This window comes from Perognathus longimembris, chromosome 1 (genome assembly GCF_023159225.1).
Source record: "Perognathus longimembris pacificus isolate PPM17 chromosome 1, ASM2315922v1, whole genome shotgun sequence".
NCBI classification, from domain to species: Eukaryota; Metazoa; Chordata; class Mammalia; order Rodentia; family Heteromyidae; genus Perognathus; species Perognathus longimembris.
Genome location: NC_063161.1, coordinates 123,495,526 through 123,783,883, shown reverse-complemented (window position 1 = coordinate 123,783,883; position 288,358 = coordinate 123,495,526). Strand labels below are relative to the sequence as shown.

The following is a 288,358-nucleotide window of genomic DNA, read 5'->3' as shown; positions in this document are numbered from 1 at the left end:
AACTGAACTTTCACTGTAAAAGAAATTTGGTAGGGTATGATAATAATGTGCCATTAATTTGCCCTCAGTTACATTAGTGCATCTAAAGCAACAGATGTCTTCCATGATTTCTATAATTCTATTCACTAGTCAAACAGGCAGCCTTATATTTTATACTTACAAGTTTAAGTGACTCCATGTGGGGTGGAACTGTGTGGCTTCCATTTTGACTAGCTATAACCTACAAAAACCTGGGGCTTTTTATGCCAAAAAAGCAATGCAAGTATTTTAGGAGGTGTTAATGGCTGACAGCTGATTTTCCACTTTGTGGTTAAACTCCTCATTGATGGAATAATGTGAGCAAAACTCCTACTTTTCTAAAAGAAGGTCAACTAGTCTATGATGAGTCTTCATTCACCCATGGCAAGTACAGTTGTATAAATTGGCACCGAAGTCAATATAAATACAAAGTGTAGTCACTAACATTTCTTACCAGAACTTGATAACCATGGAGATAATCTGGTATCCATATTTTGTTTTACATTTTTTGTACAAAAGCATAAAAAAGTCAAGGCTTTGGTGGCGCATGCCTATGGCCCTAGTGACTTGAAAGGCTGAGAAGGAAAGGGTCATGGATCAAGGCCATTCCATGCAGAAAACCTTGATTCCCTTCTCAATCCACAGCTAAGAACAGTGAATAAGTCTGTCATCCCAGGCTACATGGTAGAAAAAGGTTGAGAAGCTTGTAATTCTAGAACAACCCAGACAGTTGTGACTTCATCTGCACATTGGAAAGCTGGATATAGAAGCATACAACTGTGGCCCAATAAATAAATAAATAGATAAAGTAAGTACATCACCGCTCAGGGAGGAGCCCAGGAAATATTCCTGAAAGTAACCTGTGAAACATAACTGGAGAAATGGCTCAGTGGAATAGTGCCATCCTGGCAAGTATGAGACCTAAGTTGAAATGCTAGTATCACAAATATATTCTATCAAAGGGCTTCAAAACCCTAAAAATAGATGTTGAGAGTTCTAGAAACAGTGGATTAGCCACAAAGCCGTTTTTCCTCACTGTGGTTGTTCAGGTTAACATCTGTCAGACTTTGCACATGTAGACTTTCCTATTTGCTTAGGTTTCACAAGACATGCATGAAAAATTTTGAAAGAGTAACAGAAAAATTTAAGCTTATTGGAGTTGAGAACCAAACAAGGATCAAATAGGCTTCTACCTCCAAATGTAAGAAGTGAGGCTCCGATATACATTAGAAATTCCTAGTAAAAGAAAACAATAAAACTTCAAAGGAAGCTGCATGAGATTCACTCACATTCCCCCTTTCTCTCTCTCCATTTTTATTAGCTGGTTTTTGCTTATATATTAGAAAATATTTATACTTTCTTATGTTACCAAAGCTCAGTGAAAATAAAGTCCTATCCTAGAATTATTTATTGAGATCTATGAAAACATACAGCTTTTTCCTGCTTATGTGTAGCAGAGACATGCTGAAAATAAAGTGCAGTTCTGGACTATCAGAGACTAGTAAGTTAGCAGTGAGTACTAGCCTCAGACAAAAGTATAAAACATAAGTAGAATTCTCTTGATTAAATCCCTAGGGCAAATATGAACCGAAATACTATATGTATCCACTGAAGATATTTTTGAGAAGGTTGGGACAGATGTAGAAGAGAAGCCCATAAAGATTGTTTGATGAATAAATATTTAAATGTTTAATTTTCTTCGATTGACTTTACTTTTCAGGGACCAATCAGTTCTCTTTTTTTTGTTTTTTTTTTTGTTTGTTTGTTTTTTGGCCAGTCCTGGGCCTTGGACTCAGGGCCTAAGCACTGTCCCTGGCTTCTTCCCGCTCAAGGCTAGCACTCTGCCACTTGAGCCACAGCGCCGCTTCTGGCCGTTTTCTGTATATGTGGTGCTGGGGAATCGAACCTAGGGCCTCGTATATCCGAGGCAGGCACTCTTGCCACTAGGCTATATCTCCAGCCCCCAATCAGTTCTCTTGATTTTGAGTTAGATCTGATTTTGGCCTCAATAGCAATTCCTTAATTATCTCAGTCTTTGTTCACAGTGTGTTGAAAATCTGATTGTTCTGGCCAGGCACTTCTGGCTCATGCCTGTACTCGTAGTTATTCAGGACACTGTGGTCTGAGGATTGCAGCTCAAAGCCAGCTCAGGAGGAAAGTTTCTGGGACTCTTTAATTAACCGCCAGAAAGCCAGAAATGAAACAGTTGTGCAATCAGTAGAGCATTAGCCTTGAGGACTAAAGTACAGGGACAGTACCCAAGTACACACACCAAACAAACTGCTGGTTAAACTAGGTGTTTTCTATATCCTGGAAATTGTTGCTACAGTGGTAGTGTGCTGCAAGGGAAGAATGAATATGTTAACTTGTGTGGTACAGAAAGCCAAAGGTAATGTGGGTAAGGTCAGAATTACCATTGTTTTCAGGCAACTAGACTAATAATTTAGAACTATATATTTATCATAGGTTTTGGGTTCCATGTGGAAAAATGATGCTTATATAACACCTTTCTATGTGTTCATACATTTTCTACATGTGTGTTAGATCTATATCTCAGTAGTTGCTTCTCAGTGATTAGATATATACATAGTTTTCTCCTTTATTTAATTTTGAATGAATATTAATCTTGGCCTTTGTACAATTGTTATAAATACATAAGATAAGGAAGACTGGTTATAAGAAAAATAGCTTGTTTTAGACAAAAGGCAATCTTGTTATCTAATTTAGAGAAAACAATTTGTGTTTTCTACATAAAGCAATCAGGCTCTTGGCTACTCTACTAAGTAATGCAATAGCTTATTTTTAAAAATATGAATTAGGAATTTTCATTTGCTTCCAGTGCAAAATCAGCACAAGTCTTCCCTTAAATACATACTTAAAATATTTTGCACACTTGCTGTAAATCTCAGAAGAAATGCCTAAAGGAAATGTAAGACCATTTCAGTTAAGTCAACCTAAAAATATTCATTCTTTGTAAAGTAATATTTATGATTTATTTCATTTCTTCTTCCATATAATAACCTTTAAGAAGCCATGATAATCCATTTTTCTGGTGATTTTAATTCCGATAGTCAATCTGCTCCCATTATTTTAGATGTAATGTAGGTATTTGCATATTGCTATTCCTGCTCTCATACATATGAAGACATAAATGTGTAATAATAACATACATTCCTTGCTTTTGTGTCACCAAAGAATTCTGTGTGTTTGAATAAATACCTTTTATGTGCAACATAGATAAAGTAAACATTTTCTTAAAGACATTTGTGCAAATTTTGACCTCTGAATTTCTGAGGAATAAATGAGTTGGTTATGTCTGCAAGTCACTTTTTGCTGTTTTGCTGTTTGCAATATAAAGATTATATTCAAACAGAGAAGAAAGTAGTATTACATAAACTACAAGCAGTAGAGGAAATGAATAGCTAAATGCAATATAAACCAGTATTTCTAATCTAGGCATTTATTTTATTCAAGCATATAGAGACCATAAATACAGAAGTCTTCAGCAGATATCAAATTTTTATTTACCCTTACAAATAAGTAACTCAATGCATAATATGGACTCATGGCCATAAAGAAATTTAAGAATACTAAAAATAATGGCATACCAATTCATGCTTTTAACTTTGTAACAGAGATGCAGAAAGGTATAATGGTTGACATAACAGATTACAACAAAGGGTGGAAAGAAACAGGGACAGAGAATACTACTCTGCTGAGAGAGAAGTTTTGACACTTATTACCTTGTTGCATATGTCTTTGTAGTTCCTTTCTAGGCTCTTCAGGTATACTCATTTGTAAAAATTCTACTGTGGAAAGAGATGGATAACCTGTTGTGAATTAGTCAATTAATTTCATGTTTTACCATCATCAAAAATTTGTGAAAATCTCTTAATTCATGTGATATGGAACTATATGGTCATATTTGCTTAGTCTTTAGGTTTTAATCCTTGAATAGTTAATGAGACAGGAAATAGAACATCAAAGTGATGATACATGTTTCTCTCTCTTTCTCATAACACATAATGCAAACACATATAGCTAAGTAATAAAATCTATTGAATAAAACTATATTAAAGCTACATTTTAGCTAAAATACTAGTATATCAATTTTAGATTTTACCTAGAATTTATTATAATTAGCAAGTTAATTGATAATTAAATATCATATATAATATTTTACAAAGATATGTATGTTTGTGTTTGAATATGAGATTATCAATGTATTGTTTCCATTGCTCAAAAGATAAAATCGTACAAATTAAATCTGTAAGTTTTATTCTGAGTAATCCAAACAAAAGTAATCATGTAACTGCTGAAATCTACAGTTTATCTCTGACATTGTGTTTCAAATGTGAATTATTTCTCAGTGTTTTGAAGTTATGGTCTAGATCATATCCTCATTGAAATTTTCTTCTCCGATTAAAAGTGCATGTGTGTATGTTTGTTTGTATGTATGTATGTATGTATGTATCTATCTATCTATCTATCTATCTATCTATCTATCTATCTATCTATGTATCTATCTATGTATGTATGTATCTATCTATCTATCTATCTATCTATCTATCAACCTATACCTCCATCAGAAAGAATGACACTGTGCCATTCGTAAGGAAATGGAAAGACCTGGAAAAAAATTATAATAAGTGAAGCAAGCCAGGCCAAAAGAAACACAGGTTGTGTGGTTTCCCTTATTTGTAATAACTAGAATATGTCTATGATATTTTTAGCAGGCAATCACAATAGCCCAATCGCTAAGTACATAGGACCGTATATAATGAAGCATATCAAAATGAACTTCAGGAATTGGAAACAAGAGGTTTTTTTTTATGTCCTGTATGCAGTTATTTCTATTTTGTCTTTCTGCTTTAGTTTTCTGTACCTTTTGTCTTGTACATACGAATATCTGATCTGTGGAAGGGAAAGGTAATCACAGACACAGCAGGACAAAGGATGAACCAATCCATCAGTGATACTCACTAAACACTATGTAGGAAATGTACTACTTTGAGGGGAGGGGGGTGGGGAGGAGTAAGGGAGAAAATGAAGGAGGAGGTAACAATGTTTAAAAAGAAATGCACTCATTACCTTACTTATGTAGCTTTAATCCTCTTGTACATTACCTTTATAATAAATTTTTAAAAGATACTGAAAAATTATAGAATCTGAGCTTGTCTGGTGAACTTATTTATTAGCTGAATAATGGCAATTAACTTTACAAACAAATTGTATTGCAATTTTGTTCTGAGATTCAAATAGCTTCTGTTCTTCATGTACGTGTAAGAATATTTTGGGGACTATGACTGAGACTTACCCTACCTTTTGTTTGAAAACCTATCCCTCCAATGAGTTTTATATAGAGGATATAATACAATCAGTATTTTCCTCATATGTTTTTAGTTTAGGAACTGTGATATCAGGCTCATTTCTTTTAGTAAAAGAACTTTTCCCAAATGATATGACTAGAAAATGCAAAAGAATAATGCAAAAAGCATAAAACTTAAATGTTACAATGAGTGTGTTCCTATTCCATTTAATTATCAGTGAAGAGAAACATACATTTCAATGACATTTTCTATTGTTTCTTAATATCTCCTGAAGAAATTAAATGCCATTTATAACTTTTCAGCTTTCACAAAATGCTATATACTCAATACTTATATTAGTTTCTCTCTTGTTTATTCATCCAGTACAATTACTGAACGCTTTATCTTGGCTAGGCACACTGCCTTAATCCATTTTCACATAATAGCATGTTAAGTTCCATGGTAGGAATTTTCAAAGGATGGAACAGAAGGCAGAAAGAAAATTTAATTTAATTTGATATACTAGCAATAGTTTTCTAGATGAAAAGTGGCTAGTCTTCTCCCAATGAATGAATATGCTACCTTGGTAGAATAAGAATTGGAAATTAGGAAAGACAAGCCAAAGATATCAAAACTGGCAAGAGTTTAGCCTGAGCTTCTACTCATTCCCTGAGAGAAGAGATGAGAGCCCTGAGGAAAGCTTGTACTAGGGATTGAAATGTGATGTAGCAATGTTAGGGATTTCTTGATGCAAAATAAACAAGACTTGGCAAAACAGCTTTTTCCTCTTTCAAGGAGTATCAGAATTTCTAGCATAGCATTAGTTCCTTCATTGAGGCCTTGTTTTTCATATATATTGCAGAGGCCAGATTTTACCTCTAATTCCATTACAGAATTGTGTAGTTTCATTACAAAATCAGAAAAGGCTACAAGACATCAACTCTACTTCTGCTGCTGCCATGTTCCCCTGGAGTGATGGGAAACTGTCTCTCTCCATGTTCCTCAATGATTTTAGGCTGAATTTTCCCAGAAGCAAATCTTTCAATATCGCAGCAATAATCTATTTGGATTGTAGATAATTTAGAACTGTTTTCCAGGAATTTTTACTAGGAATCCAAACTAAAATAAATACGACAAATAGGAAAAAAAGTTTGAAAGCATTTACATTTCCAGTTTTCACTGGAAATTATTCAAATGGAGTTTTAAGGGTTCACAGAGGTTCTGTTAGGCACACCCAGTGAGGAACTTGGCAGCAAGCCTTCTACCAGTCCGTAATAAGGATTTTTCTCAGTATTTGTACTGAGAACTATGTGGCACATATACACAATGGAACTCTATGCTTCTATCAGAAGGATTGACACTGCCCCATTCGTAAGGAAATGGAAGGACTTGAAAAAAATCCCATTAAGGGAAGTGACCCAGACCCAAAGAAACATAAACCCTATGGTATCCCTCATTGGGAATAGCTAGTACATGATAAGGCTAGTCGTGGTAGAAGATCAAAATATCCCAATAGCTGCACCCACATGATCACATAAAATAATTCCAAGTGAAATGAACTCCACATTACACAAACAAGAGTTATACCACTGTTGTATTATTATCAAAATGCCATTTGAAACTGTACCTTTTGTATATTTTTGTCTTTTTTTCTTGTCTGTTTGTTTGATTGTTTTGTCTAGTTTTGTTTCTCTTTTTTTTGTTTTTTGTGGGTTTTTTGAATAATTATTTATTGCCAAAGTGATGTACAGCAGGGTTACAGTTTCATATGTAAGGCAGTGGGTACATTTCTTGTACAATTTGTTATCTCCTCCCTCATTTCACCCACACTCCCCCTTTCCCTCTCCCCCCATGAGTTTTTCTGTTGATGATCCTCTTATATCCCCTGCCTGTGGTTGCCCCTCTGCTATCACTGTATCTCATCTGAGTACCCTGGATACTGTATATACTTATATTAGAACTAGGGAAGGGAAAGGTAATCAAAATCAAGAGACAAAGGAAAAATGACTCCAAAAGCAATAGTTACAAAATCATTTGGTATAAACCAACAGTTTTGTTTCTCTTGTATTCCCTTCCTGTGATTGTACCCCTGTTACCACTATATCTTATTTTAATACCCTGGATACTGTTTATACAGGTACTAGAACTGGGGAAGGGAAAGGGAATACCAAATTTGAGAGTCAAAGGACAAAAAGACAAACAATTCTGAAAGCAATACTTACAAAACAAATTTGGTGTAAATCAACTGCACAACTCTTGTGGGAAGAGGGAAAGGGGAAGGGGGAAATAAGGGAGGAGGTAACAAATTGAACAAGAAATGTACTCACTGCCTTACATATGAGTCTGTAACCCCTCTGTACCACACTTTGAAAATAAAGAAAAAAAGTTTAATAAAAACTCTTATAACTTTAAATTGGCACATGTGTGCTCATGGAGATGACTCTTCAGTCTACTTGGCAAGAAAGCACATGGGAAAAGAGAGTCCAGAGCTCTCAAATGGAGTTTGGATGTGCATAGAAATGGCATGTGCTATGGTGGGTTGAGTGTAGCCTTAACCTTAACTTCAAGAGTACATATATACCACTCTTGCTATCCTCTGGCACTATGTTCTTTTTTGTTCGATTGATTGTTATTTTTGTCACTCCTGGGGCTTGAAATCAGGCTCCGGGCAAAATTCCTCAGCTTTTGCATTCAAGGCTAGCACTCTACTACTTGAACTATGGTTCCACTTCTAGCTTTTGTTAGTAAATTGGAGGGAAAAAAAAGTTTTGTGAACTTTCCTGCTTGAACTGGCTTCAAACTTTTGTCCTTAGATTTCAACCTGCTAGGTACCTAGCATTACAAGTTTGGACCATTGGCACCTCGCGGAAATCCTATTATTTTTTCAAGTCTACTAAAAGTACCACTGACTGCAATTCAAACGACAATTTCTAAGAAAGGAGTCTGTTAGAGCCAGCATTTGTCAATTTATGACTTAGGGAAATGGGTTGTTAAGAAAAGAAAACATCTCCATCATGCTACATTGTCTTAGCTTGGAAGAAGCAGTTCACAGCTAAGGAACCACTGAAGAAAAGAACATTTTTCCTTGTGTGTATTTTTGTTTTACATTCAATATGACAAAGAAGCTAATGTAAAACTGGACACAATGTTCAGGTATATTACTATTCATGAAGAAAACTCACCACTCACTGTGGTTTTTCTAGGTTGATACTAGATTGCAGATCATATTTTAGCATTTGACATAGGCCTATGAGAAGAGTAAGGAAATGAGTTGGTATGATATAGGGGTTTGGGGAAAGAACTGGGGTAAAGGGCAACAATGGAGGTTCAATGAATATGCAGTTCCACCAGAACCCGAGTCACAACTGTAATGTTAGTAAGAACACTTGACAGTCCTATCAACCAAAGCTTCATCTCAGTGTACATGGCATTCTGCCCTAGTCTCCTTTACATACTATGTAATGGATTAAGAGCAGAATTGGTAGATCCAAGTGATAATCTTGGTGGCAGAAATATTTGTTATATTCTTCTTCCCGAGTTGGAATTGATGAAGTTCTTGATCAAATTAAAGCAATAGCAGGAGGAGCGTCAACAGCGGCACCATGGTAGCTCAACAGAAGAACCTTGAAGGCTATGTGGGATTTGCCAATCTCCCAAATCAAGTATATAGAAAATCAGTGAAAAGAGGGTTTGAATTCACACTTATGGTAGTAGGTGAATCTGGACTGGGAAAGTCAACATTAATCAACTCATTATTTCTCACAGATTTGTATTCTCCAGAGTACCCAGGGCCTTCCCATAGAATAAAAAAGACTGTACAGGTGGAACAATCCAAAGTTTTAATCAAAGAAGGTGGTGTTCAGTTGCTGCTCACCATAGTTGATACTCCAGGCTTTGGCGATGCAGTGGATAATAGTAATTGCTGGCAGCCTGTTATCGACTACATCGATAGTAAATTTGAGGATTACCTAAATGCAGAATCCCGGGTGAACAGGCGGCAGATGCCTGCTAACAGAGTGCAGTGCTGCTTATACTTCATCGCTCCCTCAGGACACGGACTTAAACCATTGGATATTGAGTTTATGAAACTTTTGCATGAAAAAGTGAATATCATCCCACTAATTGCCAAAGCAGACATGCTCACACCAGAGGAATGTCAGCAGTTTAAAAAACAGATAATAAAAGAAATCCAAGAACATAAAATTAAAATATATGAATTTCCAGAAACAGACGATGAAGAAGAAAATAAGCTGGTTAAAAAGATTAAGGACCGTTTACCTCTCGCTGTAGTACGTAGTAACACGATCATTGAAGTTAATGGCAAGAAGGTCAGAGGAAGGCAATATCCTTGGGGTGTAGCTGAAGTTGAAAATGGTGAACATTGTGATTTTACAATTCTAAGGAATATGTTGATAAGAACACACATGCAAGACTTAAAAGATGTCACTAATAACGTACACTATGAGAACTACCGAAGCAGAAAGCTGGCGGCTGTGACTTACAATGGAGTGGATAACAACTAAAGGACAACTTACCAAAAGCCCGCTGGCACAAATGGAGGAGGAAAGAAGGGAGCATGTAGCCAAGATGAAGAAAATGGAGATGGAGATGGAGCAGGTGTTTGAGATGAAGGTCAAGGAGAAGGTCCAGAAACTGAAGGACTCTGAGGCTGAGCTCCAGCGGCGCCATGAGCAGATGAAAAAGAATTTGGAAGCCCAGCACAAAGAATTAGAGGAAAAACGGCGTCAGTTTGAGGAGAAGAAAGCCAACTGGGAAGCTCAGCAACGCATCTTAGAACAACAGAACTCTTCACGAACCTTGGAAAAGAACAAGAAGAAAGGGAAGATCTTTTAAACTCTCCATTGACCACCAGTTACGTATTAGTTGCCAATATGCCAGCTTGGACATCAGTGCTTGTTGGATCCATTTGACCAATTTGCACCAATTTTATCCATAATGATGGATTTAACAGCATGACAAATACTCTTTTTTTGTTGTTGTTTTCAATGGAGATTAAGATGCCTTGAATTGTCTAGGGTGTTCTGTACTTAGAAAGTAACAGCTCTAAGTACCTTTCTACGTTTTCTTTTTTATTATTATTATTAAACAGATGTCTTCAGTTTAATGCAAGAGAACATTTTACTGTTGTACAATCATGTTCTGGAGGTTTGATTGTTTACAGGATATTCCAAAATAAAGAACTCTGGAAGGTTTTCATTGAGGATAAATTGCCATACTATGATGCAGACTATGCCTCTCTATGATAATTATAATATAGAGGTTCCATTCAGTGTAGCCTATACAATAATGTAATTTAGTCTAACACAGTTGACCCTATTTTTGACACTTCCATTGTTTGAAAATACACATGGAAAAAAGAACATATATGCTTACAGTGCACCTAGAGCTTTTTATAACAACCTTTTGTTTGTTTGTTTTGGATTCTTTACGTATATGTTATTCTCATTTAGTACCCTCTTTAGCCAGAATCTCATTACTGCTTCATTTTTGTAATACCATTTAATTTAGATATTTTCCATATATTGGCCCTGCTAAAATAGAATATAGCATCTTTCATATGGTAGGAACCAACAAGGAAACTTTCCTTTAACTCCCTTTTTACACTTTATGGTAAGTAGCAGGGAGGAAATGCATTTATAGGTCATTTCTAGGCAAATTGTGGAGCTAACAACAAGCCTGCTTCTACCTCTATGCAGTCTCTTATTTTACTAGAAATGGGAATCATGGCCTCTTGAGAGAGAAAAAAAGTCACCACTCTGCATTTAGCTGTATCCATATATTGCATTTCTGTATTTTTTGTTTGTATTGTAAAAAATTCACATAATAAACAATGTTGTGATGTAAAAAAAATTTAAAAAAATAAAGCAATAGCAGCAACAGACAAAGGCCTAATATATTTGTCATCTACAGAGAGTTCAAGAAACTAACCCCCCAAACCCCGTAAACCAATTATTAAATGGGCAAAGGAGCTAAAGAGAGACTTCACAGGAGAAGAAATAAAAATGGCAAAGAAAATATGAGGAAATGTTCAACATCTCTGGCAGTAAAGGAAATGCAAATAAAAACAACCCTGAGACACCAACTCACTGCAGTTAGAATGGCCTATACTCTGAACTCAGACAACAACAAATGCTGGAAGGGATGCAGGGAAAGAGGAACCCTTCTCCACTGTTGGTGGGGATGCAAACTAGTACAACTTTGGAGAACAATGTGATTCCTCAAAGAGCTCAGCATAGACATACCCTATGACCCAGCCATACCACTCCTAGGCATCTATCCTGAACAACAGGTCTCAGGATACCATAAAGACATCTGCACATCCATGTTATCACTGCACAATTCACAATAGCTAAAATATGGAAACAACCCAGATGCCCCACTACAGATGAATGGATCAAAAATATATCTGTACACAATGGAATATTATATAGCGATTAGAATGATAACATATTGGTATTCTCAGGGAAATGGTCAGAGCTTGAACAAATAATGTTGAGTGAGACAAGCCGAGAACACAGAAAACAAAGGCGCATGGTCTCCTTGATATATGACTGTTGGGGGGGGGGGGGGGCGGGTAGTAGAGACCAGGTCTGCAAAATAACAAACTTCTTTTCAAGTGGTATTTCCACATGTTTGGGTCAGCAACTTTACATTATGTACCTAAAACCAAACAACTAATAAACAAACATAAAAAAGTCTAGGACCTATCAGAGGATCACAATAGCTCAACAGCTATGTACAAATGATTATATGAGGATAAGCAAAAAGAACCCCAACAGAAGGACACAGGAGGATTCTATTGTTGTCATTACATTTAATGTTCTAATTGAATTTCCTTTGGTGTATCCCATGTGGTTACTGTATATGATTTTGGTAGACTGGATATTGTACATATGCTTACCTGAACTATGGAAGGGAAAGAAAAATGAGGAAAAGTGTAACAAATATGAAAAGACATGTACTCACTACTTTATTATGTAACTGTACCCCCTCTGCACATCACCTTGTCAATAAAATTTAATGAAAAAATTAAAGCAATAATTTGAAGCCTCAGTTTCTCCAGTTATGAGTTTTCCAAAGAAACAGGACTTAATAATCCTCATAACACTGTGTCTGAGGAGTCATCTTTTTTATTGTATTTTTATTATAGAGACTTACTTTTAATAAGTTCAAATTCAAGACAATTGTGACCTTACCTAACATTTATTTTTTAAATAAGCTATTGTGCATTGTGGAATTTGAGAAGACATTGCAGAAATGGTAACAACCCTAATCTAGTTTTAATTATTTTTGACAGAAAGAAAAAATGAGGACTAGATTTATTTTCATTTTTTTTCTGTTGGAACAGCACATGTACAGTCTTGGTAAGGGCAATTTTAAAGGGTTTTGCTTTTCTTTAGAAATATCAAGATCTGCTACTTTTATATTTTATTTTCATGTTTCTAGGGTTTGCAAAGAACTTTAATGTTCAGGCTTTGGTTTCACAGGATTAAATATTAAACAATATCACTAACTAGATATGGTACATTTACTTTCCAAGTAATTGGATTGTGGATGAACCTGCTGCTACTGTTCATTAGTCTGTAACTTCATAAGAGTCTTAACTCTATTCTCCTTTCATAGCAGTGCAATTTGGAAACTTTCCATTGAGCTGAGAGCAGCTGAAAATAGTTGGATATGGCCTTACATTGCCTTTGGGATGAAGGTATCATGTTCATCAAGAAAGGTGTCATGTCATTAGTATAAAGTCACAATCAAAGCATGCCAAATCATTAGAAATTCCTCAACTAAACATGCATACTGTTATTAGCAGTTTAATACAAAGTTTTACTTTCATCTATCAATTAGTTTTTTATCTTATTGTTAAAGTAAAACATGTTTACTAAAGGAGATGGAATCAATGGAAGAAAATCAGGAATTGCCTACCATTCTTCTCTTCAGAAATCATCATCACAGATATTTTCTTAGACTTCTGTGAATTTGATGTGATCATTATGATTTTGTAAATATAAAATCCATTCTATTTTCCTTTTAACATTCTATTTTCCTTTTAACATTCTATTGCAGTATCCTGAATTATTTTGATGTATTTCATTGCTATATATATTTAACATTTTCATATATTTTTTAATTCCATAGAAATAAATTCTGTAATGGCTGTCTTCTCTTTTGTTTTATGGAAGCATGAGGATATAATCATTCATTGCAGGCCATTAGGATGGCATCCAAATGTTTGCTGCCATAAATAATAGCATGATAAAAATCTCAGTACATAAATCTTTGTCCTCATTTCTGATAATTTCTTTAGCAGAGATTATCAGAAATGCAATTGCTGGGTCAGTGAAATGAATATGCTTAAAATCTTTGATATCTTCCCAAACTTACTTTCAAAAATGACTTTATTATTTATATATTCATAATGAGTTTATAAGTGACTTTTCTCATTAGATCTGATCAGATTTGAATGCTAAAAATGTTTTAATTTATTGTACAATAGTGGTCTAATTTTTGGTGACATTTATATAATCACTATGCTGAATCATGTATAATAATATGAATTTTATTAAATTTATTGATGATATTGATATTCCCTTAAGACACATGATATACAATGGACTACGCTCCTTTATTGCAAATGTGTATACATATAGAAATTAATGGACAAAGATGATGGCCAATGAAATAAAATCAAACCATAGTGAATTATATTAATGACAGCTTCTCTCTCTCTCTCTCTCTCTCTCTCTCTCTTTCTTTCTTTCAGTAAATATTGCCTATCAAGTACTTGGTACTGTTGTGCATGCTATGAATAGCCAACAAACATAATTACCAGTTCTTTACTCTCTTATATTCTAAAGAAGAATGCATATAGTAATATAATATCTAGTGGTTGGAATTTGTAATTTCAATCCATTTTATGATAGTCATTAATAGATTTCCTGATATGTGAAGATTTGCAAAATGATCTTGCAGTCATTTAGGGTGTCAGTATGGTTCTTGAATTTAAACCTGGGTGGTTAGATTCAAGTGCACAATTAATGTAATGGGCTTACATTTGGATCTCTTAAGCATTTTTCTACTTCCTAAACTTGATGCAATTAAGAATGCATGATATTATTTTTAAGATAAGTCATGTGGGTGAAAGTTATGTGACATCTTTAGAAAAAAAGTAAAGCACCATGAAACAAAAAATAATCTACACATATATTTACTTTACTAGGAAACAAATATTGGAAATACATGAAAAATGTTTTACTTAAACACTAATCTGAAATATTAAACAAATCTGTAAAATAACTCAAACAAATCTGAGTATATCATTGAATTTTTCCCAGTATCCACTACTTATAGTTTCATTAGGACTCTAAGTAATTATTTTATTGTAACAGAATATTTATTTCCATGAGAAAAATATGCATTAGCAGTAATGAATTAGGATTCCTCTAAATGCAGGAATTACAAGTTCAAGGTCAGCTTGGATTATGTAATGAGTGGCTGGCTGGTCTAAGCTCTCAGAGATCCTGTCTCAAAAGAAAATTCCTTCCTTCCTTCCTTCCTTCCTTCCTTCCTTCCTTCCTTCCTTCCTTCCTTCCTTCCTTCCTTCCTTCTCTCTCTCTCTTTCTTTCAGTAAATATTGTCTATCTAGTACTTGGTACTGTCGTGCATGCTATGAGTAGCCAACAAATATAATTACCAGTTCTTTACTCTCTTATATTCTAAAAAAGAATGCATATAATAGATACAATTAATGACAAGAATAGACATTCTGTCTTGATAAATGCCACCAAAATGGCAGAGAAGATAAATATGAACTGTTATAGTTCAATTACAAAAGTATTATATAGAAAGGTTCACTGGAATGTGTCACTGGAAACTTTGGAGTAAAGACCAAGAAACAAAAGGGACATAGAATAAAGCACAGGGAAGGGGAAGACATCTCTACAAAGGACCTTGAGTGGAGGAGCAATCACTTGATTAGGAAGGCGATTTAACTATAGCATAATCAAGTAAGGGCTATCAGTACATATCACATAGTAACAGATACCACAAAGTTTCACATTGCAGGTGACCATATATCCAGATTTATGACTCAAAATTGTCCGCAGCAGAGTTGTTTTTTGACTCACAGGTGTCCTTCACGGAGTTTTCCTTAAAACAGTTTGAACAGGTTGGTGATGAACTCTATACTAAACTACTTCATCCATAAAATTCTGGTGACTCTGTTGAGGGAAGACCAAAGGAAGACCAATAGAAGTAGGTAGTACACTGGACAATGATGAGCCAAAATGATGTAGGTAGGAGTGTTAACAAGTGGTTAAGTTCTCTATCTCCTTAGAGAGAGGTGTATAGAAAGGATGGAAGAATAAGGTGAATATGAGATAGTTTGGGATTATATCAAAGTATATTATAATAATTTTTAAAACTTAAGACAATGAAATTTTAAAAAATACTACAAATAGTTTTAATAGTCTTCAACAAAATTTAGAAAATATTAACTTCTTGTGAGTTTGCCTTATCAGATTTTACCTTTACGTGTATATACATACACACACAGACACACACACACATATATATATATATATATGCACATGCCTATGTATATACCTATGTAAAATGTATTCATAGTGTGTGTTTAATTATTGACTTTCACTATTAGGGCTATCAAAGGGCAATCTATTCCTTTCCTACATAAAAACCAGTATATACATTTACCAGAAAAAAAAGTTCTCTTGCCAAATTACAATATAATCATATTATCAAACGGTCAAAAACTTGAAGTGATGGTATTTTACTTACTGATTTTATTTAAATTTAATCATAATTATTTAATGATGCAATTGTTTTCAGTGCTAGGATCAAGCCCAATGCCTGGTTTATGCAAGCCAGTTACTCTACCACTCAGTCACCTTTGCAGGCTTTAATGTATGTTAAAGCAATAAAAAATATGATTGAGCTGGACTCTGGTAAGTCATGCCTGTAATCCTAACTAATCGGGAGGCTGAGATCTGAGGATCGTGATTTGAAGTCAGCGGAGGCAGCAACACCCATTAGACTCTTATCTCCAATTAAACACTGGAAAATCAGAAGCAGAGCTGTGGCTGAAAATGGTAGATTGCCAGCCTTGAGCTGAATAGCTCAGGGACAGCTCTCAGGCTCAGAGTCAAGCCCCACAACAGAAATACGTATACACATACATTTATATGTAGCGGTCATGCGTTATCCATCTTTTTCAATTTGGACGATTTTCTTTTTCGTTCAGTGTCTTTAATGAATTTGACACTTCTTAGACTAGAAGGTTTTATTTTATGAAGTGTGTTTTGATTTATATTTTAAAGGTTTTTGTAATAATTGATAATATGTTATTCTTAATCGTTCATGTTAGGGTGTCATGGTATTAATTTTTCTATTACTGATTCTGAGATCTTTGTTTAGTAGTTAAAATGTTAATGGATAGTTTACCAGACTATAATTTTAGTAACCATTGATTTGTTTTTCCAGGAGCAATTTTATTTTTCTTTAAAAATAATACTTGTTGGCGTTAATTCCTTTACAAGAATTTACTTTTGAATTTTTCCATATTTATATATCTAGAAAATGTATACTACTATGTATACTAGTAAATGTATACTACAGCTTTACAATTATTTGTTTATGTACATTTACATTTGGTCTGTGAACATTTCAAATTGTGGTCTCATTACTCTTTTACAGTCTACACTTGCACACTGTAAGATAAAATTTTATCATGTCATTTCCCAGAATATTACAATTCTCTCTCCCTTCCCTCCCCTTTTCTTCCCTTTCCCTTCCCTTCTCTTCTCTTTTTTACATCCTTCTCCTTCTTTCTTCTCACTGTCACATTATCTAATTTTGAATACATATCAGAATTTATGATCAAAACAGATAAAGGGATGGTAAACGTGGAGATTAAAATATATTGACCCTGAATAGGCATCCTTATAACAATGGAGGTGGAAATGGTTTTCCTTATTACACATGGAAAGGGAAAAATTCTATCAATCATCTAGATGTTTTGGGGTCTTACTCTGCCAAATGTCTGACTTTTTGGAGGCACACTTGAGACTTGTGCCAAACAAAAATGTGCTGCCTGATTCATTCTGCTCTGATTCCATGCCAGTGAAGACAGATTTTAGTCTCAAAATCATAATTGGAAGCTGAGCTTTGTGTATTTTTCTTATTCTGGCAAGAAGATTTTCTCAAGGTTCTCTTGTTATGTCATGCCCCTTTGTTCCTCCAATTTCTTGCCTTTATGAGATGCTCAGGACTCTGCAGCTTGTCTCTCATCTGTGCCTTCCTGTTTTTTGTTTTTGTTTTTCCATTTATTGTTAAAGTGATGTACAGAGGGGTTACAGTTTTACATGTAAGGCAGTGTGTGTTTTACCTAAATAACTTTTAAGCAGATGCTATTTCTGAGTTTGGATGGAAAAACACTGGCATATTATTCTTGAGAGATAAGGTAAAATTATTAATATCACTAATTAAATTGTAAAAAAAAGTATTATACTTTTATATTCATTTAGTAAATAATAACTATTATTCCACAATCAGTAAAATAAATTCAAGCAGAAGATAACTTATATTATCATAAGCAAGGAAAATTTTCTTCACAACACAAGAGAGAAATATTTTTTAATAATTATTTATTGCCAAAGTGATGTACAAAGGGGTTACAGTTTCATACGAAAGGCAGTGGGTACATTTTTGTACTGTTTGTTACCTCCTCCCTCATTTAAATTTACTTTTTGATACTAGTGTTCTCAAAACTTTTTGAGATTTCTGCCCATCGAATCCAAATTTTTATGATTAATCATGCTATTTTTAAACTTCTGGAATCACACTGAATGTGTAAATCCTCTGCATTAATAATGGTAAGTTTATGAGGCTTTAAAATATGATCATTTGGATAATAATTTTGATTTTAGGAAAGAAAACATTAGATTAAGAAGCAGGAATAGAAAACTGAAAAAAATAGTGTATCATATATGAAATTATAGTTGGATGAGATGCATTTTACTTGTGATGAAAATAAGGAAAAGTCACATTTACTTAAAAATTCTCAAAAGTATTTAAATCTGCATATACCAAATCAAAGAGCAGTGGATTATGTGTTATAAATGCTAATGCAAATTTCTGTTAGCAAAGACATGCTTATATTTTGACAAAAGTCTGTCTAAATAGAAACTATGTAAACATGCCCATGCATATATTTATATATATGTTTATATTTTACTATTTCATATTTGTTTTAATATATTTGCATACTTAATTATATTTATTCACAAATATGCATTAATATTCAAATATATGCATATATTTGGACTAATATAAACATAAATGCATATGAAAAGTATGAGTAAGTCTTCTGTTCCTTAAGTAAGAATCCTTCCTTTACTTATTCTTCACATTAGTGCATCAACATCATATATTCTTTTATGGACAATAATCACAATGAGATTGATTCTTTTGTCTAAAAAACATGTTTGGTAGAAAGACTATACAAGACTGATAAAATGATCATAGTAATCTGTTTTCTTCTCTTTTCGGGGGCCATGGATGTGTCTTTCATGATATTGTGATGCTTTTATGTCTGTCTAGAAACAATACTAGAAACAATACTGTTTTATTTTATTCTAAAAAGTTGCTATGTTGACATTGTTCCCCCTGGAGGAAAGCCATATTGCACTGAACATATGCTACAAAACGGTTCATCTCTGCTAATTCTGCAAAAATGTCATACCTGCAATGATTAAAAAAAAATAGAGTCACAGGGATATATTCTGAGCATAAGAATGAACCACAAAAGGGTTCAAAATGCAAATTTAAAAAAGTAAATTCAATTTGTTATAATTACAAATTTGTATCAAATTTGCTTTCCTAGCATTTCTAATTTGTGTATACTTAAAGGAAGAAAACAAAATGGCTTAACATTGTCTGTTAGGGTCCAACATATACATTGAAAAGATATTTCTTGTCCTGAAAGGTTATTTATAGACTTATATATAAAACCGCTGCAAGTATTACTTAAGGCATATAGTATTTTAAACAATGTGACGAAAAATATGAATAATATTGCTTTGTGGCTGGTGGCACATTCCTGTAATCCTAGCTAGTTAGCTGAGATCTGAGGAAGCTAGCCGACCAGGAAATTTCATGAGACTCATTTTGCTGAACAATTACTTATTTATTGCCAAAGTGATGTACAGAGGGGTTACAGTTTCATACATAAGGCAGTGGGTACATTTCTGGTACAGTTTTTACCTCCTCCCTCATCTCCCTCTCCCCTTTCCCCTCTGCCCCCATTAGTTGTTCAATTGGTTTACAATAAATGGTTTTGTAAGTATTGTTTTTGGAGAATCATCATCAACAACAACAAAAAGCTACAGTTTCACATGTCATGTTGAAAGTAATTACAACAGTGATATAACACTCACTTCCATAACATGGAGTTCATTTCACTTAACATCATCTTATGTATTCATAACGGCATAGCTATTGGGCTCTTGTGATCCTCTGCTGTGACTTGCCTAAACCTGTACTAATTATTGCCTCTGAAGGAGACCATAGAGTCCATGTTTCTTTGGGTCTGGCTCACTTCACTTAGTATAATTTTTTCCAAGTCCTTCCATTTTCTTACAAATGGGGCAGTGTCATTCTTTCTGATAGAGGCATAAAATTCCATTGTGTATATATACACCTTTTCCTGATCCATTTGTCTACTGAGGGGCTTCTGGGTTGGTTCCATATTTTGGCAATGACAAATTGTGCTGCAATGCACATTGTTGTGCTGGTGACTCTTAAACTACGCAAAAACAAAGCCAGGAGTGGAGCTGTAGCTCAAGTGGTAGCCTTGAGCAAAAGAAGCTCAGGGACTGCACTCAGGCTTTGAGTGCAAACCCCAGGACCAACACACAAAGTACTAATAATTTTTCTTTAATAAAAATTACTGATGATACATTCATGTAAATGTACCATTATTATTTGTTTTTACATTTACTTATCTACTGTATATTTCCTTTTCTGTTTTCCTTTTACTCTTTCATAAACAGTTATTTTATTTTAATTTTTCCCTTTAATGTGTTTATTTTGGTTATTTTACTTTACATTGCATACTACAAAACAGATACTTGACTTATCTTAATTTAATACAAATAAGTATTTTAATCACTGAAAAATGAGCACATTTATTTCCTACTGCACTAATGTACTAATGTTAACAGTATTGTTTTATGAGCATTTCTGTGTGTGCATATACTATAATTTTACTTAACCGTGTGTGTGTGTGTGTGTGTGTGTGTGTGTGTGTGTGTGTGTGTGTGTGTGTGTGTGTACTGGTCCTGGGGCTTAAGCTCAAGGTCTGGGAACTATTGAGCTATTTTGCTCAAGGCTAGTGATCTACCCATTGAACTACAGCACTATTTCTGGCTCACCCCCCCTTTTTTTTTTCTTGCTTCTTAATTGGTGATAAAGTCTCACAGGTTTTCCTACCTGGTCTGGCTTCAAACCAAGATCAGCAGACCTGCAGATATCACCTCCTGACTGGCTGAGATTATAGGCATGAGCCACTAGTGCCATGATTACAGTTTCTTTCTCAAAGACATAAGTTTGAGTGGACATAGCCACCTTTTACCAATCTTAACACTATCCTTGAGTAGGAGTCTCAGAATAATTCTATTTGTACAGGTCTGTTGGTGAAATTTTTTCCTAGATTTGGATTGCCAGAAATCACTTAACTTGTGATAGCATATTCCACTGTGATAAAATACTCATAAAATTTACCCTCCAAGTAATTTTAAGTGTAAAATGCAATAATATTAAATACATCCATGTTATTGTACAACCATCATCATTATTCCTAGAACTCTTCTTACCTTGGAATACTGATACTCTACATTTGAAAGAATAACTACTCACTGACCTTGCCAACTATCCCTGGCAATCATTGTTTTACTCCCTGACTTTATGAATGGGTCTGAAATATATGTGAATAATCAGGATTTGTCTTTTTATAAAAGTCTTACAGCCACTTCTATTTGCATGACATTTATGTTTACTTTGTTTTCTTTCTAAGCTGTGTCTGTACATATAAAATAGCCCTTGTAACTAGCATAGAGTTGAGATATTTTTAACCCATTTTGGAAATCTTGTCTTTTAATTGGAGATTTTAGTTCATTTACATTTAATGTATGTGTTATTTTACTATTTGTTTTCCTTGTGCCTGTTCGCCATTCTGGATCAAAATTTCTGCCTTTCACTCAATGATGTTGAAAGGGCTAATACAAAAAAAAATTCTACAATTACTGAATTGTCAATATATCTTTGCATCTTTTTTCCTTTTATTATTGAAGAACAGTTTCTTCAGGGGAAAAAAAGCACAAATTTTAACTGACTCTGAATGTCCATTCAGTACTAGACTGAAGTGGGCCAAAGGGAGTGTAAAGATGTTGGAGAGATGACATAGACCAATAATGTATTGTATATATAAGTTGATTTGTTAAATGGTAAAATATCAATACATAACCTAAAAATTAAGGAAAGTTAAGAGAATGGTGGGGTGGGAGAGGTGGATGAGAATGTTGAAAGAGGTGACATTGATCAAGAGGCATTGTATTCATAAACTATTTTTTGAATGACAATTGCTTTGTACAACTACATAAAGATAATATATTTTTTATTCCTGAGCCAGATTTTTTACTTAAATGTGATATTTATAATACTTTGATTACAAAGATTGATTATGTATTTTCATACCATGCCTTCACTTTATATCCCCATGAAGAAGTGAATATATAAATGGCATCTTTATGTGAGATTGGAAGGGAGGCCATGCATACTGTGACAGGTAGGTAGCTCATGGAAACAGTCTGACAGTCAGGTGCACTTACCAAGTGTAAACTGCCAACAAACTGTCACTTGTCAGAATGAATTAGACACTACTACCAAGCAGGCCTCAAATCTTAAATGTTTAAACAATCAGAAACTTCACTAAGACACCTAGTTAGTTTGTGTTTCTGTGGTTGTCCCTGCCACACATAGCATTGTTGTAAAGTAAGAATAAAGACATATTTTTGTCTAGGATGAATATTTTCTCAATTTGCTTCACAGAGAGAGAGAGAGCGAGAGAGTGAGAGCAAGTGGGAGAGAGAGAAAGAATGTCTGAATTACTGACTGCCATGTGCTATATAATTGTATGAATTTTGATTTTCAATAGTTATATATTTCCTCAAATTTTGTTTTTAAAATCTTATGCTCCTTTTCCTGCTATGTCCTGATTAATTACCAATATCATTAGCTTACTACATGTCTTGTGTACATCTAAACAAGTATATTGTCTTGTTATGAAACTAATAGTTGAGGAAACTGAATTTACTTACTGGATTTTTCTCTTCCCTTCCTTGTTCTTTACAACAGCCATGTCTCTGTCAGATGATGATGATAAAAACCAGTGATAAAGTCTTTGTTTTCTGAATGCTTACAGCTTCATTTCTATTTTGATATCCCTCTTATATTTTCTTGCTATTCTACTGATAATACTAATAATGTTTTCAATAACTATTGGAAATGTGTCAGGCACTCCCTTGTCAAATGACCAACTTTTGGAAGCATTCTTCTGGAGGCTGATCAAATGGTTTTAATTATCTTCTGCAGAAAATTAGGTGGCTAGGCTAATTTGGGAAATATTGTCACAGTTGTTTTATTTATTTAATTTTTGACTAAACAGAATGAAAAGCCATGGACTTTTGGCAAACATCTGGGGAAGACAAGACACTCGTAAACTTATGGCAGTTCTTCTGTCATTGTAGAAATGGTGAAGAGAAGTGGTATGTACTACTGTACTTGCGAAATAAATCTTGTGGCACGTTCTTCCTTTTCAATGTTCTTGATACACCCTGTTACCTAAAGGGTAACACATTTAGAATATTCATGGAGTTTATTTCTTCTCACTGCTTTCTTTAGAGTTATCAAGAATATGCTGCAGTATTGTTCAGTACTTGAATGTACTACATTATTTCAAAGTTCACCAGCAATATAACTACTCCAAGGAATAATACTAGAAAGAGGTTATAAAATGAAATATTCACTTGTTGAGCACAAAATTAGAGTAGCCAAGCAGAGTTAAGGTTTGCTTCATATTCTGTTATATTTTTTGGGGGGGGCTGGCATCAATTTCTTTTTTTTTTCAAATTTTTATTATCAAACTGATGTACAGAGAGGTTACAGTTTCATACGTTAGGCATTGGATACATTTCTTGTACTGTTTGTTACCTTGTCCCTCATCCCCCCTCCCTCCTCCCCCTTTCCCTTCCCCCCCCAGGTGTTCAGTTCACTTACACCAAACAGTTTTGCAAGTATTGCTTTTGTAGTTGTTTGTCTTTTTTTACCCTGTGTCTCTCAATTTTGGTATTCCCTTCCAATTTCCTAGTTCCAATTCCAGTATACACTGTTTCCAATATACTCAGATAAGATTACAGAGATAGTGTAGGTACAACCACAGGAAGGTGATACAAGAACATCATCAATAATAGAAGCTACAGATACACATGGGACACTGAAAGTAGTTACAACTGTGATATAACAATTGTTTCCATAACATGGAGTTCATTTCACTTAGCATCATCTTATGTGTTCATAAGGGTATAGCTATTGGGCCTTGTGATGCTCTGCTATGACTTGCCTAAACCTGTACTAATTATTCCCAATGAGAAAGACCATAGAGTCCATGTTTCTTTGGGTCTGGCTCACTTCACTTAGTATAATTTTTTCCAAGTCCTTCCATTTCCTTACAAATGGGACAATGTCATCCTTTCTGATAGAGGCATAAAATTCCATTGTGTATATGTACCACATTTTCCTGATCCATTTGTCTACTGAGGGGCATCTGGGTTGGTTCCAGATTCTCGCTATGACAAATTGTGCTGCAATGAACATTGTTGTGCTGGTGGCATTACTGTGATTTTGTTTGTGGTCTTTTGGATAGATACCCAAAAGTGGGGCTGCTGGGTCATAGGGGAGTTCTATATTTAGCCTTCTGAGGAATCTCCATACTGCTTGCCAGAGTGGCTGAACCAATTTACATTCCCACCAACAATGAAGTAGGGTTCCCTTTTGGCCACATCCCCTCCAACAATTGTTATTGTTAGTTTTCTTGACATATGACTTTCTTACTGGGGTGAGATTGAATCTCAATGTTGTTTTGATTTGCATTTCTTTTATGGCCAGTGATTTAGAGCACTTTTTCATATGTCTCTTTTGCCAAGAAATTTCTAAAGTTTTCAGTTTCTCTCATCTCAAATCATATTTCTGTGCTTTTCTTTGTCATTGTTGTATCTTACAGATCAACTCATTCCCAGTCATGGCTACACTTCTTCATCTGTTACATTCCACAGTTAACTTAACAAACTCTTCTTAGTAATATATTAGAAGAGAAATCAATAAAAGCAGAATTCCCAAATAAATGGGCTTTTTTTAAATAGAATACTGTGGCTTAAATTTGGATCTGAAATGCACCCTCAATACCTACTTGTTAAGATTTGGCTGCCAGGATGTGGCAATTTTAGAGAGGGTGGAATCTTTGTGAATTAGAGATTTCTAGATGTTATGTTACTGGAAACCTGTCCTTTTCCTCCACCATCTCTTTGCTTCCACCCACTATTATTTGAGCAGCTCTGTTCTTTTATCTGTTCCCATCAATAGTGCTCTCTTACCATATGTCCAAAATAACATGGACCAAGGGACAATGAACTGAAATCAGAAGTAAAATAAAGTTCTTCAGTATTAGATTAGTGAAAAATTGGAATATCATGCATTACTTTTATGACTGTGAAATTAAGGAAGCACTTTAAGAGAAAGGAAGTTAAACATAGACATAGCAAAGATTCTATGTGGTAGGCAGGAAAAAAAATGTGTTTTTCTCCCAAACCTAACATCCCAGTTTCCAGAATCTGTGAATATATTGTCATCCATGGCAAAATGGATACTGGAGGTGTGGCTCTTTTGAGGAATTTGAGATGGGGTTATTCTGGTCTGAAGGGCTCAATGTATTCAGAAGAGTCCTGAAGTAAAGAAAAAGGTAGTGGGACAGTCAAGAGAATTAAACATAATCCTCTTCTTCTTGAGCCACAGTTCTACTTCCAGATTTTTGGTGATTAATTGAAGATAAGTGCCTTAAAGACATTCTTACCCTGGCTGGCTTTGAACTGTGATCCTCAGATCTTAACCTCCTCACTAACTAGAATTACACTCATGAACCACTGGTGCTGGGCCTAAGATGTATTTTTAGTACCCAAATTTTGTTCATTCATTGCAGAAAGGTTAAAAGAAAGTTTGTATTTGCCCAGCAAAGAAACTTTTTTAAACTGAAATTTTTATAGGTTTGGAATAGAACAAATTTGAGTGAAAGGAAATTATCAAGGTAACTTCATTTCATTGTTAAGAATTAACCCTCACATGCCACATCCCCACATTCTACCTTTGTCTACTTTATAAAAGTCTACCATCATGAAGCTTGACAGAGGATCTATGACTACAGGTTGTAGTTCCCATTGGCTCATGGTTCCAAAGTAAACTCAACTAACTGGTTGTATCACTTCTCTTGCCCGAGGCAAGGTATATATATAGTCAATGCAGAGGAAAACACTTCAATCAGAACAAGCTGAAAGTCAATAGCAAGAGGAAGGTTCCAGGGATGGCGTTCAACGCTGTAGAGTCATGATTCCAGTGACCTACTTTTCCAAGTAGTCCTCAGTTCCAGATAGCTCATCCTGCTATAACTTATCCATGAAATGATCAATTGACCAAAATCACACTTCTGCAATTCAATTACCTCTCAAAAGGGCCATCAGCTGGGGAACAAGCCTTAAATCCATGAGCCTTTGGAGAAGACACTACTTTCATATCTAAATCATAACAGTAAAGTCCATAGGGATCGCTTACTTGGTTTTGCAAGTAAAAGTACATAGGGGAACTGCATTGACAGAGATGCCCCTCATGGTAATAGAAGAAAAGAACTATTTGGCTCCACAACAGAAAAGAGAAAAAGTAGTGGCAAAGAAAGTACTTTTCACAAGCTCATAAGGCAGTGAGGTCTTTAATCTCTACTTTTATTGCTTATTGTTAATTCTACATGTTTACTTCTGGCTTTCTTGATAGAAAACAGTTGTCAAGAATAAAGAAATATTCATCATTTTCATACAACTAAGCCAAAAAGCAGTTGAGTCCTACTGTTAGATATAATTTTCAAAAGTCCAGTAGAGATATCAGGATTGTCTATCAGTTTCACACCATCTTCAGTCCTGAGGGGGACAAATGGGACAGGATATGAGAACATTTTCATGCATTTGCCTAGTGATGTGAGTTGAGTGATTATTACACAGGGTCATCAAGTTACATCTTAGTGGACAGATTCTAAGGCACATCATAGGAAACAAAATATAGGAACTAAAGGCTCCCTTTCTAAGGAGCATAGCACAGAAATCTGACAATAGCATCTTGCCGGGCTAGACTCACCTCCCCTGGTGCGGGGATGCTAAACTTACTCCCTTATCAGTGCTCCCCTTTCACCCTCTCCCCTGGGTGCCCGACCCGCAGGCTACCAAGGTGGAGCAAAGAGACATGGGCAAGCCTAAGGTGCATGTGGCTGAACGAGATCCCCTTTTCCTCCCTCCTTACCCACCAAAGAAGCCAGGTGCACACTTACAGTAATATAGTGATGACAACGAGGATTGAGAAGGAGCTGGCGATAGGCTGGCCAGCTTGTCCTTCCAGGAGCAGCTCCCAAGGACCTCCCTCATGGGCTAAAGTCACTTCCCATAGTACCACCCTCTGGGCAAAGCCCACGAAAAGGGAGCACACGTGCTCGCTGGTGCAAGGTGGGGGATGGTCTCAAAGCTACCCCTTCTGGTTCCGGACCCAGAAGGAGATAGGTGTGGCTTACTTCCACACTATCCCAGGGCTGGGGGAAGGGCGGCATCTTGGGAGCACTCTCATCGCCCTTCCCCCCTCAAGGCCAAGCTGAGTCCTCAACAGCATCTATCTTTAATACATTCTTTCACAAGAGAAATTCCATGATTGATCAGAAGATGCATACTGATTAATAAAATACTCTGTAATAAGGACGATAAGATAGACCGATTTCAAGATGGTCAGCAGAGTTACCCATGAGAAAGGGCATGGAAAATTCTTACAGAATAAGAATTCACTTAGAGAATTCATTTACACAATAGTAATTCACTAATTCTATACAGATTTGTTACTTATTTATTTTAAGCATCTTAAAAGTCATTGTGGAATTGTAAGAAAATGTACAAATATTAAGTGTGTGGCTTGATGAAGTTTTACAAGAAGCTTACAATGAACCAAACAGACAATCCCCTAGAAAGCTCTGGTCTCCTTCCACTCAGTTCTCCTCAGCCTCCATCAATGGAAACCTGCTTTCTATTTTCTCTTTCTTGTACTGATAATGTCTGCTTTGAAACTTTGTATAAATGAAATAACTTAGGATGTCCATTCTATGCCTTATTTATTTATTTTTTTTTTAGTTTACCATGATTGTTCTGAGGAATTTCTGCTTGGCATGGTGGTTCATGCAGGGTTGTAGCAGTAGTTTATGAAATTGTCATTTTGGATTTTATTAAAATGAATACACTACAATGCATTTTACTACCACATTGTTCATGGGCATTTGTATTGTTTCTAGTTTTGCTTAATATTCTGAATGTTGAGATTAACATTTTTATACATCTTCCTTTTAATATATATATTGTGCTTTTCAATTAATGTTTTTATTATGGTGGGTATTTAGATGTGTCTGGGGCTGTTTTGATTTGTATTTCTGTATGATTGATGTTGCTGAGATCATAAAGACAGGATTATGAATTATTTGCTTGTAATTTTGGAGAACACATCACTTTATTTCTTTTCAGTACTAATTTAGTTGCCCTTTCTTCTTTTTCCTTCCATTTTATGGATTTAATTTTAAAATAAAAAATCCCAAATGACATAAACAGGAAATTTTAAATAAAAATGCTTTACTTTTGAAAGCATAGATTCCCTTTTATCAGTATTGGATTTTCACTCAAATCATTAAGCAATGTGTCTATTTTAACAACACTAGATTTTCTCTCAAATCTTTAGCAATGTGTCTTAAATAAAGACACAATTTATTTAAGACAAAACATGCCTCTGTTTAAAAAATAACTTTCTAATAAATGAGTAATATTCTAGTGTCCTATAGAAAAATATATAATTCAAAGTCTGTTTCCTTATATATAGAAACCTCTCATTCGAAAAGACAGTCCACAAAGTAGAAGTTATCATTTTTATTTGTAACCTCCAATGTCAAAATCTGACACTTATTCTGCCTCTCCCTTAACAGCAGCCTTGCTAATTTGCAATAAATATTTCCCTAAAGTCTGATTCAGAAATGTTCTGTGCTGGGCAGCTGTCATTTCTTTTTCTCTGAGTCCTGATGCCTTTCGTGGCTGATTGGTCTGCTCTCGCCTTATTCTCCCAATGCATGTTAAAAGCCCATATTTATAACCCATCAATAATCATGAATATACATAGTAATTCTATCCCTACTTTTATTTTAACATTTCTCCTAAATAGTGCTAGTTAGTAATTTATATAAATTTATATTTATATTTATATATATTATATATACACCATTTTACATATATATGCTATGTTTCCTTTCTATACTTAGAAAGGTTGCTAGTTAGTAATTTATATAAATTTATATATAAATATAATATATTATATATATTATATATTATACATTATATATTATATATTATATTATATATATTATATTATATATATTATATATTATACATTATATATTATATTATATATTATATATTATATATTATATATTATATATTATATTTATATATAAATTTATATAAATTACTAACTAGCAACCTTTCTAAGTATAGAAAGGACACATAGCATATATATGTAAAATGGTGCTCTATAAGTATATGCATATATACATACACTAAATGATGTATATTTATATGTAAAATATATTCCATATGTATTCTACATATATGTATATATTCTACAATGCACATACTATACATGTATTGGGTATATGTATATTCTACATACATATGTAGAATACATTAGACACATATAACTAAATAGACCAAATCACATATAGAGTAAATAGGATGTAGCTCATATCCAGTTATAACATACATACATATATGTATGTAAGTATACAAATAAACACATAGGTACTTAAACATAGCAAGTGAAATGCATTTCTTTCTGCGATGTACCATAAATGTTTTTACTTTGTAAGAATAAAATGAATAATAATCTTACAACTAATGGAGTCATTAAAATATTCTCTGTGTGTTTCTTGTTACAATGTTATTTTTCTCTGGCCTTGGTGTTACAAATGCATAGCTTTAGTTTCATTCTACAAAGTGCATATCAGTCCTGGGATTCAAGCTGTCTATTTCATGCTGCATCTTATTTGTTTCCAAAGTTCTTGAGCTATGAATAAGGAAAAATATCAAATCCAAAGCATGAGGAAAAACAAGGCTGCAGAAAAAGTGATTTTATGCTGATGGCCATAGCTGTGATAATAAAACAGAAAGAACACAGAATGAACTGAGGAAAGATATATTGTACTTGTGGAGCATATGGGCCTTGACTAGCAAAATATTCCTTCCTTCAAATTCTGTTTGCAAAATTACTTTGGATATTAAGAGAAATGCTGATGTTTTGTTTGAACTGTGAACCAAAAACCCTGACCCAACCTATTGCTGGGATTTGTGTGCTGTTCTTTTATTCACCATGACATTAAATAGAACTGTGACATGCTAGAGTGATTCAGGATAAATTGTCTTTTACTTGCTTCATATAAGGAGGATCTGAAGGAAAAAGTGGGTGACAAGGAATAATAGTTTGTTTCAAAAAATCTTTGAAAAGAGAAGTTTATCTAATTTCTTTGTGTGGCACTGGGGCTTGAACTCTTTACCTTATGCATGCTAAGCAAGTGCTCCACCATTTGAACCACATCTCCAATCCTCTTTATTTTAGTTATGTTCCAAGTCAGTTCTCAGCTTTTGTTCAAGGCAGCCTGGACTTTACTGATTGACTGATTGATTTTTTTGTTTATTATATTTGAATAGTGGAACAAAACCTTTGTGTTGCCATTTAACAAAGCAGTTAATTATTACAATATACTTTGATCAGTGTTAACCCTTTCAAAATTGGCACCCTCTCTTATTCTCTTACGCTTCTTAACCTTGCAGGATTTGTGTCTTTAATTTTCCTATTTATTTCTTTTTACAAAGATAAGAGGCATGCAACATTGTGTCATATTTTGATGGTAGAGATGGGGGTCTCATAAACTTTTTTACCTGGGATGGTCTCAAACTATTTTACCTCTGCTGGTTAATTCCTGAGCCGTTAGAAATACAAGTGTGAGACACTTTGCATCTCATAGTTTATGAAAATTCTTAATAGTGTTTAGCATAATTTCAAAGACTAAAAAAACTCTTTATATGTGAATTTGTAGGAGACTAAGAAAAAATGCTGCTACAAAATTTCTTTTAATAATCTGCTGTACCAATGAGCATTTTTTGAATCTAAGAACCATGTTTGAAATTTGAAAAGTATGTAATCATCTTATTGGTCACTATGATGACATATAATAGTAATTTTTCGTAGCTCCATATGGTAATTCCTAGAATTATAGTTATGGTGACTAGAAATCTGGAAATCACAGCTCTAGCTATGGATTTGTACAAAGCCATTAAACTTATAATTCACATTATCTTCACCTTCAATAAGCCCTATAATTTCTTTATTTAATCTATTTTTCTTTATTGTCAAGTGTGGTACAGAGGGGTTACAGATTCATATGTAAGGCAGTGAGTACATTTCTTGTTCAACTTGTTACCTTCTCCCTCATAATTTCTGTAACTCGTAATTTAGGTTGGACATGTTCTGAATCAATCCAAAAAAATAATAGTAAAAAAGATAACGTTTGGTTAACTAAGTGTGGTCTCCTGTGCATATAACATAGAATCTGATAAATAAATGCAATGATGAATAACAGAATGCTAACATGAGTTAAGCACTGTGAGCACATACCCGGATTTCCTTACAATCCATAATTAGTAACTCAGTTGAGAATTATATAGAATTTTCTTATTTACATAAAAGATAAAAGATCTCACCAGAAATAATGGGCAGCAAATTTCACATGACATGCAAAGACAAATCATTATTTGAAATATTTAAATTCATATAAATAAAATACAGAAGCACAATTTCTGTCATTTACATACTTAAGGTATGTATGAAAGAGTTCAGCTATAGGATAACTATACTATGAAAGCTAATAGAGAACAAGTAGTTTCATTTGTCTTCAGGTTGAAGTATGGTTTGGTCATTATTCATGCAGAATTTGTGTGTGTGTGTGTGTGTGTGTGTGTGTGTGTGTGTGTGTGTGTGTGTGTGAATGAGAGAGAACATAAGATTCCAAAGGAGGCACCAATTCTTAGGTTGCAAATTCAGTTTTGTACTAAATAAAAAAAGTGCTTGCCTTGTATACATGAAGACCTGGGTTCAATTCCTTAGCACCACATATATAGAAAAAAGCCAGAAGTGGCGCTGTGGCTCAAGTGGTAGAGTGCTAGCCTTGAGCAAAACCAAGAAGCCAGGGACAGTGTTCAGGCCCTGAGTTGGAGCCCCAGGACTGGCAAAAAAAAAAAAAAAATCCCATGATCTTAGTAATATATCTTAACACCCCACATATATAAAAAAAGCATCCAGGTTACAAATACATATACAAGAAATACCCAATTCTTTTGCTTTTATGAACAGATAAGAAATACTCAAGGATTTCCTTTTTTGCAGTGAGGTATAGAGGTTTAAGAATATGAATATTGTCCAGTGTAAATCCCAAGATATGTAAACTACACAAATGAGAAAAATAGACATTTATTTGTCTCCCTTCAATTGCCCATTCAGCTTCCACTGGGAAAGAATTGGTCTTTTTAGAGCCATAAAAACTGTATGGTGTCTAGTTACCATCCCAGAAGGGAGTCAGAGACTATTAACCAAGGAGCATGTCTGGAACATTTTTTTAACATTCCCAAGTTTGCAATGTGTCATATATCTGTCTGTTTCTCAATAAAAGTAATGCCCTTAATGTTTGGTTCCATGAGCATCAAGGGAGGGAGTAGAAAGTCTGTCTCTATATATACAGCTAAACATGAAGGATAACTCACAAGGGATGTGTTGGTAGGGAGAAATGCAATGTGAAGATGAAAAGCAGCTGGGATGTTAGGGATTGTAGAAAAGCTCGGGCAGCCAACTGTGTGACTTCATAGAAATTACACACCACATATTATCCAAAATGAGTAACTAAACTTCATGCCATGTTTTGTAAGAAGGGAACGTCTTGAATAAGAAAGCTGCGTTTATCTGTCCAGTTTTACAAGAGAATTTTCACACTCTACTTTGCATCAGGTGATGCAACTGAATCTTATCTAATTTCTTCCAAAGCAAACAAATCAACTTAATCAGTTGAAGAACAATGATAAAAGTGTTTTGCTAGAGGAAAGATGAGGAAATCCTACCAGTGTCTGATGCCATCAGCTATGAGATAAAAGCTCCACTTTAAAAGGAAACCTAATCGCCTGTATTTGCACATTTACACAGTGGAGACAATTTACAAAATCTTACAACTTACAGAGATGAAAGCTGTGCCAATGTCAAGAAAGCTTTGTTGTTGTCATTGTTTTATTTTCATTTCTAAGTCGTTGTGACACTAGGAATTATGATCACTAGAGGAAGTGACCTAATCAAGAAGAGAGACCTCAGCTTGCTAGTGTAAAGTAGGTATGAGCTGACAAAGCATAGTGCAAGGAGGGAAAGATTATTTACATGGATGTGGGTTGCTGCTTTATAAAAAAAAAAAAAAAAAAAAAAAAGAAAGAAAAGTGGTCTGCTCTTTCCAGGTGAGTCACCATTCTGTTCTCATCTCATTTAGATCTTTTTTCAAAACAAACTCAATCAGAGAATGTTATCAACAACACTTGAAGAACCTGGATGAGAGGTTCTTTCATGTTGTTGCCTACTGATTCAAAAGAGGTTGTCATTTTAATCAATGGAGGCTCTTCAGTTAACATGATCCCCATGAGACTCCAAAGGAAGAGAATGTCACACATCATAGTTTGAGTTTTATTTCAGTGTCTTATATGTTGGCAATTAAATTAGTTTAGGTGGGTGTAAATGTGTTATGTTCATGCCTATAAACTGACTTAGGGTTTCTGTGAATATTATATGTACTTATTTTGTACTTGGGAGAATAGTCATCAGAAAATTGGGTTTTTGAAAGAACAAAACAAACAGGATGATAAAATGGCTATAATCAGTTACAGAGCAGAAACCACCACTGTTATTTACACCAGATTTATTTTTTTTCAAAAATATTCTAGGCATACTTCAATTAGAATCATGTACAATTTTCTATTTATTTATATCATTTGAGCAGGAGCTAAACATTTATCAAACAAAATATTAAAGTTTAAATTATAATACTAGTAGTAATGGTTTTATAAAAAGGTTAAAGTTGTATATAAACAATGGACAGAAAAATCATATAGTATTATATCATCACTTTCACAGCAACAAATTAAAAGTAGCACTAATGTGTTTCAATATGAGAAACAAAACTGTGGCATATCTATGTACTATAATATTTATTTAAATATAGTGGATGAATTAAATCTATAAGTATCATTTTAAATAAAACTCATAAATATACAATAATATTGATGAGAAATGGATATGTACAATATGAGAGCATTTAATGATATAAAATTTTCATGAGTCCATGTTTCTTTGGGTCTGGCTCACTTCACTTAGTATAATTTTTTCCAAGTCCTTCCATTTCCTTACAAATGGGGCAATGTCATCTTTCTGATAGAAGCATAAAATTCCATTGTGTATATGTACCACTTTTCCTGACCCATTCATCTACTGAGGGGCATCTGGGTTGGTTCCATATTTTAGTTATGAGAAATTGTGCTGCAATGAACATTGTTGTGCTGGTGACTTTAGTGTGTTCTTGTTTGTTGTCTTTTGGGTAGATGCCCAAAAGTGAGGCTGTTGGGTGGGAGCTATATGTTTAGCCTTCTGAGGAATCTCCATACTGCTTTCCAGAGTGGCTGAACCAGTTTACATTCCCACCAACAATGAAGTAGCATTCTCTTTTGGCCACATCCCCTCCAACATTTGTTATTGTTAGTTTTCTAGATAAAGGACATTCTTACTTGGGTGAGGTAGAATCTCAATGTTGTTTTGATTTGCATTTCTTTTATGGCCAATGATATAGAGCACTTTTTCATTTGTCTCTTGGCCATTCTCATTTGCTCATCATAGAAGTATCTTTTTACATCTTTAGCACACTTGTTGAGGGGCCTCTTGGTTCTTTGCGGTTTTGTTTTGGAGGAATGTAATTTTTTTAGTTCTGCATATATTTTAGATATGAGGCTTTTGTTCGTTGTATGGCCAGTAAAGATCTTTTCCCAATCTGTGGGATTTCTGTTTATCTTGAAAACTATGTCCTTTGGCCTGCAGAATCTCTGCAGTTTGATAGGGAATAATTAGCACAGGTTTAGGTTAGTCACAGCAGAGGATCACAAGAGCCTAATAGCTATGCCCTTATGAACGCATAAGATGATGCTAAGTGAAATGAACTCTATGTTATGGAAATGAGTGTTATATCACTGTTGTAATTACTTTCAACATGCCATGTGAAATGTAGCTTCTTTCCTTGATGATCCTTTTGTATCCCCTTCCTGTGGTTGTACCCGTGCTATCACTGCATCTCATCTGAGTACCCTGAATACTGTATATACTGGTATTAGAACTAGGGAAGTGAAAGGGAATATCAAAATCGAGAGACAAAGGATAAAAAGACAAATGACTACAAAAGCAATACTTGCAAAACTATTTGTTGTAAACCAACTGAACATCTCATGGGGGGAGAGGAGAAGGGGAAGGGGGGAGAGGAGAATGAGGGAGGAGGTAACAAACAGTACAAGAAATGTAGCCAAGGACTAACATTGAAACTGTAACCTCTCTGTACATCACTTTGACTATATATATATATATATATATATATATATATGCATTTGGTTTTATACTGGGCTACTACCAGACAATATTGTTGATCGCCATGTCAATTCAATTCTTTATAACTCATATACCCTGAATATAATAATAACCATGGTGATAACAAGTGAAGGTTATTATAAAAAATAAAAATAAATAAATAAAATTTGCATGATGATATATTGCTTGAATCTGATATCTACCTATTTGCTTATCTATTTACTTATCTACCCAGATATATGTCCACACCCACATGTGTTGTTATGTATAAAGATATTTACATGTCACTTGTATATGTGTATCTATATATAAGCATATACAAATATATCTTACTTATTTTTCTTATGAATATGTAATATACTAAAAATAATATGATACATAGTAAATCTATTTTTTATATAGGATAAGTTCTGAGCATTCAATTGAGAATGAAAGACATCTGGATTGTAGGTAGCATATATATTCAAAGGAGAAATTTAACTATAGTTATTAGTTCTATTTCTTAAGTAACAATGATAAATGTGCATTACTTAAAGGCCTTATACATACTCCAACATGAATTATTCTGACAAATGTTATGATTTCAGTTCTGATTATAACCTATTTAGTGGATGAGTGTTTTGAGGAAAGAGAGTATTTGCTGGGGGGAGGGGGGCATCTCAGCTAAGTATGTGGCAAAGTCCGGAATCAAACCCAGGCAATACTGACTGCGAGTCTATTAAATGAATCATCTCAATCCCTACTGCTTGGCAACACAGGTGACATTTCCAAATGTATTCCTTATAGTCTCCTTACTCTCACATGTCTGTACTCTCTCCATGTAAAATATCTTTCAAATTATCACTTCAAAAGATTGTACATACTGGGTGCTGATGTCACACCCATGTAATCCTCATTATTCAAGGCACTAAGATCTGAGGATCCTGGTTTGAAGCCAACTCAACCCATAGAGGAAGGTCTGTGACATTCTTATCTCAAATTAATGCCCCCAAAAGCCAGAAGTCGAACTGTGGCTCAAGAGGTAGAGCCTTGAGCAAGAATGCTCAAAGACAGTGCCCAGTCTTTGAGTTCAAGCCCCAAGACTGACACACACACACACACACACACACACACACACACACACACACACACACAGAGAGAGAGAGAGAGAGAGAGAGAGAGAGAAAGAAAGCTGTACAGACTATGAGGAGGAAGGTGAATAGTTATGCACAAAGTACAACCATTGGAATAACTGTCTGTCTTGCATTGTAGTTAATAAAATAGTATATCAGTTGGCAATGACCTTTTGGGAATCCAGAAAACAACAACACAACAACTGCTTATGACAGCTGTTTGACATCCACTGTTTCTCACATTTGTTTCCAAGTTAGATGTACTATCCAGTGGAGTGGTTGCAGCTAGCAGAGAAAATTGAAGCCTGGTACTCCTGGCAAGTCCCAGCGACTTCCACAGAGGCTGCCAATAAGAGGATCATTCTACAAGGTGTGAGATACAGGAGGATGATCAGAGGAGATGGCTCTATCCCCTTTCTTTTCTCATACATTAAAAAAAAGAGGAGACATGTTCCCTCCTCCACTATCAACATAAAGGACAATGAAAAAATAACTGCTGTGTCACAAGTTCAAGCCACATTTCTCTTTGTCATTAATTTCAACTGTGTCTGCAAAGCATCACCACATTATACTACCTCCATTGTAACACACTTTATTTAAATGTTTACTGAGTTGCTTATTTTAATTTCCTGGTTTGGCTTTCAAGTGTAAACTGCCTCACAGAAACCTTTACTTCCACATGAACATGATTCTGTATGAATCTTTCATTGTGATATATAATGTCAATTAAGTGTTCAGCAAAATTAAAGCATTTTTGAATATTTGCATAAGAAGAGAATGCATGTGCTTGCATACAAATGTTCCTTCTTTCCTTTTAAGAAATATTTTCTGAATTGCAGAAATGTGTTTTGCTGATTAATTCTAAAAATTTGAATTAATTCCTTACAACCACTGGCATGATCTTTCATTTAAAACATTATTAAATATTTTTAATGCTGAAACTGATTTCACTATTTTCCAATTAAAAATAGAGTCAAATAAAAAACCTACATATCATATTTAAAATTTATGACTATTCAAATGAATGAATTATTAGCATTCTTTTTAATTGCATGCATAATGTGTACCCCCCAAAAAGGTTTGAAATGTTTCTAGACATTGCTTAAATGCTTTCAAACTTTTGTGGTTCTGTTGAAATTAATTATTGTCTATTGGAAGATATTGTTATTGAATACAGAACTACATTATTTAAGTACACATATCTACCAGTATTAAAAGTCTTCCCCTCACAACCTAAAATCACTAAGATTTATCAGAAGTTGTTAGCAGTTTGGCTATTTCCCTTTTAAGGCCACAGTAATTTAAGAACTATATATAGAACAGCTAGTACATCACTAGCATCTTTTTACTCTTTAACCACCTTGACAAGTTGCTCTTAGCAATTTGATATATTCTTATAAGAAAGATATTTTATGCCTGGTCACAAGACTGTGATGGATAAGAAGCATTTACCATGACTAATGACACATATTGGGAGCACCCATGATATTATGGTACATATTTGATATGTCTTAACAAAAGAACAAAATACCTACAACATCACTAAGCAGACAGAATTGATTTTTTGTTTGCTTGTTTGTTTGTCATGCTGAGATTGGAACTCAGTGCCTGGTTGGATTGTTTAGGTAGGCACTCTAGCACTTGAGCCATACATTTTTTTTTGCTCTAGTTTATTTCTGCATAATTTCTCAAAGTTTTGCCCAAAGTTCACCTAGAATGGTGACCTCCATACTTATGATTCCTACATAGCTGACATACAGATGTATCCCTCCAACCCAGCTTGTTATTTGAGGTAGGATTTCACTAACTCTTTGGCCAGGACCAGACTTGAACTGTGATTTTTATAGCTGTACTTCTCACAGAGTTAGAATTATGGGCATGCCCTACCATGTTTGGCTCAGGGAGATTTATTGGTTTTTAACTGGAGGACAAGTTTAACCAGTGAAATTTAGTTATATGGAGATAAAAAGCTAGCACAACTATTAGGCAGATAGAACCCCAGGTAGTGAGTGTGGTTGAAATATATATAAAGTGGCACCACGGCGAACATTTTTTTTTGTTTTTTTCAGCAAGCAATCTGTGGTTTCCCTTTGGGTATGAATATCCTGAAACTCCAATACAAATATTTACATTCATTCCTACATAGAGGTAGGGATCGTACTTAACTGACAATAATTTAGGAATTTCTGGTTTTATTAAGTTAGGGTATCTTTCCAAAGGGCAACTACTTTGGAAGTACAGGATAATACAGATATTCCCTTCAATAAATTTTGACATAACTTTTTGTGATTTTCATGAGAGATCTATGTGAAGTTATAATGTAGTACCTCTTCCTTTAACTTCCTCTCACAGATGACTTTTCAAAGCAAAAGGTTAGTTCACTGAGATAATCAATTCAGTCATACATAATAACCAGAATTGAATGCTCCCCATGAACATATCAACTTAATAGACATACAGTGACTAAAAAAGTTCAAACTCATGGGAAAGCATTCAATGTTCTATGATGCCGCGTAGACAGGATTCATCTACGGTGATATAATGAACAAATATTTCTTCAAAAGTATCTACCTGTTTGATGTAAAAGAGGACTCCAAAATGCCTCTGCCCTAGACTCATTATATGTTTCTTATGAGTGTTTGGTTATGCATGTGTTTATCTGAACTTAATTCTTCTTTTGTTTGGTAATGAATCTTGATAGTCACAAGGATCAATTTACACCCTTGGAGATCGGGAATAATTCTGTTAAGGGCCCTCCTTTGTCTAGCCTAATCCTCTAGAGGCATTTGAGAAGCAAAATTCCGTGACTAGAAGCTACAATGCTTTAATTTGTACCAACACATGGTATCAAAGATCATGAAAGCAATGTTTTCAGCCAATTAAACTTGCTAGAAGCTAATGAAAACTGGCCAGAGAATTTCCCTTTGTAAATTAAAGATACACAACAAGGATTGTCACCCGACTTGCTTTCAACTGGCTTTGTAGGTCACTAATAATTTTGGTTAGCAATAACTGTGAAGAGTTTACATCTGTGAAGGGCAAATCACTGAGGGCATAGAGCTAAGCCAGACTTCAGTTAAGCCGCTACTGAAGTTTCAGTGCTTATTCCAAACATCTTCAAACTCATTAGGTCTATTAAATTGAGTTGCAAATCTCTGGAATACATGGTTTATTAAGAGATGGCTAGAGCTTCCCTTTTCCAGTTGGGTAGAAGGCCTACAAGGACTCTGCATTTTTCCCTTGGAGGATGCTGGCACATCTGCCACTAGCCCAAGCCAGAATCAGAAGTGCATCTGAGTGTGAAAGAATGTATTATTAAAAATATTATCTTTGGACTGATCATCTTGGGTATTTTCCTAAATATTTTAATCTGCCTTAGCTATCTCTGATTTAGAGTATGTGTAAAAGGTGCAATCAACTGACTGAGTCTCCTTAGGTGCAGAAACACAAAAGATATCTCAGTGTCTCACATTTTCCATTTCTCCCCTTTGTTCTTTCTCAGTTTGCACATCTTTCATCATGTTAAGTTTATCAGGATAGAATGCCATTGGAAGAGGAGTTTGTTTAGTTTGGGCTTTTTCTTTTTCTGTATTTTGACTGTCAGAGTGTGAAGACCAACAAAGAGCTCCAGAAAACACTGGCTTCCTCTCTCTTGGCTTCCAGAGGGTTAAGGCAGATGGAGAGGTCCAGAAAATACTAGACTGGGAGGACAGAGTCCCTGAAGCAGCTAGGCTTAAAGCCATGGAGCCCAAGCCCAAGGCAGGTCAGATGCCAGGATTTCAAAGGTCATGTAAAGATCAGCCAAAAACAAATTCCAGTAGAAGCCAGTTAAGGTGTCAGCAGATTTCTCACAGAGAGCCCAGGGAATGCTTTGTTCTGGAATATGTCAATGTCAGCCTTATCCACATTAAAAGGGTTGGAGGAAGAAGAGGCCACAAGGTGAATGAATGATACTATTCAAGAACAAGAAGAAATGTTAAGGGCAATTTTTAAAAATCCTGATCTAATAACAGTGAAATAATCATAGAGGCAAGACTCAATTATTCTTGTAGCAAAAATAAAATCCTCTTGAAGATAAAAAGTCACAATGAATCAATTGTACATCAAACCAGTTAGCTAGTATCTTATCTAAGGACATTTGATTCCACTGGTGATGTTCACCTATAGAAAGTAAGGAATATTTGAATTTATGTCAATCTGTATTAAATTCACACAAAATGTTTGCTAAAAAGTATGTATAAAACTATGAAATTTGCTATGACTATTTTCAGCTGCATTGCCAACTGTAGGTCATAGAAGCATGCATATCTTAAATGGAATATTGCAGATGGTACCAAGCAATATCATGAACAAATTGTAATAGAGAAAGAAAGGAAAGAAGAAAGAAGAAAGAGAGAGAAAGAAAGAAAGAAAGAGAAAGAGAGAGAAAGAAAGAAAAAGGAAGGAAGGAAGGAGAAAGAAAAAATAAAGAAGGAAGGAAAGGAAGGAAGAAAAAAGAAAGAAGGGAGGGGAGGACGAGAGGGAGGGAAAGAAGAAGGGCAAAAAAGGAAGGAAAGGAAAAAGGATAGAAAAAAATGGAGGAAATAAAGAAATGAAGCAAGCAAGAAAGGAAGGAAAGGAAGGAAAAAAACAAACACAAGGAAATACATAAAAAAAGAAAGAGTAAAGCAGAACAATATGCTAGGAAGAGAATGGAAGCATTTGACTGCAGACAGAACACACTTGCTATACATCACTTTAGCTATCTCAAGCAAATTTCCTATAGTTATAAACTTGGCATTTATTTCTCAGTATTCTCAATACTGATAATATTGTGGCAATATTTTCTTGTTTACCCTTAATTAGGTATTTTTTTCAATTCCCCATTTTAATCGTTACCAGGGGCATAATGCCATTTTATTGATCAGGATAACACTAACAGCAGTCTGGGTTTCAATGGCTATGACCCAAGCTGGGAATTTCCTAGATAAACTAAGTCTGCCCTTGAATCAAAGAGATTACATAAATTGTAGCTTGAAATCTTTAAGTTTCCTTTTGTGTTCAGTGACGTCAGAACTTATTTTGTATAGTTCTGTCACAACACATTTTTTTTGTTTTGTTTTATTTTATTAGTGGAGACCAATATAATCTTAATTACATAATTAAAAATCTGACAAGTAGAAATAATAAATAATGGCAAAAAAATGAACTCATTTACCAAAGGCATAAACAGAGATGTATGCCTCAGGACAAGAAAACAAAAGCCATTAACGAACATTTCATAGGAAGCAAATTGTAATTTGTAGAAGGTATGCATAGAGCTCTCATTCTTTATCTCTTGACAGCAGAGAGCAGTAGAACAAGTTCTGGTAGGCTGGCATGATGCCACCACCAGGCTTTGTACTGGTCTAAAGATCCCCCTCCCAGCAAACAGTGCCTTAATGAAATTGACAGGGGCAGCAAATCTACTTTATACTTAGAGCCTGTCCTCCGTTGAAAGAAGCGAGTGCCAGAATGCGCTAAGCAGAATTTGAAAGTGTTTTGCCAAACATATTAAGTCTTTCAAAGAGGTCCTCGGTAAACTTGATATTTTATATGTATAAAATACAACATAGTGACATATTTGTGGGTTTTTTATGGTATTTAAATTTTATAAACTTCAAGTTGTTGTACAAGGGGATTAAAATTTAACATGTCCACGTATGTGCCCAGTGCTTCTTGATCAGAATGACTCTTGGTGATTCTCTGCTATGTCATGTGTCCCTTCCCTTCACATTAATTTTACTTCTTCCACTCTTTTCATCACATATGTACACTGAGTATTCTGACTCTATCTGTACCATATCCTAATGGAAGTTTTGTTTTGTTGTTTTTGCCAATACTCAGGCTTGAAATCAGAACCTGGGAGCTGTCCCATAGCTTTTTATGTTCAAGGCTAGTGTGCTACCAATTAAAACACTGCTCCACTTTCATGATTTGGGGTGCTTGGTTGGAGATGAGAATGCCATAATTTTTGTCTGCCCAGGATGTCCTTGAGCCATGATATCAGATCTTATCCTCCTGAGTAGCTAGAATCACAAGCATGAACCACTGGTATTCTTCTGTGTTTTATAAAATAAATAAAACTTATCAAGAGCTTTATTTTTTTGTATAATCATCCCTATAAAATCAAGAACCCTTACCCTCAGGATTATGGAAGATAGAAAGGAAGTGGAATTTGCAGATAATTACTCTCTGCCAGATATTTTACGTGTATTATTCTTATTCTCATGATAGTATTACATAAAGTAGTTATGTACTCTCATACTAGAGGTGATCCCATCCTAACTTCTGATTCAGTTTTGTAGAAAGCACAAAACTGTTACTTGAAAATTGTAGACACAGAGTTCAGTCCAAGTCAAAACCCAAATTCCAGCATCTTTCCAGGATCCTTACAAATGCAAAAGCCAAAAACAATTTTCACATATTTTCTAATAATGACAACATGGAAACTTCTTCTTGGCAACTGTGCCTGGAGCTTTGAAACAAACCTTCTTTCCAACAATAGGTTATGAGCTGGCTTCCATTGTTCAAACATAATTAACTCTAAAATCATAATTACTATAATAAAGCCAGCTGGAGAAGAGACGACTTAAACTTACTTAAATTCAGTAAGTATGTAAGAATGAGGAAATCATTCCTGGCACCCCTCCCCCACCTCTTAATCTCTCTTTCTCTTTCTTTCTCCCACTCTCTTTTAATGAGCTACAAAAATGAACACCTACAGAAATATTTTAGTAATAAAAAAGGTTTGGTGAATAAACTGCCATATTTTCAATAGATTTATTGAAACAAACTATTGAACAAATAGAAGTACTGTAACATGGGTAGATTAAAATATACAGAGGAAATGATATGAAACAAAAGCAGTATGTATATAAAGTTAAGAAAGACATATCTTTATTATAACCTAATTTGAAAGGTCTATGATTTTTTTACAGTTTATTCTGTTTTGAATTTGATTTTAATGTCAAGGTGATGTACGGAGGAATTACAGTTGCATACATAGGTAGTGAGTTAACTCATTGTCAAACTTGTTACCCCCCTATTTTTGCCCACCTTCTCTCCTCTCCCACCCACCCCTAAGTTGTACAGTTCATTTTCAGTGTGTTGTCTTGTGAGTACTGATGTTGCATTGGTTTTAACTTTGTCTTTTGCCTCACAATTTTGTTATTCCCCTTCTCCTCCATAATTCAGATAAACCTATATACAATACCCAGGGTACCCAAATCAAATACAGTGATAACAGGGGATAAAACACAGAGGAAAAAATGAAAGAAAAAAAAGAAATAGCTTCACATAGTACATTAAAACAACAACAATAAAGAAAAAACACTTATTTCCAAATCTTAGAGTTCATTTCACTTAGCATCATCTTATATTTTCCTATGTATAAAACTATTGTGCTATTGTGATCCTCTGCTAGGACTATCATAGACGTGTACTAATTACTACAAATTAGCGAAACCATGGAGTGGAATTTAAGTTTTTTGGGTCTGGTTCACTTCACTTAATATGATTTTGATGATAGACACAGATTATGTGGCCTTGCATAGAGATTTTTAATCATATTACTTGATATGAAAGGAGATAATTACATTTTCACTTCTAACCATGTAACACAGTCTCCATCCAGAAGATCAGTACTGTCATCAAGTGTTACTTGTTAGTAGCTCTGAAGACATTATTAGATTAAAACTGCCAGTTGTTTATTAAATTATTAAATTAAAATGGTCAGATCACAGGTGTATATCTACTCATTTTACAAATAATTGTATATATGGGATAATGACAGTCAAAATGGTAGTGCATTAATATTCCAGGATATTTATAAAGTTTTTTTTAGCAAAAACAGTAGGATCAGAAAGATTTGTTTCATATCATAAGTTGAGGAAAAGGGCCTAGTTAAATTCTTGTAACTACAGTAAGATTTAAGAAAGAGTAGTTATAGATTACTGAATCAGGCAATAAAGAAAAGGAAAATCTTTGGGAAAGGCTGGAATGGAGCTATGGTAGCTCAAAGTGGTAGAGTACTACCCTTGAGCAAAAGAGCTCAGAGGAGGAGGAAGAGGAGGAGGAGGAGGAGGGGGAAGGGGGAAGGATAACATCTTAAGGTAAACATTCATAGTACTTGTAGGGTAGAAGTATAAAGAAATGACAAAGGAAAAGTTAAAAGCAATTGATAACAGATTCAATACTGTATACTAGACACAGGATGTCAAATAATTCTATTACTTTTTTTGGACTGAGTTGACAAAGGGAAAAAAATAACATTTCAGAACTATGACACATTGAAATATTCATTGAATAAAAATCATCCCTAATATAAAAGTCCAGAAAGCAACAATGACATTTTATAGTGTCAGTTTATTGATTCACCACTCTCTCACATAAACTTATAAACCTAAAAACATATTCAGATTCTCCTTCAAATCTTAATTTTTAAACTTTTCAAACTAATTAAATACAATGTAATTAGGCATTGAGAAGAAACAGCAATCATCTGATGAATACATGAGTGCAAAAACATTATTGAAACTAACATTTCTCATATTAAATTTTTCCAAAACCGTTAGACTGAATTCCTTAAGACAAGGGTATAAAGAACAAAAGTTAACCATAAACTCTGTAATATTATTAATAATTGAACTTATATTACACATCAGAAAATTATTAATTCAAATACAAAATTGCACTTAAGTTGCATGTCATATATGCAATTCACACACATATGCATACATATAGAAAACATAAATATATGGAACATTATATTCATGTAAAGTAAAAAGCAAGAATGTAGTTTCAGGAGAAAAATATTGGGAATAATGTCATGTCCCTAATTTGAAACTAGTTTGAAGGCATTAAGCATTGATGTGTTGATATTGGACTTCATAGCTTCAGGAATCAGAATTATAAGGTTTCAGCAACACAATCTCTTAGCATAACATGAGGAAAATCATATATCAAATGTAGTTACTGTCCTCAAAATTGGAACAATAAAAATGTAATTATCAGGCATTTAAAATGTGAACTTTTGAATTTTTCTTCTTTTGGATGGTTTTATTAATTCTTCATATGCCGTGACAGAGAGAGAGAGAGAGAGAGAGAGAGAGAGAGAGAGTTTCTGGATATCTGTACATGTTTATAGTAATCAAGAACGTCTTCTATTTTCAAATGATCAAAAATTTTAACCCATTGATTAAATATATGTTAAATAAAGTGTATAGCACCATGGAGAGATAAAAATAAATTCCCTGCAATGAAAATAAAAACAATGTTTCAAAATAGACAGAACATTCATTTTTAATTGAAAATACAAAGTACGAAATTGAATATTTGGTAGAATTACTTACTGTTATTCCTTCTAAATGTCATTGAACATAAAGACATCTAGAAATTAACCTTTCTCCACATGTCTAGTTTGCCTGTATTTTTCTTGCAAAGATAAAATCAGATTATTAAAGCAGGAAAAGTAACAATATATTTAATTTGTTTATCCATTTTACATTTATTTGAACCAGGTAATATAATGAAGGTCATAGAATTTCCCTACATTGGACATTTAGGGTCCCTCTATGTTGTGCCTTTTGTCTAGAGTGCTTTTTATCTTATTCTTCACTAGCTTAGAACCATCTCAGAACAGAGCTTTTGGCTTGAATATTTCCATGTCAACCTTTTATAACAAAGATAGATTCTATTTTAGATGCTCTAGCACATTTCCAAGATCTCTCTGAATTGAATAGATAACCAGAAGACTAAGGTAAACTACATCAATAAAATAAGTTTATCTTGGAAAAAATGCTATGATCTGAACTGCCTACTCTAATAAGAAGATATGTCCTGAGAGAAAGAACTCTGATAAACAATAGCAAGAATATATAATAATGACTTCTCCAGGCCTTTCCTGTAAACATATCTGTACACATTAATGGTAAAAAGAAAATTCAAATTATTTCTAAGAGTCAAATACATTACTTGGCCTTTCATTACAAGCAATATGAAACTGAAGATATAGTACAAGTGGTAGAGTACCAACTGAAGTGAAAAACAGCAACAACAAAAATAAAAAATATGAGGACCTGAATCCACAACATCCTAGCATTGGCAGAGACAAAGGAGAGTGAAGAGTACGGGGGACATGGGGGGAGTGGAGAGAGGAGAGTAGAGGGGTAGATAAGTTATCAAAAACAATCCAAATGTAAATATACAGCATAGTCAAAGCATCCTATTAAGAGAAATACACACACGGCTCAGCAGAGCCAACGTAGTGAACCCAGTGTTGGAGTAGTTCTCAGAAGCAAGGAGGACTATTTAATATTAAACCTGGTAATGATGTGTGTGTGTGTGTGTGTGTGTGTGTGTGTGTGTGTGTGTGTTAATGTCAAACCAACAGATTCAACAATAAAAGCAAAAGTATACAATTGGGAATATATCTAACAAGTTTCTTCACAGCAAAGGACAATAATAACTGAATGAAAAAAAAAAAGTGCCTAGGGATTGAGAGACAATATTTGCAAACCATTTATCAGATAACAGGGTTATTTTTAAAAGATACAAGGAACAAAAATCAATAGAACAAACATATTTTTATTTAATGTAATGAAAAGTTTTTCCAAATGGCCAAAGGACTTGAGTAAATATTTCTCCAAGAAAAAAAAAAAAAGAAATGTAAGATGACCAACAAATATGTGAAGCAGTACTAAATAAATCCTGTCCCCAGGAAAATGGAATGCAGTTCATGAGATATTACCTCAAATTTGTTAGGATAGCTGCCATAATTCAATGTCACTCTGCTCCATATTTAACTTGACTTCAGATTTTGATAAGGAGTTACATAATACTATGTAGCAAATACAAAGTGTTCTACCTGTTCTTTAAACATGGTGCCACACAGTCACCAGGGTCTCTTACTATCTCCATCACTGTCTCAAAATGTCTTCTGGGCAATTTCTCCAAGTTCTTAAATAACATTTACTTTGCTATTTAATACATGTTTAATAAATGTACATTTTTCTTTTTTTTAAAAAAGGTTTTCTCTTGTGTACATTATAATCTTTCTAGTTATTTCATGAGAAATTTATTGTGCATTGTCTTGCTTTAACATACTGCTCTAATTTGTTTTGATATGCTAAATGTAGCTTGTTATCTGATGTCCCTGTTCTTGATTTCCCAGCATCTATCCACATGGAAGTTCTGTTTTTGTTTAAGTTGTATTTTACGATTGACTCACAGTGCCTCATTTTCTTTTATGGTTTTGATGAGCTTTAAATATAAGCCATGTTCTTTGAAACTTTCTCTGGAAACCATTTGAGACCTGGGTTAAAAGGAAATTTCTCTGAAGAGATTTTATGATTTCTTTGACATACTCTTGGAAAATATACCAATTTGGAAACAAATTTCAATAGTTTTGATGGTCCTCAGGGCCTCTAACTTGCTAAAATGGCATTATACCACTGAGCCACACCTCCAGCTCTACTGGTTACTAGCTATTTTTAGAATGTGGTCATGCTTTTCTCCAGAGCATTCCTGATCCTGGCTTATTTTAGGCTCTCCACCATTGCTGGGGTCCCAGTCACATACTGCTATGTTCAGGTCCCTTCTGTGGAAATGGAGTCACAGAAACTTTTCTCCTCAGACTGGCCTCCAATCACCATCCTCCCAATCACAGCCTGGATGAGAAACTTGTGCCTTTGTCTCCAGCTCTAGTTTGAGGAAGGTTCTCCTGAACATTTCTTTGCTAGGAAGCCTAAAATAAGTATGTTAAAATCGTCAGCCTCCCAGGTAACTAGGACAGTAGGCAAACACCAAAAACACTCAGCTACTTTAATTGACTCCAACCCTCACCTGTGAATTTCCTAGTTAGAATTCCTGAGGCAAGCTTTAAGAAAGGACAATGCACTTTAGCTTTACCTTCATAGATGACAGGTGTGGTTTTTTTGTGTGTGAACTTTTCTTGAGAGTGTTGTCTCTTCAGAGTCCTGACTTCATGACTAATGCACTTGTGAATAAGTCATCATGACACATTTTCATGTTCTCTCTGTCCCTGCTGGTTAGACTTCAATCTAAATATACATGGGAGCAATCCACTAAAGCTATCATCAAAACCTTTACATGCCCATGGTTACAATATATTTTGTTTTTCTTTCTTGTTATTTAAAAATACCAGAAATCAACAGATGGGCCAGGTATTTGACCATTTTATATTTTATCCAGCATTTTAGGTAGCTTTTGTAAATTAAATATAAGTAGAAATTGCTATTATTATTTTTTCAAATTTTTATTATCAAACTGATGTACAGAGAGGTTACAGTTTCATACATTAGGCATTGGATACAACTCTTGTACTGTTTGTTACCTTGTCCCTCATACCCTCCTCCCCCTTCCCCTTCCCCTTTCCCCCCCTGAGGTGTTCAGTTCACTTACACCAAACAGTTTTGCAAGTATTGCTTTTGTAGTTGTTTGTCTTTTTTTACCCTGTGTCTCTCAATTTTGGTATTCCCTCTCAATTTCCTAGTTCCAATACCAGTATGCACGGTTTCCAATATACTCAGATAAGATTACAGAGATAGTGTAGGTACAACCACAGGAAGGTGATACAAGAACATCATCAATAATGGAAGCTACAGATACACATGGGACGTTGAAAGTAGTTACAACTGTGATATAACAATTGTCTCCATAACATGGAGTTCATTTCACTTAGCATCATTTTATGTGTTTGTAAGGGTATAGCTATTGGGCCTTGTGATGCTCTGCTATGACTTGCCTAAACCTGTACTAATTATTCCCAATAAGGGAGACCATAGAGTCCATGTTTCTTTGGGTCTGGCTCACTTCACTTAGTATAATTTTTTCCAAGTCCTTCCATTTCCTTACAAATGGGACAATGTCATTCTTTCTGGTAGAGGCATAAAATTCCATTGTGTATATGTACCACATTTTCCTGATCCATTCATCTACTGAGGGGCATCTGGGTTGGTTCCAGATTCTCGCTATGACAAATTGTGCTGCAATGAACATTGTTGTGCTGGTGGCATTACTGTGATTTTGTTTGTGGTCTTTTGGATAGATACCCAAAAGTGGGGCTGCTGGGTCATAGGGGAGTTCTATATTTAGCCTTCTGAGGAATCTCCATACTGCTTGCCAGAGTGGCTGAACCAGTTTACATTCCCACCAACAATGAAGTAGGGTTCCCTTTTGGCCACATCCCCTCCAACAAATGTTATTGTTAGTTTACTTGATATAGGACATTCTTGCTGGGGTGAGATGGAATCTCAATGTTGTTTTGATTTACATTTCTTTTATGGCCAGATGTAGAGCACTTTTTCATATGTCCCTTGGCCATTCTCATTTCCTCATCAGAGAAGTCTCTTTGTAAGTCTTTAGCCCATTTGATGAGGGGGCTATTGGTTCTTTGCAATTTTGTTTTGGAAGAAGGTAATTTTTTTAGTTCTGCGTATATTTTAGAGATGAGGCCTTTGTCTGTTGAATGGCTGGTAAAGATCTTCTCCCAGTCTGTGGGCTTTCTGTTTATCTTGCAAGCTATGTCCTTTGCCCTGCAGAAGCTCTGCAGTTTGATGCAGTCCCATTTGTCCAAACTTTCTTTGATTTGTAGCCTTTCTGGGTCATTGTTAAGGAAGTTCCATCCTGCGAAAAGGAGCCCAAGTGTTTCTCCTACTCCTTCCTTCAGTGTTTTCAGGGTGTCTGTTTTGATTTCGAGGTCTTTAATCCATTTGGAATTGATTTTGGTGCAGGGTGATATATAAGGATCTAGTTTTAGTTTGTTGCATGTGTTGAGCCAGTTTTGCCAGCACCGTTTGTTAAAGAGGCTATCTTTCTTCCAAACTATTGTTTTAGTTCCTTTATCAAAGATTAAGTAGGCATAGTTCTGTGGGTTCATTTCTGGGTCTTCAATTCTGTTCCATTGGTCTTCAGGCCTGTTCTGTTGCCAATACCAAGCTGTTTTTATTACTATAGCTTCGTAATACAGCTTGAAGTTGGGTATTGTAATTCCTCCAGCACTGTTCTTTCTGCTTAGGATTGCTTTTGCTATTCTAGGTCTTTTATTGTTCCATATCAATTTCTGGATTGCTTCCTCTATTTCATTAAAAAATGGTGTTGGGATAATAATGGGTATTGCATTGAATTTGTAGATAGCCTTTGGCAATATTGCTATTTTGATTATATTAATCCTCCCAATCCAGGAGCATGGGAGGTTTTTCCATTTCCTTAGTTCTGACTTAATTTCATTTTTCAAGCATTTAAAGTTCTCCTCAAAGAGGTCTTTCACTTCTTTAGTTAAGGTTATTCCTAGGTATTTTATGTTTTGGGGGACTATTGCAAAAGGAGTTGCTTTCCTGATTTCAGCCTCGGTCTTCAGGTAGCTAGCATAGAGAAAGGCCATTGATTTTTGAGGGTTTATTTTATATCCTGCAACTTTGCCAAAGTTTTGGATCAGCTCTAGTAGCTTGGGGGTAGAGTCTATGGGATTCTTTAGGTATAGGATCATGTCATCTGCGAAGTGCTAGTGTTCTTTATCTACTGCAAAATTAGTGTTCTTTGTTAGTACGATTTAACACATTAAGATTCATCAAGGAAAGGTCATTTTTCTGAGACTATTTAACATGAAAACAAAACTATGTTGGGGGGTTAGATACAATTTTTAAAACGGATTTTACCAAAGACTAGTAGACGAGTCAATAAACCTTTGGATTAATTGACATCTGAATGGTTTGCCTCTGGTATGGGCAGTTTTACATTTAATCTGAGCATTTGTTTTGTATCAGCATTTGAAAATATAGCCTCAAACAATTAGCTGTTTATTCCTGGTGAATAACACCATACAATTATTTTGATCCCTCAGGAAGATCATGACATTTTAGTTTTTTACCTCTCTAGTATATTCAGAGGTAAAGAAAAATTTTAGAAAGTTTTGCTAGAACGTATTTATCAAAAATTTTTCTTATGCTACCAACCATTTAATTTATTTCTCTATGAAAGACTCAAAATGCATTATAATCATTTGAAGCAATATGTCAGGCCAAAATTATAGTAAGAACTGGGTTAGTTTTAGTTTTAGAATCTGAACACATCCCATATAATAATGTCATAAACCCTGACACCAACAGCTACAGTATATTGAGTACTAAAAGTATACAAGTCATTTTTGCTGGAAACTTTATAGACATTAATAATCAGAACATTTCTTGCAATAGAAACATTTTTATTTTATCTATGCGAAAATTAGGGTCCATATATTAAGCAACTTACATCTGCATGAAATACAGATTTGTCAAGTTTGGAGCAAAAGCACTTTCCTGAAGAGATTGTTGCATCACTATACTAAGTGTATCAACAGAGATCTATATTTAGGCTACAACTTATTACTTCTTCCATTATGAAGAAAATAATGTCAAGGTCGTGACTGCAAGTATGAGTTTTGTGTTAAGACTGAACAAGACCAAATCCTGGCAACGTTGCTTAGAGCTATGTCACTTCACATGGGGTAAGTTGTGTTACATTTCTGTCCTTATTTTCATTAGCACATAAATAGTAATATCTATATCATGTTGTTGATTAGAGAAATGAAGGCATGGATATAACTTTAGACAATGCCAAATTACCTACAATAAGTATTTATATATATTAATGACAAACTGTTGGCCTCCAGCAATCATCTCTAACATTACTTTTTTTCTGTGTGTGTGAGTGTGTGTGTGTGAGAGTGTGTTTTAGTCTTGGTGCTTCAACTCAGGGCTTGGGCCCTGTCTTGTGCTCAAGACTACCACTTGAGCCACAGCTGCCTTGCCTGGCTTCAAACAATGATTCTCAGATCTCATCCTCCTGAATAGCTAGGATTTCAAGGATGAGGCACCAGCACCAGGCTCCATTTCTTTTAATGTCTAAATTAGAAATACATATTTTGTTTTTTAGACAGGGTATTATAATGTTTTCATGTATGTTTTTGTGACTAAAGAAGTACTACTGTTTTTCAGTGTTGGCATAATTGACAATGACAGATTTGTGAGCTCTAAAAGAGAAATGTATTTGCATATTGTAATTTTGCTTTAAATACTCTTTTATGTATTTAATGTGAAGTATTTTAGAAAACTGAAATTGTGAGTTGACACCCTTTCTGAACATAATTTTCTGCTCTTAGGAACTGCAGAGCTTACAGCTTTTCCAGGTGGGCTGACTAACCAGAGGAAGGCAGTTCTAAGGTTTTGCCATTGCCTGTTCCCAAACAAATGCAAGAAGTGATTGTTTAACTCTACTGATTGTGAAATTCACAAGATGTTAAAACATAACAAATTTACTGACAGTATGGCTTCATATGTTTTACAGAAATCCAAGTTTTTCTCCTCTTTCAAAAACTCCAATGATCTTTCCCTTCTTTTATTTAGTATAGCAAAATCCTTGATCAACAGACAGTGGGAATCCACATATTATTATGTTATTACTTGCTGCTTCCATATTATTGGGTTAATATGTTCACTATATTTTTTGGCCAGTCCTGGGCCTTGGACTCAGGGCCTGAGCACTGTCCCTGGCTTCCTTTTGCTCAAGGCTAGCACTCTGCCACTTGAGCCACAGCACCACTTCTGGCTGTTTTCTGTATATGTGGTGCTGGGGAATTGAACCCAGGGCCTCATGTACACGAGACAAGCCCTCTTGCCACTAGGCCATACCCCCAGCCCATTCACTATATTTTATAGAACAAATTTCTTCGCTTCTTTTCTATTATAATATAAAGTACAAATGTATTGTTTCAAGAATGATATGTAAACATTCCTTATTTATTTTCCATGATTGGAGCTGTGCTTTTCTGAGAATAAAAAAAACAAACATATACTGAATACTTAGAATGATGCCATAGATATGGTAAGCCCTCAATAAATATTAATAATTCATATTTTCACTCTGGTTAGTAATAGAATTAGAGGACTGAATCAAATAACTTTAAAAGCTCTCAAAACTAAATTCCCTTTATATTCCATTGGACTTGAATCTCATTTGTTTTTGTTAAGTGGAAACAGATTGTACATTTTAAAGGATAGACTATGTTACATTTGGGATAAACTATTCAAAAAAGAAAGTCCTAGTAATACACTTTTTCTTCTAAATTAGGACACTAAATTCTCAGTGGGTAGAAAGACATTAAACCAAATACTGCTGTGGTTAGAAAAGCAACTTGTGTGTACTGAATTATAGACAATTTGTATACGGTGAGGTTAATTCCAGCAAAGACTTACTGAAAATGGGTGGTATGGTGCATTTTAATCTTTTCAATATCTATTCTTAGGAAACTCATTCTTACGAAACTAAATTCATATTTCTAAATTACATTTAAATTCAGTGAACAGTGAACAAATGTTATATGAAATTATAGTAAATTAATCTTTCAAATTTATCCAAAGTTATCCAAAGTTCCTTAAAGATCCATTCTAGGAAAGAAAATAAGAATGCAAATTTCATTTCTTTTTCTAACTATAAAAGGTAAGTGAACTGCTTAAACAAAAGTTAATTTTTAGAACTCATTTTTATGTTTGATATCACCTTCAAGACTGTTCTTGCAAGCAAAAGCTAAACATTAATTGGATCCAAAGGGGTAACTACTCTCAGAGATACTGGCAATGTAATTTTTTTTCCAAGTAAAGAGATTGTTTAAGAGAAAGTTTCCCATTAAGCTGGCATTCTTGGCTTATTCATTCAGTAAATACTTACCAAATAGTGACCATGAACTAAGAATTATTGACAACATAATGTATAAGAAAACTTTCAATTGCCACAGTTATTATGGCAGATCTGATGCATCATTGAAAATAAGTGATATAATCTCAGAATGGGTAATCTTAAAGCAAAATATAAGAATGAAGTAGGGCCACTGGACACTTTTGAAAGTGAACTATAAAACTTGTGGGTGATGATGAAAGGAAAAACTGTGAGAAAGCAACAGAATGGGTGACATTATTTTAAAAAAATGAGTTCAAACCACATATTAGATAGACAGACTGACAGATAGATAGATAGATGAAAAGAAAATAGAAAAACTAGAAGTAATGAGTAATTTTACTGCGTATATAAGAAAAGTCCTTCATTTTGGGGAAAATACCTTACAGATACTGCATAAAGGTAATTGCATGGGTGGAGTTGAGGGGCTGGGAGAAGAACTTAAAGGTGCTGGAGAGACATGCAAAAAATCTTAGATCTAGATACAAAGGAAAAGTCAGAAAAATCAAAACAGGCAAAGTTTCCAGAATTAAAAAGACCCAGGAATACAAAAGTCCAACCATGGTCAAAATGGCAAACAACTAATTTGTCACACTGATTCTAACTTTTCATGCATTTTTAACATATGCAAATATGAGAACAGTAATGATCTCCCCTTGGCTCTCCTATGCTTTTAAAACTTAAGACACTTTCAACTTTAAATGACTTACCTTAAATTGAATTATGAACTCTGTAGTCTGATTTACTAGACTACATATATATATACATATATATATTCTGATATATTAGAGTATATATTCTGATTTACTAGAATGCTCAGTTTTAGATGTTTTCCATGTCATGTTACTTTGGTAACTAAATTTTCCTTGGTTCTCGTTTCTTCTAATTTGCCTTTCTAACATACTTGTTTATCCTGGGGAAAAACAGTCTTGTTTTGGAGGTACTAAAAGTTTCATAACATAAAGTTCTAACATAACTGTTCAAAGTTAGAAAACAACGTTGTCTTATCTTCACATACACTTTAGAAAATAAAACTTAATCCTAAAGCCTCCAAGAAGGCTTGCCATTGTTTCTTATTAGTTAGACATGCATGACAGGCTTATTGCTAATCCAATGACTAAAATGAAAAATAGAGTTATTATGTACAGCTGAGACAAAGAAAGTGTCACCCATAGAAGCTGAGACCACAAACCTGCCCTGATACATGGACCTCTAATGATTAAAATTGCTTTCTTTTGTGCTGCTCCCCCGCCCCACTTCCACCGAGCAATAAACTGGGGAACATCGCTTTTGGCGTTCTCAAAGATAACAATTGTTAGATACTACTAAAAGTAATAAGGATGGCTCGTAACTCTAATAACTGTTGCAGGAAGGGAAGTGTGAATGAAACTTTGGTCCAAAGGTAAATGCTGATTTTACAAGGAGAATTAGAGGTTAGGGGGAATGAAAGCAAGGGATTAGAGAGAACGAAAGAAGATAAAAATCCACAAAGAATGAATTATTGATTGAAATGCAGCTAGGCTTGCTGTAGAAATAAATTACATTGGGATCCTATTTTTTCACAAAGATTGAAAAACAAGCCTCATCTTCAGACTTTTGCTAGAAAATACAGAAAACATAAACTTTTGACAATAGTAAATTTTCCTAAGAAGTTATTTTGGTAGTGGTGGTAAGGTCACTGAAGGGATGTGGCCTTGGGGCTGTTCAGACCATGCTCAAAAATTCTTACATGTGGGCTGGGGATACGGCCTAGCAGCAAGAATGCTTGTCTCCAATACATGAAGCCCTGGGTTCAATTCCCCAGCACCACATATACAGAAAACGGCCAGAAGTGGTGCTGTGGCTCAAGTGGCAGAGTGCTAGCCTTGAGCAAAAAGAAGCCAGGGACAGTGCTCAGGCCCTGAGTCCAAGCCCAGGACTGGCAAAAAATAAAATAAAATAAATAAATAAATAAATAAATAAACAAACAAACAAATAAATAAATTCTTACATATAAGGTGAAGCTTCGATAACAAAAGGGCTCAAAGGAATCGGGTTAGAGTTTACTAAAGAACAGAATCAATCAGCAGGTACGTAAAAGACTAGGAGATTTAGCACATCATTACAGATTTACAACAAAGATTTTAACATCATTGTCTGCTGGCAACACAGTCAATGCCACAAAAGATACAAGTTTATTTTTTTTATCCATTTTGTATCCTCCCCAAATTATGCATCCACCAAACAAATGTAATTAGAAATGGAAAAATTTGAGACATATAACTATGCCTTGACACAAAACAAAGTATGCACCCTTTCAAAAAGATCATTTTAAAAAATAAATTAATGCTGTGTCCCAGTTTCCTATGCCTGTAATTCTAGCTTGTTAGCAGAAAGATTGCAGTTCAAAACTAGCCCAGTGAGGCTGGGAATATGGTCTAGTGACAAAAGTGCTTTCCTAGTATATATGAAGCAGTAGGCTCGATTCCCCAGCATCACATATATAGAAAACGGCCAGAAGTGGAGCTGTGGCTCAAGTGGGAGAGTGCTAGCCTTGAGCAAAAAGAAGCCAGGAACAGTGCTCAGGCCCTGAGTTCAAGGCCTAGGACTAGCAAAAAACAAAACACACACACACACACAAAAACAAAAAACCTAGCTCAGGTAGAAAACTTTATGAGATCCAAAACAAAATTAAAACCAGAGCTGGGGGCCTGGCTTAAGTGGTAATGTCAGCCTCATAAACACAAGGGACTGAGTTCAAACTCCAGTACTGACAATATTTAAATTTTAACAAAGAGATAAAAGCAATTAATATAAAAATGAAAGTGTGAAAAATAAGAAATTTCTAGTGGGCTCATATTCTGGCTATGATATTAAAAAATGCTGAAAGAAATTTAATGCAAAAATCTGTTTATACACCTGAATGAATCCTAAAGTCAGCCAAACCAGAAAAGAAAAAATTCTGGTAAGAGTTCATTGAGCCAAATTCAATATTGCATTTGCCATATTTCTTTAAAGACAAGTTATAGACCATTATTTTCCAGAATAATGATAGCTGTTTACCCCACTTTCCTCTATTGGAATGATTCTAATTTTTGTTTTATTTTTAATTTATTATTATATTTGATGAACTTATACCTTCTAAATATATTTGATGATCTTATATCTTCTAAATATCACAAAATATTCTATTATAAAACTCACTTTATTTTTTCATTACAAAATAATTTCTTGTTTCTCTGAATATTCACTTATTTTGATTTGTCCTTATATATTGTCTCTAATTTTGTGGTTTAGTCTGCATTTACAATTTCATTTTTAATTCAGGAGATAGTTTTCTATGTACATTGTGATGGTTAAATATGATTCAACACACAGAAAAGCCTTTAATGTGTGCAACATATATTTCATAATTATTTTATCATTTATGGTTTAAAATTATATTTTATTTTTGATACTGGGGATCAAGCCCAGGACATTGCACTAGCTAGGCAAGCATTTTGCCACTGAGCAACATCCCAGTCCTAAATAATGCATTAAAAGTTGCTTATGTTGTCATCTTATTAAAATTACTTTGTGTGTGGTATATAGTGTATTATTCTAAATTTACTATACAAATAGAGACTATGCAAAAGCAATCTCCAATATTGGTTTATGTTAAGACATTTAGCAAATGTTTGTGTCACAACATTTTATGAAACCTATGAGTAAAAGCAATGTAATGTCATACTCTGAAAATTAATGTTATGGTGAAACCATTTAGTGCTTTTAAGTCAAGTTAAGTACATTTTAATATGAATTTACTATCTATCAAATAAGCTGACTAATTTAGTTAGTCCACGTGTCTGTGAAGTATAGAAGCAAAAAGTTTACTACCCAGAGCATTTTCATTGCAGATTTAATGAAATATAAACTTCACTCTTTGAAAGAAAAATTGAAGAATTATAAGGCTACCCACATACCCCCACACACAGTAAAGACATTTGGCCTGGTTAATTTAAACTTTAAGTTTTAAGTTTAAATTATTTAAATACTTTTTTGTCTTTAATTTATTTTATATATATTGGAATAGCTTAAATAATTTGTGCTAAAAATACTTAACCAGGCATTAAATTGAAATTTAATAGGATCATTATTGAGGTTAAATAGATGCTTTAATGGCTTCTTAAGTGACACTTATTCCTATATACAACAATATGTCCATTAGGCACATATAAACCTCTAAAAGTATCTTACATGCATATCCATGAATTTCAGTCATTTAATATCAGAAAGATTTTTTACGTGGTCATAATCATAATGAATGAGCATTATTAAAATATATCTTGGATTTCTAAGGTGTGTAAATATTGTCAAACCCAGTACAATTAATCAATTGTAGTGAACACTATAAATGAAAGCTTAACAAATGCGATATGAAAAATAATTTGATCAATGATATTAATTGAAATTAATTTTCTTTAAATGTATACTGTTTGATACATTTTTGTAATTTTCATATATTTGGTCAATAATGCATGAAAAATTACAAAAAAAATCTAAAATAGCTATACAGGATATAGAACAGTCTTGAATTGATTATCTTTTACCAATTACATTAGCGAAAAGATAAGTTATTTTAATGAATAAATTGCTATTTTTCCTCATTTATTTGGATTTCTCACTGAATTATGACTTGTTGTGAATGAGTAAAGATGTGTCTTCAATGATTAACTATTAAAATAATCATGCCACAAATGAACACTGCTCAGTTACAAGTAAGTACAATGGCCTGGACCACAATACTAGAAAGAGACTCAGTAACGCACTTGTGAAAAAATTAGCAAGGTAGAGAATAAATAAAAGGGAAATTAGAAAGTGTAGAAAATGTAGTCAAATAAATGAAGATACAAATGCAACATTATTTCTGAAACAACACTTTGAAATTATGGAAATTTTATTAATAATTAAAAATACTTTAAAATAATTGAATAGCCATATTGAAAGAAATATAATTCTCTTTTACCTTATAACATCAGAAAAAGATAAATTAGCATAATGAAAATCATCTCAGGGATCAATGAAATAGAAACAAAAAATTGGGAAAACACACTAAACAGAAAACTAGTTCTTTGAGGGATTAATTAAATGGAAAAAGAAAAGCTCCTAGTCAAAGTTTTGCTATAATAAATTGCCACAGTACTAGAGAGCTTAAAACAACATGAGCTCATTATATCTTACAATTCTGTAAGTCAAACTCTAATACAGGTCTCACTGGACAGAGAAATTTAATTCACATTTGAATTTACAGTCACGTTTCAGTCATGTTTAAGTCTCCAGAGTTTATTTATGAATGACCTTGTTTAGTTTTAAGTTAGCTTTAAAGTTCGAGAAAGGGTTTATGTCACGAATGTTTATATATTTGATATATAAAGCTATCAATGTAGATATTTCCTTGTTTATGATCTTAAGTCCCTTTTTGATTAAGTGAAATTTTAATATTATTTAGTTACATTTTTTCCTATTTAACAAGTGATATAAATTAAAAAATAGTTTCATGGTAAAATGTAAGTTTAAATACAGTATTATGTGAGTTGAAATATGAAAAGTAAAACTTTGATCTTTCTTAGAGTATGCCTATGTCAACCTATTTGCCTATAAGTAGAAAAATTTCAGCATTTTCTCCAAAGACGTATTTAATTGCTATTTTACATTTTATATCTGAAGAACATATTACACATAAATTCCCATTGAAAAGAGCTTTATGAAGCACAGTTCAGGGGAAAGATTGTAATCGCTATTCAATATTAATGGTCAATTTTTAAACTAAATTTCTATTCAATCTTGACCCTGAAATAATATTACGTGAAAAGTCAACTTTGCGAAGAAGATAACCTTATCAATATACACAGAGTACTCATTCTTTAGTGTATAATATGCAAAGGTGACACGAATAGAAATTGACTAAACAGAAGCACGAGGGATGCATTGTGCATTAGGAATATGTCTAACAGTGATGCCCTTCTCTTTATCCTCCTCTGTGAGAACTAGTTGAGAAAATTTCAAACTTTCAGAATACAAAGGAGACGTGGGAAATGAGAACACGGGCAGTGATGGTAAAGGAGGAGTCCTGCGCTGTGAGAATCAAACCATTCTGACCTCTGTCCACTGCTCTGGAGCCCTGGTGGATAGGTGGAGACTTGTGTGCATCTGCTCCGAGCCTCCTGTAAGAGCAGGCTGTGTGGTGTCATTTGTATTCTCCTCGGGCAGACGCACAGCCTCTGCTCATTTCATCAAAGAACTATTTATGAGGCTGTAAAAAAGATGAGTTTCTCCGAATAGTCTCCAAATTAAACTTTTTAAAGTTTAATGTTGGCACACAAGAATAATTACAGTTATAAACCATTAAACATTTAGAAGAAATTTATAGGATTAGAGGGAGAAAATTTACAGCTGTGGCCTAATACAATAAATTTCCCCAGTAAAAGCAGAACCACAGAAACATTTCTATTCAGGACTCCAGAAAAATAAAATGCTTTATTAACATTACCCAAACACGCAGGCACTGTATTTGGACATTATTTATACAGAAAGACGAATACTTTGGGAGATACAGTTAATTAACCTCCAAGCCAAAGTCAATTTTTAATTTTTTATCAGTAAACAGAAAACACTAAATAACATTGTAGAATTAAGTCTGTATACACTTATCCTAGAAGACTGCCCAGTGTCCTAGATTATTTTATTTCTTCCAGAAGGTATACTATTGCCTGAAATTATGACATTCCTGTGTGGTATGTTGTTGACAATTGGGATTTTATGGCTTTTGTTAGTTGTTTAAAAGGCACAAAACTACATTTCTGTGTATAGAATAATTCATTCAAAATTGTGCAGGCATGTTTAGCTATACAGTTTACCCCCCCAAAAAAGTCCTTTATTCTAATGACATGTTAGTGTGAGGAGACAGTTATCAGAGCAACTGCTCAGTCGTGATGAGAAATCTAACTACCTCAAGAGACTGAATATTCAATTAACTCTTCACCCAGTACTTCGAGCTCTGTTATACTTGACATGTAAGTTTAAAACAACCATGATGTTTTGATTATCTAGACCTGTCTTTTTCTTGACGTTTGATAGCACTAAAAACATTTTTCCCCTAAGTCTTTCACATTTCCTATAGAATCCTAAACATTTTCATGTTTTCCTTGCATCAATAGAGTAGATCCTTTATTTTATTACTTTACTGTTATTTTTGTTGGTTACCTCTTTACTGAATTACAATATCACTGTAAACTTAATTAATTCTCTTGGGTTTCCAGTGTAAACAATAATATCATTTATAAGTAAGCATCATTTTACTTCTCTCTCATCTAATATTTGCTTTCATTTTTGCATATATTTATAAGAGTTTTAAGTAGTGCCCCAAAGGCATTTTCTTCATGTTCTTTGACATTGTTAACAGAAGCTATCATAGTTTACTCACTGAGTACCATGATAGATCTTGTCTGGGAAATATAAGTATTTGCTTGCTATTTATAGATAAATCTAGTATTGCTTATGAGATGCTCTGTATCAAACAGGATTGAACTAAGTATTCATACATGTCATCAAGCCCTCTACCACTAAGCTACATTCAGTACCTAAAAGAATATCTGAGAAACTAGTTTTCAAATAAGACTTTTACAGTTTTTATCTTATTGATGCATTTTATTGTCTATGGAGATAATCATAAACTTTTTGTTTTGATCAATTTATGAAGTGAATTAAACCAGATATAGTAATAAATGAAGTGATGTTTTCCAGAATAAGTTTCATATTTCATGGTATATTATTTGCATATACTGCTCTTTGCTTCATAAAATATATTAAATATAGTCATTTTATAGAATTATAATTAGTTTAAAGTCACAAATTGCTAATGATATAAAGAATACAACTATTGAAGCATATTTATTACTTGGGACACTTGTGGGACATTTACACAAATAGTGGTAAGTATAATAGCTAACTTCATATTCTATGTATTTGTACTTTAATAAAGGATAATATAATCATCGAAGTTAACTATATGGGATTTTTAGTAAATTGCTGTTTTTATTACTACATTTTTGAACCAATTATCCAGTATGATTCTGATAAGTGAGTCAATTACTATGATGAATATGCCAGTATAATTATTTTAAAAAATAATAGAAATAGAGCCTCTTGTGGAATAGGATGATGAAGAACTAGACAAAACTGTCTCCAATAAAGCAATCATTTTACTGGAAAAATAAATGACAAATGAAACAATTCCACTCCTGAGCATTTATCCATTAGAACACAAAGAATGTCTCCCTAAAACTACTAGCACAACCATGTTCATTGCAGCATTGTTTACCATAGGTAAGATATGAAATCAGCCCCAGTGCCCCTCAATGGATGAATGGATCAAAAAATGGATCAAAAAATGTGATATATATATATATATATATATATATATGATGGAATTCTACTCATCCATCAGAAAGAATGGCAGTGTACCATTCATATGAAAATGAAAAGAACTGGGAAAAATTGTAATATGTAAAATAAGACAGAAACAAAGAAACATAGATTTCATCGTTTCCCTCATTCAGGGTAGTCAGAATGTGCCTATAAATCTACAAGTGAACACAATGGAGGTTAAAAAAAAAAGGAAATAAACTGGGACATGATATAATTACACAGGAAGCTAGGCATTCAAACACAATGAGACCAAAGGAAGATATTCTTATGAGAGGAACACACAAAAAAGCACAATACCTATTTGCATCTAATCATATAAAGTAACATTTATCAAAATGAACTCTGGGAAATGGAAACAAGATTTTTTCTTTGTTGCTGTTTTTCTTTTCTTTTCCCTTTGCCTTGATTATTCATATTTTCTGTATTTGACAGGGTAAGGAGGGAACAGTAATGGTCAGAGAATGGATGAACAAATGCAGTGGTACTCATTAGACATAATATTGAAAATGCGCTCTACAATTGTGTGGGGATGGGAGAAAAAAATTTAAGAAAGGAAGGCAGGAGTAATATTTTCCAAAATATCACTGTAACTGATTTTGTTACCCTGATATTCTATATATGTGTATTGGAACTAGGGAAGAAAAGGGAATATCAAAATTGAAGGACAAAGGATAAAAAGCAAAACCAAGCCAACAGCAGTACTTATAAAGGATAAAAAGAAAAACCAAGCCCACAGCAGTACTTATAAACTCAAGGCAGGGAGTTAAACGGGGAGGGGAGATATGGGAGGAAAAGTGAGGGAGGAAGTAACAAGTTGGATAAGAAATGTACGCACTGTCCTACATATAAAACTGTAACCCCTCTGTACACCGCTCTGTCAATAAAGAAATGGAAAAAATGTACTCTTTGTCTGAATTACACAACTGTAATCACTCTGTATATTACCTTTATAGCAATAATTTGAAAATGCATGAAAAAGTAAATAAAACAATCAATTGCCACAACATAGTCTTTAGTCTCACACTCTATTCTACATGTACACACACAGTAAATAGAGAAGCATTCACTCAAAAGCAAATTCCTATCAAAATAGTATCTTAAATATTCTTGTTCTTCATATTATTAAGAATAGTCTATGAATGGATCAGGAAAATGTGGTACATATACACAATGGAATTTTATGCCTCTATCAAAAAGAATGGCATTGCCCCATTTGTGAGGAAATGGAAGGACATGGAAAAAATTATACTAAGTGAAGTGAGCCAGACCCAAAGAAACATGGACTCTATGGTCTCCCTTATTGGGAATAATTAGTACAGGTTTAGGCAAGTCATAGCAGAGCATCACAAGAGCCCAATAGCTATACCCTTATGAACACATAAGATGATGCTAAGTGAACTGAACTCCATGTTATGGAAACGATTGTTATATCACAATTGTAACTACTTTCAACGTCCCATCTGTATCTGTAGCTTCTATTTTTTTTTTTTTTTTTTGCCAGTCCTGGGGCTTGGACTCAGGGCCTGAGCACTGTCCCTGGCTTCTTTTTGCTCAAGGCTAGCACTCTGCCACTTGAGCCACAGCGCCACTTCTGGCCATTTTCTGTATATGTGGTGCTGGGGAATCGAACCCAGGGCCTCATGTATATGAGGCAGGCACTCTTGCCACTAGGCCATATCCCCAGCCCCTGTAGCTTCTATTATTGATGATGTTCTTGTATGACCTTCGTGTGGTTGTACCTACACTATCTCTGTAATCTTATCTGAGTATATTGGAAACCGTGTATACTGGTATTAGAAGTAGGAAATTGAAAGGGAATACCAAAATTGAGAGACAAACAACTACAAAACAACTACAAAAGCAATACTTGCAAAACTGTTTGGTGTAAGTGAATTGAACACCTCAGGGGGGTGGGAAAGGGAAAGGGGGAGGAGGAAGGGGGATATGAGGGACAAGGTAACAAACAGTACAAGAAATGTACCCAATGCCTAACGTATGAAACTGTAACCTCTCTGTACATCAGTTTGATAATAAAAATTTGAAAAAAAAATAAAAAAAGAATAGTCTATGGCATATCCAATGTAATTACCTCATGCCTCCTTCCCCAGCTCTGTCAAAATAAGTTCTTTTTGTGTATAAGGAAGAAAGGGGCTCCCTTTACTTAGTGCTTCCAATTTACACTCTGATTTCAACCCCAAAGATTAGATCATCAGTGTATCTCATTCTTCCCAGTCATAGTTTGCAGAAGAAATATTCTGAGTGGATAGATTCGATATCCCTTTTCATTACTGCAAGTAACAAATATTTTTTATTCAAACCCATTAGAGAGCTTTGGTAAGGCCATAGTACTAATAACAAAGCAGCAGAGCATCCACAATGTGACAGAACAGTAGAGAAAGACGTAACTAAGAAGAATCTGCTTAGCATCAGTCTCAATTTGGGGAATTGGGTATGAAAAAGAATGAACACAAAAAGACAATATATGTAAATGATCAGAGGAAATCGTGGTAATAGTGTCTCATCAAACATGAATATCATTAATAAAATAATAAGTAATAAGTAGTAAAGAGACAAATGAAAAACTAAGTTAAAGATGAAATATCATAAGATATATAACAACATATTCCATCAAGAAAAGGAAATTTTTAGGGGGCTGGGAATATGGCCTAGTGGCAAGAGTGCTTGCCTTGTAAACATGAAGTCCTGGGTTTGATTCCTCAGCACCACATATATAGAAAACGGCCAGAAGTGGCGCTGTGGCTCAAGTGGCAGAGTGCTAGCCTTGAGCAAACAAACAAACAAAAAGCAAAGGACAGTGCTCAGGCACTGAGTTCAAGGCCCAGGACTGGCAAAAAAAAAAAAAAAAAAAAAAAAAGAAAGAAAAGAAAAAGAAAATTTTAGCAAACTTATTTGGTTTTCAAGTGAAATGTATAGGAATATTCACTATTAGAATTCCTTTTAGATAGTTGAGATTTAAATTAGAATGAAGACATACTTTAAATGTCATCAAAGTATATCAAAACATTATAAAAATTTAATTGTCAATAAATGTTCATAGATTAGTTCACTTAAAAAAATATTTGTTTTGCACATGGTAAGTAAAAGCACATGTGTCCTTTTGGACCTTGTAAAGTATTAGCTTTGTTGAGAGTAAGAGTGAAAAAATCTAGTCACTCTGTGGTTTACAAATGATATATGAAAAATGATTTGGGCTGGATTTTTTGTACTAAATTCATAGATATAAATTATCATTGGAAGTTTCAGTGCAGAATAGTCATGCCACATAGTATGGAATAAGAGATAAAGGCTAGAACAGCAACATTGGGGGAAAAAAAATCCCAGTTACCCACTTGATACACTAGATTACTAAGTCTTTTAGTAAAGGAAATAGTGCAGTAAAGAAAAATACAAAATAAGTGATAAGGAGAAAAGGAGAAAAGCAAGGAGCAGTTAAGTATGTTTCTTCACAAATCATATTCAGAATAATATTTAGGAACAACATTACATTACATAAGAGGATAATTCTTTAGAAGATTCTTGTTGAATTTAAGACATGGCACATTCATGGGAATTTTGAAAAATCATATTTACTTTTAAGGATTCCATTTTCATTTTGATGGTTGAAAATTGAAGAGGGAATGTAGTAAAATTTTGGGATGGTTTGAATCACAGAGAAAAAATTCCTCAGTCGACGAGATTTGTATTGTTGTTATTGTTAGGTTTTTTGGTGTTGTTTTTGTTTTTGTTTTTTTTTCCATTTTGCTATCTTCCTACACAGGATTTGTTGACTGGTGTAATCAAGTGAAGGAGGGTGGTGATGGATGTCAGATGATTATAATTTCTGTGTTGTTGTTCCAGCCATCACAAGTCTGAAATATTTTCGGATTGCTGCAGCTGCAACTGATGCCATTTCTGAGAAATGATCACAACAAAATTTGCAAATATACATGGATTAGTGTGTTACTAATGTGAATCTTGGAAACCTGTACACTTAGCAGCTGTTCATTTCAATATATAAATGTCCAGTTGATGGGGAAAGGTGTCTTTGTACCAGGATGAGGACCTCTATCCAATGGCCCTTAGAATGGTACATGTATGAATACATCACTTCTACAGATGGAAAACATATTATTCTCTTTAAACATTGTGAGTCAAGAAATTGAAATTGAGGCTTATAACTGTGCACCAACTAGTTGTATGGACAATTTGTACATGTAAAGTTCTAGATTGATAATTTACGTGTGAAGCTAAATTGAAAGCAGTGATTAGAAAAAAATTCAGAAATCACTCTTATTTTTTTTATTTTTAATTACTTATTTTTATTCATTCATTCATTCATTCATTCATTCATTTTCCAGTCCTGGGGCTTGGACTCAGGGCCTGAGCACTGTCCCTGGCTTCCTTTTGCTCAAGGCTAGCACTCTACCTTTTGAGCTGCATCACCACTTTTGGCTTTTTCTGTTTATGTGGTGCTGAAGAATCGAATCCAGGGCTTCATGCACACTAGGCAAGCACTCTACTGCTAAGCCACATTCCCAGCCCCACAGAAATCATTCTTTACTGACAAAATTCAGAGCTCTATTTTTTGCTCTTATAGGAAAGAAAACAAACCCACAAGTTATTCTAAATTTCAATTTAATTGCCTTTTATATAAATTTATCTCTCTTAAAAATGAAATTAAGATTTTGGATGACAGTCATATACATTGTAATTCTTTTGTCCTTGCTTTAAAGTTGATCTTTCTAATGAAGTAATATTAATTGGATATACTCATGCTTTGTTGTCCTATATGAACTTGATTTTAAAGTAATCCAACACTGCTGGCAGCTTCATTCGTTTGTTGGTTGGTTGGTGCTGGCACTGGGTACCTGGTCCTCATGTAACACACTCAGCTTTTTCACTCATGTCTGGTCCTTTACCATTTGAACCACGCCTCCATCCCAACATTTTACTGGTTAATGTAGAGGCTCAAAGAATTTTCTGCCCAGATTTGCTGTAAATCATGATTCTCCACATCTTAACTAGTCTGAGTAGCTAGGATTACTGGCATGAGATCCCCAAATCAACTTGGTGTTTCTTACTTTCTTTGTGAAATATTCTAAATATTACTCATAAAGAATACAGATATGCAAATTGAAATCCATATATTTTGGCTGATAAGATTGTGTTATATAACCTGAAGTTTGTAATTTAATATACTGCTTTAATATGTTGCAAGATGATTTTCTTTTTTTTTTTTTTTGGCCAGTCCTGGGCCTTGGACTCAGGGCCTGAGCACTGTCCCTGGCTTCTTCCTGCTCAAAGCTAGCACTCTGCCACTTGAGCCACAGCGCCGCTTCTGGCCGTTTTCTGTATATGTGGTGCTGGGGAATCGAACCTAGGGCCTCGTGTATCCGAGGCAGGCGCTCTTGCCACTAGGCTATATCCCCAGCCCCGCAAGATGATTTTCTGTAGATGCTTAACATTAAAATGAGAAGTAATATTGTATATGAGAAATGCAAATCCAAGTTCAATGTTCCTATCTATAAAGTGCATGAGTATTGATAAAGCACTATCTAATAGTAGGATATTAATATATGGTAATTTTTCACATATATTATCTTATTCATTTGTTTTTTTATTGAACATTATATCTCCTCTGGCTCAGTCTCCTGAGAGGTGTGATTGCTCCCATGTACTATCATACTTGGTTATTTAATGTTTTACTCAGGATTTTCTCAGATGCTTATAAAACTGATGTATTTCCTGAAACATAACGAATAGTTTGGTGAGCTTTTGTTGTTGTTTTGTCATTGTTTTTCCATCCTGTGGCTTGAACTAAGGGCCTGGACACTGTCCTGGAGCCTCTTTGTGCTCAAGGCTAATGCCCTACCACTTGAGCCACAGTACAACTTCCTACCTTTGCTGAGTAGTTTTTTGGAGATGAGTCTCCAGCTTTTCTGCCCAGGCTGGCTTCAAATCACAGTCCTCAGATCTGAGCCTCCTTAGTAGCAAGAATTACAGGCATGAGCCACTGGCTCTTGACTAAAGAATAGCTAGCTTACTTGCTTATTTATTTACTCATTTATTTCTTTATTGTCAGAGTGATGTACAGAAGGGTTAGTTTCATATTTAAAGCAGTGCATACAAAAGAAATAAAAGTGTGCATGCGTGTGTGCTGTACCTTTGAAAATACATTCCTATAAGTCAGCACTTGCACCTTTTACTGTGGTAAAAATATTCTCAGGTAGTAATTTCTAACACTGAAGGATGAATATTATAAAGACAAAGGCTACTTTATATATCTCTTGGGCAGCTTTCTTGAATTGCTATTTTTATCCCTTCTTCAAGAACATCCTTATTTATTTGTTTGTTTGTTTTAGAAGGATTTGGCTTTACTGTCACTATATTGCTAAAATTTCATATATCATCCTGGAAACTATACAGTCATAGGTGAAAAAAGTTAAATGGGAGAGATGGGATAAATATGGACACAATGGATATTGTACATGGATTAAAATCTCTCTACCCTTAAATGTTGTGACTACACATAGTTTATATCAATCAATTTTAGGAGTCAATGATTGCTAAGAAACTTCCAGAATCTTTGATGATGAAGATTAAACCAGGGGCCTGGGGATCTGGCCTAGTGGCAAGAGTGCTTGTCTCATATACATGAAGCCCTGCGTTCAATTCCCCAGCACCACATATACAGAAAACAGCCAGAAGTGGCACTGTGGCTCAAGTGTCAGAGTGTTGGCCTGGAGCAAAAAGAAGCCAGGGACAGTGTTCAGGCCCTGAGTGCAAGGCCCAGGACTGGCAAAAAGAAAAAGAAAAAGAAAAAAAGATTAGACCAGGTCAGGTGAAATTTATAGCGACCCATTAGCTGTATGTCTCAGTTGTAGAAGAGTCATATGGAATGTTCTAGAAGACATAGATGTCCCATAGGAATTAATACATATGTTTTTAAACATTAGCATTATAGAAATAACTTCCTTTAAGGAGGGGCTTGTCTTTAAGCTTGCTTAGTCTTTGTGGAAGTGTTCATTTGGCTTTAAAACTACTTCGTGTCAATGATGCATCCTTTGACTTTTAAGAGAGTATTGAGATTTATTGTATTGAGATTTATTGTGAAAGATACTGTGTAATCAATTTAAAATTATAGGACACTAAAATAATTAGATTTTCAACACATAAAAATTATGGAGAATATTTACACACTTAATCGGAATTTTAAAAGCCACAGATAACAAGTTAATAATTATGACAACTAATAGAGTATCTAAATAAATGTCACTATTTTTATTAATTGATATTTAATTTGCTGTAGCCTGCCTTGGTAAATGTTAATTAAATGCCAGAAAATTCCTTATAATTTTAACATATTAATAATCTTATAATTATATCTTTATTGCTTACATAATTATGAGTTAATTATATAGCCGGGAGATTCACTGTATTCTTTATAGAAAGCTCAAGAATACCTGTTTTTCTCCACAGGTCAATAAACTTGATTGTCTGGTAATAAGTGATAGAGCATCAACTCTGTATGAGAATAATGTACATTTTAAAACAATGCAATAAACATTATAAGTCAAATTAGGAAAAATAAAATAATGAGAATCTGACATTATTTTTGTATTAATCTGTTTGCCTTATAAAATGCATGACAATTTAACAGAAAACAGAATCCTGTCTTTTTACATACTTTTCCAAAACTGTATGAGACAAATCATTTCTCTGTGTTTTCATGGTATAGTCTAATTTTACATTTAAAATGATCTTAAAGTATAGCTATCATGATTTTGCCAATGATACAACTAGTTTCCCAGTGGAATTGCATTTTGCCTTTCCTTATACATATAATAAATTTGCTTTTATTTATTTATCACCCCCTACTCCCTTGTAACTATCAAAATCTATTTTAGGTAAACAATCATTATTTTTTTCCCCCTATATAATGTTTACCAAACTGTATAATGGATGAAACAATATAAATATAGTAACTAGTTCTCATACAAACATATATTTTACACCTCAATTTTTATTCATGTAGTCCAACTTGCTGAGGATGAAGACACAGTATTTTAACCTTTGTGTCAGAGAACTAACTGGTAAGGACATATAGAATTCAAAAAAATTTAAAAAGATAAACAAAACTATTATTCAAACTACCTCAATATCCTATGCCTACTGATGGTAAAAACATACCATAAAGTATCCTGGAGCCTCCGATTTTATGCCTAATGTTCTAAGACTAAAAGAAAAGTTTTTATAGCATAAGCCCCCTTTACTTGCTTTTGATTTTCAAGTGCCAAAATTGCTCTTCCTTCCCTCCTTTTTACTTTAGAAAAAATAACTCTTTTTTAGAGTAAATGTCCATGAATGTCCTTGATCAGTTTTTGTTTTTTTTTTAATGTGTGGTATTTGTCTACTTCGGTCTTTGCCTTATGTTTATTTTAGATATTTGAAACCAGGCATTGTGCATTCTTTTAGTGACCTTTAGTGACTTTTATGTAGCATCTTCCAAACACGAGAATAATTCAATAACTTTTTTCCATGAATAGCAATGGAAATGGACATTTACACCTACTTTTAGAAAAAGTAATATGGAAAAGTCCCCTTTCTATTTCATAGAATTTTAATGCAAGCTACAAAACATATATGCTCTGTAATCCAACTAAATTTACTTAATTTTTATATCATGGAATTTTTTTCTTTTATTTTGATCCCAAATTTACATTAATTAAAGGTAATTATCATACCTACTGAAAAGTTTCTATGCTCAATATATATCCAAGAGAGCCTTTATGAATAGGTATAGTTTAAACACACCACTATAGGAAGTGGCACTGTGGCTTTAAAAGGAGAGCACTAGTTTTGAGCAAAAAGAGGCTCAGGAACAGTGCTCAGGTCCTGAGTTCAAGCCCCAGGACCAGCAAAAAAATAAAAACAAAAATGAACAACAAACCTAAAACAAACAAAAATACCATTATAAATGGCAGTATTATTTTTTCCTGATAAATGAAAAGGGGAATTTCTTTTACTTAGATATAAAGAAAACTAACATTACCATACAGCTTCAAGTTAAAAGAAAATACAGTAAAAATATAGACATATGCAGAAAAACACTGCAGAGGGAAGAGATTATTCTGATTATTCCCCAACAGCCAACTGATAATCACACTGGACTTACAGAACTCCAAAATCCATGACCAGGTTGGGAGGTAGATACAGTTCTTGGATATTTTAAAGACACTGACAGGAACACCATTTGTTTTTCCATTTTTTAAAAAAGCAATACTTCCTCTTAGTATTTATACCAATGAGAAAGAGAAGTCATAACCGCAATTTAATTTAGATTTCCAACAAAATATAAAGAAACTAGAAACAGAAACCACAAGAACAGAGATTTTTGACACAAAAATGAAAGACTATTTGATGAAAGTAGACTCTAGAGTATGATCCCATGAAGCTTAATGGGTGACCTAAGTATGAGGTACATGGAACTACCTCCATGGAACATCATATCACACAGATTTGTAATTACTGAGTGAAAGAATATGTATATTTGGGGAATAAAGTAAATGATAAAGCAATCAGATTTAGGATACATACATGGCTGACATTAGACTTTAGATTTTCTTATGATGGTCATTAGTTTTCAGTGAATTATACTTGTGTACATTTTCATAAAAATTTAGTATTAAAAATCAGAATGACTAATGGAACAATCAAGCAAACCAATTTATATACATATAAAATCTTGGATTCTTTATTAGTATAACATTAAGTGGGCTCATGTATCTGATTATTTTTTGTTGGTTAATAGTAATCTAAGTTTTTATGTCTATGTAAAACAGACTTGGATTCATTTCATTGCAATGCTGTGCTTATTTGTTTTAATGCAACAAATTCTATGTTTGATATACATAAAGATGCATTTTTTCGGAATTAGAATATGATTTTTCTGAAGAAACTTCTAACCCAGAACTATAAACACAGAGGTATTACTTGAGCTATGTCAGTGGGATACTTTGGGACATGCCCGGATGCCTTGAATCATTAAGAGGCAATTAGCTGGCCCCACCTGGGCCCCAGCCCTGGGGTCATGTGTGGCTGTTACCCCGGAACCCGGAAAGGCGGTCCTAGCTGGCCCCGCCTCCCAGCCTTGGGACCATGTGTGGCTAAGATGGCGCCTGATGATGAACCTGGAGGCAGACCTGTGGGCTGTGATGTAGAATTGGGCCGCCTCTTAGGATTGGTCCCTCGCCCTCCACCCTTGACGGACAGCTCAAGCCTCCCTTCACAGTCCTTAGATAGGTGCATGTACACCCCTCCCCTTCCTGCTGATCTTTGACTTGTTTGGCTCCTGTGCCTTATTTAATAGAAGTATCTACCTCAATAAAGTGAGACGTGTGCAGACATTTCTCCTGGACTCCATCTGATTGTCCTCTGGCGAGGGGGGACTGGGTGTGGGCAGTCCGTCAACCCTTCTCCTTTCTTGGCCAGCCCCAGTTGGGGCGAGCTTCCCTGTCTCTCCCGCAGGTCGGGAGAGCGCTGGGGGCTGAGACCTTGACAGGATACTTGGGAGAGTATCACTTTAGGAGCTCTAGTGTTATGATTCTACCATATTTCCTATTCTTGACTTTTTTTTTTTTTTTTTGCCAGTCCTGGGCCTTGGACTCAGGGCCTGAGCACTGTCCTTGGCTTCTTTTTGCTCAAGGCTAGCACTCTGCCACTTGAGCCACAGCACCACTTCTGACCATTTTCTATATATGTGGTGCTGGGGAATTAAACCCAGGGCTTCATGTATATGAGGCAAGCACTTTTGCCACTAGGCCATATTCCCAGCCCCCATATTTCCTATTCTTTAAGCTGTTCCCTCTGTAATCCTCAGATGAAATGTGTATGAGTAATTTTTATTTTTTATGACTAAAAAATGGCACAGGAAATTACTTCATTTCTCCTGTGGTCATTGTAGAAAAATTCTGAAGAACTGTACTAGGTAAATGACACTTGATTTTTTTCAAATTTAAATACATGTCTCTGAAAGATATACATGTCTCTAAAGATAGGTGTGGTTTGACATAACATATAATGAACTTTTCAGCAAGTCTTTGTATTTACATTTTATTAGCTGTGGCAAATGTCTAGTAGTTGATAATGTTTCACAATAAATAATGTAGTACTTCTCTACATGCTTCAAAATACATAACAGTGAATTTTTTGTTCCAAGTGCCAGAAAATTGACCTACTACTCTAATTTCTAACTTACATAGTAATTTATCAGGTCCTTTCCAAGGAAGAATTTTCCTGTTAACATTGTGAATAGAAAAGAAAGGTTAAATGCTCAAGTTTTAAGTCATCTCTATGCATTCAAAGTGAGTGAGTGCAAGCAAGCTTAGAAATAGATCTTGAACCAGTTGTTACTGAAAATCTTTTAAGAGGGCTTCAGATTTGTAAAGCATTGCCATTGCTAGTAGGTTTAGAAGTGATTTTTTAATAGAATAATCAGGGACTGTTCATGCTATCAGCAACAAAATAGGGTTCAGCTACTGGTAGATAATTCCAGTACTTAAAAAATATGTTTATACATTTCAGGCAATCAGGTGAAACACACAAATTTCTTAATAATTATAACACATTGCTAATAACTTTACAATGATGTTTATATTTTGCAAGTACTAATTAAATTTGGACCTGATATAAGTAAATGGATAACAAACTTCTTGGAAAGAAGTCTGAGTATTTGAAGAATTAAAATAGTAAAAGCATCCATGTTTTCTTGAACTGATGTATAGTTAGTAGGAGTGGTAGTTATTCATTGATGATGTCTATTTAAAAATATTAAATTGTGCTGAATTCTTGGAATGGTAACAGTAGAGGATGGCTTAATGAATTGATTAATTTATTATAGATAAAGAAAAAAATGAACATTTACATTTTCTTCTATTTTTAAAGCTACTTTATGTGGTTCATATTAAATGTTCTTTAAGATGTGGACATGATATGAAATTATTAGGGAGGGCATTTTTTATTTAGTATGATCACATAAATCACAACATCTCCCTTATATTCTAGTCATGACTCATTAGAACATTTTCTTAATCCATCTTAACATATTTTGAAATCTTATGACATGTATCAGATAAACAACTTAGTTTTATGGGTGATGTGAGTTCAAGACAATGAGAAACACCTTTTCAGGAGGATTTTATAACTAACTTACTTGAAGACAATAACAAAACCAATTGGTATGTATTGAACATACATGTTATGAATCAGGATATATCTAAAATATTTAACCACTCTTTTTGAGAGACAGGTCAGAAAGCGCAAGTGTTCTCATGTTTGAGAGATAAGATAGCATTTCATCATTGCTGAGAATGATCAAAGAACTTATTGACTAGGAAACTGTAATTAATATGTAATTTTTATGAATGTAGATTATTTCTTTATATAGTATATGTTTATCATTAATTTTAAATTATTAAACAGAGGTTATTTCTTTCCTTTCTTTTTTTAGTAATTATTTTATTTGAATGTAAGTGGACTCCAGAGTCAATTTACATCCTCAGACATTCTTTTTAATAACTATTCATCAAGATAATCCAGATCTATTTGGTATATTTCCTGTTCCCAAATGAAAATCAATTAAGCTGTCATTTCTCAAAGTAGAAAATGATATATCAGAACCATCACAGGTATTGGAAAGCAAATTTCTCCTACAATGAACATTGCTATTAGCACATTTTTATATATACTAGTCAGGAAAAAATAAATATTACATATGTAACAAATTTATATTTATGTAATTACATATGTGCATATATTACATAATTATATGCATGTATTTGTATCATACATGTTAATAAATATCTACGTGTGTATACATAAATTTCTACTTGTTAAATAACTATATCTAATATCACTTACTTTGAAAACGACTAAAAATACTGACATTTGTTATCTTCATAGTCTTCTCATGTCTTGATGGTTTTAATATTATTTATTAGATCAGATAAACATTAGATAATAGTTTCTGTTCTGTTTCATTTAGTGTTGGGAGAGTAAGAGCTACATACTTGGTTGATATCAATCAATCTGCATTATACTCATAAACTGACATGTTGAATGGCAACCCCTTTGAAAACTTCTTAAAAAATATAATTTAAGAAAAAAATACACATTTACATTTAGATACAAGCCACTGAGATTTTTTTCTTACTACAGTTTGCTCTTAAGTTTTTATAATCAGCTCTCAGAAGTTTCGTGAATTTTGCCTCAGTAATAACCCTATCACATGGCTATTAATAGGTGAAAGTCAGTTTCTTGGATGTAGAATTCATGGTTTTCATATTCATTACTTGAATATTTCATTGAATTATGATATACTTTTTAAAATAAAATTACAGTTGAAAATATATTTTTATTTTCCTTCAAAATCATTATTAATTTTTGTTAATTTCCACAATTTTAATGGCATTAGTAATTTTTATCACTGGAGTTAATATTCTCAGCTGTTCACAATGGGCTTTAATTTGAAATCACAGCTTTCTAAAGACTGATTTCCTTTTCTACTTTTTTCTTAATTCTCTAGGCTGCTTCACTTAATTTCTGAAGGTACTTTAGTATTTACATATTCATAGTCTCCTTTAGTATTCACCATTTTTTCTTAGTTTTGTTTCTGTCTTTGTTGTTATATATTTTAATTTTATGTCTTTTACTCTTAAGAAATTTCCTTTTTTTCTATCATGTGTATCTTTTTAATCTATAGTAAAATATTTAATATTACTTGTATTTCTGAATTGAGTTTTTCCACAGATCTTTAATTTTTTATTCTTCTACTTATGTCATCTCTTTCATTTTTCTCGATTTTTTATGTTTTTTTATTTCGACCTTATTTTTTTATTAACTCTTCTTAGCAGACACAAAATATCAATCAGAATGCTATACTATTAATATTTTTCTATACATTTCTACAGAATTTAGCACAATTTCCAGATGTTGTTTCTACTTGAATTTAATTTTCCTAAATATTGAGTTTAAAAAATGTCTTGGTGTTGGTCACTTACTGGAAGTCCACCTTTTGTTAATTCATCATTAAAAATTATGATAAACTCTTTCTAAATTTTCTGTTCCTGTTCCATTGAACTTTTTTTCTGGATTTTTGCTTGTAGGCAACATGAAAGATTTTTTTCCTGCTTACCTTTGGCACCACCCTCTGCAAATGGTCTTAATGGCATGAGAATCGTCATAGTTGACCATTGCTTGATTACTTCAAACACTATAAGTTTCAGTACTAGTCAAGAAAGTTACATCTTTTAAAACATAAAATAATACTATTGTTTTCAATACAACTTACTGAGTAATGGGCTGAATTTTGTTTTTCTTTTATCAAAAGCAAAAAATAGAAATCTAAATGTCTTTTTTTTAAACATATGTTTCTGTTGACTTCACCTTTATTCCTTAAGGGATAACTTGGAAAAGAAAAAATATTGGAGAATATTCCTTATGATCACAACATTGATTTGGAGTTTGAATAGATTCATTCAAATATGTACATATATATTTGTAAAATTGATGTTTTAAATATATGTGAATAAACATAGGTATTACTTTGTATGCATATAAAATTTATACATTTGAAATAATATATTAGATATATATAGTACAGAATGAATAATGATCAAAATTGTCTTTAAAATTATTTTCATATCATGATGTTACCATCCTTTTTTTAAAAACATTTAATGCCATTTGCTTATGTAGTATATATATGCATGTTGCAAAATGCCAAAATATATATGAGAATGCATGTGCTTGAAGCAACATTTGAATCATATTGAAGTAAAATGATCTCCACAGTGCTTTAGGACAAATTTTCAATTAACAAACCATTTGTTTAAAAACCAGGGACCAACATGTTCATGTTTTATTCATACTAGATATCTCCTTAAGGAACTCCTAAAAGATCACAGAATTTCACTTCTTTCTGTCCCCTGGGTCTGTCAGTCTTCATGATCAAAAGTTGGTAGCTGGGCTTTACGTGCCTAACATCAGAAATCTTTCCTAAAGAGTTCACGAGGTAGGCACTAATCTCTCAATAAGCTAGAATAAAAATGAAATTCTGGCAATATAATATTCAGCAATATAGGGTGAAAATTATTTTAGGATTTCAAATACCACTTGAAATTGTATATGCTTTTTATATACTTTCTTCTTCATATAAACATGTACTTTTTTTTGTTTTGTTCACATACATAAATATGTAAGTTTCTTATTAATTATAAGGAATATAACATGTAATTTACAAAAGAGAGACGTCAGTAGTCACTGTTCTCCTCTAATTTTCCCAATCCTTCAGCCATAATCTTTTCACCAGGGACTCAATATTATTTTTTGTGCCTAGATAATTACCTATTGGAGTTAGTTTATATAAATAAAAATGCAGTAGTAGCATTTGTTTTTTATTTCTTATGCATATAATATTTTCAATATTTAAACATTAACATCTCTCAGTACTTTATTCCTTTGTTTGATTTCTAAATAATAATTTAATTAATGGAAATGCTATGCTTTGTTCATCTGCTATTCAACTAATGGGCATTAGACTTGTTTCCATTGTTTATCAAGACTAATTCTGATAGTCTAATGAACATGGCTGGAGCTGGCACAAAAATAGGCCTGAGCACCAATTAGACAGAATAGAGCACCCATAAATAAACCTGCATACATATACTCATCTAATGTTTGATGAGGAAGCAAAATATAGGCTGGAATAAAGATAGTTTCGTCAACAAATGGTGCTAGAAAAGTTGGATATCCACATGCAGAAAACTGAAACCAGATCCCATATATATTAATGCTGTTTTATTAATTCAAAATGGATCGAAGACCTCAATTTAAGAACAGAAACCATGAAATTATTACAGAATGGAGTAGAGAAATCACTAGGACTACTAAGCACAGGCCAAAACTTTCTATCTAAAAATCCAGAAAAACCACAAACCAAAGAAAGACTTGATAAATGGGATTATATCAAATTAAAAACTTCTGCATTGCAAACAGCATAGCTAACAAGATGAATAAAAAGCCCATAGAATGGAAGAAGATTTTCTACCAGTTACACATCAGACTAGGGTCTAATATACAAAATGTAGTTAGAGCTCAAAAAATTAAACTCAAAAAATTAAACCCTCAAAGAAACAACTGAATTAATAAGTGGGCTCATGCCTTAATGAGAGACTTCTCAGAAGAAGAAATAAAAACAGAGACATATCTGGCCATAGAAGAGATTCAAGTCTAAACAACACTGAGATTTCACCCCACCCCAGTTAGAATAGCCAATATCAAGAAAACTAACAGTAACAAATGCTAGCATGGATATGGCCAAAAGGGAAGTCTATTACACTGTTCATAGGAATGTAAGCTTGATTAAGCACTCTTGAAAACAGAATGGAGTTTCCTTTAAAAAGCTAAATATTGAGCTACCCTATTATTCAGCAGTTTCATTCCTGGGCATTTATCTAGTAGAAAAAAAATAAGTCCACACTAAAACTACCAACACAACGATTTTCATTATAGTATAATTTACCATAGTGAACATATGGAGTCAGCCAAGATGCCCATCAATGGATGGGCATCCATTCTTGGGATTGCAAATGGTCTATCCCCTTGGAAATCATCCTATGCTTCTTAAAAAAAAGTAGGGGGGAAGTGGCAGTGTGGCTCAAGTGATGGATAGCTAGCCTTGATCTGAAGAGCTCAGGGACAGCACCCAGGCCAAGATTTCAAGCCCCACTACCAAAAAGAAGGGGGGAGGGTAGGTTATTTCCCAACCTAGCAATTAAGTCCTAAGTATTTGAGCCAAAATAAACAAACATATATTTGCTCCCCAAATCTTAAAAAATAAATGTATATATCTATATTACTGTAAACATTTTTATTATCTTTAAATAGCTGTATAAAAGAGATGCATTGTATTTATAAATTGCATTGATATATGGATGTGTTATAAAAATGTGGCTAAAAAGGAAACATTACTAAATTGTTTGAGAAAATAAACTTTTTCAACACTCTGGAAAGCAGTATGGAAGTTCCTCAGAAAACTAAACGTATAGTTGCTATGACCTAGCAATATCACTACAGAGCATTTTTCCAAAGGACCACAAATGAGGCCACACTAAGCTATTAGCATAACCATATTAATTGTAGCATTGTTTACCATAGCCAAAATATGTATCAACCCAGATGCCCTTACTGAATGAATAGATAAAGAAAATGCAGGATATACACACAATGAAATCTATGTTTCCATCAGAAAGAATGATGGTAAGCCATTCATAAGGAAATGGAATGACTTTGAAAAATTATATTAAGCCAAGTAAGCCAGACCCAGAGAAACAAAGGTTGCATGTTTTCCCACACTTGTAATAAATAGAACATGCATATAGGTCTACAAATAAACACAATGGCTGCTAAAGGATAAAAACTTACCCTTTGGCATGACAAGATAAACAGGACTCACCATACACAGTGAGAGAAAAGGAGGACATGCTTAGGCAAGGATCAGGAAGGCTCAATAGCTATGTATATATGACCACATAAAATGTTGTTTATCAAAATAAACTCCATGAAATAGAAATAAAAGGTTTTTGGATTCCCCTTTTTGTTTTGGCTTTTATTTTCTCCTTTGTCATTGTTTTTTATTTCCTTTTGTCTTGTTTGTAAAGTTATCCATTTTGGAAAGGGTAAGAGGGAGCACAGACATGGTGGGAGAAAGGGTGAACAAATGCAGCAGTGAATTTGTGGGTGAGGGGTGTCAGGAGGGAAAACAACTATGAGAAAACCAGGGAAGAGGCGACATTGTTCAGAATGAAATGCACTTATTACTTATTACCTGACTTAGGTAACTGTAAACCCTCTATAAATCAATTTTACAATAAAAATAAATAAGTTAAAAAAGTATAGTTTTGTTAGGACATCAGGACTTTATGGAACTTTATGGGAAAATTTAGCTGGTAATATTCAGTATAAGAATATTTACATCTGGGGCTGGGAATATGGCCTAGTGGTAAAGTGCTTGCCTCGTATACTTGAAGCCCTGGGTTCGATTCCTCAGCACCACATATATAGAAAAAAGCCAGAAGTGGTGTTGTGGCTCAAGAGGTAGAGTGCTAGCTTTGAGCAAAAAGCCAGGGACAGTGCTCAGGCCCTGAGTCCATGCCCCAGGACTGGCAACAAAAACAAAACAAATAAACAAAAAGAATATTTACATCTATCTGTATATGTATGGTATATTGTGACTATTTCTATCATTAATTATATTAGCAAGAATACATTTAACATTTTGGCCAGGTGACAATTAATTCATCTTTTCAAATACCTCACTGGCATTTAAATGAGCACATCTTGGCTTTACAAAAACTCAATTTAAATGTTCTGTCACTCCCTCTCTAACTAGTAACTTTATAGAGCAATTCACATAAAGTTAGTGGCAAATCAAAATTTTCTGTGAATTCATTATTAGTTATGGAGCTTATTTTTTCATTATTTCTTCCATTGTGCATGTTATATTATAGAATGAATGTTGTTGATTATATAAACTTCTTAGTAGAGTCTTTATACAAAGTGTGAAGCAGTTTTTAGCTTTGTTTTATTACAAATTCTAAATTAAAATGGTGTGAGAACTAAGGATATTTTCTAATTTATTTATACATAAAACAATGGAAAACACAGAAAAAATAGCCTTTAAAATACACTTCAAAACCTTCAATTTTAATTTTGTTTTTAGTTACTAAAAGAAAAAAATACAAATAAATATGTAAGAGCTATTGTTTATTCTATAGCCAGGAGAGGAATGCTTATGACTTATTATTTTGTATTCAGTGTCTGAAAAGAGAAAAATGAGTATTTTTTAGGTATAAACATTGTCCTCTTTTCAGAAGTCTCCACAAAAAAGATTATATCACCAGTTATGAGGTTTGGTGCTCAGTGATTATTATAGCTGTATATTTGTGGAAATGCTCTTCCAAGGTTGTTTATTTCTATTCGACACACTTCATACCACAGAGTAGTACCTAAAAGTTAAATGCATTTTCTTGAAATGAACCACATGATAAAACAGTGCATAAGAAAGAGACAATAGGGTGCAGTGTGAGTGTGCTGTGAAAATGTATAAACCAGATGTCAGCAATGCTTGAGCTCAGTTGTGGATGTGTTAATTTTCCCCTAGATCTGTGCAGGAAGCTGGCAGGCAGAATCCCTTGCCTCACAGATCAGGGAAACAGCTCAGAGAAAGCTCAGAGGCAGAAAATGCAAATGACAGGGGAAATTTACTGAAGTCTCTTTTTTTTTTAAGTAAGTGAAAAGAAATTTAGAAGATTTTTGTTGCTATTGTTTGTCTCAAATCAGACTTTAGTAATAATATCTTCAAGACACAATGTGTAGTAAAATGAAATAGAAAAATAGAATGAACCAAATAAGATAGAAAAATTAGAATATAAAAAGTGTTCAATTCTAGCGTACCTAATGACATAATCCACCTCTATCCTCTATGAAATTGAACAAAAGAAGAATAAGACATTGACTTACAGAACATAGTATCTAAGCCCATGAATAAACCAGTATTTCACCCTAGAGATCAATAAATGTTCTTAACTGAGGATTTTAAATTTATATAGAGGTTTGGGAAAGGCCATCTCCTTCCTCCATTATGCTAAACAAATGGATGGAAGTGTAGAACTGAATTCAGAAACCTGGGAAACCAACATGGATAAGGAGGTAGATTTCCTTTGGAAATTTGGAGGGTGAGAAAATAGGCCAGTGCTTGAGTAGCAGGTTGGTTGGTGCTGTGGTGGGAAGAGGAAGACCTGTGAAGTGACAAACATGAATGGATTCAGGAAGAATGACAATGCCACATTCATAAGGAAATGGAAAGACTTGGTAAAAAAATCACAGTAAGAAAAGGGAGCCAGACCCAAAGAAACAGACTGTGCGTTTCCCCTCATTTGTAATAACTAGAATATGTGTATAAATATACAAGTTAATCCAATCTTGGCCCTTTTAAGGAGAAGAAATTTGAACAGACACAGAGTTTGAATTTTTCTTATGAGTAAAGTACAGACTATACTCATATTTATGTTCAAAAATGCCTGCAATGGGGTGTTATCATTCTGACAGAAGTACAGAATTCTATTGTGAGCATACACCACCATTTTTTTGATCCATTCATCCACTCAGGAGCGTCTACAACTTAATCCAATGGATGTTAAAAGACAGATAAATACATTTGGGCATGATTAATTAATCAGCACTCTAAGCATCCGCACACTGAGAACAAAGGAGGTTAATTTTAAGAGAAGAGCACAATGGCTCAATAGTTTTGCACATTTGACCATATGAAATTATGATTGTGGAATTGAACTCCCAGAAATGGAAACAAGAATTTTTTTATTGTACTATTTGAAGTTCTTTCTTTCTTTTTCCCCCCTTTGGTTTATTATCTGTTGTCACTGTTTTTTAATTCAGTACAATTTGTCTTATATATAACTTTATCTGATTTAGGGAAGGGAATGGGAATCACGGAAATGTTGAGACACAGTGTGAATCAAGGCAACAGCAATACTCACTAGACACTATTGAAAATGAACTTTACAACTTGGAGGGTTAAGTGAGAGGAAATGGGAGAAAGTAATGGAGAGGGTAACACTGTTCAAAAAGAAATGCACTCATTACATTACTTAGGAAGCTCTAATTCCTCTGCATATCACCTTTACAATAAAATTTAAATAAAAAAGAGGGCCAAGATTAGAGTCTGATAACATCAAAAAATTAGAAGAGTAGTTTTACATTGCTGAGGACAAAAACCTTTGGGAAGAATCTTATATAGAGAAGTAGCACAGCCAGTCATGCAGTCATGTTTACTAGATCAGATCAACCTGACTAAAAGGACTTCACAATCCTCGTGCAAACTTAACTGGACTGGTAAGTAGATTATTAACTATATACACTCAGAATCCAATGTGTATCTTGCAAAATTCAAAAGTGAGGGAAATGATGTGTTGGATAGGATGAATGAGAATGTTGAAAGGCATAACATTAATCAAAATACATTGCATTTATAAATTGCTTTGTGAATGGCACCTCTTTTGGAACAATTGCTTAAAGATAATAAACATACTAAAAGTTAAAACAATTTTAAAAACTATCATACAATAGATAAAGACTATCCGACAATGTACTAAAATGTATTTTGTGATCCTAGAAGAGATAATGTGTATGTTACAATTTTATTTTATTTAAGCCCACAGAGGGCTGGGAATATGGCCTAGTGGCAAGAGTGCTTGCCTCGTATACATGAGGCCCTGGGTTCGATTCCTCAGCACCACATATGCAGAAAATGGCCAGAAGTGACGGCCTAGGACTGGCCAAAAAAAAAAAAAAAAAAAAAAGCCCATAGAGAGTTGTTCAAAAGGGCTAAAAAGTATGAAATGGATAGTAGTTAATAATCCCTTTTGGATTTTGTTTATTTACAATTGGTGGAGAATTAATTTGTTACAATTCTGGTGGTGCCAAACTCAAATTAGCAAGTTGTGTGTGCTGATCACATTGGTAATGGATTGATCTGTTATACAGTACTATAAAACCAAAGCACTAAGTCCCTTGTACAGACAAGTCCACATTTTCTGGACCACAGAATAAGCCAAGGGTAGATACAGATACTTGGAGAGATCATTAGTTGCTTAAAGGTGACTGGAAATACCACCCCCTCATTATTCTTCTGATAAAAAATGTTCCCAAAATTTAGATTTCAGACAACTTCTGGGAAGATGCATTTCTTATAACTGATATTCTTTTTAGTGAAAACTTTTAGGTACTCAAATTCCTAAGATAAGAACTAGTAATATCAGCACTTGCACAAAATGGTTTCTGCTTGTTTTATCAAACCACTAGTAAGTTTAATTTAAAAATTATAATATCTATTTGTCATTAGGCTGTCTTATTCTAAGCTATATTTTGACTTGTTTCCTCCAATTCTTTTACCAATGTATAGTAACATTGCAGATCAAAGAAATGGATTAAGCTCGAACTAGGAACATTTTGACAATGGTTTTGGTTTCAGGTTGCTGAAAGATTGACATAATATTTTTAATTGCTAGTTTATTATAATAATTTTAAACTGTTTAATTATAACATATTATAGCACAGTGCCTATAAAAATTATTTTTAATTGGAGAAGTTATCAAGGGTAATAAGTAAGTGTTATGCCCAAGTCGTGAGATCACCACCAAGAAGACCACCGATAGCCAGCCGTTCCGAAATGCAAAAGCTACAATCCTGTGGTTCATGCCCAAAACTAAACTCCAACAACTCTTTGTCCAGGAGAGATGTGTAGCAATCAGGTGTAATAGTGAATCTGATATGCTCTGATATTTTTGCTTTGTCATATATCATTCATTCCATTCACTTAAGGCATCAACTTCATGTACAGGTAGCTCTGCAGGGGACTGGTCAAGTGATGTCGAATCTTTGTATCTCACAGAACTCAGGTCAGAATGTATCTCAGTGGTAGAGGCTTTTGCCCCTCAGAACGCCTTCACCGGTGCCCAATTTATAATGAATGATGAAGATCAATACAAAGAACACAAATACACAGATAATGACTCCTATGGTTAGCACAAAAACTAAGACTGCATCAGTGTCTGGCCGATTTGATCTTCTCATCTGAAATTCAGTTTTGTATAGATTGTGAATTTAATTGTTGCTATTATTTCACCATTATCCAGGGTTTCACACTCGAAAGCCAAGGGGTGAACATCTCTGTTTACTTCTAGGACTGCTGAATCATTAGAAAGTACAACAGGTTGTTGGTCTGGCCTTAGAAGTTTCCACACATATTTACAACGATTTGCAGGAGATACATGAACACATGCCACTCTAACACTTTCAAGATTTTCTGAAATTGTTCTACTCCAGCCACAGTCTACTAGTCCATGGCATTCTTTTACCTGAACAAGACACATAAACTAAAATAGAGCAAAATGGTGAAGAGAAAGAAGTAGAAGATGGAGCAATATAAATGAAGAATATATTAAGAACAATTGCTCCAAGCACAATGATGACTGACAATTTATAGGACAATTCTTTCGTAGTATTAATGTAACTGTAGTTGATTTTTGCAGGACGGTGGTGATAGGGGTGCTATCTAGTATACTTTGTTATATAAGCATCCATTTCCAATGGATGAATATGTTAAAAATGCTAAAAAACAAAACAAAACACAACAACTACAGAGTCTATTTTAGAGAAGAATTTGGGATTTTATTGAGTTGGCCAAAAGGTATCCTTCACAATTAAGAATGAACCATTGTTTTTTTTTATTTAAATGACCATTGTTTCATACATTAGATTATTCCACCAGTGCTTGACATGATTATAGCCACTGATGAGCAATCTTAAATTTTCTATACCCACATTGCTTCCTCTGATCAGTGCCTATTATGATCCTATGTTTAAAAATAAGTTCCTTTCTTCTTGGAGTTATTTTTAATTACCTTGGCAGAGAATAATAGGTGCAGATACCTCTCTTCCTTGTGTACTGAAGTACAAAATATTTTTCTAATGCTGGAAGAGACAGTCATTGCTTGAGATATGGTTTACTTTTGATGTCAAAAATGAACATGTGACAGGACAGCAAAAGGAAAACCTAAAAGCATTGATGGTGAATCTGAAAGCAGTCAAGCTTGCCTCTATTCAGCCCATTCATTGATACTGCTTCAATTTGATGCCCACAAAACTAGTCCTCTGCTCTGTTTTATGATTTATTTATTTGTATTTATTTCCTTCATGTATATTTCTTAACAAGTCAAAGATACCCATGAAACTTTCTGTGTTAAAATAATCCATTTACCAAAGGGATAAAATACTAAGAGCAAAACAACCCCTTTTATTAAATAATGGAAGAGGAATGGTATCAATACATTCTTTTTTTTTTTTTTAATCTGGTCAAGAAATTTTTCTACAATAGTCTTTTGGTGCCCAGAGTTCTAATGGGTTTATGATTACTAATGGCTTTTTCATTTCATTGTCTGTAATGGTAGAGTTTTAAATCTATTTACTTCAATTTCCTGACATGCATCAGAAACAAAGAGGGTATTTACTGGCTTTGTGGGATTTGTCTTACATTTTTTATTACATTAGAAAGTGTCCAGACGTTTGCATCAGCAAGTTGACTAGAGAGTTTTGAGGGAAAGGAAAACAAAAAAAAAAAAAAGAAAACTCATCAAATAGTTTTAGAACCAGCACCACAAGTGACATAATGGTTTATGTTAGACACACAGAGTATAAGTGCTTTGGATTCCCAACAAATTTTGCTAATGTTGGCAGCTGGTTAGTTAGGAAAGGGCCAGCTGGAAGAAACATGGTTCTCTTTTATACTATTTGCATTCAAATTTATTACATGATCATTTTCTGTTCACAGTCCTTCATGGTTCAAAGCTTTGCTTTGTTTAGATCTCTTGTTTATCCTCTAACTATATAATTAAAATATATTTTCTCTCAGTACAGAGATAACAAAGAAAATCACACAGGTCATCTTTGATTCACATATTCTCCCTTGTTTTCACTGCTCAAATATTAAAAAGTTTTTCAAATTGTTTCATGGTTCCATTGAAAGTTTCTATGCTTAAAGGAAAACCAGATGAGAGTCCACACTAGTGAAAAATCAAAAGCAAGGAAAAGAAGCAATGAAAGGATTCATAAGTACCAAATAATAATGTAAACATTAAAAGACTATTCCTTTACCTTGGTACTCTCATAAAAAATATCATAAAATGAAGTCCAAGAAATCTATCATTTTCCTTTAAATCATTAAAGAATCTTCTCATGGAAAAAAATCAATTTAAAGCAGTTTTTTAAATGATACAACAGAATCTTAAACAATTCCTAATAAAATATTGACTCTTTCATTTAATCAGTTAGTGCTAACCAATGTGGCCCTCCCCTAAACTCTCTTACTGCATTTTGTGACTTTATTATTATTCTCCAATTGCATTGGTTTTTTTTGTTTTGTTTTGCTTTTTTTTTAAATTAAATTTTATTGGGCTGGGGATATGGCCTAGTGGCAAGAGTGCCTGCCTCATATACATGAGGCTCTGGGTTCGATTCCCCAGCACCACATATACAGAAAATGACCAGAAGTGGTGCTGTGGCTCAAGTGGTAGAGTGCTAGCCTTGAGCAAAAAGAAGCCAGGGACAGTGCTCAGGCCCTGAGTCCCAAGCCCCAGGACTGGACAAAAAAAAATTTTAATTTTATTGATAAGGTGATGTACAGAGAGGGTATAGTTACATAATAAGGTAGTGAGTACATTTCTTCTCATATTTGTTACACCCTCCTTCATTTTTCTTTCCCTTTCCCAGTTCAGATAAACATATATACAATATCCAGTGTACCAGAATCATATACAGTGACCACAGGGAGTACGTCAAAGGAAATTCATTGAGTACATTAAACATAATGACAACAGTAAAATCCTCCTGTTTCCATCTCTTGGAGTTCATTTTGTTTAGCCTCATCTTATATAATCATATGTATGTAGCTGTTGAGCTATTGTGTTCCTGGCAGGCCTATCCTAGACCTTTTTCTGTTTATTTAGTAATTGTTTGGTTTTAGAGACATGATGTAAAGTTGCTGATGAAAACATGTAGAAATACCACTTGAAAAGAAGTTTGTTATTTTACAGACATGATTTCTACTGTTCTCCCCTCCCCTCCAACAACCACATATCAGGGAGACCATGCACCTTTTGTCCTCTGTGCTCTAGGCTTGTCTCGCTCAACATTATTCATTCAAGATCTGACCATTTCCCTGTGAAGGCCATTATTTTATCATTTCTTTTTTTTGCCATTAAGATTGCCTTTATTTTAAGTACACATTAAACAAAAGATGGATTATCTAAAATCAAATGTAACACTTTTGAAAGAGACATATTCTAAAATAACTGATTTCAATGATAAATTAAAATTTTACTGAGTAGTCTGATTTCGAAGTTTATCTTGCTGTTAATTTCATTAAACATATTGACTATTTTTTCAGTAGGCAGACAATTATGTTTACTTTAGAGACAATTTTTTTTGTTGATTATTCAGTAGAAGTCATTATGTTACCTAATATGCACAGAACGGACTTTTCTATAAAATGATGTAGGATGTCATGTTATCTTCTCCATATTAATAACATAATTAAGTTTTTATTATGTAGTTGCCATATGTATTTGTGCATGTGTGCATTCAGTTATCAGAACAGAGCCTAAAGTTTAAAGATGTTAAATGATTCAGTCAAGTCACAAAAGTAGCAATAAGTCGGGGCTGGGGATATAGCCTAGTGGCAAGAGTGCCTGCCTCGGATACCCGAGGCCCTAGGTTCGATTCCCCAGCACCACATATACAGAAAACGGCCAGAAGCGGCACTGTGGCTCAAGTGGCAGAGTGCTAGCCTTGAGCGGGAAGAAGCCAGGGACAGTGCTTAGGCCCTGAGTCCAAGGCCCAGGACTGGCCAAAAATAAAAAAGTAGCAATAAGGATGTTTCAGAAGTTGCATTGTTCAACACACTTTTTAATAAATATTTTTGTGTAATATGATAAGAATTCTGTAACTTTTACTTACTGATTCCAGTGCTAACTACAGTGCTTGTGCTATATTAGAGTCTAAATTATTTTGATGGAACTCAGTCACTCAGTTGGGAACTCAAGGCTATTTCTGATTCTAAATGATGAAATATGGTCTTGTGACACTTGTAATTAAATAAATAGTCAGTACATTTATAAGAGCTTTGTAACAACTAATACTGAAAATAGAGGATGCTTCCCATTATTCTTTCATTAGATATTTAATTACAATAGCTAACTCTCATATTATCTTTGGTAACTGAGACTCGTGCCCTTTTCTCACATTTAGGATAGATAGATGATTGACAGATAGATCTAAAAATAACTAACATGAATTAAATTGAACTTGCTTTATAGATAAGATTATTAAAAGAAATAATCAAGTTATATTGAAAACAAGTGACTCTTAAAACCATTTAATTTATCACATGAATGAAAAGCAGTTACTAAGATGTAGTAATAGCCATAGATAGGACAAGATATGTTGAGATTACCTTCAATTCTTAATGGTTTACAAACACAGTTTTCCTCTTCACACACTCAAACAAATATAGACTAATGAACTCTCCAGTCTTCATCCATGAAGTAACTCAGTCTCACACTTGCAGGCATCTCTTGAGCCCATTAGTTTCAGCAGGTGGCAAAAAAAGAAAGATAGAGCTGGCAGTCATGATTGAATGCTTTATATAGCCTAAACCTAGAATATATAGACACCATTTTGACTCATGATTCAGAGACTGGAACTAGTCCAAAGATCTTGGAATATAGGAGGAAACATTAAATGTCTTTCTTTTTTTTCTAACACAAAAGAGGAATGCAATGAGATCACATAAGAATTTTCTAAAGGTTATTCAAAATGGATGGTTCCCATAAGCTGGAAAAATCTAGTAGAAAGCAAAGGAAAACTATCATCAAAAGGCCAAACTGGTTATGTGCTTAAAAAACAGTGAAGTCAATGCTTTAAATATATTACAAATCTAAAACACACAGGCACAATTGTACTTCATAAGCATACTGGGGATCACAAGTGTTGTTATTTATGACAAATTACTCTTATAAATGATATGCTATGCTATGTAATTGCAATTGGAGAAAGAGCATATTAGTTACCTTTAGTTCCTCCATCTCCTGCTTGTGATTTGGGGCAAAACCCAACATTATTAGTCCCTTCATCAGTGACTACAGAAATTAAACAAAACTAACTCAAAGACACATGACAAAATTTAAAGAATCAATAATTACAGAGACCTTAATGTTTGGTATTTAAGAATAATAACAGACTGTTACAAACAATTAAATTATCAACAATTAATAACAATTAAAATATTTTAATTAATTGTTTTTAAAGACTCAGTAGTTCACATGAGAAATCCTTAAGAAAATCTTTGCTAATATGGGACTTTCAAAAATTAAACCAGCAGATAAAAGTAATAAGATCTCAGAAAAATATTTTAATGGAAAAGACTGCTTATCCTGTTTCATTCTCCTTTTTCTAAGTCATCATAAAACCAAACCTTTCTTTTGTGATGTTAAATCTTGTACTAATAGACTCAAAAACCACTTAACGTTGAGTCATAAAATAAAGGATTCTAATATAAATAAAGAAAAAAATAAAGAAATCTCCAAACCAAGAAATGAATAGTATATATGAAAATAAGAATTTCCAAAAGAATCATTAAGTTTTAGTATGTCTCATCTATTCCCTTAAAAGTAATAAAGCAAAAAATGTTTACAAAAATTATAGAAATTGTTACATGAAAACAGAAATATGGGGCTGGGAATATGGCCTAATGGTAGAGTGCTTTCCTCGAAAATGAAGCCCTGAGTTCGATTCCTCAGCACCACATATATAAAAAAAGCCAGAAGGGGTGCTGTGGCTCAAGTGATAGTGTGCTAGTGTGTTAGCCTTTGTCGGGGTCCTTTGCCCCCAGTGCTCTCCTGGCCAGCGGGAGAGGCAACAGGCAAGCCAAGAAAAGGTGAAAAACTGCCCCCACCCAGCCCCCCTTCGAAGACAATCAGATGGCCCAGGAGAAAGTTCATGCAGTTTCAAGTTTATTCAGGGGGGAATCACACTTTTAAGGGCCAGAGAGTGGCAGGAAGGGGAGGGGTGTAGCGCACCTAGCCAGGAGCTATGAGAAGCTGCCTGAGCTGTCCATCAAGGGTGGAGGGCAGAGGGACCACCCTAAGGAGAGGCCTAAGTCTATGTCACAGCCCACAGGACCGCCTCTGTGTTCACCACCAGCTGCCATCTTGCTACACATGGTCCCAAGGCTGGGAGGCGGGGCCAGTTAGAACCGCCTTTCCAGTTCTGGACCCAGAAGACAGGCAGGGCTAATAGCCATGGGGCCTCAGGCTGGGAAAACAGGCGGGCCAGCTGATTGCCTCAATGCTGCAAGGCGTGCCCCACAAGCCTTGAGCAAAAAGAAGCTATGGACAGTGCTCAGGCCCTGAGTTCAAGCCCCAGGACTGGCAATAAATAAATAAATAAATAAATAAATAAATAAATAAATAAATGAATTTTAAAAAAATAAATAAATGTAAGGTTGTAATTAGGTTGAAAGTTGGTAGAATCCAAGAAATAAAACTTTATAGTAAATAAATTCTAGAGGTACAAATGTATAAACACACACACACACAAACACACACACCAGGAAATGAGTACTTGAAAGAGATGGAATTGAGTCAAGAGGCAGGGGTAGACAAATGAAGAGAGAAGAGAATACAGTCAAAAATCAAATTCACATTCTACAAAATTAAGGAAAGTGTATTTGGAAGGAAGAGTGAGTGTGTTGACAGGGGTTGCATTGATCAAGACACATTGTATTGATAAACTGCTTTATTCAATGGCAACACTTTTGTACAATTACTTAAAGATAATAAAAATATATTTTAAAAGTGTTAGTTTTAGAAAGGAAAATTTTATAGAAATCACCCTAAACAAAAGGGAAAAAAAGTAATAAAGGAAGAATCAGATGGCACAAACAATGTGCATTAAATAATTCATTTTATATAAAAAGGAAAAACTATGTATATTAATAGAGGATAAATAAATTAAAGTGAAGCTCTAATCTATGGCTTGTTCTTTTTAAATAAGTATTGTTTTGATATCTTGTCTTAATGGGATGGTTGTAATTTGAAAAGGATTTATCCATTTTAATCCTTTCTTTTGGCATGAATTAATTGACTCTATACTAGTGTATTTGTCTCAATTTTGAAGTTCTTGTTGGGTTTAATTGTTTCAGTGCTTACTTGATTAAATGTAAATTATAAATAGGTAGCTATTTACAGAAGTCACACATTTTAGGCATAAATTAATCTATCTGTGAATCTCTGTGAATGAGAGGGAAATGTCAGCCATGAAAGTTGAAAACAAATGAAAAAGGAATAAAAGCACAGAGCGAAGCAAACACAAAATGGGGTTGGGATTTCATTTATTTAAAACCAATGCTCATTCATGTAAAATCATGAAGCCTGAGAAAAAAGTATTCTAAAAATATAAGAACATAAAAAAGCAAGTAATTTTGTAAAGGGAATCAACACATAATGAAACTCTCCACTATTTTAATTTGTACTCTGAAGGTAAGTTTTTAGAGTGAGAAACACGATTGTTTTTGTAAGAATCAGGAAAAATAGCTCTGAAGCAACCAGAGAAACCTAAAGATAAATAATTCCAGGAAACTTCTATACAGTGCAAATTTTTGTTTTTGCAATGCAAGCTAAACTAACAACAGTTCACAGAAAAGATCTTAAGGGACGGAACTGACACATTCTCCATGGCAAGCTTTGTAAAGTATATAGCTGGAGTCTAGAAAAGGTGTTTGACAACTAAGATAAAAATAACACTACTCAGGGGGCTGGGAATATGGCCTAGTGGCAAGAGTGCTTGCCTCCTATACATGAATCCCTCAGTTTGATTCCCCAGCACCACATATATAGAAAATGGCCAGAAGCGGTGCTGTGGCTCAAGTGGCAGAATGCTAGCCTTGAGCAAAAAGAAGTCAGGGACAGTGCTCAGGCCATGAGTCCAAGGCCCAGTACTGGCAAAGAAAAAAAAAAGGGGGGGGGGCATTAAGAAGAAGAATGTAAGTTTCTTCAAAACCCGAAGAAAAAACAATGGGAAAATCAACTCTAAATTTGATAATATTACAGAAATTTAACTTATTTCTCAATAGAGAAAGGAACGATCAGATAAACTGTATGTTTAAAAACATACAGAGAATGTCAATGTATACAGCATTGAAAAATCTGTTTCTTTTCTAATTCACAATAACCTCATTAAAATTTATAGTGACCATAAATACATACATTAATTTCAAATAAATATAACATGTATTCAGAAAGGAATTCAATGTTAGTGCAAACGTGTGTGTTTTTGTATTTATTCATTAGTCTTTTTAAGTTAATATGTGCATTTAAAATGTTCATGTTTGTAGGCTTTGCCCCTTTGATACATGAACTATTTATTAATAGTGTTATAAATTATACAATTTAAGTCTAATAAAAGCTGCCTAAAGTAGGAAAAAAGTATATTATTCTAGCATTCATTGAGTTAATCTTGTTCCTTCATTTCTAGAAATTCTTCATAAGCCATTTTTTTTTCATTTTCAATAGCATAGATATTCACAATTCTCTGCTTCTCAACATCCATTCCTGAGTAGGTCCTCATGATCCACAAAATACATTTTCGAGGTTTTGATATGTATCACTGATAAATGACAAATGTAAATCTGTAAATTAATGATAAAGCATTTAAATCTCCATTACTGTCACTTTTGGGATGACCTCATAAATCTCATTTAAACTAGGGAAGAATAGGATTTGTAAGAAGGTGATTGGATAAGCTTTTTTCCAGTAGTTTTGACTTATTTAAGGGCTAATGCAAAGATTTGTTTTTTAGTATTTTTACATTAGTCTTCCATACGTACATTCAGCTGAAGTGGATCCGGAGTTAGTGGACCCTGAGCTAGTATGACTCCATACTAAATTTAGTGCATTCATCTTAGCTGATGGGGATAGTATGACCTTTGCTTGCTAGCAAAGAAACACCCAGCCCATACACATCCTGATAGCTTTCAGATTACAGAAATGTAAAGAGAGCCTGGTCCGTATCTCCTAGGGCCACCTAAGTGCAAACCCCTCCTCTTTCTAAAGAATGGGAGGTGGAACAAAGATCAAGCAAAAGCAGAAAACCATTTTGGTATCCTGCTTAACCACCTGTGTAGTGAGTTTGAGCAAACCTGTAATTCTATTGGTCTCCCAACACTTGCTAACTTAGAGTAGAAGGATAGGTTAGTTTAAACAGAAACCATATGACACCTTGTAAACTTACTGGCCACCTGTGTGTGGCCAGGTATGACTATGAAGTTTTCTATATGTGCTTTAACCCCATTGGCCACCTGTGAGTGGCTAGTCTGAAAATGTGATTTTTGCTATAAAAGCTAGCCTGTAAGATCAGGCTGGGTCACAGTATCTACTCCCCAGTTAGTGCTGCAGCTCTGACCGGTCAGTGTAGGAACTCTCTCAATAAAGTTGTTTTCCTTTTTTCAACTTTGTTGCAGTGGGCTCTTAATTCCAGATAACAGTCGGTGGGCTTGCTGGGCCTGCTTGCTGACCTGGTGGGCTTTTTCCCACCACACAGCCCCCTGGGTAAAACGTTATACTCTGGAATAAGAAAGAGCCCAGCTCTGATTAAAAATCCATTTCCTTTAGTTTTGTGAGCTTGATAAACAGCAATTATCTTGAGCTTTATATCCTGTATCTGTGAAGTGGAGATCTTGGCTACACAATTTCAGATTCACAGAAGAAGCTAAACAAATATTAGCAACTATTATTATTGACTGTCTAATATTTACTGCCCCCCCATCCATTTTCAGTCCTAGTCATTTTGAAAAATTGTAAATTAACAATCTTTACATACCATAGCAACAGAAAAGTTCTATATTCTATCATTTGTATACATGCTACTTTCCAGCCAATTAGTAACATATTATTTTAAATGTTTACATTTTAATGATTACTTAAATGTAATTTATTCTTTCTGATGGATGAATAGAATTTCAATGTACATATATACTACATTTTCTTGATCTATTCATCCATTGAGGATCATCTACACTGATTCCATATCTTGGCTATGGCAAATAATGCTGCCATGAATATGATTGTGCTAGTAGCTTTAATGTAGCCTTATTTGTGCTCTATTGGATAAATGCCATTAGTGGAATTGTTGGTGTTAGCATTTCCCCTGCCTTAGGTCCTAAGCTCCTCCCATTAGCCCCCATATCTACCCATATCTATACTCCCTGCCCTAGAACTATAATGGGCCATTCCTACTTACCATTAAGACCTACCTACTTCTCCTTTAGCTCCAGAGAAGCTACCACCTGGATAAGGTGCAGCGATCATGTTGCTCCCTCTCCTGTGGGAGATATGGCCCCACTAATAAACCTCCTTATGAACCTTCTTCTGTCCATGACTATCTCTGCAAGATCCCCTGGGATGGCTGGGCCATATCTTTTCAGTTGGGTCATCGGGGAGTTCTCTAGTTAGTGTTTTGAGTAACCTCCATACAGCTTTCAAGAGTGGTAAACAAGCTTACATTTCCACCAACAATGTAATAGAGTTCTCTTTTGGCCATAACTTTACCAGTGTTTTTTTGTTTGTTGGTTGGTTGGTTGGTTGGTTGGTTTGTCTGGTATTGATCACTCCTGCTGAGGTGGGATGGAATCTCAATGTTTAGATTTGCAACTTCTTTATGGCCAGATATATTCCAGATTTCTTTATGTGACAACTGACCATTTTTACTTCTTCTGAGAGGTCTCTTTCTAAGTCATGGGTTGTTAGAGTTTATTTTCTGAGGGCTTAATTATTTGAGCTCTTAGTATATTTTTGATATTAGGCCTTTTCAGATGTATAGCTGGTAAAAAAAAAAATCTCCCTTTCTGCGTGTTCCATTCATAAGGAAATGGAAAGAATTGGAATCAAAATAAGTACCAAGAAATTGATACTAGCAAAAGAGAAGGGTGAAGTAAGGGGGAAGAGGGGTAGAGGAATTAAGCAGTATGGAGAAGAGATAAGGATTCATTGTATGTACCACAGAATTGTATCAAGAAACCTAGCAATAACAACCACTGACAGGGATGTGGCCAGAAGGGAACCCTATTACCTTGTTGGTGGGGATTTAACTTTTTCAACCATTCTGACAACCATTTGGAAGTTCCTCAAAAGACTAAACATTGATACAGCTTCCTTATAAGCCAGCACTTCCACTTCTGGGCACTTATCCAATAAAACACAAACAAGGTCTACACTAAAGCTACCAGCACAACCATGTTTATTGCATCATTGTTTGCCATAGCCAAACTACGGAATCAACTCACATATCCCTCATTGAATGAATGGATCAAGAAAATATAGTATCATCAACAATAGAAGCTATGGTTTCGCATGGCATGTTGAAAGTAATTACAACAGTGATATAACACTCATTTCTATAACATGGAGTTCATTTCATTCAGCATTATCTTATGCATTCATAAGGGCATAGCTATTAGGCTCTTGTGATACTCTGCTGTGACTAGCCTAAACCTGTGCTAATTATTCCCTATGAGGGAGACCATAAATTCCATGTTTCTTTGGGTCTGGCTCCCTTCACTTAGTATAATTTTTTCCAAATCCTTCCATTTCCTTACGAATGGGGCAATGTCATTCTTTCTGATAGAGGCATAAAATTCCATTGTGTATATGTACCACATTTTCCTGATCCATTCGTCTACTGAGGGAAGAGGTAACAAAGAGTACAAGAAATGTACCCAAGGCCTAACATATGAAACTGTAACCACTCTGTACATCACTTTGACAATAAATAAGAAAAAATAAAAGAAAAAGAAAATATAGTATGTGTACAAATTGAAATTCTACTCCTCTATCAGAAAGAATGGTATTGTATTATTCATAAGGAAATGAAAGATTTGGGAAAAAATTATATCAAGCAAAGTAAGCCAGACCCAGAGAAACACAGGTTTCATGTTTTACCTCATTTTGTGATAACTAGAATGTGCCTGCAAATGTACAAGTAAACACAATGGATCATAAAATTAAAAAAAGAAACATAATTTGACTTTATAAACTATAGGTGTGTCTAGGCATTCAGACATTGAGATTAAAGGAGGATATTCTTGGGAGAAGATCACATAGGTACAATATCTATGTGCATCTGACCATATAAAGTATTATCTATTGAAATGAACTGAGGGAAATGGGAATAAGAGGTTACCACCTCCCTTCTTTCTTGCTGTTCTCGTTTTCATTTCCTCTTGTCTTATTGTTCATCTATCTTTGGGTGGTTAAGGTTGTACACAGAAATGGTGGGATAAAGGGTGAACAAATGCAGCAGTGAAACTCACTAGACACTGTGTTGAAAAGGAACTATACAACTGGTGGGTGGGAATAGGAGGGAAAAGCTGGGAGAGCACATGGGAAAAGGTGACATTGTTCAAATAAAAATATACCCTTTATCTGAATTATGTAATTGTAACCTCTCTGTACATCACCTTTGCAATAACAATAACTAAACTTAAAATTGCTTTGTTAAATTAAGAAAAGTGAGTAAAAGGTGGTTGGGATGGGTGAGTGAGAATGTTACAGGGGAAACAGTGAGTAAGATGCACTATATTTATGAAGTGCTTTGTTAACTTGCAAATCTTTGTACAACTACTTAAACATAATGAAAATACTGTTGTATTCTGGAGAGTGAGAAAATCCAAAGAGCATTGTTAAAGTTGACAAACAAGTTTTATTAGTCAGTTTGCAACTTCCTTGCCGAGGGCTAACCCAGAGCTAGGAGCAGTTGCAGCCTCCAGGGGGCTAGTTTCTTTCCTTTCTTCCTTTCCACAGGCCTCTCTGCAGGCCTCCTGTTCTCCACGGGCCTCTGTTCTTCATAGACTTCTCCCCTCTCTGAGTGACTCCATTCTCCTCGGGCCTAGGCTCTCCAGGGGCCTCCACTCTCCTCAGGCATCTGCTCCACGTTCTCTCCATCTGATTTGGCTCCGACAGGCACCAGGCTTGGACTTTCCCACAGGCCTCAGGCCCCTCCGCAGGCTTGAGGCTCTTCTGGGCTTGGCTCCACTCTGCTCCTCTGTCTGCTCTCCTCAGGCCTCTAGCTCTCAGCAGGCCTTGGCTATGAAGGCCTGGGCTCTCTTCTGGCCCAGAGCTAGGCCACTCAAATCTCCATTCTCTGCAGGCGCGGCGGGCGGGGGGGGGGGGGGGGTTCGGGCCTCCTCCATCTGCAGGCTCGAGCTTGGGCTCTTCTGTCTGCAGGCCTGGGGTTCCCGCTCTCTTGTCTGCAGGCTCGGGCTCCCCTCAGGCCCGGGCCCTGCTCAGCTCCAGGAGGTACCTCCTGTTGCCTTGCTTTTTCCATGGTTTTTCTCCCCTCTTCCTGGAAATCCTACCCTCTTATATCCCCCCAGCTGTCTGCAGCCTGGTGGTGGTGGTTCCAATCCCCTCAACATGGGGCGGGATACCCTCTTACTCTCCGCAGTGGGGCGTGGCAATGATGACAACATGGGGTGGGGCTTTTCGCCCCCCCCATCCCCCCAGGTTATACCAATACCACCACACTGAAAGGTAGCTTATTTGGTTCTGTTGAGTTTTTGCTACAATATCCTATTTGATGTCCAATGTTTTACTGAATTAATGTGTTACGAAATTTTATAAACAATTAGGGATTCCAATGATAATATGTTACAATAGAACTAATCAGAGCTGTATATCAAACCGATAACTTAGAGTAAATTATAACTATTAAATATGTCTGATGAATATATGATACTGACTTAAGTGAAATTCATTAGTTTCTTCTTAAAAAATTAAGAGAAAATTATTGATAACAACACTTGATTGTTAACATTATTCATGTTGATGTGTATGTGCATGTGTGCATGAGTGTGTTTGTGTATGAGAGAGAAAGAGAGAGCAAGAGTGAGAAAGAGAGAGAGAGAGAGAGTTGGTCCTTGATCCTTGAGCTTGAACTTAGGTTCTTGGGCTGTCCTTGTGCTTATTAGCTCAAGGCTAGGTTCTCTACTATTTGAACTGTATTTCCTTTCCTCTTCTGGCTTTTTGGTGGTTTGAGATCACAGTCTCGAAGTATTTCCTGTTGGGACTCCTGTTGGGATCCTCAGCTCTTGGCCTCCTGTGTAGCTAGGACTAGGCATGTTGATTTTTTTTTTATTGATAGTTATTTAATATAAAATTCCTTGGTCTTTCTCTTTTTAAATGTCCAAGGTTACTATTCTAAATGACTCTTAGTCGACAATAGGTTAAGGGAACCTCAAATTCTGCAAATGAGAAGAAAACCATGTTGTTGCATTATATGGCCCTTTGAAATTCCTTAAAGGGAGTAGAATCTTAAATTCTGCTTTTATTTTACGAATTCTACCTTTAGGTATTCACTTAAATTCTTTGTGTAAATTTTATACTTTTTCAAATATTTCTGTACAATATTTTGATGGAAATATTTTTTAACTTTACACAATTTTGTGTGCCTATCTGGCATAAAACTAGATAGAAATGCCAAATTTTAGTGGATGTCGCCTTGATGTTTTCTGGCTGTATTACAAAGTTAACTCTCAGGCATTTTTTTGAATTATTCAATAAATTCTCCGTTGAATGTTGAGACCAGGTAGGTTGAGTTTTTCTCACAAATTATTTACCATAGCCAACCTCCCTTTCCCATAATTTGGAAAGTGAGATTTAAAAAATATTTCTCTGGTTCATGAAATATGTGGACATTTTAAATATAATTTCAGTCTAAACACAACATTCTCAGAGAAAGGAAGCTACACAGTCATTAACAAAGAAGCAATGCTATCAAGTCTCCATTTCCTTGAAATCTATTTGGATATTTACCTCTCATGTATGATACTCCACATTCATAGAGCTATAATGGCAAATAAAGCTGCTTCTGTCAAGAAATTTCCATCCAAATGAAGATTACTATGGAATTAGAACTTACTTTTCATTTTAATACATCAGTATATATGAATTTTGCAAGAGTACATTTTAGATAATTGCTGTATTCTGAAAGATCAGAGTCAAAACATTTGTAATAATAAAGCTATACTATGGAACGTTTTTCTTAGGCTTTCTTAGCATTCAATTTAAAAAAATTCCATATAATCCTTTTATCTCCTAAAATAAAAAAAAGTGTTTTGTTAGTTGCCTTTGTACATTACATTGAAATGTGTGGAGAACTTAAAGTGGGATTATTTTTAAGCTCATTGAGGCCAAATTACAAGTCACCCATTTAGTATTTAGAAGCCAAGAAAAGATGATAGAGGTCAGATCCGATTAAACACAAACAACTGAACAAATACAGCTGATGGAGTGTATTATAAAACACAGGCTAGTTTTACCGATATCATTTTTCTACTTCATTAGCTTCATTTAGCCAGGAGGCTGTGAAGAGACTACAGACCTCTTCATCTTTATTCCATTTTTTTTATCAAGCTGTGAGGAAAATGGCAAGAAAACCTTCACTGAGGCCCCAAAGGTGACTATGAATAGATCTATTTCTGTTACTGCCTTTACCTCCCGAATTGTCTGTTGACACTTGATGTACTTTCATGAAAAGTATACACTTTAATTAATGGCAATGTTCACTCACTTTCTTTCTTATTACCAGCTCTATGAAATATGCAATTATTTTTTAATCTAATCTTAGGAAATAAGTGTTTATTTCCAATCACAGGCAACCATATCAGCCAAATATTTAATACCAGGTGAATAACTGGCTTATATCACCCAGACCTACCATGGAACAATATATTTATAGAAATCATGACACCATAGACTTCAAAATATTAAAGCAAATCTTACTGAATTTTTTCAGACTAAAAGCATTTAGGAAGACATCCTTTTCTCTAATGTAATTCTCCAGGACTTTGTTACTGTATAAGATTTAGGTAGCCCAAGATTTTCACAGTAAATCATTTTCAAAATAGTAGATCATTTTTGTTAATTTCGTCAACGCCTTTTCATAATCCTTGATTTCATCAATTTTTAAATTAACTTTGTCCTGACAAATATTAAAAGCTATTTCATAAACTCTTGTAGTTGCCTTGATTTTGTTAATTCCTTCAGCTAAATTGCCAAAACGTCAGTGTAACGTTATCATCTTTGTCATCGTAATTGTCATTATAGTCTTTTAATCTTCTCTTTAACATCCCTTTTGTGAAGAGTAGTATATACACTCAAGGAATTGTCTAAAAATTAGAGTAATCTTGTTGAAGTAGTTTAGATTTAGATCCCTACATAAAGATCTGAAATGGTTTTCTTGAGGAATCATAGCTTTTGCCAATCTGGTCAGAAAATTTTTCATTGAAGAGAAATACTGTCAGAAATCCAAACTGTTCAATTATATAGTGCTGGGCTTTCATGTCAATAATATATTTTTGCTGTGTAGGGTTAAATTTAGCCATTGCCAAATATGGTATTGGGGCAGGATAGAGAAGGGAAAATGAGGCATCTTAATTGGCTGGCAGGAATTAAAAAATTCTAACCTAAAGCAAATAGAGGAGACTGATATTTGCAATTAACTTCTCTTAAGATTAGCAACCAAACTCATCTAAAGGAAAATAAGGCAGATGGATTAGAGAAAAAGAGGCCTGGTAAAGGCAACTCAGAATCAAGTTATTTAGAAAGATAGAAGCACAACCTTTGCTTCTAAGAGAGACAATAGGATACATTCCTTATTTCAAGGGTTAGCATCTGTTTTAAGGCAGGACAAACTACTACCTAGAAGAAATGCCCAAATAAGGTGAGCCAAAAACTTAAAAAGTGAAACAATACTAGGAGTGACTCAGGAGAAACAAAAAAACATATTTTTGCATAATATTTAAGTCAGATCTCTTGCCTTTATCATATAAATACGACTGATGTCAAAGAGCTCTGTGTCTCTCTGTCTCAAAGTTAGAGTATGCTTTGCCTTTCTGCTTCTCTGTTTGTCTTGTCTGCTTGTCTTTTTGCCTGCTTGTTTACTTATTCAGTAAAGCTCTGCCAAGGTTTCTGAGCATTGTGACCAGAAATTTTTATTCTGTGATCAAAGTCAAGGACCCTAAATGATGAATTCCTACTTTTAGAGGAAAATGTCACAACCCTAATCTGGATGTGGTGACAGTATGTCAAATCCATGGAGATTTACTCAACTATATAAAACAATAAAATTAAGTCATTTGTTAGAAAATGGTAGAACTGGGGCTGGGAATATGGCCTAGTGTCAAGAGTGCTTGCCTCATATACATGAAGACCTAGGTTTGATTTCCCAGCATTACATACATAGAAAATGGCCAGAAGTGGTGCTGGGACTCAGGTGGCAGAGTGCTAGCCTTGAGCAAAAAGAAGGCAGGGACAGTGCTCAGGCCCTGAGTTCAAGGCCCAGGACTGGCCAAAAAAAAAAAAAAAAAGAAAGAAAGAAAATAAAATGGTAGAACTGGATAATGTGATATTAAGTGAAATAAGCCAGTCGCCAGTCTCATACAGACAAGTATCTTTTCTTCTATTAGAAAATGAGGGGGTCAAAAATCAAAAGAAAAACAAACTGGCACTGATGGCTCACACCTGTAACTCTTGCTACTCAGTAGGCTGAGATCTGATGATTGCAGTTCTCAGATTCTCCAGGCAGAAAAGTCCCTGTGTGAATAATCTCCAATTGACTATGCAAAAACCAGAAGTAGAACTGTGTCTCAGAGAGGTAGAGCAGTAACCTGAGCAAAAGAGCTCAGGGATAGTGCCCAGGCTCTGAGTTCAAGCCCTATGAAGGAAAGAACAAAAAAGAAAGCAAAATGAAAAACGTGATCATTCATGTAGAAGTATTATGGATTAGTTGGAAACAGAGAGGAACGAGAATGAGAAAGAATAAAGAGATGGAATATCATCAAAGGATATTATACACATGTCTGAAAATACCACAGTCAAACTCATTACTTTTCCTGCTTTTAAAAGACTATATGTATTACTTTCTGACATTTTCCTACTCAGTTCTTCTAAAATGGTAGCAAAATAAGAAAGTTTCCCAGACTGAAAGCTCCTATTTGATTCAGTAGTGATAACATCTTGGGAGAAGCAGCACATCTTTAAATTTTCACTTCTTTCCAAACAATGTGTCTGCCCCCTTTGATGTTTAGAATCTGAAAGGCATTCTGTAGAATAGACTTGCCATTTCAAAGAATGGGGCTGTTTTCAAGTGAACTTTGTTTCACAAGAAGTTCAATACAGTTTGCCATTCAAAAAATTGAAATTCTTATGTAACAGATAGCTGAAGGACAACCTGAGAATTTCTATCATGCTGAGAGTATGGAGCAGCAAGGTGTGCAGGGTATCTTTGGGATGCATTTTTGAGGGTGAAACCACTTCACTGAAAATATTCTACAAGCAAGCAAACCTCAGGGGCTACCAAGTAAGTTCTGATGCATATTGCCTAGTGTGCATTAGTTCTTCTCAGAAACAGTGGGTCAGCTCTCACGTTTCTCTTTCCACGTAAGTACATTATATTGAGAACATTGTGGAAGGACTTAATTTAGTAAATGTTTAAATTGACATCAAGATATTCACAATTTCAAACAGGGAAACAGGAAATGTTAGTAAAGGGGGATAAAAAACAGAGTGCAGCAGGCTCACAGGGTAAAAGCAAGGTAGAGATACACAGCAAGTGGGTATCATTGCTGAGTTGTTTAAAAGACAGTGTATGCAAACAACTTGGATGTATACAAGACAAAAGATTAATCTGGAATTTTTTGCTTTCACCTATCAATTTCAGTTATGATTGAAAGAGCATTTATTTAATCATTTTCTGTTTATAGATTTCTGGGCTTCAAGTTGAAGGAAGGCACAGCAAAGAAATATTGTGCCCTTACTTCCAAGGTACTACTGTCCCTAGTGAAAGCAATAGGTGTTTAAATCTCTATATTACTTAGTCTCCCTTCCTCCCTTCCTTCCTCCTTTCTCTCTTCTTTCCTACTTTTCTCCCTCCCTCCCTCCCCCTTCCTTTTCTTTCTTTCTTTCCTTCTTTCTTTCTTTCTTTCTTTCCTTCTTCTTTCTTTCTTTCTTTCTTTCTTTCTTTCTTTCTTTCTTTCTTTCTTTCTTTCTTTTTTTCTTTCTGTCTTCCTTTCTTATCTATCTATCTATCTATCTATCTATCTATCTATCTATCTATCTATCTATCTCTTTTCCTATGTTGGCAAGGTCAGAGTTAATTGCTTCTAACTCAGGAAAGACTAGTAGACTTTAGAGAGTTATTTTACTCTATTTAGGGGAAATGGTAGCAAATTCTCAACAGAAAGGATGAGTAAGGAAGAAAAATTTAATGTAAAAAGAGACAAAAGGCGTACATAGCTTTATGGACAGTACAACATATTCTGAATAATGGTTCATGGTAATAAGAGTGCTGTTTGGTCAAGAACATGAGCTTTCATAAAACTCAAAGGAAACCTTGGTGTTAGGCACCGTGACTCAAGCTTATATTTTGAAGGGTGAAGATTGGGCAGTTGGGTTGGAAGCTACCCTGGCTTAAAAGTTTGTGAAACTCTATCTAAATCAATTTCTGGGAGAATAATGTGCCTGTCATCCCTGAGACAAGAGAAGGCACAAATGGGAGGTTCATATCCAGGCTGACCTAGGAATAATGCAAGACCTTATGAGAAAATAACCAACACAAATGAGATGAGTTTAGTGACTTGAACCTGTGTAGTAAGTGTAATGTCCCGAGTTGAAAACCCAGTACTTCCAAATAGACAAACCAGAAAATAAATAAGAAACAGAATCAGAGCTTGGATATATTTTGTTTTCTTTGTATAATTAAAAAGCTCACAGTTGTAAGTACAGTCCTTATAGAGTTGTAACAAAGAGCAGTTCAAGTGCACTGAACTATTTTGATACATTAGGAAGAGGCTCCCATATTAATTGTGTGTTATGCAATCAAGGCATATGAAGGATATAAAATACATTCAAGTAAGTAATTTGTTTAGTTACTTTACAGTTTTGGAAGAAGAAAGTATAAAATAAAGAAACAAAGAAGTAAATAAAGAGCTGATGTAATAATATAATGAGAAATAATAAAGAAGGATATAATTTCTTGTCTTTTGGCTTCATTGATCTAATATCTAAGATAATATGTAATATTAAGACATATGTAATCTATGACAAAAACTATTGGAAATATGAAAACATATGATTTTCAATTATTTAAATGTATTGCTATTTATATGTCCTTCCCCATTTAAATGAGTTTTTATGTTAGTGTTATAAACAAGATGAAATAGGTCTACTTCCATCCTTTCTTACAAAAGGAGTTATTAAAAAATACAGTTTAAATACTTTCCCCCACCTTAACCTCCCCTAGCTCTCTCTACTAGGAATATTTCACATAATAAAATGAAGATTTCACAATGTGGTAAAAAAAATGCTTTTCGGGACTAGGAAAGTGGCTTAGTGATAGACTGCTTGCCTAGTATGCATGAAGCTCTGGCTTCGATTCCTCAGCACCATATTATAAAAAAAGCTGGAAGTAGCATTGTGGCTCAAGTGATAGAGTGCTAGCTTGAGAAAAGAAAAACACTCAGGGACAGTGCTCCCCTGAGTTCAAGCCCAAGGACTAGCAAAAAATGCATTTATATGTATGTATATATATACATATGTATGCATATATGTAATATGCTTTTTAGTAGTGTTAAGCCTGATCCCTCTAATTTTTCTGGGCCATAACATATATTTTAAATATATTTCATATATTTCAATTCAATTTCATATATTTCCAATGGGAAGGCTTCTTATATCTCATGGTAATACCTAATGTTTGAAACTCCAGCTCGGTTTATCATATAGTAAAATATTACATAATGTTGATTAAATCTAAAAATTAGTTTTCAGTTTACCATGTCTGCCTACATTACCATTAAACAAGGAAAAAAATGATTGCAGATAGTTGAAAATATTTTAAAGTCACCTCCATGTCCAGTTTTGAGACCTTCATTCCATGAGTTTAAACAGTGACATGGATTTATTATATGTGATATTCAACATAGTTATTATTCACATTCATCTGGGTGCTAGTGACTCACACCTATGATACTAGCTACTCAAGAGGCTGAGAGTTTAGGATTGAAGTTCAAACTAAACCAGGTAGAAAAGTCCATAGAACAATTATCTCCAATTAACCAACAGAAAACTAAAAGAGCTGTGGCTCAAAGTGGTAGAGTACCAGCCTTGAGCACCAAGAGCTCAGAGACAGTGCTCAGGCCTCATAACAACAACAACAAAAAATTCACATGCAATATGTTACATGCATATGTAATATATGTACACATATATTATATGTAACAAATATTATATAACATATATAACATATAGTTTATAATAATATATTATATTACTGTATTATATTATGTATTATTGTGTATTTATAAATATATTATTATATTATATATTATGCATGTTCTATGTAATATATAGTTACAAAGGTATTTATATTATTATGCTATATGCATTATAAGTATATAATTATGTATAATATATGTAATATATTATAATATATGACATATATACTAATTATATAATATTATATGTGTTATATATATAATCTCAAAGGAGATAAATATAACTTATAAGTATAACTTAATCTATGCACTATTAGAAGATAGGTAATTGAGGCACTGTTTTTCTCCAGACCCCCATGTTCCAAATAGCTAAATGCTTCTGTATCTTCACTCCATAAAAACAGGAGGGTGTTCCAGATTTCACTGAGATAAACACCCTCTTACATGTCCTTTTGTCAGTCACTGTGTAGGCATCTAAGTGCAAGGGGCTTACAGAAAATTTTTCCACATGGGAGGCAAAACCTTTCTTCTTTAATGATGACTTGTAATTCCATATCATAGGAAATAAAATTGATTTTCAAATATAACAAAATATGTTTACTTGGTCTGACCAGATGTAGATTTAATGATGTTAATATTCATGTAGTGTCAATATCAATAATGTTCCACCAATTAAATTTTGCCTACATAGTGGCTTTTATTCTGGATTTTGAGAAATTTCTAGAAAGGAGTGAATATCATTAAAGTGTTTCATTTCATTTTGTAAATGTAGAATTTACTTAGTAATGGATTAGAGATAAAATGACAGGAAAAATAATGTTTTATCTATATGTCTCTCAGAAAAGAGATGATTAGAAACATGACATCTATTTCAAAATATTAAGCCCAGTAAAAATTTTGGTGTCAGTGTATCCAGTCCTAATAATTTCATCCCTTTGAGTCTTAGACCAATTTCTTTCCAAGAAATATATAAGTATCACACTTTAATACAATTCTAGAAATTCTGACTTAATCCTCTAGTACTATCTGAAAATTGTATTAACAATGCAATGCCAGAATTGCATTACTTATCCACATCACAAGACTCCATTCATCTATCAACCAATCTATCTATCTATCGATCTATCATCTATTGTAATCTATTTTTGTGCCCCAGTCCTAGGGCTTGAACTTAGGGCCTGGGCACTGTCATTGACTTTACTTGCTCAAAGCTAGCATTCTAGCATCTGAGCCACAGCTCCTCATCTAGCTTTTGGTGGTTAATTGGAGGTAAGAGTCTCTCAGACTTTCCTGCTCAGCCTGGCTCCAAACCACAGTCCTCAGATTGTGTCCTCCTCTAAGTAAGTAGAATTATAGGCACAAGTCACTGGTTCCTAGCAAGACTCCATTCTTTGAAACATCAACCTTTAAGAGTGCCTGATTTAGCGCTTTACATGAACTGGCAATGACAGTTGCTGAAGTTAAGTTTCTACTTCACAGTTCACAAATATTTTAGGAAAACAGGGAAAGTCAGGATCAATTCTTTATGGTAAAAATGATCTTAGATTAATTTATGATAGTTAATAATATAGTTTTATTATGGTAGCTATTAATATGAGAATTGAGGTTATTAAAATTCTTTACCTGGTACAATCAAAATATTTTATAAAGACATCAATTTTGCCTGGAAGCTAAAATTTAAAAAAATAAAAACATGTATTGGAGACTAAGAACATAAATATCTAGAATTGTTTACTGAAATTGATAGGTTTTTAATTTTCTACATTGATAATGTTTTGCTGGAACAGAAATAGATGTCACTTACTATGTCTATCATCCTATTTCTAGGTTGTTTTTTTTCTAAAGTTAATTGCAATAACTGTTGGGGAAGTGTCTTGAAAACAAATACTTAGGAGTTTCTCACAATATTAGAGAGACTATGGCATATTCCATTGGAAAGAATTGCACAAATCCTTAAACTGTACTTTAGAGAATTCTTTCTTTGTATCTTCAGTAGTGTAGTTAAAAAATATCAAAGTAAGTTTCAATAAGTTCTACTTAGGGTATACTCATATGAATTCAAATCTGGTTCTTATAATATTGCATGATGATGAGTGGGACATCTTAAATTAGGTTTGCATTTATATATTATCCCTTTATTCTTTATAGTAGACTTCACTTTAGATTGTCTTCTTGGAACCTCAGCCTCTTCTACCTCCTTTTTTCCATGCCATTCATATAGCCACCATGGAAATGACAGATTCTTACAGGTCTCTATCCCTGGCTGTTTAATTAGCTCTGTGATTGGCATTTGGCCTTAACTGAGACAATAATTCTCTTCCCTAGAATTTTTTAACTTTTCTTAGTGTCAGGGGGATACACTTCTAGAGGCAGTTTCTGTAGCGTATAAAATTTGCTATACTGTCTCTCTTTTCTACCACTTTAACGAGGCCTATAGCAATGAAATAAACTAAAACCAGGCACAGAGAAAATCAGAAATGAGACACAAAGCATAGGATTCAACGCATTGCTTTAGTACTTACGAGACTAAGCAAGTCTTCCAGTTATGCTGGAAGAAGCTGACAAGCCTCTATAAATGAAGGTATTTGCAGTGAGTTCTTTGCTAGTCCATTAATTCAAACTCTGGAATGAAAGGTGCACTTGTTTTGTTTGTTCTCTGTTCCACAATCAGTGAAAGGAACAGCATGGAGGTCCAGTAAGTATTTTTAAATACTTAAATATCGACAACATGCTCTACTTATTAACAAAGTGTTAGGAGAAGCAATACATTGGCACAGACATATCATGATTTTTTTGCCATAAAACTATAGCAAAGGAGAATTAAAGGTATTCATAGGAATACATTTGTTTTAAGGGCATGTACTTAACATGAGGTGTTGTTATAGGGTATCCATGTGCAACCAATGTCATCATAAGGGCACTCTTACATAAGAAGGAGGAAACAAGTCAACCTTTGAGATAATGGGATGATGATAGTAGTCATTAGAAGCATGTGGTGTAATAAGTAACCAGATTAGGCTTTAAATATGAACAAGGACCATGAGCCACAAGGAACAGGGGATTTATAGAAGTTGCAGAAACACACACACACACACACACACACACACACACACATCTTTGAGTTGCATTTATTGAATGCCTTCTTTTCAGCATCTTAGTTGAGAGCAGTGAAATTCTTTCCATGTTTAGAACTTGAAAATTGTAAAACAGTAAGTTTGCTGTTAAAAACATCATATTTGTAGTTATTACATTGATCTATGTAGTCATGAATAACTAGGTATCTGACATTTATCAATATCATGCTCCTTCCTTCCTTATGATTCTTTCTTTCTCTTTCTTTCTTTCTTTCTTTCTTTCTTTCTTTCTTTCTTTTTCTTCTTTGTTTTTTTTTTTCTCACACTTCAGTGCTGCAATGTAATTTGAAGTCACCTATCTAGACACCTCCAGTAATCATCTCTTTCATCAGGCTATTTCGAGCCTTTTGCATGTCTATGTGAATTTTATGACAAATTTTCTATCTTTATAAAAATAATCATTAGAATTTTGATGGTGATTGCACTGAATATGTATCTTTTGGTAATATGACAATAAAAATTAATTTTTATGACCTATGAAAATCTATCCATCTTCAAATGCACTCCTTGGTTTTCTTAGTGCTTCACAGTTTGCATTTGTAGAGATCTTTTCATTCTAAGTAGTTTGTGCACTAGTTTTTCTTAAGTGTTGCCCATTACTTATATTTACTTGATATCCTTGAAAATAGTTCCACTAGTTACTATCAATCAATACTTTTAGTTTTAAAGCTCAAGGAGAACTTCCTTGATTAAATCATCTAGAGGTTTGTCTCTAGAAGTTTGTCTCTGGCTGCCTCTTCATCCCTAGCCTGAGAAAAGTAGCCAGTACTGAAGGAAAGATGTCTTAGAGCACACATTCTCATTTACTAAGGTAAGGACTAGCTAGCCCTTTATATTCATTTATTTCTCTGATTTAACTAGTATTGTTTGGACATTAAAGAGAACTTCAAGTTATTACCATAGAAGAAGTGATTTTTATATCATAAAGGATTGGTTCCAGTAGAGAACTGGAAATCATAAGTGTGGTAATATGTATCACAAGGTATCCCTTGCTGAATCATAGAGTCGGTATAAACAAATCCTACACATTTTATAGGTATAGGAGATTTCTTTTCCTGGTAAAGTCTGTTTGGATATTTATAACATTATGCTTGGGCTATACAAAATTTTCAATGCAGAAAATTATGCAGCTGGTGAGAGGCATGTTCTGTCTGTTTGTACAACATGATTTCATAGGCCTTATATGACCTTACAGGTTTGAAGAATGAAAGAATATCCATCCTTGGTTTGATGAGAGAACAAGCATTGACAATGGAGAGTTCTTCAAAAAGAAAGATATTCCTGATTTATCTTTACTCTGGTACATCGGAAATTTGAAAATATATTTCTTAAAGATAAAGATACTTATTGCAGCATTTGCTATAAGACCTTATGAAAGTATTCATATTTTGATAATGGATTACTCCATTTGTGTGTGTATGTGTGTGTGTGTGTGTGTGTGTGTGTGTGTGTGTGTCTGTCAGTGTGTGGGCGGGTGTTGTACACATGTTTTTGAAGAAAGGAAAAGCTAAACTCATTCAGTTACAAAGAAATTGAAAGGAGTAGCTCAGCTATATTTTATGGACCATCAAATTTCTGTATCTTGTAATGCATTCAAGCAGCCATGTCAAATGTAGAACAAATGCTATTAGAATTCCTTTCAATTTCATTTTAAAGCTTTCAAAGTGAATTTTTGACACTAGACTTGGAAACCTTTAATAACATTCACCTATCCTACTACTTTACTTACTCTAATGTTATAAGAGTCAGAGACAGAGACTACATGTGGCCAAATTCTACGTTTTCCATCTACTAACACCCAGTGTGTTCTCTAGATATTTGGCTGAGTACTCTGTCTTAGATGACATATTTTTACAATTGAAAGAAGAAAGCAAACTACATGCATATTCTTAGAAATAATATAATTTAAATTACATTATTACTTGTATTAGAAAAAACACATAACAGAGTTCTCTATTTGACTATTCAGATTTTTTAATCTTTAATGAAGCTCAATCTATCAGTTATTAAAGTATGTAAGTAACATGTCTAAATAGTATCCTGCATTAGTCTCTTGATCTATACTTCTCTCAGGCTTTAATTTGTTTTGCAGCTATGTTCCTTTATTTACACAATGTAAAAATTGAATATTGGTAGACTAAGTTGATTATAATTTTATATTGGATGTATGTACACCAGTAAATTTTATGTCTGTAAATATATGATATATTAAATTTAGCATGAAAATAGTTGCTCCAAATTGCCTAATTCACTTATATTTTATGATTTAATATATGTGTGTTTGTGTATATATGTGTGTATATATGTGTGTATGTACATACACATACACACAAACATATATATGCATATATATAATACTTTCAAGACTTCTACAGCCAGCCTATATTTAAATGTATCTCCTTTATATATACTCTCTTGTTTGATTTAATCTTTGGCTTTCTTTCCTTAAGTACACTGTGTCAGTCATATGTCCAGGATATTACTCACGGCTACCAAAAGCTAAATTATCATTTTGAGATATTTTGGACTATATAAATAATATAAAACTTCTTGTTAAATCAGCTCGAGGGCCAGATGATGGAAAACAATATTCAAGGATATTTACAATTAACACCATGTTTTGAGGCTGAACTTTTCTCTTGAATTCCCCTGAAAAGTTAGATACCTTTTCATTGTTCCATTTCTCTGAGATCTTTGAAGTTATTTTATGTGATCAAAAAAAGAAAATACGGGCTGGGGATATAGCCCAGTGGCAAGAGTGCCTGCCTCGGATACATGAGGCCCTAGGTTCGATTCCCCAGCACCACATACACAGAAAACGGCCAGAAGCGGCGCTGTGGCTCAAGTGTCAGAGTGCTAGCCTTGAGCGGGAAGAAGCCAGGGACAGTGCTCAGGCCCTGAGTCGAAGGCCCAGGACTGGCCAAAAAACAAACAAACAAACAAATATATATATATATATATATTCTACTTATATTTCAAGACCAAGGGTCTATATTAACATTTGAAATTAACATTTCTGTCTTCAAATATTACTGAGGATTTGTTATTCTTGACATTGTTTGTGTTCTTTTCCCTAGTGCTTGCTTCCTTCTTTGTCACTAGGACAGATTTAGGGGAGTGAAATCACTGTAAATATCGCATCTTTAAAAATAAGATAAAGATTAAGAACCTCTATCAATTTTGTACATCTGGATTTTAGATACACAATAAAGGCCTCAAATATTATATTCATTACTCTTTTATTCTAGACTCTTCTATTAAATGCAGTGCTGGCTTATGCTTTTACTATTGCCGTGGCATCTGTCTCTAAAATTACCTTTATTTAACATCAATATAAGACCATATTTAAATTTGTCATTCTAGAATATGCAAATTAACTTCAGTTCATAATTTCTGAAACTTGAGTTCATGATTTTTCTTTTAAAGGCTATGGTCATATAATACTCTAAAAATGTAATGACTCAAGGCTAGAACTGCTAAAGTTACTTTTTTTCTTTTACATACACTAGACATTTTCAAAGAGGAAGAAGGGAAGAAACTTTGATATTATGATATTGATTTCAATGTTTCTCATAATTTTATGCTTCCCTTTTAAAGATAGAGCTTAACTTAGTTAATTAAAAAATTCATCAGAAAGAAATTTTCTTACTGAGAAGTAGAGATTTGCTACAATAGACTCTACCTTTACCAAATAGGGTTTTTGTTCTCCCATTTTCCTTTCTTTTTGTCCATCAGTTAAACTACTACTTTTTTGCCATTAGCAGACATAATAAATTATTCACTATTATTATTCTTTTAGTTAATATTCTATTAAGCCAATGTCTTTAAACTCTCATTCCTTTCATTAAAGAAAACCATCTCACCATTTTGTTCTCATTTTTTTTTTTTTTTCCGAGGTAATCACATGAGAGTCTTTACTGCAAGCTCGAGCCTGGGCTCACAATCGTCACCCACAAAGCGGATCTGAATCAACTGCCCCACCCTCCACTCAGCAGGGTTTTTTTTTTTTTTTTTTTTTTTTTTTTTATAGGGTTTGGGGGAACATTCCATGTGTCACATTATCACACAGCAAATCATGTCACACCGGTGGGAACGTTATAAAATAATTCTTAAGAAGGATTGGCCTAATCAATGGCAGGGATGGGCCTGGTGAACATGATTGGCTAGTTATGGGGTTTGAAATGATTGGTTTAGACAAATGATCTGGGTTGGGTCGCAAGGCTGTTGCCCCAGTCATCCTTCACATGAGGGGACACATTAACCATGTTTTAGGAACACTAAACACACTGGCCATACTGGGGGGCCAATCATGGTCCCCTTCTGTGCTGTTTCTCTGTACCTGCATCTGCAGGGCTAAGGGACTTGTGTGATGTCATCTAAATGTAAACCAGAAAGATCTCATGTAAATATCTGTAACTGCTTGATTCCTCCACTGAGATGGTCTTGCAAAGTAGGTGAAGCTTGGATCTGCTCCTCATGTGTAGCCTTAAGAAAAGAGTGCTATTTTTATGCCAATCAAGCAGGAATCATTAAGGAAAGCTTGGCATTTGGTAGAAATATAACAAGAGAGCAAAAAGGAGAGAACTGGTATCAGCCACTGTTCTCCTGTTCACTGTGGACAACTCTCCTGATAGCTAGCTGTGTTGGCAGGTCCTTTGGTTCTACTACTTTTGGCCCTAACTATTGGCCCATGCTGTATCTCAATACCAGCCCCTAGACATGCAAGCCATTCAAATTGTTCTCATTTTTGCTTTTTTTTCTCTCTCTCTTTCTCATTTTTTCTCTTTTCCAAGAAATATCTTGGCTTTTCACAAAATATTTTATTTTTTTTTCTATTTTGAGAAGTTAACATGAACAGTCATTATGTTAATAGTACAATTATTATTATTATTATTATTATTATTATTTTTGCCAGTCCTGGGGCTTGGACGCAGGGCCTGAGCACTGTCCCTGGCTTCTTTTTGCTCAAGGCTAGCACTCTGTCACTTGAGCCACAGCTCCACTTGTGGCCATTTTCTATATATGTGGTGCTGGGATACCAAACCCAGGGTTTCATGTATACAAGGCAAACTTTACTAGGCCATATTCCCAGCCCCCAATAGTACAATTCTTGAGTGTGTAAATTTATTGAGTACTTCTTTTGCAGTGATTTTGATAATATAATATTTTCATTAGACCACTTTTATGAATTTAATATATTTTCTGCAGTTAGCATGCTATATTTTTTTCTGATATTGGGGTTTGAGCTCATGGCCTGGGTGCTGTCCCTGGTCCTCTCTGTGCTCAAGGTCAGAGTTTTATCACTTGAGACACAGCACCACTTCTGGCCTTTCTGAATAGTTCATTGGAGATGAGTCTCATAGACTTTTCTGCCCACATTGGCTTTAATCTGTGATCCTCAGATCTCAGCCTCCTGAGTAGGTAGGCATGAGCCACCAGTGCCCATCTTAACATATACTTTATTCACATAACAATCTGTGAAGTCTATTGCATCAATTTCATATTTTATTCCATTGCTTTTGAGTCTTTTGAATATTGTACATTATTAAAATAATTATTTGGTGTTATAAATCTCAAGTATTTCACATATGAAAGTTTTTTTTCAATTTTTGAATATTTTATTATTTATTTTCCTTCTTTCAAAAGATTTCAAGCATTTTTTGAGCTGGAGAAGTTATCAATCATGCAGTATAACTTTTTTTATTTTTAGCATATGTATTCTATGCAGTATTTCAATCTATTTTCATGAGGCATACTTTAAACAGTTGTACTAAAAATTATTTGTCTCAAGTTCAAAATAGAAAAAAAAATCCAGAGCACTTTTAGGTTTACAATAGGCTTGAGAAGAAGATAGGGAGATATCCCATATACTTCCTACCCCATAGTACATGGATTTCTCAACTATCCACATCCCTTACCAGGGTAATACATTGGTTATAACTGATAAAGTTACATCTCAACACTCATGCAGTATTTCTACTTAATGATACCCAACTAAAAATTATTCTGTTAACTTTTCTTTAAACATTAGTCAAATAAACGTCACAGTATTATACTTTATATTTACCTTTATTTATACTCATTCCAACTATATATAGAATGTACATAAATGATAAGCAAATATAAATAACTTGTAAAAATATTAAATAAGTGTAATGCCAGGAAATACTATTTTTTAACATTCAGAATTTAGTAATTATAAAAGTTTTGCCAAAGTGTCATAAGTGAATATTTTAAAGTGTGTTTTCTGTTTATCAATTTTCTTATGTATTTTCTTATACTGTAACCATGTTAAACAAAAAAGTTAATATACACAGCTTGATTGTCATGAGTGTGTTAAGTACATACAGTATATGATGTCAGAAATTGGAGATGTAGACAAGAACACAAAGTTAAGGGCAATCATTTTATATTAGTAGCAAACCTCATCATAGTCTCAGACAAATGAGCATATTTAAAAAATATATATAGCCTTTTTGTCATTATCTTTAAGTAGTTGTAGGTGCCATTTAACAAAGCAGTTTATGAATGCATTGCATTTTGATCAGTGTTACTCCCTTCTACATTCTCATCCCCCTTCAACTGACCCTTCCCTTACTTTTCTTAGTTTTGTGGTAGATGCAGTTAATTCTATGATGCATTCTCCCATCATTTCCCCCTTCATTTGTCCACCTCTTTTCCCTTGGCCCCATCCAATAAATTTATTCTTATCTCTGTTTTAATATCTCACTTAAACTAATACTTCTTCACTGAGAAAAATTGTATGTTCAGTCATATAACACAAGGCTATACCTGAATTTTAAAAACAATATCATATGTCATAACTGAATGTCCTAAATTCTTATGAAATTACTTTCCTAGAAATTTGAGATTACATCAAATAGGGCATAGAAAAGAACAGAATGCATATTAAAACAGTTTCTCAAATTACAATTGGAAAATGTTTAAAACTAATATAACGTTACTTGTGATTTGTAAACATCTCAGATGTTAATGATCCTTGAATACTGTCTTATCCATTAGTTTGAATGGAAAGATAGACTCTATAAAATTAATCAATTTAATGAGTAGTGTTAATATACATCCATTTTATTCAGTTCACTTGGAAAGTATAAGAATGTAACCACTGATAAATCTAGTATCTAATCTTTGATGAGATTTCCTTCATAAATTGAGGCTTTTACAATTTCATCTCAAATTCACCTTTCATATATCAAACTCACCTTCATCTTGTTATGAATCTGCATTTTAATATTTAGCTCAAATACCAATCCAAAGTACAATAGAGAATTTCCCCTAATTACCTATTCATTAATTGAGATAATACAAGACTTAATTTGTGTGAATGTACTTTCAATTGCTTTTTTTCCAGACTTCTTATATACTCAACATAACACATTTTTTTTAAAAAAGGTCTTTCTTCTAATAAGCATGTAATGTAAGCATTTAAAAATATTTACAGTAAGTCCTATTTACTTGACTATTTATTAGAGACTCTGGTCTTAAAATTCCAGCCTGTCCATAAATATGATAATTTTAACATTTGCCATCTATTCCTTCCCAGAAGTAATACTCTCAGCAGGTTCACCACTTCTGACATTTTCTTTCGTTTTAGAGAGATAAGTGGCATCCTGCAGCATCTTCCATACTCCCCTTTGCATTAGCATTCATAATATTAATTGCCCAAAATTACCAGCTGCAAGAAGTTTTATCTAACAAAGCTGCTCTGTGTCTTTCTCGAGACAATTTAGTACCATTTATGTCCCAAGCAAACACTTGGGTATGTAAATAGGAAGAAGCCTACAGTATAATTAATATTTAAAAGGTAAAATGTCAACTTAGCTAAGCAATTTTTAACATTCTTCACCCCTCCTCACCAATCCTCTTTGCTTTAACCACATATTCTTCTAGTGATGAACACTGAGGTTTTACTGAGAAAGCTACAATTGATCTTAGCTAAGTGTTTTGCTATAAAGTGCTGAAAATTACACAGGCATGTATTGCTGAATTCAGGTTTAGGATTGAACGTATTTCACTCTGAAAGTTCTCCAGCTCTTCTGAATATCCGCATTGAAATAATATATTTAACCCAAGGAAGAAAATTATTTGAATTAAGTTAGGCCAGTATGTGATAAATCAAGACTATGTAAGTAAATGGCACGACAGAAAAAAAATGCTTCACAATTTGATATGCACTGATTAATCACTTGCCAATAAAATGCCATACCTTGCATTTGTCTTTTAAGTACAATGAATTCTAATTATGTTTCTTAACCAAGAAGCTATTTTTATTTGTATGTGCTAGTGATTTGAGAGAATCACATCAATATCTGTCATACTTGATTCTTCACTGAGATTAATATTTTCCTGTAGGTCAAAATATGTTTACTGATCACAAATAAAGTATGTATAGCTGTCTGAGATATTTGCTTATTACAAAATAGAGAGTACCAGAATTTTCTGAATCCTAATTCCTGTGTGTGTGTGTGTGTGTGTGTGTGTGTGTGCATGTGCATGTGTACATGTGTGTGCCTGACACAGCCTCGATCTCAGAGCTTCATTTTCTCACTTGGATTTCTCACTCAAGTCTGATGCTTTCACAGTGTTGTTGGTGAATTGGAGCTAACAGCCTCTGGGATTTGTCTGCTCAATTATCTTGAGCCTCACTCTTCACATCTCAACTTCCCAACTACTTAGGGTTATAGATGTGATCCACTATTGCTCATCTGAATCTTAATTTCCTAATAAAAATCTCAAATTGTGTTTTGTGGAGAAAGTGCTTCCTCTTGTGGAGGTCATACTAATTGGTATTTGAGGATATGTTAAACCATAACTAGAAATGACAACCTAAAACCAGGAAAAATCAGAAAATTTGTTTTAACTGCAATAAGGATATCCTAATTATGTGGGTATTTTCAAAAATACTGAAGAACTGTAAGCAGAGTCACCAAGATGCCAAACAAATGACTTAGGGGTTTGGCCAACATTGATTTGTGAGGTGCATTTTCTCCATTTTCAAAATGCATTTCTTGAAACCTTTACTTATTCATGAGCATTTTTATTTTAAGCCATGAAAATTTTTTTAGAACATTTCTATTACATAAAAATTAGTTTCTCAATCATCTTTTGCGGTGTTCTTATTGTTGCAGCAAGGTTATTCCAATGGAATAGGAAGTGGTTTACACATGTCAAAATGCATACTTAAGTTTGACATTGTCATAAAAATAGTTGGGGCATAGAAGGAATTCTTTCAAAAGAGGTGATATCTGATTTAGTTCATTCTATCAACATAGACTAACTATTGAACAATATCTGTATTTCATAGAAAATTACTTGAATTTATATAAGATTTCTACTAAGAGAATATTAAAACTAATTCTATCTTCAATTTCAACATTTATTATTTGCCAACTATATCATCTAGCCACAGGATAATGTGACTGGATTATTTTACATATTGATTCATAAATAGACATTTGCTTAAAAATAGTCTTGCATCTAGTATGTCCTTACGTCTCTGACAGATTACCAGTGGTCTGTCACTGTCACAAGTATTGATTCTGCTTTTAGTTAATATCTACCTCATCTCAGCTTTCTTGTCTCAATTAGGGATCAAAAGTATATATCACTTGAATTATTATTATTAAAGAACAAGTCATCTCTAATTGAGAGCATGTTATTAATATACATAAATGTACATATCCATGCATATTAATAAATACATTTTTTCTTTTTTTTGGAATGCTATATTTTCTTTAAGTTGTTATAAAGAGTAGTTGACATTAAACAGAGCAGTTTATGAATACGGGGCTTTTGGATCAATGTCACCCCTTTTAACAGTCTTACCCACTCTTCCAACCTTACCTCTTTCTGCACTTTTCTTAAATTTAGGTTATATAATGGATTTTTTTTTTGCCACTTAACAAAGTGATCTATTAACGAAGCAATGCATCTTGACCTGTGTTATCTCTTCAACATCTTCAATTGCATTCAACGTACCCCTTCCCTTACTTTTCTCAATTCTGTGATTTTAATTGTTAGTATATTTTTTTAATTTTTAATTTTTATTGTCAAATTGATGTACAGAGAGGTTACAGTTTCATACATTAGGCCTTGGGTACATTTCTTGTCCTGTTTATTACCTCCTCCCTCATGGCTTTCCCCCCTCCCCTTTTCCCTCTCCCATGAGTTGTTCAGTTGGTTTACACCAAATGTTTTTGCAAGTATTGCTTTTGGAGTCATTTGTCTTTTTATCCTTTGCCTCTCTATTTTGATATACCCTTTCACTTCCCTAGTTCTAATACCAGTATATACAGTATCCAGTGTATTCAGATGGGATACAGTGATAGCGCGAGTACAACCACAGGAAGGGATACAAGAGGATCATCAACAAAAGAAGCTACAGTTTCTCATGGCATGTTGAAAGTAATTACAACATGATATAACACTCGTTTCCAAACCATGGAGTACATTTCACTTAGCATCATCTTATGCATTCATGGGGCATAGCTATTAGGGTCTTGTGATCCTCTGCTGTGACTAACCTAAACCTGTGCTAATTATTGCCTATGAGGGAAACCATGGAGTCCATGTTTCTTTGGGTCTGGCTCAGATGCACAGAGGGTTTACAATTTTATAAATCAGATAAAGAGTACATTTTTTTTGAACAATGTCACTCTTTCCCTCACTTATTTCTAATTTAAGACTAATTCTAATTAACCAGCAAAAAGCATAGCTGAAGGCATAGGCCAAGTGGTAGAAACTCTGAGCTTAAAAATAAAAAAAATCCAGTATAAAGACATTTCCTGAAGATTTGATTAGTCAAGATTTTTTATGCAAAGAGTAATGGGATTTATTTGTATTTCAGATAAATCCTTTTAAGAATTCTTACCAATAATCTTAAATCAATGTGCTATGCCATAATTATCTCTTTATTCATGATTAAGTCATTCATTTGTTCAGTAACCTAACATGAAATATAGCTAATTGAAAAAAATAAGACCATTCTGAAACAGTGACTAAGAAAAAGAAAATCTTCCCAATTAAGAATTAAATAAAAAATTTGAACAGACACTTGAAATAGGAATATAAATAAAAAATAAAATGTCATAACATGATAAGATATTAAGAAAACCCATAAATAATCATAAATATATCATTTGGCCTAAATAACCAAAGTAAACAAGAGATAAGTTCATCTAAGTGAAATCCAGTTAGCAAGCAGAAAATTCTGCCACAGTTCAATAATCACTGTTCCCAATGATATTTTCTAGAGGCATCATAGTCATCTGTTTCTTTAAAAATGTGTTACTATATTCACACAATGACCAAGCTTTTCTAACAACCCATTTCTTGAAGTTTATCCTGTCCTCAAGTGGCACATGACAGTACTTTAATTAATTGAAGTATTTAGTCTGTACAGAATAGGGAAGTGACAATAACAAAGACCACAGAGCTCATTGAGCAGTGAAACGCTCACAGAATGCAATGGTAATGCAATATACTACAAACTCCCTGGAAGATAGAATGGCAGTTCCTTATCAATTTAAACATTATGTCCATGCAAGTCAATTTCTTTATACAAGAGAAAAACTCATGCACCCAAAGCACATGGTAACATACATGCACAAAGAACTACATTTTAGTATTGGTTGCAATATTATATTTAATTGCAAAAAAATTGAAAACAATCTAATTTCTCTTGAAAGTTACCAGAGGAACTAGATGAAAGCTATCAAAATATGTATGACAACAAAAGAAAAAATAGTGGCACATATATTAGCATAGATGAGTTGTCATTACCTTTTCTACGTAAAATGTCATTGGCTAAAAGCTTTAATCCATACAAGTCATTTTATAACAGTTTAGAAAATGCAAAACTCTACAGATAGAATGTATGACAATGATTTTTAGGATAAGAGGATGAAAAAAATTCTTATGTTTCATGGATATAAGAAGTTGTTTGGAATGGAAAGATAATTGTTGTGATGATTGATTTCAGTAGTGAACACACACATTCTATATGACTATAACCTCCCTAAAACCACATCACCAAAGTGTTATGTTACATATTTCAATTGTAAAAGAGTAAAATAATGAAAGGAAGATATTTTGGTTTCCTTGTTGTGCACCCCAATAATAATTATACCAAGAAAAAACAAAGTATTTTATTTGAACTAGAGCCTATTAAAATAAAACATGTTTTTTTGTGAAGTAAACAAAAAAGTGAAACCATGACATCAGCTGGAGATAATAATAATGATATGTGTTTAAAATCTAAAATGTGATAATGAAGTGCATATTGTATAAGCACTGGAACAGAGAAAGCATAAGCATTGGTAACAGATTTTATTTCAGTTGCCAATTTTAATATCTTGCTAATGGCTATCGAGGTTAGAGAAGTTCACTGAAAAGAGTAAATACCATGATTAATTGGTAGGTGAAGTAACGACTTTGTATTTGCCATTTCTCTAAGGATATTAGAGGAATATATGAAATGAATCAATCCATCAGTGCCACAAAGACTAAGAAAATTGAAGAAAATGCAGTCAATAGCAGATATTCCTTCTTCTTATTAGACTTTAACTTTACTTCAATGAAGATTTCTATACTTTAATCTATTAAAATAATATAAAATTATGTTCAAAATTAAACAATTTGGAAACTGTTTTATGAGGACATCAATGACAAATAAAAGGCAATGATCTTGCTCTTTTTGATACCAATAGAACAGTATCCAATGAAGTTAGAGTGAAAATTAAGAAACAGGTACAAATAGGTAAACAAATGAAAGAGTGTTCATTGGAATATGAATTCTATTTTCAAATGTGAAAATTCAAAACACTGTAGCTCAAAATGACAGTAAATTTATAGTTAGACTTTAACTGCAATTGTGAATTTTACTTGTAAAAATAAAAAAAAGAAATACTAGATAAAGCCTTTTGGGGAAAATAAAAGTTAAGTCGATAAGCAAGGGAAATAATACATACAGTGAGAAAAACTGTACATATAAGTATATGTACAATGAGAGTCCTAAATAATACATTTTAAAAATTTATTGTAAAGGTGATGCACTTAGGAGTTACCATTACATAAGTAAGATAATGAGTACATTTATTTTTGAATGGTGTTATCCCCTCCCTCGTTTTGTCTTCTTTCCCATTCCCCGTTCAGCCTTCTCTCCTCCAAGTTGTAAAGTTCATTTCTAACATATTGTCAAGTGGCCTTTTCTCGCAACTTCATTCTAATGCCTTTACACAGGCTATCCTCTGAGCTCTATACTCATTTCCCATCATTCCCACAAGGTATCTTTCACATTGTAGCATGGAAGTAGCTTCCACATGAAATAATCCTGTCTTGGTAGTGTAGGTAGATTACCTTTTTCAGTCACTTTTACAGCATCATAAACACCATGTACAAATGTACATCATAGCACTTGTCAGTTTTAATGGCATTTGCTCATTCTCCCGCTAAGCCTACTGTTGCAAGTATTATATAAAAAGTTTCTAATAAAAAATTAATAAGTTAACTAATAAATAAATGATATACAAGAAAATGTTCTGTCACGTTTCTGACAAAAAAGAAAATTGCAAGGAATAGGCTTTTGTGGTTTCATTAAGGGTCTGGGAATCATGCTAGTTTTGGATCAGATCAGACAAGTCAAGAAGCAGGCTTGTTAATAGGTTAATAGGCAGAAATTGGTATATCTTTGTTAGTAGAGCATTATTTTGAACATGCATCAACATTTTGTTCTTTATAGAAAACACACATAATCCTTTTTATACAAAATACTGAGATGTGTTTGTTCTCTGTTTCTGAAACATGATTTTTTTTTTATGATACATGGCACCCAGATGGTATCCCACTTAAATAGAAGTTTTACTGTGTCTGAACAGGTGCTCTAGCTGAAAGAAAAATTCCTGTTAAGTAATCAATGCCTTCCAATATTTATCCTTTCATTTTCTTTTAAGGACTTGATGGTCTTTTCCCCTGACCTACCTTACTATCAGCATTCAATTCTAGTGGGCTTACAACATTACCTAAAACTCCTGTGAGCAGACTTGTTCCTTTTCTATTCTTTTTTATTTTTCCAGAGCTGAGGACCAAACTCCGGGCCTTGCACTTGTCAGGCTGGTGATCTTCTGCTGAGCTAAATCCCCAGCCAGACTTGTTTCTTTGTGTTGTTATACCATCTTCAAACCAAATACAAGTTTTCAATGAATTTACTGTTGGCATCCAACCTTTTTTTGTTAGAAATTTACTTACAGCCTATGTATCCCTTAGGGAAGATCTGAATCATCTGGTAATCACAATGATTACTCCAGCAGTAGTTCCTTCTCTCATTCATTGCTTCTGAAACACTAAAATGATAAATCTACAACAACATTCCCTCTCAGAAATAACTGCCCAATAGTTCAAGTGAATGTTTTAGAGCATAAAAAGATAAGTGTATTCTTTTTGTATATTTTCCTCATTTCTTTGCAGTTTGTCTTATTTAGCAAAATAGCCATTTTATCAGACCAAAATTAAGAAAACTTGGCAAAATGAGGGCATATTTCCATAAGCCTTACATCCACAATTTGATAAAGAAAATAGACAAAAATCATATATTTAAACTCATGCAAAACAATGAGAATACTTCTCATATGATATCTGAAACAAAGAAAAGATGTTTCTGCTCATCACTCCTCTTCAGAATTAGTCTAAAATTCCTAGACAAGCTGGGTGCTGGTGCCTCATAACTGTAATCTTAGCTACTCAGGAGGCAGAGATAGTTATAATTGTGATAATGAAATGCATATTGTATAAGCACTGTAACAGAGAAAGTACAAGCATTGGTAACATGTCTTATTTCAGTTGCCAATTTTAATATCTTGCTAATAACTATCCAGGCTAGAGAAATTTACTGAAAAGAGTAAGTGCCATGATTGATTGGTAGGTGAAGTAACAACCTGTGTTTGCCATTTCTCTAAGGATATTAAAGGAGTATATGAAATGAATCAATCACTCAGAGCCAAAAGACTAAGATAGTATCTCATTTAAATAGAAGTTTTACAGTCTCTGAACAGGTGTTCTAACTGAAAGAAAAATATGTGTCAAGTAATCAATGCCTTTCAATACTTATCCTTTCATTTTCTTTTAAGGGTGTGGTGGTCACAGTTCAAAGCCATCTCTGGCAGGAAAGTCCATGAGAGTTCAAATAAACACCAAGGGACAAGAAGTGGAACTGTGGCTCAAGTGGTAGAGCACTAGCCTAGGCCAGGAGTTCAGTCCCAGGACCATCATATACATACAAAAAAAATATCTAGATGAGAAAAGAATACAAGAGGAGCAGATAAATTATAAGAGAACTAATGTAAAATCCCAGGTTTCTAGATAACTCATAGTTTTTTATGGAAAGGAAAATCAAAAACAAATAATGAACTGACCTCCCAACCCAACAACTCAAAAAATATCCTCTAGGAACTACTATGTAGTTATAGCAATGTTATGTATCAAAGGTTAAAACACAAATGTCATTGGTTCTTTTATGTTAAAGACAAACAATAGGAATTTGTAAATTCCTATTTACATTTTGTAAATATACATTTTGTAAATTTACATTTTACATAATTACACGCAAAGACTCTTAAATATGAAGCTGCAAACATGTCCATGATTGATATAATAAAAATACTGATGAAGGATATTACAGAACTAAGTAAAGAGATATTCCATACATGTGTATGGAAAGATTGTCAAGATCCCATTTCTTCTACCTTGCCCTATAGATTAAAATGCAGTCTCCATACAAATTCTAGCAAGATGTGTTGTTGACACAGATAAACCAACTGGAAAAATTATATGGGTGGGCAGGGGTTAATAGTGCAAGAATAACCAGCACAATATTTTAGGTGAAGGAAAATGTTGGAGGACTGATATTACCCAGCTATGATACTTACTATTAAGATTTGTAAGACAGCATTGAGTAGCATATATATATATGTGTATATACATATACACATATATATATCCATTAATGGACGAGAAAACAGACTCAGAAATATATCCCTATATTATTCTTGCTCTATACTGCTCTTCTCACTTTTTCCTTTAAAAAATTTAAACAACAGATTTTAACTCAGATATTTATTTTTCAAATTTTTATTATCAAACTGATGTACAGAGAGGTTACAGTTTCATACGTTAGGCATTGGATGCATTTCTTGTAGTGTTTGTTACCTTGTCCCTCATACCCCCCTCCCTCCTCCCACTTTCCCTTCCCCCACTTTCCCTTCCCCCCCTGACGTGTTCAGTTCACTTACACCAAGCAGTTTTGCAGTATTGCTTTTGTAGTTGTTTGTCTTTTTTTTACCCTGTCTCTCAATTTTAGTATTCCTTTTCAATATCCTACTTCTAATACCAGTATACACGGTTTCCAATATACTCAGATAAGATTACACAGATAGTGTAGTTACAACCACTGGAAGGTGATAAAAGAACATCATCAATAATAGAAGCTACAGATACAGATGTGACGTTGAAAGTAGTTACAACTGTGATATAACAATCGTTTCCATAACATGGAGTTCATTTCACTTAGTATCATCTTATGTGTTCATAAGGGTATAGCTATTGGGCTCTTGTGATGATCTGCTATGACTTGCCTAAACCTGTGCTAATTATTCCCAATAAGGGAGACCATAGAGTCCATGTTTCTTTGGGTCTGGCTCACTTCACTTAGTATAATTTTTTCCAAGTCCTTCCATTTCCTGACAAATGGGGCAATGCCATTCTTTCTGATAGAGGCATAAAATTCCATTGTGTATATGTACCACATTTTCCTGATCCATTCGTCTACTGAGGGGCATCTGGGTTGGTTCCAGATTCTAGCTATGACAAATTGTGCTGCGATGAACATTGTTGTGCTGGTGGCATTACTGTGATTTTGTTTGTGGTGTTTTGGATAGGTACCCAAAAGTGGGGCTGCTGGGTCATAGGGAGTTCTATATTTAGCCTTCTGAGGAATCTCCATACTGCTTGCCAGAGTGGCTGAACCAGTTTACATTCCCACCAACAATGAAGTAGGGTTCCCTTTTGGCCACATCCCCTCCAAAAAATGTTATTGTTAGTTTACTTGATATAGGACATTCTTACTGGGGTGAGATGGAATCTCAATGTTGTTTTGATTTGCATTTCTTTTATGGCCAGTGATGTAGAGCACTTTTTCATATGTCTCTTGGACATTCTCATTTCCTCATCAGAGAAGTCTCTTTGTAAGTCTTTAGCCCACTTGATGAGGGGGCTATTGGTTCTTTGCAGTTTTGTTTTGGAAGAAGGTAATTTTTTTAGTTCTGCATATATTTTAGAGATGAGGCCTTTGTCCGTTGAATGGCCGGTAAAGATCTTCTCCCAGTCTGTGGGCTTTCTGTTTATCTTGCGAACTTTGTCCTTTGCCCTGCAGAAGCTCTGCAGTTTGATGCAGTCCCATTTGTCCAACCTTTCTTTGATTTGTAGCCTTTCTGGGTCATCGTTAAGGAAGTTCCTTCCTGTGAAAAGGAGCCCAAGTGTTTCTCCTACTCCTTCCTTTAGTGTTTTCTGGGTGTCTGTTTTGATTTCAAGGTCTTTAATCCATTTGGAATTGATTTTGGTGCAGGGTGATATATATAAGGATCTAGTTTTAGTTTGTTGCATGTGTTGAGCCAGTCTTGCCAGCACCACTTGTTAAAGAGGCTATCTTTCTTCCAAACTATTGTTTTATTTCCTTTATCAAAGATTAAGTAGGCATAGTTCTGTGGGTTCATTTCTGGGAATTCAATTCTGTTCCATTGGTCTTCAGGCCTGTTCTGGTGCCAATACCAAGCTGTTTTTATTACTATATTTTTATAATACAGCTTGAAGTTGGGTATTGTAATTCCTCCTGCACTGTTCTTTCTGCTTAGGATTCTTTTTGCTATTCTAGGTCTTTTATTGTTCCATATGAATTTCTGGATTGCGTCCTCTATTTCATTAAAAAATGGTGTTGGGATAATAATGGGTATTGCATTGAATTTGTAGATAGCCTTTGGCAATATTGCCATTTTGATTATATTAATCCTCCCAATCCAGGAGCATGGGAGGTTTTTCCATTTCCATAGTTCTGATGTAATTTCATTTTTCAAGCTTTTTAATTTCTCCTCAAAGAGGTCTTTCACTTCTTTAGTTAAGGTTATTCCTAGGTATTTTATGTTTTGGGGGACTATTGCAAAAGGAGTTGCTTTCCTGATTTCAGCCTCGGTCTTCGGGTAGCTAGCATAGAGAAAGGCCATTGATTTTTGAGGGTTTATTTTATATCCTGCAACTTTACCAAAGTTTTGGATCAGCTCTAGTAGCTTGGGGGTAGAGTCTATGGGATTCTTTAGGTATAAGATCATGTCATCTGCGAAGAGAGAAAGTTTAACTTCATCTTTTCCTATTTGGATCCCCTTTATATTTTCTTCTTGCCTAATTGCTCTGGCTTGGAATTCTAGTACTATGTTGAAGAGCAGGGGAGAGAGTGGACATCCCTGCCTTGTTCTTGATTTTAAAGGGAATGGCTTTAGTTTTTCACCATTTATAGTTATGCTTGCTGTTTGTTTTTCATAAACTGCCTTGATTATATTCAGGAATGTTCCCCGGAATCCCAGTTTTTCCAGGGCTTTTAGCATAAATGGGTGCTGGATTTTGTCAAACGCTTTTTCCACATCGAGAGATAAAAACCATGTGGTTCTTTACCTTGCTCTGGTTGATGTGGTGGATTACATTAATTTACTTGCTTATATTAAACCAACTTTGCATCCCTGGGATGAATCCAGTTTGATCGTGGTGTATGATTTTTTTGATGACCTGTTGAAGTCGATTGGCCAGAATTGTGTTGAGAATTTTTGGGTCTATGTTCAACAGGTAAGTCGGTCTATAGTCCTCTTTCCGTGATGAGTCCCTGCCTGGTTTTGGGATGAGGGTTATACTGGCTTCATAGAATGAGTCTGGTAGTGACCGTTCTCTTTCAATTTCATTGAAGAGTTTGAAAAATATTGGCGTGAGTTCTGTTTTGAAGGCCTTGTAGAATTCTGCAGTGAATCAGTCTGGACCTGGGCTTTTCTTGGATGGGAGATCATTTATTGTCGTTTCTATTTCAATACTGGATATGGGTCTGTTTAGAAGGTTTAAATCTTCATGGTTAAGTTTGGGGATATGAATTTTTTCTAGGAAATCATCCATTTCTTCCAAGTTCTCGAATTTGTTGGCATAAAGGTTTGCAAAATAGTCCCTTATTATTTTCTGAATTTCAGTTATTTCTGTGGTGCTGTTTCCTGTTTCATCTCTTATCTTGTTTATTTGAGTGTGCTGACTTCGTTTTTTGGTCAGGTTTGCCAGGGGTCTGTCTATCTTGTTGATTTTTTTTGAAAGAACCAACTCTTTGTTTTGTTGATTCTTTCAATGGTTTTTTCATCTCTAATTGATTTAATTCTGATTTGATTTTAATTATTTGCTTCCATCTATTGACTTGAGGTTTGGCTTGTTGTTCTCTCTCAAGGAAATTAAGATACTTCCTTAAATTATTGAGTTGCTGTTTCTCCAGTTTGTTGATGTATGCACTCAGAGATATAAATTTTCCTCTGAGTACTGCCTTTGCTGTGTCCCAAAGGAGCTGGTACTTTGTGTCCACAACTTGGTTGAATTCCATAAACATTTGAATTTCTGTTTTAATTTCTTCAATGACCCACTGATGGTTCAGCAGTGTGTGGTTTAGTCTCCATGAATTGTAGGATTTTCTGTGGTGTCTGTTTGAGTTGAGCTCTAATTTTATTCCTTTGTGGTCTGAGAGAATGCAGGGAATGGTTTTGATACTTCTGAATTTGTACAGATTTTCTTTGTACCCTAAGATGTGATCTATTTTGGAGAATGTTCCATGTGCTGCGGAGAAGAATGTGTATTCTGTTGTTGCTGGGTGGAATATTCTGTAAATGTCGGTTAAGTCTAGTTGGTTGATGCAGTTATTTAGTTCTGTGGTTTCTTTGTTCAGTTCAGTTTGGCGTGTTGATCTGTCCAGAGGTGAGAGTGGAGTATTAAAGTCCCCAACTATCAATGTGTTTGGGTCTATGAGTGTTTTTAGAGTCAGTAGTGTTTGTTTGATGAAGTTGGGTGCTGCTGTATTTAGAGTGTAGATATTTAGGATGGTTATATCCTCCTGTAGGAGAGATCCCTTTATTAGTATGTAGTAACCTTCTTTGTCTCTTCTTACCTTTTTTAAATTGAATTCAATTTTGTCTGATACTAAGATTGCAACTCCAGCCTGCTTATGGGGGCATTTGCTTGATAGATTTGATTTCAGCCTTTCACTTTTAGAAGATGTTTACTTTTGCCGGATAGCTATGTCTCTTGGAGGCAGCAGAAAGATGGATCTTGATTTTTGATCCAACTTATGAGCCTATGTCGTTTGATTGGAGAATTAATGTTGAGAGTTAGGATTGAGAGATGATTGTTTGTTCCTTTCATTATCACTATCTTTTTTAATGCTGTGTCATCCCATTTCTTGATCTGATGTTTACTATTTAGCATTCATTTCTCTGTCTGTATTGGGATCTTGATTATTTTCCCTGTATAGTACATCTTTGAAGATTTTATGTAAAGCTGGTTTGGTGGAGATATATTGTTTCAGTTTTTCTTTACTGTGGAAGACTTTTATTTGACCTTCAGCTATGAATGAGAGTTTGGCTGGGTACAGAATTCTTGGTTGTAGTTATTTTTATTTAGTGTTTGGTATACTTCATTCCAGGCTCTCCTTGCTTTCATGGTCTCTGCTGAGAAGTCTGGGGTCATTCTGATTGCTTTTCCTTTATATGTGATTGTTTTCTCCTCCCTAACAGCTTTAAGGATTCTTCCTTGTACTCTACTGTTCCTGTTTTGTTCACAATGTGTCGGTGGGATTTCCTATTCTGGTCTAGTCGATTTGGGGTTCTAAATGCCTCTTGTATCTGTATAGGCCTTTCCTTCTGGATATTTGGGAAGTTCTCAGCCAAGATTCTGTTAAATAAGTTGCCTATCCCATTAACCTCTTTCTCCAAGTTTTCCTCAATACCTAATATCCTTAAATTGGGCTTCCTGGTTGTGTCTTGAATCTCCTGTAGCGATCTGTTTTGTTGATTGGACTGGATTTGTATTGATTTTTTATCTTTCTCCATAGAATCTAAGGAATCTTCAGCTCCCGAAATTCGATCCTGTGCTTCAGTTATTCGGGACTGTAGTCTAGCTACTTGATTTCGAATCTCTTTTCCTCTTGACTAGTCTTTCTTGATGATTTCCATGTCATTTCTTAGGTCTTGTGTGGACTTCTTTACTTCATTAACTTCATTACTTTGGTTTTGAGTGTTGTCTCTCAAAACTTTAAGCTGGTTAGCTATCTTTTCATTTGACTCTTGAAGTTCATTTATCTTTCTATTTGTGGATGCCATGAAATTCTCCATTAATTTTTGCTTTGACTCCTCATGCTTTAGAATAATTGACTCCAGAGATTCAAACTTTTCATTTATCATGTTTATCAGTAGACTTTGTAGAGCATTTTGGGGGTTCTCTTCTATGTCTTTGATTGACTGCTCTGCTTCCTGCTTGTTTTGAGTGAGGGATAAGACTTCATTGTTTGCCATCTTTCTTGTGTTCCTTCTGCCCATTTGGATTGGGAATGCCAGTCTACCAGCACTTGTGAGCACCGTTTAGACCCTAAGCAGCCCTTACCAAGCACTATTGTGTAAATCTTAGAAGTTCACAATTATATAGAGATACCTTGTATACCTGCCTATAAAATTAGATTTGGTGTTCCTAAACAATACAATTTCAATATAACAACCAATCCTGGGCCCTGTATTCAGTAGTTACTTATTTACTGTTACAACCCTATAAGCAATGCTTGTTTTTATATTAAGTACTTTTAGGACTGTCTTTCTCTATGACCCCCTTTGATTCACTCGTATTAAGCTGGGATACCCTCTATCCAATAACCAGGAGTCAATGGAAACTGGAGGTCCAGGCAGTAAGTCAGGAGGGTAAGTTGGAGGTAGTAAAGAGAATAGAGTAAAATGTATTGGGTGTGTGTGTGGTGATTTTGGTTTAATTTCAGTGACGTGGAAATATGCAGAAGAGTAGAATCAGTAGAAAGAACAAGGTTAAAATGATAGACAATGGAGAGTTAGCAGAAAAGAGTGGAGGTGTTATTCATAGGAAAGTAATTTTTAAAGAAAGAGAATGCAAAGAGAGAAAGTAAAAATAGTGGAAGACAGATGCACAAAAAAGAGAAAAATTATTTTAAAAAGAAAAAAAATAAAAAGGAAAAAAACCAGAAAAGGAACAACCCAAACAAACACAAAGAAAAAATCTTGATAAAACAAACATGTAAAAATGGAAAACAAAAACAACAACAACAAAAAAAAAACAAACGACATTTCAGAAGTGAAAAAAAAAATTTTTTAAGTTTAAAAAATGTTTGAGGGGCTGGGGATATAACCTAGTGGCAAGAGTGCCTGCCTCGGATACACAAGGCCCTAGGTTCAATTCCCCAGCACCACATATACAGAAAACGGCCAGAAGCGGCGCTGTGGCTCAAGTGGCAGAGTGCTAGCCTTGAGCGGGAAGAAGCCAGGGACAGTGCTCAGGCCCTAAGTCCAAGGCCCAGGACTGGCCAAAAAAAAAAAGAAAATGTTTGAAAAGAAAAAAAAATGGAGTTCTCCTTGTTTGGGTGGTCTTTCCCCTGTCTCTGGTTTCCTTGTGATGGTCTGCAGTCCATTTTCCTGATTGGCTGGGTTTGACTTGATTTCAGTTTCCAGGGTGTAGATCTGTTTTAACCCTTCTCCCCTGTTGGTTCAATCTTGGGTCTCTGTGGTTCGCACAGCTTGCAGGTAGGCCTTGGGTGTGTCTGTAGATGGGGACTTGAGCAGTCTCAGGAACCGTGGCTCCTCTGTCTGCTCTAGGGCCGCTGCCTTTAACTCCTGGCTTTGAATAGGCTGTGGACTCAGCAGGGCGGGGCACCTCTGGCCTGTTTTACCCTGCTGAGAGTTGCTTGCCTGGGGGAGGCTCCTTCCTCCTGGGCTGGGCGGCCTCCTTGGCGAAGCTGGCTATGGAATGCAGCTCCGTTTCCAGCTGGGAATTGGGCTTCCTCTGTGATGGGACCGTTTATCTGTCTCGGGAACTATTTGTTCCCCAGTCTGGTGTTTCCGTGACGCCAGGAGCTGCTCGCCACTTTTGCTTTAAATTTAGAAGTTCTGGCAGGCAGGGTGGGGCACCTCTGGCTAAGCCGAGGCCCAGGACATGCCTCCCATCTGGGCAGGGGTCGTTCTCCTGGGCAGAGCTGGCTCTCACTGGTTGGTCCCTCTTGCCCTTTTCAAAGATGGGTACTTTGAACTTGCTTTCCCCAGGCCCACTTTAGTTCCAATCTGGTCTGACCCTATGCCAGTGGCAAAGATGGCGCTTTGCTCTGGTTGTGGGGGAAGGGCTGCCTTCCAGAAGCTGCTCTGTGGGCGCAAGTGAGAATATCTTTTGTGGGGTACTCATGCTTTCTGTGCGATTTCAGGTTGTCCGTGCTCAGCCGCCATCTGGAGGATTTCTCCCTGGTCTATGCTGTGTGCTTTAGCTGCGTGGAGTGCGGGTTGCTGTGCTGGGCGCTGTGCTGGCGCCAGCACTGGCGTGGCAGCAGGATGCCGCCTGGAGCTCAAATCTGTGTTTTCACACGAGCAAAGTCAATTTTTCCTTCCTGGCCAGAATCCCTGTACTGTTAGAACTTACTCTGGCTGTCTTTCTAGGAGTAAAAGTTTATATGGGGTGATAAAACTGCGATGTCGGAGGGAGCTCAGCTAGGGCTCTGCATCTCCTCTGTCGTCTTCCTGGAAGAAGCTAACTCAGAGGTTTTTATTATATAAAATTAAAACAAAATTAGAGACGGCTTTTTATAAATTATTTACCTCACTACACATTATCTTTATCCATATGCATATGTATGTATGTACATATTTCGTAGGACACCATTGATATTATTCAATGACTATTTCTTCTATTGCACTTGGCATTTATATAGGGACATTTACTTATCATAATTGTTCTATTGAAAATAGATCTCTTGTTATAATTGTCTACTATGCTCCCTCTCGGTTTACTCTTCCTTTTCATGATCTGAAACCCTGGGTGGCTATTGGTCTCTTAACTCATAGTTTTACCTTTTCTAGAATGTGATATGATTAGAATTATACAATATGGAATTGATTTCATTGAGGCATTTTCTCCGCATAATATGCACTTAGCATGATTTTACATATTGATAACATTATTTTTCATCTTTCCAGGATTATTCGTGTTATGAATACATTCTAGTTTATTCATTCATTTATTGACAGACATCTTCAATTGTTCCCATTTTCCAAAATTATGAGTGAATTTACTATAGACATCCTGTTCAAGCATTTTTATGGACATAAACTTTAAACACTGCATAAGTAAATACCCACCAACATCACTACTGTATTATAGAACAAGAATATTTAGTAGTTTTTAAATGTTTTAATTTTCAAGATGTATGCATGTGAACACATTTTTTTTTTTGTTGTCAAAGATCAATCGGTAATCTTTATAGGAATATATTTCTGGGTCTGTTTTCTCTTCCATTAATGAATATATATATATGTATGTATATATATGTATGTATATATATACATATATATATATATATATATATATATATATATATATATATATATATATATATATATGCCACTCAATGCTGTCTTCCAAATGTTAAAAATATCATAGCTGGGTAATATCAGTCCTGCAACATTTTCCTTCACCTAAAATATTGTGCTGATTATTCTTGCACTTGCACGAAGCCTGACTGTAGGGTGAATATGGAGGTGGGATACTGGTGCAATAGGGTGCTTAGGAGTACATACTTTATCTAATTTAAATTGATTTTGCAAAAATTCTAGGAGTTTTTGTTTCATCAAAGCACCAAAAAAAATCATTGAAATAAGTTGAGTGATGACATAACAGGGTCAACTTAAGAAAGGCATATTCTTAGAGGATAGATAAGTGGGAAAATGTTGATAGCAAATGTGGGAGGAAAAGCATATAGGTGGTAATTATAGCAAAACGTGTTCAAGCTAAACAAGATTGATTGATGGCAAGTAGGGAGAGCTTTTGGAGAAATTCTGTGAAAGGTACGTTTTAGAAGGTGTCTCATCCCTGCAAATAAAGCACAGTTTTTATGTGTTTCTTGAAAACTTAAAAAGAAAAACCATAAATGACTTTAAATAAAACAAGATGACATCCAAACCAGGGGAAATTACAGCATATTTTATTTCACTCTATAAATACAAGCCCTTGACAAGGTATACTAAAAAAGTGACACAAAATGTAGAAATTGGGCTTCTTCAGGATCTTAGAGAAAATATGAAAATATACAAAATAAGTAGGGAACATTCAATAAAGTTATGATTTTAAAAGGATTTCAATGGACATGCCACAATTTTGGTATTAATCATATTTATCAATATTTTTGTTTACTTTGCTATGATTTGATGTGTTTAGGAAAATTCACTGAGAACCATGTTGTGAATTATGAGCAACTGAGTCCTTGAACTCAGGACTAAATATTTTATAACCACCAAGTCAAATGTTTTTAACATAGGGAAAACACTGCCAATATTAAGTTAGTATAAATGGCCAAATTCATGTCACTTTATCTATAGCAAAGATTTGTGAGATATCTTTATTCAAGGTCTTTGTTAGATAAAACTTCCTTGACAACTTAAATAGTTTTAGGGAGGCTTCTGGTTTCAGAATGGCCTTGGCAGCCTTCAGATAACTTGCAGAAGACTAAAGTAGACCATTACCATGTGTCCCAGGGAACAAGAAAGAATCCCACTAATTTGACTCCAGAATAGTCAGAATGAAAATAGGTTAATTATTGGATGCAACACCAGAAGAACATTGATGTACAGGGTCATATGCATACATGCACAAACATATTAACTGAAAAATAAGAATATGCAGAGGAGGATCCCAACGCTTTAACTCTTTTGGACAACAAACTTAACAGTTAAACAAAACCAGTGCTAGGGAGCTATAACATCTATTGTTGAATGTCAGGTGGGGGACAAATGGAGAGAGGAAAAGTGGTGAAATATAGTCCTGATATTCAATGTATGTATATGAAAAGGGAAGCAGGTAATTTGAAAAGATAGGTAGTGCTGAGAGAGATGGGGGAGACTGATGAAAGGGATGCCATTGATCAAAATTCCTTGAATTCAAAAAGTAACATGTTGAATTAAAACCACTTTGTGCAATTACTTAAGGATACTTTACTAATTATTAAAAATAAGGGAAACTGTGGACCATGTTTTTCTTTTAGTCTGGCTTACTTCACTTTTTTTCCAAGTCTATTTCCTTACGAATGGGGTGATGTTATTTTTTTCTATCAGAGGATCACACTAGCTCAAAAACTATGTCCATATAACCATATAAATTCTTGCTAATCAAAATGAACTTCAAAATATGAATTAGGAAGTTTTTGTTGTTGTTTTTAGTGTACTCTGTGAAGTTATTTCTTTTGTCTTTCATTTTTCCCCTTTGATTTATTCCCTGTTGTCATTGTTTTTGATTTTGGTACCCTATTTTTTTGTGTATACATTTACCAAATTTGGGGACAGGAAGATGAATAATAAAATGATGAGACAAAGGAAAAAGGATCAACCAATGTAATTGTGTGTGTTGGGGGGTGTTGAATGAGATAGTAGAAGAAAAATGAGATGGGGTAACAATGTTCAACAAGAAATGTACTCATTGCATTTACCACTCTGCATAACATGTTTACAATACAATTAAATGGAAAATAAAGATAATTTTAAAAACTGCATTATGGAACAATAAAGAAACTAGGAGAAACATTGAAAAGCTGATGGTTCTGAATGGAAACAAAGGAGTTTATGGCATACATCAAGTATGAGTTAAAGTCCAGAGTTAAAGTCAACTTATACAATCTTAATAATATTTGTATTTTGTTTCAGGGAGAAGGAAAGCTTACAGACTTAAGAATCTTTTCCAGGTTCAGACAGTAAAAGATAGTTCTGGATAACAAACAGAATAAAAACAGGGAAAATCATTATGTGATTGTTAAAAGAAAACACATTTTTGTCTCTGACTTTTTCCTTTTCTCTTCTCTCTTCATCCCTATTCTCCCCTTACCTCCCTCCCACCCTCTCAATCATACACACACACAGCTTTCTACTTTCAAAATGTCAAAGGCCATGCCCACTGTTGCAGCATTCACAGTGACAACTGCTGTAAGTCATTTCCTGTCAGTGTCACTGCACAGCCACTGCCTGCAAGAGACTGAGTAACCTCTCCTAGAGGTCACTGTAATGGGGCATTTTGGAAATCAGAGCTCTTGCAAGACCACTGAAGTGAAGCTTGCAGATAGAAATGAATATGTTCTGGTAGTTTGGTTTCACTCTTTGAAGTGAGTTGATAACACGTTGACTTGACAGAAAGCCTACATGTTCATAAAGTATAAAGACATAATTTCTTTTCAACTCAACTGCTTTCAGAGGCAGTGGAGATATGGCATTGAACTAAAATATGCAGTTAAAGCCAGTCTAATGATTCAATTTGTGCAGCTTTTGATAATAGATTTTCAGGTCAAATGAAGACAGAGTGAAGGAAGCAGTACACAGGCAAATTGTCTCAATTTAAGTTTCATATGACAGGGAACAGATGGAATGTCTGAATTATCATTAAAAATGTAGAAAATAGGGGGAACAAAATATATGCATGTAATACATTTATATATGTGCATGCATAATGTAGAGAGAAATAATTTAGGTTCTTTATTACATCTGATTTTTAAATTATAATCTCACTGATGTACCAAAAAATGAAAGTTAACTGTTAAGTATCCATGAAATTCAAACAAATTCTTATCACAAAATGACACTGCACCTTAAGTATGGGTCATAAAAGTATCAATTGGTTTAATTTTATCAAAATTAGTTAGACTCTGTGAAAAAGGAAAAAGACATGTAACAGAAGACATGATTGCAAACTACATATTTGACAAAGAATATATGGAAAGGACATAAAGAATCATTCAAAAATCAACAGACATTTTACTGAAGAGAATATAGAAGTGATGATTACATGAACATGTACTCATTCAAATCACTAGAAATTGAGAAAAGGAAAGTTAAGACCATAGTGTGATACCTGTACTTCTAACAACAGCTAAAATAAGTAGTAAAACTACCAAGTATGCCAAGTACATGGAGAAACTAAACCTATGGTATGTGATTTTTGTCTCTCCACAAAACATTTCTCATCTTTTAAAAATACTAAAAAGACACATACTTAACACTGGACTATGCAAGCACACTCCTTGTAATTTATCATAGGGAAATGTACATACAAACCTGTACTTCAATCTGAATAGAAGTTTAATTTGTAGTGGTCTAAAATTGGAAACTACCAGAATTTGTTAGAATTAGTGACAGTTAAACACATTTCTGTATCCATTGCATGATACGTGTTTCAACATTAAAAATGAATAGATTATTGACAAATGTACCAATTTAAATGGATTTACAGGGTGAGAAAAAAACAAACAGAAAGGCTTCCATGTTATAAGATTCCATTTATTTAAAATTCTCAGTATAGATGGAGAAAAAAACAAACAAATGTCTGTTTAGAATTAAATATAATCCATGAAGGGTATGTGGCTATCAAGTGGTAATAAGGCAGAGAGCTTTTTTTTTTTTTTTTTTGGTCTTCTTTTTTTCAGCACAAGAATTGATTCCCTACCATTTGAGCCATTGGCATAGCCAAGCTTTATGCTGATTGTTTGGGAGATGGACCTGTAGAATCTCCTGTTTAGGCTTGAGCCTCAATCCTCAGGATCTCAGCTGTCTGGGTAGCTAGGATTATAGGAGTCAGAAACTGGCTCTCAAATGAGAGATACTTTTTACATGAAGAAAATTTTCTGGATCTCAACTACAATATGACATGGTATGACTACAGTAGGACTCACTATTTCCAAAGGTATTGAAATGGCATGATGCTCATGCACAGCATAACAAGTGTCACCAGAGACCAAAAGAAAAAAAAATAACTGAATGGTGGTGCTAGGGTGGTCTGTTACCTTTACTACTTCCTGTGAATATATAATTATTTCAAAATAACGAGTTTGAATATTAGATCAAAATACTGAGGATTTTTAATTGAAAAGTAAAAAAAAAAAACTTCCTAAAAAAGCATAAATAGTCCAAACTATGAAAGAAAGATGATAAAGCTAGTCAATGAGAACAGTATGTTTCACAAACCAGTCCTGTGGGGTGCCAGTGGCTCATGACTATAATCTTAGCAACTAAAGAGGTTCAAATATGAGAATCAGGGTTTGAGGACAACCTTTGCCAACAAATCCAGCAGCCTATTGTCTACAATATGTAAAAAAAAAATTTCTCATTAATAATCAAAGAAATGGTGGCTAAAACATTAGATAGGCTTCTGGTCTTTAGCATTTAATTAGTATTTGATTTCTAGTACTGAAACTTTTTTTTTTCTTTTTTCCCTCCACATATTCATGGTATCTGCTTGAGGGCTACTGACTCTACTTTTAACGTCTGGTCTTCCTTTTCAGTCTGTTTTATCATTGATGATCTTCATTGAATTTAAGAAATATGGTGGTCTCTTTCATTCTAAAATTTAATTTGTGTGACGTATTTCTGTAATTTTCTCCTTTGTGGTAAGTTTTTCCCTTTTGTTGAGGTAAATACTGTAGATACTTTGGAAACTTTCACATGTGTGGACATTTCACATGTATTAATTTTATTTTAATTTTGTTAAGCAGGATTGAAATTAGAACTGGCTTTCTCTATGAACCCCTTTGATTCACTCGGATTAAGCTGGGATACCCTCTATCCAATAACCAGGAGTCAATGGAGACTGGAGGTCCAGGCAGTAATTCAGGAGGGTAAGTTGGAGGTAGTAAAGAGAATAGAGTAAAATGTATTGGGGAGGGGAGGTGGTGATTTTGGTTTAGTTTCAGTGACATGGAAATGTGGAGAAGAGTAGAATCAGTAGAAAGAACAAGGTTGAAATGATAGATAATGGAGAGTTAGCAGAAAAGAGTGGAGGTGTTCTTCATAGGAAAGTAATTTTTAAGGAAAGAGAATGCAAAGAGAGAAATAAAGTAAAAATAGTGGAAGACAGATGCACAAAACAGAGAAAAATTATTTTAAAAAGAATAAAATAAATAAAAAGGAAAAAAATCAGAAAAGGAACAACCCAAACAAACAGAAAAGAAAAAAAACTTGATAAAACAAACAGGTAAAAATAGAAAACATGAAAAAATAAAAACAACATTTCCAAAGTGAAAAAAAATTTTTTTTTTAAAGTTTAAAAAATGTTGAAAAGAAAAAGAAAAAAAAAAATGGAGTCCTTCTTGTTTGGGTGGTCTTTCCCCAGTCTCTGGTTTCCTTGTGATGGTCTGCAGTGTATATTCCTGATTGGCTGGGTTTGGCTTGATTTCAGTTTGCTCCTCTGTCTGCTGCGGGGCTGCGGCCTTTAACACCTGGCTTTGAATAGGCTGTGGACTCAGCAGGGCGGGGCTGAGAGTTGCTTGCATGGGGGAGGCTCCTCCCTCCTGGGCGGGGCAGCCTCCTTGGCAGAGGTAGCTATGAAAAGCAGCTCCGTTTCGGGCTGGGAATTGGGCTTCCTCTGTGACGGGACCGTTTAACTGTCTCAGGAACTATTCGTTCCTTCGTCTGGTGGTTCCGTTCCACCGGGAGCTTCTCGCTGCTTTCGCTTTAAATTTAGAAGTTCTGGCAGGCAGGGCGGGGGCACCTCTGGCTAAGCCATGGCCCAGGACATGCCTCCCGCCAGGGCAGGGGGCGTTCTCCTGAGCAGAGCTGGCTCTCACTGGTCGGTCCCTCTTGCCCTTTTCAAAGATGGCTACTTTGTCCTCGCTTTCCCCAGGCCGGCTTTAGTTCCAATCTGGTCTGACCCCATGCTAGTGGCAAAGATGGCGCTTTGCTCTGGTGGTGGGGGAAGGGCTGCCTTCCAGAAGCTGCTCTTTGGGCATGAGTGAGAATATCTTTCGTGGGGTACTCACGCGTTCTCTGCGATTTCAGGTTGTCCGTGCTGAGCCACCGTCTAGAATATTTCTCCCTGGTCTATGCTGTGTGCTTTAGCTGTGGGGAGTGCGGGTTGCTGTGCTGGGCGCTGTGCCGGCGCCGGCATTGGTGTGGCGGCGGGATGCCGTCCAGAGCTCAAATCTGTGTTTTCACACAAGCAAAGTCGATTTTTCCTTCCTGGCCAGAATCCCTGTACTGTTAGAACTTACTCTGGTTGTCTTTCTAGTAGTAAAAGTTTCTATGGGGTGAGAAAACTGCGATGTCGGAGGGAGCTCAGCTAGTGCTGTGCAGCTCCTCCGCTGTCTTCCCGGAAGTCCAGGATTGAAATTAGAAATCAGAGTATTCTGTCATGTAAGCTACATCCTAGCACTCTTTGCTTTATTTATTTACCTTTTCAAAGAAGCACTTGTGTTATTGTCCAGATCAAGTGCTGTCTTCCTACTTATTGCTTCTGACTAGCTGGGAATACAACTGTGGACTGCTCTACCCAATTTATTGGTTGGTATAGAATCTTGCTCATTTGTGTTTTTTTTTTTCCTAAGCTGGCCTTAATGCATGGTTCTCCCACTTGTTGCCTCTTGTATAGTAAAATTATAGAGGTACAACACAATTCCTGGTCTATATAATATGATTTTACATCTAATGTGGTTTAATATTTCTTTTAACTTCTTTTCTGGAATTTCTATATTAATATTTTCCATATGCATATCAATCTGTTTTTATTTGTTCTTATACTACTAATATTTCTGTAAGAATTATTACCCTTTATTTTATATCTATGCTCTGATGGTTCATTTTCTATCACTTTTAGCATTTGTCCAAATGGGTGAAATTTCTCCTTTGGAGTAAATTAGCAAATTCTCGAAGAACTTTGCTTTGTTTGCATGAATATATAAACATTACCTAGCTTTTACTTTCTTTCTATGGCCAATAGAAATAGTTGACAAAGCCAAAGATAATTGCCATTGAGAGTCAGTTTCTACCCCATTGTCTGATCTAAATCCCTAAAGCTCTATAGCCACTTGATAGTTTCTGGTGCAGAATCTCACACTATCAAAGTATGTACACTTCCTACATTAAAAAAACAACTTGTAATTCTCCCTACATCTTTTGTAAAATCTAACTGACTCACGTTGGCCCAAAGTTGGGTACAGCCAACTTCAAGTATTTCCATTTGACCTTCAGGGCATGTAGCTCCTTAACATCAGAAACTGTGCCCAAAATTTATTTCAAATTTATGCTTATGTTTTTCACTGTAATGCTTAATGTTTCTGAGAGAAGAAAGGATATCATCACCGTTTTCTACAATTAAAACACTTGTAGCACTTTAAGAAACAACCTAAACCAAACTTTTTTTTTCTTTTTTTGGCACTTAGACTAAGTGAAGTGAGCCAGAACCAAAGAAACATGGCCTCTATGGTTTCCCTCACAGGGAATAATTAGCACAGGTTTAGGCTAGTCATAGCAAAAGATCACAAGCGCCCAATAGCTATGCCCTTTTGAACACATAAGATGATGCTAAGTGAAATGAACTCCATGTTATGGAAAGGAGTGTTATATCACTGTTATAATCATTTTCAACATGCCATGTGAAATTGTAGGGTTTTTTGTTGTTGTTGTTGTTCCTCTTGTATCCCCTTCCTGTGGTTGTCCCTGTGCTAACACTGTATCTCATCTGAGTACCCTGGATATTGTATATACTACAGTACAGAACTAGGGAAGAGAAAAAGAATACCAAAATCGAGAGACAAAAGGTAAAAAGACAAACGACTCCAAAAGCAATACTTACAAAACCATATGCAGTAAACCAACTGAAAAACTCATGGCGGGGGAGGGAAAATGGGGGGGAAGTGAGAAAAGAGAGAGCAGGTAACAATTTATACAAGAATTGTACCCACTGCCTTAGGTGTGAAATTGTATCCCCTCTGAACATCATTTTGAAAATAAATACATAAATAAGTAAATAAATGTCCCTGAACTTCATATCTGTGCCCTTTGGTCTGACCTATTCTCTTCTACAGTCCTTTTGCAATCAGTTTGTTTGGAACAGAAAAGGAAGATTCAGAATAACTTCTTATGTGGAAAGCAAATTGGCCGCCAAAACAAACAATATTTCTTCTTAAAGGAAAAGTCCAAAAGTCAGGGGACCACTTTGTTCCTGTTCTGTTCCAGGAATAAAGTGATAACTTCTCCAGAATTCATTCAAGGACAAGCCACCTACCTGTAACCTAGGGCTGGCTTATTTCTGCATACTTATGCCTACCAATGCATACCTGTGTATCATCTGCCCTCAATTCTCCATATTTGACCAGAAATCAGTATGTGTAGCTACGAAGATAGTTGAAGATATATGGACTTTCTGTATTCCCATGTTTTCCATATAACATATTTCCATTCTCTGCTCTTCATCATGTCTTTTTATTTGGTGTGTAGGAACAATTGGGCAGACCGAAATTGGGACTCCTGAACTTTGGGCTTCGGATCTTAAAACTCAGATTCAGTATCATTCACTTGTTATATTTGTAGTAACAGAGTAACTTCCCATGCATATGAAGAGAATCTTTGTAGACAAATGAACTAATTATGACTAAGCATTGTTTGTTTCTTTTTTGGTATCTGAAAGTTTCTGCAGGATAATGTATTTGCAAGGTCATGCTTCCTATGGATACAAAAAAATACAATAAAGTATATAGTGTTCCATTTACAAAATGGTATGTATAAACTAAAGAGAAAACATGGTATAATTTCTCTCTGATTATTCCTGATTTTCTCTTTGATAAAATTACTCTAAAACAAAATGAAAAATAATATTACAACTTAATACTCCTGTGCATTATTTGGGAAAGCTAACACATTATGTGAGAAGGCTGTAATTCTATATGATAAGAGTGAATTTACCAATAGAACATTGTCACTGTGTGGTATTGCAAGGCTGGAGTCAGTAGAATTACATATTGTAATCAGACCAATGGTCAATGTAGGTTAAATATTGATGGGAGCTGAAATCAGTAGTCCTTAAGAAGTTTAGGGAATACTATCCTTACACAGTTCATTTGTGTTATCATCATGTTGCCCATCCCTCAGCGCATAAAAGGCTTTGAGGATAAGTTGTCAAGTAAACAAAAATAAGCTTAAGAGTGTTTTGGTGAGCTTATTCTTAGAGCATTAACATACCTGACAGCAAGAAACATGACCTAGAAAACCTATACCTAGAAAATCAAATATTTCAAGGTACTCCAGACTGAAGATGCTTGTGGATCACCTATAGTTTTTTTTTCAATTAGCATTTGTAAAAATTTATTTATTGTCAAAGTGATGTATAGAGGGGTTACATTTTCATATGTAAGGCAGTGAGCACATTTCTTATGGAACTTGTTACCTCCTCCCTCATCTATAGTTTTTTTTTTATTGAGATATTTAAAAAAGTGATACATGTAAAAGAGAGGAAGTAGGAGAGATCTTGCTCTAGAGGCCTTGGAATAATCGATGTATTCATGGATTTTTCATGTTTGGATGAGCATTATTTTCATGAGGTACAGCATGTGGATCTCATATTCTCTTGCATATATGTTTGCAGGCTTTAAGTAGTTTTATGATTTGCTCAAATAAGTGTGGAAACTATAAGCAGAACATATAGATTTATTTTATTATTTAACTTTGTGTTATATTTATTTTTAATTAACAAGCACATATATACTCCCATGCAAAATTTTAATTTAGAATTTCACAAGCGTGTAAGGGAGGGGTGCATGAGAATGTTGAAAAGGGAGATAGTAACCAAGACATATTATATTCATAAACTGTTTTGTTAAATGTGCAATCCTTGGTTCAACTACTTAAAGATAATAAAAAAAAGATAGTAAAAGAACAAAAAAGAGAATTGAGCAACACCAAATTACAGTAGCACATTTCAGACTTATCAAATGGATGCAGTTAAGGCATCATCTTGATTTTCAAAGAAAAGATTTTTAATTTTATGTAATTGAGAACTTCTGAGTTCCCGCATGTTTAATATTATATATAATGTAGGCAATTACATGATCTTTAACATATACTCTTAAATTTTGTGGGAATGTTATGAATGTAATTGATGGTATTTTACAGTCTGATTTTCAGCAAAATGTGCATCCAAATTTTATTTGCCTTGAGTACTGTTTATTCTACAAAGAATTAAAATTCAGGACCTGTGGTTTCTGAGTAGATGCTCCATTTATCTTTGCATTCTTTGAAGAGCTTTTGGCATCCACAAGAATTTGAATTTGAAGATGCTTTTACCATGCCTCGGGATCACACAAAATTCTTGGGAATATTTACTATGAAAACTTTCCTTTGGTTCTTTCTATCCATACTGTGTCAATTCCACATACTTTTGCTCTTCAGAATATAAGTTCAAGGGGCTGGGGATATGGCCTAGTGGCAAGAGTGCTTGCCTCGTATACATGAGGCCCTGGGTTCAATTCCCCAGCACCACATATACAGAAAATGGCCAGAAGTGGCGCTGTGGCTCAGGTGGCAGAGTGCTAGCCTTGAGCAAGAAGAAGCCAGGGACAGTGCTCAGGCCCTGAGTCCAAGCCCCAGGACTGGCCAAAAAAAAAAAAAAAAAAAAAAAAAAAAAAAAAGAGAATATAAGTTCAAGCTCATTATGTGCAAAGTATAACATCAACATGTCAAATGTGACTGTAGGAGTATTTTTTTCAGAATTTTGGAAATCCCCTCATTTCCCTCATTTACAGACATAAAATGATCAAGGACTAAACTTACATAGTTCTGTTTAATCATCTGGGAACACTGTATATGTCCTAACAATTACTCTGTTGACGCTGCCACACACCAAGATGTATTAAATTTATAAACTGTTTTTTAAACATCTCCCTTGTACCACTACTGAAATATGATAATAAAAACTTTAAAAATTGCTCAAGAAATCCTTATGCTCATAATCTATAATGGGATATAAAACTGACAAGAAAGGTGCATGTAACTGGGTAAGTCTTTATTTCCTTTTGGGATGATCATGGAAATTTTTGAAAACTGTTGGTTTCCAATTTGCTCTTAGTTCTTCCTAATTTCTTTAAAAATATTTTACAAATTTCTTTAAGTTACCAGCCTTCTTTATCACCCTGAGCCATCATTTGTTATTGAAGGTAGTTTGCATTTTCTTCCTTGCTAAAGTAACAACAACTGAAAAGAGATTTTCAAATTTGTTATGGAAAATCACTGATCTGTCCACTAGACAATAAGATAGTTTGACCCTCATCGTGTGCACTGATTTGTTTTCATCAAACAGTAACATCAGCTGAGTTTACTGCTCCTACAAATGACAGACCCCTGAAATAAAATTGACCTAGAAAAACAAAACTGTCAGAGCTTTAATGTCATTTTATTTCACAGAGTTGTATTGTTATCCTTCTACTATGGACAATATATGCCTTTTTTTTTTTTTACTTGCAACTGCTTCCAAACAATCAACCCAATATCTCATCAGTTACCTTCTATATTTTCAGCACATGTTCTCTTTCTCCCCATAGTACTGTGGAAACAATTTAAGTCAGGGATGTTTCTGCATATAAACTCTTTTCTACATTTTGTATTAAATTATTCTTACCAACCATTCCCTCTTCAGACTTCTTTATTATTTTCTTCACTGTTAGTGCTAGATAGCATGAAATATTATAAGACACAACCACCTAATGGATACTTATTAGGAAATGTTCTCATATATAAAGTCTATATGAATCTAAAATTTGAATATATAGGCAAGATATTTTATCAAATTCAGCATCAAACCGACAACACCCTTTATAATAACAATTTGCCAAATGGAGAAATGTCATAATCTGAATGAGCATTATCCTTCATGCTGATAGGTGAAATTAATGAAATAATTAAAAAGCTATAAGAGGCAAATGAAGAGTGTCAGAGACACTAACAAGATGGAAAACAAAATATTATTGGCATGGTAATGTGACAGCCACAAAGAAAATACCTTTTTCCAGTGTCAAGTTCCATCTATGGAGCTGAAACTTATTTTCCAGGTAGTTAGTACATTTCATCTAATATTCTAGTGTTGATCAACATCACAATAGAAGATGGCTCCCATGTTTTCTCAGAAAGAAATCCAGCCAGAAAACTATGTAAAGAAAATTTCTGAAAAAATTTCATAATCTTGCCATGTTTTCTATGAAATATATTTTCAGACATAAAAGCTGAGATGCACTGGCAAATTAGGATGTACCAAGTCCTCAGTCACAATACCTTGGTAGGAATAATTTTTTTTTTAACTTAGAAAAGTGCTATTATAAAGCATTCATATTATTACATATTACTCCTCCTGCTATTATACATAGCCACTGTTTTCCTTTGTTTTCTAGTATTGTTACTTAGTAGAAAAATACAAGATAAAGTTGCAGAGACATCCAGTTTTAGAGTTGTAATTTTCAGAGTGGGAAACAAGCTTTATACAGAAAAATTTCAATTAAGTACTCCTATCTCCTGCAAAGTATTAATTAACTTTTAAACATGAAATTGTCCTAGGAACATTTTCAGAAAGACAAACTCCCTACAATGAAAATATTCTTTATGATAAGAAATTTTCTCACAGGAAACATTATTTGTTTCCGATATTCTCACATACATCACAAAGGAATTGAGTAGTTCTGTGATATTAGGAAACTACAAAGAAGGAAGAGGTAGTAAAAAAAATCTTGGTTGTATCAGTCCAATTCCTATCCATTTATTCACCAGTTCTTTATCTTCTATAGTGTGTATTCTATTAAGACCCATTAATGGCCATAGGAACGACATCTGTTTGATTTAAGCCTTTTCTTTATTTTTTCCATTTTTGATGAAGTATTATTTGTCAGTCAAATTCTGTAGCTTAAAGGGTACAGAAAGTATAAATCAATTAGATAGTGTAAATGACCAAAGTTCTACAGGGCATCCACTAATTTACAACTCTTACTTATTAGGCAAAGAAGAACTGCTATTAACAATGGAAATTCTCTCTCTAATACATTTCAAGACAGGAAAATAATTTTCTTCTTTATTTCAGTGAGGTCCAGTCTGTGAAATAATATGCACTAGATATGAACTTCTTGGTAAATTGAATAAAAGAAGCACTTTTCTTTCTACCACCTGGGATTATGATCTATACATACTTATTAAAACTTAAGGAGAGATCACTTGCATTTCTTCTTTCTAGACACACAGGTTCACACTTTTATATCTTAAGAAACTATGAAAGCAACATAACCTATTTTAAACTTTAGGAGCATGGGTGGTTCAATTATTGAGATATTTTGGGCAAGACCTAATAGCATTTCTTTCAAAATAAAGAACTCAAGGCATCTCTTGAGAATCGAGGTGTGTCTCAGCTCTGAGAATACAATAATTCATGCTGGTAAGTCTGAGGCTTCTGAAATGATGAGCCAGGAAAAAAAAAAAAACAACAGTGAAAGAAAGGAATAAAGTTCATTGTGCATATACTTTAAAGAATTTAGAATCATTATGTGAGGAAAATAAGCCAAGATAACAAGTGTCATGATCCTCCACCCAGATTCATTTCAATGAACGAGAAAGTAATACCCAGTAACTGACTTGCCAAGGGTTCTTGCCAATGATTAAATATTGATAGCACATTAAATAATCTAAACATCTCATCTCAACATGGGACAGGAAAGACTTTCCATTGGGTCAGTTAATATGTTCCCTTTCCTTCCCTTCCATTAGTGCTTAATGGCTATTTTCATAAGCTCCTAGAATATAGATCTGCTTCCCAGGAAGGAAAACTTCCTTCTGTTAGATATTTGAGGTTATCAACAACAGTTAAAAAAAAAAAAAAGATGATGCTTCTGGGGAAAGACTTGTTTATCCTTTTAACATTTTCCTACCACACTAATATATGAACACATACTGAAGGCCAAAGGAGAGGAAAAGTAAGGAAAGAAGATGTAAGTGTTCCAGTTATATTGATCCAACATGGAGATGTCTAAACTATCAAATTATCAAATGTTTTCAGGTCAGAAATATGTGTTTTTACTCTTTATAGCAAAAACAATGGAATTTTTCAGAAAGCGTTTGTCTACAACTTCTGCTAAAAATACTAAGAATGGGCAGAGCTATAAACCAAACCTGAGAAGCTATCCACAGATCTCCAGATGTGCAAATCACAAAGAAAAATAACACAGTTCATCAAAGAGCAAGCCAACTCGCCAGCTCCAAAAAGCAGCACGACTGAAGAGGAGATGGAGAATACAAAAGCAAATAAGGCCATGTTAACAGGAATGATGGAAAGCGTCAGGAATGAAATCAGAAAACAATTCCAGGAGTTTAGAGCAGAAATCTTGAAGGACACCCAGGAAGCCAAGAAAGAAATGGAAGCAAAAATGGATACAATGCAAGCCTTCTTTAAAGAAATGGAAGCAAAAATGGATACAATGCAAGCCTCCTTTAAAGAAGACCTTAACATCCTGAGAATTGAAATGCATGAAAAAATAGATTTAAAATACAACTCTTTAAAGGACAAAATTTCCACGATCAGAGCTGATCTGACAACCATAAATAGCTCTCTGACATCCATAAACTCTGCAATTGAATCCACAAAACAAAGAGTTGACCATATGGAATCCAGAATCTCTCACCTGGACGGTGAAGCAGCCGACAAGAACCAGAAAATGACCACACTCCAAGAAACGGAGAAGCTTCTGGGCAGACTAATCCAGGAACTAATGGACAAAGACAAGAGATATAATCTGCACATAATTGGAATAGAAGAGGGAGCCGAATACTAGAGCAGAGGGCTTAAACATGTTCTCAATAAAGTTATTGCAGAAAACTTCCCCAATCTCACAAGGGACCCCATCCAGGTAACCGAAGCCTATAGGACACCTGGCAGGCCAGACCCTAGAAAAGCCACCCCAAGGCACATAATATTCAAGACTTTAGATCTCAAGATTAAAGAGCAAATTCTGAATTCAGCCAAAGCGAAGAAAGAAATTTTCTACAATGGGAAGAGGATTCGAATAACAGCTGACCTATCCACACAAACTTACCAAGCATGAAGTGAGTGGACGAAGATCATCCAAGTACTTCAGGCTAACAATATGCAACCTCGGATCAAATATCCAGCTAAATTCGAGTTCACATTTGAAGGAAAAACCAGATCTTTCCACACCAAAGAGGAGCTAAAGGAGTATGTGAATAAAAAACCAGCCCTGCAGAGAATTCTAAGAGGGGAGCCCCACCCAACAGAGATCGTACAAGACACACAGACAGAAACAGAAAGAAACTACAATAGCCAAAGTCCAACAGAAAGAACAGCTCACTTAAGACAAGAAAAAAAAAAAGAGGAAAAAACAGTCCAACAAGAAAATGGAAGGAGAAAAAAAACCCTTATCCTTGATCTCTTTAAATATAAATGGTTTAAACTCTCCGATAAAGAGGAGCAGACTGGCAGGATGGATCCACAAACAAAAAGTTGACATCTGCTGCTTACAAGAGACCCACCTTACAGCAAGAGACAAAAACAGGCTCCGAATGACAGGATGGAGCAAGATCTACCAAGCAAACGCACCTACCAAAACGGCAGGTGTAGCCATCCTGATCTCAGACAAGCTGGACTTTTCATTAAAATCAACTCAAAAAAAAACCAAAGAAGGACACTACATATTAATACAAGGAAAAATCCAGAATCAAGACATCACAGTGATAAATGTATACTCACTGAACAAAAGAGGCCCTACATATGTCAAGCAAATTCTCACAGAATTACAGAACAAGATAGACGCAAACACAATCATAGTGGGTGACCTTAATATCCCACTCTCTCCAAGAGACAGATCCAACACCCAGAGGATTAGCAAGGGAGCTGAGGACCTAAGTTACACCATATCCCAAATGGATCTGACAGACCTATACAGAATCTTCCACCCTACAGAGACCCAATACACCTGCTTTTCAGCAGCCCATGGATCATATTCCAAAATAGACCATGTCATAGCCCACACAAAGAACCTCAGCAAATACAAAAGTATGGACGTCATCTGATGTATTATATCTGATCACAGTGGATTAAAGGTAACCCTCAACAACAAAGGATACCACAGAGGCTATATACACTCTTGGAGGCTAAACCCCACACTGCTATCCAACACTTGGGCCACAGACCAAATTAAAGATGAAATCAACGAATTCATTAGCCACAATGACAATAAAAACACATCACAAAGAAACCTATGGGACACAGCTAAGGCAGTACTGAGGGGCAAGATCATTGCACTCAGCACCCACATTAAAAGAATGGAAGCAGAGCAGGTGAATAACCTCACAATGAAACTAAAACAACTAGAGAAACAAGAAATGACAGAATCTAAAACGACTAGGAGGGGAGAGATCACAAAGATTAAAGAAGAGATAAATCTGATTGAAAATAGAAAGACCAATCAACAAATAAATAAGACTAAAAGCTGGTTCTTTGAGAAAATAAATAAAATTGACAGACCCCTCACAAGACTTACAAAACAAAGAAGAGACTCATATATGTAAAATCAAGGACTCCACTGGAAAAATTACAAGTACACACGATATTCAAACAATCATAAGGAGCTATTTCCAAAACCTCTACTCAGCAAAAAACAATAACTTTACAGAAATGGATCAATTCTTAGAGAAGTACAAACTGCCCAAACTGAACCAAGAAGAAATAAATCAACTAAAAAACCAATAACTTACAGTGAGATACAGGAGGTAATCAAGAACCTCCCAACAAAGAAAAGCCCAGGCCCAGATGGATTCACCAATGAATTCTACAAAACCTTTAGTGATGAGCTAATACCAATACTCCTCAAACTCTTCCGCGAAATAGAAACAGAGGGAGCAATCCCAAACTCATTCTACGAAGCTAATATCATACTCATTCCCAAACCAGGCAAAGACCCAACAAAAAAAAAAGATTACTACAGACCACTAATGAACACAGACGCAAAGCTCCTCAATAAAATATTAGCTAACAGGATCCAGAAACTGATCAAGAAAATCATACATCATGACCAAGTAGGCTTCATCCCACAGTCACAAGGATGGTTCAACATCCGTAAATCAATCAAAGTAATTCACCACATAAACAGATCTAAAATTACGAATTACATTGTTATCTCAGTCGATGCCCAAAAAGCCTTTGACAAAATACAACATCCATACCTATTAAAAGCTTTGGAGAGAACAGGAATAGATGGAACATTCCTCAAAACAATAAAAGCCATATACAACAGACCAACTGCTAATATCATATTAAATGGAGAGAAACTTAAATCATTCCCCCTAAACTCAGGAACAAGACAAGGATGCCCACTCTCCCCACTTCTTTTCAACATAGTGCTGGAATCCCTAGCCATAGCAATAAGGCAAGAGGAGGACATCAAAGGGATCCACATTGGCAAGGAAGAAATCAAGTTATCCCTATTCGCAGATGACATGATCTTATATCTGAAGAACCCCAAAAACTCAGTACCCAAACTCCTACACCTAATAAACCAATTTGGCAAAGTAGCAGGATACAAAATCAATCCACAAAAGTCAGCAGCTTTTCTGTACACCAGCTATATACAAACAGAAAAGGAAATTATGGAAACAATTCCATTTACAGTAGCCAAAAAAAGAATAAAGTACCTAGGGATCAACTTAACCAAGGACGTGACGGACCTATTTAATGAAAACTATAAAAATCTAATAAGGAAAATCAAAGAAGACACAAGGAGATGGAAAGACCTCCCATGCTCAAGGGCAGGCAGAATCAATATAGTGAAAATGGCCATATTGCCCAAATTGTTATACAAATTCAATGCAATCCCTATCAAAATCCCAGCCACATTCTTCACTGAAATAGAGAAACCAATCCATAAATTCATATGGAACAGCAAAAAAAACTAGAATAGCCAAAGCAATTCTAGGTTAAAAAAAAAAAAAAAAGCAGTGCAGAAGGTAGCACAATACCAGACTTCAAGCTCTACTACAAGGCCATCATAACAAAAACAGCATGGTATTGGTATAAAAACAGATCAGAAGACCAATGGATTAGAATTAAAGATCCAGAAATAAAACCGCGCTCTTACAGCCAGCTGATATTCGACAAAGGAAAAAACAAAAAAATACTAAGAATGTGTTTCATAATAATTCACCGCACTTGGAAAATAGTTTCATATGAACGGATCTGTAAACTAGCAAATAAACAAGAAGTTCCAGAACAAAGAACAGCATGGCATTTAATGGATGTCTACTACATGCATAAAACTGTTGAAGGAGTTTTACATATTCAAGCCCAGAGTTGATATTGAGTTGTTCTTTCCACATGTAAAGTAATCAAAGCTTTAGAAAGATTAAATCACTTGTTAAAAATCATACTGTTGGAGGAAGCATTTAAATAACTATATGATACATGATACATGTTTTTTACATATACAATATTGAAGATTAGAAGATGGGAATATTTTCAAATAGATTATACTTTGAGAAGGCATATTTTAATCATCAAGGGGTTTAGATAGGCCAAATCTAATACCTTCTCCAGGCTAGATTATAAAAACCAATATCAGTCGTAATAATAGAAAAGTTGCATAGATTTTGCTATGTAAAACGTATTATAACTTACTCTCTTGTACTCTCCGCAATGGTGTATCAATCAATAAAGATAAATTATAGTCAAACTATGAAAATACATGAAACTTTATGTGAAAATTTTTCTTGCAAAGGAAAATATTTTTGCATTATGAAGGTCATATTTTTAACTGAAATCTGGACATTTCTACTAGTCTGAGCCAGAAAAGCCTTTGCCTTGGTATCACAAAATATGAATTACCTATGCTTCAAGATACTTTTTTTTTTATCTCACAACCAACTATTTTAATCTATGGAATTTAGAAAAATAATGCCTTTTCCAATTGTTTTTAGATTTTTGTGCCAAAATTAGGCCTTAAAGTAAGGGCCTGGACACTATTCTTTAGCTTTGCCATTTAAGACTGGCCTTCTACCACTTGTGCCATAGCTCCATTCCATTCTTTTAATGGTTAATTGGAGAAAAATGGCTCATAATCCTTCCCAATCTGACTTTGAATTATGATTCTCAAATCTCAGCCACTTGAGTAGCTAGGATTATAAGTATGAGCCACCAGCACAGAAAAAAAGTCAATTTTTAATCTGATTCATCTTTGAGAAAAATGCTTTCTGAAATCCAGTTATTTTTCTAAATTTAATTTTATTGTGAAGGTGATGTACAGAGGGGTTACAGTTACATATGTAAGATGTGAGTACATTTCTTGTCATACTTGTTACTCTCTCCATCATTTTTCTCTCATCTTCCCTGCCTCCCAGGACTCCCCCACGCCGAGCTGTACAGTTAATTTCCAACATATTGTGTTGTTAGTATCTATGTTGCATTGTTTTGCCCTTTATATTTTGTCTTGCCATTTTGATGTTCCTCTTCCTTTCCCTAATTCAGATAAAGACACATACAATACCCAGGGCACCAAAATAACATAGAGTGACATCAAGGGATAAATCATAGGAAAGAAAAAAGAAATAATTTCACATAGTATACTAAAATAACAACAATGAAAAACTTCTTATTTTCATATCTTGGAGTTCATTTCACTTAGCTTCCTCTTAGATGATCATATGTACATAGCTACTGAGTTATTGCAATAATCTGCTAGAACTATCCTAGACATTAACAAATTGTTAGCAATGAGGGAAACCATGGAATCTATGTTTCCTTGGGTCTGGCTGAAGTCAACAGATTTTTACTAGCTGTACAAGAGACAAGTGACTCATATCTAACATGTACTTCGAACTCAAAAAATTAAGTCTCCCAAAAACAAATTCTCAAAGAAACAACTGCCCCATTAATAAGTGGGCTAAGGACTTAAGGAAATAAGAATGGTCAGTAGACACATAAAGAAGTGCTCAATATCACTGGCTTTAAAAGAAATGCAAATCAAAACACAATGGGATTGCACCTCACACCAGTTTCATGGCCATTTTCAAAAAAATTAATGAAAACAGATACTGGCAAGGATGTGGTCAAAAGGCAATGCTCTGCACCACTGGTGGGAATGGGAACTTGTTCAACCAATCTGGAAAGCCATATGGAAGTTCCTCAAAAAACTAAACATATAGCTCCCCTATGACCCCGCAACCCACTTGTAGGCATTTATCCAAAAGATAACAAACAAGGCCAGAATAAAGCTACCAGCACCACTATGTTCAATGCAGCATTATTTACTGTAGCTATTATCTGAGTATATTGGACCGTGTATACTGGTATTAGAATTAGGAAATTGAAAGGGAATACCAAAATCGTGAGAGACAGGATAAAAAAAAAAGATAAACAACTACAAAAGCAATACTTGCAAAACTGGTGTAAATGAACTGAACAACTCATGGGGGGGAAAGGGAAAGGGGGAGGGTGGAGGGTGGAATGAGGGATGAGGTAACAAACAGTACAAGAAATGTATCCAATGCCCAATGTATGAAACTGTAACCTCTCTGTACATCAGTTTGATAATAAAAATTTTAAAAAAAGTATGGAATCAATCCAGATGCCCCTCAGTAGGTTAATGAAGCAAGAAAATGTTGTACATATGCACAATGGAATTTTATGCTTTCACCAGAGAGAATGACATTGCCCTATTTGTGAGGAAATGGAGAGATTTGAAAAAAGTTTGATTATTTTTAATAGCCATGTTAGATTTTGATATCACTGAAAATATTAAAATGTTGTGAGGCCAAACAAAAACTAAAATAAAAATGAACTATTGTAGTTTCTCAGTGCACCTTAAAATTGATCTAAAATATCAGCTGGGCATGGCTTAGATCTCTCGTCCTAGCTACTCAAGAGTTTGAGATCTGAGGACCATAGTTCAGAACAGGAAGATCCAGGAAACTCCAGTTAACCACCAATAAGCCAGAAGTGGAGCTGGAACAGTGGCTCTTGTGTTAGAGCATTATTCTTGAACAAAAAGCACAGGGACAGCATCCAGGCCCTGAGTTCAAGCTCTATGCCATGCACATATACACAAATTAATCTAATAATATTAAATTTCTAAATAGTGTGTTAAATTTGAACCAAAATAAGCAAATTAGTTACTGTTGATTAATTCTTAATCACATCAACAGATTATTTCTGTTTATAAGTCTTTGGAAATGAATTAATGAATTCATTTGCCAAATTTATATCCCAAAAGGTATTTGATCACTCAGACAAAAGGTACAAGACAATATGCTAATAATCAATGAAGGGTAATTTGATTGTGGGATGGGAAGCAGGGATTGATCTATATACATAGTGCATTTCCCTTCTCTTAGGCTGTGGCATCTAGCCAAGGAAAGATCTAGTAGTGTGAGTCTTGAGCATTAGATTTTGTCCTTGGCTCTCCCTTTACCTTTAAGGGCAAAAGGATAACTGGTAAAAATGGGTCTTAATTCTAGCTACTAGACAGTGAACTATATTTACTCAGGAAGGTACATTAGTCTTATCTCTATGGTCCTTTGCTGGTATCATTATACAACAATTGTCCTTACATTGAATTGTATAATAGTCCTAGATATCCAACAATAAATTGTTGTAATTGATTATAGTTGTTTATTATATTCCTAAATAATTTAAAGCAATTTTTGATTTTGCAAGAATATCTAAAAGTTGGTTTTGTTCTTCTCTATCGTATTTGTTATTTGAAAGAAAACTGATAGTGTAAAAAGTCAAGTTATATTGTGGGCATGAGTGGAAATATCACAATAAAATTGTCTCATATTACAAATTCATGCTAACTCAAAAATAAAGAAGTAAACAAAATTTTTAAATAATCTAATATTCTGCTTGCTTACACAAATATGCAGCTTTGGATCAGTTTGCCCCTCTACATCTTATTAAACTACCAATTTATGAAAATATAGAGGAATTATTTAAAATTAAAATATATAACAATTATTTAAAATTAATATAGGAATTATATAAAAATAAACATAGAACCAATGTCCCTTCCTTTGTGAATTTCAGAAGGTTAAAACACAAATATAAAAATATTGGTATTTCAGTATTTCATGAATGCAAATAACATTAACACTTCCAACACTATCAAAAAAGGAAAATTCATATATGGTACAGAAATGTTTTCATGGTACATTTATTTTCTTTCTTGACCACAACATTTTATTTATTTTTGTAAAGCAATGCAGTCTACATTTCTCTTAAATATATTGAAAAGAAGAAAATTACTTTACTTATTAATAATAATTTGCTAGTATACTTTAGTAAAGTGTCTGAAAATGCAATATTTAAATCTATTATTAATATCATAGAATTTTATAATTGGGTACCCTGTTATATTTTCAACTGGAGGCAAATACCACTGTAAAATGGCACGTTTAGATTGTTTGAATTATAGAACACATTTCAGAGCTCACTTCTAAATAATATTTCAAAATTAACAAATATATTTGGAGAACCTCATCTTACAGTAGATATATAGAAGGACTGAAATTTGTCCCAGGTAACCTCACTGGTTGATAACAAAAGTTGGACAGCTGGCCAAAAGCTCTTTCCTTAAGTCTTTTGTCTTTCTGTCTTGCTGTAACTTTGGATATAGAATCACATAACAAGAGATAGATTTACATTTCTTATTTATTTGTACACTTGGCCATCTGAACATTCTCTTGAAGTAATTGCAATGTGATATAGTTGGGGAAAAGAAGTGGCCGCTTACTAAAAGAATGCTGCAAGCTAAGTATTTTTCTAAGTACTTAACTCTTCAGAAAACTGGGTATCAATAAAAGTGTTATATCTAAAGCTATATAACTAGAAAGAAAACAGCACTTGAACTTAACTAAAAGTACTCTAGTGTTGTTATTGAGTGTGTTATTTCATGTGTTACTCTGCTCATTAACATAATATTCAATTCTTTACCTGAGAGTCAACATTATTTAAAAAAGCGATGTCCTGGATAAAGCATCTTATAGCTGGAAAATACAAACACATAAGCACAACTTTTACTATTGATAAGAACAAATGAATATTTACACCAACTCTTTAAATTTATTTAAATAAGCAGTTGCTGGATGACAAGGTGCTGGAGCTGTATTTCAATGAATTACAACTGGAAAATAAAAGAACTCAGAATTATGAAACAGACTTCTTTGCAGTTTTCAATGAAATTGAATTCAATTAAATTGAAATATGAGTCATACTTATGAGTCATATATTTGATTAGGGTTTTTTTTTTGTTATTTTTGTAGTCCATTTACAAGTACTTACATTTCTCCTGCAAATCTGTCCATGTGGACTTGCAAGGCACTTTCTGGACTATGTTACTATATATTTTAACAGTTTAATCCCTATCTTCAGTTGTATTGCTTATACTACTTGATAGTTTCTTTTAAAAATGTTAAAAGTAATCATCAAAATTGGAAAGTAAGATAACCATAAAAATAGGGGTGAGGGGATAAATACTACATTGAGAAGTAGAAATTCAATTTAGTTCACCCAATGGAAAATAGATTCACACTCAGAAAATATATCACATTGTGCAAACCAAGTAGCCATCTCTACGTTTAAGGTATTTTATACCTTAAATGTTGTTTCTACAGAACATTGCTGAAGTAATTTCGTGATTTTGATGGCCTTTTTTATTATTCACAAGTGGGCCTAGTCAGTAACAAATCTTAAACATGAGAAGAAAATAAAATAAAAAGGAAACGAGTTACTGCTTATGCTACCTAAATAGAATCCTTAGGAATACCCTGCCCAATGTGTTCGGTAATCATTACACTTAAAGTTTTTCTGATCTGAGATTCAGAATCTAATAATACATTTGTACATATATGAAATTAAAGTAAGTCCTATGTATATAACTATATCTCATCCTTAAAAGTATTGAAATTTCCTTAGCAAAGTAGTGTAATTTGGCTTGACCAATATTGTTCTGCTTACAAATATATTTCTTTCTATATGTGCATATGTAAGGTTTTGTATATCAATGCATACAAAACATGAGTTCTCATGATTATTTGATATATCTATTTATCTGGTGCTGTTGCAATAATCTTATCTAGCAAATTTCCAATTACAGTGATGTTTATGTTATGCTTATTATAAGGACTTTAATTTAGGATGACTCATCTGATCTGACCTGTTCTAGGTGGGTGAGACTGCATTCTTGACTATACATGTGGACCAGGTTTTTTTCTTTTTCTCTCAGGATACTAGGGTAGATGCTTTCCCAGGCTTAGGACAGTGATGACACTGCAGGACAGAGCAAACAGAGCCACACAGTGCTACTTTCAGTCTTCTCCCACAACTGGTACTTTATCATTCATATCTATTTTTTTTCATTTATTTTGACATTAGGAAAGAAAATAATGTGATTTCATCCACTATCTGCCTGTGGGAAATGTGCCTCTTGGACTATTTGCAGGGGGCACTACAAACCTGCATAGCTCAGACAGAGTTCCTAGTCACTGGTTATAACAAGGATAAGAGGCCAAACCATTGAGGATACTGGTCCAGGAAACTGAGATATCATAAAGTTAAAACACTTATATGAGAAATGTTACCTATTTAATCATATGCACAACCTTTTTTTAACCATTGTTTATCCATTATTAAGATGTTAATGGATGCTTTGACTTGTTTTTGTTTTGTTTCTTGAGATGTTGCACTGTATACCCCAAGCTGGTCTTAATATAATGCTCTTCCTGTGTCAGCTTCCTGAGTTCTGAGATTGCACATACTTTATGAACTTTTAAAGTTGCTTATCCATTATACATGTATATCTCTGTATAAATATGTACAGGTGTGTATTTATGTGTGTCTGTGCTTGTGTACTAGAGCATGTGTTTGTGTGTGTCAAGATAATAAAAGAAGTAAAACCTGTAGATAATGAGTTGTATGATACTAAATTCTCTGACCTTCTCTTTGTCTTACTTCCTACAGTCAACAATGTTTTGTACATTGAAAAGACATGAAAATAATAGTTATGAAAGTACTCGGAGGACTTGGAGGGAGAATAAAAATGTTGTAACAAAATCAGGGCAAAATGGAGTCCAGCATTGCACAACAAGCAAGTTTAAAGCTGTATTTTCTATTAAAGGCTTACAAGTCCATGCTTCTTTTCTGGATGGAATTATGGCATGTTCCAGACTGTTCAAGAAATAGCAGAAGGTATGGCTCTATTTTGGGATTACCTGTGAATTGTTAATCTTATTTCAAAATCATCTCATGTAAATACATTTTACCCTATTCAAACTAACCAATTACATGTAGATTATGAAGCTGTACTCAACCAATCTGAGCAGAGGGGCAGGGCCTGCTGTGCTAGGAATAAATACTACAGCAGACTGCCTGCTCTGTGTGTTTTCTTGCCAGATTTTTGGCTGAGGTTGCACCCCTCTTTGCATAAGTAAATTTAGCCTTGTCAAGGCAAACGAAAACAAGGATATATTTACTTCCCAAATAGAGGTAGACTGAATTAATTCTTATAACAGTGAAACTTTTTATGTAGATAGTATCCAAAGCTCACCAAGTCATGCTTTATGTCAAAATTTAGCTCAGTGAACTGGAATATTCATAATACCTTCTGGCTTTTTTATTGTAAAGGTGATGATGTACAGAGGGGTTACAGTTACATAAGTCAGGCAATGAGTACATTTCATTTAGAACAAACAGTATTACCTCTTCCCTCATTTTCTTCCGTTTTCTTCCCAACCCTCCTCCTCTACAAGTTGTACAGTTCATTTTCAATATAATGTCTAGAGAGTATTACTGCTGTATTTTTTTTACCATTTCTGAGGGCCTCTTACCATTCTCCAAGCAGATAAAAATATATAAGACAAAAGGTATAGAAATAAAACAAAAAAACAGTAACAGAAGAGGGGGTGGGAAACCCTCTTACTTTGTGTGTGATTTATTTAATGACAAATTGGTCCTCCTTCCAATGGATAATGTGGTAAGTACTGAGTCTGGAAAGAAACTCTGTGCTCTTTCCCTACTAGTAGAAACTAGTGGAGGGACTAATCCTACCAACTCAGTAGGCTGACATCTCAGAACTCCAGTTTGAAGGTAGTCTGGGCAAGAAAGTCTTCACTCCTGTTAAACACACACACACACACACACACACACACACACACACACACACACACGATGGAACTGGATCTGTTGCTCAAGTGATAATGTAATAATTTTTGTTGTTGTTGTTAGTCATGGGACTTCAACTCTAGGCCTGGGTGCTGTAACTGAGCTCTTCAGCTCACAGCTAGTGGTCTCTCACTTGAGCCACATCACCCCTTCCAGTTTTCTGGTGGTTATTTGTAGACAAGAGTCTCATAGACTTTCCTGCCTGGGCTGGTTTTGAACCATAATTTTCAGATCTCAGCCTCTTGAATAGCTAGGATTACAGGCATAAGCCACCTGTGCCAGGCAGAGTACTAACTTTTAGCAAAAATATTCAGACATAGCACCCAAGCCCCGAGTTTAAGACTCAGGACTGGCACACACACACACACACACACACACACACACACACACACACACTACAGTAGTGACAAGAATGTTGCTTGATTTCTAAGACTAGTCATCAGAGATAATAATTACTATATTCACTGTCGAATAATAATTCTCAAAGGCTGCCTCTTCCTATTCATATATTACATAGTCTCCATCTCTTTTGTCTGACCTGGATCTAGCATCCTACATTTAATGAGCAGAATATAGCTGTGTAATTTTTAAGGAAGTGACAGAGATTAATTTACATTTTATGGGAGTGTCTTCTCCTTATGGTCTCCTCTGCATGCACACTTTGATAAAGGTGACAACCCAACTGAAGAAGCCTCTGTGGCATAAAGTTAGGAGACTTCAATAGTCAGAGAGAAACTGCAGCCCCCTATCCAGGAGCCTGTTCAGGAACTGAATTCTGCCAATAACCAAGTGAGTGGACTCAAAAACAGGAACTTCTACAGTCAAAGTTTAGCAAGATTAAAGACCTCGTGGACTGTTTGATTAGTGCCTGTGAGAGACCTTCACAACATGGGTCATGACTAAGCCTTGTCCAGATCCCTGACACAGAAACTGTGAGGCAGTAAATCTTGTTGTTTCACTGCTTTATGTTATGGGGTAATTTGTGACACAGCAAATGATTACTAATAATGTCTATCTAGGTCTCTAGGATGCTTACTCTCAGTGCCAGCTAACATCCTAGGAGGGTGCCAGGCAGCTACAGGGATCCATTCTCAATGACAACCCCAGCAGACAGCACCATCAGCTACAAAACTGGAAGAGAGTAAGTTCCTGTGCGTCCAGCCTGTACAGCTTAGTCAGCTGCCTTCATGACACTGGCGGACACACATGATTTGTTTCCACTGAACCTTGCCCAAGTTGCAAATTTGTAAGTGAAACAAACGGTTATTATTGTTTATGCCAGGAAATTGGAGGTCATTTGTTATAGAGCAATAAATAGCGGAAGCATTAGGAGATGTAAAACATTCGCGTACATTTAGTGCCTTTGATTTATTATTAATAGCCTAACCTCAAAGCCAGCCAAAGAAAATGGAAAAAAGTCTCTAAAACATAGTCTTTTAAGTTATTTTTCTTTTACCAAGAGAGGAATACTATCATTACATTTTGGTAATTAATACATTAACAATGTGGTTATTGTCTGATAATTTTAATGTCTACAAAATGTGCCTCCCTACCTGAAGAATGTAGTGCACTCTGTTCTTCCCATCTCCAAAGCACAACGGAAGCAATGGATTGTTTCATTAAGCAATTAACTTGTTTTCTTAACTCAGAATATGTTAGAGAAATGATTAAATCAATGTATTTTAAACTAAAATATAACTTCGGTTGTTCTATAATTTCTTCCTTTTTTTGATACCTGTCCTGGGGCTTTTTTGCCCAAGGCTAGAAGTTTATCATTGCACTTTATCATTGCAAATCACAGATCCACTTCGAACATTATTTATTTATTTATTATACTTTGTGATAGTTAGAGATAAGAGTCTCACTGATTTTCATGTGCTGGTTGGCTTTGAACCATGATCTTTAGTTCTCAGCCTTCTGAGTAGCTAGGATTATAGGCATGAAACACTGGTAGCCAGCCGTTTTATAATTTCATTGAGCTACAACAATTAAGTTATATCAAATTTTACTTATTTAAAATGCACAATTGATTCTGCCACTAAATGTATTTTTAATTAAATGTATGCTACATATTATGAAATTCATACCCTGTTCTATTATCTTTCAAGTTTGTCTTCATGCCATGTTGTAATACATTCATTCAACTCTTCACTTCAATAAATCACTGATAGGTCTGGGAATATGACCTAGTGGTATACTGCTTGCCTCATATACAGGAAGCCCTGGGTTTGATTCCTCAGCACTACGTGTATAGAAAAAGCCAGAAGTGGCACTGTAGCTCAAGTGGTAGAGTGTTAGCCTTGAGCAAAAAGAACCCAGAGACAGTGCTCAGTCCCAGAGTTCAATCCCCAGGACTGTCAAAAAAACAAAAACAAAAACAAAACATTGACATACTTCCTGTCACTGTAAATTCATTCGTATTTGTGTCTTTCAAGTTGTATTTTACAAAGGCTTTACAAATAGAACTGTTATTTTATCGTCCTGCTTTTTTCCTTCCCTTAACATACAGATTTAGAAATCTATTCATATTTTTGCATGTAACAATAGTAAATTTCTCTTTTATTATTAAATAATTTTTCAGCATATAGATGTAGCACAATTTATTGTTCATATGTGATACCATCTAGTCATTTTTCCAGTTTATAACTGTTACTAGTCATTTTTATATATTTGGAATTCATTGAGCTTTTTTTAGATTTTTCTTGAAATTTATTTTCTATTTTTCTGATCAAGACCAATTTATTATCAGCATATTACCAACTGAATTCTAGTGTTTCTTCTTTATTACATCTGTGTTTGAACATTGTTTCATTTTTTTCTGTAAGAAATAGTTAAAATTCTTTCTGAGAAAGGATGTTGTATAGACATGCTGAGTCGCATTTCCAATACTGTCATAATTCAAAGCACTATGAGGCTTATCATCTAGGTTTCTTTAGGCTGTGTCTCCAGTATCTTCTATCACCAAGTTTCTAATACAAATTCTTAAGGTGGTCAAGTCTTCATTTATTTAATTTGATTATTCTGCAAGATGAAATTTTCTCATCTTTGGAAGATTTCCTTTTGCATTGAAATTTGCTTTATCTCTCTCTGTGTTATTTTATTAAACAATCCCTAGACTGTATATTATTAAGACAACAAATAGATAGAACATTTCCATCACCTTATTATTCTATCAGTCTGATCTAGTTTCTATCTAGTTTCAAGCTATCATAAAATTTCCTTCTATCCATATAAATTTGTCTTTCTTAGGAATGTATATACTTTGTCTAAAGTATAGCAATATAAATTATTGGACCTATAGTTTTCTATTGCTCATAAATATTCCATTATAGATGTGTTTTGCTTACCTATTTACCACCTAATGCCAATTTGTTTAGTTTCTATGTGGTTATATAATAATAAGTGTGCTTATGACTATTTATGAGGGTTCCCATTCTATCATATTCTCATTAACATTTGTTAATTCCTTTATTGATTAAAATGTCTTTGGTTTGTAGACTACTAATGGTTTTCTACCTAAATTACAACATCCTTGGCAAATAAAAACAATATAATCATTAATTTCAATCTCTAAAGTATTTATTTAGCTCATAATAATCACTGTAATATCTAAGAGATTATTAAATGGCCATGATCAAGAACAGATATTGTTGCTAAATTCCTGATCTTAATGTAGGAATATCCATTCATTCATTATCAAATATAAGACTGGAGGCATAGTTTTAATGAATACTATGTACTATGTAAAGGAAGTATTTTATCAGTATTTTGATATGCTAACGTTATAAATGTTATAATGTTACAGTGTTACAATTCTCTAGATTATATTGTCATTTGCTAAGTAGTGTTTCTTAAAATAATAATAATATCAATTGTTATTATTAATATTTTTCCAGTCCTGGGGCTTGAACTCAGGGCCTGAGCACTGTACCTGACTTCCTTTTGCTCAAGGCTAGCACTCTAGCATTTGAGCTACAGTTCCACTTCTGATTTTTTTCTGCTTATGTGGTGCTGAGGAATGAAACCCAGGGCTTCATGCATGCTATGCAAACACTCTATCACTAAGCCACATTCCCAGGCCCCGTGTTTTATTATTTTTAAGACAGTAATTTGACAAATAGCTTGATTCCTCTGAAGTCTGTCTTCACCATTTCAGTGTCTATCTTGAGTGTACTGTGCCACTGTAGTTGCCTGCAAAACCATGGCCCTCCAGAGCACCTATTGAATTCTTTAGAAAGCAACACATTTGTTCTGCTCTGGCTAGGACTTGAAAAATACCTAAGTACATATGCTCAGGCAATATTCTTTTACAACATTTTTATTATCCTGTATATTGACATTCCGTTTTAACGTATATGTGTCACTTGAACAGCAACAGTCCCACATGGACCTTGATGGTGTTTCTGCAGATGTTATTTTGTACAACTCTTTCATTTCAATAGCTTTGCTGGAAATCCCAATATTTACTGCACTTTGAACTGAAGTTTGGTCAGTTCAGCACCACTGCTCTGTCCTAATGAAGTTTCCCTCCTTGCTGCCAGAATTGTCTCTTGGTAAAAAATCTCAGGTTGAAATTTCCATACTTTGCCTGCTTCTGACATCTGAATATAGCTGTTCCTTTTTATTTTTTTAAGTCATTCTGTATTCAGGAGGAATGCAACTTCTTCACAAATTAAACCATGATGAATGGAAATAATTTTATCTGGTTTATAAGATATGGCATTTTATAAAGTGATTGACAACTTATTCTCTTAAATGATTTTTATTCCTCTGTTTTAATGTTGACAAATTTATCATTGTTGATCAGTATTTTTGTATAGACCAGTATTGAATGAAAAAGCAGTACTGTAAGAAAGTGATTGTAAGTAATCTCTGTTGTGGAAGGGGGCACTGCTTTTGTTAGTTGGAAGAGAAGTCACTTGACCAATCTGGACAACTTCTATGTACTCCTGGAGTTATGAAGTTTGTTGTTCTATACATCATCTGCCATAGTGATTCTTCAAATAGAGACAAATATACATGTCTGCAGATGGTAATGTCCCAAACAAATAAGATGTATCACTCAATAGTTCTGGTAAATAAACATTCACACTTCAAAACGGTGTTATCAATTCCTATTGTTTTATCACTTCTATTCATAGGGGGCATGCCAAATTCCAAAAGAAATATTGTGGGTATCTTAAAGCCGATTTGTGTTATATAACTCAGGCAAAAACAGGAAACCTATCTCAGCTTTCTCTATCTCCATCATAAGGCCTCAGAAAAATATTATCAATCCATTTGTTAGTATCTTCTTATAAGTCACAAGAGGGTTCTATAAATGGAAGTATTCTAACATACTTAAAAGATTAATCCTACACAATAGAATGTTGTGACAGGAATGTGAACTCCAACAGACTAAGCTCTGGAGATGTTTCCTTTTAAAATGACAAATTGTTATCTTGTCTCTGGATTTTAGTACCAATGACAAAATTTTTGTCATGTGAAATGACTGAAAAATAAATATAGAAAGAAAGAATTACTGGGGCTGACCCACATGTTGACTCTAATCTTTCACAAGCAAGTTCAGGTAAAAGATATATTGTTTACAGAATATGAGTGTTATCCACAAACAGACTATGCGCTTACTAAAGTACAAACACTTATATCACCTACCTAATATGAAGAAACCAATATATTCACATCTAGGAAATTTTCCCAGGTGTCATTTCTATTATAACCTACTCTCATCACCTACTGGCCTAGGTACAATGTCCTGATCCTTGCAGTATCATAAATTACTGACAGCATTTATTTACAAAAAACTCACCTATGGAAGGGAAAGAGAATACCAAAATCGAGAGAGAAAGGATAAAAAAAAAATGCAACAGCAATACTTACAAAACTGTATGGTCTAAATCAACTGTACAACTCATGGCGGGGAGAAGGAAATGAGGAGGGAAGAGGCAGGGGAAAATGAGGGAAGAGGTAACAATTTGAATAAGAAATGTACTCACTGCCTTATGTATGAAACTATAACCCTCTATGCATCACTTTGACAATAAAAAAATAAAAAAACACCTTCATATATATAATCATAAGCTATGTTAATGTTGGGGCTATACCATCTTTTTGAATTACAGGTACTCTGTACATAATTGAAAATGCAAATCATTATTTCTGTAAAAATGTTGTCATTATAACTGGTCAATAAACATTCTGTGAACTTTCCTAGAGTACTCTTTAGGAGCCCCATATGAAGACTTGGAAGGCAGCTAGCTACCAGATTTGAACTTCAGCATGACCAACTGAATTTAGATACAAATTCTTCTAGAGAGAAGAGAGGAACATATTATTGCTATGAGCTGATTAAAAGGAGCAAAGCTCTGGTCAATTAAACTTAAATTATTTTTTTTATATTATTCATTTATTTTCAAAGTGTTGCACAGAGGGGTTACAGTTTCATGTGTAGGGCAGTGCATACATTTCTAATCCAACTTTATTTGAATAAAGATAACATGTTTAATGGTTGATATTATTATATTTATTATTATATTTGTTTGCTTTTCAGATATCTAGAAAATACAGAATATCAAATACACAATAAAGTGTCATCAGATCATCTGCTGTAAAACATAACTTTATCTTCTGCATTTCAATAGCTTCTACAATGAACTTTTGTCATTCTGTTTGTAAAAGCTCAAACTTAGGTATTATATATAATATGATACATAAATGACAATACTATTTATAGAAGATAGGTTATACCGTTTTTGTCCATAGTGAAAAAACTAATGATTTTTAAATATTGCTCAAAAGTATCTATTGTCAAGTATTTCACATGCTTTAATGCAGTTGACAGTCACAGCTATAACCAAGTAGTTTCCAATGTTCTCATTCCAGTTTAATTTTCAGAACACCTGAGATAAATAGCTTGAGCGTTTATTTTGGTTTACAGCCTCAGAGGTTTTAGTCCAAGTTTGGTCGGCTCCATTGCTTTGGGCTGTCCACAAACACATCATAGTGGGAATAATATATTGTAGAGGAGGAACACAAGCAGCAGAGCAAAAAAAACAAAAAAAAACAAAAAGGAAGAAGCCAAGGACAATATACAGGCCCCCATGAGTATTACCTCAGCACTTACTTCCTCCATCTAGGCTAAACCTCCAAATGTTTGTATTACTTCCTAATAATGCCATTAATTATGAATCTATTAATGAGTTATTTGTTCAAATCACAGTCCTCAGAATCCGATCCCTTCTCCAAAGTTCATCAATTGTCAGTGAAGCCTAAGGCATGAGCCTTCTGTGGCCATTTCAGTCTCACATTATAGCACTCTTTTTTACAGAGATGATCAAACTGATAACCAGGGAGATTTGGGATATTTTGCACAGGGAAAAAATGTCAGAGCTACAACAGTAACTTAGCTGTTTGAATTAGTAGAATCGTTATTCTTAACGAAGAAGCAATTCTGTCTCCTCTCAGTTTCCATTTTGGTAAGAGGAGTTACTTTGAATTCTGCATTAAAATAAAATGACATGAATATGTCACAAAATGTATAATACATTCTTTAAACCTCCATGGATCATTTATGTGAAGATATAGTTAGTCTTAACATTAGAATACTTCTCTTTTGCAAACTAATCTAAGCAATTTTTTCAGACTGGGAACATATGAACCATATTATAAGTGATTCAGTAAATCAGAAACCAGGTCCTTGAGATCTAACTCACTCAAGTCTACTTTTCATTAATATATACTGCATTACATATTGACTTGGCATTCCTATAAAAAATTAATGGTTCTTAATTTAAAATATATTTACCTAACATGGTCAATAATTAAATATGAGCTTGTCAAGTAAAATAATTTCATTCAGCCATTCATCAATTCATTGTAGTAAATGTTAATGAGTTTATAAACCTCGTTTGCATTAGAGCAGAAGACGGTGGTTGTCTTCATAGAAAATTCACAGTGAATGTCAAATTATTGTAGAATAAGTCAAGACTATACAAGAATGTACAGTCACAAGCAGATCCACGATAGTGATGGACTGAAATCATCCAGAACTTTTCTTCAGAGACATACTTGTTTGCACACTGTTCTGTCTGACACATAATTCTGTGCAGAACTGGTAAGAAAATTCCAAGGATTTTTTTTTTTTAGGAATCCCATGAGCCACAACTTACTGAATTCAGCAGAGGTCTACCACCATGGCTGCAGTATCTCTATGGTTACCTCCTGGAGGTCTGTCTCTAGTCCAGAACATTCTGTGATGCCTCCATACACACACTGGACAAGAGAAAAAGCAAAGGGATTTTTAGAAGCTGTTCATTTGCAAAAAGATATATGGTTTTGACATAAGCCCAACTGCATGCATATTGGAAAATAAGTCACAACTGCAATAAACTGCCTATAACTCGTAAATAACAAGCAAGGGTAGAAATGGCATACTGGCAAGGAAGGAGTCATTGTTTACTTTTAAATATTTACATTGTTTTTCCATGTTTATTTTATTCAAGATAACTACTTAATAAGCCAAATATAGCTTACTTTAAAAATATGGAATTAGTTTATTTTCTAACTTTGTGTTTATCCATATCAAATTGAGGTTTTGTCTATCATCATTAACAATATTTTTTAAGATTAATGAGTATTCATAGATGCTTACTGTTTTAAAATTGAAACTAATATTTGTCTCAGCAATCTGTCTCTTGGATATTATAATGGCTCAGTCAATTTTGCTACATTCAAACTTAAGTTTTGTTGATGATAACCACAAACATATTTTACTTAAAAATATCTGATGAAAAAAAATTGTCTACTTGAGTCACATATTTCCAACCTGGTATTTCCTTGGTATTTTCCCAAGAATCAATAGTCCTAGAAATGTAAAAATCATTTTAATAACTATTTACTATGGCATAGCATCTCATTCAGAAAAAAAGTAGGTTTCAAAACAAGCTATTTATTGAACTACCATATCAACCATTATTGTACTCCAGTGACAACAGTGATGTCTTTATACACCTACTGTCTTTGTCTTCAATTCTGTAAGTATACCCCAATAACATGTAGCAAAGTCAATCTGGAAATAGTTTTCTCAAACTACATTTACATGAGAGTACAATGACATATCTTCTCAGAGCGTGGTTTGGAGGACTGTTTAATGGACTATTCCAATGTTCTCCAAACAGTGCAATACATTAAGGCCATCACAGATAAGTGTGTTCACATGGGAAACTAATATTGATTTAGGATTTATTTTTCATTCAATGTTAGTATTTCAGTATCCCCTTAAGAAAATCATTGTAAAATTCCATTTGTGTTGTCACGTTTTTCTCAGTTGTCATCTGACCATTTTCTGGCAGTTTTTTTAATAACAGTTGATATGAGGTCTTGTCATCCAAATGTCATATTTTATATTACTTTTTGCATATTTTATATTACTTCTGGTTTATATTTTTGAGAAATTATGCTATAGAGTTTAGTATCTTTAGTTGTTCAAAGTGTTTTCTCTTTGTTTAAATTTCCATCATCAAAATATGTTTGATGTCAAGTGCTGGTGGCTCATACATGTAATTCTAGCTACCCAGGAGGCTGAGATCTGAGGGTTGTGGTTCAAAGTCAACCCAAGCAGGAAAGTCTGTGAGATTCTTAAATCCAATTAACCACAAGAAAACTGAAGTGGCCCTGTGGCGTTAAGTGGTATACTGCTATCCTTGAGCAGAAGAGCTTAGAGACAATGCCAGGACCCCAGTTCAAGCTCCAGGACCAACAAATGTAAATAACTAAAATGACATGTTTGATAACTATATGATTTCTCTCGGAATTGAATTAGGGTCTTTCTGGATAGCCAACAGTTCATTCTTTGTATCATGTCAGTAGATGATATTCAAAGAGAACATATGAAAATATTTCCATGAGTTCTCCTTACTTTCTGTAAGATATTTATTAGGAGGGACAAAGTATTTTTAAATATAAGTTAGCATTAGTGTTTATTAAATTTTATGCAGTGTATAATATTCATTTTGACCTTCATTGTCTTCACTGGTAATAAGTGGGAACAATTACTTAGGTTTGATTAGGAAGTATTGTGCACACTGGAAAGGAAGATAGTTTATTTGGCTTGAGAAATTACAGTTCATTTTATCTTCTTTCCACTGACCCAGTAAAAACAATAAAGATTCTTACAATTATATGATATCATTAGGAAAAAGAAAAATTTATTTTCCATTAATAGAGAACAATATCTTCCTTCAACAAAGAAAGTACTTTGAACTGTGAGGGAAAAATCACCTGGTTGGAAGTTCATTATGACGGGTAAGCTAGGAAGCACCCAGTGAGTACACTACCAATTTAGGTTTCAAAGATACAGTGTCTTTGATTCAAATCTTGCTCTTTTAGTAATATTTAAGGGTTTACCAATAAAATGGAGATAGTATCTTTCTCATAAGAATAAGATCAAATGGTATTAATTCACAGGAATAATTTAACACAGTACTTCACAAATTGGAATTTGGTAAATGTTAACTGTGGAAGTTACTGCTTTGGGCATTTGTTTTTTTTTTTTAAATATAATTTCCATTGTTCCTATAATAAAGGCTGGTAGTAGTATGTGTTTAATAGACACATATTTACACATTTACTTTCTTTTGGTCCTCTGTAGGAAAAAATATGCAAAATGTAACTTTAATAGTATCTGTGACTGATGTTAACAACTTAGGTATAAATACCCATGTCTAAAATTGGAGTCTATAAACATGTAGTTTACAAAATCTGAAATGCACACCTGCTAGTAAGAAAGAGCTGGCACAAGATTGCCAGATTTATCTGTGACATTCTCTTCCATATTGATGCACCCATGCAAGTAAAACAGCAAATAAATGGCACGTATCTGAGACCTTTTCACTGAAATATTTTCTGATTCTCACTGTCAGGCCACAGAAGCTATGATTTTGGTGATAATACATAAAAAGTATTCATTAGAACAATTGGTCACTCACAGAACTGCCAGAAAAGTTAGAGTAACACTCCTGTAAAAACAGGAATTTAGGGCTGGGGATATGGCCTAGTGGCAAGAGTGCTTGCCTCGTATACATGAGGCCCTGGGTTCAATTCCCCAGCACCACATATACAGAAAATGGCCAGAAGTGGCACTGTGGCTCAAGTGGCAGAGTGCTAGCCTTGAGCAAAAAAAAAAAAAAAAAAAAAAAAAAGCCAGGGACAGTGCTCAGGCCCTGAGTCCAAGCCCCAGGACTGGCCAAAAACAAACAAACAAACAAACAAACAAACAAACAAACAAACAAAAAAAACCAACCAAACCAAAAAAAAAACCAACAGGAATTTAAGGCAGGCTACTTTATAGGTCTGTAATGATCTCAGGCTCTACTAAGAATATTAAATGCAACTATTTTCACAGAAAGTACCAATGAAGTCGTGACTTCTTCTCTCACTGCCCCCTGCTGCTGAAAGGGATCAGGGACAGTGTTTGCATGACTACCTCCACCATTTCTGATGCAGACCCGTGGACAGTCATAAAAGAAGCTGAGCATTAAATACTACTTTGTTTTAATGATAGAAAGTAGACACTGCCTAGAGTAATGAATTCCACAAATATAGAAAGGATTTATTTGGGTTCTTAAAAAGCAAGGAAGAGAAAGAACAAATTGTCCTTGGCAGAGAAGATGAAGAATGCTATGCAATTGTCCTTCTTTTGATCCCAACATAAAACAGGACTGACCTATCTTCAAAATATTTTATTCAACAACTGAAGATGAACAGTGAAATCTGACCTTCGAGTATCCTTACCTAGTAACAACTGCCAGTTGTCAGTCAACATACTCGTTCCCACAGTACTGATGAACAGTGCTGATGAACTTCCATTTAAAATAACTTCCCTAGATTTCTCTGCCCTAATTCAACATTTCATTTGTTCTCCAGGTATGTACCAGATGCCCTCCTAGCCTGTTTATAATGTGTTGTGGATCTAAGTTCTAGTCTTCTTCTTCCCTTCCTTCCTTCCTTCCTTCCTTCCTTCCTTCCTTCCTTCCTTCCTTCCTTCCTTCCTTCCTTCCTTCCTTCCTTCCTCCCTCCCTCCCTCCCTCCCTCCCTCCTTCCTTCTTTCCTTCCTTCCTTTCCTTCTCACTAACTCTCGCTCTCTCACTGTCCACTCATTCTCCTTTTCTTTCCTTTTATTTTACTGGTAAGTGCTAGGGTTTGAACACATGGCTTCGCACCTGCTAACTAGGGCTCTACACCTAGGTTGCACTTAGATCAGTTTTTCACTGTTTATTCTTAACCTTACCCCTCCCTTCCTGCCGAGGCATGTGCTTGAGCCAAGGCCTAGCCACTTTAGGCTTCTATTAGTGGCTGTGATCACATGCATACGTCACTATGTCCACCATCACTTTGGGAATTTTCATTGATTTTCTTCTTAGTCCTGGCTTGCAATTATCATCCTCTTATTTTCAGTCTCCCACATAGCTTTACCTGACATGTAGCTGAACCCAGATATGGGTGGAGAATATCTTGTAAACGTTTCTGCCTGTGGACTTTGAGTAGTGATCTTCCCTTTTCAGACTCTTAGGTAGGTAAGACTTTGAGTCACTATAAGTCACAGGCACCTGACCTCTATAATGTCTTTACTCTCTCAACAAAATCACTTTATTGGAGAATTTTTATTGGAAATTTTTTCTGACTTTGACAATACACAGCCTTGAAGAGGGTGCATATTCCAAATAGATATAAAGATATGTCACCATGAAGTGGTATATAAAGAGCTCTATCCTCAACACAGAGTTTCAGTAATTGTTCCTTTGCTTGTTTAAAATACCATTTTTATTTTGCAAGTTTTCATGAAAATAAATCTATTAGAACTCTGCAACATAGTAGCTTTGATGTTATCGCAGGGGTGTTTTATGGTCTATAATATTGTGGGTTTTTAAATCATTGATTATCTACAAGTGTATTACATTTAGGCAATCCTAAAAGATATTAAGATAGTAATGAAAAACCAATAGAGTTATGAGGGTTATTTCAGTGAAAATGTTGAAATATAGAGGTTATTTATAAAAATAGGGTACTGTCCTTTACACTAAAACATCAGCATATATTTGTTAGCAGTCCTGTGGGATGCTTTCAGTAGATCAATGAACTTTAACTCAACTAACTCTGTTTTAAGTAACTGTATATGTTTTCCAGAAACTGTGTTGCCTAACACAAATACAAAGCAGAATAATGACATTTATCTCCACATATTTATTTTATGCTTTTTAAATGTAAGCATGAATGTCCTGCTAAGATTTGGTGTACAATATACTTTCTGTTCCTTGCCCACGTTCCCATACTCAGCCTATCCATAATTTCAGCACAACATCAATGGACAGTTCCCCCAAACTGCTGGCCTCTCCTTCCTTAAGGGTTAACTTAAGTGATTCTGCATCTTCATTATCTTCAAATCCACAGTAATTATCTTGTCCTAGAAGTTCAGGGAGGCTAAATCCCATAAGGAAGAATACAAGTATTGTTCTCAATCCAGCTTTCTCTTGAGGGAACTTAAACTAGTCAATTTCAAATTTATATCTGTTCTCTTATTTTGCTTTGTGATCTTCTCTCTCTATCCGTCTCCCTGTCTTTGTCTGTAACCTGTCTTTCTTTTACTTTCCGCCCTTCATTCTATCCCTCCTTTCTTTGTTCACATTCTGCATAGGTTTTATTACCAAAAGCAAAGAAGGACCTAAACACTAATGTCACACACCTATAATCTTAGCTACTCAGAAGGATGATATGTGGAGGACAGCAATTAGATACCAGTAAAGAGAGGGAAAGTATCCATAATACTCTGACACCAATCAACCAGTAAATGATTTCTGGATAGCATGACCAAAGTGGTATATCACCAGCAGAGTGAGTAAGCTGAGGAAGAACACAAAACCCTGAATTCAAGCCTTTGTATGAGATAACTAAGGAACTATTTGGATAAAGATTCATTTGGAATATTGCCTTCAATGCACTTGTTACATATTCTTGTAGAACTATTTATTTATCCTTCAGGGACATGACAAATGCTAAATAATTTTGCATTAAAATGCCACTATCAGATATACTCAAAACACCAATATTATTCCATATCAAATATTTTGATGTCATACTATTGCAGAGATTTTAAAGAAAATATTCCTGACAAACTTTTTTTTATATAAGACAGCACTTTTCAGCCCATGAAGAAATAAGTTATAAAGCTAAATGCAAGAGTAAAATATGAATGTGTGAATGCACAAATATATTAGCAGTGAAGAAAATTAGAGACCAGTCTAACCCTCAATGGAGGCATAAGAATCCAAATTCTCATAGTTGGAAAGTTTGCTGCAATACGAGTTAGCCAATAATTCTTATAATAAAATTGTTTGTTGTCACAAAGAATAGTACTGCTTACAATATATTGGGGATTACAAATTTCAGATAGATATTTCAAAGTGTTCTTTTCTAAATAGTAACATTCAAAAGAGAGAGAAAGAGGTGCTCACTTTGGCAGCACATCTATTAAAACTGGAATAATACAGAGATTAGCATGGCCCTTGCTCAAGGATGACATGCAAATTTGTGAAGTGTTCCATATTTTTAAGTAACAAGTTTGATAAGAAATGTACTCACTGCCTTACATAGGTAACTGTAACCCCGCTGTACACACCTTGACCATAAACATTTAAAAATATAAAATAAATTCGTAAAACTAAAAAAGACAGATAATATTAATGTTATCACAAAATTGATCTGATAAATAAACTCAACCGTTCCTTGACATTGTAGGAATATTATTCTTCTGTTGTGGATGGAGAAGCATAAAGTTTGATTAATGGTCTGCTAAACTTGGCATTGATTCAAGTCATATTTCACCAATAAACCAAAAACAAATCTTTTGTAGATTGTTAAATTACCTGCCATGATTTTTCTAATATAGTAACATTCTCTCTAACAAGATTCACTCCTAATTGTGTGAGAATTCTTCTTATGCTTTTAATTAATATATTCACTCAACAGCCTTTGATGACTATATTTAGAAAAAAATATCAAATGCATTGAAGGCAAACCACTCACCAACCCTTAATTTCAGCAAAGCAAAGCTCCTCTGTTTCTAAGCTGCATAACAGCTCACTGACTCAAATCATTTAGTTATCATTAAAAGTGGGAATTGATGTGGCATATATCTGAAAGAAATCAAGGAAAAACTCCTTTGCAAAATCATATGTTTCTCTAGAATAATTCAATGAATCGTCACAATATGACAACTGTGTGATTTCTTGTAAAAAAAAAAAAGTCAAACAGCATGAAGCACAAAAATTATGGATTTCATTTCACATTGAAGCCTCTGAGACACATTCTTTCATTTACAGAATCTTGATGCCAGAATGTACACAAGCTAAATAAATTAGGGAATGGAGAATAAATAAATAAGTTTGGTTATGCTGAAAAATAAAAGCATAAAAAGCAGTGTTTAACCAACCTTTCCTCAAAGTACAGAAGGATAAGGGCAATGTAGGTACAAATTTTAAACTTTCATGTCCAAGTCAAATGTATGAGAATCTCATCAAGAGACTTTCAGGAAAGATAGCTATCTTGAGAACATCTAGAAATATGTTAACTGAAACCAAGTCAGTATCAGTAGATGAAATTTCCAGTAAAACCTTAATAAAACAGCAGATTACCTAACCTAAAGGAAACGTCTAAAAAATCCATAGAAATTGTGGTTTCTTGTTCAGTTGAAGCATGTAATATTCACTTGATTTGACTGTTCTATTCTAAGCATATTCAGCCATAGCCATGAAATTCTCTTTTGAATTCAATAGCATATTTTAAATCATTTTGTTCATTGTTCCTGATTTGTCCTTCTTTTAAAATGTGCCAGGCAGAGAGTATTTTGCACTATCAAACTCTTTGTTGATATCTGTGTAGAAAGATTATTGTTATTTCCTAAGCCTCATGCAAATGGACGAAGCTTCTCATAAAGGTCACGTGAAACTTCCTGTGAATATGAAATAAGAAATGCTTTTCTCTCCATTTTATTTAGCTATGCAGAGGCTATCTCCCCCTGATGACCTGACACAGACCCAGCCAGCACCATCCATAATGAAAATCAATACCACCAAGTCACTAAACAATTACTTTGTCTTCTTTAAAATGCACAAGTCTTCAAAAAAAAAAAAAAAACCCAACCAAAAACAGGGATTTAGAGGCTGATTAATTTGCCATTTGTCTAGCAGATTGCACTAGTTGCATTATTTAAGAAAGCCATGTCTTTATGCCCTCCAAGGCTAAAAGAAATAAAAATATTGAGAATCACCAGTCGCCATTAAAGGCATTTAGTAACACAATGTATGGCCCACTGGAGGTATTACTGGTTGGTAGTACTCAGAACTTAGCTCAAATGTACTACCACAATGGGCTGTGACTCCATCATCCATCTGTCTATCTATCTATCTAATAAGAAAAATATTACAGTTTAAAAATGTCTATCCATCTGTTAGCCATTCATGTAAATGGACAATTTATAGTCATATTTTCTATAAAAAGAAAAAATACCATTTTAAGTCTTTGCGCTTTGTTTCACCTTCCTTTCATATTACTGCATGTGTTGATTCTGTCATGAAAATATTTATCTCTTCCTCTTTATTCTCATCACAAGTGCACAATCTTTTCACATGTACTTCTGTACTCATCACTTTGTTCCCCAATAGCCATAGAAAAATTCACTAGATTTTTCATTATATCCATTTTTCTTCCTCATACTGACCACCTTTTTGAAAAATACACAGACGTGTTTCAAGTTCCAATTTATTAATTTAAATTCTCAACTCTTAGATATTTCTTTGATTAATTACATTATTTTTTTGGAGGCAAGCTGAAAAAAACTGTTTAATCAAGTTTTAAAAAATATTGAAGGTATTTTATTTAAAATGCACTTATGGACAACAATGTCATATAAAGGACATGTCTTAAAGTAAACATATAGAGATTTAAATGGAGATAGATCACCTTCCATAGTTATTCATTGACAGGTCTCCAGGAATTTAGAAATGGGAACAAGAGAAAGAAGATGACAGAAAAATTGGTTGATATTGTTACATGAGGTAAAGTAGACTTCTGGTAGAAGTTGTGGCATGTCTCTGAACATAGTCATGCAGGGGAGAGAATAGGGAGTAAACCTTTAATACTTTCTAATATATTTTGAATGTTAGTGTGCATTATAAAACATATTTGTTGATATGGAATTTAACTGTTAATCCAACTACTTTTTATTTAAGTGGATGAAAATAATTTCTCAGTGTATGTTTTCATGATGAACAAGCAAGCTAAGAATAAAATGATCATTCATCCTATTCTGAGATGACATATTGTAAATAGCTTTGCTCCTTCAATGCACTCATGACTCAAGTTATTTTAAAGAAAATTAGTAGTAGGTCTTTCAGAGATTTCGAAAAGCATTTGAATTTTAGAAACTGTTTAAGAATTTAGTTGATTGTTGATGATAGGAGAGTTTTCTCAATGTGAATGCTGTACTCTATACCTAAAGAAAATGGATCTTTCATTTTCATGGTATTTCTATGGCAATATAATCATACATCACTTGTATTACTACTAAAGCAATATTTTGTAATAAGGGACAGAAAGCAGATTTTATTAGCATTAATTGATAGATAAGCAAAACAAAGCTCAGAGTTGAAGTGATAAACTGAAAATCACATGGCTTTCAAGTTGTGAAATTACTGATGCAGAATTCATGTGCCATAACTTCAGTGCCATTCACTCTATCTTATGCAAGATCATGATGTCAAAAATATCAAGGAAACAACCAACTCACACCCATGATTTATTCTCTGTTTATTTTATTCAAGCAAAGAGTAGAAGGAGTAGATATGCAAGAAGATGAAGAAAAAAAAAAGAGTTGCTTATATATATCATCACTACCATTCTGCCAGAATTTAAAACAAGTCTCATATTTCCTTAATGTCCTCTCCACATTGCTGTACAGTTAAGAACTATTCAAAGACATACTGTCCTATGACAAAGGGGAAAGTGTGATTGTCAGTATTCAGCAAGCAGTTAGCAAGGGAACATCACACCCTTAAAGTTCACAGCTGCCTGCTGTCACCAGCTCTCACCTGGGCTACCTAAACAACAGCATCAGGGGGCTTTAGGACCTAACCTTACCTGTTCCCGACAACATTTCTAGAAATGCAAATTGAATTAAAGTTTTTGTCTATGCACTTTATAATCATGGTTTAGTAACAGTGCTTATGTAATTAAAATCACTTGTCTAAAATAAATTGCTTCCAGAAATCAAAACTCTCATAAGGATTGTTAAATAAAGGTATAGATTGATTTTCTCTAGTAGATTACATCTAATGCTATTTAATATAAAAATAAAAATGAGAACAAATACCAGCTAACTCTTTATCACTAGATCAAATATATCAATGATGTTTTACCTTACATTATCACCAAAATAAAATTTAAAACTGTAATATTTTGGGATGCTGTATGAGATTGAATGTACATGCTTTATAAAAGTGGTCCCCTATATATGTGTTCTATCAATGCATGCTTGACTTGGCTATTCGTATTTTATCTACTCCCACAGCTAAAAACACTTACTGACACTGAAATAATTTTTTGTGCAAACACCATAGTCCAATATCATAATAGTTCACTAATTATAGTATATTGCTTTAGTTCAGTTACATGTAATATACATGTACTGGTATTTTGAACAGAATTTGTTTGATTTTAAATTATAAAAAGAATACAAGGACTTAAATGTTATAATATATTTATGATTAAGTAATATATTTGTCCTTTTAGAAATTCTGGTTCACTAATTATATAAGGATATCATGTCCTATTCTTTGCTTTTAGCATGATTTAAATCCTTATAACAAAGTACACATAAATGCAAATATATAAAGCCTTAAGCCTTTTATTTTATTTTTACATTATAGTAAAAAGAATTTATAGTAATGAATTTAAAGTAACAGGTCAGCAAAAGTAGCTAAGAAAATAAAGTAGGAAAGCCAATGACCTTAATTTATAATTTATATATGTATATATACATATATATGTATACACACAAACATACATATACGTATATGTATATACGTATATGTATGTGTGTATACATATATGTATACACACATGCATATATATATATATATATATATATATTTGTCAGTCATGGGCTTGAACTCTGGGCCTGGGTGCTATTCCTGACTTCTTCAGCTCAAGGCTAGTGTTCTACCACTTGAGCCACAGAACCACTTTTGGTTTTCTGGTGCTTAATTGGAGATAGAGTTTCAAGGACTTTCCTTCCCATCCTGGCTTTGAACCATGATCCTCAGGTCTCAGCTTCCTGAGTAGCTAGGATTACAGGTATGAGCCACTGGTGCCTGGCTTACCTTATATTTTCTATAGAAGTGTATGTTATTTATTATATATTCATAGATATGAATTATATATATACACATCGATATGTAATAGTGGATATTATTTACATGTACTATCCAAGGTATGTGTAAATTTTACATTACCTCTTTTCGTGCTTCATTTTCTCCATTAAGTATGCTGAGGTTTTCAAGAGCAACAAATAAAACTAAGTAATGACTTACTGCATTAGTATTTACATGAACTTGAATATATTCATTCTTATGTTAAAGCAAATAAGTAGGTATTATTTGCTCTATAATACAGAATTGAAGACTAAAGTTAAATGGAGATTTAGTCCACCAACACTAATCACCAAAAAAAATAAAAATAAAAATAAATAATAGGATTTAATAACACATCTAGGTGACTTCAAAGTTCTTAATTTTCTTACTCTACTACATTTCTTTTGTTAATGGAGTTGAAAATCATTTGTAATATGATTGTTTGACATACCAATTCCTGATATGAAAGATATTTTTGTTTCATGATTTCTTCTTTATATTTCCTGAGAGTAAAGTACTTGAGCCACAGCGCCACTTCTGGCCGTTTTCTGTATATGTGGTGCTGGGGAATTGAACCCAGGGTTTCATGTATACGAGGAAAGAACTCTTGCCACTAGACCATATTCCCAGCCCATGACAAATATCTTTTAGCTCACACAACTTTTATTACAATGTGGTTGCATAAATAGATGCCACATTATTTTTAATGAAACATTTCTACATACCTGAATGCTCTCATTTAAATTCTTAACTACTCTACACTTAGGTTGTTTCTCCTACCAAAAGAAATTCAAATTGTCAATCTATATTCAAATTGGGCTAGCCAAATGAAAGAGATAGGAACATGGGAAATTTCCCTGGTAAGTATGTATACATTCATATAAAGAGCCTTTGTCCATGAGAAGGTACTTTTTCACTGAGTGTCAGCCATATTGATAACTAATACAGGTTTTAATATAAACATTTTACGAATTATGATTATTTCACATTTCTTAATGAATTTCAGTATCTATGGAATAAATGTTTTTACGTAGAGCAATGTTCTTGAAACCATATTTCTTAGATATTTAGAGTTCTGATGGATGTCTGAGGGGATTTTTGTAGATGAAATGAATTAAGCTAGTGCATGATACTGGAGCCTAGTTTGTTTCAACCAAGGGAAGAGGCAGATGTTTCTTTGATATATTGTAAATTATTTTGTCTAATGTGTTAGAATCTGTGACCTATGAATCTCCAAAGGTTTATCAAATATTAAGTTTGAGAAGTGTTTAATGATCCCACTGTCAAGGAAACCAAAGAAACCCATGAAAGTCTTAAGAAAATATACCTGTAATAGAACAATAGTGATACTAACAAAATCAAGAAGACCTACTAGCATCACTACTTGCTTAAGGCCATATATTTGAAACATGTTCAATAAATCCTTCATACAACTGAAAAAATAGAAAATCTTACCTTCATTATCTTCATTTTCAAGATGTGACAGTAAGGGTTTTCACTCATGGTCAAATAGCTGTTAAGTGATGGGAGGGATTCAGGGCTGAATAGTACAGTTATTATATATTATTCTCCCTCTCATATTTCTCCAAAAATCAAGGATATATATATGATATATATGACACATATGATATATATGATATATAATATATAATGATATATATGATATATAATCATATATATCATATATATATATGGTGGTACCTAAAATGAAAAAAGTAAATATCAGATGAAATCCAAGATTCAGACCCACATACTCCACAGAAGCCCAACCCATTTTCTCTGTATTATTTTGCCACAACATGTACATAAGACACTGCCATCATAATGACAGGATCATTTGTTTATCTTGGTTAAATGTAAACTTCTCATAGCATTTTAATATGAAACAAAAAAGAAATACTTTTAAGCCAGGCACAAGTGGTGGCTCACACTTAATAACATAGCTAATCCACCAGCTGAGATCTAAAAATCATAGTTCCAAGCTAGCCAGTACAGGAAATTCTGAGATATTTAACTCCAATTAACTACCAAAAAGACAGAAGTGATGTAAATTAGAGTGCCTAGCCTTGAACCAAAGAGCTCAGGGAGCACCTTGGCCCTGATTTTGTTTCCCAGAATGCCACACACATGCACACATTTCTTAGAAAGACCAATAACAAAAGTGCACAGAAAAATCATTTCCAAAAATCTCAACTTCTACAAATTACCTGATGATTTAACAATTACTTTACAAGTTTCAATTCTACCTATTTTTCACTATTAGGCAACAATTTAATAATATCTGAAAACTTTTTTTTCAAGCAATTCACTGTCATTATACTCATCAAATAAAATATTCTGTTGATAGTGCCTCTTAAAAATTCAGATTACTACTTTATAAATTTATCACACACTATTTCCTCACCATTGAAAAGGGTTTACTCCTCAGTATCCACTTTTGCCATTATTGGCAGGCTTACACTGCTCTCCAATGCAGGCTAGAATTGCAATTTCTAACTCTACCCCTTATAATATGTGTTCTTGTTTTTAAACATGATTTTCTTTCTTCTGACTACCTTTTTATTATTTTGATCTATGAATCTCTGAGAGCAAGCACCATTCTTTCCATTTTGAATAAAGTTAAACCTAAGTAAGACAAATGATGAACCTAGGACAAAAGGAATGGAGAATTTGTTAATATATCTATTCCGCTTTTATGAATCCTCTTATAACCAAGCCACATCATGCATAGTACATGCTAGTAGGAACCAAGTGAAAGAAATAAGCTTAACCCAGTAAGTGACCCATGGGAAACTTCCTGGGGCCAGACAGTTTATAAACAAATAATTGCTCAAAAAAGTATTCTGGTTTTTCAGAGACCAAGTAAAAAATGATATTTAAATACTCAAAAATGGTTTCATTTGTCATTTCTATGTTTAGATTCCAGGTATTAAGAATAAACATGACTATTTTTAGAAACTTGATGGCCACTAATTAATCTTATCAGTAGCCAAAAATATTCTGTTTATTCAACAGGGTGAGAGCCAGACTGCTGCTTTTAGCACTGGGTCTCTGTGTCTTCTGCTCGATTGTTTGCATGGACAGATGCTCTAGTGCCAGGCAGATAGAAACCACTTAAATTCTTCTGAATCTTACATCACTCGAACAGCCACCTTCTCAGTGCAGAATTGCCAATCTATATTAGTAACATAATTGCCACTGAGATTAAGATCTATGTTGGGTGATAAACCTAGAAAATACTTAAAACTTTTGGAGCAAATGAAATCATGAATATATTTTCTAGGTTAAAAAGTGTTTATCTAGTCCAAAAATTATGCACAGCATAGAAACTTTAATCTTTGTAAATGGAAGTATTAGACTATCTGGAGCCTTCTTCCTAATAACTGGCAAAATATGTAAGAGGAATATTATTGGTTGCATACACACAACATTTTGGCTTCCTTAAGTAATCTAATTTTAGTTATATTATTGACAAGGTTTTTCTGACATATTCCTGTGTAAATATGCATTTGCTCCTGTTTTGATCAAAGTATAATCTACTCCCTAATATAGATAAATAATCTACTGTGAAATAGGATACCATATTTTCTAATCAGCCCATCATATTTAAGTTTGTGTTAGATAGCCAGTCTCATATTCAATGACTGTACAAAGAACTATAATCTGCACATATTTAGTTCCTTAATTTTCATACAACATTACTTCTCAGATGTATCATTCACCTTGTACATTATCTTATTTATCATCTGTTTGTTATATGTGTCTTAAGAAGGTTTGCGTCTTAGGTCATGTAGATGTATGAAGGGATTGATTCTCCCAGAGTAAGAAAATTCCTAGAAACATAAAATACCTGGCCAGCAAGCTCAATATTGAGATGCAATGCAAATGCCGTGTTTTATAGACAGTTTGAGTCTGTCCTCCAAAGGTTCACATATTGCAAGCAAAGCCAGAAGTGATGAGACTTTTAAGAAAGTATGATGTAGTAGATTGATCACTAGTAGATAAGATCACGAGTTTCACCGCCCTTGGATAGGCTTAAGGTAGCTCTCTAAAGGCTTCAGAGGTCTTATAGGTGTGGGTTACAAGAGCAACATTGACCTCTGAACCACCCTTGGCCTTCTGTTTCAAGTCATAATCCCTTCCTCTCTCCCATGATCCTTTTTTTTTGTAATACCATTCTTCACAAGGCTGATGCTAGAGGTTGAATGACTGAAACATTTGATCTTGTACTTTCCATCAAAATTATTAGCAAAGGAAAGCTTTCTGATACTATGAAGTTAGTCTGCCTTGGGAGTTTTGTTTTAATAATAAATAGTGGACTAATAATTCACATTATTACTCACCCCTTCACTGGACATTTCAGTACATTATGCTATCCCATATGTTCTAAATCATTCCAGAAAAAGTTTAAAAAAAACCCTAAAGACCACTCTTATATTTCAGATCCCAGTGAATTTTTAAAAATATAATTCTAAATTAAAATCTTGGGTACTTTGTTGGGACCTTTCCTTTCCTCAAAAACCCCAATGACAACATACCATGGAACACAGGACTCTAGACATTTACACACAGTGAGACCAAAGGAGTATATTCAAAGGAGAGGGACACAAACTCTCAATGTCTATGTGCATCTGGTCATATAAACTAATATTTATGAAAATGAATTCCAGGAAATGGAAACAAGAGGTTACTCTTTATTGCTCTTCTTATCTTTTTTCTTTTACTCTTGTTTGTTCATTTGTCTGTCTTTAGGAAAGTAAGGCAAGCACAGAAATGGAGGGAAAATAAGTGTAACCCCTCTGAACATCACCTTGATAACAACAATGAAAAAATAAACAATGAAGACTCTTGCCCATACTCTCCTTTCATTCCTTTTAGGTCTTGATTGACATGGAGCTAACATCTATGCCTTCCGCTAGATGCAACTCAGAAGGTACTCTTGTGTGATAGTTTAATTTGAATATGAGCAAGCATTTAGAGACAATTTTTCTCTTCAGAGAAAATAAGGTTCATAGTGTTGCATATTATAAAACATCACTGACAATCAGATAAATTCAGAATGCAAGACATTCTATGACATCTTGATTTCTTTAAGAGACAATGTAATTGAAAAATAGTATTATAAATGACACACAATTTCATATGGAAAGAGACCTAGAAGACGTTTATAGAGATATTATGCTGGGAACTTCTATTACCTAAATGTGGTTTCTAAAATATATACACTGAAAACTTAAAATCCAGGGCAACAGTATTTGAAGATGGTGCCTTTTGGAAGGTGTTATGTGATCGGGCTCCACTCCTAAAAATGGTTGAGGCTTTTAAAGGAAGGCCCTTCAGGTGTGGATTTACTTTTGTCTGTTTTGTGATGGTACAGCACCTGTGCTCTTATTAATGTTTCCATCTTATTTGCATGTGTGTATGTAGCAAGAAGGCATTTATCATAAACTAGATACTGACATCTTTTCCTTGGTCTTCCTATCACTTAAAAGTGTCATAAATACATTTCTGTTCTTTATATTATACAATATCAAATATTTTGTTATAGCAGCCAAATAGATTGTAGCAGAAACTGTATGTACTTTATGCTAAAATATATTTTAAAACCTTTTAAAACTAAAATTTCTTAATTAAATTATAAAGATGTGATCCTTGGTTGGATTCCGTTTGGGAAACTAAAATAACTGAGAAACAAATATTGAAAAGGTATTGGAGTATATCATACAATTATTCTTTTTTTTCAGTTGAGGTTATATATCCTATATAATTAACAAGAGAAAGTACTTTTTCTTAGAGAAATCATGGTGGAGTAATTAGGGATATCCTCCTCCTCCTCCCCCTCCTCCCCCTCCTCCCCCTCCTCCCCCTCCTCCCCCTTCTCCCCCTCCTCCTCCTCCTCCTCCTCACCTGAGCACTGTCCATGGCTTCTTTTTTAAGGCTGGCACTCTGCCACTTGAACCACAGAACCACTTCTGGCCGTTTCCTATATATGTGGTGCTGAGGAATTAAACCCAGGGCTTCATGTATACACTACAAGCTCTCTTGCCACTAGGCCATATTCCCAGCCGCCAATTCTTATTTTCTTTAAGAAGATATACAAAGGAATTTCCATTCACTAAAGCAGTTCATGAATACTGTATGTACATCTTGATCAATGCCTTCCTTCTTCAACATTCTCACTTCTTACCCCTCCCAATCCATCCCTGCCCTTACTTATCTTAAATTTAGGTTGTCTAATTAATTTTTTGCCTTATTAGCAGTTTATTTGTAATGCATCTTGATCCAAATCATTGCTAAACATCTTCATTGCCCTTTGGGCCTAGCCCTTCCTTCCTTTCTTTCTTTCTCTTCTTTCTTTCTTCCTTCCTTCCTCCCTTCCTTCCTCCCTTCCTTCCTTTCTTCCTTCCTTCCTTCCTTCCTTCCTTCCTTCCTTCCTTCCTTCCTTTCCTTCCTTCCTTCCTCCCTTCCTTCCTTCCTACCCTTGTTTCTTTCTTTCTTTCTTTCTTTCTTTCTTTTTTCTTTTTCTTTCTTTCATTCTTTCTTTCTTTCTTTCTTTCTTTTTCTCTTTCATTCTTTCTTTCTCTCTTTCTCTTTCTCTTTCTCTCTTTCTTTCTCTCTCTCTCTTTCTTTCTTTCTTTCTTTCTTTCTTTCTTTCTTTCTTTCTTTCTTTCTTTCTTTCTTTCTTTCTTTCTTTCTTTCTTTCTTTTTCTTTGTGGTTGTGGGGCTTGGACTCTGGGTGTGGGCACTCTCCCTGAGCTCTTAAGCTCAAGGCTAGTGCTCTACCACTTGAGCCACAGTGCCACTTCCTGTTTTCAGGTGGTTTCTTGGAGAAGAGTCTCATAGACTTTTCTGCCCAGGTTGGCTTTGAACCATGATCCTCAGATCTCAACCTCCTGAGTAGCTAGGATTTCAGGTGTGAGCCACCAGCATCCAGCTACCCCTTCTGTTATATTGCTCAATTCTGTGAAATATATAATGGATTCTTGCCTGCATTTTTCTCCCTTCTACCCTCTTTCTTCCACCCGTCTCACTTTGACCCCAACCTAGCCTTTTGTTATTTTTTTTCAAATTTTTATTATCAAACTGATGTACAGAGAGGACACTTTCATACATTAGGCATTGGATACATTTCTTGTACTGTTTGTTACCTCGTCCCTCATATCCCCCTCCCTCCTCCCCCTTTCCCCTTCCCCCCATGAGTTATTCAGTTCACTTACACCAAACAGTTTTGCAAGTATTGCTTTTGTAGTTGTTTGTCTTTTTTTACCCTGTGTCTCTCAATTTTGGTATTCCCTTTCAATTTCCTACTTCTTTTTTTTAAGTTTTTATTATAAAACTGATGTACATAGAGGTTACAGTTTTATACGTTAGGCATTGGATACATTTCTTGTACTCTTTGTTACCTTGTCCCTCAAACCCCCCTCCCTCCCCCCCTTACCCTTCCCCCCCCCCCCGGAGGTGTTCAGTTCACTTACACCAAACATTTTTGCAAGTATTGCTTTTGTAGTTGTTTCTCTTTTTTTACCCTGTGTCTCTCAAATTTGGTATTCCCTTTGAATTTCCTACTTTAAATACCCATAAACACTGTTTCCAATATACTCAGATAAGATTACAGCAATAGTGTAGGTACAACCACAGGAAGGTGATACAAGAACATCATCAATAATAGAAGCTACAGATAAACATAGGATGTTGAAAGTAGTTACAACTGTGATATAACAATTGTTTCCACAACATGGATTTCATTTCTCTTAGCATCATCTTATGTGTTCATAAATGTATAGCTATTGGGCCTTGTGATGCTATGCTATGACTTGCCTAAACCTGTACTAATTATTCCCAATAAGGGAGACCATAGAGTCCATGTTTCTTTGGGTCTGGCTCACTTCACTTAGTATAATTTTTTCCAAGTCCTTCCATTTCTTTACAAATGGGGCAATGCCATTCTTTCTGATAGAGGCATAAAATTCCATTGTGTATATGTACCACATTTTCCTGATCCATTCGTCTACTGAGGGGCATCTGGGTTGGTTCCAGATTCTCGCTATGACAAATTATGCTGCGATGAACATTGTTGTGCTGGTGGCATTACTGTGATTTTGTTTGTGGTCTTTTGGATAGATACCCAAAAGTGGGGCTGCTGGGTCATAGGGGAGTTCTATATTTAGCCTTCTGAGGAATCTCCATACTGCTTGCCAGAGTGGCTGAACCAGTTTACATTCCCACCAACAATGAAGTAGGGTTCCCTTTTGGACACATCCCCTCCAACAATTGTTATTATTAGTTTTCTTGATATATGACATTCTTGCTGGGGTGAGATGGAATCTCAATGTTGTTTTGATTTGCATTTCCTTTATGGCCAGTGATGTAGAGCATTTTTTCATATGTCTCTTGGCCATTCTCATTTCCTCATCAGAGAAGTCTCTTTGTAGGTCTTTAGCCCACTTGATGAGGGGGCTATTGGTTCTTTGCGGTTTTGTTTTGGAAGAAGGTAGATTTTTTAGTTCTGCATATATTTTAGAGATGAGGCCTTTGTCTGTTGAATGTCCGGTAAAGATCTTCTCCCATTCTGTGGGTTTTCTGTTTATCTTGCGAGCTATGTCCTTTGCCGTGCAGAAGCTCTGCAGTTTGATGCAGTCCCATTTATCCAACCTTTCTTTGATTTGTAGCCTTTCTCTGTCTTTGTTAAGGAAGTTACATCCTGCGCCAAGGAGCCCAAGTGTTTCTCCTACTCCTTCCTTTAGTGTTTTCAGGGTGTCTGTTTTGATTTCAAGGTCTTTAATCCATTTGGAATTGATTTAGGTGCAGGGTGATATATAAGGATCTAATTTTAGTTTGTTGCATGTGTTGAGCCAGTTTTGGCAGCACCACTTGTTAAAGAGGCTATCTTTCTTCCATACTATTGTTTTAGCTCCTTTATCAAAGATTAAGTAGGCGTAGTTCTGTGGGTTCACTTCTGGGTCTTCAATTCTGTTCCACTGGTCTTCAGGCCTGTTCCGGTGCCAATACCAAGCTGTTTTTATTACTATAGCTTTGTAATACAGCTTGAAGTTGGGTATTGTAATTCCTCCAGCACTGTTCTTTCTGCTTAGGATTGTTTTTGCTATTCTAGGTCTTTTATTGTTCCATATGAATTTCTGGATTGCTTCCTCTATTTCATTAAAGAATGGTGTTGGGATATTAATGGGTATTGCATTGAATTTGTAGATAGCCTTTGGCAATATTGCCATTTTGATTATATTAATCCTCCCAATCCAGGAGCATGGGAGGTTTTTCCATTTTCTTAGTTCTGACTTAATTTCATTTTTCAAGCTTTTAAAGTTCTCATCAAAGAGGTCTTTCACTTCTTTGGTTAAGGTTATTCCTAGGTATTTTATGTTTTTGGGGGCTATTGCAAAAGGAGTTGCTTTCCTGATTTCAGCCTCGGTCTTCGGGTTGTTAGCATAGAGAAAGGCCATTGATTTTTGAAGGTTTATTTTATATCCTGCAACTTTGCCAAAGTTTTGGATCAGCTCTAGTAGCTTGGGGGTAGAGTCTATGGGATTCTTTAGGTATAGGATCATGTCGTCTGCAAAGAGAGAAAGTTTAACTTCATCTTCCTAACTGTCAACATTAATGGACTTAATTCTCCAATCAAACGACATAGGCTCATAAGTTGGATCAAAAATCAAGATCCATCTTTCTGCTGCCTCCAAGAGACACATCTATCCAGCAAAAGTAAACATCTTCTAAAAGTGAAAGGCTGGAAACAAATCTTTCAAGCAAATGGCCCCCATAAGCAGGCTGGAGTTGCAATCCTAGTATCAGACAACATTGACTTCAAATTAAAAAAGGTAAGAAGAGACAAAGAAGGTTACTACATACTAGTTAAAGGATCTCTCCAACAGGAAGATATAACCATCCTAAATATCTACACAACAAATGCAGGAGCACCCAACTTCATCAAACAAACACTACTGGCTCTAAAAACATTCATAGACACAAACACATTGATAGTTGGGACTTTAACACTCCACTATCACCTCTGGACAGATCAACACGCCAAAAACTGAACAAAGAAACCACAGAACTAAACAATTGCATAGACCAACTAGACTTGATTGACATCTACAGAATATTCCACCCTAGCAATACACGTTCTTTTCGGCAGCACATGGAACATTCTCCAAAATAGATCACATCTTAGGGCACAAAAAAAATCTGTACAAATTCAGAAGTATCAAAACCATTCCCTGCATTCTCTCAGACCACAACGGAATAAAATTAGAGCTCAACTCAATCAGCCACCACAGAAAATCCCACAATTCATGGAGACTAAAGAACACACTGCTGAACCATCAGTGGGTCATTGAAGAAATTAAAACGGAAATTCAAATGTTTATGGACTTCAACCAAGTTGAGGACACAAAGTACCAGCTCCTTTGGGACACAGCAAAGGCAGTACTCAGAGGAAAATTTATATCTCTGAGTACATACATCAACAAACTGGAGAAACAGCAACTCAGTAATTTAAGGAAGCACCTTAATTTTCTGGAGAGAGAACAGCAAATCAATTTCCTACTTCTAATACCAGTATACACGGTTTCCAATATACTCAAATAAGATTACAGAGACAGTGTAGGTACAACCACAGGAAGGTGATATAAGAACATCATCAATAACAGAAGCTACAGATACACATGGGATGTTGAAAATAGTCAAAACTGTGATATAACAATCGTTTCCATCACATGGAGTTCATTTCACTTAGCATCATCTTATGTGTTCATAATGGTATAGCTATTGGGCTCTTGTGATCCTCTGCTGTGACTTGCCTAAACCTGTAGTAATTATTCCCAACAAGGAGACCGTAGAGTCCATGTTTCTTTGGGTCTGGCTCACAACCTAGCCTTTTGAAAGTTCCTTTATTTGTGGTAGTTAGAATGTGCCTATAAATCTACAAACAAACACACTGTGGGGGTGGGTATGAAGGGGGTTACAAATTAACTAACTGAAGTGTAATAGATTCTGGAGCACACAAACAGTGTAATTCTTTAAAAAACATTCAAAGTCCAACAAAATAAGTACCACAAAACTGGTACTTTTTAAATGTACTTTAAATTCCAACTTTGTTTCAGTGAGTTTAGTAGGCAAACTATAACTCTATTTCTTAATCTGTGTGTGTGTGTATACAGTGTGAAAGTAAATATCAAATATAAATGTCTAATAATTGGGCTGGGAATATGGCCTAGTGGCAAGAGTGCTTGCCTCATATACATGAAGCCCTGGGTTCGATTCCCCAGCACCACATATAGAAAATGGCCAGAAGTGGCGCTGTGGCTCAAGGGGCAGAGTGCTAGCCTTGAGCAAAAAGAAGCCAGGGACAGTGCTCAGGCCCTGAGTCCAAGCCCAGGACTGGCAAAAAAAAAAAAAAAAAAAAAAAAAGCCTAATAATTGTTACACATAGTTGAGTTTATAGGACTCCTAGCTGTAGAACTAAATATAGAAGAGTAAATTTAAGAGAAAAGTAATTTATAGTATTAAATTAAGAAAAGTGCTAACCATTATAAATGGCTAACCATTAAAATTTTCATAAACTTTCATACCAAAGTAAGAAGAAGAACTTACACTTTCTATTTTCCTATGTGTTCAATAGTTGCTCATTTTGACTGAGTACTGTGCCCTTTGGGATATGCTGATAAATTTAAAGGGATAATCATTTTGTTGCTGTGTATTTGGGATCTGAAGTTGATAAACTACTTATTTATGTTTTTATTGTCGTTCTGTCTTTATACCTACCATCATTTGTAAAAGATAATTTGAGAGCCATGAAAGTGTTGGCATATCTTTATAAATAAAGGGCATATAATGGAGGCCATTCTCTTGTTTTTTAAATATATTTATTTCTGGCTCATTTATCTGGTTAGTTATCAAGATAAAATCATAAGTGCTGAAATCTGGAGACAATGGGAATTTCTGCCTCAATATAAGCAAGTGTTGTTCTCTTAACATACTGATTTGTTTTAGTAGCAACTCTAGGCTCTTACAAGGGTTTGCAGTGCCATTTTCTTTGAGCAGTGTTTTATAAAATAACAGTCCTAGGTTACCTTCATTAACTGTGGAGCAATCTTTTTGAATTTATAAGTTCTTCTATAATGTAGAACTCCAACTGTTAGCTGTGTCAAAATTTGCTACAATTTTTCCACCTAGATCTATACTGAGTTTATATTCTTTGTTTCCTTTCTTTTGTGTTCCTTGGCTCTGAATACTGCAGGCTTTGAGTCATTTGTAATTTTTACCAATTAAAACAATGTGCTTCACCAAATTAAAAGGGCTGCTGCCCCTTTAAGTATATTTAATAATTCATGCACAAAATAGGACTTTCCTTTCCCTGCTGGAATGAACAAAATTTCCTTGGAGATTGCTTTAGTGTTACATCTAGATAATGTTTTAGAATTGCAAGCTAAACCATGCTAGAATAACTGCATTAGAATTACTATGATACATCATTCTAATGTACAGGCCTACACTGCTCTTAAGGAAAGCCAAGAAAACCAGTGGGTCTTGGAATTACAAATGTTTGACGATGGCCCTGAAGATTTCCAGACTTCTCCCTGCTATAGGAAGGAGGAGAATTTATACATTCAAAAACCATACAAATACAGGTCATTCTGAAGTGTGAATGCAAATAATTTCACAACTGAACAGAAATAGGTATTACTACAAGGCTTTGTCAATGAAGAAGCAACAAATTCTAAACTTCACTATGATAAAATAAGTCATATTTTCCTAGATACAACTGACATCCACTCAGTTGAATTTGAAATTTGGATCAAGTTGGCTTTGGGTTAAATAATTCAGCTTCTTTTGCAAAATGCATGGCAGGGAGAAAGAAACTAGAATTTGAGGTTAACAACATAAGTTTCCTTTTGTGATCCATCATTTTCATTCATTGTATTTGGGGGTTACATGTGTATTATTAATTGAATAAATTGACAAATGTAAATTGTATTCTTGTAAAATAGGATTAAAGGAAATAGTTGTAATTCTCATGAAAGTGAGTTTTAATGTAAATACTTAAATGATAAAAATGTGTTTTACTACTTCTTTGCTCATTTGAAAGAACTCACTCAGCATCTTTTTTAAAAATTTTTTATTATAAAACTGATGTACAGAGAGGTTACACTTTCATACGTTAGGCAATGGATACATTTCTTGTACTGTTTGTTACCTTGTCCCTCATACCCCTCTCCCCCCTCCCCCTTTCCCCCCCCCTGAGGTGTTCAGTTCGCTTACACCATACAGTTTTGCAAGTATTGCTTTTGTTGTTGTTTCTCTTAATTTACCCTTTGTCTCTCAATTTTGCTATTCCCTCTCAATTTCCTAATTCTAATACCAGTATACAAGGTTTCCAATATACTCAGATAAGATTACAGAGATAGTGTAGATACAATCCAAGAAGGTGATACAAGAACTTCATCAACAGTATAAACTACAGATACACATGGGATGTTGAAAGTAGTTACAACTGTGATATAACAATCATTTCCATAAAATGGAGTTCATTTCACTTAGCATCATCTTATGTGATCATAAGGGTATAGCTATTGGGCTCTTGTGATCCTCTGCTGTGGCTTGCCTAATCCTGTGCTAATTATTCCCAATAAGGGAGACCATAGAGTCCATGTTTCTTTGGGTCTGGCTCACTTCACTTAGTATATTTTTTTCCAAGTCCTTCCATTTCCTTACAAATGTGGCAATGTCATTCTTTCCGATAGAGGCATAAAATTCCATTGTGTATATGTACCACATTTTCCTGATCCATTCGTCTACGGAGGGGCATCTGGGTTGGTTTTAGATTCTCGCTATGACAAATTGTGCTGCAATGAACATTGTTGTGCTGGTGGCTTTACTGTGATTTTGTTTGTGGTTTTTTGGAAAAATACCCAAAAGTGGGGTTGCTGGGTCATAGGGGAGTTCTATATTTAGCCTTCCTCACTCAGCATCTTGAAGATAAATACTAAATTTCATTTTCCCAAATAAAGAATAATTGTTGATATATTTATCATTAAAAACCCTTCAACAACTTCTGATTGGCTTTAAATGAGTTCATATTTGGTCAGTACTGGAGCTATTTTTTCAGATCCATGTTTAGAAATTCTTTCAAGTCTCATTCCAGACTTTCTGTTTTGTATCCATTCATACTCCCAGTTATATCCTTAATCCTGTATGATTCACTATCACTCTCAAGTCCTTCTATTTGCCATCTAGATAAAACCAAATTTGAGATCCCTTTCCTTATAACCCCAATTCAAGTCTGATTTCCTTGTGTGGTTAGTAGGGTACCTATTAGACCTTGTTTTCTTTCACATGCAATTTTATAAGGGCCTATTCATTTACCACTAGAAACTCCATTAATGATCAATGAAGGTGCCAGGTGTCCATGGCTCATGCCTATAATTCTAGCCATTCAGGAGGCTGAAATCTGAAGATCCTGATTCAAAACCCGTATAGGCATGAACATCCTTGAGACTCATATCTCCAAGTAACCAGGAAAAAGCTGAAACTGGAGCTGTGTCTCAAGTGTTAGAGTACAAGCCTTGAGCACAAAAGCTCAGGGACAACACCCAGGTCTGGAGTTCAAGCCCCATGACCAGCATGAAAAAGAATAATAATCAATAAATGACTTGTTAATTACATTCCTAATACTCAGAAAAGTGACTATCAAATAGTATAACTACAAGATAGTTATGGAATGAATAATGAGGGGTTACACATGAATATTAATGCCAATTATGATATTTGAATACTAATAAAATTGTTTTTCACTAATTAGAAAGCACATTTACTGAACCTCCCAAATTCTTAGTGAGTTTTATTCAGATAGAATTCTCTTTATTCTTCACTCTTGGATGAAAACTCTGGCAGTCTTTGTGTTGCTAATCACTGTTAAGTGAGGGTAATCTTATAGTCAGTCAGTCACCAATTACTTCTTTACTTCAGTTTTAAAGGTCCAGTCTATTTAAGTAATCTAACCTTGCATGGCTAGACTTGTGGTTATATAAGGAGCTTCCTTCGGGAATCCTTCAAAATTCTTGCTTAAACTTTGTTCAATTGCTCTAAACATTAGATCTTGTATTTTTATTTAACAGTGTCATCAACATAAACTAATCAATTCATTTTTAAATATTAAAGCCATCTATAAACCCTTGATACATAGCTGCTTTATAGTTTGGGTTAGCCTAACCTCCTACACCTAAGATAGTGGAGCGACTCTGCTATGTCAGGCCCTGCTGTAAACCATGTCCTTTCCCAAAATATGGTGACCTGTGCCCTTCCCAAAATTAATTTACTCAGCCCTTTTCTTATCAGATGACATAAGCAGCTGCAATCATAAAGCTTAGCCATGCCACAACAAAATCCCCCACTCTCACATACCTCACCAAGTCCACTTTCACACAAATCAGATTGCAGAGTACCCCCAGCCCCCAGTGAAATTACTACCCCAATGCTATAGCCATATAAACTCCCATAGAAACTCAAGGATAAGAGCTGTCCCTACCCAAGAGGGTCAACATGTCTGCCTGCTGACTTTGCTCCATGTGACTTATGTCTATTTGGTCTTTGGGGCTGAGGCTTTCAGTTTGTGTTCCTTTTTTTAAAAAAACAAAATTGTGGTTATTTTCAACATGCCATGTGAAACCGTGACCTTCTTTTCTTTTCTTGTTTTTTTTTTTTTTTTTTTTTTTTTTTTTTTTTCACGTATTCCCTTCCCATGGATTTACCCTTGGTGTCTTGGTAACTGAGTTTAGTACCCTGGATATTGCATATACGTGTATTGAAACTGGGGAAGGGAAAGGGAATACCAAAACCAAGAGACAAAGGATAAAAAGACAAACCAATGCAACAGCAATACTTCCCAAACTCTATGGTATAAACCAACTGCACAACTTGTTGGGGGGGGTGGAGGAAAATGGGGAGGGAGGAGGTAACAAGTTGAATAAAAAATGTACTTACTGCTTTACATATGAAACTGTAACCCCTCTGTACTTCACTTTGACAATTAAAAAAAAGAGAAAAAGAAAATAATTAAGATATATGCTTATAAATAAACAATTAAAATAAAGTTATCTGTCAAATTTTGATGAAAATAAATTAATCAACTCACAAATATATTTTAGGGATTAGAATTCATCTTGGGTACAAAAATTGTATTGTACTAGAAATCTATGGAAAAATAGGATTCCTGTACTTTTCACTACAATTCTTTTGACTGCCAATATTGACCATATTGTGAGCAAGTGTTTCTTGTTGTCTAGTAAAAGTCTTTCCCTTTACCTAAAAAGGGAGACATAACAATTGGCCTACTTGATCTTGGTTTTAACAGGTTGGTTCACATTTGGCCATTTGACATAAGTTGTACCATCAAAGCTTAGATTGGGGATTGGAAGTGCTGATTGAATAGCTCCTTCTGTCAGTATGGGCCCTACCTTATGTATGTAACTGTAACCCCTTTGTACCCCATCTTGACAATAAAAATAAATTTAAGAAAAGATAGAAAAATAAAGAAAATAATAAATTATCCATCTGCTATGAAGATGGCAATTTTTGGTTCATATGAGGAAAACAGGAAATCTTGAATGAAGGAAGAACACAGTCAAGAGAAAGAGGGAGAGAAGGCTAGACTGAGTCCTGTGTGGTGGGCTAGAATGTGACTCTATGACCGGGTTGCATTTTTCTTACATAGGAATAAGGAATGATTTTCTGTTCTTATAAATAATGTTCTATTTTTGCTTGAACTTACTATACAAAATCAAATTTGAAGAGAACAAAGATTTTTACAAAAAGCTTCTTAAGTTAAACATACACTCATTTTTGGAAGGAAGCCTTAAAGGTTACCTAGTAAACTGATGGTTAGCATGTTTTAGTCCTAAGTCCCAAACTTTCACTCTGAGTGTTTTACAATACATCACAAACCCAGAAGGTAAAAGATAAATCCTACTTGTTGAATCAAGTAGAACAGTAGGATATGCCTCCTGAGGAGCTACAGATTTGGGGTAGGTGCATTTTTGTTTGACATTTCAAGCTGACAAATATTAGATGAAATATGCATTTCCTAACTCCCAGGCACATAGCTTCTATAGAATATGTTCCAAGACAAACACTTTATCATTAAGCTTTTCTTAAAAAGAAGTCCTCTGTGAACAAAAAACATCACTTTCACATATAACTCATAATAGTTTCCCAATTTTCACACATGTCTAATATTGACTGTTCTTCTTTTAATTCTTCCCATATTCATATGCAACATATTGTTTGTATCCTTGAGGGACACTATATTGTACATTCACCACTCGTTCAATACCTTTCTTCTCATCATTTTTATTTGTGGTTTTGTTGTCGAAGGTATCTGTTGAGTATTCAATTTTCATCACTCAAACATGCATGCTATGCATGTATAATCAGTGTCTGCAGACTAACATCTTTGATTTACAAACATCTTTAGTAGGCCTCAAGGTAATCACCGAGTGAGAGAGATTGTCCCTACCCCCTATACTCTGCCCTTTCATTCCTCATTACTTAATGGAGAAAACAGATTGATCTGTTGTCTGACAATTTGTCATCCTCCACAGCCTGCTTGTGTCAATCAGAGCTAGGGGACAGACATTCATCAGAACAACCTGAACCTTGTCATTAAAAGTGGACGTGCATTTCCTGCAAAGTTGATCTAAAATCGGTACACCCATGAAAAGGGCAGTAAACAGGACACCTCTGAAGGCCACTTGAAGGTAACTATTAACTACTGAGGGATGGCAAACCCATATTGTTCAAAGACATAATTGTTCCTTTTTTAAGTTGAAAAGATAGGAGAGATAAAGGAAGGAAAGGACAGGTGATATTTGAGAACTGTGAACACAATAACACTAAATTCTCAGGGTTCACATGTGTATCTTTAGAGATGAATGAATTCCACTTCTAAATTTCAAAACAACTATGAGAATATTCTAAAAATAGGTTGCCTCTTATAAGTTGCAATTGCTAAAGCAAATTTGTAACACTTTAATAATGACAAAGACCAGGCAAAACTTCTGAGAAAACTTTAGGTTAAAGGTGAATAAAGACATTAATAATTACATTAGTAGAATTGATAGCAATTAACATTGAAAATTATCTAAAATTGTGAATATATGTTTATATCTATGCTGTTCTCAGGTCTCAGAACAGAGTTCAGTAACAATCAAATTTTATTGCTGTTGCAATTACTTGGAAATTCCAATATTGCTATAGAAATAATTGTTTCTCTTAAACTCTTGTTGGGAAAATGATTATTAAATTGATTAACCATTTTCATTGTATGGTGGGTTTTCTAATAGTGAAATATTGTTTTCTGCTTTTCTTATTTGGTTCATAATAAAAAGTCAATGATAAGATAAATGGATAAGATACTGCCCTATCACCAAACTGGTGATTACTTGCTTAAATTGTGTTTCATCTAGATGCCTCTTAATTATATAATTTCAGGATTATTATAGAAACAGCAAATGCAATTAAATCACAAATTGAAGTTTTATATTATTAGTTATATAAAATTAAACTTTAACTTAATTCTTTAAAATGGAAATCATTTATCTTTTGTAATTCATTCATTCACTCAGTCAGGCATTTATCCATCAATTTAATGAAGATTTACATCACTCTTCTTGTTCTAGTGAACTCTATTAGAATCTGACATTACCACATTGAATGACCATGGAAAGACCTGCTTTAATGAAATCCTAAACCTAGAATTTGAAACAAAATATAAACAAGTTGTCACAGAAGGACTTCTATGCTATATGAAGTATGATGTGAATGATGAGAAAAGAAATGAGGAGTAAAAAATAATTGTAATCACCTTAGAACACAAATTAGGTCAATATTCTTTGAGATTTAATTTAAACACAGGAACAAAGAATCAGAAAAGTGTAAAATATTAGAAACCCAAAAGAGCTTTCAATGGAGAGGAAACATTATGTACAAAGATCCTGATGCTTGGTTAGCAAGAAGTGAGCATGAGCAGGAGGTTCCCAAGAAGATGCTGAGGAAGCACAAAGTTGAAGGTTTAGATTTTCATTTGCCAGTGATGGAAGTCAGTCCTGTACATTAGAGAAGCATCTATCGTCAGAGGAAATCTCACTCTTTCTGCCATACTTTTACACATGCAGCCATTTCTAGTGATACAAAACTAGCATCACCTTTTACCTGTTTTAAAAGCCAACAAAATTATGCATTCGGGGCTGGGGATATGGCCTAGTGGCAAGAGCGCTTGCCTCTTATACTTGAAGCCCTGGGTTCGATTCCCCAGCACCACATATACAGAAAATGGTCAGAAGTGGCGCTGTGACTCAAGTGGCAGAGTGCTAGCCTTGAGCAAAAAAAAGAAGCCAGGGACAGTGCTCAGGCCCTGAGTCCAAGGCCCAGGACTGGCAAAAAAAAAAAAAAAAAAAAAAAAGCATTCATACAATAGCCATTACCTAACTTAACAAGAGTCATAAAATGCATAGGAAATGATGGCAAGTATTCTATCACAATATTAGCTGTGGTGATGGCAATTCATGAAAATTAAAAATTTCAACTGATTTTAAGTAAAAAGATATACATGCACCAATCTTAAGATTATTTGAATTTAATATATCTATAATCATTAATTAAAATGCAAAGCAGATGATAGCATCTGGCATTATTTAGGAGACATAGCCAAAGTGCGTACCAAGGGAGTATATATTCTTAAAGATTTGAATTCTTTAATCAGAAAAGAGATACCCATATAAATGGTATTTAGTCAGATCTTGAGCAAACAAATTATATTGTATTTATTGTAAGGAAAACATTATGCATGTGTGTAACTATTCTAAAATATAATGAAATCTGAGGAGATGATTAAGAGATGTTTATTAATCATGAGAAATAGGAAAGGAAGAATTAGTACAACGTCCAATTGCTGCTGTTTTAATCCAGACTTAATCTAAAGAAAATAAACATCAACAAATAAGGAAGAATCCCAGTGGAGCAACTTGAAAAAATACACTTAGTCCATGTTTCTTTGGGTCTGGCTCACTTCACTTAGTATAACTTTTTCCAAGTCCTTCCATTTCCTTACAAATAGAGCAATGTCATTCTTTCTGATAGAGGCATAAAATTCCACTGTGTATATGTACCACATTTTCCTGATCCACTCATCTACTGAGGGGCATCTGGGTTGGTTCCAGATTCTAGGTATGACAAATTGTGCTGCGATGAACATTGTTGTGCTGGTGGCATTACTGTGATTTTGTTTGTGGTCTTTTGGATAGATACCCAAAAGTGCGGCTGCTGGGTCATAGGGAGTTCTATATTTAGCCTTCTGAGGAATCTCCATACTGCTTGCCAGAGTGGCTCAACCAGTTTACATTCCCACCAACAATGAAGTAGGGTTCCCTTTTGGCCACATCCCCTCCAACAGTTGTTATTGTTAGTTTTCTTGATATAGGACATTCTTACTGGGGTGAGATGGAATCTCAAAGTTGTTTTGATTTGCGTTTCTTTTATGGCCAGTGATGTAGAGCACTTTTTCATGTCCCTTGGCCATTCTCATTTCCTCATCAGAGAAGTCTCTTTGTAAGGGGGCTATTGGTTCTTTGCGTTTTGTTTTGGATGAAGATAATTTTTTTAGTTCTGCATATATTTTAGATATGAGGCCTTTGTCTGTTGAATGGCAAGTAAAGATCTTCTCTCAATCTGTGGGCTTTCTGTTTATCTTGCAAGCTATGTCCTTTGCTCTGCAGAAGCTCTGTAGTGCTAAGTGAAGTGAGCCAGACCCAAAGAAACATGGACTACCTGGTCTCCCTTATAGGGAATAATTAGCACAGGTTTAGGCAAGTCACAGCAGAGGATCACAGGAGCACAATAGCAATACCCTTATGAACACATAAGATAATGCTAAGTGAAATGAACTCCATGTTATGGAAATGATTGTTGTATCACAGTTGTAACTACTTTCAAGGTGCCATATGTAACTGTAGCCTCTATTATTGATGATAGTCCTGTATCACCTTCCTGTGCTTGTACCTACACTATCTCTGTATCTTATCTTAGTATATTGGAAACCGGGTATACTGGTATTAGAACCAGGAAATCAGAAGGGAATACAAAAATTGAGAGACACGGGGTAAAAAAAGACAAACAACTACAAAAGCAATACTTACAAACTGTTTGGTGAAAATGAACTGAACAACTGAATAACTCATGGGGGGCGGAAGGGAAAGAGAGAGGGGGAGGGGGGAATAAGGGATGAGGTAACAAACAGTACAAGAAATGTATACAATGCCTAATGTATGAAACTGTAACCTCTCTGTAATTCAGTTTGATAATAAAAAATATATTAAAAAATATACACTTAGTTTCCTCCATGCATGGTAACAATATAACTTCAGTGTAGTTATCCCCTCAGCTTCACTAATCCCTGCCACTTAAAGATTCTATATTCTGATTTAATAGGTGCAATATAGACTGAAATGTCTCCTGAAAGATATTGAGTTCTGAATTTGTGCAGGGCATTGGTGGCTCGTGTTTGTAATCGTAGCTACTCACAAGGCTAAAATCTGAGACTTGCAATTAGAAGATAGCCAGATATGAAAGTCTGCATGAATCTTATCATCATTTAAGCGTCATAACAGCCAAAGTGGAGATGCAGCTCAAGTGGTAGAACACTAGCCTTAAGACAGTACCAAGGCCCAGAGTTCGAGCCACAAGACAGGCACCAAAACTAGAGTTACTCACTTCAATTTGATTCTTGGTGGATTATCCTACAAAATCTAGCTACTTGGACAGCTGAGAATGGAGGGTTGGAGGCCAACCCAGGCAAATAAGTTTATGAGACCATTCTTCAAAATAACTGGTTTGGTGTGTGTGCACCTGTCATTGAAGCTTCTAGGAGGCTAAAATTGAGAGTATCATGATTCCAGGCCAGCGCAGCTGGAAAAGTCCATATAAGTTTGTCTCAAGAGAAGCTGGCAAGGTGGTAGTGGTTTGTCATACTATCTACTGTGAGCCTAAATGAATTAGGTGAATCATGGTGCAGGTGCACACCTGTGCAAGACACAAGAACTTATCTTAAATAACAAGCACAAAAATGGGGCTGGATATATAACCCAGAGATAGAGTGCCAGCCTAGCTATTGAGACATCCTGGTACAAATCACAGTATCATGAAAATAAGTAAAAATGCTCCTATTTATAATTGACACTCAGGTGATGTCCTGTAAAAGAGGAAACCCAGCCTCACAGTATTTGTTCAGAAAGGCAAAAGCACAACATTCAGAGCAGTCACTTCTATGACTCAGTTTCATCCAGGATAAATATTTAAATTCTCACCAAGTTAAAGAGAGATTTTTAAGGTCTTCCAACCTTTCGATTCCTTTCTTCTTCTCTAAATTATTTTCTATCAGTTTTCCTCTTGTACTCTGTGAAACATACACTAGACTTCCTTTTCTGATTTCTATTTCTGAAATAAAGCCTATGTGCTGTTTCCAGCTCCAGGTCTCAGTATAGGCCTTCCCTTGCCTGATGTTCTCTTCCTGAAATCTCAGAGTTGTCTCCATATCACAGATTCCTTCCACTATCATCCTATGCCCAGTTCCCAATTACATAGTTTTATTTGTTTCCTATGATTTCAGAATTTAAGTTAATTTATTTTTGCCCCAACATACATTAAAACATTAAATCTTTAAGCTAGAATTGTGATTTGGGACACACTCTTATGTATCACAGTGAGCTTGATGTTGACTTTATACGGATTTACATCACAGAGTCCACAAGCTCTGAGATATGTTTTCCCCTCTCCTCACATGCATTGGTCTCCATGGCATGTCTGGCAGTTTCCAAACATGTTAGCACTACCTAGCACTACCATGTTAGCACTTGCTTAGCTACCATGTTAGCACTGCCTAGATCCTTGACTTCTGTAGGCAAATTTTAGAGTTTTCCTATGCCCTCAAGATATTCAATATTTTAACATTACTATTATTGTCACTTCCTGAGAGCTATTTTGATTATGCTTATAAACTCTAACAAGGGAACTCATTTTTATATACAGACTCTAACATGATGCTTAACAATGTTTCCTGAGTAGATGAATATACTTACATTTTAAAATGACAAATGGTTGGCTATTATTCTGATATGCTTTATCCATTCTCATCAGAAAATAAGCGCTTCAAGATAAATGAACTTGAATAAATTATCACTATCCCTCATTAGCAAATCAATCAAAAGAAATTCAAGTTCTCAAACCCAAAGAAACAAAATGTGCAGTATGCAAAATAGTGCATAAGTAACAGCAAAATGCTGAATATCTTCCACTGTGAAAATAGCATTTGTGAGCATTTAACAAACACAAATAAAACAGTAAAATCAGAGAGAAAAGTTATAATTCAAAAGAATTCTTGTTAAAAGAAAGACATGACTACCATTATATTAAGCATATATGGTCCAAAATACTTTAAAACAATATGGATAATATTTTGAAATAAGCATAATTTAGAAGCTGATATAAAAGTTAGGATTATTATAATCAAAGTGATTTGTAGCAGCAGTAGTATATTTCACAATTTGTTCTCTTAAAAGCCTTCCTAACAATAAGTAATACTATCACAGGGAAAAGACAAAATTAAACACCACTTATAAAAAGTGCATTTCTAAGGCTTAACATAAACTTTTCAAAAGTAAAAACTGAAGACAGGCGTTGGTGACTCATGTCTGTAATTCTAGCTACTCAGGGAGGCTGAGATCTGAGGATTGTGGTTCGAAGCCAGCCCAGGCAGGAAAGTTTATGAGACATTTATATCCAACAAACTACTCAGAAGAGGCCAGAATTGGCACTGTATCTCAATGATAGGTAACTAGCCTTGGGCACAAAGAGACTTGGGAACAGCATCCAGCCCTAAGTTGAAGCTCCAACAACAAGCAAATAAAAAGTAAAAAATGGCCAGGTGCTGGTGGTTCATACTTGTAATCCTAGCTACTCAGGAGGATGAGATATGAGGATCATAGTTCAAAGCCGCCTGGACAGGAAAGACCATGACTCTTAACTCCAATTAATCACCAAAAAGCTGAAAATGGATCTGTGGTTCAAATGGTAGACCACTAGCCTTGCACAAAAAGCTCAAGGATAGCACCAAGGCCCTGAGTTAAAGTTCTAGGACCAGAGGATGGGGGGGAGTAAAAAATAAAGAATGATGAGCAGGATGATAAGATGCATTATACTTATAAACTGCTTTGTTGAATGTTAAGCCATTGATACAAATGCTTAAAGATTATAAAAACATAAGTTTATTGTTCCCATTATAACGAAAATCAAAATAATGAACATATAGGTTTGTCTGTGTATATGCATTTATGTATATATGTGTGTGTATTTATGTATAGGTATTTACATATGCATATACATCAAACACATGCTTATACATGTATCCATATGTATATACATGTATGCATATGTATATATAAATGTATATACACATACACACAGCCATATAGATATAGATATAGGTACAAACACAAACACACACACAATTCATATGTGTCTTTGGCTGTCTGAAGAAGTCACTTTTTCTTTACCTATCTAACTCAGATATAGCATATAAAATATTAGGTTAAAGGTCTGCTGTTACTTCATAATGTAACTATAAGCATGATTTATTGGAAAATAGTTTAGTTAATACCCTTGATTAAGCTTGTAATTGACAATAAATCAGTAAACTTTTGTATTTCTTGAAAAGAAGGGAAAAATTAAGAAAGTAGTTTAGAACATCACTTTGGAATGTTAAAATATTTCAAGGAAGATTAATAACATCCAGATGATATTTATTCTCTTGCTTTGCAAGAAAACACATTATTTATTCCAAAACAATTGATTGCTTTCCTGTGGAATGTCCTTGATTTCAATGGTATTGTTCAGTCTTTTGATACTAATCTGTGCGATGTTGTTAGGAAAGAATCTCCCTTCATCAGACATTCTGCAGGAAACAAAAAATTCTGCACCTGATAAATCATCCATATTTTCAAAGTGACAATTTTTACCAATGTATCTGGTCTTCTCTGAATACTTTGCATACAAAAAACCAGGGGTATGGACTGGAATAAAAAAATTTTCTTCACCAACAAGTGTGGGCTTATATCAACAGAATCAAACTTGCCTTTTCAAACTTACTTTAACAGATTGTATATGGTTTTTGGTAATGCACTGCTTGTCAATATCTCTAGGAAAATCTGCTAATTATAACAGATAAATGGACATACAGCAATTAATTTTCCATCACCAAAACAATTCACTTAAAAGTAAATTTGAGAAATTTTTGCTAGGTTTCTTCCCTTCAACAATATCAGTTATTAAAATGCTGACATTTTAAACTTTCTTCTTCCTATGCTAAGACTCACAAATAATGATTTGATAAAGAATTGTAGACTTGTACTTAGACACTCCTGTGTGGCTGTGCCATAGGCCATGTTTCTTGTATCATGTCCACAGAATATATTAATAACCTTAGTAAACTTGTTAACTTCTCTACAACTCATTTCAATTTTAGATATAAACAAAGACAATAATTCCTACCACCGAGCTATTATGACATTTAGTTTATTTTTTTACCATTTTGATTATCTGAGAATTTTAGTTTTACAAAGCTTAAGCAAATGCTTCTATATCCTGGTAAACCAATAATGCAACTTATTTTATTAAATAAACAAATGCTGGTTAAATACCATATATTGTTACACATTGTAGGTGGGTATAAGTTAAAATTTGAAAAATCTTACTCTAAAAGGGTAATGATACTAAAGAGTAAAAAAGCCAATTTAAAAAGAAAGTAAAATTTGAAGACAATTCTAACTCTGGACTATTACAGAAATAGATCAACTATTTATTCTTAGGAGTGTAAAACTGACAAAATATCTCAGTAATTCTCAGTAAGGGACTTGCTACTGGACACTGCCTAGATAGATAGATAGATAGATAGATAGATAGATAGATAGATAGATAATATTGGTCTTTCAGCAGTTATACAAAAAGGAAACTACATCTTAAGCCATTGAACATATTCAACTCTGATAAAAATTTAAAACTATGAAAGTATATAAAATTAAATCACTTGCATGACATATTTGCTAGATAAATCATATATATGCCTATAAATGTGTATGAAAGAAAATATGAAACTCTTTCAGGAATGAATACATATTTTAGACCACTGCAGAATCACCTCATGTAAAAGTTGGCTACATCAAGCCCTTTGGACTATTAGTTCTTTCCTTCAACTTGACTTCCTGTGTATCTTCCTTTCTATTCATTAATGTTATCTGAAAGTTGAGAAAGGAATGAAGATGGAAAGAAGCTTCTAAGTGGAGTAGATCATTTGGGAGGTCAGAGATACAGACTACATATGTGGTATCATATCACAAAAGGATATTCTTTAGTTTTATTTTTTTAATTTTTTGGACAGGGTCCCATACATTCTAAGAAAGTGCACTACTACTTGAGCTACTCCCTTACCCTTTTGTTTTATATTTTGTTTTGAGGTAGGCTTTATCTGACCTTTCTGAGACTGGTCATGAAATTGGGTTTCTTCTGGAAAAAGTATATTTATTTAGATTTATTAAACTTTAGGAGTCCGGGATTAGTGACCCATTAGAACTTTCACAAGTTTGTGTAGGTTATCCTGTTTGTAGACATCATTGTGTGTTTGTTCTTGTGCGTGATTTACAATCATAATATTCCATAAGTTTCAAGAGTTAGAATAGTTGCCTATAAAATTCACCATATTGCCATCTTTAGTCGTTCCTTCTTCACCTTCCCCAGTGATTCTTTTTTTATTATAAATTCTTTCCCCTTCACTGCCCAATTTTCAGACCATTTTTACCACTCCATTTTTATATTGAACAAGACTAAGACTGAATATAATTTTCTAATTAGAACTTCAAAAATTAGCATACTAAATTTAGGGATAAAAGCAGAATTTCTGCTATTTCCTCTTACAAACCCAAGTTGCTGACCTTACAAGTCACAGCTGTTCCAGTGCTTTTGGCAGTGATTGATAATAAAGTGGATGAGAGTAATTAAAAAGCATATGATGTGTTTGCATCTTGCGTGACTTCTATACAGTAGATGCAATCAACGGCATGGTACATTAAATAAATCAAATAGACTCATAAATCAGCACAACATGCCAAAAGTGAGCATGGATGCTTGCTGTGTAGCAGGCCTTCATATCAGGCTCTATGCAAACTGTTACCTCTAGGGAGAAGTAGTCAAGAGAGTTAGTGAGGTTTGTTAACATGTATTGTCACATTTGACCTTATTTACAGATATGAAAAATAAAAGATAATAGAGGAGAGATTCTTATGGCCTCCCACATACGAATAATCCCCCTCCCCCTGAGCCTTTTCCATGATTCACACTCCCTATTTAGATCATGTCATGAAGGATAATGATTTTCTCCTCTTAATATTATGACTGGCATCACACACACTCAGGCTAACTCCCTTAAGAATTAGTAGCTCTAAGAATAAGCTAACATGTTGGCAGATTAAAAATTCCAAAAATGTGAGTAAAATGGAATGCATAATGTGTCATAATTTAAGCATAGTTTTTTAGCAGAAAGAAATCTATGTGGATCTAAATGAAAATAAAATAGAATAATACTTGTGTATTTTATAATACATGAGTGCTTAGGAGGAAAAAAAAATTCACTACAAGTGAAGTAAATACCCCTAGCAAAATAAAGGTCAGGCTGTGTGACAAACAAAACAATCAAAACTATATAATGGACTACAAAATGAAGGTATGAATGAATATTTTCTAATACTTGCATTCTAATACCTGTCCTGTGAAGATCTTCACTAGTTTGAAACAAAATAACTATAGAATATCTTCACAATTGATACACAATTTATAGCCCCTGCTTTTATTTCAAATTTTTAGGAAATCCTTGAAAATTCCAATTACAGAATGTTAAAATCAGTAGGAAAATATTTTGTATATTTAGTCAGTCACCCAGGATATTATGTATCTGCAATGTTGTAGAATGAAAAGATCGAAATAATTTAATGGGATTTCTTTTAGAGGAGGTTTAGGATCACAGTAAATATTAGTAGTGGTTCATACTCTCAATCCCAGCTATTTGGGAGGCAGAGGCACAAGGATTACAAGTTCAATGCCAGTCAAGGTAAACTCAGAATAACTCCATAAAAAAACTGAATACATAAACCAAGCAAAAGATCTAGGGGGGGGGGGGGTTCAAGTGGTACAATGCTTGCTGATAAAATCCACAGTAATGAAAAGTTATATAAAGGAAGTGTGTGTAATGTTATATATAAAAGAAGCTATAGAGATTTCCTGCATCAACTTTGATCCTACATATATGCACAGAAACTGACATCATCAACACCCTCCATTAAAGTGGGTACTTAGACTAATGTTGACTAATGAGTCCACACTGACGTATGATTATCACTCCTAAGTTCATACTTAATATTAAAGCTTATTTCTTGTTTTGTACATTCTTTGGATTATAAAGTTAATCTATTCCATTGTCATGACAATAAACCCTACAGATTACAATGTGTCAATGGGATATCCTCTTCTGGTCTGGTCTGTTTGGAGTTCCAAAAGCTTCTTGTATCTGGAATTCTATGGCTCTATGAGAAAGAATGACATTGCCCCATTCATAAAGAAATGGAAGGACATGGAAAAAATCATACTAAGTGAACTGAGCCAGACCCAAAGAAACATAGAGTTTATGGTTTCCTCATTGAGAATAATTAGTACACGTCTAGAATTGTCCTAAGAGAAGATCACGGTAGCTCAAAAGCTATATTCATATATTCACATAAGATGACGCTAAGTGAATTGAACTCCAAGTTCTGGAAACAAGTGGTTTATCATTCTTGTTATTTTCAACATACCATGTGAAATTATTCCCTTTTTCTTTTGTCTTTCTTTCCCGTGTTTTTACCCCTAATGTCACTGTAACTGATTTTAGTACCCTAGATATTGTTTATATGTGTATTGGAACTAGGGAAGGGAAAGGGAATGCCAAAATTGAGAGACAAAGGACTAAAAAGACAAATAAATGCAATAGCAATACTTACAAAACTATATGGTGTAAAACAACCATACAACTCATGGTGAGGGTGAGCTGGGGATGGGCGAGGTGTAGGAAAATGAGGGAGGAGGTAACAACTTGATAAGAAATGTACTCACTGCCTTACTTATGAAACTGTAACTCCTTTGTACATCACTTTAACAATAAAGAAATGAAAAAATACCTTAGGTAAGATATAAATAATCATTTTATTTAGCAGAGGAGGAAACCGGTAATTCAAATTAGGTTGCCCAATTAGTTCAGTATCAATCTGCTGGGGACTTAATGGCAGATGGGACATGGCAGAAGCACAGGCAAAAGGCATAACTCACATGTCAAGCAAAAGGTAAGAAGAGTGGGCAAGGACTCACATCTGTAATCTTAGCTACTCAGGAGGCTAACAGATAGTTAGGATTATATATGTATGTATATATTCATGATTACATATGTGTGTTATGGTAATTGGAAGCCAGTTTTTCTTTTGAAGCTAAATTGCAGAAATAACTGAGCCATGAGGACTATTTAATCTCTGGTGACAGGACCATAGTGACATAAAGTTATCCCTAAGCCTCCTTGCCTATGAATTCCACAGCTATTAAACTCACCACAGAGAGAGGCCAAACCTCCATTATACGGCATAAGAAATACATGGTAAGCCACATACAAACTATAGTAGCCAATTCCCACCACTATTACGTCATCATATCGTGTATACATGTAGAGTAGTGTCCCTGACCTAAAATCTTCCGAGAGCGGGTGACCATCCACCCCTAATGCTACTGACCAGTGATGATGATGATGATGATGGTGATGATGATGATGATGATTTTGTCAGTTGTAGGGCTTGAACACAGGGCCTGGGTGCTGTCTCTGTGCCTTTGTGTGCTCAAGGATAGTGCTTTATGAGCTACCAGTGGCAGGCTGACCACTGATTATTTTAATTTGTCAACATTTTTCTTTTTGCATCATGTTATATAATTGTAACTGCATACTTTATTCCCTTTTCAGATATGTTCATTCACTTAGAAATCTTCATTTAAATTTCTTCAGTACTATCTGTACCTTTAAAGTTCATGTCTTTTAAAACATTGTATAGCATTACATTATCTCAATGTATTACAGTTTATCTATTTACCCACTGAAAGGATATTTTGTTTCCAACATTGGACAATGATGAATGGAGCTGTTATGATATCCATTGCAAGGTTGTATTTTTGTTTTTGCTTTTGTTTCTTGGGGATTTTGTTGTTGCTTTGTTTTGTATGTGTCTGTGTGCAAAGTTTTTAATTCTTGAGGCAAGAACTTTTAATGTGAGCTAATTTTGCTGCTGTAATTCATATGGCTTTAGGAGTCACAAATATCATTGAAGGTTTTGGTATCTATCAAGGAAAACACATGCAAGTCCTTGCAAAGCAAATCGCTCACTACCATTGAAAATCTCAGAACCTTACTGCTAAGTCCTGTGATTTAGGGAGATATTTTCTTACTACCAAAGTACATTTTTTGGCAGTATGTGTTTATGTATACATATATATGTATATATATATATGTTTATGTGTGTGGATGTAAGTGTAAATATGTGTGTACACATATGTGTGTATGCACATACATATATAATATTATATATATTGAAATCATATAAGTTGAGACAATATGTTGCAATAAATTATAGTATGGATTTGATAAGTTCACTCTCAAGTATTTATTTAAAATGCATTCCAGGCAAAGCATCACTTATCATTTAGATTTAACAGTTGGAGCAGTTGGTTCACAGTTTGACTAATCACCTGTCAGCTTACTTTTCAAAAACATTTGAAGAGCTAGTAATAGAATAGAAATAATAGTTTTTTTCTAATATATTGCCCAGAAGATGGTAAAATATTATTTGAAGTCAAAATCGATTTAAAAAATTTACTAAGTTTTTTTTTTATGCTGTCACAGAATTTATAGTGGAAAAAAGTCACTTCCTAGGACTGTAAAGAATTCAAGGCAAAAGAAAAGCAAGTATATTGCAATTCTCAATTACAACCATGTGTTCAGCAAGAGACTGAGTTTGTAACAGTGGTTGTTGGACATCTTCCATATACAATGCTCACACATGAGAGAACAGGCTAACCCTGTACTTGGGTCCTGTTTTAGATGAGGGCTTGCAGCTCATTGTTGACAAAGAGTCTAGTTTCCCATTCACTTCACTAAAAATGAACACTTGATCTGAGAAGAAACAGGCAGAAAAACGGAGTAACAGAGCCTTTGGGGAAGAGAGCAATAGTTTCCAAAATTTTCAGAACATGAAATCCCATTGTAGAAGAAGGAAGAGAGGGAAGGGACTACAAAAATAAGTAATATAGTTAACTGCAGTTTCATTTACCAACAAAGAAGGTGACACCTCTGAAAAAGAAAACCCTTTTCATTAAAATGGCAAGATAACAGAGAGCATACTGCTTGCAAATTAGGAATTTGAAAATAGTTATGTTGTTTTTCTTAATTTTCCTCCATCTATTTCTATTTTTCAAAGACTGCTAAACAATTTCACAATTGTGGAAGCACTCTTTAAAACAAATGCCACTTGTGTATACATCAAGTTCTTATTTCAGATATTAGCCTTGATGTGGAAATAAGAGTATACTTGTCTTTTCTAAAAGGAGACCATTTGGAATGAAACGTGGCAAGCCTAATTTTTAATTTCTTCAGACTATGACATTGTGCAGTCTAGTTGCAATTATAATACAATATGCTGATCCTTGTATGTTTTGTTTTATTCACCAAGATTGAATCATGTTCAGGACTGATGTTTCCTATCACTGGAAGATTATTGTAATTCTTAAATTAAATTGGAACTTTACTCTAGAATTGCCGAGGGCCTGGTAAGGAATAGAAACATAAAACTCTGCTGTTCTCCTAAGCAATAATGAAGAAAAATAGGAGATGGGAAAAAGCAAATGATAGCTCAGGAACTGACATTTGGGAAACCATGTTCTAGGTTAAGCATAACAAGTTCTAAATTCAATTAGATACAATCTTAAGAGTGTGCCATGGTCTTAGTCATTTGATCCCATTAGTGCAGTGTGCTGATACAGCCTGTCTGGAGGTATGATTCATTTTGCCCATTGGGCGATCAGTAAATGGATACTTCGGGAATACTCAGTTAATTGTCACCAAGGGAAATCCAGCTTGCAAGAGTGGGTTTACTTCTACACAGGAGAAGAGCTTATGGTCACAGAAAAAAGCCAGAGTAAGCTCTAAACCTTTTGAGTCTTATTAGACACTGATGAACTATACTTCCTGGACTTTTAAGATCCACTCTTTTTGTTTTCAAACGATGTTTAAAAATTGCTTCATAACATTTTATTATTATGGATATTGCCATTAATGGAAATCAGATGAAAATACAATTAAATAGCAACTTCTATGAATGAATCAATAGTGCTAATGTCTCAAAAGACCACTTAGCTACCGTTATATTTCTAGAGAATGAAAGATGAGTTATATATGGGAGATATACAGGAAAATATCAAATTTGCATTGCATAAATCTTCAGAAAAACTGCTAGATTGTCTACAGAACTTTTTTCCTCATAAACATTCCAGTAAATCTTGGCATAAAGTTTATTACTCTTATAATAAAAAAAGAAAAATACCTTACAATGCATTCTTTAGTATTTTTAAAGAGAATAGCTCTCAATGACTTAATTACCAGAAATATAGTTATTGAATCCAGTGACTGAAAGGTTCAGACCAAGTTCAACTTAGCTCTGTTTGATGTGATAATATAAACTGCTGCCCCATCTATTTATTTTTTTTTAATTTTTATTTTTATTTATTTATTTATTTTTTTGCCAGTCCTGGGGCTTGGACTCAGGGCCTGAGCACTGTCCCTGGCTTCTTTTTGCTCAAGGCTAGCACTCGGCCACTTGAGCCACAGCGCCACTTCTGGCCATTTTCTGTATATGTGGTGCTGGGGAATTGAACCCAGGGCCTCATGTATACGAGGCAAGCACTCTTGCCACTAGGCCATATCCCCAGCCCTGCCCCATCTATTTATTACTGATAAAGTTCAGCAATAGCAGGGATGGTAAGCAGCAATAAGAGACCTTGCATCTTTTCTAATAAAAATTCATTATTGTATAGCTGATTGGGAAAGAGTGTTGTAACTTTTTACTGGCTGAATCTATTCTCACTTTTCAAACTCAAACTCATTCTGCTATGTCTACATAGTTGTTACTTTCTGATACTGCCACTGACCTGGAATTTCTAAATGTGGTGGGGATAACTCGATACTAGAATGACAGAGTTAAAGACAAGGAAGTTATGTTTACCATAATGGACAGGCGACTCAAAACTGTAATCAAAATATTTTGACTCACTCAACCACTCATCCATGATACTGCCTATTTGATACAGAATGTCAAGAAATGAGATGAGTAATCTATTGTGTTTTTCATTATCTAAGTTGCAGAGCTGTAGGTATAGTGAGTGTAAGCTTGACATGAATTACCAAAACACGGAATTTTGAACTATTTCAAATTATATTGAACCACCAGTCTCCAAATGTGTCTTACAAATAAGATATATAGTTCCTTTATCAAGACATGAGGTCCTCATATGTGGTGATTTCATAGAGTCCCCTCTCTCTCTCTGTCTCTCTGTCTCTCTTTCTCTCTTTCTCTCTCTCCCTCTCTTAGGTTTGCCTTGTTTGCTTGCACCTCATGATCTCATGATGCAAAGTGATACAAAGAGTTTAAAGTTATGGAATGACTACTGGTCTAGACTTCACAGATTTAGGATACATTTATTCTTCATTACATAAAGTATTTATATATGGGTGTTCTTAGGTAAATACCTATGGAAAATATTTCACCTTTTACAAAATTTAAAGAACAGCTGTCTTCACCTTTACAGGGGTTATATTGAGTAAAGAAGGTAACTGCTTATGAGATTTCTTAATACAAAATTGAAAGAGATAAGTGAGCAAATATGAAAATAATATTTATATAAACTATGTATTCTGTAATTACAAGGAAAAAGCGTATAAATCTTGAAAATTCCGAAATATGGGTCATGATGCCTGAGAAAAAATTTACATAGATGCATTCTTTTTTTTTTTGTTTTTGTTTTTTTGTTTTGTTTTGTTTTTTTGTTTTGGCCAGTCCTGGGGCTTGTACTCAGGGCCTGAGCACTGTCCCTGGCTTCTTTTTGCTCAAGGCTAGCACTCTGCCACTTGAGCCACAGCGCCACTTCTGGCCATTTTCTGTATATGTGGTGCTGGGGAATCGAACCCAGGGCCTCATGTATACGAGGCAAGCACTCTTGCTACTAGGCCATATCCCCAGCCCTACATAGATGCATTCTGACAGAGAGCTTTTCTGGACAAGAACTAGAGTACTGAGAGAAAGACAATTGACTTCAATGTATATAATGAGGAAGCAGGATAACGGAGGTTAGTAATATCCAAAGCCCTTTGTACCTTTGAGAACAATTTGTCTACTCAAGCAAAGTAGGAAAGAGGAATAAGGGAAATTGTCTTCCATTCAGATTTCTGCAATACCTTCATCCTCGGGGGGTGGGGGGGGAGACACCTGTATTTGTGGCCAGACTGTGTCCTGGCTGGTAGTCAGTCAGTCCAGGCCCAAATCATGTCTAAAGCCTTTAGCATTCCATCTATGATCAACAACAGTTTCAAGTCCTACCTAGAAAATGTGAAATCAATTTTGAAGAATTTATCTACAACAAGGATAGCTAGGTATTGCCCAGAAATGTACATATTTTTCTACTTTGGGCATCTCTTTCCATGTCTACTATTCCAATGAAACATAGAAAGTTGAGGGGCTGGGGATATGGCCTAGTGGCAAGAGTGCTTGCCTTGTATACATAAGGCCCTGGGTTCGATTCCCCAGCACCACATATACAGAAAACGGCCAGACATGGTGCTGTGGCTCAAGGGGCAGAGTGTTAGCCTTGAGCAAAAAGAAGCCAGGGACAGTGCTCAGGCCCTGAGTCCAAGGCCCAGGACTGGCCAAAAAAAAAAAAAAGTTGAGATGCATGTTAATAAAATCCATTTTTATATACATACATATTCAGGGATTGGATTGCACAATTCTATCCATTCTGAATGGTGTAGATATTTCAAATCCCATGAGTGGATTATTGCTAAGATATTTTGATTGAGCCTCTATCTAGGACATGGTGATAAAAAAATGGATACAACACCAAATTAAAACTGTTCAGTATATTGTTGTGATAAAACAAGTATTTGTGGCTAAATGTGTCCCTCTATGCCAAGATTTTGAAATCTTCTTATTTATCTCTGTATATTTTTTCTATCTGAAGTACTTCATTTAAGGAGATAGGGCTCCCATGAAAATGAGCCTTGATGAATGTATAGACACCTTAACAAACAAAGACATATGATGAAAACTATTCAAAATTTATAGCTGAAGGCATTAAACAAAGCATTGCTAATAATGATAAAATAAACTTTTGTCAATTATTCTTTTTTTTTTGCCAGTCTGGGCCTTGGACTCAGGGCCTGAGCACTGTCCCTGGCTTCTCTTTGCTCAGTGCTAGCACTCTGCCGCTTGAGCCACAGTGCCACTTCTGGCCGTTTTCTATATATGTGGTGCTGAGGAATCGAACCCAGGGCTTTATGTATATGAGGCAAGCACTCTTGCCAGTAGGCCATATTCCCAGCCCCAATTATTCATTTTGAAAGATGCTACTATGTCTTTACTTTTATGAGATGAGAATAATAAATTAAGCACATTGTTTTGCCTTTTAATTTCCAATGATCTTTACTTTCCTGTAGATTCTATCACTATTTGAAAGACTATTTGAGAAGAAATTTGTAACAAACCTGGAATAGGATTGTATAAGGTTCTTCTCCTAGGTCAACATAAAATAAGACTGGAGTATATTAGGGAATTTAAACTGGCTTCCTTGAAGACATAGCTAAGAAAACGGGTTGGGTGTGTTAGTTTATGGCTGTAAAGAACTTGGGAAAAAGTATAATAAAGATTGAAATGACTAAGCATTGATTTAGACACTAATTGAGATGGATCAAATTTGATCTCTGGCTTTTGAATAAGGATTGCCCAGCTATATGGTGAGAGGGAAGAGGTGAGAAGGAAGTATCTGGAGACACAGCCCCTGACAGAGAAACATACTAAGAAAGACTTGAAATTCCTTAGGAGACAAAATAGGGAAGGTACACAAAAAGACAAGGATTTCCTTTTGCATTTATACTCTTTTGTAACTTTGAACACACCTCAGCATGGGATAGAAAGCACCTGGAAGCAAATTTTAAAATGGAAGCATTTGGAGGCATGGCTCAGTTGGTAGAGTGCTAGCCATAGAGCAAAAACATCAGGAACTGAGTTTGAGTCCCAGTCGGTGTCCCACTAAAAATAGAAAAGAAAAGAAATAAGCTACCTTAAACTGAATAGTTCACTCCAGTATCCTAGCTACTCAGGATGCTGGGATCCGAGGACTGAGATTTGAAGCCAACCTGGCAGAAAACTCCACTAAATATGTCAGCTGGAAGTGGAGCTGTGGCTCAAGTAGTGGAACACTAGCCTTGATCCAAAGAAGCTCAAGGGCAGAGCCCAGGGCTTGAACTCAATGCTTAGGATTGGCATAAAAAATGAAAGGAAGGAAGGAAGGAAGGAAGGAAGGAAGGAAGGAAGGAAGGAAGGAAGGAAGGAAGGAAGGAAGGAAGGAAGGAAGGGAGAAAGAAAGAAAAAAAAAAGAAAAAGAGAGGGGGGAAGGAAGGAAAGGAGGGAGGGAGGGAGGGAGAAAGAAAAAGGAAAAAGAATAAGAGAAAACTAGGTCAATTATATGGAATTAGCTTATTTTTTTAATTCTCCATGCTGTACTCAGAACTGAATTTATTGACCTGGCTTTCAATTATTTGACTTTGTTCTAAGAAATTAATAATTTAATTCATTAAGGTTAGTAAAAAATGAGAGTTCTATTAATAACTTGACATGAAGTACTGTGTCAATGATATCATACATTCTGTTTCTTCTTGAAAGAATCAAAGCTGCACACAATGTGTGTGTGTGTGTGTGTGTGTGTGTGTGTGTGTGTGTGTGTGCTGTAAGAACAGTCTTGCCTTTCTGTCATCATTATTTCAAGCAGTCTTTCTGACAAAGAAAAATCTTTACCTGTTTTATTTTACAGCCTCCAAATTTTCACTCTGCCAGATGGGTGCTCACCTAATTGGAAAACAGATTGTGTCTGTGTCTACAAAGCAAATTGAGTTGGAGACTTGAACATTAATCTACAAGCCATATGTGTGTATGTGTTGTCTTAAGTAAATATGACAATAGCACCCAGACATCCTTAAGCTCTTTGCAACTGATACACGTCTATTTGCACTGATTCATCTACAAATCTGAATTTTTTCTGAGTATAAATTTAGATTACTTTTTTCAGAATCATGGGGTCCATATGAAGTACATACCCCTAGGACTCACTCAAAACCTTCATTAGCATCATCTTGTAAAAGAACCCTAAATAATCTGAATTCATGCAAATGTTTTCCTACAGCCTGCTACATGGGAAAACAATCTAAAACATTAGAAGTTTTCTAAAGCTGTGATTCGAGGAAGGCTAGAGTATTTTTGACACTAGATCATGGGTTTTTGAATTTTTTTTTTCATTGCTGGGTTTTGAATGCAGAATCATGCTTCTTCAGCTTGCTTTTTTTGGTTTGCTTGCTCAGCAGGTGCTCTGTAACTTGAGCCACATTTCCAACCTGATTTTTTACCAGGCTATCTTCAAGGTGGATTCTTCCAGACCCTCCTTCTGGAGAACTGTCTTCGAATCATAATTCTCTAGATCTCAGCCTTCTAGTTACAGGTACGTACCATCAGTGTCTGGGTAATATATGAGTTTGTTTACTGTGTTATTCTGCTTGCATTTCTACATGTATACAATATTTTATGATAAAATAATGAATAAAAAGTATAATGGAAGTTGTAGGTCAGTGAATTCACCTCACGTGGTATTTGGCAATGTCTGTGGCTATGTGGTCATAAATCTGGCTTAGCTGGAAAGCAGGGAAGAAGCACTGCTGCACATCTATCGAGCATCTGTTGAACATTGCTCTAGGCACAGTTAAGCTCTCTATGACAAATAATTTATTGAGTCCAAAGGCTACTAGTAGTCAAGAAAGCTTGCAGTAGCCAGATGCTGGTGGCTCCCATCTGTATTTAGCAAATCACAAAGTCTATGAAACTCTTATTTCCAATTAACCACCACCACCAACAATAACAACAAAACCCAGAAAGTGAGTTGTGGCTTAAGTGGTAAAGCACCAGCTTTGAGTGGAAAAAGCTAAGGAACAGTGTCCACATCCTCATTTCACACTCTAGTACTGGCACACACACACACACACACACACACACACAGGTACATATACACATGGCTGTGTGTGCACATACACACACAAAATCTTATTCTATTAGGCTAATAGGTCATTGCAAACGGTCAGACACATTAATTTAGTAATTCCTTCTTTAAGGCTATATAATACACATTATTAAAAAATACACAGAATGCCTGCATGAAACAGGGAATCAAATTGTAATAGCAATTTTAATTAAAAAAATTTCCTATAACCTCCTTTCTGTTAGGATTATAATGTGTGTACATGTGTGTGTATGCTGTAGTTGCTTAACTTACTGTGTATATGTGTAGATACTGCAATTTGAACTACAAACCTATGTTCTTGTTTGGTTTTTATTCATAACTGGCACTCTACCACTTGAGGCATTCCTCTCTTCGGGGGTTTTTGCTAGTAAATTAGAGATTTTTTTTTTAAATTTTTCTCCCTGTGCTAGCTTCTAAGTACAATTCTCAGAGCTCAGCCTCCTGACTGGCTAGGAATTTATGAGCCACTGATGACTTGAAATGTAACTTTATTTTCCATTTTAGCTTTTTCTATAGGTGATACTAACTGGCTTCATTCTGTACAAGCTGGAGTTGCACAAAAATGACCCACATTTGGCTTTCTAGTGTGCTTCAGTTGTAGTCCATTTTGTTAATAATTATTTAATGAGTTTATAATTTCTATTTTTCCCTTTGTATTTGCAGGTATTGTAGATTGGTTTTGGTAACAATATATTTCTGTACAATTTTTAAAAATTTTATGCTAAATAAACGATTCCTAACAAAATTCTACTATTGCACAGAAATTCTGAGAAATTATTTTGCTAAGGTGAAACTTCTAAAGGTTCTGAGATTGAAAGTACCTAAAGTTCAGGCATGCTGAGGAAAAAAAATAGTTCAGTTATTCACAAATTTCAATTCATTTTACATGAAAAAAAATGACAGTTTGAAACTAAAATTAATTCAAAGCTAGATATGAGAAATGCAAATAGGGATAAATTAAAGAGTGATTTTTACATTTCTTCAAATAATTTTTATCCAGATAGCTACATGGCTATCTATAGAAGAAAGAAGGCAAGAACACTGGTAGAAACTTGGGCGAAATTGTGACCCAAAACATTGTCTTCTATCTGTGTTAGCATCAGTCTTTCTAATGAGAGATTGAGGCATGCTAGGCACTATAGCCCTCTCTATGGAGAAAACCTTGAGTACATGGATAAAGAAGGAAGGAAACAGTACACAGAAGTATGGAGAGTGGACAAGGTAATCCGAAAACAACTTTGCCAGGCACAAATCAAATTAAACTTTATTCTAATATTTTATAACTCTTATACATAATATGTTATGATTGAATACTTAAGTGATAGCATGAATTTTGTGTTCAAATAAATCATAGGAATTATATAACCAGCAAACTTACAGCTTCCTGCCATGTGTCCTGCCAGGATTTGCGATTTTACTGTCAATTTTCATGAATGATAATTACACATTTTTTTGGTGATTGCCTGCCCGACTACCTTGTTTAATTTTTATTCTTTTTTGGTTTATAAACAAGCTCAAGAACATTCATGAAACTATCTTTAAGACATATTTAATGGCATCTTCTTTATCCACCTTGACCTACTAGCTCTGCCATGGCTATTTCCAGGACATTCATCTTTTATGTTTCTAAGTCATAGACTATAAGTACAGGAAAATACATGACAGTCTTCTTCATTACAATGCCAGACAATTGCTGATGCTCTTACACTCTTCAAAGGTCTAAAAGGCTAAACATTTTACTTCAAATATATAGTGCACACATACACTAGGTTTATATCTCAAAAAATCCTAAAGGGAAACTGTATGCCATTAATGTTTTATTGATTACCATTTGCCTTGAATCTTAACATTGTAGTCTCCTTTCAAAGCTCCAAAGAAGAGCCAGTTCTTCTTGAAGTTCTCTCCAATTACCATCACACACACACACACACACACACACACACACACACACACACACACACACACACACACACCCTTTGGGTTTAGTCCAAGGCACAGCAAGCATTCTAGTTATCTCAGGTATGAAGAATTTCATATTAGAGTTTAGCTTCTCCAGAAGGAGCTGTTGGGATTCTCAATAATCTCTGAGAAATTCAAACCAATTATCAGTCAACAGCAGCCATGGGTTACCTTCCAGTGCCCACTAGGAAAGATATTTTTGAGTCCCTCTCTACTTTCTGTATATAATTATGTCCTCTCACGTTTTTGTCGGCTGTTAAATAACCTGAGCAGTTCCTGTCAGTGATAAAAATCCAGCTTCACAGAGAAGAAGCAATTTGGGGACATTCATTTCCCAGATTCTCCAATGAACATCCAGAAGGGATTTTTGTCATTTTCAAATTCACAACCAAAATTTGTGCATGAAAATAATGTATTTAGAGTTATTCCTAAGTAGATGAATTGTAGCATTGTTATAGTTTGATTAGCAGTTTTCCTAGGTTATGCCATATGTGGTGGCCCATGCCTGTAATTCCAGCTATGCAGCACAGGAAGTTTTCATGGAAAATCATGGTCCAGGGCTGGCCCAAGCAAAAATGTAAAATTTTGAGAAATAATTAAAGCAAAAAGGGTTGAGTTTGTATCCCAAGTGGTAGAGTGCCTTCTTAGCAACATGAGGCCCTGCGTTTAAGCCCCAGTCCTGATTAGCTTATTGATAAGAGATGATAGATAGACATCTAGATAATCATAGTTTCCATAACCTTCATAGAAGAGCAATTGCTTTTATTATCAGGAATAAAAATTTAGATTTAAAGCAAGCATGGGAGTTGGAGATTTATAATTTAAATTAACACTTTGGGGAAAATCCTGAAGCTTTTCTCAGTAGAATAAAGCATATCTGCTTCACAGAGGTTTCTTTAGTACTTTTGGGGAAATTTGATCCATCCTTATGCATTAGTCATCTGTCATCTCTATAACAACACATTTGACGCAGGCCCTTTATAGAACAGAAAAGGTCTCCTTAGCCTACAGTTTTATTGGTTCAAGGTTGTGTTGCAACATATCACCTTAAGAGCACAACAGCAGAAATACATTCAGGGGAAAATAATTGATTACTTTTCATGCACAGGGCAGAAACAGTGAAAAAGCAAATTGGACAGGGAAGTTTTACTCTTTTAATAACAATCTTCTTGGGAGAACTGAGTGACACAAAAACTGACCAAAAATTCAGGGGAGTCATCCCCAATGACCTAAAGACTTGCTGCTAGACTCCACCTCTGTTTCCCTCAGCAAAAGTGTCACCCAGGGGAAAAATCTTTAATGACAACGAATTCTTCAGGTATTTTCAGACTCAATAAATTCATAGGTCCCCTTGTCTTAAAACCCAGATCATTTCTTTTTTTTTCAGTTGTGAATGTAGTTTTCTGTTCAATATTAGCAGTAAAAATTAATCCTCAATCCTCAGCAATGAAGCCCAACATAGGAAATATAATTCTGGAAAAGGAACCTTAGGCATCAGTACCAGTCCCTCTTCTCCCCACCCTATTTTGACAATTTCCAGTCCCAGTACAACAATTAGAAACTGGGGATGGGGGATGCTTGAAGCAGAACATCAGCCTTTCACTTTGTGTTTGCCCTTTGGTTTGGGATTATGAATCCAGGAATAATTTGGGTAAGTGATTTAGCACTTAGCCACCTACATAGGGTTTGCTGGGTGGTCAACTCAATACATTGGAATTCTTAACTGAATTCTGCTTTTGCTAGGATTTGGTCTCTTATCCTTATTAGCATTATAGCAGCAGCAAACTTAATTCTGTGGCTGTGAAAATACACGGAAGAAAATTTTAGGGATGTCAGTATCGTTGTGTAAAAGTGAAATCCATTAAATATGCATGGGAAGCTACATAAGAATACTTACACAACTTTGCAACTTTGTGAAGTATTAGACTTAGGTAAGTTCAGGGCCTGGTGAAATTCAAACACTAATGTAAGAATCAAATGAAGAAGAATCACTTAGCTATTTGCAACCTTAGATTACTCCACTGTTGGTAAAAGTGTCTGTTTCCATGTTTCAAAAATTCTCTTCCAGATCTGGCAGCCTGTATCTCTGTGAATATATCACATCCAGGGCTTGGTCATAATGCCAAACTTACAAGTGTTATCTCTAGTCCCACCATGCGTCTCACTCTTCTGTTTCTGCTCTATTGCCCTTAGGCGATATCCCTAAACAGCCTTTACTTGGGATTTTTCCAGCCATCTCCTCTTAGTCAGAGTTCATCAGCTCAGTGTCTCTTCCATATCTAATATGATACATAATATGTGCTGCTGTGATGGTGTGAACTAATGAGGTAAAGGCTTGCCAGATGGCATATTTGCATTTTAACAGGGACCTTCTGGAAACAATGCCTTGCTACAAAGAACAGTCATTGTGAGAATGTTATCAAACAAGGTAGGCCTTCTGAGGAGGAAGTCCAGGAGTAGTGAAGAATAAGTCAGTCAGGGTTTAGCGAGCAAATTCTGTATTTCCATTGGGGGCACAAAAATAGTATTTACAAAAGTAGTATTCTTTTAAAAATTCATTAAAGCACTTGGGTTGCCCCTGCAATGATTTAGGTATTTATTTTCCCTTTGGTGGCAAACCATCACATTTTCAGTGAAGTCAGTAGACAGGAAACAAAATGGATATCACATGCCAATTAAAAGGTAGCCAGGATGCTAAACCATTGCTATAGTAAATGGAAGCCATGGACATGCTCGCTTGTACAGAAAGACATTCATTAAATATCATGCTGCATATTGATTCAGAGATTAAGATTTGTAAATAACCCGAGATGTCATTTTAAAATCTCTGTGATATTACCATAAGTAGAATGAAACAGCTATGGAGTTGTAGATATCAACAGTGAATTTAGATTAAAATTTTACTTTTCCTTCTTAGTTTTTTCAGATAAAAATGTTTAACCTATTAGCTGGTTGCTGGTGGCTCCTGCCTATAATCTACTCAGGGGGTTGAGATCTGAGAATTATGATTTGAAGCTAGCCTGAACAGGAAAGCCCTGTGAGACTCCCCTTATCTCCAATTAACTCCCCCAAAAGCCAGGAGTGGAGCTGAGGTTCAAGTGAGAGAGCTCTAGAATGTTCAGTGACAGCATCCAGGCCTGGAGTTCAAGCCCCAGGATCTGAATCAAAAAAACAGAACAAAAGAAAATCTTAAAATATGATCCTTAGGTGTCATGTAAGGACTTTCTTGAATACATGAATTGTGGACTTTGAATGATACTCAACCCCCCCTACCTGAGGACACACTCTCTCCTTGATAAGTACAAGTATGATTAAATAGAATGTGTCCTATGTACATAAGCTGACACAAGTTTATATTAGAAAGAAGTTTGAAAGAAAGAATTAATGGGTTTAGGATAAGAACCATTTCCCAGGACCTCAGCAGAATTAGTAATCCTGGAACATTATCTGTAGTAGTGTCATAAAATGAACTCCTGCAAATTTTGGTGTTGGGGCCTCCTCTCAGAGAGGCAGATATGTGTTACAACTGTTACAGCCAGGCTGTTGCAACCCGCACTGCTCTTCGAGCAACACCAGCAGTGTTACATTTCAGTACTAAGACACAGTAGTGCCGGACATAGTAAAGGCTTGAGTGAGCCCATGTCTGGGCAGTCTGGGGATTGAGCAGTGAACAGTACTCTCCTTTTGAGGATAAGAATGCATGTGAGCTTGACACCTTAGCAAACAAAACTATTTATGTATTTGGACAGATGAGTGGAGCAAATTCATTTTAGGTGACTTTGAGAACAGAAATTCACACAGTCCTAATCTAAGAGAACAATAGTTTCCTGTCTGTGCCACTACTTTACTAGTTATGAAAATAGAGCTAGCTAACAAAACAAAACCCCCAAACTCCATGTATTTGAGCTTCATACATATTCCAGGATGGACAGGTGTATCAAATCCTCATCACTGAGCAAGTTAAAATGAAATTATTCTCATTAATATTACCAGATCAATTACAAAGATCAGGGCTTCCTTTTCAAAACAAATTTATTTTTAGTAAAATGAAATTAGGTTAGGTGTATTTTAGAGTGATTTATTAAAACAGGTATTTCCTTTAAAAATAAGGTATGTGAAGTTTCATTTTTGACAGTAGTCATAATAACTATGTGCTTATCATATTTTCCAGCAGAGAGAACTTTCCTTTTTTCTTTTTTTGCTAGGGAATAAACTAAACTGCAAGTTTTTAATCCTTTCAAAAACATTAGTAATTGTCTCACTGTAGGAGAGCCATCTCACATTTGTTTGTCAAAACGAGCTTCACTGATGTCTGTATCTTTGATTAATCTTCCAAAGGGACAATAATTCATAGCATACCTATAATGTTATTTATTGGGCTGTGCCCTGCTCAGAAGGAAGTCTATAAAATTGATTGGAAAAGCCTAAATAGCAAGGACATGGTAAAATCACATATGATGCAGGAATAGGGAACTTTCTTTATATACATACAAAATAGCTCAATTGCTTTGTGTAGCCAACAAAAATCAGCCTTGGTTATCTAGAATTTCCAAAGAAGTTCCTTATAGTTTTAAACACATTGATTTCTCTCCTTACCAATCAATTTTATTTTCAAAGCACAATAATTTCTCTTTGATGATTTTTTTGCCCCCATCTAATGCACACTGGTAACTAGATTATCAACATCCAAAGGTTTATCAAACTTTATATACATTTATGACAGGCTTTGATAACATAGTCCAGCATACTCTATTCTATCTTTTAAAGAAAACCAAAAAAATATCAAGAATGTCACTAAGAAGAATACAGAATTCCACTGAAGGAATATTTTAAGTTTAACTAATTTCAATGCTGTACCAAAAAACATTATTTTGGCCACTTCTATGTTTATACTAATTCAAACAACACATAAACAAATATCCTTAAGATTCTGCTATTACCACAAGGATTTCTCTTAGACTTCATTGTCAAGCCCAGACCCTACTGCAGCACCAGATAGTTTCTGAGGATTCTGTAGCGAGCATGAGATTTTGATGTGTCCAATAGTAGTGTCATCATTGTGTTGCAATGCTTTTTGGATAAAACACTTAAGTGTCAATTGGTATCTTCTTGGAATTCATTTGGTTTTTATACATGCTCTCTTTCATTTCATTGATCCTTATTGTTTTTAATTCTCTGAGTGTTCCTATTTGCTATTCTTTATTGTTCATTCATGTGGAGTTGTGGACTTTTTATGTATAATATAGTATACACATTTTTCATATTTGTGTGCTTAAGTTGAGGTTTGTACATTTGAGGTACATTTGTTGGTTTGGTTGGATAGTTTTTAATTAACATATTCAAAATGCTCAGGAAGGTCTGTGAAACAAAAATCTTCTTGTCAAATGGTATTTCCCACAGGTGTGGGTCAGCGACCTTACATTATGTAACTAAAACCAAACAACTACTAAACATAAAAGGGTCTAAAAGAGACCTCTCAGTGGATCACAATAGTTCAGAAGCTATATATGTATGATCGTATGAGACAAGGATAAGCAAACTCTATTATAGACGTTATATTTAATGTTCTAGGTGAATTTCCTTTGGCGTATGCCATGTGGCTACTGTATATGTTTTTGGTAAACAGGGTATTTTATATATATATGCCTACGTGATCTAGGGAAGGAAAAGAAAAATGAGGGTGTAAGATATCACAAGAAATGTAGTCACTGCCCTATTATGTAACTGTACCCCTTTGCACAACACCTTGTCAACAAAATTTAATTAATAAATTAAAAAAATGCTCAGGAAGGACTGCGTAGTAAGAAGTTTTCAATGTTGCTTCTCCCAAGGGGATAATAGTATCGGTTAACCTGAAAGCTTTTACCCACATGCTCAGGACAACACGCCTTGGTCCCCCAGTACAGCTAAAAAGAAAAGTAGGTGTAGTGTCATATTTTCCAGTATTTGGGTTGATACTAAATTTGAGTCGAGAATGAGTCTAGTTAAAGTTCTATTGTCTGCTTTTGTACTGTTTTCCAGGTTGGAAACCTTCTTTTGATGTCTTGGAGTTTTTGCTGCTGCTTGCCTATCACCTTTTACTGTGTAGACCAGTCAAGTTCCTACTAGGCCAGTCTCTCTTTTCTTTGTTCTGTGGAATACATAGGGCCTCCACTTCCTGAGCTCTATTTCTGTGTTAAATTTTCATCTTGTCTTCTTCTCCAAGACCACTTCTCTGGCTGTTTTCCTCTTGTTCTCCAAACCCAATGGGTAAATCTTTATCTTAAAGCCTACCATCCTAGAAGCTGTGACATATAATGAATATAGACAGATATCCTGTAACTCCATAAGTCTGAGCCCTTCACAAGTGTTGTTTGGATGATGAACTTGTGCTTATCAGAAGGGGAGGAAGCAAACAGCTTCCCTAACTTTTTCTGTCATCTCTGAACACTTGCTGAAGTCAAAATCTCTCCCTCTTGTGTCAGCTTCAGACTGCTATTTTTCCATCTGAATTTCATGGCTAGATAACCAAATATACATAAAGCTCTGCTGCTTTATGACCTGCAAGCCCCCTTGTGGTTCAGCCTCAAAGTCTGTCTGGCCACAGGCAGTTTGCAATCAGTTATTGTAAACTTATTACTTTGTAGATCCATCCATTATCTGAGTCTAAATCTTTTGCTTTCAGAAAGTTCACAAAACACACAATTTTCTTTTCCTGGGAAGTTTCAGGTGGGGCCAATGACTGCAGAGGTCTGAGTTAAGAGCTGTCCTCCTTGTGCCTGCCTCTAATAGCCGTCTAGACCTTGTCTGGGTGTGCCAGCCCTTTCCACCAACCAAATATTCCTTTTTTTTCAGTCCCTTCTAGGGACTGCAAATGCCTGTTCAGCTGTAAGCATCTGCCAAAAGTAAGTATAAACTGAATATTCTATAACCAGAGCATTCTATCAGTAGATTATACATATAATTATATATATATATATAGTGTGTGTGTGTGTGTGTGTGTGTGTATGTATGTGTATGTGTGTAAAATCTCCTGGAATACTTAGCAGTTGGTTTATGAAATTTCTCTAAGAAGTAAGCCCATCCTCCCTCTCCAAGTCAAATTTGATTGTTAATGCCTACTTGAACACTGGCTGGTTGCCTCAGATTCCATTGATAGATTGGCAATTGTGTATTTGCTTCCATGTCTCTAGTAGTACCTTAGTCTCAGAAACTTGCTTGTTGTGGATTCTTTGCCTGCAGCTAATTTGATATGATAACCATGGTAAAATATGGCACCTCAGTTCTGCTCTATAATGTATGGGGAATAAAAGGCTCTCCTGCCTGATTCTGGCTTGCCTTCTGACCTTGATGTTTGTAGGACATGTGGATTTGTCCCACAGTTAGGTCTACCAGTCTGTTTTGGTGGTCATTTGGCTTATATATTGCTGTGGAGGCTTCTATTACTTCTCCTATGAGGGAGAAGGGAATAGAACTAAAAGCTTTTAAGTTTCTCTCACACTTCTGCATTTAATTACAATTTTCAGCTCTATTGTTCCTCTCTTGTTATTGCTATTCTTCATCAGTTTTGGTTGTCCAAATATAAACTTTCTTCTGTTACTCAGACTCTTCTCTTGCACAGAGGACGCTCAAAAAAAAAGCCCCCACTGCAAGAACTGCATGTGTCATTCTAATGGGAGGTTGGAATTCCTTTGTGATCTGGAAAATAGGAACTTCAGCACCTATGTTATTTGTCTGTAGTATCCAGTTTCTTCTGGCCTAAAATACATGTGCTGATCTGTGTCACATCACTTCCCCACGCAGATACCTTTGTGGGGTCAATGGCTCAGTCCATCTCTCCAGTCCTTCCTGTCACAATCTACTGAAGCTTAGTAGATAAAATCAGTAGTTTGGTTACTAAATTTAGGCGACCTACAAGAAACAAATAGAATTTTAGTCTCCTTATTTTCTATTCTTTCCTCTTCTTTTATGGTTTAAATAGATATGATTCTCAGAAACCAAGACCATTCTTCAAAGCTTTTATTTTTTTCTTCTGATAATCATAAATATCTCTCTTTGAAGTATGTATTTACTTTCTTTTGTCTTTCCCCTGGCATGTCTAATTACACTTGGATCCCTTTTTTTATACTCAGATTTTTTTGTCCTATGTTTCTATAGAAAATTCATATATTATACTAGTTTGATAAATTGATGAACTTGATAAATTATATACAGTTGAGTATTTTTAGAAAGTATCTTTATAATTTATTTTCTTTTTAAACATGTTTATAAATATGGTATTTTTATATTTCCTGAAGCAATATAATATTTTTATTTTTAAGGAGCAATATATTTTATTATGCAGAAAACAGCTTTTTATTATGCTTTTTATTATTTATCCATTGCATAAAAAGGGGAGACACCAGAAACCAAGTATATTATGGTTCAAATCTAAATACATATCAAATGAATATTAACTTCTCTAATCAATATAAAGTTTACTTTTCATTTTGGAGTAGGATAAATTGTTTCATTACAATTTAAAACAGTAGTTTCTAAGTGTTTACTCTCATCGCCATCATTGGAAATCTAGAGATGAGGTCTTTAGGATTCACAAGACACACATTGAATCTGAATCATTAGCAATTTTGTTTAGGAATATATGTTTTACCAAGCACTAGGATTCAAAAACATTTTGAAGCTTATGAAATTCTGATTTAAACTTAAGTTATAGACAAACTGTATTTCCCCACCTTGAATTTTAGAAGACCTTTTTAAAGCTACTATTGATGTACCTTATGATGTATCTTTAGACCATAGCTAAGAGCCAATAGCATACTATAGTTGTACCACGCTTTCCCCCCCAGAACTAACCAGTAAACATCAAGCAATTTCTTGAGTAAATGGCTGTGTTTAATATTTGGTGTATGAAAGGAAGGAGAGACACTGATCAAGATGCATTGTACACATAAACTGGCATATTGAAATGAACCCTTTTGTAAAACTACTTACAGATAATAGTTGGAAACACAACATTAAAAACAAAAGCAATAAGTCCTCAAAAGCACCATCTTCTGATTTTTTACTCCATTACATGTTCTCTATTTCAGTTGTACCCATACAGTTTCTCAGTATTCAATCATGCCATGCTTGTAGATTCAGCCTCATAAGAGGCTGAACAACAAGACAGTAGATAAAAACTAATACTTGTTAAATATTATCCCACAAAATATTGGTTATTATTGATATTTATAGATATCCTATTAAAATTTGTAACAATATCTAATTATTAAAATTATCTGAAGAAATTGCACAGTGAAGAAGTAGTAAATTCTATTGAAAAATGTTTATGAAGCTGAATAAATGCTATGGACTTTACAAAAGTCAACATTATTCAACTAAGAAAATTCTTTTTGAACTGTTAAAAATAGACTTTTCTTATTTAATCAACAATTTCATGTGTAAATAAAGAGTTAGTGCCTGCAATGCAAAATGTTTAAAAGATATAGATTTTATTGTGTTTTCCAAAGCTCCAAACAAAACTATATTATTTTCTCTCCCCAAATATTCACTCACTGTTCATTTGCTATAATGATGGTACCATATTCTTTCAAAAATTTATTTTCAAGGGGTTATGAATGAAGCCATATTGTTCTCAAGTTTTAAGGAGAAAAAAAAATAAAAGGATAATGGATAGATCACTTTTTGAATCAATTGGACCTGCATGTTTCATACTTTGAATTAGTATTGTTAGGTGGCTCTGTGAAGATAACATCTCCAGCCTTGAGAAATTTGTATTGTGAAATGGTTTTCTTATCAGGGAGGTTAATGAAGGTGTCAGCAAATAGGATGAGGCTTTGCCAAATGGAATCATTTTCACCTCCAATCCAAGTTGGAAAAGGTGTTAATCAGTACATTAATCTTATCAGCAGCTGAGAAGGAGAATTTGGAGAGCCATTTTTTTTTTGCTCCTCATTAGAGAACTCTGAAAAGATAATTCTGCTCAAAAATCCATATTATCTATACAATGAAAAGTCTTTTGTAAAGGGAAGACATAGATGGATGGGTGGACTAGGAAGAAGTTGGAAGCAAGAATTTAGATATAACATAATTAAAACATGCTGCAGTTCTGGAATATTTGAGAAATGACAAAGGCAGATATGTCAGCCAAACAAATCATAGAAATAGAACCTTCATAATGAAGACAAGAATGACTTCATTTGGCAGCAACAACATCACAACTAAAAAAAAAAAATACACGTATTTGAAATGTTGAATATGTACAATGCCAGGAAATATATTACTACAAATTTGATGACCTGTACATGAAACCCTGCTACATATTAAATCCAAAAATAAATTCTAGCAATACTAAAGACCAAAATGTTAGGACAAAATGGCAAATTTTGACAAAATAAAATAGCATAATATGTTCTTAACGTGTGATAATCAAAATGCTTGGTTTTTTTCAATACTGGGGTTTGAATGCCAGTCGTTGGGTTTCTATGCTGGCATTCCACTGCTTGAGCCATACTGTTAGTCCTCAAGAAATATTAATAATACACAAAATTTTTGAATCATAATAATTGATCATTTGAATTAAAAGTTCAGTAGTATGGAAATAAAAAGGCAAGTTAGACTAGCCTCTGGTGGCTCATGCCTGCAATTGTTGCTATTCAGGAGGTTGAGAACTGAGGGTTATGGTTTGAAGCAGTAGGCTGAAAAAAAAATTAGTCCTTGAGACCCATCTATAATTAACCAGAAAAGAAAGCTGGACTTAAGGACTGATAAATTTCGTAGCTGATAACCTGTCAGTGAACAGCCAAGCAAGAGCAGAAGGGCCTGAATTCAAACCCTGGTACCAGCACAAACATACACAACCACACCTGCATACCTATCTACATACATACATATAAACATAAGGGGTTGGAATAATTAGGAAATGCATATAAGAAAAAAATCAATTCAAAATATGTAATATGTTTCTATAAATCAATAGTAGAAAACAAAACACCTGCAAAACAAAACGAAGCCTGCAATTCTAGCTAATCAGGTTGCTGAAACTTGCAGGATCACAATTTAGAGCCACCCCAGGCAGAAAAGTTTATCAAATACTGTCTCCAATTAACCTGTAAAATGCTAAGCTACAGCCATGGCTCAAGTGGTATACTACCATCTTGTGAGCAAGAAAACCTAGAGAGAGGAAGATACCCTGTGTTCAAGCTTTCGCAATGACATAGGCATAGAAAAGTTAGAACTAATTTTCAAAAATTGGTGAAATACTTGAGCAGTTCACAAAGGAAATAATCTAATATCCGATTTTTATTTTAAAAAGACCCCATTATGACTATCTCTTAGAAAATGTCAGTTAAAATTACAATGATGTATTATTACAAAAAGATATAATGAAGTCATGGAAAACATGCCTGTGAAAGCAAGGGATGATGTCATATGCCTGTAATCTCATTACTCATTATGGATTGCAAGTACAAGGGCATCTTGGGATACAAACAAGGGGGTGATCCTATCTTAAAATACAGAACTATAAAGGATCATTTGTGAACAATTGAGGGATGTCCAAATATAGATATTATTCAAAATAATACAATATTTGGTGTTCAGTTTCTTTGGTAGGATCATAATAGTTATACAGAGTGTACTCTTTCTTTAGAGAAGTAATATTTAATCCCCTCTACCCCAAAGAAATGACAATTCACGATATCATGGCTTCATTGTTTTCTCTCAAATTAAAGTTCAATCAAATCTAAACTCTCATGATGTTTCTAAAAGAGCAGTCTATTTATTAATTATCTAGTATTCATGTAGGTGAAGATCAAAAGGATCTAATTTTGATCAAGATGGACTAATGTTCCCCACAGCATGACTGACCTTTAGACAATCTTAGACATTAAAGAAATGCAAATCAACGCTACAATGAGATTCTGTCTCACCGCAGTCAGAGCAGGAATCATAAAGAAAACAAACAACAAATACTGGCAAAAATAGGAAGAAGGAAGGAACCTTTGTGCACCTATGAGAATCAATCCAAATTGTTAGAGTAACTGTGGAAATTAGAAGTTTTCTCATAAAAACTAAGGCTAGAACTACCAAATGATTCTGTTAGACCAATCCTGAACATAAGTTGGAGGGAGTGTAAGTGAACATACAATACAGAAATGTGAACACCTCCATATTTGTCACAGCACTATTCATAACTACTCAACACCAGTCAGATTCATCAGCCAAGTACCCAACAATTGATTAGGAAAAAAAATTAGTATATATACACAAGCGAGTATTACTCAACCATAATGAGGAATTAAAATGTCATTTACAGAAAAAGTTAATGAAATTGGAGAATATTATGTTGACAAAGTTAAGCTAATATCAGAAAGACAAGTACAGTATTGTATGTTTTCAATCATATGCAGAATGTCAACCTGAGATGGTGATGATGATGATGATGATGATGATGATGTGATGATGATAGTGATGATGATGAAGTGGAATATAAGTATATAAGGAAAACTTCTAGAAGAGAATCACCAGGAAAGAGAGGGATAAAAAGAGTGTGTGGGGAGTAAACAGATTGAAATGTATTTTAGAAATGAAGTTCGGATAGTGAAACCCACTTTCTATTGTATGTTAGGGGTGGGAGAAGACACAGGGCCAATGGTCAACAAAGTAATAGCAGGGATGAATTTGACCAAAGTAACTTGTACACATTTATGGAAATATCACAGGGACATATTTTTGTACAGTGAATTTCTGCTAATAAAAATGGTCTAATTTCATTAACCAGCTGCTTTTCTTCTGATAGCTTGTCCCAATGGTCTAGATCAGTCCTGTTTTCCTTTTTGAAAATCCTATTTTAAATTGTAATAGTTTCCTTTCTGCTTTTCTTATCTTGTTTGTCCTAGAGTTTGAACTCAGGACCTGGGTGTTGTTTCTAAGCTTCTTTTGTTTAAGACTAGTATCATGTGAGCCACAGGTCTACTTGATGTTTTTTGGTCATTTTTTCATTTTTTTTTAGTTTTTGTAGGTTATTGGATAAATTGTCTGCCGTCGTTAGCTTACAATAACAATCCTCTGATCTCAGCCTCCTGAGTAGCTAGAATTCCAAGCATGAGCCACTTGCCCCTGGGTATATTATGATAGTTTTAAATAAAATAATTCTTGTTATTTAAACAAGAATTTGGTGTAATTTTACTTATTATACCAGCCTGTGGGCATTATGTCAAAAAATATCAGGCTTAATCTCAATTGTGATAAAAATATAAATATAATTCAATTTTATAGCATCAGGTGGTGTTTCTTTCATGAGAATAGGGTTGTTAAGAAGATCAATGAAATGATAAATATAGGTAAATATTTGTATTTGAATTGTGTCTAATCTTTATCATGAAAGATAATTTTTAAAAACCATCATTCATTCATAGGATGAACATTAACATCTATCACTTCTTATGACACGGGGTCTTTTCGGTTGACTGATAGATACAGTCTAGGGGGAAAAAAGGATTTAGATCCAAACAAATTCCACACTTGGCCCTGGCAGGTCAAAGCTATCCAAAACATAATCCAGAGTACTCTCTAAATTTTTACTTTATTATTTTGGTTTCAGAAAAAAAGTTAAATGTGACTTTTTGTAGCCATTTTATTCTTTTATTTGCCTTGGAGTGAGTGAGTGTGTGTGTGTGTGTTTCATCTCTTTCCTTTCTTTTTCTTGAAATATGAGAGTTTACCAAAAAAAAGAGAAAGCTAGTAAGAACAGAAAATGTATGATAGAAAAGAAAGAGTCAACTGACAATGGGTCCATCATCTGAGTTTGTGCATTGACCAAAATAACCCCCAAAAACCAAAAAACAAGAAGCCTCAATCACAGTTGAAACCCATTCTTCAACCCTTGCTTGTTGACCTGAGCCATATCTCCTTGGGAGGGGTGGAAATAGAATTTTATCTACAGAAGACATTTTTCCTTCTCTGAGAAAGTTTTCATAGGACTTTAGTTATCAAGAAAGGAAGCTATTTCCTAATATAATCTCCCTCCATTTCTCTTGTTTAAGACACAAGTGTTCATTACAGCATAAAATCTGGGATGAGGACCTGGTTCATACCGTGGAGTGATTATATATTGTAAACTCAAAAAATATTGAGTTTAGATAGATGAATCATAATTCTTATTTTTTAATTATTCTTATTTTTCTATTATTTATAATGTTTCAATAGCCTAACAACTCTTAACTCTTAAACTTCTTTAAATAAAAGCAGCTGCTGCTTCTACTGCTAAAATGCTATGGTGATACAGATTAAATAAGGTAACCAGAGAAAAATGCCTGGAAGGGATTGAAACAAACTTGAACCACAAGGAAAAGGTGATTTTGTGTTTAGTTGGTGTGTTCTTATAATGTTTCTTAAAATTAATTTTTGTTTTATTTCACATCATCCCCTTCCATCCCCAGGACAAACTCAGCATGGAAGGCTTAGGAACTATTCAGTAACTTCTTCCATCAGTAGTCACAGTATGTTTAACATTGTTGTTGATTTTCTTTATAATTTAATTAGAATTTTAATGAAATAATTGCAACTTTGCATAATAACTTAGAGGATTATATTTACTTTGAGAATATTTTAAAGTCTTTGGAGAAGAACAGAAAAAGAATATAAATAAACAAAACCGATGAGAATATTCAGAGGGAAAATTCAAGAGCAAATCACTTGGGCATTTTTATGTGTTCCTTATATTCTCAGCAAAACTGTTCAGCCATTGATTGTCACAACTGAAGAGAAACAGAATCTCCTGAGCTTTGGTATTTGTCTGCTTGATCTCACATTTCACATTTCTCAAAAACACTGAGAATCTTTGAAAAAAAATAAACCTAACTGGTCCCACCCTTCACCTCACATTGTCTTAATTCCTTTCTTTGCTCATGGATTAATTAGTATTGTTTTTGGTATCTTCATTCTAATGTTGTTATGGGTTAGGAAATGTGAGTTATGCATAAAGTACTAGAGGTCAACTGAAAAAGGCATCATTTAAAACATAGAAACAACATGTACTTACAGTTTACTATCTATAATGTGCTGATACAATAAGAAGTTAGACATTACTTGTGAAAAACCTACTCTTTATTTTGCCTTCAGGTACCTACTCGATAAACAAAAGCAATATACAATCCTGATATTACTGCCTCTAGTTGGCTTCTGTGTCTTTTGCTCTTACGTTTTAAATTCCAGGAACTATGGGTATATAGATAAATATGATCTCACAAAAGCCAACACTACCTCCTAGGCAAAAGAAACATTTATTTTAAACCAAGAACAAGGCTGTGCCTGGCTAGTCTGAAATAATTCTCCACCAGATAAAGTTTTACCGAGACAGATTAAATATGCACCTATCTTGTTTTCCCAACTTTTTATTCATGATGAGTAAGCTCAATGTTCCAAGCAATTTAGAGACTGGGATCTAACACTGTCACACTAACATCTGCCGATTTATTACTCTTCACTGCAGGATTTAGGTTTGACAGTTGCAGGGCAGCCTGATCAAGAAGAAACACCTAATTCTCAACCCCTGAGCTCTTCATTCTAGGAGTCTTTTAAAGCTATCAGTATTAGTAAAATCTAAAGTTAAAAGTCATAAGGTTTTCTATATAAACTTCTTCTAATTCTCCTCTCCTTCCTATCGTTTATGTTAAGGACTTTCTGTAATCTGTAATATCAGGTAGGAGTTTAAGCAAGCCTCCAGGATAATAATTCTCCAATTGAACAACTCTTGCCAGTCAGAGGCAGTTTATGTTGCATCACTTCTGAGAAAAATTCCTAGACATAAATGTGTCTTTTACTCTGAGTAATTTGTTCAGGATTCTACTCCAGAATCATAATCCTTGTTGAGGTGGCAAATATTTAAGAAATAGAGAAGATATTGGGATTATAGTATTACAGAAAGAAGAGCATTTCATCACATGCAGTTTCCTTACTATTTATTAATTTATCTACAGTGAATAGCAAGGAATTAATGAATGACAGCAAGAAACCAAGACTAAGGGGAAGAATATCTTCTTTATGAAGGCAACTTCTCTGAAGAGATCAGAGTAATGTAAGTAAAACTTTCATTTTCTCAATGGTCTTAAAAGATGGGTGATATTTGTATTGATGCATTCCAAAATGCTTAAAATATAATATCCCAAAGATAAATATAAGGTAATGAAATGAATGAGTTATTCACATTTAATTATGGAAACTATGATATGTTACATTCGATTTCAATCTTGGAAGTGTAGACAGCCCAATTCAGCTAATTATCGGAATAAACTTGAATTAAATATTTTCCTACCTGAGGACCATTTCATTATGTTTAAGTGTGAGTAATATTATGCATCTTGAAGAAATTAACTTGGGAATTAAATGCTCTCACATATTGAAAGTGTTTGACACATATATTTTTGAAAATATGGTTTCATGGGGCTTGAGCTCTGGGCCTGGGTGCTGTCTCTGAGCTCTTCAGCTCAAGGTTAGTGTTCTACCAATTGAACCACAGTGCCACTTCTGGTTTTCTGGTGCTTAATTGGAGATAAGAGTCTCACAGATTTCCCTGTGTGGGCTGGCTTCAAACTGTGACCCTCAGATATTAGCCTCTGGAGTAGCTAGGATTACAGGCATGAGCCACCAGTGCCTGGCTCCCATAGTCTTAAGTACATAAGTTCTGTAACGTAAAAGAACTGGTGAGGTACTTTATTGTTCGTGTAGCTAAGTTCCTTATTAGCTTCATTGTTCCTGGCTGTATGGCATTTAAGACTGACATTTCTACAAGCTTGATGGCTTTCCTAATATTTGCATGCTACAAATATTACAAAACTACAAATCTCATTCAATTTTTCTTTAATTTCAATATTGTATGAATAAGATCTTTAATAGGCCTCAATTTTACAGATGAAGACACCGAGGTTATGGAATATATTTGAAACAATATGACTAGGATCCACAATTACAATGTGGCATCATCATCATTATCATAGTGATGATGAAATTAGTCATCATAGTTTCCTGCTCAAAGTTTTCTCCATCAAATACACATCTTTTTCTTGACCTGTCTACCTATTCTCTCCTTCACATTGGATTGCAACAGACAGTAGGAGTAAAATGAACTAATCTAAATCCCTACTAAAATTTTATTAGCTATGAGCCTACTCTCTGCTTTACCATTTGTAGTGCCAGGTTCTGTTTATTGCTCTGGTATGCTTGATCTATTGATACCTACAAATACACACATGACAATATTTATTATATAATAACTATTCTGTATTTCATAAAAGTTCACATAATTTTACATAACATGGAAGTTAACATTTATCACAGTATCCCTTTATTATATAATAGTTATTTATATTTAACGTGAAGTTGGTGCTTCTCTCAATAGCGTTTTAAGGCAAAGGGATGAAAAACTCAGTCTGAGTGAGCACAAAGACCTTAAGAAATGCCATTCAGCAAATAAGTTGAAAAACACTTCCAGACTTAAAATAGAACTTTATTTCTATATTTTACTATACATTCCATGTCATATTGAGTCCACGCATTTTAATCTGTAATTTCTAAACTGACATTCTGGGTCTCAACTGAGGAACACCCTAAGATATTTGTGCTCAACAGTAGAATATTCCCTAAAACTATAAATGTCTAGGCTATACTTTTTTGATACTCAATTAGACATGCTCCTTATAAATTCAGCATTTCATTATCTCTGAGCTGCTTGAGATCATCTTTGTTCTATTTCAGAATTTTTCATATGAAAGACTGTGAATAGCTACAAATAAATGGATGAATAAAAAGTTTTCTAGTTCAATACAACACAAACATATCTGACCATTAGTTTCTTAGATGAGAACTCTTGGGGCTAAAGACATAACAATATCTCCTTGAATTTCCTGACCACAGGTGTACTGTGTGAAGGTGCATAAGTGTACTCAGGACTTGCCAATAGATAAAAGCCTTCTTTTCAAATTGTGCTTCCCTATACAGCACCTTTCTTTACAGTATAGTAAACCAACCAGTCAATGAGAGAAGTATGGCTCTGCAAACACACAGCTCTCATGCGCAAAGAAGGCTGTCTCCCCACTTTGTATCCTGGAGTTCCAATGGAGACTGTGACAAGAAGGTGATTTTGCTGACCTCACTGCAAACAAAATAACAAAAGGCAAATAATCAGACTTCTAGTGTAGGATGCCAGCAGATGCTGTGAATTCAGACAGCACCACAGCAGCCAGCCATGTTTCTGCTGCTGGCAATGTTTAGCTAATCAATATGGAGTTTGTGTCTGTGAGTTTCTGAGTCCAGGCATCAATTTAGCAAGCCACATTAGAAAATTCGGTCTTTCTTTATTTTTCTCCTACTAATGCACAAAAAATAACAAAATAATGTAATTAGTTCATTTTACACATTTTCAACATTATTGTAGCATTATATGTTAATTAAATCAGAGATCACCAATTTTCTCCAGCTTTAAGTACAAAATATATAGCAATATTTTATATTCAACCTCATGATTGTATATTATGTAAAGAATATATTTCTTCAAGGAGCTTATACATTTCACTATTCCCAGGAAAAGAGATTTTTAATTTGTGAAATGTCTACGTTGAATGAATCATGAGTCAGTTTTAAACATTTTCATTGTCATATTATGAAGTTTAACAGTAAATATATGCATATACACAGTTATCTATGAATATACATATAGGGGAATGGGAATGGGAAAGGCAAAGATTAAAGTGGTAGAGTGATTATCAAGCAAGCATGAGGCCCTGAGCTGAAACCCTATTACTAGAAAAAAAAAAGTGAACATATGATGATATGATAGTTTTGAGATTTTCAGGAAAAAGTAGGGCAAACTACAATTGACACAAAATAATGAATCATATAGGGTCAACCTCAAGCATAATTCACTACAAAGCTATACTGCATGCTTTAAAGCCTCTCACTTTATGGGGACCAGTGGCATACACCTGTAATTCTACCTATTCAAGAGGCTGAGATCTGAGGATTATGGTTCAAAGCCAGCCCAGGCAGGAAAGATGGTAAGACTTTTATCTCAATTAACTATAAAATATCCAGAAGTGAAGATGTGGCTCAAGTGGTAGGGTATACTATCCTTGAGCAAAAACAAAGCAAAACAAAGTCTCAGTGGTAGCACATAGGCCCTGAATTCAAGCCTTTCAACTGAGGCACAAGAAAAAAAAATGCTCTCATTGAATGCTTAGAAACAAAACGAGAAATTTATTCTCATAAAACAGAATATTATTAAATCAGTAGGAGGTGATCTATTACTCACTACTTCTGTCTACATTTATTTGGTGAGATTTTCCTTTCTTTTCCTTTAGCTACTTGCAACCCCCTCTTCTGTTTCTATTTCACACTAGGAATCATATTCAACTAGTAAAATACCCTGTGGTGTATACCTCCAGCTCAATACTAATGTCTTACTTCCTTGTATTCTTTTACACAATCCATTTCTCATACACCTGCCAGGGAAAAAATAGTAATGTTGGAACCCAGTATGTGAAATCACACCAAACAGCACTTTTAGCTGAAGTAAACAAAACACCCACCATTTCAGCTGGGATTTGTGTGGGCCTCCATTAGGGTCTCTGAGCTTAGATACTTCTGTCTTTCTGAGATAGGCCAAATCGATATAGAATATATTGTATGTGTGGACCATCTTACTCTCTTTAGGATAGTTGTAAAGGTAGTAGAAAGAAGTGAATTTAGACATGAGGTATTTGATGTTATCTCCGTGCTGTGGCTGATTAACACACTGGGGAAGAAATGTGCAAAAAGAACAGTCAGGACTGTTTCCATGGTTGCCAAACTCCTTGTGTAGAACAAAAGTAAGGAGGCCTCCGAAGGTCCCTTAGTCCTAAGGCTCAGCATTATTGAGTGCTGGAATAGAGGGAGGGGGTATTCATCAGGCAAAGGTAATCCACATACACTTTCATAACCTCATTAAAGCAGGTTACAATGAATATTTCCTGATGAAATATGACAATGCTAATGCAATGCCACTGTACAGTAGAATTTAATAGAGAACTTTGAAGGGGGATAAAACTAACTACACTCTACATGCTTAGAGCTAGCTAGGTTTTCCACATCCTGGGAAATATAATTTTTCTTTCATTAATGATGTCAAACTAAGATTGAAACAAAGCACCCTCTCAAAACAAACATCTTAGCCTTTTTCTCTCCAAGCTCAAAGCTAGTGTAATAAATTCCATATTACATATGGACATAATGTGATTGGTCTTTGTAAGTTACATTATAGGGTATTCTGGGAAAAGAAGTGTAGCTCTACAATATTTGTGCTAACAATTCTATTCACAACATAACCTATATCTTTTCAATGTGGATCTAAATTTGAATTGTTTAATGATATCAGAAATAGCTATATTTACTTTAAACGATGATTAGTTTGTTGTTGTCTTATGAATTCTGAATGATTTATAAGTGATCACTTTTGTGTGTGTGTGTGTGTGTGTGCAATGACTTAAAAAAGACTGAAAGTGAAATTTGGAACCTAGCTCATGCTCTATAGAGTTTATGATTCTAGCATGCCTCCCATTAAATAACTCCACATACTGTTTTCACTTCCATTCTTTCTAATTTTTCATCCATAGGCTTTTTGTAGTTTTCCATTAGTTAATTGTATGAAGAAGTTTCAGTTGCTCAAATCAGATTAGGAGCCTAATGCATCTTGATTAAAGTCACCTCCTCCATCTCTTCCTTCCATATGCTCCTGTCCCAATCCATGCCCTCAAGTTATATAGCAACTTTTGCACAACATAGATAGAATAAAATAATTGTACTATGTTACTGTTCCTAACTCCATTTGTGAATCCTGCTTCTTGCCCCACCCGGGCAAAATATGTTCCAGTTTCCAAGTATTCATTTTGTTAATTATATATTTTTTCTTCTTTATTGTAAATGTGGAGCACAGATGGGTTACAGTTTCATATGTAAGGCAGGGAGTACATTTCTTTTTTTTTTTTTTGTACATTACTTATCCAACTTGTTACTTCTTCCCTCATTTTTCCTCCCTCTTCCCCCTCTTGAGAACCCCCCCCCCACATGAGTTTTCTGTTGGGTTACACCAATTAGTTTTGTAAATATCACTTTTGCGTTGGTTTGTCTTTTTATCTTTTGTCTCTCATTTTTGCTATTCCCTTTCCTTTCGCTTGTTCCAATACATTTCTATACATTATCCAGGGTTCTAAGATCAGTTACAGTAATAGCAGGAGTAAAACCACAGGAAGTGGAAGGACTTGGAAAAAAACATACTAAGTGAAGTGACCCAGACCCAAAGAAACATAAACCCAATGGTTTCACTCGTAGGGGATAATTAGTACATATCTAGGATAGACATAGCAGAAGAGCACAACAACTCGATAGTTATGCCCTTATGAATGCATAATATAATGCCAACTGAAATGAACTCCATGTTGTGGAAATAAGTGCTAAATCATTGCTGTAGTTAATTTCAACATACCATGTGAAACTGTACCTTTTGTTCTCTCGTATATTTTTATTTTGTTGTTTTGTATGCAATGTGTTTATATTCAGAGACATAAGTGAGGGTGACAAATACTTATAATTGTTTTTCTTCTAAAGCAACTTTCATGCTTTGTCTTTCTTTTCTTTTTTTCATAATAAATGTCATAGATATATGGTTATTCTGAAAAAATGGCTTCCCCCCAGATCTTTGATTTCTTTTTCCACACCTCTTTTGAAAGTGTCTAATATGTTCCACTATAGAGCAATCTTCTAGGGCCAACTAAAAATCCATTCTGTCTTGTTATATCTTTGTCAGGAGAATGAATTTTGTTCTGTCTCAATCTGACCTCTCAAATATTATGCGTTGACAGACTCCCTCTCCTTCACCTGTCAGACACTCTTTGAAATAAGAGGAGAAAAACACCTAGTAAATCACCCTGGGTGCATCTATATTACAGAAGAAAAATAAAATGCTGATGGAAACACAGTCATTTTCCTTCCTGCCCTGGGAGATCTGGGGAGGAAAGATTTATAAAAGCATGCTTACTATGCTGAAAAAATGAATATATCACATTGGTGTGTTTAAATGCTAATCCTCAGCCAAAGAAGCTCAGTTCTCCTCTAGTTGTTTCATTTTGTTGCTTACTCCACCATATTTAATGGCTCATGCAGTCAAAAAGTCATAGAAACAACTATCCTTTATGATAGTTACACCATTATGGCATCCCAGGGACAAACAACCAGTTTGAGTATGAAACATCTGGACTTTTTTAGATAGTCCATGTCAATTAACCTGAATTCTTGTGGGGTCCAGAAGTAATCCTTTTGTATGTACAACCATGGAATACAGTGTTAATCGGACTGACGTCACACACACACCCACACATATGTGTGCACACACACACATATATACACAAACATATATATCATATTAATAGCTGCATAGCAAATTTAACACATGTATTATGTATCTTTAGTGTAAAAGGACTCAAAGTTATGCAACAGGTTTCCTAGAGTCATTTCAGCATACACGAAATTAGACATAAAACCTCAAATTTCTAGAACTAAGTTAAATACACATGCCCATTATAATATTCTAATGACTTGTTTGAACACGTTTTTTAATTTGAAAGTCATTGCTCATGTATTAGAGTATCAAACATAAAGTGAGTGTTCAGTAAACATGTGGTTAAATAAAACATATATTCCAATACTTTAACATGTGCCAAATTTGGAAAATTCAAATATATTGATAGTTTATCATAATTACCATCATCCCTACATACTAAAGCACAGGAATGAAGATCAGGAAGCATTTCTTAAAACAGGAGTAAAGGTAGATAGTTAAGCCAGGTGAAGAAACCATCTTTGAATCACTCACCAAATGCTCTTGTGAAGAAAATCTATTCTTTTTGAATTTCACTACTCATTCTGTGACCAATAGGGACAATGCAGAGCTGCTTAAAAATCTGAGAAAGCACATAAATATGATTGATGTTAAGTATGTTTGATGATAGCATATTAAATTATAATATAAATATAAATAATGTAGTGTATTTATGTACAAGTATATAATGAAAATATATACATGATTCTATCATTGTGTTAAAATACATTGCAAAGTATCTTACCAAATAATAAAAATCTTAATACATTTTATTTGGATTCACATGACTTACACTCTGGTTTCAAAGTAGGTAGGCAACTATTATGACTTGTTTTCTGCTCTAGCTATGAAATACTCTTCTCCATTTTGCTCATTCTTCCAACATTCTACCCATATTTAAACAGATTAATTAATATTTAAGCAACTTACACATTCATTAGAGAAATTGATCTACTCCCTTCACTTTTTTCTTTTGTTCTAATAATGCTAACGGATTGGTATATATAGTCTAGATTAAGTATGAAACATCTCTTTCGGAGATTTCAGAGAAAAAGATGCAATAGAAAATAGTTTGGTTACTTTTGAAAATCTTCAAGCACAGGATATTTTAGACAATGTGATGGTATTTTTCTTTATGTGTCTAAGACAAATTATTATTAGTTTATGTTAGTCATATAGGAAATGATCTTATTGTTACATCTCCATATATTTAATTTACATTACAGTCAATACCTCCCCTCTATTTTGAAGGAGGTAATAAAAGTTCAACAGGTAATTGAATTAAAAAAAAACAAAATTAAAATGACATTTAATTCTTAGAATCAATGATGCTAGATGTCCTTCGTCATTCTGAATTTCTTCATTCCAAGTGAGCTTAATTTATCTGGCCAGTCCATTAAAGTAATTGAAAAAGAATATCTGTAGTCTCTATAACTTTAATTGTACATACCCTAAACATTTATAACAGGTTCCATAGTGGCAGTTTGTATTTATTACTTTCAGTGTTATGTTTAATTCATTATACTAAGTATGCCTAATCATAGACATATTACTTTGGCAACAATGCTATGAGCTAATGTTGCATTGCTCCAATACAGAGGAAAAGTTGAGCTTAGTGAGGCGCCATCAATTTTTGCTATGGTTCACGTAAGGACTGCCAAGCATGCTCTATTTCAATCACTTTTTTCAGTATAATACCAGAAGCCTTGTGGATTATACTACAGAAATAGGAGCACATCTGCTCATGCCTGGGATAGGCAAGGAAAGAGTGTTCATTTTCTTTAGCAAAATAAATAAAAGGTGTGAATTTTTCAGGAACTTGCATGATAGCTTCAGTAATTTTTGAACAATGAGAGGCAGTACAGTATTTTCACTGGGAAGAGTGGTAACAAAGATAGTTATCTCTTATGGCACTGGATTTGCCAACTGTTTATAACAGGACAGCCAACTTACCGATAGTCAAGTCTTCACATTCGCTGGGTTATACAGGTGTCTATGCTTAAATTATGAACTGTTTCTAAGAAAAAATGTTTAGGGCTAGGAATATGGCCTAGTGGTAAAGTGCTTGCCTCATATACATGGAGTCCTGGGTTCAATTCCTCAGTACCACATATATAGAAAAAACCTTAAGTGCCACTGTGGCTCAAGTGGTAGAGTATTAGCCTTGAACAAAAAGAAGCCAGGGACAGTGCTCAGGACCTGAGTTCAAGCTCCAGAACTGGCCTAAAATAATGTTTGGTGGGTTATGAGGCTAGAACTCAGGGCCTGGGAGCTATCCCTGAGCTCTTTTCCTCAAGATTAGTGCTCTGCCACTTTGAGACACAGCACCACTTCTGTTTTATTGAGTGGTTAATGTGAAATAAGAATTTCATGGGGACTTTTCTGCCTGAACTGGCTTTGAAGCTTGATCCTCAGATTTTAGCCTCCTTTGCAGCTAAGATTATAGGCATAAGCCACCAGCCTCTGGTGACATTATAAACTTAAAATTTTCTTGCATATAATTGAATGTGTTTTCATTCTCTGATAAGAAGTATATGCAGAAACATTAATTATCAATCTACTTCCTCTGTGTGAAGAATAGTTTTTGAAGTCTACTAAAAACAAAGATATGTGGATTTTTAATAAAAATATATGTTCCTATGGACATTTATTGTACACTAGTAATATGTAGATTCTTTTGTTCTGTCTTTTGGCTGTTAATATAACCATTCACTTCTGTTGTCTTATGTCTGTATAAATTTTAAATAAAATGATGTAAAGAGGTAAGTCATTCGTCACTGAGATCCCTTCCAGTTGATAATGTACCCCAGAAACAGTATTTGCTCCAAAACTCTTTCCCTACTATTACCCAAAAGGCACAACTTCTCTACCCTACACTCAACTTTCAAATATCTGCTTAAAAATACTAATTTCTGTATTCAAGCCTAGATACTGTTAAAATTGGCCTTACCAGAGAGATTGGCATTAATTTTTTTAGTACACCATGCTAATTTTGAGAAGCACTAGTAGAAAACTGGTTTGAAGATGATCACAAGTGAATTAATTGTCATGTGATCTCTTCATACAACTTCACACACAAACCAAACGCCAGTCACTCTTTTCTTCTTAGTAATATTTAGTAGCAACTTCCCAGTTCTTGATTTATGTTAGCTCTGATCCTGACTTTGCCCAATTGTTTCAGACAGAAATTGTTTAATACCCAGGTGTTACTTAGTCATCTCCACTGACTATAAGATCTTTGAAACAAATCGTGAAGGAAGTGTGAAGATTGCCTACAGACATGCCATAATTCAATACATATTAACAAAAATAATTGGCCACATAAAGGTAGAAGGACAAAAGAGCACCACCAATTTAGAACCTTTTTCTTGTCATTGTACTATACAAAACAATTTGTCACAGCAATCGTACATGAAAGTGCTACTGAGCAATACTAGAACATTCCCCTATATCTATATGAAACTACTTTACTATTAAGATTTTTCCCATAAATCAATGTTCACTTACTTTATAACAAACAGTACTTCATACATAGAAGATGTTTAAATCCTAGTTTAATGTTCTTTGGCAAATTCTGGTGAGGCAAATAATTTAAAGAGCACAATATTGTCTTGTGGAACAGTTGACTAATCAAATATTGCACAATGGTACCACATAACATCTCTGACTTAATGTTTATGGCAATTGTATTCAAAACAACCATATTCATATCAAATCTTGAAGCACAGCTGGGAGACTTAAGGACAGCTTGCAAGAGTCTTTAAGTTGTGCATTCTCCCCAATTCTCTACTAAAAACTGCCTTTATTGCTTAATCCATGTAATAGTTCCTCCCATTATAAATTTGTCAACCAGATTATTATGCACATGCCTGGCATGCATAATTATAATTAATTTGCTAAAGGCTCATTTGACTGTTCCTATTAATTATGATCTTATGGCTTTAAATAAATCAGCGAGAAAATGGGTGAATCTAAGTGGAATCTTGTGGCATATAAGAAACTAGACCAATAAAGTTCATCACTCCAATGAAATTCCTCGATAGTGTCAGGGCAATAACTTTTATTGAACCCCGGCACTGAATGTAAAAATTCAGCTAAGTAAGCTAATGCTGTGTGATCTTACCCTCCTTCCTTCTTTTAGAAATAGAAATGAATCAATCACCAGATCACTAAAAGGAATACTGGACTAAAGTACCAGAGTAAACATCACAATGAGCAGTGTGAATTATAATTCCAAGGAACTTAATTGGTTTTTTCAATTAAAACAAACTGAATTCTCTTTTCTAATTAAACAATGTCATCACTTCCCCCACCATGCCCTACAAAACAACTGCAGAAAACATACCTCAAGTTATTAAAAGTCCATTGTGCTTCCATATAAAATACAGCAGCATGCTAGAAGAAACCTGAACAACCTATTCTCACTGTCTCTTTTCAACTTGTTCTGTTTCCAATGTAAAAGTCTCAACTGAAGTAATCGTGGTTGAGGGGGAAAAAAACAATATAACCTACCGAAGCTGTGGGAAACATCTTTGATAATTTATGAAGACACTTTTGAGAGTGAGTAGTCTTTGATCATAAAAAAAACAATTTCCAAAAAAATGTCCCTAACACTTTTCAGGAGGAAAGAAAGCAAAGGCTGTTTGGGGATATTAGGCAACACAGTGATTCTGAACAATAGTCTCTTTCTTTCTGACTAGGAACCTCAAGGGGAGAATATTGCATTATAGCCTCAAGCCATGCCTAAACGGTATTTTTAGTAGCTGTTTGAATTGAAACATCTCCTATTAAACAAAAACAAAAACAAACAAAAAAAAACGGTTCCCTATACTAGAATAGAAGGCAAATATAAATGGCACATGCTCTAAGTTCCTCTGAGAGCTCTAGGCATCCTCAGATGAGCAGTTTGGGGGTATGTATATAGTAATGACTGGTTCAGAAACTTGAGCATTCTTTCCAGAATGATGAACCAATATTCTTCCTAACAGGATTTTCATCCACCCTTACACTTATTTATTGCCTTTGAGAAATTACTAATAACATTCCATGGGAATATCAAAAGTATTCTGATTCACATAATAAATTATATGGTAGCTCTATTTATATGGATTTTAAATTAATTTCCAGTGCAAACAACAATAAACAAACCCACTTTTATTGTCTCTTGATAAGGTCAACTTTTTTACCTGCTTTCTGCACCAATGCCACATGGAAATCTTGGAACATTCCTTCGTGCATATTAGATTTACAATAAGATCTTGCTTTAGTAAGTAAATCTCTAAAATGAATGGCTAAGGCATGTGCCTCTACACAACAGTCTTCAAAAGAACCCTATGTGTGAAGTTCTTGAGAATTAAATGCATATTTAAAATACATATAATGATGTTGAAGCTAGTTGTATATCAGACTGACAGAACAATATCAGCAATTTATAAAAGAATCCCAAAGTACTTCGTTTACATTTAAAATAATTAAATATATTTTCAATAACAACAATTATTTCATCAAGACATTTTTTGGCAGTATTAGGTTTTAAATTCAGGCACTTAAACTTGCTAAGGTACTCTACCACTGGAGTTTTCCCTCCAGATTGTTTTGCTTTCCAGGTTATTTTTCAGGCAATCTCATTACCTTTTTGCCCAGCATGGCTTCAACAATTCTCCTGATCTAAGTTTCCCAGATGTAACTGGGATGTAGGCATGTATCACTGCACCTCACATGTTTCCAGATTTGTTCCAGGCAAGGAACTATTGTGAGGAAGAGTACATTTTTGGAAGTTTATTCCAAAATTATCAATATCCTTTGACTAACAATGAGATTTCCTACTACTAGCTGAAAATGTAAGTCTGCATTGTACCGAAACTGTTGAACATCAAAGTTAATCCTAACCCATCTTACATATGCTCAGAACAATTACAGAATACAGCATTTGAGCAAAATCATCTCATAGTTTTAATGATAAAGTGCTGAACAACCCAGGTAACAAGAGACACAGATAGGAATTTCATAGACATGTTGGGCTATAAAAACAGTAAATATGATATCTAAAACTTGCTGGCAGCACAGTGATACATAGTAGAGAACTGGTTGTTTCCCTCAGGATCTCCCAGCTTCCTGGGAGCTGAAACTCAGTGTTGCTGCTCATTAGCCCCAGGGAGTACTGTGTCATGTATGCCTACTATGTACACATTGCTTCAGTGCTAGGGTAAGGTTGAAACATCTTAAGTGGAACCACTGTTAGACAGAATTGATCTGTGTGAAATTGTTGTAAAAGTAGTGGCTATGGGAATCTGAGTATAAGCTTCCAATTGGTAAAACTGAAAGATTTGAAATCTACGAACTCTACTTCCACGCCACTTTAGACAAATAAGATTTCTCTCAATTATCTATCAGAGCTGAAATAAGGCAGGATGGGAAATAAAATGGGAGGATAATTCCAGTCATGAACTAAGTATAACCTGCCTAAAAACTAAGCCATAAATGCTGACCAAACACTTTTCACATATTTTCATGCTTAGGGAAAAAAAAAGCCAGGGGAATATATCAATAGGCCTTTACCACTCTTCATGGACTTTTATTTTTCTCTATTCCTATTTTTTATGTACTGAGTTTCCATTAACTGTCATCTCCTGGGGCATTCTGTCACTTTCTCCATAATAGCTCTCTAAATGGTTATAGACTTGTATTTGTAAACACTTCCTCATTAAAAAGTTGGAGGAAACAAGTTTGATAAGAAATGTACTCACTGCCTTATGTATGAAAATGTAACCCCTCTGTACATCACTTTGACACCAAATAAAACTAAATTAAAATTTTTTATAGGTAAGTAATTTTTTATACATGGTGTCCTCACTTAGAGATATCGTAGAGACTTGGAGTATCACATCAGAGAATGATACCATCACTAAGAGATGGTGGGACTGCATCCAGTCCATTTCCCTTTCAGGACACTGTTCTTCGTTTTTATTTCTAACTTTGGTGTTCACTTTTACATTGTTTTGGCCAGTCCTGGGCCTTGAACTCAGAGTCTGAGCACTGTCCCTGGCTTCTTTTGGCTCAAGGCTAGCACTCTGCTGCTTTGAGCCACATCACCACTTCTGGCCGTTTTGTATATATGTGTGCTGCGGAATCGAACCCAGGGCTTCATGTATGAGTCAAACACTCTTGCCACTAGGCCATATTCCCAGCCCCACCTTCACATTGTTATCTCCCTCAATCTATTCTCCACAAAGCAGTTTGTATATTATGGAAAATTCTCATAAAACTTTAGAGCATAAAATTCTAAAACATCTTGACTTTCACTGTACTTGAGTTGCAACTCAAATATTTTACAGCACCTAAAGGTTACAGTTGATCTGCTCTCTATCAGCCAATGGGTTTTATTCTATATCATTCTCCTGAATATCACATCTAAATGATCACTTCTTGTTGCCAGTCTTGGGGCTCAATTCAGGGCCTGGAAATGGTCCATGAGCATTTTTGCTAAACATTTTTGAACCACAGCTCCACTTCTGGCTTTCTTGTTGCTTAATTGGAAATAAGATTCTCATAGACTTTCCTGCCAGAACCGTGATCCTCAGCTTTCAGCCTACAGAGTCTTTTAGATTACAGGTATCAGCCATTGGCACCTGAAAAAATAGTCACTTTTATGGGACCACTCACTCTAAACAGTTTCTACTACTTGCCCTTTCATATCTTAGCATATCTGCCACAGAATTCACCTAAGTCTGAATCCAAGCCAGGAATTAATAATGCATTTTCGTGGAGTTTTCTTTATTATTCTTCATTGAAATATCTCAAATAAGTAACTTTTATTATTATTACTTTTTACTGTTAGTTCCATTCATTAAACTAATGGTCTCATTTATAGGATCCTAAACTTTCTGAACACAGATATTCTAAACAGAGACTGCTAGCACCCTTTGCCTTGAAAATGGATGATAAATGTATATTTTTGAATAAATTAATGGATGAATTTTTTTAAATCCCACAGTACTACTGTCAAAAAATATAGCACCTCATATTTCATTATTGAGCACAGTGGATTTTACTTTGGGGCAAAGATAATCTATGAGGAATTTTCAAATAATTATAAGCCACATTATTGATATTGTATACATATTCGGAAACATTTGCCATGTAAAGTCACAGGTAAAATCAAAAGCAAAAATCTGACCAGTATTTTGATGAGGCAGATATTTACATGAATTCCACCTTCTGAAATGGATCCTAAGTTATAAAATATATCCAGCAACATAAACACAGTCCACATAATTTTTATTAGCATATGTGTAACTATCATGAAAAGTGGACACTTTTCTTTATTCAAGCTTTCTAAAAGCTGTTCCATGGTGAATTTCAACTTTTTCTTATAGTACATTCCAAATGGAACATTTCTGCCTGATAAAGTAACAACAGGAGCCAATGGCTAATACAGTCTCTCCAGGATATCTTCCATAAAGATCATGTAGATGTAAATCATTGAACACACATTGTTATTAGTTTAAGAAGTAGCTGTTTTTTTTATTTTATATTTAAAATGTGATAGAGTATATTTTATGTGAATTACAATAAAAATGGGATCTGAAAGGTATAAAAATAATTTTTTCAGAGGTCATCATTCAATTTAAGATGAAAAGTAACATATGTGGATATCTAAGATTGATCCCTCCCTTCCCATTGATATAACTGATACAAACCGAAAAAGATGAAAAGCCTATGTTTATTTGTGTTCATAAGTGTGACATCTCTGTATATCTATGTCTATGTATATCTGCACTTTATTGATTTTGTTTTCCAGGAAAATATATGAAGCTTATCAACAAATGCAGAAATGAAGGTAGGAAATAAAGAATAACATACAAATAGTTTAATTGTGCCATAATCACAGAAAAGATGAGTGATGAAAGAAGAAGGTACAAAAAAACAAAAACAGGCAGTATGGAGGTTAGAGTCTCTTTTAGGTTGCCATTATAGTTAGAAACCTTTGGTCCATGCCCTGGGATCATATTAATTTGAGAAATAATACTACTGAATCATGCTCTTCACTCCCACCCACAGTTAAAAATACTTTGGCACATTAGCACCCTGAGATGACTGAGCTTATTTTCAGTAGTCCCATTGTCCTCTGATGGCTCTGGAGAATATCTTCACCCAGAAAGGAGGAAACTTGGTTGTTCAGTTAGGAACTACCCAGCTGCTCGTAACTGTTTTTACTTCTGCCTGCAGGTGAATTTACTTAGGCCAACAACAGCATCTGTGATAGGTCATAAAGACAACATTCATGAAGTACTTGCTACATAATCTACTATAAAAGTTCTTCTTAGGGAAACTAAAAAATTTCCTAAATAAGAAATATTTAAATATTAATTTGAGAGAAAGTTGGTAGTCAGCAAAACTGTCAAAACACAAGGATAATGATGCAATAAACAAATACTTGCAATAAAACAGATTTGTGTAGTAAGAATGTATATAAAGTGTTTAATTATTTAGTACAGTTTACAAAATAAGTGAATGTCAGCTGAATTTTAAAAAGTAATTACTAAAAAACATTGAAAAATGAGCAAAGGTTTTCAAGCAGGAAAATGAATTTAAAAATTTAGATGCTGATAGGCTTACTTTCTGGACAAGATGCAGTAACTAACTTTGTCTCAGTAATACAAATAGCAGGAAAAAATATATAACCCAGATCATTAAAAATCAGGAAATGCTAAACACACACACACACACACACACTCACACACGCACACACACACAGTAGCACATCTATGTTTGTTGCTGCACTATTCACAATAGCCAAATTATGGGGAAACCCATGTGCCCTACAAGAGATGAATGGATCAATAAAATGTGGCACCTATATACAGTGGGATTTTACTCATGCATTAGAAAGAATAAGATTATGTCATTTGCAGTCAAATGGATGGACCTGAACAAATCATGCTAAGTGAAGTAAGCCAAGTTCAGAGAGACAAATGGTTCTCTTGTTCATTCATCTGTGGAAACTAGAACTAAAATATAACTGGATATGATAATCTATACAGAACTCTGGGCATTCACACACAGACTAAAGAAGGATAACCTTAGGGGAGGAAGACAAAGGTGTAAATTCTTTGAACATTTAAAATACTATTTGTCAAAATGAACTCCATGATATGGAAAAGTTAGGCTTTTTATTGTTCTTTTTGTTGTTGGTGGTAGTGGTGATGGTACTTTTTTCTTTGGATTCACTTCTTGTGGGGAGGATGAAAGGGTAAAGAAATGCAATCAAGCTATGCAATACATACTGTACTGATAATTACCTATGTAACTTGTGGGTATGGATGGGAGAGATAAATGGGGAAGGCAAAGAAAACAGTTACATTTTCCATAAAAAAATGTACTCATTAACTGACTTATAAAATATTACTCCACTCTGACATATCTAAATAATTATAATAAAATCATTTTTTAGAATATGCGAGCTGTTGGTAAGATGCCAGGCAAGCAGAAACAGATCCCTGAGAGATAGAAACAAATAAGGGGAATGTTTTGGTTGTTTCAAATTGATGCTTTGTGAGAATTTTCAGCCACAGCCCACAAAGGACATACACATAGAACTCCAGTAGGTCGTGGCCAACTCAGTGAATTGAGAAGTTTCTGAGTTCTGAACTTTTGAGAGTTGAACAACATGAGAGATATCCAGGCAGAACTTTGGAGAAAATAATTACATGGGGCAGGGGTGGAGGAAATCAGCAGAATCCTTATTTCTTTTTTTCTAATAAAAGAATGTGTTCTAATCAAATACAAAATTAAAGCTAACTTGTAGTTTTATTGATGTCAAAGGAAATAATGTCTTGTTATTTAGAAATATATAACACAGGGACTGGGAAGATGGTGATGCCACAGTAGGGAGGGACCCCGACTCGATCCAACTGAATAGCGAGCTGGGAATTCCAGCACCCAACACCCCATCAAGAACCCAGCAAAACCAGCAGTAAGAAGCAGGAAAAATGCAGGAAACAAAAAGGAGCAAAAAAGAAGAGCCTATAACCTGCATGGAGCCGGAAAATCTCCAGGGTACCCTTCCCCCACCAGCCAACCCTGGCCCGAACAGGGCCAGGCTGGGAAAGGGGACCCGGAAAATGGCAGACCGACTGCCAAAAACTCACACTGGGAGTGCAGAGTCCAGACAGTGGGACTCCACGGACCCCAGGGAAAGCGCGGACCAAGACACACGGCGACGGCGGTGACGGGAAGTTCAGGTCCACGCAGCTGGAATGAATCTGAGCGGCGGGGAAACTGAGTGGTACAGAAGGGGAGAGCCGGGGACACCACCACGACATTTCGCCACACCACAGCATTCCACCCCTGAAAGACCAACGGTGGCGTGGGACACACACACAATTCAGGACCAGTGAGTCCCTCGTTACCCGCATCCCCAACAGGAGACCAGCTATCAGAGACCCAAACCCTACAAAGAAGCTAGAACTCCCTCCCTCCCCCTCCCCACCCCGAGGGAACAAAGAACCCCTAAATCAGGCAGGAAGATCCCATCAGGCCCTGGGCAGACACAGGAGCTAACAGAGGAAGGGCAGAGCAGTGCCAAGGCCACAGAGGAGCCTGAACTGGCCGCACTGGCCCTGCCCCCTTCCCAACAGGGGCCCCGGGGACTGCAAGCAGTGCAAGCCCCACCAAAGGCCCCTGCTCCTTGCGGACTTTTTTAACTAAAGCCACAGATGCTGGAAGGCAATACCAGCCCAACAGGAACACCTGGGCCTGATCACGAGCCCCCCTCGCAGCGGAGGTGCAGTCTGAGGGTGCTAACCCACGCCCAGACAGTAGATCCCACTGTGCCCCACACATACCGACCCCCACAGCAGGCTCATGGGAGGGCGCAAGCACAACCCAACAACCTGGGGCTCGCTTGGGTAGGCGTACCCCGCCCAGGTGGACAGGGCCACAGCGGCAGCGCCCATTGTAGTGGGCACACAGTGCACAGGTGGGCGGGGCCCCTGGCGAGAGCACCCGCTCTGGTAGGCGCGCCCGCACAGGAGGGCTGAGCTCTCCATCGGCCCGTGACCACTCAGTTTGGCGCATTTCACACAAGTGGGTGGGCCGCCCCTCAACAACACCAGCCCCAGAGCAGTCCACACAGTAAGGCGAACCACCTGAGAGGTGAACTCCTCTGAGCAAGATACAGAGTGGAAAAAAGAACCAAAGAAGAGATAAGCCTCCACGCCATGCTGAATTAGCGACCAACAAACCCCCAACAGGGGCACTCTAGGGTCAGCACAGCACAGCGACAGGACACTGTCCCAAAGAGAAAGACACAGAACCTACTGGCCCCCAAGTGCAGGGAGAGTGACCAACTCAGCAACAACCGAGAAGGACACACTCACCCATTGTGAAGCAAGCTTCAACCGCCAAACCCAAACCCAGAGCCAGGACACCAGGACACAAGGCTCCCACTGATGGACCAGTGGGAACCAACACAAAGCCAAACCAGGGAAGCCATCACAGATCTCCATATGCACAAATCACAAAGAAATATAACACAGTTCATCAAAGGGCAAGCCTACTCGCCAGCTCCAAAAAGCAGCACGACTGAAGAGGAGATGGAGAATAAAAATACAACTGAGGCCATGTTAACAGAAATGATGGAAAGCGTCAGAAACAAAATCAGAAAACAATTCCAGGAGTTTAGAGTGGAAGTCTTGAAGGACATCCAGGAAGCCAAGAAAGAAATGGAAACAAAAATGGATACAATGCAAACCTCCTTTAAAGAAGACCTTAACATCATGAGAATTGAAATGCATGAAAAAATAGATTTAAAATGCAACTCTTTAAAGGAAGAAATTTCCACAATCAGAGCTGATCTGGCAACCATAAATAGCTCTCTGACATCCATAAACTCCGCAATTGAATCCACAGCACAAAGAATTGACCATATGGAATCCAGAATCTCTCTCTTGGATGATGATGCAGCCAAGAAGAACCAGAAAATTACCACACTCCAAGAAATGGTGAAGCTTCAGGGCAGACTAAACCAGGAGCTAGTGGACAAAGACAAGAGATATAATCTGCACATAATTGGAATAGAAGAAGGAGCTGAATATCAGAGTAGAGGGCTTCATCATATTTTCAAAAAAGTTATTGCAGAAAACGTCCCCAATCTCAAAAGGGACCCCATCCGGGTAATCGAAGACTATAGGACACCTGGCAGGCCAGACCCCAGAAAAGCAATGCCAAGGCACATAATATTCAAGACTTCAGATCTCAAGAATAAAGAGCAAATTTTAAATGCAGCCAAAGCAAAGAAAGAAATTCTTTGAATATAAATGGCATAAACGCTCCAATAAAGAGGAGATCCGCAGAATGGATCCATAAACAAAAAGTTGCCATCTGTTGTCTACAAGAGACCCACCTAACAGCAAGAGACAAAAACAGGCTCCGAATGAAAGCAAGATCTTCCAAGTAAATGCACCTACCAAAATGGCAGGTGTAGCCATCCTGATCTCAGACAAGCTGGACTTTTCATTAAAATCAACTCAAAAAGACAAAGAAGGACACTACATTTTAATACAAGGAAAAATAAAGAATCAAGACATCACAGTGAAAAATTTATACTCACCGAACAAAAGAGGCCCTACATATGTCAAGCAAATTCTCACAGAACTACAGGACAAGATAGACCCAAACACAATCATAGTGGGAGACTTTAATACCCCACTCCCTCCAAGAGACAGATCCAATACCCAGAGGATCAGCAAGGGAGCTGAAGACCTAAGTAACACCATATCCCAAATGGACCTGACAGATCTTTACAGAATCTTCCACCCTGCAGAGACCCAATACACCTTCTTCTCAGCAGCACATGGATCCTACTCCAAAATAGACCACATCATAGCCCACACAAAGAACCTCAGGAAATACAAAAGTATTGACGTCATCCCATGTATTATTTCTGACCTCAGTGGATTAAAGGTAACCCTCAATAACAATGGTTACCACAGAGGCTATACACATTCTTGGAGGCTAAACCCGACACTATTATCCAACTCTTGGGCCACAGACCAAATAAAAGATGAAATCAACGAATTCATAAGCCACAATGATAATGAAAATACATAACAAATTAACCTATGGGACACAGCTAAGGCTGTACTGAGGGGCAAGATCATTGCCCTCCACACTCACATTAAAAGAATGGAAGCAGAGCAGGTGAATAACCTCACATTGAAACTAAAACAACTGGAGAAACAAGAAATGACAGAATCTAAAATGACTAGGAGTGGAGAGATCACAAAGATTAAAGAAGAGATAAATCTGATAGAAAATAGAAAGACCATTCAGCAAATAAATAAGACTAAAAGCTGGTTCTTTGAGAAAATAAATAAAATTGACAGACCCCTCGCAAGACTGACAAAAAAAGAAGAGAAGAGACTCATATAAGTAAAATCATGGACTCCACCAGAAAAATTACAAGTATACACGATATTCAAACAATCATAAGGAGCTATTCCCAGAACCTCTGATCAGTAAAAACAATAATTTTACAGAAATGGATCAATTCTTAGAGAAGTATAAACTGCCCAAACTGAACCAAGAAGAAATAAATCAACTAAAAAAACTAATAACTTACAATGAGATACAGGGGGTAATCAAGAACCTCCCAACAAAGAAAAGCCCAGGCCCAGATGAATTCACCAATGAATTCTATAAAAATTTAGTGATGAGCTAATACCAATACTCCTCAAACTGTTCCGCGAAATAGAAACAGAGGGAGCAATCCCAAACTCATTCTATGAAGCTAATATCATACTCACTCCCAAACCAGGCAAAGATCAAAAACAAAAGAACAAAAAAAGAGAACTACAGACCAATATCACTAATGAGCACAGACGCAAAGCTCTTCAATAAAATAATAGCTAACAGGATCCAGAAACTGATCAAGAAAATTATACATCATGACCAAGTAGGCTTCATCCCACAGTCACAAGGATGGTTCAACATCCGTAAATCAATCAACGTAATTCACCACATAAACAGATCTAAAGTTACGAATTACATTGTTATCTCAGTCGATGCCCAAAAAGCCTTTGACAAAATACAACATCCATACCTATTAAAAGCTTTGGAGAGAACAGGAATAGATGGAACATTCCTCAAAACAATAAAAGCCATATTCAACAGACCAACTGCTAATATCATATTAAATGGAGAGAAATTTAAATCATTCCCCCTAAACTCAGGAACAAGACAAGGATGCCCACTCTCCCCACTTCTTTTCAACATAGTGCTGGAATCCCTAGCCATAGCAATAAGGCAAGAGGAGGACATCAAAGGGATCTACATCAGCAAGGAAGAAATCAAGTTATCCCTATTCGCAGACGACATGATCTTATATCTGAAGGATCCAAAAAACTCAGTCCCCAAACTCCTACACCTAATGAACCATTTTGGCAAAGTAGCAGATACAAAATCAATCCACAAAAGTTAGCAGCTTTTCTGTACACCAGCAGTGTACAAACAGAAAAGGAAATTATGGAAACAATTCCATTTACAGTAGCCAAAAAAAAGAATAAAGTACCTAGGGAACAACTTAATCAAGGACATGACGGACCTATCTAATGAGAACTATAAGAATCTAATAAGGGAAATCAAAGAAGACACAAGGAGATGGAAAGACCTCCCATGCTCAAGGGCAGGCAGAATCAATATAGTGAAAATGGCCATATTGCCCAAATTGTTATACAAATTCAATGCAATCCCTATGAAAATCCCAGCCACATTCTTCACTGAAATAGAGAAAGCAATCCATAAATACGTATGGAACAGCAAAAGACCTAGAATAGCCAAAGCAATTCTAGGAAAAATAAGCAATGCGGGAGGTATCACAATACCAGACTTCAAGCTCTACTACAGGGCCATCATAACAAAAACAGCCTGGTATTGGTATAAAAACAGACCTGAAGACCAATGGATTAGAAATGAAGATCCAGAAATAAAACCACACTCTTACAGTCAGTTGATATTAGACAAAGGAGCTAAAGACATGCAATGGAATAAACATAGCCTCTTCAACTACTGGTGCTGGGAGAACTGGGAATCCATATGCAGAAAACTCAAAGTAGACCCAAGCCTATCACCATGCACCAAGATCAACCCAAAATGGGTCAAGGACCCCAATATCAGACCTGAATCCTTGAAACTACTGAAGGACAGAGTAGGAAAGACGCTAGAACTTACAGGCACAGGAAGGAACTTCCTGAATAGAGTCTCAGGGCCACAACAAATAGGGGAGAGACTTGACAAGTGGGATTTCTACAAATTAAAAAGTTTCTGCACAGCTAAGGACATAGCCACCAAAACAGAAAGACAGCCAATCATATGGGAAAGGATCTTTACCAGCACAGCAACAGACAAAGGCCTAATATCTGTCATTTACAGGGAACTAAAAAAACTAAGCCCCTCCAAGCCCAATAAACCAATTAGGAAATGGGCAAAGGAGCTAAAGAGAGACTACACAAAAGAAGAAATAAAAATGGCAAAGAAACATATGAGGAAATGTTCAACATCCCTGGTAGTAAAGGAAATGCAAATAAAAACAACCCTGAGATACCACCTCACTCCAGTTAGAATGGCCTATACTCTGAACTCAGGAAACAACAAATGCTGTGGGGGGGGGGGGGTGTGGGGAAAGAGGAACCCTTCTCCATTGTTGGTGGGAGTGCAAATTAGTGCAACCACTTTGGAAAATAGTATGGAGGTTTCTCAAAAAGTTCAATATAGACCTACCCTATGACCCATCCATACCACTCCTAGGCATCTATCCTGAACAGCAGGTCCCAAGATATCAAAAAGACATTTGCACTTCCATGTTTATCGCGGCACAATTCACAATAGCCAAAATATGGAAACAACCCAGATGCCCCTCCACAGATGAATGGATCTAAAAAATAGGGTACCTATACACAATGGAATACTACATAGAGATTAGGAATGGTGAAATATTGTTATTCTCAGGGAAATGGTCAGAACTTGAACAAATAATGTTGACTGAGACAAGCCTAGAACAGAAAAAACAAAGGGGCATGATCTCCCTGATATATGACTGTTAAGAAAGGGTGATGGAGAGACAGTAGAGACCATGTCTGTGAAACCAAAAACTGCTTGTCAAATGGTATTTCCCACAGGATTGGGGCAGCGACCCAACAGTATGTAACTAAAACCAAACAACTACTCAACATACAAAGGTCAAAAATTGACCTCTCAGTGGAATACAATAGCCCAAAAGCTATGTATGTACATTCATATAAGACTACTGTCAACATATTGTCTAATATCGACATTACATTTAAAGCCCTAGGCGAATTTTCTTGGGCTTGGCCACATGGATACTGTATACTTTCTTGATACATTGTATATTGTATATATGTCTATCTGACCTAGGGAAGGGAAAGAAAAACAGGGTGTAAGATATCACAAGAAATGTACACACTGCCCTACTATGTAACTGTACCCTTTTTGCACACCTTGTCAAAAAATTTGTGTTCAATTAATAAATACATTAAATAAAAAAGAAATATATAACACAGAATAGTGAAATCAAAGACACTGAATTTTCAGAGGTAGTACAAAGCAATCTGAATTAGACTCAGATATAATCTGAATATGGATGTTATCCAACCAGGACTCTAACACAACTTTGACAAACTAATATATTAAGGATATAAGTAGAGAAAGTTGACAGCATAAAAGATGATATAAGAAAGTGGGAGAATTCAAAGAATAAGATAGAAATTCTACATCACTTGAGGATATAGATGGGACTTGAGAAAAATGGGAAGATTGGAAGAGGTGACATTGGAGAAGATTTATTGTACTTGTAATCTGACTTACAGATTTGAAACCCACTTAGTCAACTATTTATTGTCAATAAAAATAAGTACAATTACATATTAGTAAGAATATATAGAAATCCAACGAGAAAATAAAATGATTGTAATATTTTTCAAAAAAAGTGCCAGTGACTAAAAATGCTGTTTTAGAAAGAGAGAATGCCATTGAGAAGAGAAACAAAATCAGAATATTACAAAACAAAATCATTATCAATGACAACTATAAAAGTTAAAATCACACAGTAGTGTAAGTTAAAGCAGAAGAGAGTACGATGGTTTATCATAAGGCTGAGTCATGCTCAAGTGGACTGTTAGCTAGCAAGCATGAGGCTTTGTGCTAATTGAGGTGAGGCTGTCAGAAATATCATGACTTTGGTGTTAACTAGGTTCCAAAAGTTTTAAATAATTGAATGACCTTTTAGAACTTTACTTACCATACCCATATACATCCAAACATGTAGTTATTTTACAATCAATAAAGCATGCAAAACCTGAATCATAAGTTAATAGAATATCACTGCACTAGTCATTATAGACATTTTTAATTATTTGAATTTGATAAAATTGCATATCAAATGCAACTTGAAATAGACAGTTGGTGCCCTGAATGTAGTTACCACATACTAATAATCTTTGTTTTTGTATTTACATGGAGAACATCTTGATAAACAGTATTTGCAGAAATAGGATTTCATGTGGAGAGGTCCTGTAATACATATAAATAGCAAAGGTAAACATAAGACATTTAATGTAATGGAGAAGTTAAAATTAAATCATAAATACATTTTGGATGGCTTCTCTGAAGGTTGAGGTAATATCTGTGGTTGTCAGAAAACAAAGTTCTTTTCTATATTTAAAAAAAAATTCTCTAAAAGTCACAACCTCTGAATCTAATCGGAAGGCAAGCAGAAGCCAGTTTAAAGGACAGACCACCATCCCACAAATCAACACATCGCCATGACAGTTAATTCAGTTAGTATTAGGAGTGGTATAAATCTATCCGCCCTTACTTGGGCCTGGACTTGTGCAGGGTACTGAGCAGCTCTGTGAACAAGGCCCCAAGGCTGTGGTTTTAATGAGCTGTCTTTCTTTTTATTTTATTTTATTTTATTTTATTATCACACTGAATTGCAGGGAGGCTACAGTTTCATACCTTAGGCATTGGATACATTTTTTGTACTGTTTGTTACCTCTTCTCTCTATCCCCCTTCCCCCTCCCCCTTTCTCTTCCCCTCTCTCCATGAGTTGTTCAGTTCATTTACACCAAACGGTTTTGCAAGTATTGCTTTTGTAGTTGTTTGTCTTTTTTTTTACCGTGTCTCTCAAATTTGGTATTCCCTTTCAATTTCTTAGTTCTAACACCAGTGTACACGGTTTCCAATAGCTGAAGGCTAATGGAGGCACCCAGCTCAATTCTGGGGAAATGGCCAGGTTCTTGTCTGGTGAAGTTGGCCCCAGAAACCAAGAGATCTTAGTAGACATGGAAGCCGAGAAATAACACAAACCCAAGAAAGGAAGAGTAATTTCCCAGCTATTTGATTGAACTCTTGATAGTGGAGCTGAAATATACAGATTTTAAACACTTAAAAAATATATGATCCTCTTGTCTCCCCTTCCTGTGGTTGTACCTGCACTATCTCTGTATCTTATCTGAGTACATTGGAAACCTTGTATACTGGTATTAGAACTAGGAAACTGAAAGGGAATACCAAAATCGAGAGACACAGGGTAAAAAAGACAAACGATTACAAAAGCAATACTTGCAAAACTGTTTAGTGTAAATCTACTGAACAACTCATGGGGGGAAAGGGAAAGGGGGAGGGGGGAGCCGGGAATGAGGAAGGAGGTAACAAACAGTACAAGAAATGTATCCAATGCCTAATGTATGAAACTGTAACTGGTCTGTATATCAGTTTGACAATAAAAATTTTAAAAAAAGAAAAAAAAATCTATTTTAGCAATACCTAAATATTGGAAATATGATTACATTCAGTATGAATATTTGATGTCATTTTTTAGAGTTTTCAATGACCAGGTTTTATATGCTATACTATCAAAACAAAGAGCTTATCAGAATAGAAAGCAAGAAGATAAAATGTAACCTACACATTTGGGCTTTTCTCCTGATATTATTCTACTATTTATAAATGCACAGGGCAAGCAACTCTTCCATTTCAGAGTTTGAGTTATTTATTATACTCATCTCTCTCTAAATTATTAGAATTTCAAATTATTAATGTCTGGCTGACTGATCATTTCTGCACATAGCTTCACATTCTTAAATTTTTTCTGCACTTTAACCAATCTGTTCTTTCTAAATTTCAACAAATATATCAAATACAATGTTTAATTTGCTAAAACAAAGTAACTAGGCAAAGCAGATTATTTCCTGTTAGTTTTGAGAATGATGCAACAGAGTCCCACAGAAGTGAAATGGCTTATACAGATTCAGTGGTGCTTCTCGGTAGAGTCACCTCCTTCCAGGTAGACTTAGTTCATGACAAGTAAACTACAATTCCTGTGTCTTCTGAGAAAGATATCTTCAGGAACTGATGTGCATTCATTGTGGCAAATACTCCGAATCAATATTCAAATGCTTTAGCATCTAACCCACAGGACAAACACTGATTAAGTATATGAAAGGTTATTGTACAGATAAGGAACCAAAACTGAATCTTAGATAGAGTAATAATTGTCTAAGAAAGAAAAAAAATAGATTATCAAAGAAAAAAACATATACACTTATCATGCAACCAGTTGATTGGGAGAAATATCTGTGAACAAATCGAAGGGAAAACATGAGTAAAATTGATAAAACTCAGAGTCTGTGTGTGGCCCTTATAGAAATATGAAAGGATCTGGAGCCAACAGGAAGGTTTTGAGATTGCAGCTTCGTTTCTGAAAAGGTTGACCATGTAGTTAGCATCTCAACAACTTATAGTTTTCTATGTCAGTAGAATTGAGTAACACTTGCAGACCTCAAGTACTTTGAATGGAAAATAAAAATCCATAAAACTTTTAGAGGAAAACAGAAGTAAAATCTCAAGGACTTTGAATGGGTGATGCCTTTTTTATGGATAACATCCAGGTAACAATCTGTAAAAGAAAGAACTGATAAGATGACCTTCATTCAAATTAAAGTTCTCCACTATATTAAACACATACATGCACACACACAATCAAAGAATGAAAATTAAAAGGTTCTCATAGAAGAAAGGTATTTTCAAAAGGCATATCTGTAATATGCCTATTATCCAACATGCACAAAGTAGTCTTAAAACTCAGGAACAATACAAAGTATAACCCAATACTCTGCTGTGCCCAGAGGCACTTTCATGGCAGGTTAACAAATTAGGAACAACTACAAATATTTGAGAAAACAATATATACAAAATTTTCTAAAAGAAGGCACACAAATTGCTAAACATGCAGAGAATCAATGATACAGACATAGAGAAAGGCACTGATTTTGGACCCAAAAGATTACAAGCAAGACCACACTAAAACCAACAAAACAACTATGTTCATCGCAGCTCAATTTGTAATTGCTAAAATATGAGTGGATCAAGAAAATGTGGTACAAATACACAATGGAATTCTATGCCTCTATCAGAGAGAATTATACTGCCCCATTCATAAGGAAATGGAAGGAGTTGGAAAAAATAATCATACTAAGTGAAGTGAGCCAGACTCAAAAAAACAGGAACTCTTTGGTCTGCCTTGTTGCAAACCATTGTGAGCACCTTGTCCTGCTGCAGCCAGGAGGAAGGCCAGGAGCAAAGCAATGACGGAGACCAGACTGTGGAATTGTTTTGAGGGTACCAGGAGACCTGCTGCCTCTCTCTGACAATATATGCTGATGGTCCCATGGACAGGACTTTTATTTATTATCAAACAAGAGTACAAGCAGGAAGGTCTCTACATCAAAGAGACTACTTCAAACAGGTAAGGGTGTCAGTTGAGGTGGGGTAACAATTTTAGGATTTGCAACAAGAAAACAACCAATTTGCATAGACAACCTACCAGCTCCAAGGTCCTATGATGTTTTGGATTAACAGGAGTGTGAAAACTGTGGCCATTGTAATGCTAAGCACAGTAGGTCATGACAGGGCCACCCTCAGCATTCTGAGGAACAGAGAACGGTGTTCCAATTCTCTACTGTGGAACTTATGGTCTGTATTTACAGTTTCCCACACTCCCTCATAGGGAATAATTAGTACATCTCTAGGAAAGACATAGCAGAAGATCACAATAGCTATGCCTGTATGAACACACAAGATAATGCCAAGCGAAATGAAATCTACGGAAATAAGTGGTATATCATTGTTGTAGTTATTTTCAACATGAATTGTGAAATCACAATTTTTTTCTCTCTCTCATATTTCCATCCTGTGGTTTTACTCCTGCTATTACTGTAATGGATCTTAATACCCTGGATACTTTATATACTTGTATGGGAACTCGGGAGGTGAAAGGGAATAGCAAAATTGAGAGACAAAGGACAAAAAGACTATCCATTGCAGTAGTGATGCTCACAAAACCAAGTGGTATTAATCAACTGTACAACTCACGGGGGGGGGGGGGGGACCTGAGGAGAGGGGAGATGGGGGAAAAATGAAGGAGGAGGTAACAAGTTGGATAAGAAATGTACTTCCCTTACATATGAAACTAACCCCTCTGTACATCACTTTGACAATAAAGAAAAAACAAGAATTTCTGAGTTTCCAAAGACTGAAATTACACATTACATACTGTGCTACTGTATTTGCAGCACAGAAAACCAATAAAGGACTAATTAAAATGCTTACAATCTTGTACAGGAATTTCACGAACATGAGGCTCGTAAGTCTAATAGGCATATTAAGATCTTAGATGACTTTCATAATCAGACAACTCCAACTCCAAACCATAAGGCGATATATGAATAACTACCCTAAAATATGGTCCAAAAATGACTTAAATAAAAATTGAAATGGGAAAGTGTAAAGTTTATACAACTGCTTTAGAAAGAAGAAGTCATTAAATAGCTAATGAAGACATACCATACAACCCAACACATTTACCTCTTCTTGTACATAGGCACTTGAATTCCAAGTGCTACACATGTTAATCTTCAGAGAAAGTTTATTTTTTCCTGAAGACTCAGAGTGCAAAGATGGTAAAAATTAACCCTGGACCAAAAGTCAAACAAATAATAAGTTGTGGTACATTTAAAGTTGTACATCATTGCAAAGTGAAGTGCAAATATAACTCAACCCTGTCTACTCTCGCAGACCTAATTGTGAGCAAAAAATAGGAAATCGTGAAACAAGAAATTGATGTGATTTTTATAAAGTGAAACAAAATTATACTGCGCTGATAAAATTATCTATCCCTATACAGCAGAAAAAAGCAACATTACCTCTGGGGAAAGAAGCTTGGATAGGAAGAAGTTGCAAAATTGAGGGAGAGACATAGGTCTTTTTTCTCAAAAGATTGATGAATATACTCCAAAGCTTTGTTGCTACTTTCAACATCTAGATAGATGTTTATTCTGTTTGTGAATTTCTCATAATTAGCAGTGTCTAAGAGGAAATAAAACTCAGAGAAGATGGGTCCATTTTACAAGGTCACAGATGAAAAGGTGTGATGAAATTAAAATGCCATTTGACCTAATTTTTCCCAAAGTGTCTTTAAATAAATCTCATTCATCTATGTAGCCGTTAACTCCACAACAACACAATTGTCATTTAATATGCATGTCTTAGTCTTCTATAAGGAAATAAACTTGCTTCAAAAAGCTCATTAATTTTCTCTACAGACAATGACAATATATTTTACTTAAGTATCTCTAGCTCTACTTTCTCACTTCTAACATATAAATGAATGAACATGTCATTTACATCTGGGATAAATTCTCAATTACTTATTGTTCTTATACTTGACCTCACTTTGCTTTTTTTTCTCTTTATAGAGATAAGTATATAAAATTCAGAGTTGAGGGCTGGTGGCCCATACATGGGATCCTAGCTACTTGAGAGGCTTCAATATTGCAGATCTCAGCCAAGTTCTGCCCAAGCAGATATGCAAGAACTTTCTTCAATCGCTGAGTATGTTGATGTGCCTCTATTTATTATCTCAACTAGTGGGAGGCTACAATCTAAAGAATCAAGGTTATAGGCCAGCATGGGCATAAAAGTCTGCAAAGTTCCACCACAATGGAAGAATTTAGACAAGAAATAAGACACCCTACAACTGCCATTCAATTAAAATAGGAAGCATAAAATAGGCAGATCAAACTCAAGGCACATTTCTGGGCAAGGAAGCAAGACCTATCTGACAAAATAACCAGTTTAAAAAAAGGGGGTGGAAGTGTGGCTCATAGGTAGAGTTTAGGTCTAGAAAACAAACCTCCAAGATACACCCCCACACACACACACACTAAAACATGTCAATTCTTTTACTGGTATCTTCTCTCCCAGACCATCTTCTCTACCCACTTTTCATGTAGTGATTGAGCATTCACCATTAGCAGTTCCCCTAGTACTTAGTGAACATCAAATTATATTCCAAATTCTGTAGAATAATATCCTCTCATTAAATACTCATAGAAATAATGGAAGAGGTACCTTTCAAGTGGACTATAAATACATATTTACATTGATGTTTAAAACATATCAAATAGTCAATGGAAGTTCTTTGTTACAGTTGTCAGTGAGAACTGCAATCACCTTTCTATTCATTTACTCTTTTTACAAAGTATGGGTGTTAACCGAAGAGTGTTTTCACCATCCAGAATCCATTCCTACTCTTGTCAAACCAAGAAGAAAAAGGGCCTCATATTATCCCTTAGACGTCAGAGAAGCTTGACCATCTATATCCCAGTTCCTAGAAGTACTAAGGTAATGCAGTTTGGGAAAGGTTAAGAAAATCTAACTTCTATTCTAATCAATGTCCAGCACAGAGCATCTCTTAACTTCTTTTCAGATTCTACAGATGGGAAAGGTCAGATCCTAGCTGGAGAAAAGTTCTAATAATTCCTTGGTGGAATCTCTACTGAAATGAAATTCTTGAGAATAAGTTTTAAAGAATAGATGCAAGCACAAAGGGAATACCAAAATTGAGAGACACAGGGTAAAAAAAAGAGAAACAACTACAAAAGCAATACTTGCAAAACTGTTTGGTGTAAGTGAACTGAACACCTCAGGGGGGTAAAGGGTAAAGGGGAGGGGGGGGTATGAGGGACAAGGTAACAAACATTACAAGAAATGTATCCAATGCCTAATGTATGAAAGTGTAACCTCTCTGTACATCAGTTTAATAATAAAATTTTGAAAGAAAACAATATTTGAGAGGTGACTGAATTCTCTTTGCAGAAACAAACAAATGAATAAAGAAGGAATTTAAACAGGAAAATGACTATTGATACTAATGGAAGAGTAAAAGTCCACAGGACCTGAAATGGGACTTATAAGTTATGTATGCAATTGTAATTCACATATGTAAGTATCTAATGCTTATGAGTACAAAACTAATAGGGATGCATACAGGAACTTATAGAGGACTCAACAACAAACTATGGTTGATCATTTCCTAGATAGTAGAATAGAGTGTTGGCAGATGGGGAAATGATTGGAATAAAAAAAAATCATGAAGAAAAAAATCTGAGGGAATGCCTGATATTCTCCCACTATGGTTAAAGAGCTGGAATGAAAAAAAAAAAAGAATAGATGCAAGCATTAACTAAAGGCTCTAGAACAAGGAAAATAAAATTAAAACCTAAATACAGTAAGAATGTTTACACACAGATTTATTACTTATTTTTTACATGTGATTTCAAGCAAGTATGGTTGCTCAGACCCACTATGCCTCTATAAAGACAAAACGTTAGACAAAATTAAGCATCCATAATTATTCCTTCAGTGGTAGTGTCTTTGGAATCATTATTCACTGATACCATGAATTTATCTGAAATGAAAAGATTTACCATATACTTGATTTGGGAAATTTAATGCTGTGAAAACACAATGTTTTACAACATCTTAATCAATCCCACAAACCGAATTCGTAGAATTTGACAAGCTGAAGCTACATGCAATATGAAAATATCAAGAATTTAGAGTAGTTTAAATAATTTGGTGAGGAAATTAAAATAATATTCAAAGAACTCAGTGAACTAAGACAGTGAGAAATAGATGCATAGACAAATGGGACAGGAAATGGGACACAGAATTAAGCTTGTACATTTGGGATCAAGTAACATTTGAGATATCACCAAAATATTCCAGTGGAGAAATGGTGCTTTATAAAATTATACATGCATTTGTAAACAAAGTATTATTTTTGCAAAACAACAAAAAGTAGAAACAAAAGCCAAAAAATACTGTGACCTTGAAGGGAATCATAATTTTTCTAGGCAAGGCGAAAGAATCACAATGTTAAATTATTAATTAAATTTTATTAAAAATGAAAATTTGTTTTAGAATATAATTTCTGGAAAAAACAGAAGGGCAACCACTAACAGGAAATTATATGTAACATATAACATATAAATATAACGTAAAACACATGTATTGAATATATGCAATAAGTAAAAGTTCCCAAAACTCAAATAACTAACCACTAAAAATAATCAAATATGGTACTTTTAGACAGTGAAATACAATGAGGAAATAAGAAGGAATGCACTCTTTAATCACTCAACATGTGTGAATACTAATAACTATGTGCTGCACATGTGTGTAACTTGAAATTTTATTTGCCTTTTTTTTTTAATGAAACTCAGGTTCAGGCAATAAGTCTAATGTAATAGAAAGATGTTGGTTCTTGTTCAATTTTGGAGATTCCACAATGAGAACTCTCAAAGTGATTAGAACTTCAAAATTCTAATGCATTTTATATGTTACTCATTAACACAGACTATGTATTAAAATAGCATTTGTCTATTTGTGCTCCTTTTGGCTGTGGAAAAGATTTACTCCTCACAGCAAGAGGGGAAAATGTTGTAGACTATACATACAAGGATAATTTCTGAACAGATGATGCTTAAATTTTTACCAAGTAGTATGAAAAAGCACGATGGCAACATTCAACATATTTTAAAGTATAAATATATATCTTGCCAGTGGTTAATCATGGTGATTAGGTTTAAGATGATGGTAATCCATCAGTGTCTTTTGTCATGTTTGTATTCTCAGCATGAGAGGAAAATCACAAAGTGACCAAGTTTAATGAAGCCGGAAAAATTTGTTACATCTCCATATGGTAACATAAATGGGCTTTCTGATAACTATTATTTTATTTTTCATCATTCGGAATTACTGGGTATTTGATATTTTCACAGGAAAAATCTACTTTATAGTTTTAGGGCAAGATTTGCACAAATGATGTAAGGAAATGGAAGGACTTGGAAGAAGTTATACTAAGTGAAGTGAGCCAGACCCAAAGAAACATGGACGCTATGGTCTCCCTTATTGGGAATAATTAGTACAGGTTTAGGCAAGTCATAGCAGAGCATCACAAGGCCCAATAGCTATACCCTTATGAACACATAAGATGATGCTAAGTGAAATGAACTCCATGTTATGGAAACAATTGTTATATCACAGTTGTAACTACTTTCAATGTCCCATGTGTATATGTAGCTTCTATTATTGATGATGTTCTTGTATCACCTTCCTGTGGTTGTACCTACACTATCTCTGTAATCTTATCTGAGTATATTGGAAACCGTGTATACTGGTATTGGATGCAGGAAATTGAAAGAGAATACCAAATTTGAGAGACACAGGGTAAAAAAAGACAAACAACTACAAAAGCAATACTTGCAAAACTGTTTGGTGTAAGTGAACTGAACACCTCCGGGGGTGGGCGGGGAAGGGAAAGGGGGAGGCGGGAGGGGGTTATGGGGGGTTATGAGGGACAAGGTAACAAACAGTACAGGAAATGTATCCAATGCCTAACGTATGAAACTGTAACCTCTCTGTACATCAGTTTGATAATAAAAATTTGAAAAAAAAAGATTTGCACAAATGAAAAACCAGGTACCTTGAGGAAATCTGTCAATTGAGATTATTTTGGTACTTTCTAGGAGAAAAAAGTCATAGACTGTTATCTGCTATACAAAAGACTTTAAATGACTCAAGTAAAACCACTTACAATTCAACTGGAGAATCACTGAGATATCTTAAAATCTGTAATGAAAGTTTGTAGAAAATACATATCATAGTTTGAACAAACATCAGTTGTGTAACTTCAGCAAGAAAATTCTCAAATAATAAAAGATTATGAAATCATAAACTTCAAGAGTCTAATCTACTGAAGGAAATCATGATCATAAAATGTGTAGGAAAATCAGAAGTTGTTTTTTTTATTTGGGGGTGGGGAGCCTGGATGGATTATTTCTATTGTCTTCAAGAGGAAATGGATTACTGAGATCCTAACATAGTTTGAACTTTCTCTATAAGTTAGACAGTAGATTGACTGAAATTTTTCAGTACATGCTCAAAAAGTATCCAAGGTCCAAGATCACTTCTCTAGTTGGACATCTCAAAAGAAAGAGGGTCACCAAAGAGATGTGGAATTCCACTTCATCATGGAAAGAAACTTCTCCAAATACCCCAAGAGAAGATGGATTTTTGTAGTATAGAAATTGAAAGCCGTGTAATACCGTAGATTTTAATAAATTACCAAATCACCTTATAGCCAACACTTGCACTCAGCCCAGGTGTAAAACACTCATGGGCTCCTAAGAAGTTTTAAATTGTCAGCAGGCTAGGACAGTCATTGACATTTGTGTAAAGGGATCACGCATCACAGTTATCCTTCCCCTTCAGGTAAAATGGTGTGTATGGTTGCTAATTACTCTGTCACTATGTGTAACAAATGCTCATCATGTCTGTTAGATACTGATTACCCTTCAATGTCGTGTCAAGCAAAATTACAGTGCCAATGTAGCAAAACTAATTAGGCCACACTGACCTTAGCAGTGGGCAGTTTTCATCGATCTTAGCCTATGCTTGTTAGAAGTTTGAAAAATGGAAACAAAGTCAAAAAACATTTTTATTTATTACTAACCCTTTTTAATCACCTATTGACTCCACGTGATGGAACATTAATGAATCCGCTATTAAAGAATAACATTCAAAAATAGACAAAAGAAGAAAATCTTTTCAAATATGCTTTTAATTATATCTACCTTCAATTTAAATGTTCATGGTGCATTTGAAAATGTTTATTCATGTGTTGTAATTTTAATATAAATGCTCTTCATAAATGAGCAATAGAAAATATGTCACAATAAAATAACAGATTCTCAATTTAAAGCAATGTGAAATTGCACTTTTTTTTCGTGGTTTGATATTTCTCCTAAGATGCACTGTTAAAAAAGTAAGAATTTGAAGATTTGCCTCAGAATAGGTATTGCTTATTTATATATAGTAACAGATAATTTATTTCTCCACACTACAACTTCTGAGAGATATTCAGGTGGCAGCTCAATCATACAGAGGCAAGGTGAACCCTACTATTGTTTGTATAGCAATGTGATTTTCTTTATTTTTATTCCATTTAGTTTTGTATCATTTTTGCTCTTGTGTCAAATTCTTGCCAGGCACCAATGGCTCACTTCTGTAATCCTACCTTGCCAGGAGACTGAGATCTGAGCTTCAAAGTATAAAGCCAGATTAGGCAGAAAAGTCCACGAGATTCTTCTATCAAATTAAGTATCCAAAATCCAGATATAAAGCTGTGGATCACCTGGTAGAGTGCTAGCCTTGAGCAAAAAAACTCAGGAGGAGTGTCCAAGCCCTGAATTAAAACTCTATGACTGACACACACACACACACACACACACACACACACACACGTCATATTCTTGCACATTCGCATGAGTTGTTGACTTTCTATAATAATCTCACGTTTGATTCACATTTCAACAAATGATGACTTTGAGTTGATAGCTTACTCTTGACACATGACTGGAATCTCATAAATTTGATGTTTTGTACAGAACAAATTGAATAAGTTCCCATTTGTATGTTTAGATATATTTCATTTACACCATTTTCACTACTATAATCCTAGCTTCTCAGGGGACTGAGATCTGAGGTTTACTACTTCATCCATGCTAGACTTTTATTCTATTTCTCAAATACTATAACCAAGCATTAGGGCATTTTCATCATCCGTATTCTCTTCCTGCTTGATTTTTACTTCAGTTTATAACCATTGCTCAGTCTTTTACCTCATTAAGTGTTTTCTCAAAATGACACTTCAGAAACAACATCCTGTGATGATTACATCTAAAATTCCAGTTGTAATACTTGTTCATATCTATCATCCTCTTCTCTCCAAAGAGGTGACCACTATTTAATGTATGAAATAGATACTTAAATTGGATATTTTAAAGTCAGACTTCCTACTCTCCTTGTCTTCTTAATTACCATGACTCCATATAACCATAATCCTTTGGGACGGGATTATTTTTTTAAATTTTTACTGCTGGCCCCTAGTGCCAAAGAGATGAATGTTTGACAGATAGATAATGGGATAGGAAAAAATAATGGGAAGAAAAGAAAATAAAAATCAATGCAACAGCAATACTTACAAGACAATATGTTGTAAACTAATAGTACAACTCGACAGGGGGATTTGGGAAGAGGGAATTTGGGAGAAAAATAAGGGAGGCAGTAACAAGTCTGACAAAAAATGTACTCACTACCTTACATATGTAAATGTAACCCCTCTGTACATCACCTTAACAATAAAAAAATTAAATACATAATGATCCTCTTGTATCCCCTTCCTGTGGTTGGACCCGCACTATCACTGTATCTCATCTAAGTACACTGGATACTGTATATACTGGTATTAGAACTAGGGAAGTGAAAGAGAATATCAAAATAGAGAGACAAAGGATAAAAAGACAAATGACTCCAAAAGCAATTCTTGCAAAACCATTTGTTGTAAACCAACTAAACAACTCATGGGGTGAGAAGGAAAGGGGGAGGAGTGAATGAGGGAGGAGATAACAAATAGTACAAGAAATGTATCCAATGCCTAACATATGAAACTGTAACCCCTCTGTACATCACTTTGACAATAAATAAGAAAAAAAGAGAGGAGAGAAGATGGTACCATCACAATAGGGAGGCACCCCAACTCGCTCCAACCAAATAGTGAGCTGGGAACTCCAACACCCAACACCCCATCAAGAGAACAGCAAACGCAACAACCAGAACAAACAGAGAAACACAGGAAATGAAAAAGAGCAAAGAAAGAAAAGCCTATAAACTTCATAGAGCCAGAAAATCTCCGGGGTACCCTCCCCACTCCGGCCCAAACAGGGCCAGGCTGGGAAAGCAGCCCCAGTGCCAGTAAATGGGATGACAGACCATCAGCAACCAAAGAAGCAACAGCTGAAAAGTCCCTCCGCGAGTGCAGAGTCCAAACAGCAGGAGTTCCATGGGCCCCAGACTGCGCACAGACCGGACCAAGACAGATGGCAAGACAGATGGCGGCATGGGCGGCATGAGGTGAAGAACCCAATGGCCTATCCCAGACAACAACATCAGGGGAATCAGGTGGCGCTGATGGGGAGAGCTGGACAGGAAGAGCCAGGACCGCCATCGCCAAAAGATCGATCACCACACCCCAGCCCGGAAAAGCCCACAGCAGCACAGAACACACACACAATCCAGGACCAGTAAATTCTTCCCCATTGCTGCCCCCCCCCATGGGAGATCAGCTCTAGCAAAGACCCAAAACCTCATGTAGAGCTCATCACAAGGGGACAAAGAAGCTAGAGCTCCTTCCCTCTCCCTCCCTACTGTGAGGGAACAAAAGAGCCCCATATCTTACAGCTCTAGGATCCTACAGCTCCTGGGAGGATACAGGAGCTAGCAGCAGGTGGAGCAGTGCCCAACAAAGTGACTGGGAGACACCTTAGGCCACCGTCCCCCAAAGCCCCAGCTGGGGAGCCAGAATCTGTCTGCGCCAGCCCCCCTCCCCTCAAGCAGGGACCTGGGGACCAGTAGGAAGTTGAACACCACCTGAGGTACCCTGGTCCATGTGGACTTTTTGAACAATAGTCACAGGCTTGCTGGTGTGCAATACCAGCCCAGCAGGGTCACCTGGGCCTGAGCACATGCCGCCCCCCCCCACAGTGGAGGCACAGAGAGTTGGTGGGAACCAACCCAAGCCCAGACACTGGAACCTGCTGGGAACCATTCATACTGCCCCCACAGTAGATTACCGAGAGGGCACAAGCACCCTCCAACAATCTGGGGCAGCGCACCTCCAAAAGAAGCACAAGAGTGCACATGCACGCGTCCCCCAGAGGGCCAGCATGGATCAGCGTGCTAACCCTCCAGCAGGAGGATTTCATGCCCAACCCCCCTGCGGGAGCACACAAGGGGGCAAGCTGCCCCCTCAGCAGCAATGCCCGCTCTGATAGGCGCACTCCACATAGGTGGGCAGGGCCCACCAGTGGCAAAGCCTGCTCTGATAGGTGCACTCCGCACAGGTGGGCGGGCCACCCCTCAACAGCAACACCTGCTCTAACAGTATTGCCGCCCCTCAGTGGCAATACTCAATCTGAGAGGTGAGCTCTCTTGACCCACAACAACTAGAGGGGAAAGAATCAAAGAAGAGAAAAGTCTCAATGCCACGCTGAATCAGCAACCCATGAATCCCCAACAGGGGCCCATAAGTGTCAGCACAACGCAGCAGCAGATCTCAGTCCTGCAGAGAAAGACACAGAGCCTATCCACCCCTAACTGTGGTGAGGGTGACCGCCTGAGCAACAACCAATACGGTCATGCTCACCATAGGGCAGTAAGATTCAACAGCCAAACTCAAACCCAGAGCTAGGATATAAACAAGTCCCCACTGACAGACCAGAGGGAACCAGCACAAAGCCAAGCCAAGGTCGACACCTACAGGCCCCTGAAAGTGCAAAAATTCCAGATGCATAAATCACAAAGAAATATTACAAATCTCATGAAAGATCAAGCCAACTCGTCAGCTCCAAAAAGTAGTACGACTGAGAAGGAGATGGAGAATAAAACCGAACTGAGACTAAGATAGAAGAAATGATCAAAAGCCTCAGGAACAAATTCAGAAAACAGTTCCAGGAGTTTAGAATGGAAGTTTTGAAGGACCTTCAGGAAGTAAAGAAGGAAATGGAAGCATAAATAGATACAGTCTACTCCACCATTAAAGAAGAACTTAACATCCTGAGAAACGAAATGCATGAAAAAATAGAGCTGATCTGGCAACCATACACATCTCACTCACCTCAATGCAAACCACACTCAAAGCCACATCATAAAGAATTGGACATATTGAATATTGAACCTCTCTTTTGGACGAGGAAGAAGCTGATAAGGACCAGAAGATTACCACACCCCAAGAAACTGCCAAACTCCAGGGCAGACTAATTCAGGAGATAGTTGACACGGAGAAGAGATATAATCTGCGTATAATTGGAATAGATGAAGGAGAGGAGTAGAGCTATACAACACATATTCAATAAAGTTATTGCAGAAAACTTCCCCAATCTCACAAGGGATAACCTCACCCAAATAACAGAAGCATATAGGACACCTGCCAGACCAGACCCTAGAAAATCCTCATCTAGGCACATAATTATCAAGACCTCAGATCTCAAGAATAAAGAGCAAATTTTGAATGCAGCCAAAATGAAGAAAGAACTATATTACAATAGAAAAAAGATCAGATTCACCAAACTTACAATGCACAAAGAGCCTGGAAGAACACAATCAAAGTCCTCCAGGCCAACAACTGCCAACCCAGAATTAGACACCCAGCAAAATTAGAATTCGCCTTCGAGGGAAAAAACAGATCCTTCCATAGCAAAGAGGATCTAAAGGATTATGTGAATTAAATTAAAAAAAAGCCTTACAACAAATTCTAAGAGGGAAACCACACCCAACAGAAAACATACAGGACCCCAGACAGAAACAGAAAGAAACTACAATAGCCAGAGCCCAACAGGAAGAGCAGCTAAATAAAGACAAGAAAGAAGGGAGAGGAAAAACAGCCTAACAGGAAAATGGAAGGGAAAAAACACACTTATCCATGATCTCTTTGAATATAAATGGCATAAACTCTCTGATAGAGAGGAGCAGACTGACAGAGTGGATCCGTAAACAAAAAGTTGCTATCTGTTGTGTTCAAGAGACCCATCTTACAGCAAGGGACAAAAACAGGCTTTGAATGAAAGGATGGAGCAAGATCTTCCAAGCAAACGCACCTACCAAAACGGCAGGGGTATCCATCCTGATTTCAGACAAGCTGGACTTCTCATTAAAATCAGCTCAAAAAGATAAAGAAGGGCACTACATTTTAATACAAGGAAAAATCCAGAATCAAGACATCACAGTGATAAATTTATACTCACCGAACAAAGAGGCTCTAAATATGTCAAACAAATTCTCACAGAACTACAGAACAAGATAGACCCAAACATAATCATAGTGGGAGACTTTAATACTCCACTCTCTCAAAGAGACAGCTCCAACACACAGAGGATTAGCAAGGGAGCCGAAGACCTAAGTAACACCCTATCCCAAATGGATCTGACAGATCTGTTCAGAGTTTTTCACCCTACAGAGAGCCAATATACATTCTTCTCAGCAAACCATAGAACACACTCCAAAATAGATCATGTCATAGTCCACACAAAGAACCTCAGCAAATACAAGAATATTCTGATGTCATCCCAAGTATTATATCTGATCAGAGTGGAATCAAGGTAACCCTCAATAACAAAGGATACCACAGAGGCTATACACATTCTTGGAGGCTAAACCCCACACTATTATCCAACACTTGAGCCACAGAACAAATTAAGGATGAAATTAACGAAGTCATAAGCCACAACGACAATGAAAATATATCACAAAGAAACCTATGGGATACAGCTAAGGCAGTGCTGGGGGCAAGATCATTGCCCACAGCACTCACATTAAAAGAATGGAATCAGATCAGGTGAATAACCTCACAATGAAACTAAAACATCTGCAGAAACAAGAAAAAATTGAACCTAAAACTACTAGGCGGAGAGAGATCACAAAGATTAAAGAAGAGATAAATCTGATTGAAAATAGAAAGATCATTCAAAAATAAATAAAACTAAAAGCTGGTTCTTTGAGAAAATAAATAAAATTGACAGACCCCTTGCAAGACTTACAAAAAAAAAAAAGAAGAAGAAGAAGAAAAGAGACTAATATCCGAAAGATCAGGGACTCCACCTGAAAAATTACAACACATACACAAGATATTCAAACAATCATAAGTAACTATTTCCAGAAACTCTAATCACTAAATAACAATAATTTTACTGAAACAGAAATATTCTTAGAGAAGTATAAACTGCCCAAACTGAATCAAGAAAAAATAAATCAAATAAATAAACCATTAACTTACAGCGAGATACAGGGGGTAATCAAGAACCTCCCAACAAAGAAAAGCCCAGGCCCAGATGGATTCACCAATGAATTCCATAAAACCTTTAGTGACGGAGCTAATGCCAATACTCCTCAAACTCTTCTGCTAAATAGAAACAGAGGGAGAAACTCCAAACTCATTCTATGATGCTAATATTATACTCATCCCCAAACCAGGCAAAGACCCAACAAAAAAAGAGAACTACAGACCAATATCACTAACGAACACAGACGCAAAGCTCCTCATCAAAATATTAGCTAACAGGATCCACAAACTGATCAAGAAAAGTATACATCATGATCAAGTTGGATTCATCCCACAGTCACAAGGATAGTTCAACATCTGTAAATCGATAAATGTAATTCACCATATTAACAGAGCTAAGACCAAGAAATATATCATCATCTCAGCCAATGCCCAAAAAGCCTTTGACAAAATACAACACCCATACATGTTAAAAATCCCTGGAGAGAACAGGAATAGAGGGAACATTCTTTAAAACAATAAAAGCCATATACAACAAACCAACTGCTAATATCATATTAAATAGGGAGAAACTAAAACCGTTCCTCCTAAACTCAGGAACAACACAAGGATTCCCAGTATCCCCACTTCTTTTCAACACAGTGCTGGAATCCCTAGCCATAGCAATAAGGCAAGAGGAGGGCATCAAAGGGATCCACATTGGCAAAGAAGAAATCAAACTATCCCTATTCGCAGATGACATGATCTTATATCTGAAGGACCCAAAAAACTCAGTCCCCAACTCCTACACCTAATAAACCATTTTGGCAAAGTAGCAGGATACAAAATCAACCCTCAAAAGTCAGCAGCTTTTCTGTACACCAGCAATGTGCAAGCAGAAAAGGAAATTATGGACATAATACCTTACCTAGGGATCAACCTAACTAAAGATATGAATTACCTATTTAATGAGAAGTGTAAAAATCTAAAAAAGGAAATCAAAGAGGATACAAGGAGATGGAAAGACCTCCCATGCTCATGGGTAGGCAGAATCAATATAGTGAAAATCGCCATACTGCCGAAATTTTTATACAAATTCAATGAAATCCCCATCAAGATCCCAGCTACATTCTTCACTGAAATAGAGAAAGCAACTCATAAATTCATATGGAACAGCAAAAGACCTAGAATAGCCAAAGCAATTCTAGGCAAAAAAAAACAGTGCAGGAGATATCACAATACCAGATTTCAAGCTCTATTATAGAGCCATAATAACAAAAACAGCCTGGTATTGGTATAAAAACAGACCTGAAGACCAATGGAATAGAATAGCAGACCCAGAAATAAAGCTGCATTCCTACAGTCAGCTGATATTCAACAAAGGATAAGACATAAAATGGAAAAAACATAGCCTCTTCAATTACTGGTGCTGGGAAAACTGGGCAGCCATATGTAGAAAACTCAAAGTAGACCCTAGCCTATCACCATGCACCAAGATCAACTCAAAATGGATCAAGGACCTCAATATCAGACCTGAATCTTTGAAACTACTGAAGGATAGAGTAGGAAAGACACTAGAACTTACAGGCACAGGAAAGAACTTCCTGAATATAGTCCCAGGGGCACAACAGATAGGGAAGAGTCTTGACAAATGGGACTACTACAAAATAAAAAGTTTCTGCACAGCTAGAGACATAGCCACCAAACTAGAAAGACAGCCAACCATATGTGAAAGGATCTTCAGTACAGCAACAGACAAAGGCCTAATATCTGTCATCTACAGAGAACTCAAAAAACTAACCCCCTCCCAAGCCCAGTAAACCAATTATTAAATGGGCAAAGGAGCTAAAGAGAGTCTTCACAGGAGAAGAGATAAAAATGGCAAAGAAATATATGAGGAAATGTTCAACATCCCTGGTAGTAAAGGAAATGCAAATAAAAACAACCCTGAGATACCACCTCACTCCGTTAGAATGGTCTATACACTGAATTCAGACAACAACAAATGCTGGAGGGGATGTGGGGAAAGAGGAACCCTTCTCCACTTTTGGTGGGATTGCAAATTATTACAACCACTTTGAAGAACAGTATGGAGATTCCTCAAAAAGCTCAACATAGACCTACCCGATGACCCAGCTATACCACTCCTAGGCAACTATCCTGAACAACAGGTTTCAGGATATCAAAAAGACATCCATGTTTATCGCGGCACAATTTACAATAGCCAAAATATGGAAACAACCCAGATGTCCCACTACCGATGAATGGATCCAAAAAATGTGGTACCTATACACAATGGAATACTACATAATGATTAGAAATGATAAAATATTGGTATTCACAGGGAAATGGTCAGAACTTGAACAAATAATGTTGAGCGGGACAAGCTTAGAACACAAAAACAAAGGGACATGATCTCCTTGATATATGACTGTTAAGGTGTGTGTGTGGTGGTGGGGAGGAGGGGTGGCGGGGGTAATAGTAGAGACCAGGTCTGCAAAACAAAAAACTTATTTTCAAATGGTATTTCTCACAGGTGTGGGTCAGCAACCTTACATTATGTAACTAAAACCAAACAACTACTAAACATAAAAAAATCTAAAATAGACTTCTCAGTGGATCACAATAGCTCAAAAGCTATGTATGTATGATCATATAAGACAAGGATAAGAAAACTCTATTATTGACGTTATATTTAAAGTTCTAGGTGAATTTCCTTTCGTGTATGCCACTTGGCTACTGTATATGTTATTGGTACACTGGGTATTGTATATATGCCTACCTGATCTAGGGAAGGGAAAGAAAAACGAGGGTGTAAGATATCACAAAAAATGTACTCACTGCCCTATTATGTAACTGTACCCCTTTTGCACAACACTTTTTCAACAAAATTTAATTAATAAATTTAAAAAAAAGAAAAAAGAGAAGAAAAGAAAAAAAACTAAAAAAAAAGGGTTCTTAAGTCAAGATTAATTAGGTGGCAAATCTTGGCTCTCTGTTTTCTATAAGTTATCTGAATGCTTATGATTAATACCATAACAGTTACTAAGAATAGTTTTGATATATAACTCTTAAAATTGTTATGATATTTAAATGACATAATATATGTTAGAATTGCAGGAAATTGAAAAGCTGAGCCCTTTATAAACATTTCTATTAAGTACATTTAAAAATTATAATGTAGCACTATTGAAGGAGAATAAAATCAAAGAACTTCATGATTTATATTTATGATACAATAATGCACACAGGGTGGCTCTGGTAAAATAATAGCGAAAGTGTTCTTTCTTTTTGTCTATGAGGGAAAAAACACAAACACAGAAGCTGTCCACCAAAAATATCCAAATTATCTTTTGACAAAGACAAAAGAAAAGACAGAATTTTAAACAAGTGGTCCTGGCAAAACTAGACATTCACATGATAAAAATAAAAATAAGTAAATTTAATCTGGACATAGAACTTATACCTTCAAAAAAATTACCTTTAAATTACTTTAAAGTACCTACATAACACAATCACTACAATCAAACAAGACATATAGACAACAAACAAACATTAAAAGATATCCCATATCAGGGCATTAGAAGTTGAAAAGATAAAGAAAAACAATGTAATGCAGTAAAAGAAAAACAATGTAATGCAATGTTTGCAGAACACTGACAAGACTAATGTTGGACAGGATGTGTAGCAACAAGAACCCTCATTCACTATGGCAAAAAGTCAAAACATATTCAATAGTCTTTCTATAAAATTAAACAACCTCTTACCATAAAATGCAGAGATCATACGTCCTGTTATGAACTCAAATTACCTGAGAACTTATATTCTTATGAAAACCCATGTACTTGTGTTTATAGCAGTTTTCATCCTAATCACCAAAATCAAAAGTAAACTAGATGCACACCAATAATAAATTGTTCTGTATTCAGGAAAAGGCATATTATTCAGCACCAAATGTAACTGAGTTACAGCTTTAAAAACATGTTAGGTATTTAAAGGGGCTTTACTAAATTAAAAGCCAATTTGCAAAGGTTGAATCCTACAGAATTCCATGAAACCATGGAGGCAGTCAAAAGGTCCGGTGTTGTCAAGGGAGGAAAGGCTGAGTAGGGAGAGAACAGAGGTCTTTTCAGATAGCAGTAAAGCTCTCATCATTCAGGATATTATGATACAATAAGATCAGATTCATGTCACAATGCTTTATCCACACCCAAAATATGTATTAGTAAACCTAAGTGAAAATCATGGACTTTGACTGAACATATAGGATGTGCATGTGGATATTTATTGCCCACAATAATATCACTCTGGTCATGGATGCTGACAGCAAGAGAGGTTGTGCATGAAGTTGGTGCATAGTAAATTTTAACTACCTACTTCATTTTGCAATTACCTTAAAAACCTCCTTTAAAAATAAAATCGGTGCTGGGTGTTCTTGGCTCAACCTGTAATCCTAGCTACTCAGGAGACTAACACCTGAGGATATTGATTTGAAGCCAGCTCAGGTGGGAAACTCCAAGAGACTATCTCCAATAAACTGCCCAAAAAAGCCAGAAGTAACATTGTGGCTCAAGTGGTAGAACACCAGCAGTGCACAGGCCCAGAGTTCAAGTCCCAAAGTGGCAAAAAAAAATACAAGATAAAATCTGTAAAATTGATGACTAGTATTATGATTAAAGCTAGATATTTGTGCTACTGATAATGACAGATGAGCAATTTGAAACCAACTGAAAATCTAATCAAAGTCATCTAAAATATGTTTCTGAGAAAAGGCATTATAGCTCTAACTCTGGAGACAAGATTGGTCATCTGAATGTCAAGACTAAAAGGAGATTCAGTGTGAAGGCAGTGGCTACTGGTCTAATAATTACATAGGAAAACCTACACTAACATGTTCCTAATGAAATCAAAATAGAAAAACAAATAGTACAGTTACTATAATGGTTTCGATATTTATCATAAATGAATAGACTCCATTAGAAACTCATGCAAGAGTATGAATTAATTTTACAGAAAGAAATAATATCCATATTGGAAAACTTGTGACACTGTATTTTCTTTAGAAATTTCATAATTGCAATTAAGAATATCTAAGACTAAGCAGGAACAATTTGATAGGAAAACATAAATCATCATATTGGATAAAAAAGATTTGCATATAATTGACAGATTTACTCAGTACATTTATAATGTTTTCAAATCCCACTGAAATTATCAGGAAATAATTACATGTCAGTTTTTTTATGTCATTCTAACTATAGCATGTTACCACAAGGTAATAATTCGATTGAGTTTCAAACTATATGTAAGACAAAATTTCTTATATCATTATCAGCAATAGTAAAACCTATCAATCCTTGGAGGCCACATTAGAAAAGCCTGGTATATCAATATGCTAAAATTATCCTGAATAACTAAAATAATAATTAGTATTTCAATTCACAGTTATTACTAGAAAATGCTCGAGCAAAAATATCTAATATGATATTGGTACTAAGGTTGAGATTTTTGTAAAATTAGTGTGCACATGAAAGATAATATATAAAAACAGTGAGAGATTATGGCTGATGTTTTAGAGTCATTCTTTTTGGAGCATTTTTCTTTAACATAATGACTTTTCACAAGGAAAAAAACCCTGATGAGCCAATTTTTATTATTCTAAATTAATACTGCAAACTTACAAAGTGCTTAGAAATGATTAGAATGGAAACTGTTAGAAGAGAGAACACCATGACCTCTTGCTCATGGATAAAGAAACTGACCTTTAAGTTAAGGAGAGGGGAAAAAAAGGAAAGAAAACTATCACGTATTAAACAAGTAACTTTGTTAATATCTGCTAGAGAAATGAGACAGGAAACACTGACAGTCCTCACTGACCTTCCAGGTACCTATGACACAATATAACTTTGAGGCTTCAAATAAAAAATGCAGTCTATTGTACCTGACAAGAAGCTTTACACTTTCATTATGCGTATAATACCTAATAGATCTTTTGGAATCATTACCTGTCAAAAGGGGAAGAGAAAGGCAAAGGAAAAACCTTGAAAAGTAGAGTTTGTCAAGGGTCAAAGTAAATGGCAATATACTTTAATAAGCAATAAGCTTTACATTATTTCTGGGTGGCCTATACACTCAGTCGACTGTGGTAGCATAGATTAAATTGCAGAATAACTTCACTTTGGTTGAGAACACCCTTATGGGATGTCTCTCTTTCCATTAGTTTATATGTAGCTACAAATAAAAACAAAAACAAGTAAATGTCATTAGTAATGAAATAACCCATAATATACTTTGAAGCTACAAACCTTAAGGCACATTGCATGTTTGTGCTTGTTACCATTTTTATGTTATCTATATCATTTTTCTACATATTGATAGTTAACATTGAGAAGTAAATGTGATTTGCACCTTTCCAGTACTCCTTGGGTAAGTAATCCCTTATGCCAATCAGAGAGCCAAAATGCACACATCATAAAATGAAAATTGTGCTAAGGTTGAGGAGGACAGGAACTCTATTTTTCAGGAAAATGGCCCTTATCATATTGTTTGCCAGCCAAACAACAGGAACTGCCTTCACAACTAATCTTGCAAGTCGGAAGATGACACTTTCTATGCCTCCATGAAATCTCGATGCATCACAACCTAGTGGCAGAATAACTTGATGTAAAGATAGAAATGAACAGAGCTCAGGCTAATCAGATTCTCATGTGTGCTGTATTCTAAAATACTTTGTTATCTTTTCTGATTCTTGAGTTCTTGACCTTCTCATTGCCCTGTAAGGAACTAAATTCAATATATGATATGGTCCTCAAAGTTACTACCAACTTTACATCCTGTTTCTATTTGGAAACAAAATTTGCCCTTCTTTTGATAATACATATGAGAGGAGAAAAATCACTGCAGCATGCTTAAAAGATTGGCAGTTTGTATATTTAACAAAATTTCAATGTGGCAGACTGCAGGGAAGGTTTCCATCTTCCCAACCTTACCTCTGATTCTCATGTTTTAATAGTATACTTGCTGCTAGCTTTTAACAGGTCTAATAAAAAGATTTGCCATTATAAATATGTTTTACTTGTAAAAGAGAACATAGTAACTTTCAGGTCATTGTTGGTATTATGCAAGTCAGAAAATACTTTGAAGTTCAGACTATGCTGAGTGGTGTTTATTCAGTAAGTTATCTTCCTTTTGCTGATGGTTATTTTTCTGGTGAAAGGTTGCACATTTTGGTGCAGTCAGTGTTTCTTCTCAAGTTCCTCAATATTGCAAACAGGGGTCACAAACAGGAAGACTTAATTTTATAAGTGAAAAAGGATAACATGAAGAGTTAAAGACCTAGGCTCTTTTTTTTTTTTTTTTTTTTTTTTTTTTTTTTTCTTCTTTGCTAGTTCTGGGCCTTGGACTCAGGGCCTGAGCACTGCCCCTGGCTTCTTTTTGCTCAAGTCTAGCACTCTGCCACTTGAGCCACAGCGCCACTTCTGGCCATTTTCTATATATGTGGTGCTGGGGAATCAAACCCAGGTCTTCATGAATATAAGTCAAGCACTCTTGCCACTAGGCCATATTCCCAGCCCCAAGACATAGGCTCTTTTTACAACATTTTTATGTTCAGGTTTTTAAAAAATACACTTTAGCACTTTGACAATAAATAAGTAATTATTTTTAAAAGTACACTTTAATAACAGATTTTACTTAAGAATGAAGGAAATTTTAGTTTTCTGGATTCACGTGGCAATCTTAAATGCTCAAAATGCCTATTGATTTATCATGGCAGTTCTTTTCAGTTTCCAAGCATACCAACATTACTTACTCCTACAACTATCCATGTACATTTATATAATTTTATTTTGTCAAATAAAACTCAAACTAAATTTAACCTACATTGTAAAGCTTTGTATGTCTTTTAGACATACTTGCTAAGGACAGTGTAAACATTATTGCTTGACTTTCACATATATGAAGATACTTAAAGCCAAGCAAGATAATGAAGGCCTGGAAACATAGCCACTTGGGAAGTTGATATTGTGGGATTGTGATTTGAGGCCAGCCAGAAGGAAAAGAGAAAACCATTCTGGGTGTAGTATCTTATACTTGTTTGTATCTCAGAGATGTGAAGCACAATTAGGAGGATTACAGCTCAATCCAGTGTAGGTACAAAGCAAGTCTCTATGAACCAAAAAGAGTTGCTTAAATGTTAGAGCACCTGCCTAAAAGTGACAGAGTCTGAGTTCAAAACCCAGTACCTGTAATGTAAAATGTTCAATGTATTAGAGTAGAAAAATATTTCTCTACCTTCTTTTTTGTAATGATTTTCAAGCTTTCTATAGTCTCTGCCAGAAAATTTTACTAACATTTGCATTTTTGCTTATTAATTACTAAAAATAAACTCAATTTAACTTATTAGCTACTATACAATAAATGGTACTATTTGGCACTTAAGATGTTAGCACAGCAAGGGAATTCTATCCAATATGAATACATAGCCTAATGGCCCCTTTGCTGTCTTTTGTGTACATATCACATGCAAAGCCCACATAAATAGAAGATAGCATATTTACATTATTTAATTGTAAGAATATTACAGAAACTACCTATAAGCATTGAGAACTGCCATTTAACTGATATCCTTTACATTCAAGTAGTCTCTGATTGTTTCCAAATAGATCACGCTTCGTTTTATATTTTATACCGAAGTGGCAATGTCTGAATAATTACACAGTGACTCATGTATAATGTTGTATTTGGAACTGACTCTTTGCCCACTCATTTCAGTAAATGCTAAATAACAGCAAGCAATTCAATCAGGAAACCCAGCAGGAATTGCAAACACAATAGTCTAAAAGCTGTATATGCTATAGTTCCATGGGAAATAGACTTCTTGTAAAGGTTATCTAAATTTAACAAGAAAAATATTTCATACATTTTATAAAAAAGAGGCAGATAGAGATAACTGATAGGTAAGTCAGGGTGTGTGTAAACATTTTACAAAAGAAGTAACCTTACACATGGAAACATGAAGTAATTTGGGATGAGTCCTAAGAACTAGCTTGTTTTACACTTAATTTTATGTTCTCAAAGAAAAGGTAGTATAATTGGAACAGGTTTCTTAGTCTTCTCACTTTAGTTCTTTTTCATTCACCCTAAATTCTTACCATATCAAACTTTCCATTGGCAAACTTTCTTTCTGTGGCACCACTAGTATTTATTCAAACTTGAGACCTATATCCCGTTGTTGGTTGGTGTTTTTGCTAATTTATGAACGAATTTTTTAAAAAATTCCTGGCAGTGTGGCTCATGCATTGTAGTTACAACTACATAGAAAACACAGATTGAGAGAACTGTGATTCAATGCAAGTTTGGGCAAAAGTTCTTGAGACAACTAACAACAACCAAA

At 35.0% G+C, this 288,358-nt stretch overlaps 1 protein-coding gene, 1 non-coding gene and 1 pseudogene across 2 annotated transcripts; 2 read left to right on the top strand and 1 right to left on the bottom strand.

The window, feature by feature from the left end:
- Positions 1–8,914: 8,914 nt before the first annotated feature.
- LOC125360815 (septin-7-like) lies at positions 8,915–10,545 on the top strand. The gene is given in 2 exon segments (XM_048358969.1): positions 8,915–9,846; positions 9,848–10,545. Coding segments are annotated over 2 exon segments (1,251 nt in total). The 5' UTR covers positions 8,915–8,929; the 3' UTR covers positions 10,182–10,545.
- Positions 10,546–85,243: 74,698 nt separating this feature from the next.
- On the bottom strand, positions 85,244–275,157 carry LOC125352742 (annotated as a pseudogene).
- Positions 175,802–175,905, top strand: LOC125341105. Its single transcript, XR_007208876.1, has one exon. It is a non-coding gene; the product is annotated as a U6 spliceosomal RNA (small nuclear RNA).
- Positions 275,158–288,358: the final 13,201 nt, after the last annotated feature.